We start from the raw sequence: 288,358 nt of genomic DNA, 5'->3' as shown, positions 1-288,358 counted from the left end.
TACTGTCCATAATCACGACAGACATACCTCGCACTTCACTTCTTTTAACAGTACCAGCCCGGGGTCATGAATAAAACATTTTTCTAGTACACCAACGAGCCAGGTACTTTGTAACCATCTGACTGAATCCCACCACTCACATAAAATATCCCCAATCACATGCACCACATATAGTCAAATAACTGAAAGTGCTCCCGCGTAGTCGTAGGTCGTAGCATGCCGCATCCCGCTAGAGGGGTGTGAAGACCCCTATGATGAAGCATGACACCAAGGGGCCTTTTGGTGTGTGAGGGGTATTTTACAAAACACTAAGTGGTCCCGCACCACTGTGGTGAACACTTCCCAGACACTTTTAGGAGGATTCCTTTTGTTTATATCAACAAGTTTGTGGAGTAAGAATCCTTCCCGTCTGGGCTCCCGGTCCCCTTCCCCCACTGCCAGAGAAAAGCACCCCCTATGATGAAAATACAATTTTACAGAGATCACAAAAAAAGTAAATTAGGGGGAGCTATGATACACCGCCCAGCCTCCCGTTAGACCAACAGTTACGATTCCCACATCTATTAAGGCCATAGTACCAACCCCGGTCAATCGATCTCAGCCTTGGCCCTTCCGAACCATCATGCGAACACCCCCCCGGCAGGACAACTACTTCTACAGGAGAATCAAATTGCAGAAAGAGTCCGGAAAAATTCAGTCCAAAACAAATCAAAGTCAGTGTTTCCTCAAGGACTCCATCAGCACTGAAACGCTCCCTCACGGACGGATAGTCCCAATGTTGTTTCCTCCACGATCGTGCAGTCATCAAAGAGGGAAAGGATGAAACAGAAGTCCAAGTACAATCACCAACAGGAGTCTCCGGGAAGGGCACGCCAATCGATTCTCCCAATGTCAGCAGTGATGGTAGACGTAGTAATACGTTCAAAACACCGGGTTCAGGATTCTCCAGGTAACCAACCGAGGGCTTCGGCGCCTCTTGTCGCACAGGGTCCCCGTCCAGAATCAAAATGGTCGCCTTGTAAATCCCAGCTGGCAGCAGTTCCTGCAGTGGAGCAGGGTCCGGTTTCACACACTCCTTCTCAGATAGGCCCGTAATCATTTTGTGAATCAGGGCATCCATATGTGAATGAAATGCCCCGATGGCTGCCAATACTGTCTTCAGCGACCGCTCACGCTCCGTCTGGTCCATTTCTCCCCGCACTGTACCGATCATATTCACTTCCCCCAGAGAGCCCGGTTTCTCCGGGGGAACAGACAGGGGAGGAACGGACGGCGTCGGAGGGTGACTGATCGGTTTTTGCAGCAGCAATCTGCACTACGCTGCCGCGGGCGAAGATCCCGACCCGGGCGGGGGCAAACCGGGTCCGCGGGACAGGGACCTCCACCCACAGCCACTGTCGTGTCACGTCACTCCTCCCTCGATGTTAGTCAATCAGAATGACCGCCGTCAAAATCGGGCAAAAAAAAAAAACCTCCACTGCGGTAGACCGGACCCTGCTTGATTCTCACGGCCGATGTTGTTCAACTGCAACCCGGCTGGGTCAAAACTCGAGGCCCCATCTCCCTTGTTGGACTAGGCCGCAAACTTCAACTCGACACAACTCCGTCAATCAAGCCAATTAAGTTTTCGGGATTGCACCATCGGAGTGTGCATCAGTTCATCCACACGGAGGTTGGGCGTAAAAACAGGATTATCGACAGGATCGTCTGGCAGGATACGGAGGTCGGCAGAGCCGGGAGCCTAAGCAGCCATCTTGTTTGCTAGCGTAGCTCCTTTCCTGGGATGAGATTTAATGGCCAAACTAAACATGACCATTCACTTCCTTGACGATGGGACGATGACCTGCTCCACCCCAGAGGTTTCACCCCTAAAACTCATGTCCTTAAAAAAAAAAAACACATCACAGATGAACCAATGAAGGTGTTCCAAAATGAATGACTTCACTAATGCAGTCCTCACGATGGTCTATAACTCACTGGAATTGCTGGGACAGAAATTGCAACTGACCAACAAATTTGTATTCCACCAGGAGGGACACCATGACTAAGAATCCAAAGAGGAGATTAGTTGAAATGCGGCCTGTCTATGGGGTTCTGTTGGCCACAGATCAAGCAAAGGTGATGTGGGAGTGTATCATCTTTGTAACACCCTGCCTCAGTATACGGGAGGTAACAGATGACCAGGTGTTCGGCGAATGCCCATGAGCCTCAGAAATTATTTTTGCTGACTTGATTGAGGTTAGGGTAGAGCTGCGAAATAGGCCCCTGGTGTCTATGGCGGTACTAAAAACCTTCCAGGAGCAGGACTTCTCAAAAGTGCTGCAGCAACTGTGGGCAAAAGGGCCCTATGACGTGAGTCTCATTAATACCACCGAACCTGTGAAGATAACGGTGAGACAAGGGAACACCCTACCCAGAGTGCGCAAATACCCACTCTCTAGGATAGCGACAAGGGTATTACGCCCACAATTCAGGCACTAATTGATCAGGGGGTCCTCTACGTGGTAGCATCCCCTGGAATATGCGGATTTTACCACTCAGAAAGAGTAAGGGGGGAATGTGGCACCTGGTACAAGACCTATACATTCTAAATGACATCACGGTCCCAGAAGTCCCAGAATTGCCAGTAGTACCAGATACATCCATTATCTTAACTAATTGACTAGTGGATGCAAGTCACTTTTTAATAATAGACATCAAAAATGCATTCTTTGGCCCCGTGCTGCTCACCGACAGTCAGTACCACACCGCATTCTCATTTCAAAGGGTTCAGCTGCTAATCCAGAGGTTACCACAAGGGTACTGTAAGTCCCCAAGTATCTTCAATCGAATACTGAAGAGGGATCTTGCTAACTTCCAGTCGAGTAGTGCCCTGATACAATACACGGATAACATCTTGTTATCCAGCCCCTCTGAAGAAATATGTCGTCAGGAGTTGATATTGCACTTGCCAGAAGAGTTACAAAGTGAAGAAGTGCAAAGTGCTGTATATGTATAGCAAGAGGTTTACTATTTAGGCCAACTGATTTGAGGAGTCGGTCAACGGGTCACCCCAGAACATGAAAATTCCATTAGGGCTATGCCACCACTGCAAACATAAAGAAGGATGCAAAAATCTTGGAGCTTTGCAATTACGACCAGCAGTGGGTTTTTGAGTACAGCATGCTCATTGCGAGCCACCCCCCCCCCCCCCACCCTCCCCTACTCGAGGCCATGAAAAGGCGAAAACCAACAGTGAGAAACTGACATGGATGCCCAAGAGGCAAAACACCTTCTGGAAACTTAAAAAAAGAAATAAGCGTTCCCCAGTGCTTGGGACACCCGACTACAATAAGGAAATATTCTTATTTAGCCACAGTGATAGTCGAGTCATGTTAACAGTCTTAATGCAGAAGTATCCCTTGCATACTGTCGTGGGTACCAGTCATGCAGGGTCACTTCCCATGCGAGCAAGCTCTGGCGGCAGCAGCTTTTGCCATTGATAAATGCACCTTTATAGTTATGGGGGTACTGCTGACACTCTATGCAGAACATTCAGTGTTTGCAGTCATACAACAGAGCAAGAGTACACTGACAATGCAATGGGTTTTGAGGTACGAATGGATGTTCTCCAGACCATTATTAAAAGTAGTGCAATGTCACCTAGTAAACCCGGCCACCTTCATAGCCCATGAGGTTCAGGAGGGGAAGGAGATCCATAACTGTGCAACATACACTCCTGATGGGATCTGCCAGGTAGAAGAGGATCCCATCCCAGACATTGAGGCACTGTTAGTCGACGGGTCCTCCATGATAGATCAGGAGTCAGTGGTATAATACACGGGGGCAGGGGGAGTGACAGCTCATAGCCATGTGCCCTCGGAAACGCTGCAGGTCACTGCACAGCTAACCCTCCTACTACATTTATCAGCACAGGTGTCATGGTTAATAGCGCAGATTGTAGCCCTCACCCAAAGCACAAGGAAGATAGTAACAATTCACTCAGACTCAGCCTATGTCACGGTGGGGACTTGTGGTCACTATAGACTTCCCCTCCCCTCAGTGCCTGTACCTCTGCGTTGCATCCCCAGAGTGTAGCGTCATCCTACGACATTTCAGGGGTTCTGGTGGTGTCTCCACAGTAGGCGTCATGGGTATTTTGTCTGTGATGGTCACAACTAGGTGCAACAATGAACTCCCTAAACCGTCAGGACTGGAACAAACCTTTCTGTAAACCTTCCCACTTCTAAACTGTCAGTAGCCGTTGTCCTGTAACGTAAGTCCCCCCCAAATCCCCTGCTACAACTCTGCAGGAGCGGACACTGTCCTCTCCGGTCTCCACTTTGAAAGTCTTTGGGTCGTCAGCGTTCTTTGGGAGTGTTAGATCTGGGGGTCTCTGGTTGGCAAGGGTATTCACCTTTGTCCAAATAGGGACCCTTACTTCTAAGTCAGGATAAGGGGATCACACTCCTTAATAACCCCTGCTCACCCCCTTAGTAGCTTGGCACGAGCAGACAGGCTTATCTCAGAGGCAGTGTGTTAAGCATTTGTGAATATACACAGGAATATAGTGAAAACACTACAGATGGACACAACACAGGTTTTATAAAAATAAGTATTCTTTATATAGACTTAAATACATGACCACAAACAACAAAAATCCACAATACTACACTTAAGATTGCTTAAAAGATGATCAAAGTCTCTTAGTTTAAGTTGATGGTAAATGCGACACAGTTCTCAACAAAGTACCTGGATGCGTAACGCAAAGTGAACAAAAGGCTCCCAAATGGGGAGATGCGTCGGTTCCGTGACCCGGGTGAACGGTTGCGTCCTTCCTCAATGCTTGTAGGGGACTCGTCATGAGCGGGCCTATTGTGGTGCGCAAGATGGCACCTTGATGCCATGCGACGATCCGGTTGCGATGCGAGAAGATGGCGCCCTTGATGTGGCGATGCGATGACGATGCAATGTTGCTCTGTCAGCCTTGCAACGACTCTGTACTTTGGAGCCGCGACAGGCCCTGCGACACGCTTCTCCGGTGATACGACAGCGACTCTCACGATGGCGTCCCGCTTCTCCGGTGATGCGACAGCAGGCAGCTTCGATGAACACACGCTTCCAGGGAGATGTGGCGAAGGCTTGCTTCTCCGGCGTTGAAATGATTTCAGCTGCTGCGGTGTCACGCTTCTTCTCAATGAGTCACGCTTCCAGCTCCCAGCGGCACGCAAGTGACTGGAGTCAGAATTTCCAGCAAGGAAATTCAGGAAGGAGCTGGAGGTGAAGTATTTTGTCCCTGAGACTCCAGCAGGAGGCAAGCACAGTTCAAGCCCTTGGAGAATATTCTGTAGATGAAAGTCCTTACAAAGTTCCTTCTCCTTGCCCTTGGCAATAAAGCAACCACTGCAGGCCAACCCAGCAAACAGCACCCTGGCAGAGGGGCAGTCCAAAACTCCTGCAGCTTCCTTTGTTCTTCCCCTTGGCAAAAAGGTTTTTTGTTTCAGAAGTGATCTAATTTCTTGGGATAAGGGTCCCAATATTTATGCCCCAAAAACCTTTGTTCTCTGAAGGCAGAGAGGCCTCTGCCTAGTCCAAAACAGTCCCTGAGCACTTTGTTTACACGACTCTCCTCTTCAGTTTATTTTATTTTGTTTCACTGTGCAGGGCAGAGACATCAGCCGCCCCACAGGAAGTGGAGCCAGCACAGGGGAGGGAAGATACAGCTCTGGAGAACTCGGTTGACATGATTCCTCCTCTCCTTTCACAGTGCAGGGCAGAGACATCAGACAAGCCACAGGAGGTGGAGCCAGCATTGTAGAGGGAATGCCCAGCCCTATTCAGGTCCCAGGTGCATCTCCTCCCTCCCACCTAGATGCAGATCTCTCTATTCACTACTGGGCTGCCCCAGCCCGACTCCTTGAATCTCCCAGCCCTGTCACTCACAAACCCAGACAATGAATACACAACCCAGCAGAGGCAGGCTCAAATGGTTAGGCAAGCAAATACCTACTTTCTAAAAGTGGTATTTGCAAACACAGAATATTAAAATAACCTTCACTAGAGGATGTATTTTATTATTCTGAGTTCAGGCATACTAAATTTGAATTTCTACCGTGTTCCCTGAGTCAGTTAGGATTATAAGAATTTAATAATCTAACTGCCCATTCTGGCCTATGAGAACAGGTAGCCTTTAACAGTGAAAAACGAAAATGGCTGTAATTCACTATTAGAACATGCTACATACATCAGAGCATGTCCTACCCTATACTTACAATGCACCCTGCCCGTGGGCCTACCATAGGGGTGTCTAATATGAAGCAAAGGGACGGTTTAGGGACTGGCAAGTGGGTGCACTTGGCCAAGTCGACATGGCAGTGCTAGACTGCACACAGGCCTTGCAATGGCAGGCCTGGGACACACTTTACAAGCTGCTTCTGTGGGTGGCACAACCAGTGCTTCAAGCCCACCAGCAGCATTTGATTTACAAGCCCTGGGCACACATGGTGCACTGTACTAGGGGCTGATAGATAAATCAAATAACCCAATCATGGAATAACCAATTAGTACATCAATTTAACATAGGGAGCACTTGCACTGTGGCACTGATTAGCAGTGGCACAGTGCCCAAAGCATAAAACCACCAAAAACATATCAAAACAGAGAAGGCAATCCGTCAAAATGGAGGGAGACTCACGCCAATGATACCAGGTCTAACAGGGAGGACAAGCCAGCTGCCAAGAGTGATCCCTCCCCTCTTATGGGAAAGTGAACCCATCTCTGTCTGGTCCACCTGCCTCTGATGTAATTTGTCTGCCCCTCCCTTTCTTCTGTGGATGGCACAATAAGCCAATAGTGCACAGCTTTGTGTCAATGGATCTGTTGTCTGTAAGCCTGCTTTTGAGGGAGGGTGAAACTCTAACAACAGTTTGTAGGTTCAAGTAATTTGTTTTGTTTAGATGAAAAGTATAACCTTTTAACCTTCTTTCGGCTTGCTTCCTTCTTTTAGTTCAGCTGCCCGGCAGCAATTTGCCCTCAAATAAAAGAAAAAGCCTGGGGTAGGTCCTTTCATGCCCTCTATTTCTCAAATAGTCAGAAATCAAGAGAAGGGGGAATCGTGAAGGGATACCCAGTCTCTCGCTCTCAGATCTATATAGTAGTTCTTAAAGGGGCTGCATCTCTCTGATTTGTTCTACCTTTATCATGTGATCTCCTTCGTACGTCGATTCAGAAAAAGAGGCAGACCTGCTTGTCTGTCTGTGAAGGTTATCGAGAGGCTGTGGGGAAAAAGAGGATTGTAAAGGCTCATTTAGAATGAAATGTGTGTGTGGTCTGCGTGACACATCCCCCCCCTCTAAGATTTTACCGTTCAGCGAAAAGGGGTAAGCTGGAAAGAAAGTCAGAATTAATGCTAACCCGCCCTTTTCGATGATGGACCTCACAGTGGAAGGATTGCAAGGATAAAGATTGAAGCACCCTAGGATTTATTACCCATTGCGATTCATCCAGGTGAAGGGAGCATGGTCAGTATAAAGAAGAAAAAGAGCACATTCCCAATAATGTCGCAACTTCTCGCCAGCCCACTTAACAGGAAGGTTCTCCTTTCCAATTATTGGGTATTTCTGTTCCCGGGAAAAGAGCTTACGACTCTAGTCCCTCGTCATTGACCTGGAAAAGAACAGCTGCAATACAGATATCCGAAGCATCGGTTTGAAGGATGAATGGTCTAGATAAACCAGGTGAAGTGAGAATGGGACAGGATGGAACAGCCTTTTTCAATGCCTGAAAAGCCTCTCCAGCCTTCTGAGGTGTATTGCACAAGGCATGATTTGAAACACCCTTTTCCAATAAATCAGTAAGGGAACCAGCGAGTTCAGAAAATTGGGGAATGAATCTTCTATAGCAGCCCAGAAGCCCTAGGAAAGCCCAGACTTCTTTATGGGTTTTGGGTAATGGCATTTCCATGATAGCTCGGATTTTTTCTTCTTGGTGCTTAATCAAGGCATTACTTAATAAATACCCTTGGTTTGTTACTTTCTTGAAGGCTATACGATATTTTTTTGCATTTATGTGCAGTTGGGCTTGTCTCAAGTCGTGTTGTGTGGCATGGAGAAGTTGGTGGTGTAGATCCCACGTGAGACAGAAAACGACCAATTCATCTAAAAAAAAGCTGATGAATAGGCCTGATGTTTTCCCAACAATTTATTCATTAACCTTGTTGTCTAGTTTAAGGGGTACCACTCTAACGTGGTGATGTACTTAGCCTCACCCAATTTTTAATTAATTCTCTTCCCTGGGAAGAGGGTATGCTTCACACGTGGATACTCTATTGTCTGCCCTAAAGTCAATACAGAATTGTATCGACCCATCAGGTTTGGGCACAAGTACTATGGGAGAGGACTAGTTTCTTTTGGAGGGGAGAATTACCTGAATGTGTAACATGGATTATATATCCTTGCTTCCAGCCTCTCTCCTGGCTGCGGTAGCCTATAAGGCTTTTGCTTTATGACTACCCCTTTTTTCTGTGGGTATGTCATGTTCTGTTTGATTGCTAGGACTAGGAGAGTCTGAGAAAATCAAAGACTGTAAGAGGCAAGAAATAGACAAATATTGCTCTCTTTTCAAATCATTGTTGATGACGAGTTCTTCAATTGTACTAGTCAGAGCAACTTTCTTTTGAAGCAAATGTATCTAATGTGGCAGGCGACCTAACCACTTTTTAACAGATGTATGTGGTGGATTTGATGAATGGCTTCTGTTACCATGCATGCCAAAACCATGCATGATGTAACAATTCAGTCAATATCATAACTGTGTCGTTACCACAAGTTACATTACAACGTAAGTAATTACAATGACTTGCTTTAAGGAAGCGCTGAACTTTGTAATAGTTTTAATTACTATTCCATCTCCAGTTGGTGTATTAGTAGGGAAGGTGTTGGACTTAAAATCCAACACCAGTCCAACAGAGTCAAATCAGGCTCCCCTATGGATGTCTGCCCCCCCCAAATCATGAAAGAAATTGGTCGAGCCATGCCCAATAGCATGATACCCTTGCTTAATGACTCTCTCACTTCAGGGACAGTACCCAGTAGTTTTAAGCAGGCCTTATTGATACCCCTTACCAAGAAACCTGGTATTGACCCACTGGACCTCACGAACTACCGGCCTATATCCTTGCTGCCCTTCCTATCCAAAATGCTGGAGGCTCATGTTACCAACTGCCTCTCAAACTTTGTGGAGGAATCGGGCTACCTTCAACCCAACCAAGCAGGATTTCGGCCTGGTCATTCTACCGAGGCAGTAATATTGGCCGTCCAGAACACCTTGAGGTCCAATGCTGACAAAAATCTTCATCAAGCCCTGGTACTTCTTGATTTGTCCGCTGCATTCGACACGGTTGACTATTCTATTCTGGTCAACCGTGTCGAACAGGCAGGCCTTAGAGACTCTGCTCTAGCCTGGCTGAAATCGTTCATTTCTGAACGTACTCAGTCTGTCCGTCTAGGCTCTTTTTCTGCTGCTAAAATCAAGTCCTTTTGTGGGGTCCCCCAAGGCTCTTCGTTGTCTCCCCTATCGTTTAATTTGTATATGCGGCCCCTTCTTTTTGCTTTAAGAAAGCACAAAGTCACTGTATACAATTATGCAGATGACTTGCAGCTAGTCTTCGTACTTAATTCTCCAAATGCTGTGGAGGATTTTCAGGCCACCATGACCTTAATCCAGAGTTGGATGTCCTCAAATCATCTCAAATTAAACCCGGGGAAAACTGAGCTGATCTTGCCCGGTAAGAGCGAAATCAGTTGGAGCCCTAATTTCTGGCCTGTTGATATGGGCCTCCCCCCAAAGAAATCTCTAACTGTAAAAAGCCTGGGGATAACCATCAATGAGGACCTCACGTTAAAATCCCAGATTGGAACCGTGGTTTCCTCTGGATTTTTTCAATTGAGGAAAATTAGGAAAATCGCACACTTCCTCACCCATTCCGCCCTAATTCAGGTGGTCATGGCCCTAGTCCTCTCCCACATCGACTTCTCAAACAGTCTCTATCTTGGCCTACCTGTAGGCCAATTTAGAAGACTGCAGTACTTGCAGAACCAGGCCGCCAGGCTGATCTGCAATGTACCCAAATGGGAATCGATCAAATCAGGCTTAGAGACCCTGCACTGGCTACCTGTGGCTCAAAGAGCCGAATTCAAAGCTGGGTGTATCATCTTCAAGACATTGCAAGGTAAGGGACCTTTATTCATCAGGCAGCTGATTGGAAGATATGTTCCTTCACGCAGTCTGAGATCAGCCCACAAAGACTTACTTGAGGTACCACGCTTTAAGAAAAAACGACAAGGAGGCAGCAGTTTCCATTTTTTAGCAGCCACCCTGTGGAACTCTCTGCCACTAGCCCTCAGACAGAGCAAGGACCTCCTTGCCTTTAGAAAGACATTTAAGACTCACCTCTTCACACAGGCATACTTGAAATAAAGACTCTCGTAGACTCACCCCTTGTTATGTTTTTTATCTCTTTCCAGCGCCAAGAAGCTCTCGGGCGTATGTGCGCTTTATAAATTTTTAATAACATAACATAACATAACATAACAACACTGCATTCCCTAAAGCAAGTCATTGTAATGACTTGCGTTGTAATGGAACTCGTGGTAATGTTGCAGTCGCGATACTGACTGCGTTGTAAAGGCATTATGTTGTAATGTCTGCGTTGTAATAGAGGTTTCCCAGATTTTGTGTTTTGAAGAAATATTTTCTAGTTTGTATGTTGGCTTTCCTAGTCACGCCACAATACGATAGGGGCCTTTCTACTCGAGGAGGACGAGAACCCAATCATTTACCTAATATTCCATCCACTTCTTGCCTCTATCATTCAAATGTTTTTGTCTAGTCTGACTTTTCTCTAGTTGGCTGTGGGCCAATCTCTGTAATTTACCAATCCTGGATCTTAGCTGTTGCGCATATTCTAAAAGATGCTGGGCTTTTGTTCCTGTATCCTTCTCCCACAGCTATTTAGTCATTTCAAGTAAAGCTCTGGCTTGTCGACCTTTCAACATTTAAAAAGAACATTCCAAACTACTTTGGGCTTGTACTCGAATGACAAAGAGTGCAAGGGGAAGAAGTAGATCCCAATTTTCCCTAACCTGAGAAGCATCTTCCTAAGTGTGAGCTTGAGAGTAGCATTGTAACATTTAACCAACCCATCAGTTTGTGTGTGGTAAACAGATGTGATATGGGAAAGGTTAAGAGTTGTACACAGCTCTTTCATTAATATAGACACAAAAAGGGTTTCATGATTACTAATGATTTCTTTAGGGAGTCCCACTCTAGAGAACACATCAATAAGATCCTGGGCTATACTTTTGGTGGGAGCAGCTTTTGGGGAAATAGTCTCAGGATAATGTGCGTCAACTATTACCAGACCGTATATACAAACTGCCCTTGCTTGATTTGTGTAAGTCCATACCAATGCATTCAAAATGTTTACTGATTATGGGTAGAGATTGAAGGAGTATGGGTGGGGGTTTGTAAGGATTTTTACGTTGGCATATATTATATTCCTGACAATACTTTTTTATGTCGGAATATATACCTGACCAATAAAAGTATCTCAGGACCATTTGCAAGGTTTTTTGGGCCCCTGTATGGCCAACCAATAGGTAGAAGTGGGAAAAATAAGGACTGTTCCCTAAATTCTTTTGGAACCAATAGTTGGGGTTCATCACCCTGTTCATCACCCTGTTTTCCACCCTGTATAGTAGCCCCTTGTCGATAAGGAACTTAGGAAATTAGATGTGGGGTTGGTCTAATCAGCTCTGGCTTCCCTCCAAGCATTTTGCAGGTTCCCATCGTTTTTTTGAGCATGCAAAAATCTGAGTCCAACTGCCATGGCTACGAGGTAAATATGGTATATTGGTAGTGAGGGTATACGAGTGGATATTCAAGATTTTGGCCTTGCTGAGAAACATAGCTGAAATTTCAGGATTATCTGCACCCAATAATTATATATTTTAGAGATTGAGAAAAACCCCTACCTCCACCTTTATCTGCTCTCCTTTTTTGGGTGGTCACTGTAATGTGGGCCCCTGGATATGTTTTTACATTTCCATGGACACATCTGAAATTTAACACCTTATTGGGAAGGACCTGAGAAGGTTTTACTAACTTGCTTTGTATTACTGATGTAGTGTAGTTCCTATATTCCCAATAGGCTCTGCGCATTGGAATAACATAAACAGCAGTGTAGACGTAGGACTGAGGTCATCTAGGTCTCTACTGACTATGTTAGACTTAATTAGTTTTGCCAGCTAGCTCAGAGGTCACTAGAAACTTTCTCGAATGTTCAGGAAAGGGTTAACCGTCCTGATTTAGACAAGAAGGGATTAGCTTCTGACAACCGCATAAACATGACAACTTTGCTCCCCCAGAATAAAGAGTGTATCTTCAGAGTCATGGGAAACAATAGACAACTATTTCACTCAGTCAGTTGGGCATGCTTAGTTCCACCAGATTGCAGAGAAATAGAGAGACGGGCGTTTTCAATAAAAGGTGTTATTTTATTGAGCAGTCTTCTTTCTCATGCAAGAGAAATGAATTGCCACAATTGCAATACTTATTGTAAAGTGCGTACAGTAAAAGTAGTATTATGAAAAAATACTGTAAAAGCATGGATATGGTTTCTTAGCCATATGATACTTTAAAATGGATAAAATATATACATACATAAAAACATTGACTAACGAACTCAACTGGTGCTTCTAAATACGCCTACCCCGGTGTACCTGACCTAATCCTAATACATGGGAAGGAGTAAGTAAGTTTGCAGTTTTAAGTTAAGTTAAGTTTTTGCCAAGTATCGGAATCAAGAATTCTCTCTGAGGTTTTTATCAGCTCCATACCTTGGTTACAGAATGAAGGAGGTCTTGTATCTCGCTTCTCAGGACTCGATCTCCCAGCAACCCGCGAGGGTGACTTGGGAACACCGGAGCTGGATTTTCTCGGCTGGAGAAAAAGACAGCGTCTCTCTCAGTGCGTCAAGGGGAGGGGTGGTCTCCGTCGGCTCCCATAACAGCTGGGCTCCCGGGCAAGTAGAACGTCGCTCTGCTCCCAACCACTGTGTGTTTGCTTAAGGCAACGTTGGTATATTTATACCTGAAAGGTGCCGGGTTTGACGTATGGTTGGACATAAGACGTCACTAAGAACTAACAGTTCTTTCTGGACTCAAGGAGTTCTTGTGCAAATCAAAACAAAAGCAGGGGGTTTTCCCGGGGTGCTGGAGGCTTGGTTTGTTTAAAGAACGCGTTGTACTTTCTAGGAGTCTATGGGAGTAGCCGTGCTGTGTTTTGGACTGCATGGGCTATTACTGAATATGGATATGATTCTTATGCCTTTATAAGGATATTATTAATTATAACCACATAAGGGCATGAATCGGGAATATCGAATTAGGGTCCTGGATAGAAATACAACACCCACTCCACGTATTAACCGCATGCGCGCTAGCGGGTTTTGCCGCTGCGCGCTGAAAATTCAAAAATCGAGCGTTACGTGACAAAGCTAGCTCGTCATGCGCGCAGCGCAGGTAACGCCCATGACGAGCTGGCTTTGTCACCAGCACTGAAGGGGTTAATGTCCATCATTACTAAATAATAAGCAATATAAACATATAACGATGCATGTGTCTTTTCCAACCCACCCCAAAATACATAATCGCATTTGAAATGAAGTATGGTTTATACACAAAAATGAGTATTGGTACTGTATGCTTTTCAAGCAGGGTTATCATTCAGTTAAATGCATATATATATCAGCTGAATGAATTGCGAAAATTACACATGAAATGGCTCTGTTTACAGAAAAGAAGGTCGAGACCACTTCATCATATATTTATTTGATACTGTACATGTGCTAGAGGCTGAGGTAAACATTGTCTCTAAAAATAGAAGCTCTGTTCTCTAAGAATAGTTTTACTTTAAGCAGAGTACCATGTACCAGAAAAATTGTAAATATTTTTGAAGTGAAAGAAAAATAATTTTGCTTTCAGGGGAAGTGAGGAAATAGTCCCAAATGTCTTTAGTAGCATTGTTTAACAAAACTGAAGCCCGAATTCAGAGTTCAGGGAACGCTGTGTGATCATTGTTTTTAAATGTTATTCTCGTTGTTAGGAGAGAACATCATATCAGACAGACTCGCAAAAAATTGGTCTACAACATCAGGTGAAAGTTTGACCAAGTTCGAAAATGCTGTAACTGTGCAGTTTGGAGTGTGATTGCTATCATCGATGTTTGGATCAGCAATGCTCACAGAAGGTTGTACCTGTTTGGTGCTACTTTCCTCTCGTACTTCACCGCCACCTACTCGTAATGGTGAAGTCTCAACAAATGCCGTCATCAGAATAGGTAGCCGCTGGGGACAACACGTTGCATGAGTCGTTACAGGACAAAGCAAAGAGTCGATATCCATTGGTACTGCTGATGGTAGTGTAAGACAAACGTCCAACACGCATTCTTCTCCGCCTAGCAGACATCGAAGCACAGGTAAGATGCAATCTTGCCAGATAGGACTGAATGAAAGAAACCAGGTTGTATTCAGATCTCTTAGCCGGGCCAATCCGAGGACCTTAGTGATACGGTCTCGGTATCGTATTGCTAGGATCGTTTCTTCCATCGTTGCTGGAGTCTTGTCTGTGGATTGGCTTGCCATATCGGAGCAGAAGGAACAAAAATAAAATCCTTGCCACGAGTCCCAAGATTAAGGGTAGGCCGCCAAAGACAGAATGGACAAAATTCATGAAGAAGCCCAGAACTGTTTGAAAGAGTGCTAACAGTTCCGAAAAAATTGTCAAATACATGTGCGATGCCACTGGTATCAGACATGTTTAAGATTTGACTTAACATTTCTACGAAATGCAGGGGGCAATTTGCTGATAAAAGGGTATGTATCTCTGATTTCGTCCTTGCAACTTGCAGATCATACGTTTCTTTGGACGACGTCAGAGGCACAGTAGTCTGTAAAAGAATAGACTTTATTCTGCTTAAAGTATCAATTCGAGTAGAAGAGATATTCACATGAGGCCATATTGCCGACTCCATGTCTGGTTTGCTGTTTGGATACAATACTTGCATACAGCAAATGACTCTGGAAGTAACACTAACGAGATAACATTCTCCTGGCACCATTCCACAACAGCTGTGGTCATTTATTAAAACCTATCTTTGGTTGGAAAGCTGTCAAGAATGGCTTTATCTGCTTTGCAGGAGTTCCTTGCAGGTGACATGAAAGGTTATTTGAAGACCCTTCGCAAGCTCCATGCAAGTTAATACCTTGACACAGAAGTGTACCGCCTAGTGATTTTTTACAATTATTGCCACTAAGGAATACCTCTTTTTTGCCTTCACTATAACATTTACGTGTGTAAGGTAAATCCCAGGTTGATCTGATGTATCCTTTACCCAACCTTTCATACTGGCTTGCTGGTATATATTCTTGGCAATTTTTAAACTTGAAAGTTGTTATCGGAATTGAAATTGTTCCGTGTATTATCCATTCAATGACAGGTCTCTCTGACATTGTCAATGGTAATCTCTCAAGTTTTTCAATGCTCAGAATCGTATAATCTGCTCCTCTTTGTGCCAAACTGATTTGTTTATCAGTATGGTTAAAGATAGAAAATAATGACGCTACGTTGATTAGACGCCATGGCACGTAGCCTGAACGTAGGTTTTGCAACGTCCAGCCAAGCTGTACAATAGAACGCAATTGGGTCTGACCATGTTGTAACATTAGTAAGTCTTGCTCTATTATATCAAAGGCAGATGACACAATACTGTCCAGTGAATATATTCTGGAAGACAGAGTTGTTAACCCATTGTCTACAACAGAAAGTGATTTTTCCAAATTTATACAATCAATTTCTCGTATTTTTTCTGCTGTCTCAATTTGCATTAATTTCCAAGCTTCGTTGTATGCAGCATATATACCGGCCGCTATGAAACGTTTTTGATGCCGTTTGCGAGGTCCCATTATGAAATCTTGCAAGTCAGCACCTTCTTTAAGTAAAGTCAAGTGTTGCTTAATTTCAGCCAGTGTGGATTTCTGTAGCCACTCAAGGCATAATTTCCCTACACTGTGTGTTGTAACTATCCCTGGATGTTGTCTCTGGGAGTATCTTGGGTCTGGCCTGGTCATTTTTAACCCCTGTTTTTTGTTCAGAAATCTATCTTGACAGTTGTTTGTGTCTGTGGGCCAGATCAACCATTTTTTCCAATCAGGATTTGTTCTGTTTTGGTGAAAAATATGGGATACGTCTATTTCCACATTTGTAGTGCTATTGCTATCAGGTATGGGCTTCGGAATAGACGGTTTGTTTAAGTCTTTTATCTTAGCTAAGCCAAGACAAGTAGTTTGTTGAATGGTATCATTTAGGAATATTATTTGTTCTGGGATCATGAAGGCTCTAAATAATGATTCTAGACCCTGTACCTGCCAATCTTTTGTACCCCAGATGGTTTTTGTTTCAATGTTATTTTTCCAGAAATCAAAACCAAATGTAGGCATTTTGTCATAACATTTTTCAGAATAAATCAATGTAGTATTTGTCAACATTGTTTTCATTCCTCTTCTGTTTAACAGTTTAAAATAAAACGTTTCTGGATCACTATTATTGAACCCTGAGAAGTATGGAAATTTCTCATAGAATGTCTTCGAGCTGCCTTTTGGCGGAGTTGGACAATGTTCCCATTGATTATAATTAAAAACATTTCTAGGTGGTGCAGATTTATGCACATAGTGATGACCATAGTGATTGTAACAGTATAACTTCATAATTTGATGAACCCTGTAAATAATCATGTTCTGTGAATTTAGCTGACATTACTAAATCTGACATCATATTATTGATATTTTCAAAGTCCCAATCATCAGAAAAAGAACTTGGTATCACAAAGTCACTTAAGGAAACCTTGAACTGGTGTCGATACTTCAAGAGCTCAATTGTGCCATAAATATCATAGTCAGTTCTGTCCCATGCTATACCACCAGGTATTGGATTGGCTGTGATGTTCACTTATGATAGTTCTCTTTTCTCGATGTGAGAGGATCTGTGAGACTTTAAGACCAAGTTGATGTTCTGACTTGCTGTGTCCATTGTACTTTTTTTCCCAACAATGAATCTACCTAAGCACAAAACCATGATGAGCCAAAGCAGGAGAAAAAGTACACCTAACACAGTCCAAAATTCAATCCATGGTGAAATCAGATATGTTTCTTTTAGTTGATGTAAAAGCTCGGTCATTTTCTCTTTGAAAGTTTTTGTTGCTGGCTTATCTCCATGTTCACTTGGATCATCGGAAAAGTCATCAAAGTTGATAAAATAGCCAGATGCTGTTCTGTTAATTGGTGGGATTGCTTCCGGATTTCCATTGATCTTTGCAATTTCTTTTGTTACATTTGTACAGTCTGATGCTACATTGTTGTAGATTGGTGTATCATCACGAATTGTTGCAATTTGGGTTTCAAGAGGCACAAGTTCCTTGGCTTTGTTGCATAGTCCCTTGTTATTTACTGCAGGTTTATCGAATGTGATTAGTCTCTCAGTTTGAACCTCTTTGATAGTTGCAAAGTTTGGCCTTCTGTTATTTCTTGGCAGTCCACTGGGCCTGCTATTTATTATCGCCACATGTTTGTGGTTTCACCAGATCGATGGAAACAATTATTTTCCTTTTAACCAGCAAGTGGCGGTAGTACTACTGATCTTGTTCCGCTGACAGCTAAGACAGGTACTGCTTTTCTGTAAGAAGGCCCAAATTCCTTCTTTACCGCGATCTTTTCTCTGACCAGATCCCCAATCTTCGAATCCAGACAGGTATTGCTGGGACAGGTGGTTCTTCAGTGGTTGTTGGCATAAACTTTGTGTTACTTAGACTCTTTCTTGTTTCATTCAAGTCCTGTAAAACAGCCAAACGATCTTCGATGCCAATGTTTTTTTCTTCTACCACTGAAGTCTGACGATCCAGATCCTGGATTATCATTCTAGTACCGAACAATAGTTCGTATGGACTGATACCTCCTAGAGAATTTCTTGGCATGTTATTAAGACTACGTTGGACACTTATTAAATGTTTGACCCACCCATCACCCGAACCTAATACCCTCGCTGTTATAGATTACTTTATGTCACGGTTTTTTCTTTCCACTACCGCATTTCACTCAGGATGGAAGGGAGATGAGTACCGCAATGCGATGCCCATGCTGTTCATGGCCTCTTTGTAAGCTCGAGAGCTAAACGCAGGGCCTTGATCAGAATGTAGCATGCCAATTGCGTATGTGCCGATAAAGACTCGCAAATCTTTTTATAACAGTTCTGGCGTCAGACGAGTGCTGGTGGTCTACATTTTTAAGTTAATTTTGTCTTAATTATGGGGACGCGTTTCTCCAGTTGGATTTCTGCGTTATAGATTGCATGATGCTTTCTGATAAAGGTGTCCTGGCAATAGTCTGGTCCGGTTCACAACTGCGATCTCTGTTGCAGTCTGGACAATTTATTGCAAATTTTTAGATTTGCAAGCTCATCCCCGGCCACCAGTATTCGGATTGTAATTCTATTATTGATTTGAAGATCTGTTCGTGCCTCCGACTCAGTCCCCTGTGTGTGTCTTCAATCAAGAAAACTTTCCGGTTCGTGTTTGGAATTACTCTATCCCCCACTCCAGAGATTTGAGCAAAAGGAACGGAGTTTGCATCAATTATGTATGTATTACTGAGTGGATAGTTGAGAGATAATGCTGCATAATCGCCTTTTAATGAGGCTTTTACTGCCAGCATGGTTTTCCCATCTAGGTGTTTTTCTGAACGCTTTTTTGTAGCTATGGAAACCGGTTGAACCGCTTCCGCTGTGGCTGTGTTAGCCAATGAATTCCCTGCAACGTGAACGCCATCACGTTGATGACTCAGTGTGTGTATCACGTGAGTCTTTTGTAGTTCTTTCTTTAAAAGAACTACTTGTTCCCAAAGCGTTTTATGCTTTAATGTGGCACCGGTGTCATCTTTGTAACCGTTTTTACTCCATGTCTGCATGTCACTGTTGTATGACTTGACGCAGAAATGCGAATCGCACACTATCAGTGTGGGGAATTCGCGATCGGCATTTTCAAGCGCCATCTTTAAAGATCTTATTTCAGCTCGCTGAGCTGGACAGTTTCTGAGTGATTCAGTTTTGGTAATCATCGGTTTGAATTTACCAGAGTGCCAGCGACCTTTAACAATCACGCACGCTCCATTGTAGGATTTTTTATCTACATCGTAGTGTTGTGCAAATCTGTCCATATAGATTACGCAGGTATATTGTTCGAGAGGCAGAATTGCGATTGGCAGAGGATATTCTTGTTCATATTCTAGATCATCTAGTTTTTTCAGTTTCGGGTCAAAATAGTATTTCACATCTTCTGTAGCAAGAGAATTTTCCCATTGTATCCATTTCGGATCTAATGCCACTGTATTCATATTGCGTAGACCTGTTAATGCCTCAAGCGCTGATTCTGCTGTATAAACAGTTATTCTTTTGCCTTGGGCTAGGGCTCTTTCTTTTGCTACAGCAGTTTGAACCGCTGTCAGAATTTTTTCTGTAGAGCTGAATTTCATTTCAGCTTGAGTGTACAAATGTGATTTGTAAGCTATAGGTACCGTTTCTCCCTCATTAGAGGTCAGGCATGTGAATCTGCATTTTCCTGGGATGACTCGGATTACAAGGTTGCGTACGTTGTCGCGAGTTTGCAATTTTGTTTTAGCTAACATGTCTGTTTGTAGTGATCTTAAAATTTCTGTGCGTTTCTGAGTCCAATTTATTGGTTTGAAATCAGGTCTTATTAATTCATAGAGAGGTTTAACCCTCTCTGCGTAATTTAGAATGTATGTTCTGCCGAAATTCAGGAAGCCTAGTATTGATTGTAAGTTTTTCAGCATTTTTGGTGCTTGGAGTACTGCACACTTCTCTAGGAAGTTGTCTGCCAGGCTTTTGCCTTCACATGATAATTCATATCCTAAAAATAAGACTGTTAGATGGGCAATTCTTGACTTTTTAAAGTTGAATTTGTAACCCTCTGATGCAAACCCAAGTATTATGGTGTTCACTCTATTTAAGTGAGTCTCCAGGTCATCATCTGTAAGATAGATGTCATCTACATATGATAATGCCTCATCATCATATATTTGTAGTAACTCTGTTACCCTTGCTGAGAATAATCCTGGGCTATTCTTGAATCCCTGTGGGAGACCGCAAAATTGTTTTTGCGACCCCATTATTGAGAAAGCGGTCAAATACCTGCTTTCTGGTGCAATGTTTATCCATTATCCTTTAGAGATATCTAATGTAGTTTTATATTTTTTGCACACGATGTTATTCATAATTGCTGCACTGTGTGAGTTTTGTACTGCAAAAGTTTTACAGCAGGAATTAAAATGTCTGTAGTCCAAAACTAGGCGATATGAATCGTCTGGCTTGGAGACAGGAAACAAAGGATTGTTCATTTGTGAGGTGCATGTTTCAATCACCCCTTGATATTCAAGTTGATCTAAGATCTCCCTGACTTGCTTTTTAGCTTCTTGTTTAACAGTGTGTTGACTTTTTAACTGGATTTTGTAGTGAGGAGACTCCTCATCCCATCCTACATGATTTTTGTATAGTGCAGGGGCTTGGGCCACTGCCCATTTTCTTGCCAATGTGTATTTTTTATGAATCGGAATGTGATTCGAGAAGGCAGGCATAATCATTGCATCGCCATGAGGGCACTCTCTGACAAACTCTGGTGGCCAGTCTTTTCCAGCTAACAGGATGTCATAGCCTTTTGAAAGTTTCTCCCAAAAGAGACCTTTTATTTTCCTGGTTTTATCTCCCTCTATGCGTAATGTTATTTCATATAGTTTATGGGGCACACTGACTCGTGTGTCTGCAGTTTGCACCTGAATGTATTCATTCGTGTCCACGGTCTCCAGAAGATTCATCAGGATCTTGCGAGCTATTGTCACTTTTGCTGCGCTGTCTAGCATTGTCTGAGCCCACTCTCTCTTTTTCAGTTGTGTCCTCAGAATCCTCTGCATGTTTAATTTTAATACTTGCTACCTTCTTTCTGGGAAAGTGTGATTTATTACTTTGATGAGCAGGTTTGGACTTGACGCGCTTTTCCTTGTGTTCTGAACGTCCTCTTCTTTCCGATTTCTGTGAGGAAGTCTGAAAAGATCGAGAGGGACATGTATCAATATCTTGATATCTATCAGGTTTCCTCAATTTATCCCTATCTCTAAGGTTATACCTTTTCTCAGAGGGTTCCCTTTGGGGAGACTTGCCTCTTGGGCCTGGAGATCTTTCTCTCCGTTGAGGTGACCTTCCTCTTGACTGGAAACGTTTTTCCTTGGGAGTGGATTGTTTATTACCCTCCCAACCCATTTTTGGAGTATTTAAATTATTTTTAATACTTTTTTTTCAGGATTTTCAGTTAGTTGGGGTTTTACCAGTTTCCCACCCAAACTATCTCTTCCTAGCTCTTCATGGGATTTTTCTATGATTCTGGCAAGTTCAAATGGTTGGTCTGTTATATCGGTTTCCTTCAATTTCTGGCGGATTGCCACACATGCTGTTTCTCCTCTTATGTTGGCCAATAGTATAGCCGAGACCTGTTTAAAGTCTTTTAGTAATTTCATACCCAGATTTAAGGCAGGTTCTGGACCGTATTCGTTTTGAATTTGTCTTAGTACATCTGGTATTACCGCCATAGATGGAACACCATGTGTTTTTGTGTAGATGGAAGCAAAGACCGTGCCCCAAGTGTCACAGTCCTCCTCATGTGGTGCAACCCCCATTGGGAGGCAGATAGTCAGAATCCTGTGTTTTTCATGAGGTGTAGTATTACCCAGCCATGATTGTATGTTCTGTGGTGTAATTTTGTTTGTATTCCCCTGATGAGAGGTCAGTTGTGGGATGATAATTGCTGGCTGGACTGTTGCAGTACGCATGACATATTGGACTAATTGTCTATGTATTTTAATTAATATTTTTAGCTGAGCTAAAAGTTCCACGTCTGACATGTTATCAATGTCTGGATGTGGTGTGTAGCTGGCTAGAACCGGCCACGTGGCTCCTGGACTACCTAGTGGACCGTGCCTGGTGATGTGATGTTTTAGGGCGCCTTTAAACCAGAGCAGGTGCTCTTGGTAAGTTAGTGGGATTTCAACGTCCTCAAAAGGAGTATATATATCCGGAAGTTCCTCTATTTTGTAATAGTGGAAATCTTTTGTCACAGCGTGTGCTGCTGGAAAATGTATCCATGTGTGGAATACCTCTGTCTGCCGAAACTCATGTGCCTCTATCACGAAAATGACCGTACCACCTCTGGATGATAGTCCATTTTCTTTAAGTTTAAGAGTTATAGTTCTTCTTATGTTGTCCGGGATGGTGATTGCATCTGGGTCGTTATCATTAAACCCTGTAAGATCTGCACCCGGTTGATTCACATTTACTGCGGCATCACCGGTTTCGTTGTTGTCGACATGTTCTGACATTGTTTAATGAGAGTTTTTTGTAGAGCAAGTTTCAAGGAAACAAAGATTAGGTGCACAACATTTTGGAACACTGTATCCTTCAACGTGGACTAAACCAAGAACTAATATATAGGATTCTCATCCTACTAAGTTCCGGCGGATATTTAACCTTTCACCTACTCCAGACGTCTATTGGAGTTTTTAACGAGAGAAAGGGGTCTGTGTGAAAAGCACGACTGAGTTACTCTAGTGTCTTGCGTTAGTTTCAACGCCTTACCAAACGTTGGGCGCCATGTAGTGTAGTTCCTATATTCCCATAGGCTCTGCGCATTGGAATAACATAAACAGCAGTGTAGACGTAGGACTGAGATCATCTAGGTCTCTACTGACTATGTTAGACTTAATTTGTTTTGCCAGCTAGCTCAGAGGCCACTAGAAACTTTCTCGAATGTTCAGGAAAAGGTTAACCGTCCTGATTTAGACAAGAAGGGATTAGCTTCTGACAACAGCATAAACATGACAACTTTGCTCCCCCAGAATAAAGAGTGTATCTTCAGAGTCGTGTGAAACAATTGACAACTATTTCACTCAGTCAGTCGTGCATGCTTAGTTCCACCAGATTGCAGAGAAATAGAGAGACAGGCGTTTTCAATAAAAGGTGTTATTTTATTGAGCAGTCTTCTTTCTCATGTAAGAGAAATGAATTGCCACAATTGCAATACTTATTGTAAAGTGCGTACAGTAAAGTATTATGAAATAATACTGTAAAAGCATTGATATGGTTTCTTAGCCTATTTGATACTTTGAAATGGATAAAATATATACATACATAAAAACATTGACTAACGAACTCAACTGGTGCTTCTAAATACGCCTACCCCGGTGTACCTGACCTAAGCCTAATACATGGGAAGGAGTAAGTAAGTTTGCAGTTTTAAGTTAAGTTTTTGCCAAGTATCGGAATCAAGAATTCTCTCTGAGGTTTTTATCAGCTCCGTACCTTGGTTACAGAATGAAGGAGGTCTTGTATCTAGCTTCTCAGGACTCGATCTCCCAGCAACCCACGAGGGTGACTTGGGAACACCGGAGCTGCATGTTCTCGGCTGGAGAAAAAGACAGCGTCTCTCTCAGTGCGTCAAGGGGAGGGGCGGTCTCCCTCGGCTCTCATAACAGCTGGGCTCCCGGGCAAGCAGAACGCCGCTCTGCTCCCAACCACTGTGTGTTTGCTTAAGGCAACGTTGGTATATTTATACCTGAAAGGTGCCGGGTTTGACGTAAGGTTCGATATAAGACGTCACTAAGAGCTAACAGTTCTTTCTGGACTCCAGGAGTTCTTGTGCAAATCAAAACAAAAGCAGGGTGTTTTCCCGGGCTGCTGGAGGCTTGGTTTGTTTAAAGAATACGTTGTGCTTTCTAGGAGTCTATGGGAGTAGCCTTGCCGTGTTTTGGACTGCATGGGCTATTACTGAATATGGATATGATTCTTATGCATTTATAAGGATATTATTAATTATAACCACATAAGGGCATGAATCGGGAATATCGAATTAGGGTCCTAGATAGAAATACAACACTGAATGCCTGCATCCTGAATCTAATAAGGCCATAACCCATTGATTGTTAACCAAAAGACTTACATTGAAGCAGTGGCCAAATTCTTGGGTATAAAGTATGGAGCTGGGTACGCAGTTAATAGCCATACGTTCCTCAATAGGTTTTTTTGTTAGGGCTATGACGGGCGATTTAGCCCCATTTCACACAGTTAAAACATTTTAGTCCTTTATAGAGGGATGGGTCCAACTTTGTGGTTCTAGGCTTAAAGGTCCCTGTATGAGTTCTAATAGGTCTCCTATCTGTTTTCAGCATACCCAGTTTCCTTTATGTTTTTTCTACTGTTCCCAAGGGGAAAACCTGGCATGTGCCAGAGTATGCATAGGCTGTGTCCATTTCCACGGCTTGTTCAACGGTTAAGCCAGTGTGGGTCATCGCAACCATTTCTAGGTAGCTACTGGCAGGCTTCTAAGTATTGTTCCAAGTATATTTGATTCATGATTTCATCTTTTGTATTCTCTTGAGGTTTGAGCCACTTGTCGGCAGCCAACTCCAATTAAAAAATAAAAAAAAAAGAGTGTTTTTGGATTATCTCCAGGGGCTCCTCTTTCCTTCCAAAATTTCACTCTGTATGATTCGGCATCCATCCCTAAATGATCCAAGATGAGAGCCTTAATTTCCTCATATGGTTATTCCTGTGAGGATTGGGCACCTGATAAGCAGCCTGGGCCTCTCCTACCACGAAGGGGGCTATGAAGAAAGGCCATTTTTCTAGTAGTCAGGTACAGGCCTTTGGAGCGCACTCAAAGTACAACAAGAAAGCATCAGGGTATTCTCCAGGTAAGTATTTTTCTAAATATATATGAGAATTCAAAGAGAATGTGGTACGGGAGCCTGAAAAGATTGGGAGTTAACTGAAATTGGTCTTCTGCTACTTTATGTAGACCTTCAACTTGTGCTTTGAACAGAGGACATTTGTCGGTCTAGGGCCTGTTCCAATTTGCGCTGGCCCTGTATCAATTGCTGAACAATATTTTCAATTTTTATCAATGGTACTTATGCCTGCATTCTTCACCACTGGCAAAGTTTGGCGGAACATAAACTCTAACAAAAGTTTATAGTTTCAAGTAATTTGATTTATTGAAAAGCATAATCTTTTAACGTTCTTTTGTCTTGCTTCCTTCTCTTAGTTCAGCTGAAGACCATCCGCCCGGCAGGAATTCGCCCTCAAACAAAAGAAAAAGCCTGGGGTAAGTCCTTTCATGTCCTCTGTTGGACCTGGGGTTACCAGTCTACATAGGGTAGCTTGGCACAAGGTAGGTAGGCTTAACCCAAAGGCACATGTGTTAAGTTTGCGTCACACCCATACAGTTATCTAGCGTCCATCCATTCAAAAATAACATTACACCGTTATTTTATAAATGCAGAAACGTTTATCTTTTCCTTTCTTTAAGTGTACTTTCAATCACGTTTTTCTTAGTAGTATTTCAAATCACATTTGATACCATTCAACAATAAATCATAGCATATAAGGAAATGTTACTCAGTCCTAACCTTAATCACAAGGGCAGTACAGCTCAGACTGTATTTCAGTGCTAGACTTTCTTTTGTTCACCTGTAAACATGACTAATAATAAGCTTTATAATTATCTATTCCAAATCATGACATTTATAATTAGGCAGAGCATAAATCAGCAATTACCTGTTATCACCAATTCCATAGGAAGCGCTATTTTTCCTCCTAGAACCTTCCACTCTCATTGGTAGGTGTAATTGGTCACTTCCTCATGTAACTTTAGCATATCAGGCGTAAGGAACAAATCTTGCTTCATGTACTTTGCACAGAATAGTTTCCACACTGCCCTCATGAATGAACTGTCTTCTATTAGTAGTTCCTAGAAAGCCTGGTTGAATGAGGAAAGTTTATACACTGTCCCTGAGATCTCTGAACTCTGTGATATCAGGAAAATCTCTTCTATCAGGTCTCACTCATAGGTCTCCGCACCTATCCTCTTAGATTTACTTCTGCTAGAGCGGTGGGAGCCCACAGGTCTTATCCGGCTGGGGCGAGGGGTCTGAACTCCCAATCTCCATTCAACCCCCCTGTAACGACCGGATTCTCGAACCAGATGGGATCAGCTCCTGAGAGCCCCTCCAACCCAGTCGGAACGTAATCACCTCCCTCCTTAGGATGTATTTACAACAGGTATATATATATATGTATGTACACCTTGTACCTAAGGATGGGGAAAATAGCAATACACATGCATAGATTTTCTACAATATCCCATTCATACCAGCTAGTCTCACGGCTACTTAGGCCCAGACTAATCTACCCTGGGGCAGTTCTGATTATGTACCATTACACACTGATCACCATCAGTGCTCACTCGACACGCAATCCGGCGTGCCATACACACTGAGCTGCAGCCTCAGTGCTCTCTCTTTTTATCCGGTCCACAATCCGGCGGACCTAAACACTGGTCTCCCTCCCAGTGCTCGCTTACTTACAACCCGATCCGCAATCCGGCGGATCTAAGCACCAGTCTCCCACCTGGTGTTCTCATTAACGCCGCTTACCAACGACGATCACTCTCCTATGAATACCTTTGGAAGGAATCTCTCATTGGCTACTCGGGATGATACTACAATAACAGGGATTAGCACAGCTTGCCAAATTAAATCATGTACCCTCTGCTCTCAGCATCAAATGGTCCCCCTCTCCCTCATTATTCAGCCACCTCTTACCTGACCGGAATTTACATCCGTTCATGAAAACGATGTCTGACTAGAAGACCAGGTTACCCTGATTGAACAAGAATACAAGGCACATGTCGGTTCACTAATAACTGGGGTATTTTATTACAATAATTATAAACACAGCACTATACTATAACATATATCCTGCAAAGAAAAGTAAAAGGTTAGAGTGTGCACATTATAGGACAGAGATCACCTTGTGAGCACGAAGTCGGGGTTCAACAGTCATCTAGGTTCCCTTCTCGTCTGTGCCTTGGCTCGTCTCGGAATCACACCTCAGCAGTCACAAGTACACGTCTGCACCGCTATGCTCTGTCGTCTCTACTTTCCTCCAAGTCACTGGAACCTTCCTCTTTATTAGCTGCTGTCTCTCTCTGTCTCCACTCGCTCTGCGTTACTTCTCCTTCTCCTTCAATCTTTCTCAGAGAGTATCAGCTTCATGATCTTTCTCGGACTTCAAGATGGCGACCGTCTGCCTGGAAATAATTAATGGTATTGATGCTAACGGCTAGCTGCCGCCTACAGACTGACTGACTCACTGCCTAACACTTTCGCTAATATGGAAGCTTGTCCTTTCATGGAAAGTTACGGTCAGTAACCTGCCGCCCACCAACTTCTTGTACCTCCCCGTACCAAGGACATGTTCCCAGCCGGCCGGCCTGATGTTGTGTCTTCAGAGTGGAGAAAAATACAGTCTTTCGATAAGGGCCCGCCTGAGCCGGTTCTCTCCAAGCGAACAACACTTCGAAACTAAAACATTACACTTGGCCTAGAAGCATCTCAAGCTGCCGGGGCAGAAAGCAAGATGGAGTCTCTCCCGTTTGAGGCCTACAAGGCCCGAAATTAGCATAACTCCATAGAAGGTATACTAACACTCTTGAAAAAGGACGGATTATCACTAATACTAATGAATCTATCCCCTAGCTTAAGTTTATAAGCCCTGATCTAAGGAAAAGGGTACGAAAGTGCATTACTGTGCCTTATGAATAGGCCCTATTTATAGTTCTAATCCCTGCACTGGAAGAGTAATAGGCTGGAGTCACCTTCAATCATTCTCCCTCAAAGGAGGGCCGAAAAAGTCGGTCAGAACACTTCACCCTTGACTCCAGTCTATTAAACATTCTCTATATGGAACTAACATCTGTGGAAGAATAATAGGAAACAAAACTAACTGATCTATTCCTCTTGCCAAGTCTACAGTATTGGAATAAAGAAGGAATGCACTGAATAAAGCAGCAAATAGCTACTAAAATACAAATAGAAATCATAATAACCCCTAATATCTGTCGTAGGGAATGCAAGTCAGGTAACCAATTGAAGAGCCAGTCAAACCAGCCCTGATCAATATGTTTTCTAACCTCTGCAGTCAAGTCATGGAGTTTGTCAATATGGGCCTGAATAGATTTGGTATGATCTGACAGATTAAAGCAGCAAAGACCCTCAAAGTCAGAACAGTCATGTCCATGCTTTAACAGGAGATAGTCGATAGCTGCGCGGTTCTGCAGAATTGCTCTGCGTTCACCCTGGGCATCTAATAACATATCAGATAAAATGGTAGAGGTTTGGTTAATCGATTTCACCATCCAACAGGCCATTTTTCCAATGGACTTAGCGTTGTAAACAGCCAACGCTGGGACACCAATAATTGAGATAGCTAAACTAAGATATTCAGATTTGGAATAGAGATGTAAGGAAGAATCACAGTCCTCATGTAACATCATAGAATCACGGACTACACGGGAATAGGTATTGGGATGTGAGGAAAACATTAATAAACTTAGTCTAGTGATGGCACACGGGCCTCCGGAAATATTTGCAGGAATATAGGGCCAAGAGGTGTTGCCGCAGGAAAAGAGCCAACCAGAAGGTAACAGCATTGTACGGTAATGGCTAGGAGCAACTACTATACTTTTACAGGTCATGTTATTTTTAACAGAAATACATGATTTTGAGGGTCTTCGTGAGCACAACAATCGTTCATGAGCTGAAAAAATAGTGGCGGCTCTCAATTTTAACTTAACACATTCAGTAATTGCATTAGGATCACAAGTCAAGAAAAAACACACGTCACCCTGCGTGATATTATAAGTAGTAATCTGAGAATGAATCGGGGGAATAGACTCCGAAAGGATAGTACATAAGGGACAAAATTCATGGGCCACGAAATCGCCCAGAATAATATTGGGTCGGGCATTTGATATATTGAAAATATGCTTTAAAGTTTCCAATGAGGCAGCGACAGCAACCAAACAGGTCGCTGTCAGTTACTGAGCGCATGGGTGTCAGGCAAAAGTGCGGAGAATTAGTAACTCTTTTAGCCAGAGTAGTCCAAAAGTTCGATGATGAATCCCACGCAGCGAAGGAACGCAGTACTCGGGTTCTCGAATCAACCAAAGTCTGTGGGTTCCCTCCTCTCCCGACGTAGCAGACCAAAAGGAGTCCAACGCCGGCACATCCTGCAGCAGCAGTCCAGAGAATGATCTGAAAGAAAATCAAATACAGGCATTATTCATTCTCGTAGGTAACATTTGTCAGCCGAGACAGCTTCCCAGCTATCTTTCCTTGGTCTCATCACCAAAATGGTGTTGTCATGACCGGTTGCAATAATTTCAGCTTGTTCAGGGGGATGTTTAGGCGATTGGACCCACACCCTCGCTCCAGGATTATCAGAGGAACCAAATCCTTTTTGGCCTCGCACAGTTAGTAAAGTTGGGGCAGTGCCTTTCTGAATCTCACCACTGAAAACAGGCATGATTAGCAATTGAGCAACTCGGTCGGTCTTCTGAATCGATAAAACAACCTCACTGCTGTTCAGCAGGAGGACCTTAATCTCTCCCTGATAATCGCTGTCAATCACTCCTCCGAGCACTTGAACACCTTTTAAGGCCAGGCCTGATCTAGGGGCAATCAGTCCAAAACTTCCAGGCGGTATACAGACACCAACGCCTGTCTCGACAATGATTCGGTCTTTACTCTTAAGTACAGTGTCATTCATGGCATGCAGGTCCAAGCCTGCGGAACCTGGGGTTGCTCTGCATGGAGCCAAAGCTCCGGGGGAAATTTCCCAGTACATTACAGTATTGCCAATGGTGTTGGGTTTCGCATCAACATTTGGGGGAAACAAACGCATCAAAGGAGATTCGGCATGTAACAAGGGACGATTATTCAGAATTAACAATGCTTGAAATAAATAATCCCGCCAATTTTTGTATTTGTTGTCAGTTAACTTTTGCAGCTGTTCTTTAAGTAAACCATTCATTCGTTCAATAAGGCCTGATGGCTGTGGATAATAGAGAATGTGAAACACCCATTCTATATTGTTTTCCGCACAAAATTCCTGTACCAATCTTCCACGAAAGTGGGATGCATTGTCAGATTGAATTTGAAATGGAATACCATAATATGATTAATTCCAATGTTTTAATGGTATTTACTTGGGTAGCTTGTTTGCAGGGAAAGGCCACTAAAAGGCCACTGCAAGTGTCGACAATTGTACAAACATATTGACAATTCTTGCTCATAGGGAGCGGGCCAATATAATCAATCTGCCAAATTTGAGCGGGCAATTTTCCTCGATGTAAATGACCTTTAACAAGTTGTGGTACTTTTCGGTGTCTGGAATGTTGACAGATGGGACAATGCATAATAGCATCTTTAATGTAATTTAAAGGAATATAAATTCCTCGATCGGCGGCCCACCTGCTAGTGGCTCTCTCTCCAAAATGTCCTGCTTTCTGGTGGGCCCATTTCGCCAATCCCGCCAAATCAGGATCTTGCATGTCCACCACTGCCTCAGCAATTTTAGATTTCTCATCCGCAATGTTATGAAAGAATTTGTCAAGGGAGTCTATCGGAGTATGAGCATCCACATGAAAGATTGTCACAGTACTCTGTGGGAGCATTTCCCAAATTTCTTGCCATAATTATTTTCCCCACAATTCTTTTGAATGCAATTCCCAATTATGAGAATGCCAAGTTGGTAACCATACCGCCAGTCCATTAGCTGTGAACCAGGAATCAGTGAAAATATGACATGTGCCAGGTAGTTCCTGTTTCAAAACTTGGTAAACTGCATATAATTCAGCATATTGACTACTCTTTCCTTCACCAGTTGTACTCAGCAATTTCTGTGTGATAGGATTATAGGACACTGCCTTCCAATGCCGTTTATCTCCAATGAACCTCGCTGAACCATCCGTAAACCACACATGTTTTCTGTCCTCCGCGGACAAATCATCAAATGGCTTACCCCACTTGACAGGAGATTCCTGTACTACAGGTACGGAGCAGTCACTCCCAGTCTCATTCGATGGCGCCTGCGCCACTTGCTCATGTAATGCTGCCACACCTTTCGGACCCACACGCGCCCTGTCCTGAATGTACCATTTCCATTTAATCACACTCGCCTCTAGAGCATGTCCAATTCGATTAGTTTTCGGCGAACTCAAAACCCACTGCATGATAGGAATTTCAGGTCTCAAAATCACATCATGACCTAAAGTCAATTGCTCGGTATCCACCAGAGCCCAATAACACGCAAGCAACTGTTTCTCAAAAGGTGTATAACGCTCACCAGCCTCAGGTAACTTTTTAGTCCAAAAACCTAACGGCACTTTTTGTCTGCCTTGCTTTTGCCACAGACTCCAATTTGCATACAGACCTTGTACGGACACATTCAAATGCACATCACCCTCGCCCACAGGCCACAGATCCAAGGCGTACTGAATCGCTTCTTTTGCCAAATTAAATGCATTCTGTTGTGGTTCACCCCATTCAAACGCATGCTTTTTGCGAGGGACTCGATATAAAGGAGCCAATATCTGACTCAAATGGGGAATATGTTGACGCCAAAAACCAAACAAGCCAATGAAGCTCTGAGCTTTTCTATTCCTCGGAACTGCAAAATCTAAGATTTTTCGTTTAACCTGCGGGATCACCTCTCTGTGACCTTCATGCCAATTGATGCCTAAAAACTTAACATTTTGGGATGGACCTTGTAACTTATCAGGATTAATTTCCCAACCTTTTTCACGTAAGCATTCAAGGGTTTGATCTAATTGAGTCTGAACTTGATCTTGTGTTTCACCTTGAATTAGAATGTCGTCAATATAATGACACACTTGAATTTGCGGATGTACAGTTACTTCGGACAAATGCTCCGCCACCAGCCGGTGACAGATCGTAGGACTATGTACATAGCCTTGAGGAAGACTCCTAAACGCCATTTGACGCCCATTCCATGTAAAACTGAATTGTTCCTGACACTCGGGGGCAATCGGAATTGAAAAGAAAGCATTAGCAATATCAATGGATGCATACCATGTACCTGGATGCTTTTGGATTCTTTCAATTAAAGTAACAATGTCTGGTACTGCAACAGTCAAAGGGGGTGTGTGTTTATTCAGTTCTCGATAATCAACGGTCATGCGCCAAGAATTATCGCTCTTGCGCACGGGCCAAACGGGATTATTCCAAGCAGAAGTAACCAGAGTTATAACTCCTGCGTCAACCAAATCCTAAATTGTGTCACTGATCTCTTCATGGCCACCTGGAATACGATATTGTTTCTGAGAAACCACTTTTGTAGCTTGGGGAATTTTTATGGGGGGCATTCGTAAACGGCCAACCCGTACGGGTCTGGACGATATGTAGTGTTTAGTTCCAAATTGATAACAACCGTCATTCAAATGCAAAGTCATTCCTTTTAAAATATCAATTCCAATTATATACTCCAAGAGTGGTACAACTAACACAGAATATTCTCTTCGGGGAATTCTACCTATTCTCATTTCAAGTACAGTTTGCACTGCGGGAGTCTCCTTTCCACCTAAACCAGTGATTGTGAAAAATTGGCCTTTGAATTTCTTTGATTTACCATGAATTAGAGTGGCCTCCGCTCCTGTATCTACCAATGCTCGGGCCCTTTGGATATTACGATGTTTCCAAAAAATGTCAATATCTACATAGGGTCTATTGTCTTTGTGAGCCCACCTGCGTACTGGAGCTTGACCTATTTCCTAGTCATTTTTACTGCGTTCTGTCAACCAAGACAAATCAGGGTAAATGCTCTCATGTTTCTTGGGTATCAAAATATCCTGTTCATATCCATCTCCATTATGAAATGGATTTTTGTCATTTTCATAGTACTGTGAATTACGATCGGAAAGCCTGTGACGATCCTCCCTTCTCCCCAACTCAGGGGACTGATCCCTTTCATCTCTATATCTGTTGTAGACACGATCATCTCTCCCCCTTTCTTTTTCCCCCCTCTCTCCCCCTTTCTTTTTCACGACGAGGGGAATCATCACGCTCATAGCGCCATCCTTCACGGCGATCAGAATCCACACGACGCCTGTCGTCACCACTATCATCAGAACAACCACGATCACAATCATTCTTCCGCACACGACGGGCACCCTCCTTTCGATCCAAACCACGCTTACGAAACATGTCCCATAAGCGATTATTAGGTTCACCGTCAATGTCTTCCCTTTTCACACCATCAGCCAACAGTGCAAGAAACATATCACGTCTAGAGAATTTATAATCTCCAGCAGCACGACCCTCCGGTCTGGACTGTCTCTCAGGTTTAAACCAGTCACCCAACTCACCAAGCTGACGGACAGATTCGAGCACCATAGACAAAGGATTGCCAGTTTGATTAATTAACAAAGTCATCATAACCTGCTTATAAGCAACAGGGGAAGAACGGATAATGTGATTCCGCACAGAAGATGTCAATAAGCCATCCAACAACCTGTCAGCAGTACTGAGAAAAATCGCAGTTTATCACCTCCTCTTTCAAACGCTGCGACGCATCGCGCAAAGTATACCACGGCTCATCATTGACAGGCCAATCAGACTCAGTAGGGTATTTGTGATTACAGCCATCAGTCGCTAGCTGGAGCAGACTAATCTGGCCAGCACCATTATAATTTCGAAAATGGTCTTGTACAGTAGAATCGGAACTCAAAGAGCAAAAACGTAAACAATCACCTGCATCTAGCATGATACCTGCAGCACCTAATTCATAAAGGCGCACCATCCATGTAAGCAAAGCCTCACCAGGCCGTTGTCGAAATCGTTGCAAAATGTCACTAACTTCCTGTTGAGTAAAATCTTCAATACTATCCAAATGAACACCATTCGGATTACCAGGAGCCTGTTGTAATTTGCGCCTAAAAACCGGGTGCGCAGAAACCTCCGGACGAGCATCCGAAGAAGCCCGGTCCATAGATTTAGAGGAACAATCAGGGTGAGATACGTCATCAGAACGGGAAGAGCGACCACGGCCGCTAGAATCATCGTCTTTGTCATAAGAAGCAGATTTACAGTCACGACCGGAGCGAGAAGACTCGCGTCTGTCGGACTCCTCAGCCGAGGAGCCAGAATCATTCGAGTCCCAGATATTACCATCCCATTCGTCGGGGTTCCAATCCAGTCCGGCTTTCGCCATGACCAGACGCACTTTCCGTTTAGAAACACGACCGCGACGGTTTCTATATTTGTATTTCGCAATTCGGACCGCAGCCCTTTCGGCTATAGTCTGATAAGTTTCAAGTTTGTCGGCAAGTAATTTATTTTGACACCGCAAAAGAGTATGCGCATTCTGCACTTCAACAAACTTTTCCTCCATATCCACAAATCGCTTCTGTAATTTCACAAATTTCTCATGAAGTATTCTTTATGCAGTCAACACAATCCAACCTCTGCGTCCTAAAATAGGAAGCTCATCACCCTTCACTACTGGAGCCTTTTGCAAGCAAGAAACCACATCAACAGGCTCCGCCTGCTCCAAACAAGAAGTCCAATTCTCACTCAAACCAGTAGAATCGGCCCACTCACGGGCCAAAGCCTCGTAAGGCGTTGATTCCCAGCCGGGAATCTCAACAGGCAATTTGAAAGTAGATTTCGATTTACGCGAAAACATTTTGACACACAAAAAATATATACACAATAATCAACAAAGAAAATACGTACGAGCCGAGCGCAAACCAACAAGATCAAAACAATACAGCGCACACAGGCTTCGTAAACAGTTCGTGACGCCAGATGTAACGACCGGATTCTCGAACCAGATGGGATCAGCTCCTGAGAGCCCCTCCAACCCAGTCGGAACGTAATCACCTCCCTCCTTAGGATGTATTTACAATAGGTAGCTTGTCCTTTCATGGAAAGTTACGGTCAGTAACCTGCCGCCCACCAAATTCTTGTACCTCCCCGTACCAAGGACACGTTCCCAGCCGGCCGTCCTGATGTTGTGTCTTCGGAGTGGAGAAAAATACAGTCTTTCGATAAGGGCCAGCCTGAGCCGGTTCTCTCCAAGCGAACAACACTTCGAAACTAAAACATTACACTTGGCCTAGAAGCATCTCAAGCTGCCGGGGCAGAAAGCAAGATGGAGTCTCTCCCGTTTGAGGCCTACAAGGCCTGAAATAAGCATAACTCCATAGAAGGTATACTAACACTCTTGAAAAAGGACGGATTATCACTAATACTAATGAATCTATCCCCTAGCTTAAGTTTATAAGCCCTGATCTAAGGAAAAGGGTACGAAAGTGCACTACTGTGCCTTATGAATAGGCCCTATTTATAGTTCTAATCCCTGCACTGGAAGAGTAATAGGCTGGAGCCACCTTCAATCATTCTCCCTCAAAGGAGGGCCGAAAAAGTCGGTCAGAACACCCCCCCTCGCAGTGACTTTTCCCCAGCTTACTAGATCTCCTGGTGCGACTAGGTCCACATGGCCGTAGTCAGCCAGACGGGTTGTCAGGGAGAACTTTTCCTCTCTCTTGCTTCCGCAGATCCTGGCCGCGGTTCACAGCCTGCAGGACTACGGAGGTCTTTGGAGGTGGGGCCCGCTTTCCGCTAGGCAAGCGGCTCTCCGTACTTCAGTGACCTCCCTTTCGCCGGCGGAAATGCCGGCTCCTCCCTCAGGACTCCAGTCACGCCTCGCTTCCTTCCCAGGCACTCCTCAGCGCAGAGTCAAGACGGGGCTAGAATTCAACTTCCTCCGGCTCACGCTCCAGGCGCCGCGTCTCACACAGCTCCTCACCGGCTTCCCCCATGGGTTCCGGCACCCGATCCAGCCTGTGCCTTACTCCCGCCTCCCAAACCAACAGTCAGGGGCTAATCAGGCGGCTATGGAAAGCTCAGTTTCACGAGCTCCGCACCTCCGCCAGACACAGGCACATTTGCAGCTCAGATGCAGCCAGTTCAGGCTATCGCAGGCAACCCAGGGAGCCCAGGAATTTACGAACAGGACACTAGTAAGTTCCTTTCTTCAGTGAACTAGCCCAGACTCATTGTCGGGAGAATTAGGCTATCCAAGAAAAGAGGTGGGGGACTAGCAGCAGGGCAATGTTACTTTGTGAAAGTCCTGGCCACCGAGCGAAGGTGGGCTCGGACCCCCTCACCTCACTCTTCCTGGTTAGAAGTGATCTTCATCTGTTCTTGCGGGAGCAGGTCAATGGGAGAAGGATAAAGTCGTGAGGGAGGTCAGCAACCCCACAAGGCAGTCAGATTCCCCTATCAGTGCAATGATCTCCTCGCTCCACAGCCTCCCCTCCAGCTATCGATCACTCCTCACCAACCTCTACCAGTCACCTTCTAAAATGGCTGCCCAACATTCCGCCTTATATAGGCTGACCCAGGAAAACTCAGAGGGTTCTGGAATGCTCCTATGCTAACCTATGGGTCCAGTCTCTAAGGTGGCAGTTGTGGCAGTTGCTGGCCACCATTTTGTGGGTCTTGTAAATCCAGTCATTAAGGCGCCTAGGCCTCAAGAAAAAGACTATGAGGGCAAAGAGCACCTAACCCCTAGGTCAACACCTGAAAACCCAGTGGACATAAAAAATAAAGAGATTGAGGGGCAAAAAAAGGGGACAAAAATAAATAAATAGGAGGGACCACCCAGAGGGCTGACAGGTCTAACATCCTCTGTTTCTCAAATAGAAATCAGGGGGGCAGGGAATTGTGATGGGATACTTGTTAGCAGTCACCAACACCAGTGATTTGTAATGATAATAAATAAATAAAATAGCGGAGGAAATCTAGTTCCGAACACTAGATTTCCTAGGGTTAGTTTTCAAGATAGCGTGTACCCGAACATGTAGAGACAAGGAGTTCACTTCCTACAATTTTGTGCAGTTCTACGCAAGCCCGGGTCTCTACCCAATTCCTTTCAAGAACCTTCCACCTCCCTCCTTCCCAGTATGTGGCCACGTACCTGCCTGAGCCAGGTTTCTCCAGAAATGTGACTGGGCTTTGCTCTGTGCCGCGGGCTTCTGTACAGCTTTCCGTCCAGGTCCCAGAGTATTGGCACTGACTCAGAGTTGTCCTCGGAGTCTGCTAACTTGGCGTCAGGGCTGTGCCCATTCACCTTTGGTACGATACAGTGTGGGCTTGTTGCTCCTGATACGGTTGGGCTACTCCTCACTTCTCTTGGTAGAAACCAGGTAGGTTCTGGTTCAGGTCTCTTCTCTGTTGCTTGAAGTTCTGTCTCTCTTGCTTTGCCACCGCACTTCTCTTACGGTTCTCTTGCTCTCATAGCTTCTTTGTAGTTCTTAAAGGGCCTACGTCCCTCTGTGGTTTATTCTGCCTTTCTCACGTGATCTCTGTACGTCGATCCGTAATGAGAGACAGACCTGACTGTCTGTCTCTGAAGGTTATCGAAAGACTGTGGGTAAAATGAGGATTGATCCTGCAAAAGGGTCATCTAGGACGACATGCCAAGGTATATTTTCTTCTTCTAGGTCGTGCATGTGGTCTGCTTGACAGAGGGGTCTCTTCCACCCATTGCCAGTCTTCAAAAAACAAGGCTTTTTTGTTGGTAGATGACCTTCGCTGGAAACATTAGCATATGACAGATCTACATTGCTCTGAGCTTGACTTTCACTGCTGTGAAGGTCTGCCGCTGCTGTTGGACCCTCTCTGTGTAGTCGAAGAAGATCATCACATTGTTAGTCTCCATCCATATGGTTTGTTGATTGTGCACTGCCACGAGGATGTGCCCTGTAGGCCCAGTTAAGCAGTCGGAGTATGACTGGTCCAGAAGGGGCCTCCGGAGGCAGGCTCTGGGCCAGCAAATTATGTGCCATTTCAAGGACAAGTCAGTAGGAAAAAATTATCTTTTGGGCCTTGAACCTTTTATCGAAAAAGTATTTTGGGTGAATGCCTTCTATACCTTCAGGGATCCCTTCCAATTGCAGGTTGTTTCGCCGGTACCTACCCTCTGCATCTTCCGCTCATTTTTCCATTCGGAGAGCGAATTCTCAGAGCTTTTCAAAGTCCGTATTCAGAGTTGGGAGGTTGTCATTCCCCAAGGAGACCCGCATTTCCACTTCTGTTATGGGTACTGTCACCTTCATAGATCTTGTCGGATGAGGGACACCTGTGTGCCTACCCAGTCTGTCTGACCCCCAAGAGCTTCTCTGGATTCTTGTATGGCCTGGAGTATTTCAGAGGATATTATTGTGGTGCCCTGTGAGGCTATGCCATCCGCTGAACATCCAGGCAGAGGGTTGGCATACTTATCAGTGGCCCCTTGTTGGGGTAATGCTGCTCCGATGTTCACCATTCTGCCTCACCCCGGAGGCAACCCGCTATAAGGAGAGGCTGACTGGGACTGCTGGAGAGAAAAAAAAAGAGGAGAAGGGGAGGGTAAGGAAGGCCACTTTCGTGAGCTTCACAGGTGGGGGGCCCCCGATGGCCTATCCGGTATCTATTTCCAGTGGTGGTACACAGCCTGCCTCACCACCTCTTCTGGGGAGGGGCACGAGCAGCTGTAGAGTCTATTGGTCTATGGGGTCTGAAGAGGGGGGGTGCTCTGTCCTTCACCACACTCAGGGCCTGGTTTCCTGGTTGTCCATGTTGTCGGGCACTCCACTGGTTGATCAACAATATCAAAGGGGAAGTAGACCGTATTGGTTGCCCCTCCCTCACGACTCGTGCCTCGTTTCCCCTCGGGTCACCCCTAGCTATGCCAGTCACTGCATCGCCACAGCCCGGCTGGTCAGCCCCACCTGAAACTCCAATGCAGCAGGGAGGACCCACCGGGCAGTTCCACTAGAGCACAGTACCATAGGCCGCGACACCCTCCTCAGCGCTTGCCTGTCCCGCACCTCACACCTCTCAGACAGGGTCGCCTCCATGCTGCGGTGGCGACTATCTAAACGCTTCCACAACTGTAAGAGATACAGCATTCAGGGATCTCTAAGCAGGAGCCTTCTCATCAGACAGACCTCCGGGCTGCTGCACTCTGTGCCTCACTCCCCCTCATGTCACCCCTGGCTATGCCCATCACTGCATCGCCACCGCCCGGCTGGTCAGCCCCACCTGAAACTCCAATGCAGCAGGGAGGGCCCACCAGGCAGTTCCACCAGAGCACAGTACCACAGGCCCCGACTCCCTCCTCAGCGCTCGCCTGCCCCTCACCTCGCTCCTCCCAGGCAGGGTCGCCCCCATGCAGCGGTGGCGACTATCAAAACACTTCCACAACTGTGTTGATGATGTATTTCTAATGCACGCAATACCCTAAGGTGTTTAGGCGCTAGCCGTGAAGCAGATGGATAACACCAAGGCGGGTATCCAGCATCAGATGTGTAGGATATAACGAGGGGGTTAGCGGGAGCTTACAGGGACTCGACTGTCATGTTCCACTGCTGCTCACACACCCCCAAATTGTCTTTGTTTTGTCACTCTTATATTCTATTTGATGGTTTTAGCCTGTTCATCTAGTTTTGATGAGCATTGCCTGCTTACCATCTCTCTGACTGCATCCTAGAATTCTTTTTTTCCTAAAAGGACTCCAAGAGAGTGCATGTATTTCGCTGTTCGCTTGAGTTTGCCCACTTCTCACAGCACATTTGCATAACATTATAAAAAAAAGTTTTCACTACTTTGTCCTTTAAATCTTACGTATGCTTTCACTTTTACACACCTGCACCCTTTGACCTTCTCTCCTATACCATTTATAACTCCACATTGAACCCTCTCCTGTTCGTTTCCTTCTACCCATCCACGCTGCTGTGTGCTTCTGTCCACACGCCTTCCATGATTCTTTCCACGCCCACTGAGATTCTACTCTCCATGTTGCTCCTCACACATACATTCATTCATTCCCCACCTGCTCTTGTAACTTTTTTGTTTTTCAAACAATTCAACTCAGACCAGTAAAAAAAAATAAAGAAAAAAGCTTGCATCATTTCGTAGGCATAGGTATGTGTTGCAAAGTAAGAATCTTCAGGATGTAGTTTCCAGGTAATAACTTTATTTGTAGTTCAGTTACAGGAAGCTTAAGATAGAGCCAAGATGGCAATTAGGCTATGAAGTAAGCCCCACCAGGAGCAGTATATCCTTACTGCTCAGCCTGCTGACACCAACTGCCTAACATCAAGCACCCAACATTCTAGCAGTCATCACATTCCATACCAAACTAGGCTGAACAGCAGGAAAGGGGTAAAGAAAGTAGAAGGGCGCGAAATAACATCACAACATATCCTCTTCTTTTACACCTAAAAGAATGAATAAAATGATCAAAGAACAGAACAAAACGCCAAATAAACAGCGGCGTAAGGAAGGAAGATGCAAAGCATATAATAAGCAATGCCATTAAAAAGCAGGTGCGGAATAACACCTTAAATAACAAAAATACAACAAAGGAAAGCACACGCACACCACCCTCTTTCTCACAAAGAGAAATAAGAAACATAATGAAACTCTGAAGAATAAGAAACCTCAGAAGATGAACAACATGTACAAAAAAATGAACGCCAGACGTCTCCGGCATACCCATAAAGAGTGAGAAAAATCTGCCATAAAACAGACAGTGGACCAGCACGGTAAGCATGGCAGGACATCAACACACAACAATAGGAAAGCATGAATGTAGGTGATGAATGAATGTCAAGAAAAGGAGGATACATAGGATGCACCAACAAGTACGTAGCGGGATACACTCACCAGTCAGAGAAACTCAAACATGGGATACACTCACCCACAGACAATATACTGGGATACACTCACCCGTCAAATACCATAACAGGATACACTCACCCGTAAAGAAACGAAGCGGGATACACTCAATCGTCACAGAAAACTATACATGGGATCCACTCACCCACAGGCAATAGAACTGGTAAATACCAGAATTACACAACAAAAGGTGGGATACAATCACCCAAACAGTAAATAGAACAACAAGTGGGATACACTCACCAACTAAGAATTCGGGATACACTCCCCGTGAACATGGAAATACCATAATCAAACAAACTCATAAATACTAGAATTGCACTGTGTGCACGAAGGTACATGTAGAATAACAAGAATGTTCAGTAACTAGCATAGCATGTAGAATAACCGAATTGCACATTAATGCACAACAAATATGGTAAATAATTATCATTACCAATAAAACAGGAAAAAGCTCATAGGTACTCAACAGAAGTAAAGTGTGCTGTGTGAAATCAATAAGCTTTTGAATAGCTGTTCACTTAAGAAATAATAGTACAAGTTAAAATTATGTAACGCAGTAGCAAAATATGCCAGAAATGGCGAGAGAATCACAATTTAAAATAGAACGGCAATGTAATAATAAGAACCTTGACGCTCAAAGAACAGGAAAACTGTAAATATGTAAAAATATCAACTGTGCCTCGAAATGTGTCTAGTCGTAACTTTGCTGAAAAGACCTTGGAAAATAAAGGGAAGAAAACAATTGACTGCACCGAAGTGAAATAACAAAGACAACCAACTCAGGTCCAAATGTACATCAAACCTGAGAAAAACAATCAAATAAAACAAAAAAAACCATAGTCACCGTAGTCTTTGATCTTGGAGGTTCTCCAAAATATGCTTGGTAAGTCCAAAGTAATACTGAGAGTTGGTGGTAAAATAAGTTGAAGAAGAACGCTCACCTCACAGTTAACGAAAAATGCTGCTATGTGATCGTATTTGTGAAAATCAGGCAGCAGCAGAACGTCCAAGTTTGTCTGTGACATATTTCGAGTAGGATGGCAGTTCGTGTTGCAAAAGAACAGAGACACTGTGAATGTCGTGATTGGCAAATCAAGAAGACAGGCTTCAGTATACTTAAAATGGCGGTGCGCATACTGACGGCATGCCGGATGGCTTGAGGAGAGTGCGTGCACCAAAATGTCCAAAAGAAGCTGAATGGGCAGACGTCACTAAGAATCGATGGGAGGCTCGAGCCAAAACACAGGTGAGACAGTGCGAGCTGTAATTTGCGTTTGAATTTTGAAAAATTGGCAGTTGACAGAATATAAGAAACCCACAATAAGATTTAGGCAAAAATAATTAACACTTTACTCTGTGGAAGTTTGTAACATCACAAACAAAGTATGCACATTTCCTGAAACCAAGCACCAATGACGACCGATGAGGGAAAACTCAAAAGGCACTGTCGGCAAAACTCAGGCAGGCAAAGTTTACAGTACATAAAGTTCTGTAAAATTAAACGGAGATAAAAGCTTATTCTGCACTGGGTCTCTACACAGCTGCCAGTGTCAATGTACCACATTAGGTAGTGATTATTGTAGAAAAAAAAAAATAGTAACAGTCCATTAGCTCATGTAGTGCTTGTAATTATAAAGGCATCCCACGCATGAATGAAGACGGTAATCTTTCACTGTCACACAAGATAGCTGAAGGATTAACTGGTGATGAAAGATATGAATAAATGCAGAAATAACTCACCAAGCTGGACCCACTGGAAACTTGACAAGCCCGAGTTGAGGCTGACAATGGTCACTGTTGGGGCTAGGGCTGTCAAGTGGTAGAAGATAAATGATGCCAGCTTGGGTTCCTAATTGAAGTTGTAATAAATTAATTCTTTGTCGCTGAATAGGTTAATCCAAATAATTGTAGCAAAGCATTCCTTAAAGTTTTAGCAGGTTTGTATTTCAATCAGTAGGTATCCAAGGGTTCAAGACCAGATCGTCACCAATGTTGCAAAGTAAAAATCTTCAGGATGCCAGGATGTAATTTCCAGGTAATAACTTTATTTGTAGTTCAGTTACAGGAAGCTTAAGATAGAGCCATGGTGGTAATTAGGCTATGAAGTATGCCCCACCAGGAGCAGTATATCCTTACTGCTCAGCCTGCTGACACCAACTGCCTAACCTCAAGCACCCAACATTCTGTGCAGTCATCACATTCCATACCAAACTAGGCTGAACATCAGGAAAGGGGTAAAGAAAGAAGAAGGGCGTGAAATAACATCACAACATTATGCTTGGTGAGCGTGCCTACAAAATAATGCAGCAGGATGCGTAGGCTTTTTTCCCCTATTAGTCGTGCTGCACAGCATGAAGGCTGCATTCCTAAAAGCACTGGCAAAACCAATATGTCCCTAATGCAAGGCACATAGGCTTTGCAGATGTTTGTTTATATCCCTGCTTTCTCCCTTTGTCACCATTTTTCCATCTTTCTGTTAACTATAGCTGACAATTTTCCCCGACACAGGCGTGACTAGTTAATTCAGTCTCGGATTATTTCTTAGAATTCTAGAGTTTGCATTTCTGGTATGATATAGTGTAGGTGGCAGTGGCAAAATAGTATCCTGTCCTCTGTCGCCACTGTAAAGACGAGGCATGGAAGAAATGATGGTTTTTGTATTTTTCTCTCTTGCTGTGTGTGCATCAAAATACTTTGATGAAATATAAGTGTCAGTGGGCCCCACCAGCTCAAATTAAGGATTGCCTGTCCGGCTCAGTTGTGAACAGCCACTGCTCGCTGTCATCACCTGAAATGGTATGTAGTGCTGCTCCTTCCCCTATTCCTTCTTTTCCTTTAGCTTTCTTCCTATTCTCTCTATCTCTTGTATTGCGGGTTGCCGCGGACCAGCACGCCTAACCAGAAGAACCCCACTCACAGCTCACACTCAAAGCTGTGGGGGGGCGCCCGCTGACAGCACGAGAACAGACCGGTAATAAAAGCACACGCCGCCTCCATAGCCAATAACTACTTCGGAATTCTAACTGGCGTGATTGGATTGGCTGGGGAGCGTCAAATGCTAGGCTATTTTACACATTGGTAGTACCGTTTGCGCCAAGAATAAATGAGTCATGGGGATTGGTAGCTCTACGACTCGGAAGTGCTAAATCACAGACAAATGACATTTCTTAAAAGATCAGCCACGGACGACGGACATGAGGCTGGATTCACGGAGGCTCCTTGTAAGTAGCGGACAGGTGATCACTGGTCTCCTTAGTATTAGGCTGAAGAGAATTGGCCAATAAGAGTAGGGTGACCAGCTGGCATGGGTGTGAATTCAGGGCGGGGAGTGTAAAAATTCAGGACAAAGGGTCAAAATTCAGGACAATAATTACTGACACTACAAATTAAGTTGTGAAATAGTATGTGAGTAAATAGACAACAAACAGAAGTACAAGTCAAAATAATTGACATAGTGGCCTCCCCACTTTCAAGTCCTAGAAAATCCCATATTGCTCTGGGTGTTTTTTCTGGCCCAAGGGAAAGGAAATAGGATTTTAGTGCTGCCCAGCACTTCAACAGTTGCGCGGTGACTGGGAACAATGTGAGCCACCGTGTTGGGACATGCCGAATCAAAGGCTGCCACTCTAGGACCACAAAAGTGAAAAACCCTTTCAACCCTGCTGTCCGCTTTGTAGAAGAAGAGAAATGGCTGTAGACTTTTAGAACAAAGGATTCTACATCCATTGAAAGTCCATTAATAACTTGTTTAGCACAGTTATGCAGGATATGGGCAGAACAGTTTGCAGACAGAAGGTCTCCATGTGCTCCCTTCAAATGCTGGAACAGAATGTCGCCGTCCATAGTCAACACTTGCGCTGTCCCCACAGTATGCCGCGATGTGCTCCATTTTCAAACCATGGTTATTTAATTTTGTTGTGATCTGCTGTGCAATAGCTGTAGCAGTCTCTGCTGCATCCTCGTAGAAATCCAGCAGAGTGGAGGCCACACCGGAGATGAAATTAAAGTGCAGCAACTAAAGTGGATAGAGTTTAACGTTACCTTTGTTTGAGGCGTCACTGCAAATGGAAAAATATCCATCTTTTAAGTCTTCTTGTGCTCGCTGCAACGATAGAGGTGCAGACACATTCAGAGTGATGCTTGAGGCCTTTGTGCGGCCACAAGATGCTTCCATCGCTATGGATGAGTCAGGATACATTACTTTGCTTAGCTTGATGCCACAATCCAGGGAGCGGTAGGAGATGTGATGCTTCACAGCATGGTACACCAGAATCACCTCTGCAGCTATGACCTAAAATGTAAAAAAAAAAAATAAAAAAAACATTTTAAATATACACAAAAAGGTATAAGCACACAAAGAAAATCTCCATTGGTGAAGAAAACAATGGCCACAATGGGGCTTAGAACTGCAAATTTAAACTAAAAAGTGTCCGCTGGTAACCCAAAAGCAATTATGACGTGCTCTTAATATAAACAGAGTGAGAAAAGCGCGGTAAAGGCAACCTGACTTGGTAAACACTGCGGCACATTTAAAGAAAGTAACAGAAAATTGTTAGATGGCTCGCCTATTCAGTTTGGGAGTCTTAGAGTGTGACAAAGCATGAAGAGTGTAAAAGAATTACATAAAACCCATGTCACATTATGATGAAGCAAGCAATTACTTACTTTGGATACTTCTGACTGGAAGCTTGATTGCAGGTAAGATGAAATTGTGGCACTCAGTATGTGGAGTTATGTTTGGATGCGATGACACAACTTGTACATGCTACTATCACGCAACATAGTTAGGCCTAAACATAATACTGGGACTGTAGAGTCAGACGTTTTTAGGCTGATCTTGTCACCGGAGACTGAAGCATAGGAGAAGCACAGCATTTGTAAAACTGAAATGTTTAAACTAGTTTAAACAAACGTGGAATAAGGAGTCAGAGGCTGACTTGCCTACAGGGACATTTAATGTTTTCACCTTAATGGTGCCAAGATCTTAAAATATTCTTAAATGAATACGGTCTCCTGTATTTATGAAACCTGCCCGGGTTCTGCAAACATTGTCTGATCCTGGGCATGTGCAATTTTTTTCCGGACCATCTTAGGTTATAAATGCTGTCTTCCGATTGTTTATAAGTTTGTTAGTCGGGCCCCATGACAGCCATGTCAGTCATTTGTATCCTTTAGGGCTACTGGCCCCTTTACTCGAAACACTATTTTCTTTCCTGTGTCCCCCACCCCAACCACGCCCCCTCCCGCAGTCAGAGCTCTCTGGCCCCCTCGCATTTCATGCCTTTTAGCCCGCCCGCACCCAGTTTCAAATGCAATAGGACTCACGTAAATGCGAGTTCTATTGCACTGCAAATGCTTGTTTTTAAAGTATTGCGCACTAACATGCGCGCACTGCCTTACATCTGGCGCATGCGCCAATAGTCTCCCACTCCACGAGGAAAAACAGGAAGTGATCTGGATAGGAGAGTGTTTGGTTTCCAGCGCTCGCGCACACCACTCGTTTAATAAGCGGACTGCGAAAATTATGCCAGACGATTAAGATTTTATGGTCAACCTACGGCTAGACTTCTGGCAGAAACAGAGGCTAACTTCAAACTGAGAACACACACAGTCAGAAGCCCACCTGTCAGCTATATAGTAAGACAGGTCAGACAGATACTGTCTCTGCACCTCAGAGGCACGCGTGGACGACACAGCTAATAAGCACATCGGAATTTCATACAGCGCATTAAGATTGGTTGAGTTGCCAAAAATTCTCCAATCCTAGGTCATCGTCTACATTTCGAGTTGTGCAGACTCCAAGAAAATTTCAGCCATGGGATTGGCCACGATACGACCCGGAAGTACTAGGGCAGATAGATGTACAGCAGGATCTTGGAGGTCTCTACTGGCCAAAAGTGAGTCAATAGTCGAAGGGCATGTTTATTGTATAAATAACTTCTACAATTATTCACAAAAGGTACTGTGTTTTTAGTTACTCGATGGTCCAAGCATAGGCTAATTGGCTGTTTTGATTTATACTTTCAAAAAACGTGTTTTACATATAGCCCCATGAGCGAATCGTCTGTGGTTCGAGATTCTTCGGGCTTTGAGGACACTGCCAGGGGTGATATCCGCCACAGTTTATACCAACCTGGGGGAGCGAGAAAAGATCTGTTAACCCTTATTTTTTTCATAGCGGTAACTCAACAGAAGGTAATGGACTGCTTTACATGAGAACGCATTTGTTTATGGTAGGCACAAGTCAAGTCAAGTCAAGTCAAAGATTTATATAGCGCGCTACATACCCATAGGGTCTCAAGGCGCTTGAGGAAGGGGGAAAATTACTTGTCGAATATCCAAGTTTTGAGTTGCTTTCTGAATGCTAGGTGGTTCTGAGTAAGCCGAAGGTGAGTGGGGAGAGAGTTCCAGGTTTTGGCTGCAAGGTAGGAGAAGGATCTACCTCCCATGGTGGCTTTGTTGATGCGGGGAACAGTGGCTAGGGCTTGGTTGGAGGAACGTAGTTGACGGGAGGGGGTGTAGAAAGACAGTCGTGTGTTAAGGCATTCGGGTCCAAGATCGTGAAGTGCTTTGTGTGCGTGGGTTAATAGGCGGAAGGTAATTCTCTTATTCACGGGGAGCCAGTGGAGGTTTTTCAGGTGACCAGAGATGTGTTCTTTATGCGGGATATCAAGTATGAGCCTGGCTGAGGCGTTCTGGATGCGTTGGAGTTTTTTCTGGAGTTTTGCGGTGGAACCGGCGTATAGGGTGTTTCCGTAGTCCAGGCGACTCGTAACAAGTGCGTGAGTGACCGTTTTTCTAGTTTCGGTGGGGATCCAGCGAAAAGTTTTTTTAAGCATGCGAAGAATGTTGACGCAGGATGATGAGACAGCGTTGACTTGTCTGGTCATTGAGAGTGAGGAGTCCAGGATGACGCCGAAGTTCCGTGCGTGGTCCGTCGGGATGGGTGCTTTTCCAAGGGCCTCTGGCCACCAAGAGTCGTCCCAGGCGGAGGGGGAGGTACCTAAGATTAGGACTTCTGTTTTGTCTGAGTTCAGTTTCAGACGGCTGTGTTTCATCCACTCGGCTACTTCTTTCATTCCTTCGTGTAAGTTGTTTTTGGCGGTGTTGGGGTTCTTGGTGAGTGAGAGGATCAATTGGGTGTCGTCAGCGTAGGAGATGATGTTGAGATTGTGTTGGCGAACGATGGCTGCGAGGGGGCTCATGTATACATTGAAGAGGGTGGGGCTGAGTGATGATCCTTGCGGCACGCCGCAGATGACTTCAGAGGCCTCTGATTTGAAAGGAGGGAGCCTGACTCTCTGAGTTCTTCCCGTGAGGAAGGAGGTGATCCAATCCAGTGCTTTTCCTTGGATTCCGATGTTACTGAGGCGCTGTAATAGGGTGCTATGGCAGACTGTGTCGAATGCTGCGGAGAGGTCAAGGAGGATGAGGGCGACTGTTTCTCCATTGTCCAGTAGGGTTCGGATGTCGTCTGTTGCATCGATGAGTGCGGTCTCAGTGCTATGTTTGGCTCGGAATCCGGACTGTGAGGGGTCGAGGGATTTGTTGCTTTCGAGAAAGGCGGCAAGCTGGTTGTTGACAGCTTTCTCGATGACTTTGGCCGGGAAAGGAAGGAGCGAGATGGGGCGGTAGTTTTTGAGTTCGGTGGGGTCAGCTGTGGGTTTTTTCAGAAGGGCGCTGAGTTCTGCGTGTTTCCAGCTTTCCGGGAAGGTGGCGGAGTTGAGGGAGCAGTTGATGACGTCTCGGAGGTGTGGTGCTATGATGGAGTCTGCTTTGTTGAAGATGTGGTGAGGGCATGGGTCAGTTGGGGATCCTGAGTGGATGGAGTTCATCAGGCGGATGGTGTCCTCAGTGGAGATTGGGTTCCAGTTGTTAAGGATGTTCAAGGGGGGAGAAGGTCCTGCAGAAGATTGGGTGGGTAGGTCTTCGGGTCGGTTGTCGAAGCTGTTGTGGATGTCTGCAATTTTGTTGTGGAAGAAGGAGGCTAGGGAGTCGCAGAGGGCTTGAGAGGGGGTGATGTCGTTGGAGTTTGCTGATAAGTTGGTAAATTCTTTGACGATGTTGAATAACTCCTTGCTATTGTGGGCGTTGTTATCTAGTCGGTTTTTGAAGGCGGCTTTCTTGGCGGACCGGATTAGTTGGTGGTGTATGCGGGTGGCGTTTTTGAAGGCGTCTTTGGTGTTGGAGTTTGGGTCTTTTTTCCATGCTTTTTCGAGGGAGCGGCAGAGTTTCTTGGATTTCTTAAGATCATCGTTGAACCAGGAGGCCTTCTTGCTGCTTAGTTTGTTTTGATGTTTTTTCAACGGAGCTAGGATGTCGACGCTTTTGGATAGCCATTGGGTGAGGTTAATGGCTGCTTGGTCGGGGTTAGAGGAGTGGACAGGAGGGGTTTGGAGGAGCGATGAAGAGATCTGGTCGCTGGTGATTTTGTTCCAATTTCTACGCAGGGTGGGTTGAGGGTAGTGGTGGATTGTGGGCTTATTGAAGAAAAAGTGAACGCAGCTGTGGTCCGTCCAGTGAAGAGCTGTGGTGTGGCTGAAAGAGACGTAGTTGCTGGAGGTGAAGACAGGGTCGAGTGTGTGACCTGCAATGTGGGTGGGGGAAGTGACAAGTTGTTTAAGTCCAAGGTTTGCGAGGTTGTCCAGTAGGGTGGTGGTCCTCGCAATCGAGTCTCTGCATTGACCAGACAACATTCTATGATTCTGGGCAGTTGTATTTTGGAGTGCTTTACACAGGCACCAGTTACCTTTACAGGGACACATCCTCTCTGGATGTTTATATTATTTCGTAATGAGGCATCTTAATGAAGAAAGCTGCTGAAAGTCTCCTTACACAAACATCCATTCGATTCTTACCTGGTGAGCTCCCTGCTTTCCTTGTACTTATCCCTATGGCACCAGAACTACATTTTAAAGTGTCCCGATGCTTCACTTAGGCACATGGTGCTTTATAACTGTAACCAGGTAGCGATGAAACCAAGTGCAGGTTCGTATTTTTAAAATTACATTTGCTATTACAAAGGGCTTCAGTATGAGTGGACATGCTTGAAGAGGGACGTGGTGGTGGTGGTGGTGGTGGTATGGACGTTGTTTGTGGTAGGGTGACCAGACGTCCCGGATATCCCGGGACTGTCGCGGATTTCAGAGTACTGTCCCGAAGCTTTTCTTCATGTTAAGTACATCTCGGCTTTTAGAACAAGGGTCAAGTCCTCCTGCAAACCATAGCCCTGTTGAAAGTTCTGCTAATGTTTCCAGAATTTTTACAGGCACATCGAACGTTGGAAATAATGTATCTGTATGTATTCAGCAAGTAACACTACCCTTACAACAAGCCAGTACTATTGGCTTTGTCAATGGGTTTTAGTTGCACAACATGAATAAGCAATAGCCATGACTTCATAGTATAGCATATTGAAAATGCTCCTGTTTTGAAATGATAACACTATAAAATAACAACTCTCCTTGAAATTCACATGAAAGACAGTGAAGGGACCAGTCTCATCACCTGCTTTTTAGAACTGCTGGTGTTGAACACCGGCAAGACCAGGCCCACTTAAAGGGTGTGTGTGTGCGCGTATAAAAATCAGAACAGGCCAGAAATAGAAGTACAGGACTAAAAGATCAGAAGCTTTGAGAGCGCTGACATTTGCACTGACAAACAGCCATGAACACCCCTTTTAAAGGTGTACTGACACGGAGGCACACGCTCTGCATAGACTTCCTTTTGAATGCATTGGACCGAAGAGGGAACTTGGAGGGGCGCATTAGAAAATTATCCAATTGTAGGTATATATTTACCTATTTTTTTTATTTATATATTTTACATTTTGTCTATTATACAGTGCATTGATAAGTGTGTGTATCCATGTATGTAGATTTAGAGAGATTGTAGCTTACCTCAAGGCAACCGGGTGCTCTGTTAATTTATAATCCACGTATTCCTGTTATGTATTTGATTGTGGACTGTGAGGCAATTCTCGAGCCTCTGTTTACACAAAAATTGCTTACATGACCTGCTGAAATGGGAAGAGATGCTTGTTGTAATAGGGAACAGCTGTACCATCTCCAATGCCTTAAATTACAACTAAGAAATGAATTGAGTGATTGCTTTCAAAAGCTATGCACTCTTAAGGTGCTGTCATTTATATGTCAAAATTGTTGCCAGGAATAAATTATGAAAATGTGACATAGCGTGACACTTGTGATCATGACGAAGCACTTATACAGTGATATATTTATAGCTTTTCCCTACATATTAACCAGCCGAAACGCTTCATTAAATTGCCATCAGGGTGCAGCTGCCATCAGATATCGCTGCTTGTTAATTGTCAGCTTCACTAAATCCAAACTTTGCTTTAATTTGGGAGGGGAGGGGCGGGGATGGGCATACGAAGAATTACAGAGACCATTGTAATCGGAGCTAACAAGGCTTTCTGCAAGCTTTCAGTAAAAGCATGCAGATTGGTACTGGGGCACACAAGCACGGTGGCCTACACACAATCTTCACCTCCAAAACATCCAGGACGAACACCATCTCTCCTTGTCCATCCCTAGCCACTACACTGTCAAGTTTCCACAAACTTACAGACGACCAAACGAAGACCATTGTCTCAACCATTAAATCAGGCTCGCCTTTGATCCCTGTCCAGTTTCAGCACTAACCTCAGTCATGGATTCCATTATACCGGTGCTGACTGAAGTTTGTAATGCCATCCTGTCCTCAGGGACCTACCCAAATGCCTTAAAAAACACATTGCTGAAACCTTTATTAAAAAAATCCGGCTTGGATAAAAGCGAGCTTAAAAACTATAGGCCAATTGCGAGCCTACCGTTTTTAGCTAAAGTAGTCGAGAAAGCCATGAATTTCCAACTTTCAGACTTTATCGAGAAACACCGACTGCTAGACGACTCTCAATTTGGCTTTCGCAGACATCATGGGACTGAAACCGCCCTTATAAAGGCCGCCGATGATGTCAGGGCCATTCGTGACCAAGGCGGGACTGCAATTTTAGTACTGCTAGATCTATCAGCAGCTTTCGACACGGTCGACCATAACATCCTGATCGACCGTGTCGAAAAACTGGGCATTTGTCACTCAGCCAGAAATCTCCTTGCCTCCTTCCTTGCAGATAGAACGCAAGCGGTCACCCTTGGACCTTTTCGATCTGCCCAACTCTCGCTGCCATGCGGTGTCCCCCAAGGCTCATCCCTTAGTCCGACACTATTCAATATCTACGTGTCGGACCTTGCCAATGTCATCAGGGCTTATGGGATGAGCCTAACATCGTACGCGGATGACACGCAGTTGGTGTTGGCTATCAAGGGTGATGGAGGAGAAGTAGCGCAAAACTTTAAAAACGGTCTGCTCGCAATCGGAGAATGGATGGCAATTAACTTCCTCAAACTTAATTCGGAGAAGACCGAGGTAGTTATTTTTGGTCCACTTCTTCCAGCATGGTCCTCCTACTGGTGGCCAGCTGCCTTTGGTTCCCCTCCCACCCCCACATCAAAAGTCAGGAACTTAGGCGTCATTTTCGATGATGGACTCAGTTTCATGGACCACGCAAACAAAGTGGCTTCAACGGCACACTTTAGATTGAAAATGATCAGAAAGATTCGACCCTTTCTTCCGGAGACCTTAATCAAAACCTTGGTGAGTTCCTTAGTTCTAACAGCGTTGAATTATTGTAACGGTCTTTTCCTCAACGCTCAGGTTAGGGTCAAAAACAAATTACAATCAATTCAAAATGCGGCGGCACGTCTGCTCTCAGGAACTTCAAAGTTTGAATCCATATCAGCAATAATCAGGCAGTATCATTGGCTTACAATCGAAAATAGAATTAAGTTCAAGTCTTTGTGTATAGTTTACAAGGCTTTAAACAATCAAGGACCACATTCGCTTAAAAACCAACTGAAACTTTATGTACCTTCAAGGCAGCTCCGCTCTTCTTCTTTGTACCACTTAGTTATCCCACGATCAAAGAAAGTTTCCTGGGGTGACCGTCGCTTCACAGTGGCTGCCCCCAAACTTTGGAACACCCTCCCGCACAACATCAGGACGAGCTCGTCCCTTTATCAATTCCGGAAACTCTTAAAAACATGGTTATTCAACCAATGAGCCTCATGCAACGAGTGTGGACTGGTGGAATTTACTAGCGCCAAGACGCCCAAGGGTATTCGCTGCGCTCTATAAATCTCAACAAATAAATAAATAAATAAACAATCTGTTCAAGTATTTAATTTGGGCTGCTGGATATAACCACAGGCCGAACTCCACTGAAGTCATGTTAAACCTCGTAGTACAGCCCTTCTTCTCTAAAGATCATCAACAACAGGCATGCATAAAGCTTCTTTTTTGATGTCAGTTCCAGTTTTCTTTACTTTTTGACATTCAAAAAGTGCCCCTTTAAATAAAGCTGGCTCTTCTTAATATAGGCAACAGCTCCTCTGCACTTTATTTACTCTCCCCATGGGTGTGCAAGTTTTTATATTAGCCTAAACTACCTCATGGTATAACATTTTAGAGGGGGCTGCATCTGATTCTTTGTCAGAGCGCTTACACAGTGATAACTTTACAGCCAGAGAGATGTACATTGCACTACTGTGCGGTAATAAGCTGCATCACTAAATACTTATAAGGTCCCAAAGGCGAGACCGATTGCATTGCAAATGCTTGTTTCCATACTCAGTGCTAAAACAGATTGGATAAAAACCTCTGTGTTATCAGCCTCTTAGCATTTAAATAATAAGACATATGAATAGGAGGAATTTACTAAAAATGTTGAGGGGGGCTGGTTCTCGTTCTTTAGGGAGTAGACCTTTTAAGGACAGGCTATAAAATGGTGTTGTCGTAATCACACATTACTGCTTTACAGGTTACATAATTGAGAGCAACTCATTAACGAAGGTCTTGTAAAGATAGTGGACGAACGTATATCTAATAAGTGTACGTGAGCCAGGAAGCATGTCCGAGTTAATATTAACATTGTGGCAAAGAAGGAGTCCATTTCAGCTGCAGGATGGACATGTGTCTTTTATTCATTTTGTTCCAAATGTACATCTTTTAAATATTTAAACCACGAGGGGCAGTTTAATCTCTGTAGAAGGGATGTGTATTTATGAAGTGATCTGCACCTGGGACTACTCATTTACAACATGCGGCTAGGCGGTAGAGTAGTGAAAATGAGTGGGAATCGGTGCCGTTCACTTAAGATAAAATAAAGTTTTCAGGTTTTATTTTCCCCGAAAAATTCTCTAGTCAGACAGCCCCAAAACAAGTTTTTCACCACTGGACACAACCTTGAATGCCGCACGGAGATTCATCCCGAACACATACGTTTCCTTGTGTAGATTTCACAAACACAGTCCTGTCAAGCATCACGCATCAGGTGTGACACCCACGCATTTCAGTGCGGTGCTCCGCATCACCGCACTGAAACGCAATGTCACGCATTTTTAATGCTACTAATAAAGTTGTTCTAGTTGTGTTCAGGCTCTGCTTCCCGGCGCTGCCTTGTAGACTCACTTGCCAGCAGAGCTGGCTCGGATAGTTAAACAGTTAAATCTGTCTCTCTGGCTCAGAGTACGTGAGGTGCTACAAATGCGACTGCCCTGGCTTTAATTCCCATTCCCGCTGCGCGCCCGCGGCGCGGCTGTCAATCAATCACTGAAGACACACACTGAGTCATTCAGTGCCGAAGACTACACCCGGGTGAGGGCATGCCCTAACTCAGCTCAGAAGAGTTTTCTATTGGCTGCTGTGGCGCCGTGGGAGGGTGGTTTATTAATTGGATGTGACCTCGTTACGTCCGGCTGCCTGCACAGGAAGTGAGGTCCCTGGTTGTTAGAAGCGGCGGGGTATTCGAGAGACAAGCGAGTTGAATGCCTGTTGCCTCTCAGCCTACGCATACAGTTAAATATTATTACCACCCGGCCGCGACCCTCACAGGTGACTAATGTCACTAGAGTTTCAATAATGGGCCCGCGCCTCAGGCATCGGGATCCTCCAGAGATGATTGCGGGAGAGTCTGGAAACCCTGTGTGGCTCACCGCCGGCAGTGAGACTGTGAGACAGAGAGATAGAAGTAAGTAATAAATGGCCAGGCAGCTGCCAATGCCGTACGTATAGTCTTGTGTTGTGAAGTTGCTGAGCACAGAGGAGGACACCAGCCTCTTCACGAAGCTGCTCAGCCTCAGAATCATTGCGGAGTGTTGATGCCATGATGAGGCGGCCTGTGCAAATAATTGCCGTTCGCCTTGAAGCAAAGTGGGTGCAGCCTGGAGTATGAACTCTTACTCTCTCTCACTTTGCTTGACCTACAAATGTGCTTTCACTGAATGGCGCTAGCGCAGGATCACAATACTGGTGTGTTGGGACGGGAAGTCTCCTGCATGTCTCTGGAGAGAGTGCTTCCCCTGCCTTATGCTAATCTCCAGGCAAGTCACTCAAAAGCTACTGTATAGTTTCTAGATCCTACCTCAGTGAGCATGACAATCATACATGTCCACTGAGGGTCTCCCCGTTTACATGGATTGAGACTCGAGAGCTTGGCTCTGAGGTCGAGGGGGCATACCTAATGCACCCCTATTTTTCAGAGAGTGGCTACTGCCATTTCTATTAAGGCTGTGGTAGACTGACAGTGGTGGCAGCAATAAATCTATAGACAGGAGGGGTGAGTCCCTAGGCTAAGTCTGTGCAGTTTGCCATGCCTGTGGGCCTGTTGCCTTTGTCTGACTGATGTGTGTTTGAGAGCCCGTGGGTGTACAGGGGAAGAACGGTGATTTGAGCCAGTGTGAGGAATGCGAGCTGTTCTGCTGGACATCCAAGCTCCCCCCGTGCCCCTCCCTATTTCCTTAGAAAGGCCTGGTGGGCTGGGGTAGACACTCTGCTCTTATCTGGGTTTAGCTGCACTAACTGTGTGGGAAAGCCCCTCCCCCACTGGTCAGGGCCTCCTGGGCTGGAGTTAATTAAAATTCCTCTCTAGGGAGTTGCACAGCCTGATACAGACAGGGACCTGGTACATGCTTTACTCATGCACTGAACATGCGGTGAATGGTTTGTGATTGGAGGTGTATTCAAGAATGCAAAAGTAGCAGACCCCCTGATTGGATGAGCCTATCAATCAGAGGGGATAAAATTCTGGCCTGAGTGGTCAGCTGTTGTTCAAGACTGGTCTATGGCTGAGGAGGGGGCCACAGAAGTTTTCTTCTATTTAGGGTTCCGCGGTGAATAGATATCCTGCCGCATTCCTCCGGCTGTTATGTGATTGGACCTGTCTGCAAGCGCTGGGACGCCTCGTTGCTGGGGTAGCCATGCGCTATATAAGAGTTACGTAACATAACATAACATAACACATGAGAGCCCTCCGACGGTAACCAGTCGCGACCCCGCGGTGTGAAGACAGAAGATAAGACTCTGTTCACTGCGGTCTGGAAGGAAGGACCAGCTGTTTTTTGTGAGGCTTGGAGGAGCGTTCGCTTGGGACCAAGGAAATTACAGACAGCTGCCCAAGGAAGCTTGCGGCACATCACCCAAGGTGTGGAAAGGAAGCTTACAGCACATCACAGAGGCTGGTGGAAAGAAGCTTACAGCACATGACGAGAGCCAGAGAGGAGGAAGCTTGGCTCTAGTCTTTGAAGGTGAGATCAAATCCCCTCCAGGCTCCTCCCTTGCGCTGTGGGAGCCTGTACAAGCAGTAACTCGGAATAGAGGCCAGTGAAGCAGGCCCCCACCTTTCTTTTTGTGAACTCTGAGGGTATCAGGGTGAACTGGCACTCTGCCCAGCCACTACCCTTCTTCAGCTAGCCAGTGGCTACTGGACTAGTGGGACTCCAGTAAACTGTGCCAAGACATCCGGCACCTTTGATCAGATCCCTGACACCACTAGGGCGGTGTCCTCACTCACAATGGGAGGGCACTTCTGTTGCTTTGGGTGGGGGGTTATGGGGCTGATCACGAACATTTGACTTCACATCATATGCTGAAACTATATCCTTTCAATACAAAGATTGGTATCAAGGCTCTAGTGAATGAGAACAGCCCTGTGTAACATGATCTGTAATATGCAATGCTTACTGTGTGTTTTCATGTTAACTGTGTTTTTATAGTGCTTGGCGTCTAGGCGCTATAATACTGTTTGGGGTCAGAACTCTGCCCCAGAGGGTTGTAGAGACTTCTGGTTTTCACTGTTTATCCTAGTTTTATGTGTAGAATAATTATCTTATGTGTATTAAAGTACTTTTCTTTTATAAAAAGTAAAGCACTGACTGGACATTGAGTTTATCAGCTGGTAGTACGGTTTACACTGTATTCTGAATGTCTAACCCAAACTCACCTCCTTGAGTAAGCCTTGGACTGCTCTGTCTCGCTACCCTGAGAGAGTCTAGTGCTGGAGAGGAGTACTTGGTTATCCAGTTTTGGGTCCCTTAGTACTGAGGCCCCAGGACATCAGTGAGGGAACACTCCAGTTGATGCGATTGGAGCGCAGTTACCCCCGAGTGCCCTAACATGGTGCCATCCAACACATTACTGTCAGCGTGGCCACTGCAGTTAAGTATTAATTTGCTCTGTGACAGTCTGTTGATGTAATCTGGGGCTGGGCAGGGCAGGTTGCGGTGCGCTGACCAGGGCGGACACCACTCACGGCTCGCTAATGATTTGTATTAGGCTTGAGCAGTGCATTGCTGAAGTCAACTGTATTCAGAAAGTTACAGCGTCCTGATTGCACTGGTGCGCCATACTCACTCTCCTGAGGCTTGCCAATGCCCTTGCTGTCTGCGGCGGATTGCGAGTCATCTGTCTACTGACTCTTTCATTTATGATCTAATATGTATTAAAAACAACCTACATGGAATTCATTTGTGATATTTAGGCAGCTGTCATCAATTAAGTCAGCAGAGAAGATCCGTGTATTAGGGGCCCTCAGTAGCACTAGCGTGCAGTGAAAGCACTGGTACCTGTTCCCCATTAATATGTGGCAAATAGTTGCTTTTAACATTCTGGTACCTTTATCGACAGAATTGTCCCGATGAATTGCTGCTGCCGCCCAGTGCTGGCTGTGTTAAATTCCAGGAAGATCGACACCTGTGTTCAACTTCCTGCCCTCGACACACAAGTGCAGGCAGTGCCCTTTCATTTCTGGTGCTTGCTTTGAGGCAGTTTTAAAATCGTTGGGTTTATAGTGCTCAAATGTGTGTAATTTAAATGTTTCGCTCCGAATCATTGCTTGATTTTACTTGAGATAAAGTGTCACTCATAGTCGTTGAAATGTCACTCATAATTACAATGAAATTATGAAAATGTCACACATGGCAATCTGAAACCTTGGCAGCTATGCAAACACCGTGATGGATTCTATTTCAGGACCGGAGGCTTCAGATTATGCTTCTCCATCTTTATTGAAGCTCACAGCAGCCAATGAAAATGCTTGCTTTTCATAGTAAAAACGTTAAACAACTACACATCCCATCATGACTAGCCCAAAGGCACGCCCCCCTAGTCCATAAGAGGCCTCTGCCTGCCGCCATCTTCCTCTTTCTTTGCTGCTCACAGCAAGAGCTAAGTGCACATTGTTTACTCCCTCTAGCTGTTAGCAACGATTGCACATGTCAATGTGAATAATGTTTATGTTAACTGATTGAATTTTACTAAGTGTACCCATTATAATATGCTTAAAGCGCATGTTGGTCTACCGAGTTACCTACTTGTGGGGTGATCGGTACTTCAGGGAGGGTGTTGTGCATTTTCGCTAGCGTCGCGGCGCCTAGCGTGTTCTGATTCATTCCTCAAAGTGGCTTGGTTACGCCTAGTGGCGTGAGGTAGCGGCGGTCGTTGACCGGGAGCAGACGGGCACCGTGTTTCACATTCAGGGCCTTTGTCCCGGCTGGTTTCCCCGTAGGCGCGTCTCGCGCATGCGCATCGGCGTCCCTCATAGGCCGATGACGCGTGTAGGGTCCGGGTGGCTCTCGGCCGCGGCGTGCGTCCAAACGCGCTGAATTTGGGCTTCTTTCTAGTAGGATTTCAGTCGCGCTTGGGCTGCACGTCACGGCGCGAATCCCAAACTGTCAAACACAGCGATTTTGTACACGGAGAGTTACCGGTGGCCCCTCTGCTCTGATAAACGCCTGTGAAGGTTGTAAAATATTGAGGCCAGTGATTAGAGTGCGCACACGCTCTGTGGACAGTATTTTGGCCTGGATCTTTGGCCCCTTGTGACTACAGCTTTGCTGAGGGGGTTTGTACTTTGTGGAATCCAGTGTGCTTGCAGGGCTAACCCCCCCCTTGACCCTCCTGGTGGCTGAACAGTGCTTTGGCAATTCTTCATTGACGTGCAGGACCAGCCACCCCTGAAATGTCGTAGTGGGGTCAGTACAATGAAGAATATGCGGAGGAGGAGGTTTATGACGGACAGCAGGAGGCTGTCCTTGAGGACAATTTAGTCATTGCATTGGACGCATCTGTGCAGTCGTCCGTCAATAGGGCTATGGAGACCACGGTCCCACAAACAGTGCAGCAAGCCCTAGCCACAGCCCTTCGCCCAATCCGGAAACAATTGGAGGGCTTTGCTAAGAGGCATGGCTATACCAAACCGCAAAAGAAGAGAGCGGAAGCTTCCACTTCCAGTCAACAGGCTGTTGACACTGCCACATGGCCTCATGCACAGGCCCTTGCTACCCTACCGGACACAGCGGATCATTCCTATTTTGGCACCAAGGCCAAGTCCAAGCGCAAGGTCCATGCAGATACTGACACGGACGCTACCACAGGCACAGATACCGACACATCGGAAGAGCAGCCTCCTCCGAAGAAGGTGCAGGTGGAGATGGCCCAGGTGCATACTCCTTTCACATTCGATCCTACGGAGATCATACACCCCAGGTCACAGGACTGGGTGCCGCCTCAGGCGGTGACGGCATACATACACGACAATCTGAGAAAGAGCTTCCCGAGGGAAGTCAGGAACCGCCTTAAATCAGAATGCCCTCGCCCGGACATCCCAGACAAAGTGGCGGAGACTCCAGAGATCGACGCAAGCCTCTTGACCTTCCTTCGGAAGTTCTCTAAAGACCCCAAACGAGGTTTAGATAGGGCATGGTCAGGCTGCCAGGACAAGATGTTGGACACAATCGGTCCTCTGGCGAAGATCTTAGAGATGGCTCTAGCGGCCAAGGAGAGTTCCACTCCTGTGGACCCGGATGTATTGGCTGGCTGGACCCAGCGTGCCATTTGCTTGCTGGGCAACGCCAACTGCGCCATTTCGTCAGAGAGGAGGAAATCCCTGCTCATGAAAATGGACAGTAACTTGACCGAGCTAGCGGACGCTGAGCCGGGACCCCTAGCAGCGGGCCAACTATTTGGAGACAAGTTTGTCAAAGACGTGTCCAAATATGTAGGGACATTTACGGCGCTGGACAAGGCGCAGTCAGGCATCAAGAGAGCTCTCAGTCAGAGAGTTTTTAACAGGGCCGGACGAGGCGGGGGCCGCTCGTCGGGCCGTGGAGGTCAGCAAGGTTCCCAAAGAGGCGATTTTGGCAGGGGCAAAAATGAATACGACTCCACCCGCGGTGGAACTTTCTACCCCTCCCGCAGGAGGTTCGACAGGAGCCGTTATCACTCCAATAACAACAGGGGGACCTTCAAGCATCAGCAGAACGCAGGTGAGAGTAACAGAGTTTACACTTCTTCCTTTGGGGGGAAGGACTCGGCACTGCCTAGAGCAGTGGCGGGCACTGACACAAGACGCATGGGTGCTACAAACTGTGCAGGGTTTCCGCTTGGAGTTCTATTCTCATCCCGTTCAATCGGGGCTCCCGGCGGATCTCCATTTTTCCCAACAAGATCTCAGTTTTATAGACGAAGAGATCTCAGAATTGCTGCAGAAGCGCGCGATAGCACCGGTCTGTCAAGGTCCTCGCGGTTTCTGCAGCAATATCTTTGTTATACAGAAGAAGGGAGGCGGAAACAGATTAGTTTTGAACCTCAGGGATTTCAACCAGTTTATAACGTACAATCATTTCAAGATGGAGGGCATCCATCTTTTGACGGATCTACTGCAGGTGGGAGACTGGATGGTCCGACTGGACTTGAAAGACGCTTATCTGTCTGTGCCGATATTTCCCCCGCATCGCAGATATCTCCAATTTCGGTGGAAAGGCCAGTGGTACGAATATTTGGTTCTGCCTTTCGGGCTCTCCTCGGCACCTTGGTGCTTCACCAAGGTGATGAAACCAGTGGTGGCATACCTCAGGGAACGAGGTATTCGCCTCATAATCTATCTGGACGACATCCTGATAGTGGATCAGTGTTGTCAAGCACTCTTGCGACACCTTACTCTGACGACAACGTTGCTTCAAAACCTGGGCTTTGTAGTCAACACCAGGAAATCAGTAATGGTACCCACTCAGGTGATAGACTTCCTGGGTTTCACGATCGATTCCAGGATAGCACAGCTAAGCCTCCCGAAGGACAAGCTGAAAGACCTGAAGAAGGAGATCAGGAGACTGTTGAACAGTCAGACAGTTTCGCTCAGGGCGATTGCGAGAGTGGTAGGAGTTTTGGCATCATCGGTGCAAGCGATATTCCCGGGCCCTCTTCATTACAGGGCTCTTCAACAGCTGAAGATCAGACACCTACGGAAGGGTCTGTCGTACTCGGACAACATTCCCCTCACAGAAGAGGTGAGGACAGAAATGCAATGGTGGCTAGGTCATGTAGACGCCTGGAACGGTCGAGCAATCTTCGGCTCTCTTCCAGAGGTAACAATAGAGTCGGACGCCAGCCGTTGGGGCTGGGGGGCTCGTTGCGGAGATATCTCTACAGGTGGCAGATGTTCTCCGGACGAGCTTTCGCTTCACATAAATTGTCTCGAACTGCTCGCGGGATCGTTCGCAGTGCGGACGTTGTCCCCGAGGCAGACATCTTGTTGTATCCTCCTGCGTTTGGACAATGTGTCAGCGGTGAGATACATCAACAAGTTGGGCGGCACGAGGTCGTCAATGCTTGTGCAGATAGCCAAGGACTTTTGGCATTACTGTCTAGAGAATCAGATATCAGTAATAGCAGAATACCTGCCGGGCCAGTCCAATCAGGTGGTGGACTGGAACTCGAGATACCTCAGGGACTACAGCGACTGGAAGTTGCTCCCGAAGGTGTTCCAATGGCTGCAGGAAATTTGGGGTCCGTTCGAGACGGACTTGTTTGCATCCAGACTAACATATCAGGTACCCAGATTCTTCAGCTGGAGACCGGATCCCGTGGCTCTGGCAACGGATGCATTTCTCCAGAATTGGTCGGAAGGGACGCAGTATGCTTTCCCACCCTACCTGCTGATCCCGAGGGCAATGTCTCAGGTGATCAAGCAACGGGCGGAAGTAGTGATGGTGACACCTTGGTGGACGTCACAATCATGGTTCCCCAAACTGATGCAATGGAGTTGCGACCGTCCCAGACTCCTCCCGGAATCGACGACGCTATTGCTGGGCCCTCATCAGGAACAGCATCCCTTGGTAATGGAAGGCAGGCTCCAGCTGATGGCTTGGAGGCTTTCAGGGAACAGTGGCAGCTGCCAGGCCTTTCGAGCAGGACTTGTGATTTCATCAAGCAGGCCTGGGCACCATCCACGCGGAAGCGATACTCCTCGGCCTGGAAGAACTGGATGGGTTGGTGCATGGAACGACATCTGGATCCCGTGGGGTCAGACTTATCCCACGTGCTGAATTTCTTAACGGACAAGGCTTCCGAGGGTTTGGCCTATAGGTCGGTCAATAATTTTAGGTCAGCCATCTCAGCAGGCCACGCTCGGCTGGATGGTGAGCCAATAGGCATGCATCCACTAGTATGCAAATTGCTTAAGGGAATTAGGGTGGCTAACCCACCGAAGCCCAAGTACACTGGGTTGTGGGACGTGTCTTTGGTTTTGGAGCTCTTTAACAAATGGCCGGTTAACTCGCTTTTATCCAGAAAACAGTTGTCAGCTAAGTTAGCCATGTTACTCTGCCTCTCGGCATGCAGGAGGTCATCGGACGTACGTGCGCTGGAAATTACAGGTAGAGTATTTACTCCAGAAGGAGTTTCTTTTTCCATTTCAGGACGCACAAAGACATTATCTCGTCATATTTCTTATAATGCTTTTCATGAGAACGATAAATTATGTGTTGTAAAATGTTTGAAAACCTATGAGGAATGTACAGCGGCTAATAGACCGCAGGGCTGTTCTCAGTTGTTGATTGCCATTCAGAAACCATTTAAAGCGGTGGCAGCTGCCACCATTGCCAGATGGCTTCGTTATATTATGAAAGAAGCAGGTGTAGATATCACCATTTTCGGTGCTCATTCAGTCAGAGGAGCCATGGCATCTAAATCATTTATGTTGGGTTCCAGCATACAGGATATCATGCGTAGCGCAGATTGGTCATCAGAATCGACCTTCAAGACGTACTATTATAAGCCGGTGGGGGATATTACCTCTGTTGTTTTTAGTAAGCGTTAAACATGCATAATCTGAAGCCTCCGGTCCTGAAATAGAATCACAAATTTGCTAGCATTCGCGACAAGAATTTGCAATTCTATTAAGGACACGGAGGCGAGGATTATCCCACCCGGCATGTTATGTATAAATGCTTGCCCACCCAATGGTTATGGTGGTTACGGTCTCATATCCTTTATTGCAGGGCCAGATAAGAAGAGTGACTGAAAGTCGACGACTGCAAGGATAATACGACCGAATAAGTTATTTTCTTCCACGTTGGAGGAGTTACCAAGTTATCTAAGTTGTTGGAGCTGTTCGCCTTCAAGAAAGAGGAAGATGGCGGCAGGCAGAGGCCTCTTATGGACTAGGGGGGCGTGCCTTTGGGCTAGTCATGATGGGATGTGTAGTTGTTTAACGTTTTTACTATGAAAAGCAAGCATTTTCATTGGCTGCTGTGAGCTTCAATAAAGATGGAGAAGCATAATCCTCGCCTCCGTGTCCTTAATAGAATTGCAAATTCTTGTCGCGAATGCTAGCAAATTTGTGATTCCCCTTCAGAAGACTATGCCTCAGTCTCTGGTAACCGGAAAGAGTGAGGCATAGTGAACATACACTGAAAATAAACGCACACCACGCTTCATGAGGCAAAGAAAGCAGCAACTAAGACTGGAGCTCGGCTTTGCAAGACCAGACCGGAATGAGTAGGTGTTAGCTGGGAAACGGCTAGTCCACGGCAGACTGGTGATTCAAAAATGCAAAAGCTAAAGGCTCAAAACGTGCTCTGCATGTCCGGTAGTACCGTAGCTGTTCTCATTGGCCCTGGCGCATCAGGCCAATAAGAACACTCCTGCAGTGTACTGACAAGCTCTAGGATTGGCTGATGGCTTTTCAGCCAATCCTAGATCGCTTTGTTTTTGTTCTCCATAGCAACGATTGGTGATAGAAAGTCACATGAATGGCCCAACAATTGGTAACCCAACAGCAGGTAAAATTACAGACACATTGTGTCTGTTAAAGAAACCTTCACGTACATCGGACAGACGGCCAAAATTACGGGCTGTCCGTGAAATTTACGGACGGTTGGTCACACTAAGTACTGGCAGCCCAGCGTAACTCACCCAGTCCATATCTAACTCGACGGAGCTCGAGCTAAGCCTCTCATTCTCATGTGCCAACAACCAGACCTAGTCCACCCAGTTCATAACTAACTCAGATCGACTGGCTGGAGCTAAGCCATCTCCTTCCGATGGGAGCAGTCGATTACAAGACGACGGCTTGGACAACTCCACAGCCAATCGGAACGTCGGATGTCTGTGTGACGCATTAGGAGTGGCTCAGGCTTTCACTGCTCCAATCCTAGGTTAGGTTACGCATTAAGAAGCACCCACTCACAGACGACTTCCAGGACCAATTTTTTCTTCCGAGGGATGTCTGCTATGCGACCCGGAAGAGGTAACCGTTATGGTCAAATGACATGACGAGATCAGCTGCAGGTGACGGACATGAGGTTGAATTTACGGACGGTCCGTGTAAGTAGCGGGCATAGGGTCAGTGCTACATGGAGTACAAAGCTGTCAAACTTGGGCGAGCCCACTCTAGTCACGCTGAGTTCCTGTAAAGCACATTGGTCGGAGCTAGCCCCATTCTTTTATTGTTTGACATCTCACCGTACCTAGGCTGTCAATGAATACATGTATTAGGTGCTCACATGAACTCCCCAAATAAGAATTTACTTTAAGCAAATGGCTTGGAACTTGGCGATGTATCAAAATCTCTATAGAGAAGCTTCTTGGATTTTATAATGCAACAAAGTACACCTGTGTTGTCTTAAAAATCTCTCTGTCAACTAAATAAGTTTTGTAAGATGGTTTACCGGCTATGGTGCATAGGGCACAAAGTGTTTACGATATCTTTGTTCGGTTTTAAAAGTATAAATACATAAACATTTGTGAGAAATAATTGGCAGACATTAAAAAGAGAGACTACCATTTATATTATTGATAATGTAAAAAATGATACACCAGGATTGCCATTATTGACTTTCATAAAAAATGGTTAAAATTAAGAATACTGCTCCCCTCTCGCGTATGGTTTTACCTAGGTGTGTGGTTGCTTTCTGACGCGCCTTCAACTTTCAGGAGCTACTCTGCACGCAGAAAAACTCTGAATAGTTCCATTTAAACCAAGTTCACACCAGATGTGACATTTAGTGTGCTAGTGAAATCTTCACCTAGATTTCTTATGTGAGTCGCTTATTGAAAAAAAGTTATTAAATCAATCTCCGAGAGAAAGCTATGACAGATCCAGTAGTGTCAAGTAATTACAGACCCTTATTCGACTGCCCTTTCCAGTTAAAATCTTGGAAAGACTTGTGTACAAGAAACTCTTAAATTAATTGGAATATCACGCTCTGTTAGATGAGGTGCAACCTGGCTTCATCCTGGCTCACAGTACTGAATCAGTACTAGTGCTGGCACTGCCCGAGCTGCAGATGGTGGTGGATTGTGGTCAAACAGTGATCTTAGTCTTACTTGATCTGTCGGGCCGCCTTCAACACAGTTAATCGCAAGGCTTCTGGAATTGGGTATAAATGTTCAAGTGCTTTAGTGGATACAATCCTATTTAGATGACAGACTGCAAGCCATAGCTCTCTTCACTTTTTGATCCACATTTAAAGCAGTGGAACATGGTGTACCCTAGGGCGCCACGCCACGCCCATCTCCATTTTTTTAATATCTACCTATACCCTCTTGTAACTCAGTATTAGATCCTTTGGTGTTAACTTCATCTACTGCGCAGATGGTACACAGCTAATTCTTACTTGGGACAACTCTCGGCCTGAGTTATTGGACACACTTCACAACTGTGTAAGAGAAGTCTCGATCTGGCTAAGTAGCAACTTCTTAAGGTTTAATGTAGATAAAACAGAAATCCTATTGTTCAGTGTTGCCAGATTGGGCTATTGCCCCCACAAATAGGTAATATTGTTCTTTGTACCTGAAAACACTCCTGTTAGATTGTGTAAATTTGGCCAACATTTACCCCGGTGTGCGCAATATTTGAAGAATTGGTAGCGCTGTCAGATGCTCTGCAGTTTCAAGCAGGATCATTAGGCTCTGTGCTGCCAACTGTTTTAAATAAGGGGTGACACTCATTCATAGTGCTAAAGTGCTACCCATGACGGTCCTGCTTCATGTTGTTGGCCTGCCCCTCAGAGATAGTGGACTAATGTTGTTACAAGGGGCAGGCCTGCCATCATTTACATTTTTTTTTAAAAAATTGAATTAAAAGTGCCTCGTGCAATGCGGAGTGCTGTGGACTTAGAGAGGGGAGGAGTCAAGGAGGGTCATGGCAAGTGCGGTCTGGCCTTCTGTGCAGCCTGCTTCTGTTGTGTGCGTGAGAGTCCATGTGTGCCCAGCCGTTTTATTAATGGTATGATAAGATTAATTATCTTGCCGGAAAATCTTCTTTTTTTCTGTAGTAAAAAAACATGAAATGTAGTCTCTATCTATTGTGAAGTGCTTGCTCTTGTGTTCTGGGACAAGATTCACCCTATGTAACATTACCAAGGTTAAATATTGACTTCTGACACAATATTACATTAGATTCTACTGATTATCTGTGCTCTAATCTCATCCTCCTAGAGTTAAAGCTAATTGTTGAGGTTAGATGCTAAAAAAAGAGACCTATCTAGTGGTCGTATTGCATAGTGTGAAACTGGAAAATCTGGGATCAATCCCAGCTTCCCTCCTTGACTAAATAGTAGGATCCTGGGAAAATACTTTATTTTACTTACTCTCTTGTTTTTGGGTTCATGGTCACGTACACAAGCACAGGATGTACGCTGTACGAAGATCTCTTTTGTGTGTAATTGCTGATAATGTTGATCCAGCTATAGTAAGGATCTACGCTACATAGAGGCTCCACATGATTCTTGACTTGTTTCTTAGGGCCAGATATACAAAGATTAGAAATATAAATTTCCTAACTGTGATTTCTTGCAAATCTCAATTTGGAAATTGCTACTCCTAATGTATGAAACTATTTTGAGGTTATTCATTAGAGATTCCGAAGGGGTTGCAAATAGACTTACCTTATGCATATTCTGAATTTTTTTATTAACTGTATAATTAATTAAAATCATTACAGTAAAAGCGACAAAGCAGCAATTCTTGTATATAAAAATAATAGATACATAAAAGGCTAAAGTTAAAAGCTAATGCTAAAATCAGGACTATGATTGGTTAGATCATTTGCATGCATGAAATATTCTGCTCCGATGACAGAGTCCCGCATGATTAACCATTCCCCAACTTATGTTCTTTGAAATTAGTCTATTGTTTGTGAGCGCTAGAGCTGATCTCAATCCTACATTAAGTTTCTTACTAGGTACTTTTCTTTCTTGGAAGGGGGCATGCGAATGGGACACAATCGATGATACTATGTGGATGCATCCCGTCCACTTTGGCCCACAGCCTTTAAGGCCAGCCTGATTTGGTGGATGAATTTCGCCAGTCTTGCCAAGATCATTGTGCTGGTGGTGGACATACATAAGGCTGATGCTTCGATGCAGGACTTTATGTTCTTACTGAGGCAAATCGGGCGCAGCAGTCGCCGGCGATCATTGTTGAGGTTTGGGCAGCAGCAGAGAAGGTGCAACCAGGATTCCTTCTTGTAGGTGCACAATCTGCAAGTTATGGATTCCCCTCTTTGCGCCCAAACGGGATTAAGATCAGCTATCCCCAGCATGGTCAGCCTCATATATAGAATTTTGCTTTGGGTCTTTGTTGTGAGGGACTCGCTTAAGTAGGGTTCTGCTATTCCTGCTGTGTATGAATTATTTAGTGAGTCCAGGTTAGGGCTTCGGCGAAGAGTTTTGAAGTCAAGGTCGTAGGCAATTTCGCACACTTGTCTGTTAATGGCTTTCTTCCATGCGTTCAGGGGGATGTCCTGCCGCGGCATGCATTCTTCCTCGATCTTCAATACTTGGATTGCCTTTCCCAGCCTAGTGTGCCATTCTGAGCCTGGCCACTCGAAGATAGATCTCAAATGATTTTTTAAAGAGTTAGCCGGAGCCCTTAATATTCTTAGATATAGCTTTATGATCTCGCCCTGATATATCAGGTCTGGTCTTGCAAAGCCGAGCTCCAGTCTTAGCCTAGTTTTTCTTGCTGACCTTGGTATATGTAGCACCGACTTATATGCCTTGGCTTGGGCTAGATTAAGAAGAGAATCCAGTTTCCCAGGGAAGGCTAGGTGACCATAGCTGATTGCTGGAAGGAGCTTTGCTCTAAGAGCTATCAGGATAGGGCTGGCGGAAGGGCTAATCAGGTTCTGGCTTAGTTGTCTTAATGCGTGGGTGACCTTGTTGGCTTTTTTAGAGCTCTGCTGATTTATATGTACATTCGCCTTGGCCCGTTCCGTGAACCAGACCCCTAAGTAGTTATATGAAGCCACCGAGTTAATTGGATCGTTTCCCAGTTGCCACTGTGCTTTCTTTTTCCGTTGGCAGGACCCAAAGATGACAACCTTGGTTTTCCCTTGGTTAACTATCAAGTTGTTTGCGATGTTAAAGCTATTTAAAGCGTTTAATGCTCTTTGTAGTCCCACCTTCGTATGGTCCAGTATGACTGTATCGTCTGCGTACTGTAGAACGGGAAGCCTCACACTTCCTAATCTTGGAGGTATTAAGCTGGCTCCTTTTAATGCCTCTCCCTGGTCCGCCGTATATAAATTAAAGAGGGTGGGGGCCCAGCACGCACCCTTGCTTCAGCCCGTTCTCTGTGCTTATTTTGGGGGAGACTGTGCTGCCACTTGTTTTGACCTTCACCCAGGTGTTCTAGTGTAATGACCTTATTGCCTTCAAAAGATTTGGAGGGATGCCCCACTTTTCTAGTTTCCACCATAATCGTTTTCTGACTACTTTGTCGAAGGCAGTGCTATAGTCCACGAAGCAGCAAAAGAGTGGAGGGTGGTTCTTCAATGTTGCCTAGGCTGAGATGTGTGCTAGCGCCAAGACATTGTCCATTGTTGATGCCTGTGACCTGAAGCCATTCTGGTACATGGGTATTATGTTTCTCTCTTCTACCCATTTTTCTAGATCGTTCAATAATAGGCGAGCGTAAGCCTTGGCTTCCAGATCTAACAGGGCAATAAGCCTGTAGTTTGACGGCTTTAGACAATCTCCTTTTTTGAAGATTGGGACAAGTATGGAACCCCTCCAGGACTCAGGAGTTGTTGCTGTCGAGAAGGTGTAGTTGAAGAGCGGAGTCAGGAGTTCGGCCCAGAATTCCGGTGCCTGTTTGAAAACCGGTGCTGGAATCCCGTTAGGCCCCGGGGGACCATCATTTCTCATGCTCTTGATGGTTTTGATTACCTGTTGGGTATTTACCCAGGTTGGTAAAGTATCATCTGGGACGGCCGGGGATCTATTTCCCATGGGCGCCGTACCTGGGCTCGAAATTGGGGCTCCTGGCTTTCTGCCACTCAGTTGCGCCGGCTCTGCAAGCTCCACTTTGTCACTTGGTGGGGCTTCCTCGGTGGAGGCTGTTACATATAGCTGCTTCACGTGTTGCGTCCAGTCCTTTTCTAAAACCCCATTTTCTCGTGGTGGGCCTCGGTTACTCAGCTGGTTTATGTATCTCCTGAGTCGTGCTGAGTTCTTTTGTTTAAGCAGGGAGAAGACTTTGAGCCACTTGCTTTCCATGTCAGCTTTTTTGTGTTCCAAGACCTTCTTCCTGAGGGATGCCCTCAGTGAGCAATTGATGCTCCCTCTGTTTGGGAGTGTCCTCTTTTCTTGTCTGCAAGAGCTTTGCGCAGCAGTCTTTTATGGTCTCGTATATCCTGTGGAAGGGTACTTCCTGATCTATATGGCCTGTTGTTCTAGGGTTTTGGCGGTTGGAGTTCCCAAGCTTAGATTGTAGATCCTCTATTATTGTATCCCATCCATTTATGAGTGGGAGCTCGCTCGATAAACTGCCTTCTTGTCCTGGTCCAGCCATGTTTGAAGTGTGCTGTTGGTCTTTTCTGACCACTTAATCCTCCGCAGGCCACTATGCTTCTCCTCCCCACTTGACTTCCCAATGGATTGGTAGATGGTAGCAGGCGGTACATCCAGCTGAAATGCTGCTCTTAGTGGCCTATGGTCACTTTCCTTCCTGTCTTCAACTTCAAAATCATCCATTCTGGCCGCCAGCTCTTCACTAATCATGATGTAATGTATTCTTGAGACATCCCAGAAAATGGGCTTAGGCTGACAGCCGGCCGAACAGGCTTTTTACAGTACGTTGGTGGATATCAGCTTGTGATTGTTGAGAAAGTCGTGCAGGGAAGCAGCCCTGCCTGAGCCCCAGGGAGATGTTTCGGTTATGTCCAGATTTTTCAGATTGAAGTCCCCAGCAAGGATGACCTGGTGTGTTTTGTGCTTGTTTAGCAGATCTTCTAGTTGCTGTACCAGTGCCTCCAGCTGGTCTTTCACTAAGGTCTGCGCAGGATTGATGTAGCAGTTTATTACCAGTAGACTCGTTGGGTGTTTATTGAGACTCAAACCTCTTATCTGTACAGCTTGCAGACCAGGGAGGTTCAAGTTGATAGAGGTGACTGTGAGGGCACACTCGTGTTTTATAAAGACTGATAGACCACCGGCTGGACGACCAAAGATATTCCTTTTTACGGTTGGTATTTGATGTTCGTAGTACCCTGCCAAAGGAGTGGTGGACAAGGCCCACGTTTCATGGAAACAAATTATGTCTCCGCTTTCCAGGAACTGCTTCAGGTTTTTATTTTTGCCGATTTTGCTGATCCCTGCAATGTTCCATGAAATTATTGTTAATTGCAGCTTTGACGTTGATCCGGGCTCGGCATCTCCTCTGGCAGTCTGGCTTTTCTCATGGTTAGGGATGCTGTATACTCCTTCTTACGAGCCCCTTTTGGTCAGGGAAGGGGGAGGTGGTGCAGATAGCCCGTTGGTTGTTTAGGCAGGAAATTCTAATGCCCATTTGATCCCTTTTACCCATCTGGTTTCTATCTTGGGGACCCGGACTGTTTATCCCGTGCAGGATCGACCAAGTAGCCTTTCTCCCTCTTTCCGGGGTCAGAGCATGTGGATATTTTGGAATCGGCAATATCTGAACTTCAATGCCCCATTCGGCAAATCGGGTGGAGTTGTTCACAACGGCTTGTTGAGTTGCTTTATACTTCAGTCCCACTACTGAAGAGTCACCATGTGTGTCCTCCTTCATGCTCTGGAATTTCACCCATTCTATGTCCCCTGTGCCTGTCTTGTCTAGGGTGTCCAGGTGTTTAAACAGGCGTAGGATGTTGCTCCGGTTCAGGATGTCGTGGTTTCCCGTGCTCGAGAATCTCGGTGTGAAGACCACCTCGTGGACAGCTTCTGTTGCTGCCGGCATTTGTACTCTTTCTTCCTTTTCTGTAACAAACACTGCTGAGGTTGGCTCTTTGTTAGAACTTCCTTGGTGGCTTAGAGGAGAACTTCCTTGAGACCTTTTATTTTGGCCGTTGTTCATCCAAGTGGCGGGCTGGATCTGCGTACTTGGGTTTAATTGATTTAAAATAACCCCTTGCTGCTTCTTTGTTGCCGGAGTTATCTGAGATTGCGATTCTATAGGAAGTAAGTGTTTTTCGACCATTGAATGGATGTCAGTGAGGTGATTTTGTCTCACTGGTGACTTTTGGTCCTTCGCGTTGGAGATCCTTGGTGATATTATTTGTTTGTGTTGAGCTTCCGTTGTCAAGGAGACCGGAGAGGCCCTGTTAACCCAGCTATTGTCTGTAAATATTGGATACAGCTGGGTTGCTTTTGTACCCCCTTTTGAGGGCGGTTGGTTGATTTTCAATAGCTGGGATTGTCTCACTTTTAGCTTTGTTTTTTTCTGTTGTTTCTTTAGCTTCTTTTTTGCTCTCCTTGATAATGACAGTTCTTGCGTATCCGTTGCGCGTGAGATATGTTCCTGCAGGACTGTTCCAGTATCTTTGCCGACCCCAGGATTTGGGCTTTGTGGGTTTTTAGATGCTTTTGGGCTACTGTCTAATTTGCAGTTCATGAGCTCTGTGCTTTTGCCGTTCTCAGCTGTGTTCTGCTGTCCGAGTGGAACCGCAGGTAACTGTGTCTCCCTCGAGATGGAACTATTGTACTTCTCCCGTTCTACTTGGTTGTTAGGAGTCGGAACCGCCGTGCTCCCTTTCGCTATTTCCACTATATCTGCTAGTACCTCGGGAAGGGAGGCCCATTTCTCGGTGAGAGTGGAACAGCGGCAGGAGCCATCACCCCGTTTGAAGGCCACAAGTTCGGAAATCTTATCTTCAAGGGCCTCCACCTTGGAGCTTATATCTGCTAAGCGCCCTGCAATTGCTTGTAGAAGATCTATTTGCACTTCCATCTTTGTTGATTGCCATAGAAGAGCTTTGTTGGTGGCACTATTAGTCACAGTCAGGAATGATTTCTCTGGAGTCATGTCCGCACTGCTATTGCAAGCGAGATAGACCGATTTAGTATTAGGTGCCCATGGGGTATGTCACTGTTACAACACAACTTTTACGTCGTAATGCTGTTACAACGCAGCTTTTACAACAGTCTGGTTCCATTACATCGGATGCCATTACAACGCAGGATATTACATAGCAGATGCTATTACAACGCATACCATTACATCGTAAGTATTGGTAAGTATATAATTTTTTTTTTAAATATTATATAATTAATTTAATCATTATTAATTTTAAATAAATTAATTTATTTATGTTTTTTAATATTATAAATTAAATATATTAATTTAAGTAATTTTTTAAATAAGTATGAGTATAGGAGTATATGTTTTGGGGTTCTGAGGTATATGTTTTGGGGTGTTTGGGTATTTTTAGGTTTTAGGGCAGGGTTTAGGTTTTGGGGTACAGGGGTATTTTTAGGTTTTAGGGCTGGGTTTGGGTTTAGGGGTACAGGGGTGTTTTTAGGTTTTAGGGCAGGGTTTGGGTTTTGGGGTACAGGGGTGTTTTTAGGTTTTAGGGCTGGGTTTGGGTTTTGGGGTACAGGGATGTTTTTAGGTTTTAGGGCAGGGTTTGGGTTTTGGGGTACAGGGGTGTTTTTAGGTTTTAGGGAAGGGTTTGGGTTTTGGGGTACAGGGGTGTTTTTAGGTTTTAGGGCAGGGTTTGGGTTTTGGGGTACAGGGGTTTTTAGGTTTTAGGGCTGGGTTTGGGTTTTGGGGTACAGGGGTGTTTTTAGGTTTTAGGGCAGGGTTTGGGTTTTGGGGTACAGGGGTGTTTTTAGGTTTTAGGGCAGGGTTTGGGTTTTGGGGTACAGGGGTGTTTTTAGGTTTTAGGGCAGGGTTTGGGTTTTGGGGTACAGGGGTGTTTTTAGGTTTTAGGGCAGGGTTTGGGTGTTTAGGGGTAGGGGTAGGTTTTTGTTTAGGGCTAATTAAATTATATTTACCATTTTTAAATTAATTAAAATGTATTTATTAAATTACATTAATTATATTACATTAATTACATTTTTTAATTAAATTAATTAAATTAAATAAATTATTTTTAATTAATTTAATTAAATTACATTTAAAAAAATATTTAAATTAAATTAATTTCATTATATTAATTTAATAAAATTAATTACAATTTTTATTAAAATTAAATTAATTAAATAGATTTTATTTTATTAAATTAAATTATTACTATTTTAAAATTTATTTTAATTTAATTAATTAAATAAAATTAATAAAATTAACTTAATTACATTTTTTAAAAAAAGGTATACTTACCTATACTTACGATGTAATGCCATGCGTTGTAATAGCATTTGCTATGTAATGCCATGCGTTGTAATGGCATCCGATGTAATGGATCCTGCGTTGTAAAAATTCCGATGTAACGGAATGCGTTGTAAAAAACCGCGTTGTACTGACACCAATCCGCCCATGGGGACGTCAATGGCCATGATAAGTTTGGAGTTTGGTCGAGGGTTCATTCGATCTTTTGTTCCAGACTATGGAGGAGTAAGATTGTAGACTCCCCTGCTGCTAGGGCCGGGCATTCAGGCTGGGGGACCGTTGATTTAGAGTGTTTGGATTCATCTTGGGGGTCGCTTTTCACCGTAGTCTGAGGGTATGGGCCAAGGTCATTGGTCTGATGTATTTGGGCTGTTGTCCTTACTGTAAGGCCTCCTATGGGTGTTGCTGTTTCGATAGTTTTGCTGGTTGTAATGTCCAGCCCGTTGTCTGTGGGCAGAGGTAAAGTTCCACCCCTAGATTGGCCTACAGATTGCATTGGGTAGAGCTGCTCTTGGACATCGCTGGCCGTTTCCTGGTTAATCCTATGTATTTCACATGTGGCAGTCTCATCCTTAGATTTACTGGTAGAGAGAAGCAAAGGTCTGCTGTGGTTGTTAGTGCTCTTTTCTTGGGCTAGGCATAGAACATCAGGGGAGGCGCCCCGGTTAGTATCTTGATTGCTGCTTAGGGGGTCTATTTTCTTGAGAAATTTTCTGATCAAACCCCTTTGGTCGACCTCTTGCGGTTTTTCATTTAGGCTATCTGTAAGTGATTTGCTCCTCGTGACTTTGGTTGATGGCGAGTTGGTCGGCGGATGCATCGTGGGGCTTTTTTCCGGGGTCATAAGCAATCGCCCCTTCTTTTTGATGCCCTTGTGGCAGGAGTCCTTCTGGGGATTCACTTCCCTCTAACTGGCAGCTGCTCAGGGATCCAGTCCCTGATGTCCTCCCTAGCCTGTTTATTTTTTGTCGGGCTCTCCGCTCTGTCCGCTCTCTCCCCTCTTGTTTTGTGGAGGAAGAAGGGTCAGTCGATTCTCCTTTGGGGTGATACTCGGAAAGGATGGCGGAGATGGGCGGGTGCTCCCTGTCCCTCACCTTGGCCAGTGGGATGGGATGGGAGTAAAAGTGGTGGAGGGCTGGCAGGTCTACATGGGGGTGGTATGGGCAGGCCTGACTCACAATACAGGACACTGGCCTCCTGGCCGTAACAGTCCTGTCTTAAGCTCCCTCTTGGTGCTGTAAGCGGCTAGAGGCCGCTGCACTTGCTGTTGTGCCAACCATCCCTCATAAAAAAAGGAGCGACCCCTCTGTGGGGGCCGCGGTGCCGTGTCCGCTAAGGCGGCGTGCAGGCTGGAAGCAGGGGCGCAGAGGAGCCACGCTCCGGGGGTCAGCAGAGCGATAACCTCTGCCAGGCTTAGTCTTGGGCGGCTCAAGGGAATTGCAGCTCTTATCCCGCGCTCGGACTCACCCAGCTTCCGAATAGACTTACCTTATGCATATTATTGAGGTAGGTCTCAATTTGCTACCCAGTAGGATTCGCTGCCATCAGACCACTGTGTCTGTAATTGCTTTTAAATAAAGCAAACCTTTTTTTTAAATGCATCTCGTATTCCTAAAAGGAAAACGCGATGTGTTTAAAAGGGGGGAAAAATGAACTGTTTAATTAATTTTTAAGAGTAACGGGACGGATACAGGGGTCTGCTATGTAATGTGTGGAGGGCTATGGGGTGGAAAAGGTCTACGTGGGTCTGTTGGGCAGGGGATTGAGGTGGTTATTAGGATATTTGTCGGAAGGGTATAGTAGATTGAGGTGTGCTGTGGGTTAGGGGTTATGTGGGAGTAACTGAGCTGTTAAGATGGATTGTCCCCTGGCCGGTTTTTAACCGCCCCACCTGTAATTATAGTTTTAAGGCTGGTAATTATGAAATACTGGTAGTGTATTATTATACAATATTGATTTCACACTGCTGTTTACTTGGCAATCTCTGACACTTATGTAGAAGTAGAAGTCCGTACATTCGGACCGGTTCATGGAATGCACATCTTTCAAATGGAATTGCGTGTCACGTATGATAGATTGGGCAAAGGGCGATTAATCAAAATACGAGGCACATTCAAACCCAGACCCACAGGTTCGATGTTGGCCACCAATTTAGACCACATTGTCAGTAATATTACACTGAAGTTTAACTTTAATATAAAGTTGAACTATCTACTGCGATTTTAGAATGCTTATGGCAACCCCTGTTAATGAGCGATCAGTTTATTTAACTGACCGGGTCGGTTTAAAACTTTTTCTTTTAAGAAAGCACAACATTAAAAAATCTTTACATTTCTGTGGGTCGTTTCAGAGTCGGAGTGCGACTGAAAGTGGGAGGCAAAACAGCTTGATCACGAAGTGGATGCCTTTTGAGTTTTATCTCCATGACTTGGAAAGGAAGACCTTGCTTGTTGTGATAAGATGATGTAGAGGTCTAGGTACACATCTTTCAGTAATTGTTTTGTGATGCTTATTTCACTGTGCTGATCAAACATGTACACCCGCCCACCCCTCTTTAGGCTAAATATACCACATTGCCTTATTTAAGATTCCGATTTGGTATATTGACTCATGGATGGTATATATGTGTGTATATATGCGTGTGTGTGTGTATGTATGTGTGTGTATATATATATATATATATATATATATATATATATATATATATATATATATATATATATATATATATATATATATATATATATATATATATTTTGTGTGTCTGTAAATATGTCAGGGGTGTGGAATTTATTGAAATATGTACTTGTCCATGGGACAAGTAGCTTCATAAATCTACTTGTCCTGTAACAAAATCCACTTGTCCCTTTGGTGCCATGTAGTGCACCGTCAAATAATGGCTTCAATCTCTTTGTAGAAGAGCTCTGATAAACGCCTCTCTGGTTATGTCAGGCTAATACTATAGAAGGATTTGAATTTTGGAGGTTTTCACCAGCTCTTCTCTAATCTTTTCCCATACTGAGAAAGGTTGGAAATTTACCCCTGACAACGGCAGAAGTAACGTTTCTTCCAGGGCTGGGAAAAATGTGGCTGGAGAAAAAGTGAACTTGTAAACACTCAACAGATTTCCGCTGGGGCATATTCATATTTGCTCATGCTAAGATGCAATTCACAAATATTTCCTAGGACTACGGTTTTCTGGCCTACTTAAGGAAATTCATGTGAATTCATGAAAAACGTAAATCTCCTTTTAATACAAGGACATATATCATGGGTGCACTTTCATGACTTTAACATTTGAGCCCCTAATGAAATTTGAGTTAACCAAGACCTTTTGTTTTTAGTGAAATGCTATCTCTTCCTATCTGTGAGCTGGCTTCATTGTGTGTGACAGCATTCTGCTCTTTTACTTTTTTTTTTAATATATTTTTTTTATTTTCAATGGCAGAGGCATAAAATATACAAGGATGAAAGCAGCATTTAGTCAATGGCAATCGTTCACATAGTTGCTGATACATTAATAGCTAAATAAGAAAAAAGGAAAAGAAGAGAAAAAGACAGAACATGTAACACGTAAAATATCTCTTTACAGATATGATCATTATTAAATTAGATCCAATTGTCAATAGGAGACCATAGCTTCCTAGCAAAAATCTTCTTTTTCTGTCCTTTCAATTTATAAACTGCTTTGTCCATTCTATAAACATTTAGCAACTTTCCCAACCATTGCTCGAATGATGATGGATCAATATCTAGCCATCTAGAAGTAATACAAAAACGGTAGACAGACATTCCAATGAAAAGAAAATGTTCTTGATCAACAGATAACTCTCGGTTGGAAAATATATACCAAAGATAATCACAGAAGGACATAGCTTGATATTAACATTAAGCAAGTTGGTCAGAAACTTTTCAATCTTGTCTATGTATACCACTAATTTAGGACAGCTAAAAAACATGTGACATGAGTCTGCTGCTCGGGTTCCACAACGACTACAATTGATGCCTTTCGTAGCTTTCCATTTGACCAGATTAGCAGGTGTATAATAGAGATCTAAAGAAGACATGTAATGTTGACTTTTGAGAGAGCTGTTGATTAGTGTTTTGTTGCTAATCTCGAACGCCCTTGCCAAATCTATCCCTTCTATACACAGTTTCCTTTTCCATTTCTGGGCTTGTTGATCGAGATCATCATGCAACCTGTTAACCATTAGTTGATAGATTGTGCCAATACGGCTATCCTTCCTACAGCTCTCTAAGATATCGTTAGTCTCCATGGCGTCACTGTATAAGAGGTTTTTTTTTCCAAAAAGCTACGAATCTGTAAATATTTGAAAAATTCGTTTCTGGAAAGTCCAAATGTATCTTGGAGTTCAGAAAAGGACATAAAAACCCCATTTTGATACAGTTACCCAATTGAGTGAATCTGTCCCAAACGCAGTCGATGTGTGGGGATATCTTGAGAGATCCCTGATAGTGAGATATTGCAACAAATAGGTGTATAAAAATTAAATTTTGAAGTTATCCGTAAAGTTTTATTAATCTGTCTCCAAACTAGAAAAGCAGAGAGAAGAACCTTAAATTTTGTTTTTTTGTAATAGCTGGGCTCCATGAATATCAATAAGCATTGGCGCACATGAGCGCCCATAAGCATTTCGAAGATGGAGGGTGCCATAAAAGTTTCGTTAACATGGTCATGGAATAGTAAGACCTTAATTGTTTTAAGAGTGATAGCCAAATAATATATTCTGAAGTTCGGAAATCCCAACCCAGCACGCCCTTGCGGGAGAGTACACCACTTTAAAGATCTTCTTGAGCGGCGATACCCCCACAGGAATCTGGACAACATCCTATCTATTTTATTGAAAAGAGACATAGAAAAGAATAGGGGAATTGTAAAAGAGCATTCTGCTCTTTTACAAAGTAGTTTTGTTCAGTGCCGGGAATTTCTATGGCAATGTGGCGTTTATGAGACCAAATACTAGCTGTCTAGTAAGAACTCGCTGGCAAACAGCACCACGCCTACCTGATAATCCCAAGGTAGAGAAAGGAGCACAATGTAGGCCAAGTGAGTAACCAGAACATTTAAATACCCCCCACGTTGATTCAAAGTTCTTATGACACCAAGCAAGCGAAAAAAAGTAATAGGAATCCTCTCCACAATAGCTCTCTTGCCTCTTCCATCTAAGCATCTATCCATTCATCCTTTCACCAGGGGTGTGGAATTTAATAAAATATCTACTTGTCCATGGGACAGGTTGCTTTATAAATCAACTTGTCCTGTAACTAAATCCACTTGTCCCTTTGGTGCCATGTAGTGCACCGTCAAATAATGGCAGCATTCTCATTATAGAGAGCTCGGATAATAGCCTCTCTGGTTATGTCAGGCTCAGATTATAGAAGGTTTCGAATACTAGTGATTTCTTGATTTTGCCTCTTTTTTTGCACATCTACCCATTCATCATTTCATTCACCTACTGATATCTAGCATTTCACCTTTACATTGGTATACATTCATTCTTTCATCAGACTTTCCCCATTCTGTTTGTCCATCCATCCATCCATCCGCCCGCCCATCCATATTCAAACCTACCCATCCATCCCCAACCATATCCATCCATCCATCCATCTCAGCGATCGGCCCATCCTTCCGTTCATTCATCAATGTACCCTTTCACTCATCCATCCTTCCACTCATCCATCAATTTACCCTTTCACTCATCCATCCATCAATACACCCTGCAACCCATCTATCTTTTCACCCTTTCCTTCATCAACACATCCATCCACCATCCCCATCACTCATCCATCCTTTCACTCATTCCTCCATCTAGTAAGCCAGTTACAGTCACTCATCCATCCATCCATTCATCCACTCACTCTCTGTTACACATTAATTATGGGCCTTTGACTGCTGAGCTGCAGACAGATGAGGCCCATCAAAAGCTCCACCCCCACTGTAGCTGCTAAAGAGAGGGGTTCACAATGCCCCGGTCCAAACCTATCCTTCCAGCTCTAGATCTATCATTTAAATTCATTCATCCCTCCTTCCTTCCACTCATCCATCCATCCATCCTTTAGCTCATCCATCCACTTTCACCCCCTCTATCCACCCTTTCACTTATCCCTCCATCCTTTTGCTCTTCCATCTTTCACCCCTCCATCCTTCTTTTCCCTCATATCCATTCACCTTTTCACTCATCCCTCCATCCGTCCTTTTGCTCTTCCATCGTTCACCCCTCCATCCTTCTTTTTCCTCATATCCATCCACCCTTTCATTCATCCCTACATTCACCGTTTCACTCAACTATCCACCCTTCTATCCATCCTTCCACCCAGCCATCCATACACCCACTCCACCATCCATTTATCCACTCTCTCTCATCCATCAATCCACGCTTTCATTTAACCATTCATCTGTTCACTCATCCATCCACTTTCACCCCATCCATTTATTCACCCTTGCACTCATCCATCCTTCTACTCATCCATCCTTACATCCATCTTTTAACTCATTCATCTATGTATATATCCTTTCACGTCAATTATGAACCTTTGTCTGGACCTTCAGAAAGAAGAGGCCCATGAAGAACACTACAGCTGCTGTAGGGTGTTCAGATGCCCCTGGTACACGCATGAAGTGACACAAGAGGCCCAGTGCAAGGACAGACATGAGGGTGTGCCTGAAGACTGCATGAATTCCCCATGGGGAAACTATTGAGTGTTATTGTAAGCCCTGGATGATGCAGGATATGAGAGACCAAGGGGGCAGGTCAGGGCAGTGAGAGAGGGTAACAGAGGGGGGTGGGATTAGCAAATTCAGGCACTGGGTGAAACATAAGGTGCACAATAAAGGCAAAGTGCAAAGGAGGGTTGTGCAAGAGCATGATGATAAGGGAAAGCATGTGCTTTACTGCAGGCCCACGGAGGCGAGGGTGAGGAGCGATCCTGGGGCCGATTGAGGCCCAAGGGTGAAGCACAGAATAAAAGGCAGCGGGTCACAAGGTTCAAGTCTTAGCAGGAGCCAAGTGGCAGATAACATTACCTTCCAGTTATGTGAGTGTTCTGGAGCTGCAGAAGCTCCGTGTTCGTTTTGTGCTCGAAGAAAATGAAAGGACTAGGGGAGGGCCTGAAAGGCACAAATGAGCCTCTGGGAGAAAGCAAAAAGACTCCAGTGCTATGGAAGTATTATACGGAGCTGCAACTTTGAGCTCAGCTTCATCATGTTGTGCTTCTGCTCTTGGGAAATTAAAATGCAGACCCCAGCTTTTACATTGACCCTTTAACTGACAATAAACTTTGCAGAGCTACTTATTAACTGGCTGTGACCAACAGGGTTAAACAGCTGTGTATCAGATTAACGTAAGACTGTCTACATGTCCTTTGGACAAAATAGAAATGAAAACCTCTTGCCCTTGTAAGAAATCTTGATGTCTCGGGCGTCGGGAGATAGGAATTCCCCACCCATGTTTCACCCACTGATATCTAGCATTTCACCTTTACATTGGCACCCATTCATTCTTTTATCCATTACCTTTCACTAATCTGTTCATCCATCTGTTCATCTGTCTCTCGATCCACTCATCCATATCCAAACCTACCCATTCATCTCCAAACCTATCCATTTCAACCATCCATCCATCCTTTCGCTCATCCATACACCCTCCCTTTCACTCCATCTATATACCCTCCCATTCACTTCATATATCCACCCTCCCTTTCACTCATCCTTCCACCCACCCTTCGACCCATCCATCAATCCATCCATTTATCCTTTACATTCATCCATCCTTTCGCTCTCTAATCCTTACACCCTGTAACTCATCCACTCATTCACCCTTTCCTTCATTATAACATCCTTTGTCCATCCACCATCCCGGTGACTCATTCATCCATCCATCCATCTAGCCAGCCACACTTCTACTCACTCATCCTTTCACCCACACATCCATTCATCCTTTCAAATTAATTACAAGTCTTTGTCTGCCGAGCTGCAGACAGAAGAGGCCCATCAAGAGCTCCACCACCTCTACTGTAGCTGCTAAAGCCTATCCTGCCATCTCCAAACCTATCGATCCAACTTCCTTTCACTCATCCATCCTTTTGCTCATCCATCCATCCTTTCACCCCACACATCCTCCTTTTCACTCCTATTCATCCATCCTTTCACTCATCCCTCCATCCACCCCATCCATCCTCCTTTTCACTCATCTATCCACCTACCCTTTCACTTCATCCATTTATGCTTTCGCTCATCCATCCATCCACCCTTTCACCCATCCATCTTCCGTTTCGCTCATATATCCATCCACCCTTTCACTAACCCCTCCATCCACCTTTACACTCAACTCTCCACCCACCAAGCTATCCGTCAACCCTTCCACCCACCCAGCCACCCACCCATCCATCCATCCATCCCTCACCCAGTCAGCTATCTATTCATCTACTCTCTCACCCATTAATCCACCCTTTCAGTAAGTCATCCATCCTTTCACTCATCAATCCACTTTCAACCTATCCATCCACTCACCCATCCCTTCATTCACCCTTGCTCTTTTCCTCCCATTCTCACACATCCATCCTTACATCCATCCACTCATTCATCCATCTATCCATTCACCCTTTCACTCCACTCATTCATCCATCCAGCCTTTCACTCATTCATCCATGCATCCATCGATTTACCCTTTCACTCATTAATGTATGCATCTATCATCCACTCTTGCACGTATTCATCCATGCATCTATACATCTACCCTTTCACGTATTCATACATGCACCTATCCATCCACTCATTCATCCATGCACCTATCCATCCAGCCTTTCACTCATTCATCCATGCATCTATCCATTCACCCATTAATGTATGCATCTATCATCCACTCTTGCACGTATTCATCCATGCATCTGTATATCCACCCTTTCACTCATTCAGCCATGCATCTATCCATTCACCCATTCACTCATTAATGTATGCATCTATCATCCACTTTTGCACGTATTCATCCATGCATTTATACATCCACCCTTTCAGTTATTCATACATGCATCTATCTATTCACCCTTTCACTCCACTCATTCATCCATCCAGCCTTTCACTCATTCATCCATGCATCCATCGATTAACCCTTTCACTCATTAATGTATGCATCTATCATCCACTCTTGCACGTATTCATCCATGCATCTATACATCTACCCTTTCACGTATTCGTACATGCACCTATCCATCCACTCATTCATCCATGCACCTATCCATCCAGCCTTTCACTCATTCATCCATGCATCTATCCATTCACCCATTAATGTATGCATCTATCATCCACTCTTGCACGTATTCATCCATGCATCTGTATATCCACCCTTTCACTCATTCAGCCATGCATCTATCCATTCACCCATTCACTCATTAATGTATGCATCTATCATCCACTTTTGCACGTATTCATCCATGCATTTATACATCCACCCTTTCAGTTATTCATACATGCATCTATCCATTCACCCTTTCACTCATTAATTTATGCATCTATCATCCACTCTTGCACGTATTCATCCATGCATCTGTATATCCACCCTTTCAGTTATTCATACATGCATCTATTCATCCACCCATTTACTCACTCACTCACCCACCCACCCTTTCAAGTCCATTATGGGCCTTTGTCTGCGGACCAGCAGACTGAAGAGGCCCATCAAAAAGTTCACAGCTGCTGTAGTTTCTACAGCAGTGTGTTCACAATGCCCCTGGTGCAGGCACAAAGTGACATGAGAGGCCTAGTGCAGGGACAGAATTGGGGGTGGCCTTAGGCCTGCATGAAAGCCCATGGGGAAACTAATGAGCTTTAATGTAAGCCCTCAATGTGTAAGATATGAGAGGCCAAGGGGAGCGGGTCAGAGATGTCAGAGAGGGCGGCTAAGGGGGGTGCGGTGGGGTGAGCAGGTTCAGGCACTGGGTGTAACATAAGGTGTACAGGAAAGGCAAAGTGCAAAGGAGGGGGTGCATGAGAAGGGAAAGCAAATTGAGTTAAAGATGAGGCCCAGGAGTGGAGCAGAGAACACAAGGCAGGGGTCATACAGTTCAAGTCAGAGCAAGGGGCCAAGAGGCAGATAAGGCAGCCTCTTACATGGGGCCTGGAAGCTACACGAGCACAAGCTAGTTCCAACTTCGAGCTCTGCTTTATCATTTTGTTGTTCTGTTCTGGGGAAATTAAAGTGCAGGCCCCAGCTTTTGCATTCACCCTTTCACTGCCAATAAACTGCTCAGAGCATCTTATTAACTGGCTGTGACCTACAGGGTTGAACAGCTGTGTATCGGATTACCATAAAACTGTCTACTTGTCCTTTGGACAAAATACAAATTAAAACCTCTTGCCCTCCTAAGAAATCTAGATGTCTCGGGCGTCGGGAGATAGGAATTCCCCACCCCTGTATGTATATAGGTTTATAATCAAAAAGATGGAAGGCCTAGTGGGAATGAGTGAAACGTGAAATGGGGTATAAAGGATATTGGTAGAGGGGGCTGAGATATGTCATTTGGAGGGAATTTAGGAGTAACCTTTGAGGAGGGTGTAGTGTAGTTCCTATATTCCCAATAGGCTCTGCGCATTGGAATAACATAAACAGCAGTGTAGACGTAGGACTGAGGTCATCTAGGTCTCTACTGACTATGTTAGACTTAATTAGTTTTGCCAGCTAGCTCAGAGGCCACTAGAAACTTTCTCGAATGAATTGTGAAGGGTTTACTTCCCTGATTCAGACAAGAAGGGATTAGCTGGAACTCGCGTGTTACAGCTTGTGCTGCTGGAAATGTTATCCAGGAATAGAATACCTCTGTCTGCCGATACTCATGGGCCTCTACCACAAATATGACTGTACCACCTCTTGATGATACTCCATTTTGTATGAGCTTTATAGTTATGGTTTTTCTTATATTGACCGGAATGATTATTGCAATCGGGTCATTATCTTGGATAACTGTGTCATCCGCTAAGAGTTGAGCTGCCAAAGCATCTCTATCTTCGTCACTGTCCGGCATTTTGCTGACAGTAAGTTTGCAGAGTAAGTTTCAAGGAAACAAAGATTAGGTGCACAATAGTTTGGAACACTGTATCCTTCAACGTTGACTAAACCAAAAACTAATACATAGGATTCTCATCCTACTAAGTTCTGGCGGATATTAACCTTTTACCCACTCCAGACGTCTTTTGGAGTTTTTATGGGAAAAAGGGGTCTGTGTGAAAAGCACGACTGAGTTACTCTAATGTCTTGCGTTAAATTATCGCTTTACCAAACGTTGGGCGCCATGTAGTGTAGTTCCTATATTCCCAATAGGCTCTGCGCATTGGAATAACATAAACAGCAGTGTAGACATAGGACTGAGGTCATCTAGGTCTCTACTGACTATGTTAGACTTAATTAGTTTTGCCAGCTAGCTCAGAGGTCACTAGAAACTTTCTCGAATAATTAGGGAGGGATTCAGACAAGAAGGGATTAGCTTCTGACAACCATATAACATGACAACTTTGCTCCCTCAGAATAAAGAGTATATCTCTAGTCGTGTGAAAACAATAGACAGCTATTTCAATCGTGCATGCTTAATTTCACCAGAGTGCAGAGAAATAGAGAGACGGGCGTTTTCAATAAAAGTTATTTATTGAGCAGTCTTCTTTCTCATGCAAGAGAAATGAATTGCTACAATTGCAATACTTCTCATAAAGTAAAGTGCGTACAGTAAAAGGAGTATTATGAAATAATACTGTAAAAGCATCGATGTGGTTTCTTAGCCATATGATACTTTAAAACGGATAAAATATATACATACATAAAACATTGACTAACGAGCTCAACTGGTGCTTCTAAGATACGCCTACCCCGGTGTACCTGACCTAAGCCTAATATGTAGGAAGGAGTAAGTAAGTTGCAGTTTAAGTTAAGTTAGTTTTTGCCAAGAATCTGAATCCAGATTTCTCTTAAGGTTTTAGTCAGCTCTGTACCTTGGTTGTATAATGAAGGAGGTCTTGTATCTCTCTCTCAGGACTCGATCTCCCAGCAACCCGCAAGGGTGACTGGAAACACCGGAGCTGGAATTTCTCGGCAGGAGAAAGGACAGCTTCTTTCCCAGTGTGTCAAAGGGGAGGGACGGCTTCCTTCGGCTCTCGCATCAGCTGGGCTTTGGGCAAGTAGATAGCCCCTCTGCTCCAAACCACCGTGTGTTGCTTAAGGCAAGTGTTGGTATATTTATACCTGGATGGTGCCGTGTTTGACGTAAGGCTGGACATAAGACGTCACTAAGAACTGTCACTAAGAACTGGCAGTTCTTTCAGGACTCTCAGGAGTTCTAGGACAAATCAAAACAGAAACAGGGGGATTCCCGGGCTGCTGAAGGTTTGGTTTGTTTAAAGAACGCGTTGTACTTTCTAGGAGTCTAGGGATGTAGCCTTGCCGTATTTGGACTGCATGGGCTATGACTAAATATGGATATGATTCTTATGCCTCTATAAGGACATGATTTATTATAACCACATAAGGGCATGAATCGGGAATATTTAAATAGGGTCCTAGATACATTCACAACAAGGGGTGGGTAGTTATGCAGGACTTGATTGACCCTCTATGTGGGATTAAAGTGGTGCAAGGATAAGGGATAAGATTCTCGGGAGGCTAAAGGGTAACATGAAGCGAGGGGTGACATGGTGGGGAGCTGGTGGCTAATGTGGTTTCTCAATGAAGGTGGCACAGGAGTAATGTGGTTTCTATGATGGTATGTGACTGACTAAGAGATTGTAAGAAATTGGATTATTTGGGATGGGTGACTACTATTTGTTAGGTTGAGCTCTTAAAGTATCAAATGAACCTGAACCCAGTAGCCATGTATTTATGCAATACCAAAACATTAATAAAGTCAACATGCAAAACCATAAACCCCCTAAACTGAATTGGAAACATGAAGTAAAATTTAATTAGTAAAATGAAACCATAATAAGAAAAATCCAATAAGGGGAACAGTCAATACGATCTTGTTTGTTTTACAGATTTGTAGAGTGTACAGTCACCTGGGAGGGTATCCTAGCACTGAGTAGGTGAGGCTACTCCTAAAACTAGGTCTTCAGCTTCTCAAAGGATTTAAGAAGTGAAGAGGAGGTTCTCATGTAGTGGCATTTGATCCCATGTTGTAGGAGCAATGTAGGAAAGGGCTGGACGGCTGAGCAGATTTCCGTATGTGTGGAATGTGTGCAAGTAGGAGTCTAGACGAGCGGAGGCGTCTGGAAGGTATGTGAAAGCACATGCAATTGTTGAGGTTTGCTGGGCCAGTGTTATGTAGTGTCTTTAAAGTGTGGGTGAGGAGTTTGAATTGTATTCTTTTGTGTATTTCAAGCCATTGAAGTTCTTTCAGATGTGATGTGGGAAGTTGAATGGTTCTGTCCAGAGTTCTGATTGGTCTGCAGCATTCTGGTGAGTTTTTTGTTAATCCAGGCATAGGTGTTCCTGTGTTCCAGCTTGCTTGTGACAAGGGCATATGTGGTGGCTTTCCAGGAGCTGTTAGGAACCACTTAAATATCTTCCTCTGCATCTTGAGTATATGGCCGCAAGAGGCGGTGACAGCGACTTGGGTGGCCATGTCAACTTTGCTGTCCATCAATGATCCAGAGGTGTTGGTGTGGGTGTGTCTGTCCTGGCTCTGTTGGCCACCAGGTGGAATCCCACATGAAGTTCTCTTCCCAAAAGATCATGATTTTGTTCTTATCATTGTTCAGCTTAAGACAGTTGATTTTCATCCTGTGGTTTATTTAAGATATGTAGGCATTGAACTTAATCTGGGTACTGACTTCTTCTATGTGAAGGACAGAATTTGTTTTGTCGTTGGCATAGGAAAGAATACTGATGTGAGAGTGGATGATGCTGACTAGAGCGTTCACCTATGCATTAAAGCAGGTCAGGCTACAGGAGTGTCGTTGTTGAACTCTGCAGACGGGATTGCGGGTTTCTGAGGTGTTTGGTGCCACCCTGACTGGTTCTTCCAGTCAAGAAGGAGCAGAACTATCGGAATACTTATCCTTGGATTCCCATTTTGTGTAGGCATTGGATTGGAATGAGGTGAAAGACTGTCAAATGCTGTGGAGATCTCCAGGTGGATGAGGGCCATTGTCTCCTCCATCCGTAGTCATGCGGATGTCATCTGTGGTGATGTGGGCAGTTTTCCAGAATGAGTGGTGTTGAGAAGTTGGTTGTTGTGGAGATATTCTGTGAGACAAACCAAAGGGGTTGATGGACTTGGGGCTAAAACTTTTCCTGGGGCCGGTGTCGGGGTAACACCCTTCATCAACCAGGCTAGCTTGAAACTGGTGAGTGTCTGAAAAGTTTCAGTGCTTCAATTAATATCTCCTAGTGTTTGCCTTGTTCTCCCTAAGTTGCCATGGCATGCCCAGATGTGGGCCCCTTGCTCACTTTGCCACTGGATTCAAGCTAGCCTGGATGATGAAGGGTGTTACCCCGAAATCAGTCCCAGGATGCTTGTTTCCAGTCCAGGGAAGACCTGGCTTGGCAGTTCAGGCTGGACTGTTCCCATGAGGAACAGGGTCAAGACTGATTTGTATATTGTTGGGTCTGAACTGGGGTGGTGAAGAGAGCTAAAGAATGATGATGGATTAAATCCATATCTATGACTGGGGGTGAGTTTCAGCACTCCGCCCATCATCTCCTTGTGTTTGCTGTATTCTGTGAGATGTCGATTGATTTTTATCTAAGACCTTGGCCAGGAATGATAGCAAGAAGATAAGACTAGTTGATGAGCGATGAAGGGTACACAGAGTTGACTGTTTCTGTGTGTCTGGTAAGTTTGCAGAAGAGGTGAATGCATTCAGAATGGGTGGTCCGATTTGGCCCCTAAGTGGATGGGCTTCATGGTGGCACTGATTTCTTGTGGGTGGACGACGGGCCATGTGATTAGCACTGGTTCTTTGGATAGGCTCAGGAGGCGTTTGGTGAGGTGTCAATCTCGTTGTGGGGTAAAGGACTGGGATTTTGTTAGTGAAGAATTGAGAGAGATTGTTGCAAAGGTCCTATGAGGGAGTAATCTAGTTAAAGACAGCAATTTTAAGTAGAAATAGCACCAAATAGTATGGTTGCTAGTCAATGGTCGCAGTAAACTGCAACCTAGATATTATTTGAGGCCGCCTGGAATGAATTGCAAGTCAGATACAGGAAGCAGGTTCTCCCAGGTCAAATATTTCCCCATCTTTTAGGGGAATCACCAGTGACCTCTCCACCTAACACTAAAATCCAGTTTGTAGCAGGTACTGTATCTGCCTCAAACTCCGAGACAGAGGTCTTGTAGGACAAAAGCAGGGTACTCCAGGAACCAGACAAGGGATCCCCAAGAGTTAACTTGGCATCTTGTTCTATTGCTTTCAAGTGTGCTCCAAGTGTTGCATGTGGCTCAAAAGACGTATTCAGCAGATTTTGACACTCCAGTGGCACAGGATTCCCACAGACCCTGCTCTAAATATTGTGACACGTTCAGAGAGGCCAACTCTGTCCATTCAGGTTAGCTCCCGGGAGGCAATTGAGGCTTCAAAAATATTTAAGGCTGAGCATGGGCTTCGAGCTAGGCAGAGTCTTAAGCTAATTAGCCTTCTGACAGTTCAGGCAGGTAAAGGGTAACTTAAAAAAAAAAAAAAAATCAAACTTCTCCATTGAATTGGATTTGTGTAATACCTATAAAAAATACTGGTTTCATTGTTTTCCTAGCTGATCCCATTCCTGAGATGCAATATTTTTGCTTTAATCTGTGCTTTGGTTTTCTACATAGGACAGTTAACCCTGTTACCCTGTTGCAGTAAGAATATTTCGGGGGCTGACTTGCTAATATGTAAACTTAACGCTAATAAGACGGAAGTGATCTTTTTTGGTAAAGGTCCCCTTCCTCCTTCTGATCTTTGGTGGCCGGCGGAGATGGGACAGGCCCCCTTGCCTAGTCATACGGCAAAAAATCTGGGGGTGCGTTAGGATGACAGTTTGTCCTTTGCCTCGCACATCCAGCAAGTAGTTGGCTGCTGTCTCTGTAAGCTGAGGAATCTCCGGAAGATTCTGCAGCTTTTGCCAGAAAGTTGCCGAAAAACTGTAATCCATGCCACAGTGACATCTAGGCTGGATTACGCCAACGGTCTGTATCTGGGCTTACCAAAGTACCTTATACAGCGGTTGCAACGGGTTCAAAATGCACATTGGAAAACCCTGCCCCCAGCTCTTCAGCAGGCCCCATCCGAGCTATGCTTTAAGCAGTTAGTGAAAACCTGGCTCTTCACCCAACCACGCCAGGCGTAAATATCTCCCAGTCCTCACGGTCAAAACCTGTTCTTCAGCGCCGGGACATCTCCTTGCGAGGTAGCTGTTGCGCTTTATAAAATTCCGTATTATTATTATTATTATTATTATTAAAAGGAAGGTTTTCTCCTGCCAAGGGATTATTTTGATATGTTTTACTACAGCGTTTACACTGCAGCAGCCATGCTGCTTGGGGTAGGCATTAAGTCATGTTTGCCCTGCAACTATAGTTGCTAGAATATGGGGTGCAGTCCACTTGTGACATTTAGCTTCCAGGATAAGTGTACCGTTTCTACCCCATATACTGAGGACTTGCATACAGGTAAAGTGTGCTAATAAGGAATAAGGTCATGTTTAAAGGGGGAGCACAGACCGAATACCTTTGGTTATCACCGTAAAGTGCAGAGTGTTTGAAATTCAGCATAACTAAAGGTGAAAAATTGGGGATGACCATGCAGAAAAGGTAGATTTCCTTAATTGAAAATGTGGTTTCCTTACGGAGGAGGCACAGGAGTAAAGAGGTTTCTTTGCATAGAGGCAATGAGTAGTAGGATAAGAGATATTGTGAGGTTGGGGCTGCTGGGTAATGGGGATTGTAATCTCTTGGCTACAATGGTAAGTATTGGTATCATTTTGAAAAACTATTTTTTTAGTGACAGAGTAACAGGAAATGTATATTATATAATTTTGTTAACTTTGTAAGTTGTTTGTTTCTGTTACAAAACCCAATACTAGCTTGTGGATCGTAGTTACTTTTCAAATTTGGACTTTGGCATGGGGGACACATTGCATTGTGGTACTGTGATGTTTTGATGGTTAATGTTTTTCTACTTGAATTACATATATGAATTGAGCTTTATAATTTGTATGTCATTAAATACATAAGACTAGTCTGTTTATTGTAAAAATTGTTTTTGTAAATGAACCTGAATTTAGGCTGCACGCTGGGAGTTTAGTTCTAACATGACTTGATGTCCGAGGATAGTAACCTTGAGTACGGCTATAGGCATACATTTGTGTAGTTTGAGAAGGTAATGATGCACAATGGTATTTTGGGGAGGGATATGATGGACAATCACCGCAGCGCCCCCCTCTAAGGGGGCTTAGTTATAGTTTGAGGGGTCCTAGAGGTAAAAAACGCAGGGAAGGGGCCCTTAGGCATATTAGCAGGCCTCAAAATCCCAAAAATGTTACTAGACCCCAAGTTTTACTTTCCCCCTTACACCACTTTTTGAAAAGTCTGTGTAATTTCATGTTACAAAAGTGTCCTTTGATCTTAATCATAACGCCTTTCTAAATTTTAATTTTTACCTTCGACCACCTTCCTGAAAAGCTTGTGCAACTTTAAATTCTTTCTGTTTTGTTTTTAATCTTTTTGTTTTATCTTGACCTGAAGTTGATTTTGTGTTGTTTTAAAAATGTAAACATTGTTCAAATGGTGGTAAGCTCCACCCTTTTATGATTTTTATTATAAATCAAATAAAAGTATTACTTCTACTAGACCTGTAGATCGAGTAACTTCAATAATCTACTCGACCTAACTGTAGTGTACTTGACCTGTAAACTGGTCACAAATTATCTTCATTGGCAAATACATTTACAAAGTTGCGTTTTTCTTCATTCTTACATGAGTGCACCTCCAGATATAGGAGTTTATCATTTCTGTCCTGAATTTGTTTTTTACCCTATTAAAATATTGTTTTCCTCAGACGAGTAGAAAAAATGGGCTTTCACAGCTACTGAAATATATTTTGAAATGTTTGTATAGTTGACTTATTAGCCATTTAAATGTGTGTTAGGAAAAACCTCATACCCCACAACCTTTCACACTTCGTACAGTAGGTTAGGCAGTTCACTTTACAAAATCCTGGAAATCTGCAGTCCGAGAAGGAAAAGCAATAGTAAACTGACTTCTGACCTCTGTCTCTGAACATAGAGCAAATGTGACAAATAAAAACAAGATTTAAAGGCATCCTTATCGCTCCTTCACCTTCTAACTGAACAGAACACCTGTTTTTTGTCAACTCACCAGTAGGTCATAAATATAGCTCGACCTAATAAAATCTTATTCACCACATCGAGTTTGCGAGTAGATCTTTCGAGGCCTGATTAGGTAAGTGTTTATTTAAAGCCGGTGGGGTTAGAGGGTACCAAGTGACTGGGAACTGTGGCAACTTAAAGCATGAGTGAGTCCTGAATGTTTTTTAATTTTTTTAATTAATTTTAATTGCAATAATTGACATTTACACAGCACGTCATTGTAAACTCGGTCCATCTGAGCAGAATACTATTGGCTCACACACTGAATGATTATGCACAGCCATTTAGCCAACATCCCATATCGGGCAGGCGGCATAGAACAGCGAGGCAGGGGAAAAAACAGTACAATATAGAGAACAATTACTAGCACCCAGTTCTGTGAAAACAGTATAGCTCTCCAGGTTACAGCTTGCAAAACTACCCGTTGGTGACCAGCCCAGAACGGCCACTATCCTCGCATACCCTATTGCTATAGTCTCCACAATGAACTATTCACTGCTACAGGCACGCTCCTGACGGTCAACTTACACCACCTAATAGTTATTCTGGGTCCAACAGTCCTCAGCCAATTCAGGCAGGCTCATCCACACTCTCATCCCAGCACATACATCATCTGCTTCTTCATCTGCATTCCGCTCACCACGCTGCATATACAATATGTATAAACCCCAAAAGTTTTTGGGTCTACTTCTGGGGGGCAGCAGCTCGCTATATGTTTCCGACTGCGTGGAACAATACATCATATCTCGTGACCAGTGTCGCAGCGTCGGGACTGGCCCCCTCATCCAGCACAAAGCCACTCGTCTCTCGGTGATGAGCAGCCCCATATCAACCAGTCTACGCAGTGCCCTGGGTAGCGCCTTCGTATATCCCAGAAGTGCCATCAAGGGGTTCGGTGTAAGACTAATTTCACGGGGTCTGGTCTAAGACTAATTTCACCCACTCTGCCCAACTCCTCAAACACACTTTCCCAATATGAATAAACTCCGGGGCATAGCCACGCCAGGTGTAGAAAATCTGACATCTCTCACACCTAGTATCATCTCGTAAGCTGTACCGGCACAGCCGTTCAGGGGTGTAGTAAATCCTGTTGAGATATTTGAAATGGACCAACCTATGCCTACCGTGCAGTGTCTCTTTCCTGGTATTCGTGCAGCAATAAACCCACTTATCATCTTCCAATTGCACATTTAAATCTCGCTGCCATGCAAGACTGGCCGTGTACCTATGTGACCTGTGTGACATCGCTATCCTGTAAATAGCTGTAACTACTTTGCGGGGAGAGGCGCTTTTGATAACATGCGTTAGCTCCAGCACCTCCAATGGCTCCTCCATACTGTCAATAGTGAGACATCCTCCATCGTGCCCGCCACTTGCTCCAGAGTGCAAACCACCCCGTCATGGAATAGGTCTCCAGCGACCTCAATTTTAAGTTCATGCAATGCCTCGTTCAGTACACGGCCCCAGCCAACTCATCCACTCTATATGCATAGCAGGGGAATACAATAATGCACCCGCCTGATTCTGTAACAGCCAATTCCACGCATGTCTGCTAGTGTTCGAGGAGTCTATAATACCTGTTCGGCGATCGACAGGCTCCATAATTATTGCTGGTAGAGGAATAGCTTCAGTAAAGAGCCTCTCCAGTCGCAAATATGGGACGTCTGTTCCACCGTGTATCCATGCATGCAATTGTGCTCCTTGGGCCGCCCTATAATAGAGCTCGAAGTCCGGGGACCCCAGTCCCCCTAAATGATACGGCAGTGTGAGCACTTCCCACTTGACCCTTGCTTGCCTACCTCCCCAAGCCAGTTTTAACATCAATTGCATCAGTCTGTGGAAGAATTTGCGCAGCAGTACCAAGGGAACATTTGTGAAAAAAAACAGGGGTCTGGGCAGAATTATCATTTTCATAATGGAGATGCGCCCCATCAAGGACAGTGGTAGACGACACCACAAGTCAACATCATCTTCCAGCCGGGAAATGGCTGTGCCGTAGTTCTCCCTAAAAACTATATCTGCATCGGTATGCAGTCTTATGCCTAAGTATCGTACAGAGTCATTAGTCCACTGCAACGGATATTCCATATCAAATTCAGTAGTAGCTGGTGTTAGCGGAAACCCAAGAGATTTGTCCCAGTTGACCCGGAGTCCAGACAGCGCTCCAAAGCGGACTACCTCCCTAATAACTGGGGCCAAATTGTTCTCTGAATCCCTCACATACAATAACGTATCGTCCGCGTATGTGAATACTACTATTCTATACGTCGGGAATCCGATTCCTTCATTACCGTGATACTCCCTCAAAGCACAAGCTAATGGCTCCGCGACAAGAGCATACAACATCTGGGACAGCGGGCAACCCTGTCTAGTGCCCATAGTGATATTAAAAGAAGCCGTAACCAAGTCACTGATTCGCACACTGGCCGTTGGCCTGTAATATAGCGCCCCCAGCATCTGTAAAAATACCGCCCGAGCCCCATTCGTGTCAGTACTTGCTTTAAAAACAACCATTCCACAGAATCGAATGCTTTTTCCTTATCTAGGAAGAAAGCCACCCACCGCTTTATTTTCCTGTCGAATATGCTGCATTGTACCAAATACCATACGAATATTATAAGTTCAGTTCCTGGACAGGATAAATCCCGCCTGCTCTGGGGCTACCAATATATGTGCATTCCGAGCAAGCCTGGTGGCTAAGATTTTGGTGAATATTTTGATGTCCACATTAAGAAGAGACAGAGGGCGAAATGAACTGCATTCATCCCTCGGTTTACCCGGCTTAGGGATGGCTACCAGCATAGCCTCCCTCATGGATGGAGGCGCAGTGCCCTCTGCACACATATCATCAAACAGGGCTGCAAGGTGTGGGAGCAATTGTTCTAGGAACGTCTTATAAAATGCCACTATCAGTCCATCCATCCCCAGAGCACTACCAGTTCTCATGCTACCTACAGCCTCAATTATGTCGTCCCTCTCTATTGGATGCGTTAGAAGTTCCCTGTGTGGGTTTGGGAGAAAGGGGAGTTGAATATGCTCCAAGTATTCGGCTATTTGTACGTCCGTCCCCTTCTACCGGGAACTGTATAGTTCTGCATTATATTGTCGGAAGCGGTCTGCCACCTCCGTCTTCTCCGTTAAAAGCTCCCCACCCTCCGCTTTAATTTCCGTAACTTAAGTCTTGCCACACCGACCTTTCATTAACCGGGCCAGAACTGATCCTGGCCTCTCCGCTTCTCCATACACGCGCGCTGTGGCATACTTGCCCAAATGCTTCACTTCACTATCTGCGGCAGCATGATATTCCTCCAACACCAATTTAATTTCCACGTCTAGAGCCTCATTACCCCCAGCAATACGTTGCTGCTGTAAGCATTTTAGTTTCCCCTCCAAGTTCGCCAGAGTCTTGCGTAGTGCTTTGAGCACCCCGAGTGCTTAGCCATCACTACCCCCCTAATGTAAACTTTGAACGCCTCCCAAATGGTTTGAAAGCTATCCACTGAGCCAGCATTGGTGTCAAAAAAGGTATCAATGGCTTCAGCCATCTCCTCCCTAAACACAGGATCCAATAAGGAATAAGGAGGGAACCTCCACGTAAATGGCGGCAAACGCCTGCCCGGGGATTCCAATACCAGCAATAGCGGAGAGTGGTCTGAGAGTTTGCGCGGCAACACCGAACAGTGTCGTACCCTATTAATCAATGCATTAGAAACCATCTAATAATCAATGCGTGCGTGTATGTTGTGGTATGCCAAGTAGTGTATATAGCCCCCTTTCTCCCCATTCCTCGTCCGCCACAAGTCACATACATCCAGACATACAATGACTTCCTCCAGCTTCCTGGCAGCTGCCGACTGGCTCCTGACGGGACCCGCTGATCTGTCCCTGTCCGGGTCTCTAACCAGGTTAAAGTCTCCTCCCCAGAGGATCTTAGTGTCTCCCCATTGGGCAACAGTCCTAGCTACATCACCAAAAAACTCACGACAAACAAAGTTGGGGCCATATGTATTCACTACTAGCAAGTCCATACCCCGTCCCATACACTTATGACATACCGGCCGTCAGGGTCTGCTCTAAGCATTGTAAGTTTAAGCGAGGATCTGGGATTAACCCAGTTCAGTACCACCCTAGCATGTGTGGTGAAACCCGACGAGTTGATGTTGCCCTCCAGCCCCCTATATTTCAACATGTGGCTCATTTGTGGCAGATGCGTCTCCTGCAGAAGGGCCAGATGATTATTCTGCCTATTAAGGTAACTCAAAACCTTCCTAAGCTTACGGTGATCGTTGAGTCCTCTAACATTCCAAAACAAAGTTCTTAATTCCCCCCCCTATTCCAGCGACCTTTGTTGTTCACACGCCACTGGTGAAAAAACTATGTCTCTGGGAAGAAAACACTGTACCTAGCCAAAGTAAAAATCTATCATAGAGCCATCTGCAGGGCACGTGCTGCATACTACTCCAATGAGATTAAACGTAGTTCTAATCCGACCAAGCTGGTCTTTAAGACCCTTAACCACATCAATGCTACAGCAATTCTCCCTCTGTGCTGAGTCATTGATTCCCATTGTTCATGACGAGCTCAGCTAGTGATGAGCACACAAGCAGTGTACTGCATGACGAGCTGAGCTCGTAATGAGCATGGAAGGGGTTAAAGATCTTACCGCTAAGAGAGTCCCTGTGTCAGAGGTTTCTTCAGAATCTCACTGTGAAGACCTCGCTGCCTTTTTCTTGGAAAAGGTATGCACCATCTATCGCTCATTTCCGAGCACAAGTCCCTCGAATGTATGGTCGATGCCTAGCCCCAGCACTAACTCCGATCTTACCATCCTCCCTGGTGTGTCGGAGGTTGAATTCGACAAACTAGCGGTTAAAGTTAATTCTGGTTCCCCCGCCGATCCCCTTAGGCCTGCACAGATTAGAGACTCTGCCGCGCTGTGCCTGCCTCCTTTACGCCAATTTCTCAAGGTTTCATTTGCCTCGGGTACAGTACCAACTAAATGGAAGCAAACTTCTGTAACCCCGATCCTTAAGAAACCTACATTGGACCGAGCAAGCCTGAGAATTACCAGCCGATCTCTCTCCTCCCCATGGCTGCTAAGGTGGCCGAAGCACATGCCAACAGCATACTCAAGTCAAGTCAATAGCACTTTATTTCGATTAATAAAAATCATAAAAGCGGTCACACAGTTATATTACACACAGAAATATTAAAAAGACATTAAAATATAATCATAAATAGTACACGGTATTATACATGATAAAAAAGACATAAAATCAGGTACAGCATACTCACCAAACACCTCCAGACTAACAACATTCTGGATACCTCCCAGAATGGGTTCCGGGCCTGCCATAGCACTGAGACCGCCCTCCTTGCGATGACGGAACAGCTGCGATCCGTGCTTTACTCCGGTCAAACGGCGGCACTGGTTCTCCAAAATCTCAGTGCCGCGTTCGACATGGTCTCGCACGTGGTATTGCTTCATCGCCCGGAAGAGGCAGGGATCACTGGCCTGGCCCTTGAATGGTTCAGATCGTTCCTCTCTGGAAGATCGTTTCGGATAGCCACTCCTCCTTTCCAATCCCAAGTCCATCCTATTGAGTGCCTCAGGGGTCAGCATTGAGCTCTACCCTTTTATGTGCAGCCGCTAGCTGCTGTCGCCAAGCAGTGGGGCATGGTTATGGTATCATGGTTATGGTATTATATGCTGACGACCCGCAGCTGGCGGTGGCACTCTCGGGGGACTCAGACCACGAGGCCTCCAGATGCAGGGATGGTCTGGCGGCAGTGGCAGGCTGGATGACAGCTAACTATCTCCAGCTGAATGCCAATAAAATGGAGGTCCTGATCGTCGGTAAGAACAGCGATCTGTGGGGCGATCAGTGGTGGCCTACGGTCCTGGGTAAGACACCCATACCGGTGACTGAGGTAAAAAGTCTGGGGGTCTGGCTAGACCCCTCCCTCAGCTTCTCTGGCCACACCAAAAAAGTTGCAGCCACATGTTTTGGCATTCTACGTGGTATCAGACCAATCCCGAAATTTTTTGATGCTCCCATCAGGCAACTTATAATTCAGGCCACCATACTGTCCCGGATGGACTACGCCAGCTCTCTCCTGCTGGGGGCAAACCAGGCGGAAATCATCCAGATGCAGCGCATACAGAACGCTGCGGCCAGGGCCTTGGTTGGCCTACCTAGGTTTTGTTCAACGAATTAAACCATCCGGAAGCTGCACTGGCTCTCAATGGCCCAAAGGAAGCAATTCAAGACACTGTACCTGTCCTTTAAAATCCTCAAACAGGACACGCCTAAAATCCTTGAGACCCTGTTGACCCCCTATGTCCCTTCACGCTCTCTGAGGTCTAAAGGACAAGGCCTGGTCACGGTACCGCGTTTTAAACGTTGTAGAGCTGGGGGGCGCTCCTTCAGCTATTTAGCAGCAAAACTCTGGAACTCATTACCAGTCTTTATCCGTGCTCTTAATGACCTTCTTTTGTTTAGGAGGGTGCTCAAGACGCACCTTTTTCCATCCAGGATCTAACTTCTGCTACTGCCCCTGCTACTGTTTTTGCTGCCCTTTACCTTCGCTGGTAGCTGGCTTCTCTGCTGGTCAAAGCGCCGGGACGCCCCTTTGCTGGGGCATCTGCGCGCTATAGAAGTTTAATTAACATAACATAACATTTACTGCGTATTTAGTGCATATAATGAAGTGAGCAAATTTGTACTTTGACGTGCCTCGTTGCAACCACTCAATAAAAACCTAACATCTATACCAACCCCCTCCCACAGCAGACGACCCCCCAACATGGCCGCATGAAATTCAAACCTCCGTCCCCACCCCCCATGTCCCCCTACCCTGAATCCCTTCCAATCAAAAAACAGTGCAAGGCACACGTGAGCGAAGGTAGCCCCGAGTGTCCAACTTCAGCAAGTGTCAACAACTATTAGAACTGGCCCTAGCTCCAGTGTGCCATCACAATTATAGTTTCACCTTAGGCCGATAAGCGTCAAACCCCCACAGTCAAATTCCCAGTCCCCCATAACATACTGCAATGTTCTAATCCCGACTTACTCTCCTAGTAACTTCCCCCAGACTCCAGGACCAGTGCCGTTACATGCAGCCTGAATACTTGAGGCAGACCCAGCCGTTGTCCGGCAATCAGTCCGCATATTCGCAGCCACCCCATCTTTCCTATTTTCCTATCAGCAGCGCACCCCCCCATAAGTAGAAGTCTCGTAGAGGTCCATCCCAAGTTCTAAATCTGAGTGCGCTGACCACCCAGCTATGCAATCCCCAGTACCTTACAGCGCTCTAACAGTGTCAACTGCAATTATCAATCCTGTTCGTCCAGCGCAGCATCCTCCAATACTTCTCGCTGCGATCGAGCCGGGCTGGTTCTTCGCTCTTTAGCCCAGTTCTTGATAGCCTGCTGCAGGACCTTAGGGTCCGTGAAGATATGCGACTTTCCCTGTCTGTTCACTCGCAATTTCGCCGGATACAACATGGCGTAATCCACACCCAATTCACGTAACTGCTTCTTGAGTGGCACAAAGTGTCTGCGAGCCTCCTGTACTCTAGCAGTAAAGTCGGGATACAGTGAGAGTTTCAACCCCTCGTACTTCAAGACTTTCTTTTCCCGAGTGACACGGAGGGCAGCATCTCGATCACGGTAGTTGAGTAGTTTTGCTATTATTGGGCGCTGCCCCGCGCCCAGCGGCGGCCGAGGCCCTAGAGCCGTGTGCGCTCTCTCCACTACGAACATTGCCGAGAAGACATCGTCCCCCAGCAGCGTGACAAGCAATTTCTCCATAAACTGTTCCATATTGCCTGTGGCCATCGATTCCGGAAGGCCAACAAGATGCAGATTGCAGCGCCGAGAGCGCGCTTCTATGTCCTCTGTCTTCTCCTGCCGGATGCGTATGACCGTACCAGCTGTTTATGGTCAGCGTCAAGGGTGGTGTGTGCCTCCTCAACTTCCGTGAGGCGCCTTTCAGACATATCCAGTCGTTCGGCATGCTTATCCAATCGCTCCACCATTCTAGCCATCCTGTATGATAAAGCGTCCATTTTAGTACCCAAGGTGGTGATGCCGCTCTGCAGAGTGCTCCATGGTCTTTAGGGTGGATTGTATATCCTCTTAGGCATCCTCTTGTACTCGCGCCATCGCCCCTGCTCCCCTGCCAAGAGCGGGGTCTTGAGATTTGGATCGCCTTTGTTCAAAAGTCAACTTAGACCGAGTCTTGTCACCTTTTCCCATGCTCGCCGTGGGCGCCCTCTCTTGACGGCTGAAATGCCAGAAACCAGTCCCCGGTAGCTTGTCTCCTTTCTGGTGAAGAATTGGCTTGGTAGTTTAGTCTGCCCTGTTCCCATGATGCACTGGGCCAGGGACAGACTGATTTGCATATAGCCAGGTTCTGAGCTGGGATGGTGCAGTGAGCTAAATAACGGTGATGGATCAAGCCCTGATCTTTGGACTGGGTAAGAGTGGTCTGCTTAATTCAGACACTCTGTTCATCGCCACCCCCTTTTCTGAATCGTTTTTGGCCACTATAGGTGTGGCAGGGTATACTCAGACATGAGTCCCTTGCTCACTGCACCATCAGGATTCAAGCAAGCCGGGCCGACGACGGCTGAAATGCCAGAAACCGGTCCCCGGTAGCTTGTCTACTTTCTGGTGAAGAATTGGCTTGGTAGTTTAGTCTGCCCTGCTCCCATGATGCACTGGGCCAGGGACAGACTGATTTGCATATAGCCAGGTTCTGAGCTGGGATGGTGCAGTGAGCTAAATAACGGTGATGGATCAAGCCCTGATCTTTGGACTGGGTAAGAGTGGTCTGCTTAATTCTGACACTCTGTTCATCACCACCCCCTTTTCTAAATCTCTCTTGACGACCAGCACTCAACCACACACGTTTCCAAGACCAATGACAGGGCAAGGGCCGCCCCAAAGCAGACAAGGCTTGCCCGCTGTTTTAATCTTCCATGATGCGCAACCTCCGCCGGCTAGAGGCACTCCGCGCCACCCACGCCGATTCCCATGCCTTCACCAGTACACGATAAGAATTGAGCTCCAACTTCCCCAGGTAGTGAACTGAATGGGTATCCAGACCAGCTAGTAAAAAAATCTGTCTAAAGGCAGGACGACCTTGGCCCAGCCCACTCGACCACCACCGCTACTCTGCCATCCTTAAAGATAGTGGCTCAGTCAAGTGCATCCACACATAGGTCTCCACTAGTTCAGAGCAATCCCACTGTCGGCCCTGTAGCGCTGTCCAGGCTATATCTGGGCGATGGCTAGCCCCGGGTTGGCAAGGTAGCAGTCAGTCTCCAGCCCAACCTCCCACACCTCGTTGTCAACTGGCCTCAGTGGGTCTCCAAAGTGCCAGGATCACACGGAGCCAGATCGTGAAATTCTGGTATGGGCCTCCACCTCCCTGTACACACACAAGGATGCTCTCACAAGAGAGGGCCCCAGGCTTTCAGTGCTCGCATCCGCCGCTCATGCCACTAAGCCGCATCCAGTCGCTACCTCCAGGTTCTAGACTACGCGCCGCAGTGCCCAGGCCTCTCCACGTCTCTCCGCTGCTTGAGCACTCACTGTCTTCCTCCAGCGGTCCCCCGCTGGCTCCGTAGCAGTCTCTCGTCCTGTCTCCCACCGCCGGGTCAGTCGTGGCTCCCGCCGGGGTCACTTCGCTGCAGCCCCGCCCCCACGGCACCAAGGACGCACTCCAGCCGCACGTCCCGTGACGCAGCTCGGCCTCGCGGGTCACTGTGGCCCGGGGAACTGCGGCCTAGCCACCAGTAGACGTCCCGTCTCGCACTCCGCGAGCCAGTGTTCGAGGGGCCGGTCCACTCCTTCGCCTCCGGACCCCTTCAGACACCCCCCCCCCCCCGAATGGAAATGTAGGTGCAAGGGTGTGGCTGGAGCTCTAGGTGCAAGGGTGTTGGTGGAGCTCTATCATGGCCTTGCCTGAGAGGCTATTATGGCATGGTGTTTGAAGGGGTAATGTAGGGTGGGTGAGAGTTTGAGTATGTACAGAAAGGGTGCCTTAGAGCATGGGCTAATGTAGGGCGAGACCACCAAAGACGATGTAACAAGAGAATCGGAGTGCTGTCAGGAAATATGGGGACGATAGTGCGGGATAAATAAGAGGAGCGGTTGAGGGATTTCAAAAGAGATGGGGCTTGATGGTAAACTTGGGGAGAGTACTATAGGATTAAGTTAATGTTCTCAGTTGGCTGAGGCAGTAAGCATGCTAAAGGTGCTGGTTGGACCATGTGGATGGTCAAGGATGAACACTTATGGGGCAGTGTGAGGTACAAACGGAGGAGTCACTAATAGGAGGTGGTGTGGCACTCCCTGATTTTATTATGCAAATTTAAACAATGTAATCCTTAGAAAACTCTGAGTTATTTTTGGGCGCCTCAGGAATGGTCTCTTTTGGCCGGGGAAAGACTCAAAATTAGATACAAGTAGCAAGGGAGCGTGGGGGATTCCCACACTAGATCCTGTGGTGCTCCTATGGAGGTAATAACCTCAGTTTTTTCCCAAAAGTAATCGAATTCGACAATCCAAACAGTTCATCAACATTTTTTAATCCATAGAGTCATATATTATTATTCATTTAGACAGTGAGGTTGGTTTCAAATCATTTAGTATGTACGTTTTTAAATGCCAATATCCCTATGCATTTCGGGACCTGGGTCCCTTCATCAGGGGAATAAGTTTATCTGTGGAGGAAATAAACATTGTTTTAGGAAGGGAACTCTGCCCTCAACATCATAAAAAACAAAGTACATCAGGGGCATCGAGGGTAAAAATCATGAAAGGTAGAAACCCAAAAAGTGAATAGGAACAAAGGTCCTAAGGTGGTTAAGTGGTTCTTGTCATGGTATTACAGAACAAAATAAAGGATGATGAAAGGAAACGAACACCCGTGTGAAAATATCCAAGTGGCATCTTAAGCAGGCAGCGTGTACTTGAAACCGATATCAAAACGAATCATAATGTGATTGTGAGGTTAATAGCGTGATTTTTAAAGAACGAAAAGGTTGAGAAACGAAAACAAACACCAGCGTGAAAATGCCCGAGTGGCATCATAGTCGGACAAAATGTGAAGACCGATCTCAGAATAAATCATTTAATTAAGCTAATCCTTGGTGCCCCAAACGTGGACACCCGATAGAACATGGTCACAGAGCGTGAAGAAAATATCCTTTCGATTCGTTGTGGACTTACCCAAAAACGTTCAGAGAACGGCGAGATCGCGTTCTGCAATTACCAGTCCGGTGCACCGCAATGTTAGTGAACGGACATAGATAAAGGACCAAGCCGGGTAGAGTGTATAACATAGACAAAGGACGACTGCCATGCGTGATGTTGTGATGTTATAAAGGGTGAATAACAGAAACAATATTCAGCGAATTTCAGAATTACAATACGTATTATAAGAATCAAAAAGATAATGTAAGTAAAATCATAAGACGGTATAAGGAAAAATGATAGTACGGTGGAAACAGTGTCGGCCATGTTGGATAGGGGAATATCACATAGTATGTCTATGGCTAGTATAACACAAAAGGCTGGTTCACAATACAACTAATGACATTAGTTATTGTCACATTAGAAACATAACGATCGACAAGATCTTAGTCTATGTAGAGGGCACACAGAGAGAAGAGAAGAAGTTAGAGGCAGGGTAGGAGTGAAAACTTTTTTGAGGGAACAAGGTGAATGTCAAAGGAATAAAGATAATTGTGAGAAAAAAAGCGTGTAGCAGACAATAAGGAAAGAAAAAGAAGGGGTGTTTTTGGAGAACATTGGGTTTTTTAAAGGGAACATAAACAATACTAATAGTAATGATGGGGATGAACACTTATGAACAATCAGGGTTCACATATGTTTTTAAAGGAAGCAACTATATTCGATCCGTTCATTGAGTCCTTTAGGTTGGCTGGATTCCAACAATTTAATCCAAAAAAGTTCGCGTTGTAATAATCTTTTGCGATTATCAACGCCCGGTCTCGTTGGGACAACCTCTAGTGCAAGGAACCTTAGTTGGCTGATGTTATGTTGTGCAGATATGAAGTGGGCAGCTAAAGGAGACTTCAAGTTCTTGTTCCTTATGGTGCTTTTATGTTCCGTTAGACAGATTTTTAGCTTCCTTTCAGTCTTTCCCACATAAGGTAAGCCACATGGGCATTTTAGCAAATATACCAAATTCATTGAATCACATGTGGCGTTGGTTTTTAGGTTGATTTGTTTGCCAGATCGAGGATGATTGATGGAGTTACCTTTGATGATATTATTGCAATGGCTGCAATTGTGACATGGTTTGGTACCTGAAAAAACTGTGACTGTGGATTTGGGTTTTGATCCCAGCATATTTTTTAAGTTGTTAGCTCTTTGTTAAGCAAATAGAGGAATGCAATTAAAGAGGCCCTGAAAATCTGGTTCAAGTTGTATCATTTGCCAATTTCGTAAGATGACATTTTTTATCATGGGACTTCTTGAGGAATATTTTACCACAAATACAGGTCTTTCAGTTTTTTTCTGTCCCAAATTAGAAGTTAGGAGATCTTTTCTGTCTTTGAGCTGCCAACAGAGTGGCTTCTGGGTACTTTCTTTCCCTGTATTTTTGTAGAATGTTTTCTTCAGTGTGTAAGTAGTCCTCAGGTTCAGAGCAGATCCTTTTGGCTCTAAGTAGCTGTGAGAAGGGTAAGTATTTTTTTAGGGGAACTGGATGGCAACTGGTATACAGAAGGGCGTTGTTACGGTCCGTTTTCTTGACGAACATTGACGTTTTTAAACTAGCATTCTCCAAGGTAACAAGAATGTCCAAAAAAGGTAGGCACTTGGTGTCAGTGTTATGGGTAAATCGAATGTGATCATCAACCTGGTTGATATAAGAGATGAAGTCATTGATTTCCTCTGAAGGACCTACCCAAATTAAAAAAATGTCGTCTATGTATCTCCAAAATGTCGCAATTTTGTTGCGCCACAGGACATTTTCCAAGATGTTGTCAATTTCCAATCGGTGCATGAACAAATTTGCATAGCTGTGGGCTGCACAATTGCCCATAGAAGTGCCAACTAGTTGCAGGTAAAACTCTGAACGTTTTTGGGTATGTCCACAACGAATCGAAAGGATATTTTCTTCACGCTCTGTGACCATGTTCTATCGGGTGTCCACGTTTGGGGCACCAAGGATTAGCTTAATTAAATGATTTATTCAGAGATCGGTCTTCACATTTTGTCCGACTATGATGCCACTCGGGCATTTTCACGCTGGTGTTTGTTTTTGTTTCTCAACCTTTTGGTTCTTTAAAAATCACGCTATTAACCTCACAATCACATTATGATTCGTTTTGATATCGGTTTCAAGTACACACTGCCTGCTTAAGATGCCACTTGGATATTTTCACACGGGTGTTCGTTTCCTTTCATCATCCTTTATTTTGTTCTGTAATACCCTGACAAGAACCACTTAACCACCTTAGGACCTTTGTTCCTATTCACTTTTTGGGTTTCTACCTTTCATGATTTTTACCCTCGATCCCCCTGATGTACTTTGTTTTTCATGATGTTGTGGGCAGAGTTCCCTTCCTAAAACAATGTTTATTTCCTCCACAGATAAACTTATTCCCCTGATGAAGGGGCCCAGGTCCCGAAATGCATAGGGATATTGGCATTCAAAAACGTACATACTAAATGATTTGAAACCAACCTCACTGTCTATATGAATATTAATATATGACTCTATGGATTAAAAAATTTTGATGAACTGTTTGGATTGTCGAATTCGATTACTTTTGGGAAAAAACTGAGGTTATTACCTCCATAGGAGCACCACAGGATCTAGTGTGGGAATCCTCCACGCTCCCTTACAAACGGAGGAGTGACATGAAGGGCTAGCAAGGGACTAGTACCTAGTTATGGTCTCCGTGCATAATATCTCATGCTTTCCGGTCTGTTTTTTTTCTCAAAAGGTTTCATAGAGTGGATGGATACTGGAGTTCCAAAAGGACGTGTCTTTGGGAGAGTTGGTGGACGGCAGCCACACTGACAAACTGAATGGTCTTCTTTGAACACATGGAAGAGTCGAGATGCCCACGTGCTGAGCTTCGGCAGAAATGACTCTGGGAAGGGGGGGGAGAGGCGCTTAGCCCTAGTCCCCTCCTCCCCCTCCCCGTCCAAGAAGACTGCAGGTGTAACTAGTGAAGCAATGAAGCTCCCGGCCTCACTTGCATACAGCACATTGAAGTATCCTTCTTATTACCTACCAGTGGCAAGAAAACTAGACAGGTGAGGTTCCTATGCTTTCTGAAATCCTATTTGCAACCGTACAAGCTGTGTGCTTCTCCGCTATACTTCATTACTTTGTGGTTTAGTAAATAGAATAGGTTACACACCCATCTTTGTTTACACTTGTATACCAATATGTATCATATTGCATGCTACAAATTGTTTTTTGGGCATGCAAGCGTAACTACTGTGTCTTTTCTTTCCACCCCTACCTGAAATCAAACGCTCAGTCCAGGGATTCTTGTTTTTCTGAACTTCTTGCTGGGAAGCTTAAAACAAGCGAGAAGGCCACTTGAGTAAACTAAAACTTGCTCTGATATTGCAGTGTCCACAGTAGATCTAAAAAACAATAATTTCAATATCAAGTTTTCTTTTGGTCAACCTTATCACACAATCCTTTAATACTGTATCTTTTCCCGTTAATATAGCTTCCTATTCGTTTTCTAAATGTCAGGAGCTGTACACCAGGTTTCCTTTTTTGTTTTTTTTACAGTTTTTACAACCAGGTCTGCCAAGACTTGAAGGATTTCTTTTTTTTGTGTTTTTTGTGGGTGTACTTCCCACACTTTGGAGGCTTACTGTATGAAATAGTATTTTATCCTGGAATCTCTTTACCGTATTTGAAATTTCTACAATATTGTGTCCTTTTTCAATGCATATGCTTATTGATGTTACTACTTTAAAAGACTTCTTTAAATGTAAATCTTTCATAGATTAGGGGGCGAATAATTTCCCTACAAGAACTGCACTTTTCTTGGCAGAAAGTCAGTGATGACTAACCAGGGTGCAAGGATACCACACTGTACTATTGTGTGATAAAGTAACACAGTTGACTTATTGTAGTGTAATTAAAGGAGAATGAGGCATTTAGGTTCTTTGTTTTTCGCTATTTTTTGTCTAAAGTAGCTAAGCACTTTTTTATGACGGACTTTGGAGGTCTGGGGTTAGAGTGGTCTACCAAGGTATGGCAATAGGAGACTTTCGGAAAATATATCGAATACGTCCCAATGGTCTCCTGCTCCGAGGAAAAAAATCATATTGCTGTTTGTTGGGTTTTTTTTGAATGCCTGCTATTGGGGGGTGGGTGGGGGTATCAAACTAAAGTTCAAAATCTATATCTTAGTATCACTATATTTAAGATTTGGAACTCCAAGGAGGTCCACACAAAATGTAAGCTGTACTTAGTAGTAGTTGTAAAAGAATTTGGTAGTTTCTATTTTGACTTGTTTTTTTATTTCAATTAACTCAGTTACACAGAGTGAATCCAGGGATTCATTTTATGACTAGTGTGATTCTGCTTTGAGTTCTAGTAATTTTTTGTTTGGCAATTGAGGTCAACCTGGCTGTTGTGATCTCGTCTTCCAGCTAAGAATGACCTTATTTTCCTTTTCTTTGGAGCATCGAAATTAGCAGTAAATGCTTAACTGGTGCACCTTTACCCAAAATTGTGTTTAATTAATGACTGCTGTTTTTGCTGAAATTAATTAGTGTATTCAAGTGGGGGCAGTGTGTGCCTTGATTCTGTATTTTTGGGTCCTGGGAGCCGGGTGGTCTTCATGTTTTGATCTTTGGTGGTAGTTTGTTTTGTATGTAGTTTAAGGTTTTGCATTTCAGTGACTGGATCTTTAGTATATCCAGTCTTGTGACTTCACTGCAGGGGTGTTTGTGGGTGGAATTCAAATTATTGGCATTTGGCTAATCCGTCAAATTATTTATATATATATATATATATATATATATATATATATATATATATATCAATTGCAATTGAACAAGCTTTATTCGAGATATTTTCTCATAAAAGCACAGCATAAAATCAAACATAACAGATAAAAAACAGATCGTTTAACATATAGGGAAAACAGATCGTTTGACATGTACATATTCTTGTAAAACAGTTTGTGCAAGCTCATACAATAACGACATATAAAAATACACATATATAACAAATTACATTAAGATTTATAAAAACAAATATAAACCAGATTAACTAAGCCCACCCATCAGCCTCCGCCTGATTGCCCAAGCCCACCCCAGATATTTGGCTACCCCTAGAACTATCGACTCCTGGGTAGATGTACATAAAATTCTCATTGCCACTGCACTATGTCGTGTCCCAAGATTTTTACATACTGGAGTAAGCCATACCCTCCTAGGTGACGAATAGGCTTTGCAGACAAATAAAAAGTGGCCTAGGGTTTCAACAGCTGCTTCACACACTGGACATAACATAGTGGTCGGCCTCTGCCATCCCGCAGTTAGTTTTTTTAGCGGGAGGGATCCAGATCTCAACTGGAAGACTAACTTCCTGTCCAGTGGGACTGTGATGTTGTCCCAATAATTTTCTAAGATAGGGCAGACTTTAACTTCCAAGAAGCGACCCGCCATAGAGTCAGACCTAGTGCCTCTCAGAAGGTTGTTATCCACCCAATCCCAATATTGGGACTTGAGGGCTTCCTTACTTGGAAAGACTTCCCCCTGCGGGTTGGTCCAAAGGTTAGAAAGCCCCAAATTAGTTAACATGGCCCTTAGATTTTTTAGCCACTTTATCTTATGAAAATTGTCTTCCTTGATTATTGCCAAGAAACCATCGGCATAATGCCTAATCTCTGGGGTTGTCCAAAGACGTCTCCAATAGAGAACAGGGCGCAGTCACGCTCTATCACTAATTGACCTTCTACCCAGCTCCAGGAATAATGGTATTAAGGGGGTACTCTGTGGGAGACATGTGATACCTCTGAGGAACCTATTTTCAGATATCTGTAAGGTCGAAAGGTTCTCCCAAGCCCATAACTCTGCACCGTATAAGGTCGCACCTAAGACCCTTGCATCGTATACAGTAAGGGCAGGTTAAATCGGTTTAGTCTTGGATTTTCTGTGTTCCCCCCCCCGCAATGCCCCTGATAATTGTTGGTGTTTTAGGGCCGTTTTTTTCCAAATGATGGGACCAACCCGAGCCCTCTGCTATTTGGACCCCTAAGTACGTAAACTCCTTGACCACCTCTAGCTTAGTTTTATTCAGAGATACCTTGGATGAATTTTACGGCGTGGGGAAAAGACCATTAGTTTCGTCTTTCCCACATTTACTTCTAAGCCGTGCTCTTTGCAAAAAACATCAAATATGTTTAATGCACGTTGTAACCCTGCAGGAGTCTTTGACATGATTAGGGTGTCGTCAGCGAACATCAGGATCGGAACCCTGGCACCCGCTAACAATGGTGCATCTATGCTCACGTCTAACATTCGCTCGACAATCCCATTGATGAATAGTGAGAAGAGTAAGGGTGCCATGGCGCAGCCTTGGCGGACCCCCCTTTCCACCGGGAAGTCCAATGTTGACTCACCATTCCCACCCCACTGAACCCTTGCGAAATTGCATTCATGCAGTCGCATGATTAGGGTGAGCAATTCAACTGGGATGCCTAGCTTTTGCAGGACCAGCCATAACTTGAACCTAGGGACCAAATCAAATGCTGCCCGTAGGTCAACAAATGCGACATACAGGCAGCCCCTGCCAAGCAAAACCGTCCTCCACCTCAATATAGTAAAACGGAAGACCTGGTCAATTGTGCTGGTTGCCCGCCTGAATCCTGCCTGATAGGGGGAAAGAGCGTTGTTATCATCCACCCAATCCATAAGCTGATTTGTGACCATTTTCCCCATTACTTTTTGTATGGTTGCTATCAGACTTATGGGCCTGTAATTGGCTGGGAGAGACCGATCTCCTTTTTTATAAATGGGTATGATAATTGCTCCTTGCCATAGCTTTGGGACCACCCCACCCTTGGCAAGAGCATTTCCCAGCAAAAAAATGTACCTCGCCCATCTCTTCATGTCGTGCTTGAAAACATCCGAGGGTATCCCGTCTAGCCCCGGTGCCCTCCCACATTGGACATTACTAATTGCATTCTCTCCATCTTTGAGGGAAAACAAATTGTCAGTAGCGAAGACTGGCAGTATGACCTCCCCCATCCCAGGATACTTTGCTTCCGCGTATTGTGGTCTGAAGTACTCAACCCAGGCTTCTTCGGCTACATTGTTATCGGGCCTTGCGGGGGTACCTCCTCTGCCCCACTTAATGATTTTCCAAAAAAGCCTAGAGTCCTTGCTACTAGAAGCCTCCTTTCTAATCTGGGCTTAATGACCATATCAAGAACTCCCTGCCACAGCGGGAGGCTACATATTACATAATCTATTCTACTCCTGCTATGGCAATTATCAAAAGTACAACTGCCCTCCTTATCCCCTGGTGTTCTCCCGTTCAGGGCTCTTAGGCCATACTCCATACAGATGGCATTTAGTAGCAGAATATTCTTCGTCTACCGCTTGACTGGATTTAAGCATAGAGATGGTACTCCCCAGAGAGTGTCTTCTTCCTTCCCTAAGGGATCGTTTGTGCTGTCAAGAGGTTCGAAGGTCCTGTTTAGATCCCCGGCTACTAATACCCTACTGTCTTGGGACTTGGTTTCTAGGGAGGCGGACAGCACCTCTAGGGTGGGAGAATTAGCTGAAGTACTGCCTCTTGCATAGACGTTGTACAGGTCAATTACAACCCCCTTTTTTCATGAAATTCTTAACAATTGTAAATCACTAGTTCCCAAATCCAGCACTTTAATAGAAATATCCAGGTCCTGCTTTATCCAAACAGTGAGCCCTCCCATTGGCCGACCCCTACCTCCTCTGGCGGCCGGTATAGAAAAGTTTAAGTAGCCACAATGGAAAACGGGGTCACAAGCCCAAGTTTCTTGGAAGCAACACACATCAAACCCATTAATGAATTCTACCCAAGTTTGTGAGTCTAGTTTGCTTCCCAGCCCAGCAATATTCCAAGATAGAAACATACCAAGACTAAGTTCGCCCACACTAGGTTTATTATTATTGAGACATGGTTGAGGAATCCTTGGGTTTGCAACACTATCAATACCCCTCACAAAACCACCATCGGTGTCGTCATCCTCGTTTACTGTGGGTGTGGATGGTTCCACTGCTCCAGCATTAATGTTTGATACCCCACCTCCTTCCCCCACAATCAAACTCCCATTTCCAGTGTTCCTAGCATTTGAGATTGGACCAGCAATGACATCAAATTCTTCAAGACTCCCTTGTAAATCACTAGTACTTCATCCTCTACTACTGCACAAATAATGAGGTGTTTGTCAACATCCCCACCCTTGCTCTTGCCATCCAACCGGAGGGTTATAATTCGTGCCAGTGATGTAATTTTGGCACTGTGGTGGTTGAGCTGGTGTGGGAATCATCGGCCATGGTAGATTGGGAGGGATTATATGTTCATTGAGCAGGCTAGTTGATACACTGGTTGGACGGGGATAAAAGAAGGTAAGGTCGACAATTCCAATTCCTCCCTTGTTTATGCCCCATCCCTGTCTAGTTATCCAACCTGCCACCCTTGGATCTTGGAAGTTGACCACAATACAATCTCCTCCCAGGCTTTTGGTTGTATAGCCTATCCAGTCTATTCTCCTTACCCCCAGGATTAAACCATCGACGTCTCCTGGTAGAGGCCGATTCACCCTTAACCAGTGCATGATCTTATTTTTAAGCATCTGGAAGGTTTCCCTCTGTCCTACTGGTAATGGTGGAACATTTATGAGGACTGCTACATACGGGAAAGAATCTGGGGTAAGGTTCATGGGGGGTTTCCTATGTGGTGGCTTTATCAAGGGTGTTGGAATTGGTTTGGTAACTATAGGAACAGGGCGGGGTGCAGGTTTATTAGCTGCTAACTGAGTATTAGTTAGTTGGGTAGGTACTGGAGCATTGCCTACTGTAGAGCACACGTTACCCCCTAGTCCAGTGGTAGAAGGAGGATTTGGTATTGGAGGCGGTTGCTGCTCCTCAGTCTGAGCTGGAATTGCAGTGTTAGTGGGATTTACAGCAGGACCTGGTAGAACTAGTTCAACAGGCTTGGAGAGTCTTTTTCCAACCGCACTACCTGGCTTAGGTGGCTGTGTAGGGTTAGTTTTTTGTATTTTTCCCTTTTCCTGAGTAACACAAGGAGTATTGCTCTGGGTCTTACTGCTTACATCTACCCTACATGAGTTTTAATCAACGCTTTTGTAGAGTAAAAATTGTCTAGCGTTACCTGTTCAAAATGATCTAGTCGGTCAGAGAGCTTACCAATTCGCTCCTCTATCGGGGAAATAATTAATCTAAGCAACTTTTCTAACTCAGGGATCAAGTTATGGAGGGGTGATAGCTTATCGTCAGTTGGTGAACCTTTCACTGGGGAATTACTTCCGGGATCTGGGCTATTTAATATAACAACGTCCCCATCCTGTGCACTTCCTATACTACAACTTGCTTCAGTGGCAACCTTTCTAGTACACGTACTTTTGATTACCTTTCGATGTTTTTGTGGGGGTTTAACAAATTGACATTTTCTTGGTACAGTAGACCTTTTCCTTTTTGATCCGTGCTTGGGTTGGCAAGGTAACCTGGGCACCTGGTTCTGTAGGGATCATAGGATTAATATGACTCACACAAGGAGAAATCAGTTCAGTTACATTGTCCTTGCTTGTTTCCTTTGGGGGTACATCATATTGTTCAGTTACAACAGGGAGATTTACTGAGGATAAGGGTGTTACCAGTGCAGGATAGATTTAAGCAGGGTGCTTGTCTGTAGAGTTTTTAAGTAGTTCAATAGACAATCTGCGCTCCGCGCGCCTCTCTGCAAGTGTTATCTCTTTGTCAATGATTTGGGACGGGCGGTTAAAGAAGAATTTATCCAGCGGTCCGATTGCCGGTGTTCCAGTATCAACAATTTGGGCCGTCGGAATGGTACTACTTGGGGAGGCAGACATTGTTATAGTGGTCACCAACAATGAATAGCACTCTGCTATCACTTAATGCAATACGATCTGTTAAAAAGAACATCAGAGGGCAGGCCCAGCCCGGCCTCCTTCGGCCCCTGACGACCACAGACGGTCCCGCCCTTGTCCCGGGCTTCTCCCGGCGCCCTCCCGCGCACTCCCGCGCAGCGGGACACTCAAGTTGAAGATGTACTGGCTGAGGAGGAAGGGGAGGAGCCTGCAGGGAGAGCGTCCCAGCTGTTGACGATTGGGAGTTGTGGGCGCTCCTGGGACTTGGAGTCCTGCGCCCACAACACACTCGCAGCCCTGCAGGTCCCAGTACCCAGAGACACAATTTGGGCAGTAGCGCTGATGAAAGGTGGCCTCAGACGAAGCGGGGCCCGCGCAGCGGGTACCGCGAGCAGTGGAAGGAGGCAAAGGAAAGTTCACACTCACGGGAGCACAGCAAACCCAGCGTCTGGTCAGCAACAAGGCAACATAGGAATCCGCCGATGCAGGTGAGAAGGCGGGTTAATACCGCGTTGACAAACCAGGGGAGGATATATATATATTGAAATGGGTAAGAAGTCTTAAAACGCCTGATAGGTCTGGTGTTTTTAAATTTTTCCATGTAGCGTGTATCACGTGGCTCCTCCATATCTGTAATTTGTAAAGTAGCTTTTTATATCAAGTAGTACCATTTCTATCCCTTGATCTGGTCTGACTCCGGCTATAAACAAGTTTAACTATGGATATATATAATGGCTTTCGAGTCCCACACAGATACTGCTTCAATTATCCATTCTTTCTCATTGGTAATATAATATTTGATAATATAATGTCTTTCTCCAAAATAACATAAATATGGTCTAGTGCGGGTATCCTTTCAGCGCATTTCAGCAGAGGGCGGCCTTAGTGGCCAGTGAGCTACCACCCATCCTTTGGAGCCGAAAGCGCTGGACTTGTGCCAAGAATTGGGAGGAAGAGCGCAGGTGTCTAGAAGGAGAACCGTTTCTGAAGATAGCCAGACCCAGTGGCATACATCGCACTGTGGGTGATGACCAATACCTTAAACCTAACTCTCTCTGACACAGAGAGCCAATGAAGGGTGCGGAGATGTTGTCTCACGCTACATCTGACCGAGATGTTCAAGAGAAGCCTAGCAGCTGCATTCTGTACCACCTGAAGTTTGTTCAACAGGTAACTCAGGACTCCAACATACAGCGCATTGGCGTAGTCCAGATGAGACGGAATAAGGGCACGGGTGACTCTCTCCTTGGCTGCCTGAGGAAGAAGATTAAGGAACTTCCTAAGAACTTTTAGAAGTCCGAAGCAAGTCCCTGCCAGCCTCTTGAAATAGGTTCTGAACAGGAGATTCTCCTCTAACCAGACCCCTAAGTTCTTAACAGGATTCCCAAAGGAGTCAAGAGGTACAGATTCAGATGACCAGTGTTTTTCTGAAGTTTGAGGGGAATTTTCCAAATAAAAGGCTGTCCGATTTCTCCTCATTGCATTTCAGTTCAGCTGTCGCCAACCAACTGAAGACTGCAGACCAGCATTCTTTGGTGGTAGAGATGGAGCACTCGTCTCTTCCCCAAGTGAACAGGAGCTGGGTATCATCGGCGTAAGCGATTACCTTTGCGCCCAAGTCCTCAGCCAATTGAATCAATGGGGTGACATAAATGTTAAAGAGCAGAGGGCTCCAAAACCTGCTGTGTCCGATCCTTCAGGAAGGATTCAATCCCAGCCCAGGCACTTCCTGATACCCCGATCTCAGCCAGTCTGGAAAGTAGCATGGCGTGAGGGATCGGATCAGATTCCGCCGAGAGGTCCAGCAAAACCAGGGCTGCCCTCCCGCCGGAATTCAGGCAGTCTGATGGCATCTGAGACTTCCACCAATGCTGCCGACTGAGCGGGATGAAGGAGGCCTCATCTTTCTACAAATTCAGTCAGTTGTCTGTTAATAACTTTCTTACAAACCTTAGCTAGGCAGGGCAAAAGGGAGATCGGCCATAAATTGGCTGGACATAGGGGGGGTCAAGTGATGGCTTCTTTAAGAGAAGCAGTATCATAGCCTGCTTCCAAGAGACCGGAACAAGCACTTCCGTGAGGGACATAGAAATAAGTCTATTGACCACCGGATTAACTGTGTCGGCCATAAGTCTGGCAGCACATGGGTCTAATGGGGACCCAGATTTCAGACCCTTAAGGAGTTTGAGAGCTTGGGAGAGCTACGGGGATGAAAGCGCTCAGCTGGTGGAGGGAAGGGGCCTTTGAGGCTCCACCAGCATGAAAAGCACCAGAATCCTTTTTGTTAGAGGTAAATGATTGTCTGTGCTGTGGTTGCTTCAGAATCCAGATTGGGACAGGTCGGGGATGGCGTTTTCTTTGATGAATCAAGTCCGTTCCCTGTTTTCGCTGCAACTTTGGCTCCGAAGAGGAGGAGCGAGATGGGCCGGTAGGTCTTGTGGTCAGCTGTGGGCTTCTTGAGCAGGATCCTGACTTCTGCGCGTTTCCTGTCGTCTGGGAAGGTGCCTGTTTTGAAGGTGGTGTTGATGGTGCGTTGTAGTTCGGGTGCGATGGCCGTGGCTCTGTGGTAGTTTTGATGAGGGCAGGGGTCAGTGGGGACCACGAGTGGATGCCTTTCATGGCCAAGGCAGGGCCTTAGGTTGTGATTGGTGTCCAGCTGGACATGGTGGGCTGGCTGGTGTCTATGGAGGGCGGTGGGGAAGGGGGGTGGGGGGGTGGCTGTGGCGTTTGGTGGATGGTTGACAAAGTTGTCGTAGAGGTTTTTGATCTTGAGGTGGAAGTAGGTTCCAAGCTTGCCGCAGAGGTTTTGGGATGGGGTGATGTCTGTGGCTTTGCTGCGTGGGTTGGTGAATTCCTGAATGACACTGAAGAGTTCCTTGGAGTTGACGAGTATTTTGTTGTGGATGAAGTTCCTCTTGGTTGATCTGATTTGATTGTGGTAGCACATCATGGGGTTCTTGTAGGTGGAGTAGTTTTCGGTTGTCTTGGTGGTGCTCCGGTTTTTCTCCAGGCATATGCAGGTGCGCCTGGCTTCTTGGAGATCGGTGGTGAACCAGGCAGCTTTCCTGGGGCGCTGTTTGTCGGGGTTGCATTGCGGGGTGAGCTTGTCTGCGCAGTTGTAGATCCCAATGTGGAGTTCTCTGGCTGCAATTTTTGCTTCGGATGCCCAGGTGTGGTTGTCTCTGGTGGAGTTGAGTTGCTCGTCGGTAACCTTGCTGCAGTTCCTTCGTGGTGGGCGTGGGGCTGTTTTGGGTGCGTCACCGGCGAAGTATACACAGTGGTAATCGGTCCATGGTGGTTGTGTCATAAGGCTGATGTGGACGCTGTTCCCTGCCGCGAAGATTGGGTCGAGGGTGTCCTGCTCTATGGGTCGACGAGTTGTTAAAGTCCGATGTTGGCGAGGTTGTCGCGAAGGACGGTGGAGTTGAGGTTGCTGGGGTTGTCTAGGTGGAAGTTCAGGTCTCCAGTGAGTATGTAGTTCATTGAGGTGATGGCAAGGGGCGCGATGAAGTCGGTAATGGTGGTGGTGAAGGGGGCCAGGGGGGTCTGTAGACACGGGTTCCTCTGAGTTTGGGGTTGGTCTGGATCTGGAAGTGCATTTGTTCGGCAGAAGGAAATGTTATGCTGGAGGTGGTGAGGCAGAGGGTGTTCTTATTGGCGATTGTGAGGCCCGTTCCCGGGTGGTTGGGGCGGTCTTTCCTCTGGATCTTGATCCGTCCAGGATGTCGGTGTTTGTCGGGGGCAGAGGAGGCGTTGGTCCTGGTCTTCGTGAAAAAGGCAATGTCCGGTGAGAGAGAGAGAGAGAGAGCGAGTCGTGGAGGTTCCAGGTTTCTGTGGCGTGTTTGTGTACGGAGCGCACATTTAGGAGGATGCATTTTAGGGTGTCGCCGGTGCAGGCGTCGATAGTGTTGGAGGCTGGGGTAGTGGTTAAGTTCTGGTGGTAGTGGAGGTATGAGAACTGGCCATGGATTGTGTCCGGCGAGGCCTGTTGGCAGTCTGCGTTTTCCGGGGTTGAGTGCAAGGAGGGCAGAAGTGTTGTAGCGATGGATGGTCGGAGATAGATGGTTCCTGGCGCTGGCCGCGGTCGGGTCGCGGACGGGTGCAGACTGGCTTGCCTAAGGCATGCTTTTGGCACACCCGCTGTGCGACTGCCATTATGGAGGAACAGGTGCGGACAGGTGGGAGGGGCCACTGGGGCAGCAGCGTCGGCAAAGGGAAGCGGAGAACAAGGATTTTAAGGGAAAAAGAAAACCAAGATAAACACAGTACAAGCCCAGATAGACACCATTTCAATACAGTTACCTAAATGCAAACAGTTGCCATGCAGGGAGTTGACAGGCAGGGCAGCCACGGGCATACAGCAGCCTTGAACACCCAGGCTAGGGGCTCAGCGACAATGTAGGAGGCTGCTGGGGAGCGAGCAGGCCTGTGACCGAGGTCACTGTGCATCATTATTACATGTCATATTGTCCGTTTATTCCTTGAAGGGTTACTCTGCAAAGGACTACCATAGTACATTTGAGTGCTTTCCAAGTCATACCCAGCTTTACCCACATGAACAGGACATAAGTCTAATAAAGTAATATCTTGTAGCTGTCTCTTATCCTGAAAATTGCATATCTCATCTATACAAACCTTGCTTAACTATAGAGGGTAGATCAGGGAAGGGGCTGGAGAGATGTTGCGAGGGTGATGTGGAGAGGTGGTTGGAATCAAATATCCTGTTCCTAGTCACATAATAAAGCAATGGTGGTACCAAAGGCTTCCAACATTTCCCTACACTCAGCGGATTATGTAAGCTATGGCACAAGTCGTCCCTCTAAGAAGACGAAGTATATCATAATGGGAAGGTGTTACCTAACATGCAATGTCTTTGTTGCGTGGTCTGTGTCTACCCAATTTTGTGTCCTCCCTTTTCCGCCACCTGAGGATCCTTCCTCCCCATCTTCCGTGGCGTTGTCGCTCATATGCAGGTCATCATCAGTGCTCTGTTCTGGGTGTTCCCATGCTGTCAATATTTCAGCCCATAAATCTGCTATTGGTCGAATTCCCTGATCCGTGCCCGCTCCTCTGCCCTAGCCCACTGCGTCACTTCTGTTTTCCATGCCATCACAGCTGGTCCTGTCCTTGATTTCCATTCTACAGCAACTCTCCGCTTGGCCAGGCCTAGTGCCAGGTCCATGAACCTGGTTCTCACTTTTTTCGCTCTAGGTCTTGCGTATAACCCCAATATACAGGCATCTAACGTTCGAGGAGAAGTTTGCCCAGTGCCATTTGTAGGGCCTCTACTATTCCTGTCCACTAGACCTGCAGTTGTGGGCAGTGCCATACCCTATGTGGAAACCCTGTGTCCACACCTAGGGCATGGTCGAGGCTCTACTCCATACGTGACCCGCAATCTGTGCGGTGTCATGATGGACATATGTACATAATTGTATTGAGTGTATTTTAATCTAGTGTTTCTGGGGAAAAAATTCAGTGGAGCCAAGATTTTATGCCATTTCGAGTCTGTCAAGTCTCCGGCAAAAGCTTTTCCCCACATTTTTCTTAGTATGTAGAGTGGGCCTTTGGTCATGATTTTGCGTTTTGTGGTTCCATCACTTCTTTACCCCATAATGCCTGGAATGTGCTCGCCAGTGCTCTGTAACTAAGGAATTGACCAGGGGGCAAATGGTAAGATTCCATCAAATCTTCCATAGGAATTAGTATGTGATGTAGGTAGCTAACCACCCCCCCACCCCATTGTATGTGTACCCACTCCAGTCCAAGCTGCCAGTTGTATTTGGGTAAAGTAAGTGAGGGGTTCGCCATGTGGAAGGCCTGCCAAGGGTAGGCAGGGCGCGTATATTGGTACTTCTTTAGTTCTTTGTACACATTTGCACCAGCATTTCAAGGCCGTGTTAAGTAATCTGCCCGGCTTAGGGATCACAGCTCAGTTATTTAATAGCTTGGCCACCAACAGGTCTATTTGCATCTTTTTCCCTGACTGCTGGAGTTCCTCTTGGTTTACCCTGTCTAGCCATTTTGTTAGCCACTGAAGTTGGGACGCCAGAAAATACAGCTCAAAGTCACGGAGTAGTGTATCTATCTGCTTAAACCAGGATGTCGGTGTATGTATATAGGCACATTGGCAAAATAATAAAGAAGTCTCTGCAGGATTACCGTTTTCGAGTTCGCTGTTCTGGCCATAATGGGCAAGTTCAGTGATCTCTAGAAGGGAACAAACCCCCTTAAGGATCGCAGGGCACCACCCAAATTAGTGAAATACTTGTATCCGTCAGTATTTAAAGGTTACCCTGGACCAGTTCTGGTCTAAAGGGAACCCTAAGGCTTTCTCTAGTCCTTTATACACTGGAAATATGTGTCTTGGTTGTGTTTACCCGGAGCCCAGAGACTGCAGAATATTGCGTTAATTGTCTCATAGCTTGGGGAATGCCCGTCAAACCATCTCTAAAATAAAGGAGTATGTCATCTGCATAAAGTGAGATGATGTGCCTTTCTCCCTAAATTGTGCAGCTAAAGGGCCAATCGCAAAGGCAAACGGGAGGGGGGAGAGAGAGGACACCCCTTTCTAGTACCTCTATGTATTATTGTATGGCCTTGAAAACGTGGTTCAAGTTCAAACTCTCGCCATCAGGGCAGTGTATAATGGCTTTACCCACCTAACCCAGTCGTCACCTAGACCCATTTGTTTCATTACCATCAATAGGCAGTCCCATCTCACTGTCAAAGGCTTTCTCCAAGTCTACCGACATCAACATTGCTCCCATGTCATTCTTCACAGTTGGGAAGTACAGGACGTGATAGTCTCCGTAGGTTGTGTGACCTATTGTGAGTGGGTATAAATCCATTCTGGTCTACATGTACTAGACAGTGCATGTGTGGGAGAAGCCTCCGGGCCAATACCTTACTCAAGATCTTAAAGTCCAGATTCAGCATGGTTAACGGATCTTGCGTCCTTTTTAGTACCTTTTGGCAAGGGTATTACCACTGCATCTCTAGTCGATTCAGGGAGCACATCTATTTTCCAGGCCTCTGCATACACTTTCTCAAGATGTGGCGTTTTGTAAAATTCGGCTGGTGGTCCATCTGTACCTGGCGTTTTGCTTGTTGCTAAACCTTTCACTGCAACGCAGATCTCCTGTATGGTAATAAGGGCTCCAACGCCTCGCAATGTTTCGCATCTAGTTGTATCGGTATTTGCAACAGATAATTATTTAGTATGTCCTCAGTAAGGTTAGAAGGGGCTCCATACAGCTCTCTGTAGTAACTGCAAAACTCTTGGTAAATCAGTGTTTGGGAGTATATGGGCTACCCGCCATGTGTATATATCCTAGTAATGGGAGGGCTCCTTGATTCGTTCTTAATAAGCCATGCTGATATTCTACCCGCCTTTCTCTCCTCTTCATGCACATTCGTAATGTAATGCTTACGATCATTGTTCCTCAACTTCTCTTGTGTGGCGTTGTATTGCTTTCTCAGTACTTAGGCTTCTGCTTTTCTTTCCCGAGTACCTCCCCCTGCATTGTCCAGAACGCATAGTTTTTGTTCTATCGTGAGTAATTCTTTACGTAGTTCCACTAAAGCCCCAATCAAATAGCTAATACCTTGCCCTCGCAGCACCACTTTAAAGGCCTCCCTTTCAACCGAAAGTGTGGATGCAGTCCCTTGATTATTAGTGAAATAGTGTGAAATAATTTGCGCTAAAGAATTTCTGCATTGTGCGTTTTCTAGTACTGCTGGATCTAAATGCCATGTGGGGGCTTGAGGTTTCTCTCCTATTGTACACCGTAGTAGCACTGGGCTATGATCGGAGATGGCTCTTCACAGATATTCTGTGTGAACATACAAACCGGTCTATCCTGGTGTGCAAAATGTGCACTGCTGAATAATATGAATAATTGCGATCTACCTCATGGCATACTCTCCACACATCCAACAATCCCCGGTTCGCCAGTCTCCAATTTTCTCATCACTGTTCCCTGTATGAATTCAAATTGTGTTCCTGCTCTTATCCAGATGAATGTGCATCTGAGTAGGATGTTGCGTAGAGTTGGCCTCTCAAAAAATTCCCATTTCCAAACTCTGCATAGTTCAATGTTTTAATAACTGTCCCATTTAGTGTTTAAGATAAAATACGTGTTTAAAAGATATATAGAATCTGCAATTAGACTGTGCCTAGAACAAACTTAAAAATAAAAAGTTCCATTACAAGGTCAAACTACAAACCTGATGACACCCTTGCATTATTTCTCAAAATAAATGAGTCTTTGTCACCATGAAGCCTCAAATTACCCTATTAATTAAAGATCTACGTTGGCTCCCAAGCAGCCTTTAAATTTACTAACTAACCAATTATAATGTACTCTGCTTTGCTACTTAAGTGGTTGTTTCCAACTCTAAGCCAGCCATCCCTGCATTTTAGCTCTTCTCTCCGATCAGTGCTCTGTGATCTAGAACAGTTTTTTTCTCTATTGTTTAATATTTTCGGAATGCAGTCTGTCGTGGCGTGGCCAAATCGGACTACAACTGGAATATGTTGAAGTGACCACTTTGCAGGCCATTGCCCATAACATTCTGTGTGTTCTAGGACTTGAAGGAACATTTGTATCCTCTGCATGCAAGAACACCATTCATTGCAAAGTTATTTCAACGCTACTACCTCTTTTACCAGTTCTCTGTGCTGGGTGGGTTTCTGTATATACATGACTCCGTCTTCTTATTTGAGAACTAGCAATGTGAGGCAGGTGGTAATATTGCCAACTGATTGACACTAACATATTCAATCTCTGGAGGAATGCAAAATGCTTTAGAGATCGAACTGTAGATTTGCCATTCATGCGTCCCGAAATAAGGTACCTTTACATACTAAGTTCAGTATTCTAAAATATGTACACATGTGCGGCCTTAAACAAGCATATGTTGCAATTTCCTGATGAGCAGAGAGTAAAGGTGCCTTTGGTCAAGTGTCTTTTTGGAGATGGTATCAAAAATTTCTCGTTTCACAAAAGGTTATTGGAAAATTTAGAAAAATGTGTGGCATCTTGATATAGCTTTGGAAAAACTGGTTATTGCATGCTTTGTACTGACATTTCTAGAAGTGGCTTTTTAGTTGTCAAATCACTCATTCCCCTTTTTAAAGATCTCTGGCAATAGCCTATATGCACTGCAAATCCACTAAAACCGGTTTCTTGTGAATAGTATTGACTTGCCAATATTTTTAATATGACTATATGTATTAGCTCCAAGGATAACTCCGCCTCATTGGTTGACCTGGTAGCTCCTCCCAAAGTTTGAGTCTAGTTGCATGCCTATATTGTGCACCGGCGGGTGCATAATCTGGAATTTTGAAATTATTGCAGAGCCAAAAATATGGCCTTTTGTGTCGTTTGAGAATGTTTTCACTGGCTCTGGAATCCATTTATAAGCTTGCACTAGCCCATTCTTCTCCTTCTAAGTTTAGAAATCTTCTCCCACACAAACGCTTCACACCCTCTCTTATCTGGTGACTAAAGTACGAAGGCAATGGAAGGTTGGGAAACCTTTTCTGTACTTGCTCTCTCAGGCAGCAGAAAGCAGCAGAAGGCAGCTCATCACTTTGCAGAGAATCCTTCATGCTTCATTTATACAGTCTGCATCAAAGGCTAATAATTGCCAATGTTCTTTGTTGACCGTGTTACCTTCCAGCAGCATGACCATGCAGGCTGACTGTTAGTGATTTTATTGGATTTGTTTGCCTGAAAATAGTCAGAAATAGAGTAAATCGTCAAATATATGGCACAGCATTATTCCCATTGGGAACCAATAGTTAATGCAAACAAAGTGAAAAGAATGCAATATTGAATCAAACATATGTTTTAACAACCTTCCGGTGCCAACCGGACCGCTTACCCACAGCCCACCTCACATATCAATAGGACATATAAGAGACCGTGCTAGTATCCTGACCATATTGTCTTATTCAGCTTCTAATTGCGATGTTTCGGAGTCTGGGGTGTCCCACGGAAGAACTTCGTCCAAGCACCCAACTCCTCCCCAAAACCGGCCCAGGATTCTACATTCCTAGACCGTATGAAGGAAAGTGCTGTTTTCGGACTCTCATCACAGGCATCGAGGGGAACCAATAAGACCCATGAGCCTTAACCGATGTCTGGTAAAATATGCACAGTGGAGTTATTTAAACTAAATTAAGTGCAGGCGAGAGGAGATTGCTTCCCCTCTGTAAGACCCCAGAGCCTCCTCCCAGTCTTCTAGATCCCCCAGGTCACTCTAACAAGCCGCACAAAGGGCATCTAATGTAGTAGTACTATTCATAACTAGGAATTGGTATATATTCGATATTTTATGACTACCTAGATAACCCATAAGCAGTTTCCCCTCTAACAGGGTTAAAGTATGGTAGGGCAGAGAGAATACAGATCTACAGGGCCAGGGCATGGCTTAACTGCAAATATGTATATAGAATTGGCTGTGTAACATTGAGAATTAAAATTGGAGTTCCTGAAACAATTTAAAAACAAGGTCCGCATCACATCACCTAAAGTGGAAATGCCAATTTGGTCCCATCTCTGAAAGCCTTGTAGTCCTGCCATTTGGGTAATGAACATGTTCTGCCACAGCAGAGTCTTCTGAGTAAGACGTCTCCACCGCCCCATCTGACAAAGGGATATCCTCCATGCTAGGACTACCACTCCCGTAGCCTGAGGAAGCAAACCAACATCTGACCTGCCAAAGAGGAATTTGATAACTGACTATTCGCCCATCCCCCATCGCTCCACCTCATGTGCCGGGTCTCATTTGGGGCAATACCACCATTGATTAAGCACCTGTAAGGGTGCTGCTGCGTAATAGGATTGAATATCTGCAGCTGCGTTGCCCCCACAATAGGTGGATTGGAAGCTAGTATGTAGCACCACCTGAGAACTCCGAAAAGACATAAGATGATTTACAGATTTGTGCTGCAAGGGTTGTTCTAAGCAAAAAAACAAATCACCATTTGGTGGCTGTCCATTACTGGACTCGCTCTCGGGTATGAACTGGGGGCATATGTGCTAACGCCCTCTCGGATATCCGTGTGAGAGGTTAGGATGGATGTCTGGGCCGAGGAGGACTGCATAATGTGGACAGATATGTTCCAGAAACTGGTGACTTCTACAATAATGGTTTCCCCCTCCTACAACATCTAAGTGTGCACATATAGGCATGCAACCGGAAAAGATTGTCATAAACATGATAAAATTTGTGTTGGCAAACGAACGTGGGGGGTGGCATGGAGTCACATTAACATTTTGGAAACCCACGCCTATTCCTGTGCACATGATGGAGGAGAGGGTTTTTTAGGTCTCGCCTGAGCCAGCGCATGCGCTGCTCTGCGAGACCTTTTGTATTGGGGTTTTCAAAGTGCTGCCGGACCTCGCTGGTCTCAAGCTTGTGGTTATGCGCGCGGTTACGCACGCAGCCGACATCTTCCTCCCTTCCAGCGCGATCACTAATGCGCGCGCACCACTCGCGTGCTTTTTTATAAAATTTTCTTTTGCTGCTTAGCGCGCGCACTCTTCCCTCATCTCTACTCCTACCACTCTCCATGGTACTTGCTTCTCCTTTTACCCACTTCTTTATTTGTGATACCCTGCCTTTCTCTTATGCTCCCTCGTTACTATCATAGTTGTGTTGATGCCCCGCCTCTTTTTTTTTTTTTTTAATATATATTTTTTTACTTTATTTCCACTTCCTCCCTCCCACATGACCCCTTGGACCACCCTACCCCCACCCCCTGATTGTCCAGCATGCTGTCCGCTACTTGTAATCAGCAAAGTGAAAAGCCAGCCGGTGGTGACCAGGTACTCACACGCAGTAGACTGTGCGTGCTGACCCCATCTTTCTGCAATCTGCTGGCACTGACTAGGCAGCCGCACTAACACTGTGTCCTCCTCATGCAGGCCTGTTCCCCATTACACCTCTCTGCTGGTACTTTGATCCCTTAGCAGAGTCCACAAGATTAATTAACAAGACTGGTTTACTAAACAAAGAGCACTCCAATCACTAAGTTGCTCGGCTCCCTCACCTGACATCACTCCTCTCACTTTGTTACATGGACAAACAACTGTCGACCCCCCCCTGCCCTCCCCCCCCCCCCCCCCCCCCCCCCCCCCCCAGAAAGAATGCTGTCTGCTCTGTGATGACATATTCTTCCAAACAGGGCAAACCTGACAGGCGCGTCACTTACAAGGTGACCGGCTGCAAGTCCAGGCTCTGCTCTGCTGCTACAACTTGGGAAACATACTGGCACTGTTGTATTGCTTAATGCTAACATTTCTTTAGGTCTCCCCATAGCCAGCGAGTACTGAGTTCTCAGTACACTGCAGAAAGCAGACGCTAAGACCTCGCACTGCGGATACCTCCTATCGCCAGCACCCACCCTATGCCTGCCTCCTTTTACTTCGGCAGCATGTGCAGGTCTATTAATCCTTTTGGCCTTTCACTAGGTGTATCTGCAAATTATACCATAGGCTTGTGGTGTGTGACGAGTGATTATAACACCATGCCTTCTCTGTCCTTGGACAACCGCCGATGTCACCTTGTATGGGATATGGGGTAATAAAGTATCTGTGCCCATTCAGTGCTTGTTAATGGCGTTTCTCATCAGATGCAGCCTGCTTCTAAGTGCCCCGACTCTGTATCATCAGAGTCAAGCAGTGCCAGATTTAAGGGAAGGTACATTAGGTAGGATGGACAGGGTGTAGAAGTTTCCAAGCAGTGGAGCGCATCGGATTCGTTGGACCCTACTGCTTTAGCGCTTTCATAGCTAGTATGCTGCTGTGAGCTAGCTGCCTCACAATCAATGGAACTGGTGACCAGTATGTTTCACACTAACGTCCGCTGCATTAACCCAATGAGCTTTCTGGTATTTTAATCTGTGTCCTGCAGGAGTCACAAGATTTCTGCAGTAGGTGCACTTACTCACCTAGTTGTGTGGCTGAGTTTAGAACCAATGACAGGCTACACATGTCACTATATTGACCATCTGCATCTTTGTGCAAGATTGGGAACAAGTGACCTGTAGATTACACCCCTGATACTTACCAAGAGAAGTACCCCTTGACCCACATGTTGCTCGCTGATCCTACCTTCTTAGTCTTCTCCTTGCATTTTTTCAGTTCTGTTTCTCTGTGTTCCCTTTGGTTTGTATTCACTGTTTCCTTTCATCTTAAACTTTTTATTTCCGCCTTTCTCTTCTCTTCTGCCCACCTTTCTTATATATTCTTCCACATGAACTCTTTTAATCTCCTTTCTGTTTTCATGCCATTACTGCCTCTTGTCATTTTTTGTTTTTACTTTTCTCATTCTCTGTTCTTATTAATCTTAGCCAGGGCTTTGAGTGAGGTGAAAAAACTGTGGGGGGGGTCGGGGAAATGGGGGGTTTCAATGCTGCGTGACAAATGTCCTTAAGGGCGTGGCATTAAAACACATACGCTATAAATCTGTGCCTAGCATAGTGTGCCGCCCTACTTGTAAATTGCTATTTCTGTCATTGCATCCAGATATGATACAACAAGAACCATCATACCTACAACAAGTCAGTACTATTGGCTTTGTCAATGGTTGTTAGTTGCATAAGCTAACTAAGCAGCAACTATGACTAGTATATAATATTAAAAAAGCTTCCACACCACGACAATGTTGCTGCTCCGGAGCTTCAAAAAGAGATGGGAAATCCAGAGAGAAAATGACTCTCTAAAGGATTTCCCTTCCCCTACAACGCTCCCCTGGCATGACGGCATGCCGTAACTTCTCCAGAAGTGAGCAGTGTGAGAATGCGCACCATCAATGTGCCTGCTGTCACTGCAGTCCGGAAAAAACGGACCGCCTGTGCAAGGGCACAAAACGGAGCCCGATTTGAGACCCGTTTCGAGGCCTCCTTTAAAAAACTGCCGGTGCTCAGCACTGGTGAGTCTCTGCCCACCTAAAGCCCTGAACTTAGCGTTGTCCCCTTCCTTCTTTGCCCTGAAGTTTTTGCATAACGCACTTCTGGGACTGTTTTAGCCTCGTAGCGCAAGTAACTGCTGCCTCTTGCTATAGCTCCATAGTGCCCTCAAAATCTGACATCTGTTAATTCTCCCCTATTATCCGTTCATTGCTCAAATTATAATTCACTTACTATTTCCCAACCTCTACCCTTCTGTTGTTTATATCCTCCCCCATCCAAAACAACAAAAACCTATTACAACCATTAGAACAGGCAGGAAAAAGTTGCTAATATTACCCCCAAAAACACAAAACACTTTTTTTAAATGCATTTTTTTTAATAATAAGGTTAACTTGGACATCTCATCTTAATTATACACAGGGTAACAAAAATGCTTATAACACTTTTTAGTTTTATAACTTTGCAATGTGTGGCACACACCACACTACTCTAGAACAGTGCTAAAACTCATTAGCCAACCCAACAGCTCTGGCTAGCCACTCTATAAGGGTTCCAAAAGCGAGACCTATTGGCTTTACCAGTGCTTGTTTTTAGGGCAATGAAATTGTGTTGCTGACATTGCTAAAGCTGGAGGGAGGAACGCTAAACACTGACGTTGGGGAAAGAGGAAGGTGGGGTTCTTAAAAGTTAGATTGTCTCTTCGAACATGAGCCAATCTTCGTCTGGCTCATACAGAGCAAACAGCTGGCCCCAGAAAATATTTTTTAATTCTGAGGCTTCCTACCTCCCCAGTTTCTGTATGTATAGCTCTGCCTGCAAGGCATGTTCTAGTATCTCTGTAACTTGGATGCTTTCCATTGTCCTTGTCTAAACGAATATTGAACCCAGATGTGGGCTAGAACTGGAGACATCTGTTTTCTAGCCAGACTGGTTGAGCTAAAATGCAACCCCTCTCCCTCAGGCCTCCTTCATGTCCCGTCAGCATGGATGAGTGCGGACAAATCCACTGATGTCGTGACCTCACCTAGATGGGCAATGCTAAATGTAAACAGCAACCCTAGTGTCCGAGAAACCCTTTATATTGGGATGTATGTTCTGTGGGCCCAGGTGGGCATGGACAGAGGCCCGTGGTGGTCATCCTTTTTCCTCATGTGAGTGACTCCCTTTGGAGCCTCCATGACCTCTGGCCTTTCGAGGTTTTGGCGCCCTTTTGGCTGGCGCACTATCCTGACAGGAATTCCTTTATTTCCCTCAGGTACACAAAATGGCTGCTCTAGAACCACAGTACGGTGGCTGCTAGGGTCCTAGATACACCTCAAAAGTGCCATGTCATTGGCATAGCCAGAGAAGGTTCTAGAACCTTCTGGTTCGTGCCAGCGCCACAGGGCACTGGCTATATATAGGTCCAGTCCCTGGCGGCCATTTTAGTAGAAGAAGAGAGTAGGAGAGTAAGAGAGAGGAGAAGAAGAAGGAGATTCCAGACTTGACACCAGATTGACACCTGCCCTGTTGACCCCTGAGGTGGCTGGTAGCACATGCAGTAGAGTAGCAAAGGTCATTGCCGTTGATTCTGACTGGCGTTCTAGTCAGCTGCGTGAGCGGTGACCTCGCACCTACAGTGCCTGCCCAGCGAGTGCCTCATTACCCCCAAGAGACTGTGGCCAATTTCGTGTGCCTCCCCGCCCCCCCGGTGGTGAATTGTGACAGACTCCACGTGTCGCGAGGCGAGAGCAAGTTTGCCGCGATCGTCTTCTGTGCCCCCTTCGCGACAGGCGCCTCCAGCGAGGAGCTCGGACGTCTCCGAGCCCCACCGGCGTAGAGTGCTACCTGCGCGTACTGAAGGTGAGGTGGTGCGCCGGGGCGGGGAAAGGCCGGCCTTCGTTGGGCGGGACTAGTGTCTCTGCCCCTCCCCAGTGAATCGGGAGCTGTAGCTGTGGGCGGGAACCACCCCCGTACGAGGAAGTCGGAGGGAGGTCCGTGGAGCCCCTGAGAACCCCGTCGCTGGCGTGAGAAGTGCTGTGCCCTGACTGAATCGCTTCCCGATTGCAGCCGATGTGAGGTGGGCCTGTTTCTTCATGTGGGGAGCAGCGTTGTGAAGGAACTGTGAACCGGCATTTATTTGACTGAGCGCGAAGATTGTGTGACCTCTCCGGCAGTCCGTTCGTCAGTCTAAAGACTTTGAACTGGTGCCGCCTGAGTGCTAGCGGTGACAAAGCCCGTAGGCGCGCTTAGACCCCACCGGCAAGCAGAGATCTCATCCCGGTGGCAGCCAAGTGTAAATGAAGTATTCACTGTGTTTCCTTGCCTTTTAGATAAACGCGCATACTCCCCGAGTGAACCTTAAAGAGTCCCAAAACTCATTCTGTGCCCAGAGAAGCCCGTATGCATTATCATTGAAATCAACACAAACTGTAAGAGTTATCTTTCCAAACTGAAACGTACTGCAAGTGTAATGTTTCTGAAGTAATTAATTGGTGGCAGCGATACCAGAATGAACATGTTTGTTTAGTTAAATGAACCAGTATTTATTCTGCTATGCAAAAGTGATATTTATTCCTGGTATCTATTCTATTTATTAGTGATATTTATTCCTGATATCTATTCTATTTATTAGTGATATTTATTCCTGATATTTATTCTATTTATTGGTGATATTTATTCCTGATATTATTTATGGTATTTATTTCAAAACTGAAACCCACAAATTTGTGACTAAAAGAAATGTGTATGTGCTTTCCCAATTGAACCCTATTCACAACAGAGAGTTTTTATATAAAGGAATCGTATTTTTCTACAGCAGTGGTGTAGTGTCCTTCTTTTTGGTGACTATACAGGGAGTTATTATTGGGTCTGAGCCGGCTTAGCACAAAAGCCTTCACTTGCCTTGTCACTTGAGCCAAACTACCCCCTTTGTGCTGGGCTTGCCCATCGCAGGTCCAACAGAGTGTATTTAATCCAACCTCTGAAACCACTATCATCAACATCATCTCCAAACTCAAACCATCCTCTCATTCCAAAGACCCCCCTCCCCACCCACTTAGTTCAAGATCTCAAACACACCATTGCCCCAATCTGGACCGATATCATCAGCTCCTCACTTTCTTCCGGCTGCGTTCCTGCCTCCCTTCAACTAGGTCAAATCTCTCCTATTCTAAAAAAACCCTCTGCCGACCCTAATGATCTGAACAATCTACGCCCCATCTCCAACCTTCTCTTCCTCTCTAAAGCCCTTGAAAAATGTGTTCTCTCTCAGCTAGACAACCATATCTCCTCCTTCAACCTACTTGACATCTTCCAATCTGTGTTTAGAAAGGGATGCAGCACAGAAACAGCCATGCTCAATATTACTGATGACATTCACCGCTCTCTTGACAAGGGCGAATCCTCACTGCTAATCCTCCTTGATCTCTCAGCTGCCTTCGATACGGTACACCACCCCACCCTGTTGAACACCCTAAATGTTCGCTTTGGTTCGAAAGGCATTGCACCTCAATGGTTCACCTCCTTCCTCCAAAACCGATCTCAACAAATATATATTTTAACTGGTGTGTTTTTATGATACTGTCTTTCTGAGGCGAGATTACTTCGCCAAGACTCTAACTTCCCTCCCTCAGCGCCGCTGTAGGCAGGCGCAGGGAAGCTTTGCATTTAACTTGGCCGCCATTGGGAAGGCTGGCCGAGAGCTCTGCGCCCCTCCCACCCTCCTCCCGCCCCGCCCAAAGTATGTATAAAAACAACACTACCGCCCGTCCGCGCCGGCGGTGCGCCGAAGGCGCGCCAAAGGCGGGCCCGTCTGCGCCCGTCCGCGCCGGGACCGGGCCCAGGGCCATAACCCCTGCCTCTCGCATCTCTTATTCCCGTAACGCACTCTTGGAGTTTCGCCCATCCTACGCCCCGCTGTGTACCAAACTTGATGTATCCCTCATGCAGTCGGCATCACATATACAGTGTTCACACTGTAACACCCTGTCCATGCTTATTAACCCTACTTTGCACACTCAATCCTTAGCTACTGAGGCTGACATGCATGTCTCCATGGCACTCATTAACGCGCGCTCTTTGAGCAAACACTGCCAGGATATAGCCGACCTCATTAGGGATTTCAATCTAGATGTACTTTACATCACAGAGACATGGTCCGATGAGGCATCTGCCCCCGACTATGTCACGGCAGTTCCCCCAGGTTACAGTGCCTTTCGGCAGGACAGGCCTTTAGGGAAAGGAGGTGGGATAGCCATCATAGCGAGAGACCACTTCAAAATCCGCTGCTCGCCAATTCCTAATAACTCATGTGAAGCCATGCATTTTGACATAAACTTGTCCCCCACTTATAATTTCAAGGGAACACTGATTTATAGACCCCCTGGAACTAGAACTGCGTTCCTCGCAAATCTTAGCAATATCACTGAGTCTATAGCTACAGAAGAATCTACCACGATAATGGGTGACTTCAATTTTCATCTAGAGCTTCTCAGTGATAGGGATACCATAACCCTCGTATCAGACCTAGACACTATGGGCCTCAGACAATTGGTTACGACTCCTACCCATCAGGCAGGCCATACGCTGGATGGAATCTTCACAAACGTGGAAGGACTGTGTATTACTTCAGTTCTCCCTATGACCTGGACAGACCATTCAGTCATCTTTAGCAGACTCACTATCAAAGGTCCGCAGAGAAAAAAAGTGACCCCCGCGAAAAAGGGCACGTTCAAAGCTTGGAAGGACATCAATCCTAACGATTTAACGCTGCTTCTCAACACCACAACCCCGGAGCTATCCACCGATCCCACGACTGCTACCGATCAATTCCAAAAGTGGTTGGGCGAAGCCACGACTCAGCTGGCACCCACCAAATCAATTTCAAAAAACAGAAATATGCCTAAAGCTCAGTGGTACACGACAGAACTAAAAGCCCAAAAACAATATACTAGGAACAGGGAACGACAATGGCGAAGAACCTATGACAGTGAAAATAAGGAAAAATATAAGAAAGCACTGGCCACTTACAAAGCTATGATAATAACAGCAAAAAAATATTATTTCACACGCCATATAGAAACTGCAAAAAACTCCAGCAAACAGTTATATCACATTGCCAAAACTCTTGCTGGAAATGCCCCGGATCTTAATCCACCCCCATCGCAAACTCTATGTGATGCCCTATCGGATTTCTTTTTTGCTAAGGTCAACGATATCTATCAAGCTTTCAATCTTGACCAGGCTAGCAGTAGTGCAATCACCCCCATGATGACTCCTAATAGCACTATGACCTGTTTTAGCCCCCTCACCACTGACCAAGTCAAGAGCATATTCAAAACGATTAAAGCTGGCTCAGCTCTGGACCCTTGCCCAACCTCCGTACTTGCTACTGTGCCAGACATAGTCATACCCATTATCACCACTGTCTGTAATACAATTCTGGCATCCGGATCCTACCCTGACTCATTGAAAAATACATTGATCAAACCTCTGCTTAAAAAGCCTGGGTTAGATAAAGGTGAACTAAAAAATTACCGTCCTATTGCAAGTCTCCCTTTTCTAGCAAAGGTAATAGAAAAGGCTATGAACCAGCAGCTATCAGCTTATATAGAAAACAACAATCTGCTGGATGATACGCAGTTCGGTTTCCGCAAACACCACGGCACAGAAACCGCTCTCATCAAAGCAGCTGATGACATAAGAGTCATCCGTGATCAAGGAGGAACTGCCTTATTAGTTCTCCTAGACGTGTCAGCTGCTTTCGACACGGTTGACCATAAGATCTTGGTCGACCGTGTCGAGAGGATGGGCATTCAGCTCATTGCCAGGGATTTACTTGCCTCCTTCCTGGCCAACAGAACGCAGGCGGTTACACTGGGCCCCTTCCAGTCGGCTGACCTGTAGTTACTGTGTGGGGTACCCCAAGGCTCATCCCTAAGTCCGACACTATTTAATATATACGTGTCGGACCTCGCTAGTGTCATCAAAGCCCACGGGATGAGCCTAACCTCATACGCCGACGACACTCAGTTGCTGCTGGCTATAAAGGGCGATGGACAGAGGATGGCAGAGAGATTCCAAGGTGGGATGATTGCTATCGGCGAGTGGATGGCAAGGAATTGCCTGAAGCTTAACTCCGATAAAACGGAGGTGTTTATCTTCGGCAATCTCTCCCCAGTCTGGTCGGCAACCTGGTGGCCATCAGCCCTGGGCACACCTCCCCGCCCCACGGTCAAAGTCAGAAACCTAGGTGTTACCTTCGACGACCAGCTTAACTTCATGGCCCATGCAAACAAGGTGGCAGCCAACGCCCATTTCAAGCTAAGAATGGTAAGAAAAATCACACCTTACTTACCAGACTCAGCAGCAAAAACATTAGTCACCTCTCTAGTGCTTTCTTCACTAGACTACTGCAACGGTCTGCTGCTCAATGCCCAGAACAGAGTTATCAAAAAATTACAGACCGTGCAGAATGCTGCCGCCCGCGTACTGTCAAAAAAACCTAGATTTGCACCCATCTCGGACACGCTCAAAAACTACCATTGGCTGTCCATCCACAACAGGGTCAAATTTAAATCTCTGTGCACAGTCTTCAAATCATTACAGGATCAAGGACCGCGATTCCTTAAAAAGCAACTGATTCCTTATAACCCTCCGAGAACGCTCAGATCTACCTCTCTTAACCAACTAGTGGTTCAACGCAGCCGAACAGCTTCCTGGGGCGATCGCCGCTTCTCAATCGCGGCCCCTAGACTCTTGAACACCCTACCTAACCATATAAAAACTAGCCCCACACTTCTTCAGTTCAGAAAAAAACTGAAAACATGGCTATTTAATCAGTAACTCACATCTCTGCACTTCTTGATCAGGGTGAGACTTCAATGCAATTTCAGCGCCGAGACGCCCAAGGGTAATTGTACGCGCTCTACAAATGGCATTAATAAATAAATAAATAAACAAATTAAACTCAGCCACTGCCTGTCTAAACCTCAACCTGTCACTCTCGGGGTCCCCCAAGGGTCTATCCTCTCTCCAACCCTTTTCAACCTCTTTATGGAACCCCTCACTCTCATTCTCAAAAAAGCCAAAATCAGTTACCACCTATATGACGATGATACCCAACTATACTACAAGATTAAAACCCACAATGACATCCTTCACCTCAATGACACACTACTGAAAGTCCAAGCCTGGTTCCACCTTAATCATCCTAAACTCAATCCTAAAAAAAACCGAAATCATCCTTTTCACCTCTAATTTCAACTCCCTACCCATTCAACTCTGGATTAAAGACATCACAGCCCTTAATTGCTCCCTCTCCACCTTCAATACGGTCAAATCTCTGGGTATCGGCATTGATCAGAACCTTACTCTCATCCCCCACATCAAAAATACAACAAGAAGTGCGCTCTCTACCCTACACCACCTTAAAAAAGTTAAACCTTTCATTCCAGCTGATGATTTTAAAATCGTCGTACAATCTCTTGTCCTATCCAGGATTGACTATGGTAACGCCACCCTGGCCGGCACCCCCAAAGTCCACCTGGCACCAATTAAATCTGTCCTCAACATAGCCGCCAGACTTATCTCTGACTGTCGAAAATTCGACCACATTTCCCCTGTCCTCAAAAACCTGAACTGGCTCTCCACCAAGACACCCCCGCTTACCTGTCTAGCAAACTACAAAAAGCAGGGAGCACTAGATCCCTGAGAAGTACTAACTCCCTTGTCCTTATCCCTCCCAAACTTAAATGCAAAAAGACCCAATCTCGTGCATTTTCTGGTAATGCCCCCGCTATCTGGAATGCACTTCCCAAAGACCTTCGCTGCAACCCCTCCTACCCTCTCTTCAAAAGAAGACTCAAAGCTCTTCTCCTCAATAAATACTGGGGCACTTAATTTTTATCGATCCTGAACTTGCTCATCACCCTTCTATCACTCGCTCTCTATCACCCTACTTTCTCCGCCCTCCATCTCACCCTCCCCCACCTCACCCACTTCCTTAGCCCTACTTTCAAATCCCCCTGCACTGCCTCTACTATGCTCTACTAATGCCTGTCGCTAACTTACCGCCTTGTACTTTTTTTTTTTCATTTTCTTAATTTCTCCTGCTCATTTCCAATTGTATATTTTTTACTGAATATGTAATTGCTTTGTTCTTATTCTCACTATGTAAAGCGCTCTGATACTCTCGGGTCCAGCAGCGCTATGTAAAACTTTTTAAATAAAAATGAAAATAAATAAACAGAAAGCATTGCCAGACAAAATGCTGGTAGCCAGCACCAGACCTAATTGCTTTGCCAGTGCCTCCAATCTCATGCCCTCCCCTTTTGCCTCCTATTCCTTTCTTCTTTTTGTACCTCCCTCCTGACTAGCTTACCCTCTTCCTCTCCTTGCTTTATCTGTGCTTTACCCTGGCCCCTTCTCCCTCTTCTGGCTTTCATCATTCTCATTTTATTTTAACTGCCATCTTTGCCCTCATTTGCACTGTAAAACAGCAGCCTGCAATATATATGAATTCCATTGCTAACATTAATTGGACGTTCTGAACTTGGAGTTTTTGCTCAGAGTTGAGAGGGAAAAAGTGAGCCTTGAGTGAGTTTTTTATTGTGTGCATTTTACCAAATTAAAGTGTGCAATTGTGATACTAGGAGACCTATTCCAATCTTAATAATTAAACAATTCATGGAAGCGCATGTTACAGCATCCGTGTCCCTTCTGCTTGGACTAATCATGATAACAATACAAGTAACCAATCAGACCAATTTTACATTGTTCATACTCGGAGTAGTATGTCTCTCACAATAGCTTTTTTTCAGTGACCTGTTACGACTAGAAAGATCGTAGTGGTTCGCAAACAACTATCTTATGGGCCTTAGTAAGCACACCAATGGCTTACGTATCCATTTGATCACTACATTAAACCATGTCTGAGTCACTGTCTGCTTAGGCTAGTTACTGCTCATACAAAACCTTGCTGCCCACCTACTGGTCATGAGCACTGCATAGATACAAATTTACAAATGTTCTTGGGTCCCTTCCCAGGAGGGCATGTTCAGGTGACTGGGCCATAATAGTTCCCTTTATAGTATTTAAAGAAGCAAAGATCTCCGTCCAGCACTTTCACACCATAGAGCATAACCATTCAATATGAAGAAATGTTGCATTGTTTCCCTGCATATTTTACATTCTACTATCCACCCGTGGGAAACTTAGCTGCTCTCTGGGTGTAATATAGGTGATTGAGGTGCTTGGACTGAATTCCTTTATGCCTGTAAGTAAGTTCTATGTCATTGACTTCAGCACCACAGTATTTACAACATTCATCAGTAATCTGATGGCCTTGCTCCGTTTTTCAAGCTTGTTTGGCTAAGAATACCAGTCCACCCCTTCCAGCCATCAAGTCTGCATACAAGGAAAGCTCGGTTTACCCGCTTCGTCTCTTTGGCTCATTTTTTGGTAGCGGTGTGTTACCCCCTTTTTTTGAAATTTTATTTTGACTCCTAAAGATCCAGTCAGGGAACATATCACCCAGCACTACTATTCCCATTTCTTTTAAAATCTTTTCAGCAGTTTTTCTCAAGTGTGGGTGGGAGAAATAGTTTGCAGCTTTGAGACATACTTAAAACTCTGCCACGTGTTGTATCTCTCCATCCAAAGGTCCCCAACATGTGAATATATGGTCTCTTGTGTTTATATTCTATTTGCATGATGTAACATTTAACATAGCAGACCCTGTTAGAAACGTCCATATTTGAGCGTTTTTTTTAAATGTAAAGTTACAAACGTGTCATTCAGTCACTTCTACGAGGTTGTTTAATTTTGATAAAATATCAACTTGTGCAAAAGACAAGATGCTTCAGAAATCTACTTGTCCCGTTAAGTATAAAAACATGGTGCCATACTATGAGGTGCCAATTTACGGCCGCATTCTCAGCGAGGACAGCCTCTGATTATTCCAGGGCCCACATTAGACCAGGATTAGTAATCGAACATGGCTCTTCTTATGCCACCTTTCTGATTGTACAGGACCCTCCAAACTCTAGGTCTCAATCAAATATTTCAACATTAAGACTCTGCCTACCCGTTTAAGAATGTGCTTGGTTTATGATCACAGTGAGGTTCTGAATATGCTATCACTTTCAATATGCTAGATTTTTGATTAGAGGACAGTTTAGGATGGTTCATTTCTCTAATTGTATCACTGCTCTCATTTCAGTTTGAGGAGGAGTCTTATGAATTGCTCTAGGAATTTTATTTTAAGCATTCACTTAAGTTCACAAAATGTTACTGTAAACAAACCTAGAGTCTACGTGCAGTCCAGTGCCAGAGTTACTGAGGATCAATGAGACCGCCTCCAGTTAGACACTGTCCCCATTGTGTAATTTTCGGACAGATCCCTTCATCTCACTATACCCTGGTTTGCCATAATTGTGAACAGAGATCATGCACTATATCTAGTGATAAGACCTTTATTGTTCGGATCTAGATAAGTTCTACAAATTCTTGCCAGACAAGAAATGTAGGCTATCCGTGCATGCAAGTTTTTCTTAGACACACACAACTTGGTTTTGCACCAATTAAAGGATTCGCTTGCACAAAGATTGTCGCAGTAGCAAGTCTATTCACGGACTGAAGTAGGTCAGGAGAGGTTTTTCCTACACTGGATTGCTGTACAAGATTGTGCATAAATGCAATTTACATGTTAAGCATGTACATGCATCACAAACTCTTCTCTAAGACCCTTCCCACCCTGGAAAAGATCATAAATGTATTCCTGGCTAGTGGGAATATTTTCCATCTGAAGTGAGACCTAGTTTTATGAGGGTTAGCTTTGGATACCTGAACTGTTGGAGTTTTCCAGGCCAACTTGTATAAAGTTTTGAAATCCTGAAAACTGTAATTCTGCATCCATGCAGGATAATAAATAGATCATATGTATGTATGTATGTATGTATAGGCATTTATATAGCGCACTACTTACCCGGAGGGTCCCAAGGCGCTTCGACCGCTGCGAAACCCTTCCTGGCTTCCCTGAGAGATGGTCCCTTAATGGGTATCTCCAGGGTGAGACCAGGCATCCCCGGCGGTCTGGTGGGGCCATTAGTGAAGATGAGGCAAGCTAATGCCCAGAGTTGCCGAGTGTGATCGCTGATCAGAGTGGGCACTGAGGCGAGAGAATTATCGAGTCCGCTGACCCTGGTCCAGAAACCTGCCGCGCCGGGAATCGAACCCTGGTCCCGGGCCGTCCTCTGCTCCGGTGTTCTTTTGTGACTTTCTTTTAGAAGGGGAACCCTAATTTATTTATTTGAAAGTGGTTTTACACTGATTCACCTTAATTTTGTTTTCGAAATTTCTGCGTGCAATAAAAATGTTAAATGCTGCCTTCGTGAAATAGTTTTTAGGGTTGTACAACTCTGCACAGTAGTTCTCTGCAGCCTTAAACCATTTTGTTTAAGCTGCAAATAGTTTTGGCTACAGTGATGTAAACGGAAAATAAATAACTGCTACCTTCATTAGTTGTTTCAATGGTGCACATTTGTTGGGCGTTCATTATCTGTTTTTCAAAGTAAAATTGCCAATCTTGCTTCCATTCGTCATATCCTTCCATGTAATGAAGGGGTCTTCTGGAAGGATTACACAGCCTCCAATTGTTACATTTTGCAGAAAATTTCACACGTTTATTTAAGAACCACTTTCAGTAATGCAAGCTGAATGTGACTTGATTTCTCTACTCAACCTAACTTTAATGCGGTTGCCCCATGAACATTTTACACAATTTAGTTTTAGACATTGGCCCCCTGACAAGCCCAATAAACAGTGATCGACCATACCTCTGGTGTACGAGGATGAATTTGTTACTAAAGTACTTCCCTGAGCAATGACCCCTTTGTTTCAGAGGTTGGGAGGGTTGCCAAGATACCCCCAAGGTAAATGCATCCATTACAAAATCCTGGTCATTGAGTAAACATTAAGATGCAATGATTACTACAGCAAAAACAACAGTTGATGGACAGAATGTAGAACAATGTCATACATTCACCCCAGTACAGAGATCTGGGCCTAAATCCATAGTTTTTTTTGCTCACCATGCCATTCCAGTTTAAACCCAGCCATATGCAAATCAGTCTTGACCCTGTACCCATTAGGAAAAGTCCAGCCCGAACTGCCTGGCCAGGTCCTCCCTGGACTGGAAACGAGCATCCTAGGAACGGTTTTGGGGTCTAAACTGGGGTGGCATGGTAAGCAAAAGCATGATGGATTTAACACTGATCTCTAGACTAGGGGTGAATGTATGATTTATTCAGCATTCCACCCATCATTTGTTTGCGTAGCACTTCCGACCCTTAGTGGGATGGGTATGCCCAGGCGTGGGCCCCTTGCTCACTGTGCCACTGGATTCAAGCTAGCCTGGCTGATAAAGGGTAATACCCAGAAACCGGTCCCAGGATGCTTGTTTCCGGTCCAGGGAGGACCTGGATTGGTAGTTCGGTCTAGACTGTTCCCATGAGGCACAAGCTCAAGACTGATTTGCATATCGCTGGGTCTAAACTGGGGTGGCATGGTGAGCTAAAGAGCGATGGATTTAACCCAGATCTCTTGACTGGGGGTAAATGTATGACCTATTCAGCATTCCGTCCATCATTTGTTTGCATAGCGCAATGGTTACAAATGGCACTAACTCCTATATGGCCCCACTCATGTGTTCACGTTAAACAAGTTGCAGCTTGCGCTCTACTGCTGTAGTGTAGTTCATAAAAATACATACTCTACCCATTTAGACAACATAAACTAAGGGATTGGGGTCCAAACTGATTCCAGCCCCCACCAAAAGGATTTGTTAGCCTTTAGATCAGTTAGCTCAAAGTGCTACCATAAGCCCCCTAACCTTACTAAGGAGCAAATAGTTTCCGGCAACTATAGAACATGAGAACCCTTGATTTTTCATGGATCATGTTAACAGTGCAGTATGTTTCGCTCAGTCAGTCGTGCGCCCTTAGTCTCGTTGAGATGCATAGAATAAAGGATGAGGACATTTTCAATAAGCATTTTCTTTAACCAGCGTCATTCTAGTATAAAACATGTTTGCTGCGACAACCATTAGACAGAAACTAATGTATAAGATTACAAGCACCAAATGAGTAAATAAAAGGTAGAATTCAACCATGGTGCTCAAACTGAATATATACAGACATATATATACATGATGGTAATCCAGCATACTCCTACGATGCAAACCCTGCCTAAGTGTACCTGGCATGTATGTGGGTATCTGATAGAGACATCTAGCTGCAGATTCCTTAACTTAGAATATTCCCCAGGCGTCAGACTGGATCCGGATAATCTTTCTTCCCCAGCAGTACCTCTGCACGCTGGGAGGCGGCATCACCTGGGTCCATCCTGACGTCGTCCATGGAAGTGTCGTTCCTGGAGCCATATAAGACCCACCCGGCGTGCTGACGTTAGTTTTTCTTCTTTTACGCGTTTCAACGCAGATCCAGGGAAGCGGTTACCGCTTGCCTGTTTTTGATTTTCAGGCTCTACTAGAAAAACATTGCTGAGGAAACCTTGTGTTTGTGTCTCGACAATTGCCCCTTTTTGTAACAGTTCTTGTACTTCTTTGGAGACTAAGTCTCGATCTTTGAGAGAGAAAGTGATTTCGCGAGGGGGACGTGTTTGAAAGGGAGTACCCAGAAAATCTATTTTGTAACCCTTTACTGTATCTAAAACCCAGTTGTCTTGTGTTACTAAGTTCCAATTCTGAGCGAATTGGCGTAGTCTCCCTCCCACCTTTGGAGGGATATCTGAATGGTCTTTCAAGGTTCCTACCTGAGGAAAAGGAACGTTGTCTCCGTTCGCCTCTGAAGATGCGTCCTCGGTTCCTCTGTCTCTGCGGGAAGAATTGGGATCCATAGTTGTTGGAGCCGTAGTTGGTGGAGAATCTTCCTCCTCGGGTGTTAAAGGGTCTAGAAGACTGAGTTCCGCGGCCGGGGAAACGACCCCGTATTCTCCCGGCCCTGGCAAAAACTCTATCGTTGAATACTCTTTTGATATCCTTCTGTGATTTTTGAATTGAGCTGAACGCGCTCACATACTTAGCCATTTCTTTAATGAAGTCTTCGCCAAAGAGGAGACCTTGTGAGTCGGGACCTCCATCTTTTTTGGCTAGTTCAATAAGTTTAGGATCTATTTTAAGTAGGACTCCTTTTCTCCTTTCGGTGGAGATGGCAGTGTTAGCATTGCCGACAAGGCATATTGCTCTTTGCACCCATTCTCGTAGTTCTTTGACGTCGATTTGGTTATTCCCTACGTATGCAGATTCTGTCATTTCGAATATTTTAGCAAGAGGTCCTATTATATCCAGAAGGCGATCTTGACAAGATTTAAGTCCTTTATCCAGGCCTTTCCTAGGATCTCTGTTATTTTTGGCTATAAAAGCCACGACCTTAGGGTCTAACTCTGGGGTCATTGCGACCTTATTTGGTAGGGATGGGCGTGGGCATTCAGATCTGAGTCTAGATCTCACTTCTTGGGGTATTTCTCTTCTGAGCCAGAATGAAAAGTAGTCAACGATATGTTGCGAGGGGGTCCATTCCGGGGAGAGTGGGTGCTTAATTAGGAGGGGATCAAACATTTCTTCCCCGAAGGGGTCTAGAGGCGTACTGTTAGAGGCTGAGGCCTTAGAAGCCCCTTCTAAGCTTCCGCTTCGTCTAGTATTGTCATCCTCCACATCTGTATTAAATCCTGATGAACAGGATAGCTCAATCTCTTCCTCGCAGCTTTCGTCGCTGTCGATGTGGGTAGGAAGTTCTGGGCCTATACCATGCCCATCTGGGGTGCCCGAGGCACCAATCTGGTCAGCGCCCCTAGGGCCTGTAGGAATAGAGCTCTTCAGCTTTTTTGCGCCTTTTTTGGATTGAGTTGGGATAATGGCCCTTTTTTTGTTACCTTTAGGTATCCCATTAGCTTTACTGGTAGAGGGTAGATTGGAAAGGGAGTCCAGTTTTTTGTTAATAGCGTCGTCAATTGAGCCTAGGGCTTTTTCTAGAGCCTTATTGACGAGTTCCTCTAGTTTTTGGTCGAGGGATGGTGATGTAGACATTGTTATGCCTCTGATAATAGGTAGCCTCTCTGTTTGGTAAGTATACTGTTCCCCTTTTTTTTTTTTTTTTTTTTTGTGGATTTAAATGATAGGGAAAGGTGACCTAGTTAATCGGAAAAATTACCGATTGAAAAAACGCGAAGTCGAGGGGTTAAAACAGCTGATTTTGAGGAAATGACGAGAGAATGACCGTTCGTGTCCGATGGTTGTTAGGTATACAAAATGGTTACTACGCACGCGGCGACGTGCGTGGTGCTTGCTAGGGTGCTTTCATCTAAGGCACCGCGTCTAAAGCACCGCGTCAGGGCAGGGCGTCTAAAGCACCGCGTCAGTGATGTACGCGGAGAAGGGTGAATGGCGGGGGAAGCCGTGAGGAAAGGTGAGGGCAGCGCGAGCAGCGCGAGCGGCGTGGGAAGTAATTGTTTAAATTAAGAAAGTGAACGGTTGCGCGAGGGTGTCCGCGCAAGGTGAAATCGATAGCTCGTATAGTGTAAGGGCATATCGGCACGTAAATACATCGTAAGGGCAATTTAAAACATGCGATAATTTAGGCAGGAAAGAGAGAAGCCCCGAGATTGAGGCCATAAACTATTTGAAAAGGAGGAGAGTCACTGCTGATAGAAAACGAAGTAAATCATGCTTATAAGAAGATAAACAGTCTTATCAGTATCATACATGGCAATATTATATCAGTCATCAGACATACAAGCATTCGGTATATATTCTAAATAAGGTTAAATCAGGTTATAGTACTAAGCTTGGAGAGATAGTACTTATCTTTCTGAGCAGCAGCAACAAAGAAGGAAGATGCCTGGTCAGAGAGGGACTAGTCTTCTCTTTAGAATGTTCACAAAGTTCTATTCCATTATTGCTGCTGAGCTGTGGTAATAAAGGAGATTTGCATAATATTAGCCTCCGTGTCGTGCCATAAAATCCAGATTTTCTGCCCAGCAGGCTGTGAAAAATCTAAATTTTCAGGCCTTAACCCCTTGGGCGCAGCTGCGATTCTGCGCCTGTGCGGCACATTCCGATCGTGGGTGCGGTCATGACGGCCGGGAGCAGTCATCAGCACACGAGCACTGTGCATTGGAGGGGTTAATAGACTCCTTCGGTGTCCAGGAACAGTGTGTTGATGCCTTCAGGCATCAAAACGTGTGCATCTTGTTCGCAGCAGATGTCTGCGATGGATCCACATGTGATCTGTATGTTGTGCTTGGGCGAGCACCACGACTCCGAGGAGTGCGCCGCCTGCCACCAGCTGAAGCCAAAGTCTTTACGGTTGAGTCACATGAAGTTATTGGGCCCATGGATGTCCAGTTTGGTGTCCTCACGTCACCGGTCTCCTTCTCATGCTGGAGGGTCGGCTCGGCACAGGTCGCAGAGTCAGTCCCGCGGACTTCGTTCTTCTCCCGTGGGTAAGCACACAAAAAAGTCACGGAGGTCACCAACCTCACGCAACAACGGGGCCCGCTGTTCCCTGTCATCACCGGACATGGCTCCTCGGGTGTCGACCCGCACCCCTTTACCTGCTGTTTCCTGGCACAGGGACCCAGATGGAGGCCTATTTTCAGGCCCTGCAGTCCATCTTTGGCTCTCTCCCTCTCTCTGGCATGCCTTTGGGCCCCATAGCAGGGCTAGGGGCTCTGATCGGGGTTTTGCTGGCGGGTTCGCCCTCGGCACGGGTTGAGCACCCTGACTCCGCGTCCGGAGTCGCTGCGACGTTGGGGCATGGCCCGGAGAGGCCTCCCTCTAGTATGTCTGGGCCTTTTAGGTCTTCGCACAGCCCTGCGCGGCTCCCTGCATCGACGCCAGATGCGGCTACTGCACCGATCTTGAATCCATGTTGACTCCACTACTCTCCGCAAGTTCCTACCTCGATGGAGGTCACGTCGACCTCCCCTGTGTCTTGGCACAGCCCTGTGCTGCTCCCTGAGTCAACACCGGCTAAGACTACAGTACTGTTTTCGCCTCCTAGTCTACTCCGTCCCTCTCCGCAAGTTACCACCTCGATGGGGGTGGTGTCGACGCTGGTCTGGCATCCAATGGATGAGGCCCTTGAGGAAGTCCTCGCCGTTGGTTCGACGACTGTGCCATCTCCAGCTGTTGATCAGTTGGGGGAAGGTAAGGAGTCCGAGGCTGAGGAGGTCCCTGTGGGTTCGCCACCCCCAGGGCTGTTCTGTTGCCCCTCTGCCCAGGTTCCCATGCACTGGCAGGGCCTTGGGTGCCAACTTGCCGTCTCCTACGGATGACCTGTTGTCGCCGCCTCAAATGGGCACAGTAGGTAGTGCGACTTTTGCAAGGGCGGTTCAAAGGGCTACGGACGTTTTGCAATTGCAGCCCCCCTCTCTTCTCTCTGTCCTCTGATCCCTTGCTGGACCTACTCCACCAGGGCACTGTGGCGGTGGAGACTTTATTGCCTTTTAACGAGTTGTTGTACGATTTTCTTCTGGGGACTTAGGGGAGGCCCTCTTCGGGGGACCCGGTGGATTGTGCTATTGCACATAGCCATCGCCCGGCCACGGATGACCCTGTCTGTTTGTCCCTCCATCCTAGCACTCAGGGACTGGTGATTCAGGTTGCTTCTGGTTCTTTGCCGTCTGCCTCTTCTCCGTTGGTCCCTCCCACTTCGGAATCTCTGTGGTTGGAGTCATGCAGCCGCCAGGTTTTTATGTCCACCAGTGCGGGCCTTTGCTCCCTGAAAACATCTTGTGTGTTTGCCTGGGCTACTTCTGCTCTTTGGGTCCCGGTCGAGCTCCTCTCTTCCGGAGGGTCCTCTGGCTGACCTGGCACGGTTGATCCGTGATGGTCGTGACATGGCGCACTATTTCATTCGGTCGGCCATGGATACCACTGATTTGGTGGGTCACGCTATGGCCCGGTCCGCTGCTCTGCGCCGCCATGCTTGGCTACGCAATGGCTGTTTCCCTGCCAACGTCCAGGAGCGTCTTCAGGATTTGGCCTTTGATGGGGTCGTCTTGTTCGACCGACATGCTGTCGAAGTTTCAATGATTTCCAAGGTTTGTAGACCTGGTTGTGGACTTTTGGTTTCAGTTGCAGTGTTGTATCTGCTTTTTCTGCTGCTCTGTCTCTAGATTTCAGACGTAGTTATTGGATTGGCTAGGCGGCTTTCACCGTTTTCTCCCGTTTTGGTTTAAGCTGACCAGCTGTTTTAGGAGTTTCTTTTCGTCCTCTGTCTACGCGCGCGGCTCAAGAGGTGTCCCTTGCTTTCTGTGATGTGCCATACCCTATGTGGGGTACTTGTTGGCTATTGTGTAGCCACTCTTCCCGGTATGGGGAGTTTCCACGACTCCTGCAAGTCTTCTCGTCTCTCTTGGGCCTTCCTCTCTAGCGGGGTTTGTGCGGTTCTCTACAGGGGACTTTGGGTGGAGGGCTACGGTTGGTCCGTACCCCTTTCCGGTTTCTTTGGGAACACCTGCCCGGGATAGGGTCGTGCCCATCGGGCGAAGGTCGCGCCCTTCAGCCCTTCCCTTGGCTGCTTTCTTTTCTCACTTGGGGTGGTGTTTCCGTCTTTTTCTCATGGCTCAGGTCACGTGGGGCTTTTTGCCCTATGGCTGTGGTGTTTACACAAGTTGCGTTTCTGCGGCATGTGGCCTTGTCGCCTGTTTCCTTTAGCATTTGCCTGGTAGGGACTTTGGTCCCTTTGTTTCTTCCCCGCTGAGGTTCAGGTACACCGTTCCTGCCCCACTGTGGTAATTGTCTGATACCCTCTAGATGTTAAGAGCAGTTACTTTTGTTCCTCGGTTTGCTGTTCCACTCCAGGTGCTGCTTTTTAGGTCTCGCCTATCCCATTCCGCAAGGAATCGATAAGGGAGAATTATAGGGTTGGATCAGGAAAGCTAAACCAGGTGGCGGATTTCGACGAGTGCATGTGCACGCGCTTCCATCCGCCTGCCTCTCTCTCAGTGCCTCACACACTTCAAAGACTCCGCTCCCCGCCTGCACATCGCACATCGCACTCACTTTCACAGCCGCCAGGCCGTGCCTCGCAATTCTCTCCCCCCGCCCAGTGTACTTTTATTTTTTAACTTATTTCTTTGATGTATGCTTCGGGCTTGTGTTGGCGCCCATTTCACAGAGCGGCACGTAATCTCCCTGTGCCACCCTCGATGCCACTCCCACAACACTGCTTGTTGCTTTTTAATGCTCGATCCAGGCTCATTTGTACGGTTACTTCAAGAGGCTGAATGGGAGCGTCGAGCTGCGTTAACCTGTGCCTCTCTGCGCTGCCTTCTTTGTAAATCTGTTGAAACACTGAGCGGTGGAATGCGTACATTTCTTTTCCATGTGGCAACACGATTATGTGATGAAACTAGTTTTAATTGCATGGGCGCTGCGCTTTGTTTCAGCCCGGCACCCACCTTCAAGTTAGGAAAAACTATTCCGAGCGGGGGCTCCAGGTCACAGACCTTATTCAGTGTGAATACTTTAGCTGCACTTTATTTTCAGCTTAATATGACATTTTGGTCCGTATGTGCGGCTTAACTACCTACATGTTTTTTAATCACATTGACCTTTAACATTTCTTCCGTTTGGTGTCCTTCCTCTTAACACCATAATCTACACTCCTCCCACCCCTACTTCCTGGTTAAGTAGAGTGCCCTTCGTCATCGGCCGCCCGGGCTCAGCCTCTCCCGGATCACCTCTATAGCCGCAGGGGCCACGCAGATCAGCCCACCTCTCCTCCTCCCCTGCAGCAGCTGATCTACCACTGCAGTTCACACCGCTCTGCAGGTAAAGCCCTTTAATGCCTTTGTGCATTTAGAGGGGACTCATTGGTTATGCAGCATTTTCCATAGTTGAGAAAACCAGCCTGAATGCTGTCCTTTTTAACCACCAAAAACCCACCCAATCACAACGATTTAAGGAAGCTGTTAAAAACGTTGTTTGCGCTTTGAAGGTGCTCTCCAGCATGTTCAAAAACTATGGAATTCAAAAATCTTTTCCTTTGCAATTCTGTGCAGCAAATGGGAAGATGAAAGTCCTCTAAACCATTAAAAGTGCCGGAGCTTCCGTAACTTGGCAGTCTGCTACGCCTTCCGCGGTTGTTTGCTGTACGTTGTTCTACTGGGATGTCCTAAAGCTGTTAACACCAGAAGGATCACTTCTGACATTTGATTGGTTTTTGCACTTCCCTTTACTCATTTAGTACGGCTGTTGGATAGATTTTTAGGTCTCGCCTATCCCATTCCACAACCCTCTCACCCTCACACCCCCTCACCCTCACAACCCTTTCACCCTCACTCACCCACCCTCTCCCACCCTCACTCACACTCACACCCCCTCACCCTTACACACCCCCTCACCCTTACACACCCCCTCACCCTTACACACCCCCTCACCCTTACACACCCCCTCACCCTTACACACCCCCTCACCCTTACACACCCCTTCACCCTTACACACCCCCTCACCCTTACACACCCACTCACCCTCACACACCCTCACCCTATCACACCCTCACCCTCACTCACCCTCATCCTCAACCCGCACCCTCACACCCCCTCTCACACCCCCTCACCCTCACACACCCTCACACCCCTTCACCCTCACACACCATCACTCACCCTCACACCCACACCCTCACACCCCTCCCCCCCACTCAACCTCACCCCCTTCACTCACCCTCACACCCCCTTCACTCACCCTCACACCCCCTTCACTCACCCTCACACCCCCTTCACTCACCCTCACACCCCCTTCACTCACCCTCACACCCCCTTCACTCACCCTCACACCCCCTTCACTCACCCTCACACCCCCTTCACTCACCCTCACACCCCCTTCACTCACCCTCACACCCCCTTCACTCACCCTCACACCCCCTCACTCACCCTCACACCCCCTCACTCACCCTCACACCCCCTCACTCACCCTCACACCCCCTCACTCACCCTCACACCCCCTCACTCACCCTCACACCCTCACTCACCCTCACTCACCCTCACTCACCCTCACTCACCCTCACTCACCCTCACTCACCCTCACTCACCCTCACTCACCCTCACTCACCCTCACTCACCCTCACTCACCCTCACTCACCCTCACACCCCCTCACTCACCCTCACACCCCTCACAACCCTCACAACCCTCTCACCCTCTCACCCCTCACCATCACCCACTCTCACACACCCTCACCAGCATAGCATAACAAAACATAGCATAGCATAACAAAACACAGCATAGCATAGCATAAGAAAACACAGCATAGCATAACAAAAAAAGCATAGGATAGCAAAACAAAACATAGCAAAGCAAAACACACAACATAGCATAGCATAGCAAAACACAACAAAACATAACAAAGCATAGCATAACAAAGCATAGCATAACAAAGCATAGCATAACAAAACATAGCATAGCATAACAAAGCATAGCATAACAAAACATAGCAAAACAAAACATAGCAAAACACAACAAAATATAGTATAGCATAACAAACCATAACAAAACATAGCATAGCAAAACATAGCATAGCATAGCATAACGAAACATAGCATAGCATAACACAACAAAACATAACATAGCATAACAAAACCTCGCATAACAAAGCATAGCATAACATAACAAAACATAGCATAGCATAACAAAACATAGCATAACAAAACATAGCAGAACAAAACATAGCATAAGATAACAAAACATAGCATAGCATAACATAATAAAACAAAGCATAGCAAAACAAAACATAGCAAAATAAAACATAGCAAAACAAAACATAGCAAAACAAAACATAGCAAAACAAAACATAGCAAAACACAACATAGCAAAAACAACATTGCAAAACACAACAAAGCATAACAAAACACAACAAAACAGCATACATAACAAACTATAGCATAGCAAAGCATAGCAAAACATAGCATAGCATAACAAAACACAACAAAACCTAGCATAACAAATCATAGCATAGCAAAACAAAACATAGCATAATAAAACCCAATAAAACACAGCATAGCATAACAAAACATAGCATAGCATAACAAAGCATAGCATAGCAAAAGACAACACAACAAAACAGCATAACAAAGCATAGGATAGGATATCAAAACTAAACATAGCATAACAAAACAAAGCATTGGATAGCAAAACATAGCATAGCATAACAAGACATAGCATAACAAAACAGCGTAGCTTAACACCTTGGCTGCTAGGTGTTTTCCCCTCCTGTGCTGCAACCCAAGCTATACCATTGTTTCATGACGAGCTCAGCACGTCATCAGCACAGCTCAACCGTGCATCATGACGAGCTGAGCTCGTCATGAGCATCGAAGGGGTTAACAAAACACAACAAAACATAGCATAGCATAACAAAGCAAAGCATAGGATAGCAAAACTAAACTTAGCATAGCATAACAAAACAAAGCATAGGATAGCAAAACAAAACATAGCATAGCATAACAAAACAGCATAGCATAACAAAACAGCATAGCATAACAAAACATAACACAACAAAACAGCGTAGCTTAACAAAACATAACATAACAAAACAGCATAATAAAACACAACACATAGCATAACAAAACATAGCAAAACACAACTAAACATAGCATAGCTTAACAAAACATATAATAGCATAGCAAAATATAGCATAGCATAATAAAATATAGCATAGCATAACAAAGCATAGCATAGCATAGCAAAATATAGCATAGCATAATAAAATATAGCATAGCATAACAATGCATAGCATAGCATAACAAAACATAGCATAGCAAAACAAAGCATAACATAATAAAGCACAACAAAACATAGCATATCATAACAAAGCATAGCACAGCATAGCAAAGCATAGCATAGCATAACAAAGCATAGCATAACAAAGCATAGCATAGCAGAACAAAACATAGCATAGCATAACAAAACACAGCATAGCATAGCATAACAAAACATAGCATAGCATAACAAAACACAGCATAGCATAACAAAACACAGCATAGCATAACAAAGCATAGCATAGCATAACCTAGCATAGCAAAACATAGCATAGCATAACAAAACCTAGCATAGCATAACTAAACACAGCATAGCATAACAAATCAAAGCACAGGATAGCAACACATAGCATATCAAAACAAAACATGGGATAGCAAAACCAAACATAGCATAGCATACAGCATCACTCAGCACCACCACAGCATCACTCAGGGGCACCACAACATCACTATGTGCTACCCAGCATCACTGAACGCCACAGCATCACTTGTCGCCACCACAACATCACTCGTCGCCACCACATCACTCAGCGCCACCACAGCATCAATCAGCGCCACCACAGCATCAATCTGTGCAACCATTCAGCAAGGACTGGTTCAAATATGTTCTCTCAATGTTTCAAGCTTGATTACATATGTAAGAAAAAGATGTTAAGATTTCACTTCTATTGGATTTTCGTCACAATAAAATACACTGAACATAATCTTCACAAAAGTTATTTACAAAAGTTTAAGCTATTGCCATTATAAATTACAATAACTTTTATTTAATTATTGAAAAAAAATTAAAAGCCATTATTTGTAATATCAATACATGTAATTCACGTAAATACAACACATATTGCATTACAAATGCTATAGGTGTCACATTTCGAAAGTTATAACTATTGGCATTGTAAATAAGAAAGCTATTAATTTCGCTTTTTCAAAAACAAAACCTAAATTAAAAATGTGTCATTTACAATACCAATAGCTCAAACTTTCCTAATGCGAGACCTTTTGCATTGCAAATGCTTGTTTATATGATGCGGTGCCGGTGTCCTGGGTTAGGATACTCGTAGTCCTGTCTGTCTGCTTTTCCCCTCCTAATGACTTGTCTCTGTCTGGGTGTTTCCCACTCCTTCCTAGTGGGTGTGGTGCTCAGTGTTCCCGCTTGCCTCGCGGGGGATCTGATTCTGTCCCTGTCAGGGGAGGATGCTGTCACCTTTAGGTGTTTTTTGACACTGTTGTGCCATGCTATGATTCACACCAGTGCCGTTGGTACCTGTGGAGCTTGCTTTCAAGTTTGTTCCTTCTCTCTGCTGTCTGTTTCGCTCTGTGTCTGTTTTCGACACACAGTGAGATTGTGCATGCTTTATTTAATTATTTATTTATCTCGCACTGGTATCAGGGTTTTCTCTCTCTCTCTCTTTCTCTTTCTTTCTCTTTCTCTCTTTCTCTCTCTCTTCCTCTCTCTCTCTTTCTCTCTCTCTCTTTCTCTGTCTCTGTCTCTGTCTCTCTCTCTCTTTCTCCCCCCCCACCCCGCCCTTTGATTGTCAGGAGCAGGGTGGTAAAGCGCGCTTGGGGTGTTTCCCTTTGCGGTTTGTACCTTTAGGTTCAGTTGGCAGGTTCACTGCCTGGTATTGTGCAGGTCTCTTGTTGCAAAGCATGTTGGAAGCCCTGTTTCTAGTGCTCGTTTCGCCATGGTGCACTACTGGTACACCTTGTCTCCTTAGCCATCTCTTGTCCCCGCATGCCTGGGTCTCTGGTAGTCATGACTCAGTCATGACTCAGTGTATCTCTTCGGGGTGACATCTTTCCCCTCATGTTACACTTTTCAACGTCCTCTGGGGTGTTTGTTCAGTGAGCATGCTCTGGCGATAACCTGCTCTCTTGTCCCCTTTTGGTTCTGTGTCTCCTCTCCTTCCTGTGTGGATGAGGGAGATTTCATTGCGTCCTTGGACGGATTGTGGGGCCTTTGTCTCCCTTGCTTGTGCTTCCTTATGAGGCTGCATGGGTCTTGTATCGGCCACGCTGCTGCTGTTGTCCCCACTGCGGTCGTCACTGTTGTTGACTGGAACTTGGTGGTTTCGATCGCAGACCCTCATCCACTGCTGTATGGCTTTGGTATGTATTCTAAGTTAAGGATTCTGTGGCCAGATGTCTCTATCAGATGAACAAGTTACTTGCCTTCGGTAACAATGTATCTGGTAGAGACACAGTCTAGCCGCAAATTCCTTAACGCCTGCCCATCCGCCCTGCTCTGCGAAGGCCTTTTCAGGAGGGTTTCTACCGCCTAGCCTCCTTTCAGGTGGCACTGGTCTTTCTGGGGTGTGCTCTCGCACCTTCCTCTGGGGCAGGGTGTGTTCAGCTTTGGGGCCCTTTGGTCCTCCACTCCACCCTCGTTTTTGGATGGTGGGTGTTCTCGCACCTCCCTTTGGGGCAGGGTGTGTTAGTCTTTGGGGCCTTTTGGCCCTCCACTTCTTCCTCGACTTTGGGTGGCTAAGGTCTGTGCTTTTCAATGCTGCTCCACCTGTGTTCCTCCAGCATAGACTCTTCTGTTTTCCTACCCTCCCTCCGCCCACGTCTGTGCCTCCTTTCTACTGCAGTCAGTTGGGTTGGGTACTCTTTGGTTATGCTACAGTCCTTCGATCTCTGGAGGGGGTTTGTGGTGCACATTTTATGTGGTTGTTCACTTCTGGTCACTTGTCTTGCAACATGTTCCACTTTTGTGGTTCTTTCAACTTCCCTCCTGTGGTGACACTGTGCCTTGCTTGCCATGTCTTTCGTTCCGCTGACGTTGCCTCCTCAAGGTAGTGCACAGCTTTTCGCTTTGCTGGGCCCTTGCTGGAGCAGGTGCTCTGTGGGCTCCCTTCACTCCCTTCTGGTACCGAGTGCTCTTTCAACTAGGTGGTGTTTCTCATTCCAATGGTTTGGTTCTCATCCTCATGTTTCTTATCATTTTGTCTCCAAGATTTTTGCTTTTTTAACACACTGTTCCTATACTATAGTTTTTGTCATGGCTCCGCGTTGTGGCGCGGAAAAGTTTCACTGTAGAAAACGGATGTCCGCACACCGGGAGGCTCTTATGTGGCTCCATTGACGGCACTTTCGTGGATGACATCAGCACAGAGCCAGGCGACGGCGCTTCCCGGCATGCAGAGGTACTACTGGGGAAGAACGATTTTCCAGATCCAGTCTGACGCCTGGGGTATATTATAAGTTAAGCAATCTGTGGCTAGACTTGTCTCTATCAGATGCATCATTACCGAAGGTAAGTAACTCATTCGTTAAGCCAAGAATTCCCTTGGAAAGAGCCAACCCCATTACCTGAAGGGAGAGAACGAAGGACCCCGTCTAGGTCTCGAGTTGGACAACCATCAAGGGATGTCCGACCACTGCGTGCTAGTGCTTCTGCATGCAGGGACCCTCAGCATCTGGTGTCCGTGTGGAAGCTTCTCCTCTGCCTATTTAGTGGTGGTATGGTTCTTTCACACTAGAAAGAATGCCTCTGGGTTCCTTACACAATCAATATGTTGTGAGTATGATTATGTAAATGAGCCTAAATCAATACCTGCAATTATGCAAAGTAGTTCTTTTGCCCTAGAATGAGGATGACCATGACTTTTTTACAGAGTATGTTTATCCTGTTATGTACGTCATGTGCAGGGACTTTTTTAAGAATCCTCATGCATAATGAATGGGGATAGTTTCAAAGAAACCGATCAACATTTATTCAGCACATAACTGGGTAAAAAGTTAGTGCTTAGAACCATTATGCAGAACAAGGTAAGATGAATATAGGTAAAAAGTTGTGTAGCTACCTAGGCCTAAATTAGGGTACATAACACTGCTAAAAGCGAACACCGAATATGTGAGGCACAAACCACTCCAAAATGGGAAAAGCTCTCAAGGACCTGATTGAATTAATACATGTTGAGACAAAACTAGTTAGTAGCTTAGCATAATAGGAGGCATACTGCTGTGCTCTGATCATCTGTTCAGAGTCTAGTGCCTATCTGGTCACTATTTAGGACACCTAGTGAAAAAACAGCAACCCAATAACTCTGGAACTGGGGTAGAACAATTAGTAAAGGAACAAATGGTCCCTACGGTGAAGTGTAAGCCTCAACTTCTGTGGCAACACGTAAAAAAAAAAAAAAAATACCATCAATAGATTGGTTTAGTTGGAGTTTAAAACAAAATGTATTCAGTACACTTCCTAAAGTATCATTCATAAAATATCTTCTATTCTGTACAACAAACAAATTGAGAATATAGGGTGCTCCAAATAGTGTTGTAGCGCTGTGCAAGTGAAATAGGTAAGTGTAAAGGCGTGCAAGTACTATACAGAAAACCATTATATACAGGTGACTGGTCAGGATAAATGGATGACGTACTACACTCAGCGGAGGAGTCTTATCCTGCATCGTTTAAAAACAGTCCATTGAAATAGTTGTCTTTGTTTCTGGAATCTTTCTGCCTGTCCAGGTCCCAAGATGTCTCTGCTGTCAAATGCCTAGAGTTGGGTTTTTGGTATGTGGGGCAGGAAACTGCTTCTCCCATCCTAACCTGGCAGTATTGCCCTCCCCGGCTACACCCTAATCCTATTCACTGTCTGGTCCTAGTACGCATTCCTGATGGGGAGCAATTGGGGGGTGCAATTTAAGTCTCTCTGTCAGGCCTTTAAAGCTCTCCATGGATTGGGCCCTGCTAGTTTACAAAGGAAGTTCTTGTGGCATGTGCCGGCCCCCAATCTACGCTCCTCCTCGGGCAGGTTGGTGACCATACCGAGGTTTAGGAGATCTAGAGCAGGAGGTAGATCGTTCGGCGTGGCAGCGGCGAAACTTTGGAATTCTCTTCCGATTGAACTTGGGCAGGCCTCCGACCTTCTCGCATTTAGAAGGCACTTGAAAACTTGGCTTTTCCCAAACCCCTAGCTTGCTATCAGTTGCCCCCTTTTTCGATACGAGTCTGTCAGCGCCAGGATGTCTTTCTGAGGTGAAAGTGCGCTTTAGAAGTGAAATAAATAAAATAAGTAACTGGAAACTCCTCAAAGTTCAGGGTGGGAAAATGGCATTTTCAAAATTGTAATTGAAAATCTGACTATCATTATAAGGATTTTAAATTTCAATGCATTCCTGTCAAAACAGGACATTTCTACCTGCTCCCAATCCAAAGTTAGGCCTTATTAAATTTAATAAGGTAACCCAATGTTCTCCACTGGGAGAGATAGGCCTCATAGTAGTGATAAACTAATTTAGGAGTTTTTTTGCTACCCGGTCGTGTGAAAAGTATACATTGCCCCTCTGGTACCCCCTAAACAGCCCCTAGGGGAGGGCCTATTGTATTTATATAGTAGGACATGAACGTTTATGTATTTAAAAAGGAAGGTTTAAGCTTGGCAAACGGCTTATTTTGCTAGGTTGAATTGGCAAAAATGCACCATAGGCTTCAATGGCTGGCCCAAGACATGTTTTAAAGGGCTACTTAAGTGAGGGCACAATGAGTGCTGCAGGCCCACTAGTAGCACAGTAGCATTTAAATTACAGACCGTGGGTACGTTGTGTACAGTTGTGACTTGAGTCATTGTGATGCACCCTTTCCTTAGTAAGACCTTTGCTGCTGCTCTGCCAGAATGAGTGCTGGAGTGCTTGATGAGGTAATGGGATGCTTGACTTGTAAGGTTGGGAGTGTCAGTTCTGGCGTGTGTGGGCTGAACAGCAAACAGGCTGTTCCTGGTGGGGCTATCTGCTATTTATGTACCAGCTACTTAACTGAAACTTACCATCTTAGCTACTTGTAACCAAGGGCCTAATTACAACTTTGGCACAGTTGTGCCGGGTCTCTCTGCCGACAGCTGCGCCAAAGCAGTGCTAGGACCGCACGCAGTATTAAGAGTTGAACTTGTGGACGGTCCTTCGCCTTTCCCATGGCAGTGCCTGGATACCAGGCACCACCATGGGAACTGCAAAAAAGTTCCAGCATGGCATGGAAGTTTAATTCCATGCCGTTGTGGAACTTTGGAAGAATACAGACATGGGGCACATGTTGTGTGTGCCCCCTGAATTTAACTCCATGGCGGAAGCATTTGGCCCTGTCAGACCCCCTGTGTTTCTCCACTGCCAGCCTTTTCATGGCAAAACTCAAAATATGCTAAGCTGGACAGTGCCAGTCCTGCTCAGCATGTGGCATTGTTTACAGTGGCCCCTGAAGAAGGTATTTCCTTCCCGAAATACAATGGGCATCTTTAATGGGCTCCTTGAGAAAACATTCATTTTGTTAAATAGAAAATGTTGTGAATGTTTGGTTGAAATGATCTTGATTAGTCACAAATCTGAATGTATTATTATCATTGAACATTGTCTCCTGATAGGACAGTGTTATAAGTGGAATATCATCCACAACAATAAACTGTCTAATTGACAGTAATTTGTATCATTGAGTGTACAGTATACTAAGAATCTAGATAACCTTGTTGAATGAATCTTTGTGTTGTTCAGCCAGGTATCAAGTGTAAGTTGACACTTGTTAAGGCTTAATTGTGCTGCAGCCAAACCACCGCCAGGGATCAACGCAAGTCTGGCGGTTTTACGACTGCCAGACTCTTAATCAGGCCCAAAGTCTTAATGAACCACTTATTATATCTACTTTACTGGTTACTGGACATCCTTCGTTTTACAACCTGTACCAATTTTCTATGGACTTCAATTTAAACTAAATGTGCCAATCGGGTGTAGGACAACTCTACCATGTTTTAAGGAGTGAGCACAAGCATTTTATGCACTTGCCACTGCTAACAGTGCAACTGTCCCAAAGCCGACAAAAATGAATCTGCAAAACGTTTGAGGAAGACCTTCATAAAGCTGACAGGTCTAACTGTAATCTTTTAAAAACTCCTAAAATCGAATTCCTAATGGTTACCCGTTTGCGATTTATTAAGGAGCATGTTGTGTGGATCTCTTCCATTTGTTTTTCAGTAAACGATTTAACAGTGGTTCTGGTTGCCCTCGTTGGGCTGGTGACTTATTTGCAAAGGGCCATGGTCCCTTTTAGATCCCTTACACCTTATGAGAAGTGGAGACAGTTTCTGGGGGAGTAAGCAGTGGTCCAAGGGTTGGACCACTTCTAACACTAAAACTTAGTTTTTGTATTTCCTTTGAGGAAATTAGGTTGCTTTATTTATTTTTAAAGTGTCTTCAATTAAAAGAAATACTAGACATGCGCAGTTGTCGACATACCTTTTTTTTCTCAAACATATTTTTATTGGCGTTTCAAATTGACATTTTTGTTTTGCTGACAATTACAAATATATGCACGTGTATCAAACCATGGCTTACCATATTTAAAAAGCAGAGACATTCGATTGTGTTCGTTCACTTAGTAAAATATACATTTGTCTCCCCCAATTAGTGCTGTATAACGTGTCATTTGCATCCACTCTTTCGTACCTCTTAACTCACAAGGCTGCCATGTGCTTAACTCCCTTATAACCAAAGGAATGGGGTTCAAATAAACAATTAAAAACAAAGCTTCCTTTTGTTTGCTAAGTTCAGTATATAAATCACAACCAGCACCAAACCACTTATTCTCACACCATTTATACAGAAGAGAGTCCAATTATATACTCTGTGCCAAAACACAAGAAATAGAGAATACATATTTGTTTTGAAATTAGTAGGCTTGCTCAAACAACCATGTTTTCAAGGCCCTTCTAAAACCCAATAGGTTGTCACAGCTCCTGGTTGTCAAAGGGAGAGTGTTCCAAAGTTTGGGAGCAAGATAAGAGAACCTACAGCCTCCCTGCCGTTTTTTGTTTAATGGCTGGGATGGTTAGTGGGTGCAGGTGGGCCGATCGTAAGTTGCTCCTAGGGACATGCTTTGTGATCATGTCGTTGATAAACTTTGGGCTCTTGCAATGCAGCACCTTGAAGGCAAGACATCCCGTCTTGAACGCAGCCCGTTGTGCCACAGGCAGCCAGCAAAGTTTTAGCAGACAAGGCCTAGCCGATTACCATCTTGGCTGTTTGTAGATTAGTCTTGCTGCCTTGTTCTGAACTATTTGTAGACGATTGAGCAGAAAGAGCGGCAGACCAATATAGAGAGAGTTTGAGAAATCAAGGCGTGAGAGAGCCAGCGCTAGCACCACTTGTACAAGGGCTGAGTGGGTCAGCAAGTGAGCAATCTTTCCGATTTTTCGCATTTGGAAGAGACTAGTGGAGACCACTGCACCCACTTGTCCTATGAGTGAGAGATCTGCATTTATAGTCAACTTTTTCACAGCGGGGGAAGGGGTAGGGAGGGACCTAATTTACTTGGCCAGAAGTGCGGTCCCCAACAAACATCGCTTTTCCCGGGCAACACAAGTTCCGTCTTGCCCGGGTTGAGCTTCAGATGGTTAAGGTTCATCCAACGCTGAATATGGAGCATAGTAGTTTTAAATTCCGCAGCGGAATTGGGAGAATCAAGGGGAAAGACCAGCTGGAGGTCGTCTGCGTAGTTAAAGATGGTAACTTTACTGTTTTTAATGAGTGAACCAGGGGCCTAAGGTAAAGATTGAACAGCAGTGGGGAAAGGGAAGAACCCTGCGAAACCCCACAAGTAGTGGACACTTTGGTGGCAGCAATGGCTCCAAGGCGTACTGCTTGAGTTCTGCCTGTGAGAAAAAACTTGATCCAATTGTAAGCAGGTCCTTGTATACCGGCTTGTTCGACATGGTTCAACAAGATGTTATGGCTGACCGCGTCGAACGCAGCCGACCGGTCCAGGAGCACCAGAGCCTGGGGGGCCCTCATGTCGGCCTTAGCTCTCAACGTGTCCAGTACCGCAAGGATTACTGACTCTGAGTGCGCTTGCCAGGAGCCAGCTTGATTAGGTTCGAAGTATTCTGATTGTTCGATGAAGTTAGAGAGGCACCTGGCCACATGGGCCTCCATAATCTTGGCCAAAAAAGGGAGAAGGGAAATAGGGCGATAGTTGAAGGGGCTCAAGGGATCGGCCCCTGGTTTTTTAACAGTGGAACTACTGTAGCATTCTTGAAAGCACTAGGTACCTCACCCTTACTGAGGGACTAGTTCAGGAAAGGGAGAATGTTGTGAGGTAGTGCGGAGAAAGTGTCCCTCAGGACGGAAGGTGGGCAACAGTCATTGGGAGATCCAGATTTAACACAGGCCATTAGAGCTAATAAAATGTTAGGACCCATGGCTGAAAAGTGGTTCAGACAAAGTGGCTTTCTGGAGATGTCTTCCAGTGGTTTCCTGTTGACAGTGGGGGTGGATACTCGCCTTGATGAGGCGATTTTATCCACGAAAAAATTATTTCAAGATTTACACAGCTCTTGGGTGGGAGCCTGGCTAGGTAAAATTCTCATCACAGCTCAGGTCGTTCACAATCTTAAAAATGTCCTTAGATTTATCATGGGCATTCAGTATTCTCGCAGAAAAATAGGCCGCTTTAGCTGTCAATACAGTTTTTTAAAAATCATTGCGAGCTAGCAGATACTGCGGTCTATCTGCGCTAGAATAACAAAGCCTCCATTTCCTCTCTGATTGACGGAGCTTGAGTTTTAGATCTTTTAATTCGCTGGTGAACCATTTGTGGGTATCAGAGTGTCTAGCACGAGAAAATTTGGTCAGAGGAGCATGTGTGTCACTGGCCAACAATAGCCAGTCCGCAATGTCCTTTTCCATGGAATTAACATTAGGGTTAAAAGTAGGTAAAGAGCTGGATAAGGTGTTAAACTGGGATTTATTATCAAGGGTTCGCCACTTTCTTGTCACGCCTCCCGCCACCAATGGGGTCTTAATCCAGCCACTAAAAGTGGCCATAAAATCAATCAGATGGTGATAAGACCAAATGCAGGGTGAGATTGATGGTACCGACAGAGTGAGGTTATGGGTCCAAATTTGTTCCAGGGTGTGTGCCCTTTTATATGACTAATGGAAGATAAGTGCTGAGACAGATTTAAGTTGGAGAGCAATTCGGAGAGTTCGGCTGCATGTAGCCCACCGAGGTCGTCGTTGAACCAATAGTTCAAGTCACCGATAAGTAAGACCCTAGCATATTTCATGACGAGGTTGGCCATTTGCTCACTTAAGGAGAGTGGGAATGAGGGGCTGGGGGGGCGGAGGGTCGATAGATAAGCACCAGTGCAAAAGACCCAGTGTTATTGCCCGGTGTGATGACCAGGTTCTCTACCTCTGGCAGTTCAAGGGAAGTCATAGTGACAAACTTATGGTTTTTATGTATAGTGGCCGCCACACCCCCACCCGTCTTCCCTGGCGGCCGATTAACAGTCAGGATGTAATAATCCGAGGGGGGTGCCGCTAATATGTCTGGCGTAGAATCCTGAGTAAGCCAGGTTTCCGTAACCAACAGGACATCAGGTTTTTCTGAGGTTAGCAACATGAGGATGTCCAGCTGGTGTTTAACCAGGGAACGAGTGTTGAGGTAGAGAACACGAAGGTTGGTCAAATTGTCTTATATGGGGCCAATGGTGGGAGGAAGAGAGGGAGCTGGGGGAAGGTAAAGTGAAGTAACCCACCTGATCTTGCAAGATTCCGTTGGCCAGGATGCGATTGTAAGCAGCAGGATTTAACAGAACTTGCAGTTGCGATAGCGCTTTTAAGGCCCTAGGGGAATAGGTGGTGAATTGGCCAGAATTTGTGGCCCCTGGGCCCGTTCCAGCACGGACGGGCGCAGACGGGCTTGCCTTTGGCGCACGTCCGCTCCGCTTCTGCGTAGTGATGTTCATTTATGCCTGGCCCGCCTTCAAACTCCTCCTCCTACCGGCCGATCGGGTGAGGCCTATGGGTGGGGAGCTGTAAGAATGTCAGGGGTGCGGCAGAGGGAGCGAAATTCAATTTAAAAAAAGAACGCGATAAGAGTGGATTAAAACAAGGTATTTCAGCAAGAAACCAATTTTAAACGAAAGCGCTAACAGGCCAGGTCAGCGCGGCAACAAACACACAATTGCCCGCTTCCCGCGCTGCAGCAGCTTTGAGTGCTTGGCCCCGCCTCCAAGCTCTTGCTCCTACCGGCCGATTGGGTGAGGCCTATGGGTGGGGAGCTGGAAGAATGTCAGGGGTGCGGCCGAGGGAGCGAAATTCAATTTTAAAAAAGAACACGATTCGAGTGGATTAAAACAAGGTATTTCAGCAAGAAACCAATTTTAAACAAAAGCTCTAACAGGCCAGGTTTGCGCGGCAACAAACATGATGGGGCTCTGTAACGTCTGTAGCGTGACCCTCCGTCTCCTCCACCCCACCCCACCCCCTCATATCAGATCTCGCAGCAGTGAGTCCAGTAGTTGTAACCAGCCTGCCGATATTGTCATTGGGAGGTTAATCAAAAAATAAAGAAGCCGTGGCAACATGGCCATTTTGGACAGGGATATTCTGCCCATAAGGTGTAGTCGCAGTGAGCTCCAAAACGCTTGCTTTGAGGGAGCTAAGGGTTCTACCCAAGTTTTCCTCTCTAAGGTCCTCCAGTGAATGGCATATATGAAGCCCCAAGTATTTAAAGGTGTGGGGAGCCCAGTTGAGATCCGCCGGAAGATCCTGGGGGTGCGGGAGCGTTCCATCCCTTCTTCCCCCACCCCCAAACCGGGTACATTTAAGTCTTATCTTTATTAGCCTGTAGGCCTGAAAATTTCTCATCCAAGGAGAAATGACGCCGTAGCTGAGCCCTTCACTCCATTCTCCAAATATATTAGCAGATCTGCGTAAAGGGATATTATGCTGTCTTCCATCCGCTCTTATCCCCAGCCTCCCGCCCCAACCCCCTCGAACAGGTAAGCCAGTGGCTCAATAGCCAGGGCCAAAAGGATAGGGGACAATGGGCAGCCCTACCGCGTGCCTCGAAATATCTCATATTGGTTAGACACCATTTTCCCCATGTTTACCTGTGAAGTGGGGTATCAATACAGTAGCTGGGCCCCCTTGGCCCAACCATAACCAAAGCCCATATGTTTCATCTCTGCAAATGGATATTCCCATCCAATGGAATCAACAGCTTTCTATAGATTGGTGGTCAATATGGCCGCTCGAGTGAGATCGCTCACCCCCGGAATGTAGAATAAAGAATATAATCTGTGTAGGTTGATGCAGTGCTCTGAGCTGGGATGAACCTGTTTTGGTCCTTGTCAATCACCGTTGGCATATGGGGGCGTAGGCGCTGCACCAGCACTTTACTCGGAATTTTAAAATCCATGTTTAGCATGGAGAGGGGCCTAAAATTTCCAACTTTCGCACCCAGGGTGGGGAACTTGGGGAGTGGGATTACTAACGAGTCTCGCGTGGTTTGAGGTAGGCAACCCACTTTAAAAGACAATGCATATACGGTCTCCAAACGAGAGGCCAGTTTAGAGGCATACTTTGCTTAAAACTCCTCAGGGAGCCCATCCAGTACCTGTTTTCACTGTGGCCATCTTTAATGGCTCCCCTTATCTCCAGGAGTGTCACTGGGCCTCTGCTTCACTATCCAGACCCTGGGCCATAAAAGGTACAAGAAAGTCACCCACCTCATACGACGTTGCCGGGGTTGGTGCTCTACACAGCACTTCATAATACTCCCGGAACAAAGAGTTTATCATCTTGGGGTCGTGTACTGATACTCTTGCATCAGATCGGATTTGCGTGATCGTGGCCCCTCTGGATTCCGCTCTAATCAGTCAGGCTAACAGACGCCCCGGTCTCACCTCGTCCAGCACTATGGTAAGATACGCTCTATAGTCGGTACACCTCAACCTTTCTAGTGCCTTATCATAAAGAGCACGGGACTCCCACAGATTTGTCCTGGAGATGGGTCCGCCCCCAGGGGTGTGTCTAATTTGTGAAGCTTGCCCTCCAACTTCTCAAATTCTCCATGCAACTCTCTGCACTCCTATCGAGCTCCCCAGGCAGTGTCCTCTCACTACCACCATAAATGCCTCCCCATTCTATCATCACTGAGAATGTTGTATTCGGAAAGGGGCATCTGCCAACATGGAGGTGTTAAGTCTCCACAGTGGAATCAGTGGATGTGTCCGCAGGTGTGGACTATGATCCGACAAATGCGTCCTAGGTATTCTATGTGTAATGAGTTGCCAAGGTCATCAGAGCAAAGGAAAACAAAGTTGTGTGTGTAGGTGATGCATGGGGGGGGGGTAGCACGAGTAATCCCTCTTGTACGCATGCTGCGTTCTCCAAATGTCCATCAATCCCCTCTGTGTCTGCCAGTCATGAAATCCGCCCGCTACGCGGTAGGTCAGGGAACCCTGCGATGGCAGGAATGAGCGATCCAGACTGAAGTCTGATACACATTTAGGCACCACCTAATCTCATGGAATCAAGAGCCACTCTGGCCATGCGGGAAAACAGTTCCTGGGAAAGGGCACCTGATAGTTGTCGACGTACCTAATGATTTATTGGATAGATCAATTTTTGACCAACTCAGTTTTCTGAATATTGAGTATCTGGTCACAAATTGCGACCATTACAGTACATCTGGACATCATATATGAAAGTTCAGAGTGGAGAGTAAGTGTCTACTATTGCATTGATATCTGCTGTTTTGGATACTCCTCCACTGTGTTTTGAGTTCCTGTGTTTCCAGGTTGATTAACCGTCCTAATGTGAGTTTTTCCATTTAGGTTTTATGAGAGAAATGATACGCCTGGATATGTCCTGATGATCAGAATGACTCTTTCCAGGCAATTGGGCTCACTTTTCCATTTTTCCTTTGTTACTGCATCTTTTCATTACATTTGTCAATCTTTATTAAAAACTTTTTACTGTTTTTCCATACATAAAAATCCCCAACTCGTTCAAGCCTGGTGGGGCGCCCTGCCTTGCTGCTTACAAGGTTTTCTTCTATTTCATGGCCAGTCTTGTAATGCATGACCTATTTATAGCTTGTAGTGCAAGCCAACAGGCTTCTCAGCCCTCCCAACCTCACTCCATCCTTGTTGCGTGACTGCACGGTATTGAGTGTTGTAGAAATATTTAAACAAATCTCTTTAGTTTACATTTGTATATGAATAATACAATAGGAGATAAACTCTGCTTGGAATCCTTGTGCTTTTTATTTGTGCAGCGCTGTGCTATGAAGTAGATCGCCCAGGGTGAAAAAGGTGTTCGTATGTCATTGCTTTAGTTAAGCTGTTTGCCTCTGCATCTGATAAATCGGTTCTTCTTCCCAACTCTTACCATCTCTCATCTCCCCCCTGCCCCTCTCCTCATAAAAGATGCATCTCGTTACTTTTTGCGGTCTCGCTATGGGCAGCGTTTGCACTGGGCAGCTTTTGCGCTCACTGTATTACATACTTTGCCATCACTTGTTTCCTTTCATGTTGGATGGCTCCGTTGCCAATATGCAATCCCTTGCTGGTGGTTTACGGCTGGGTAGTCTGTTTTCCCCTCTCCTGGAGCATAGCTCTTTAAATGTTGGTGATTGCCTGCTGCGTTGTAGTCTTCTACTGATGACATCATGGGCCTATTTTTATTTGTTATTGCATTTGCTTTTGTTTTCACTCATGCTCACGCTCTACCCTGGTCCTTTCGTCCTGCCCTTTCTATTCCCTTCTCAGCAGCACCGAATGGCTGCCTTCGTAATCACTTGAAAGCCCCCTCCCAGTGCACCATTACTTCAAACTGCTATCCAGACTTTAAACATAGCTGCTCAGGTGCTGGCAAAATCAATCACGTCACTGGCTGAACATTGGTGAATGATTGTCCTTGCCAATGCTGGTTTACCCTCCCTTTTTTCTACCTCCTTTCCTGGTCCCTTTCCCTTCCTGTATCCTATCCTCATTCGCTCTTCTGCTACTCGTTCCTTCTTTCTTGCCTCTATCTTGCTATCAAAAGCCTTTTTCATTGCTGTCTCTTGCCTTTTATATTTTTCTCTTGTCCCATTCCCTCCTCTTTTGCCTCCTCTTTTGCCTAGCATCTTTGGTCTGAACTATTTTTAGGTCTCGTGTAGTGAATGCAGCGCAGCTGCTTCGCTAAGCGAGACTATTGCTGTGGCTTTGGTACGCGAAGGGAGACCGGAGGTGGCACGCGCGGACAGACGATGTGCACGCGCATGGTTTGTCTCCTCTCTGCCTCCCATCGCGCGTTTGTTTTCTGAGGGAATGCCTTGCCTTCCTCCTCCTGTCCAACGCCACAGAGGCCCGGGGTGTTGTCGAAGATTTATGACTCGAGTGAAACCGAGCCAAACACTCCGCTATTCCTAACATTTTCAGAAGGAACAAGCTGAAAGTGTCTAACGTATGTCCACTCTCGTCTCTGTTCCTCAGTCCTCTTCACCCCCACCCAGGAACCGTGTGGAGATGTAATCGATAATCACTTATCTGGTGAGCATAATGTTGAGAAAAAGTGTGTTTTAGTAATTTACCTTTGAGCATAAACAGAGTTTGGAAGTTATTTCTTTTGATTCCCTCAAGTTTGCTAATTTTGCAAGCAATGAGCTGCGTGTTATCCAGACGTGCTTATGCTCAGCTTGTCAGAGGGAGTCTGGCATGTCAGAGTGGACAACCATGTAGATCATTAAATATGTTCTGAATCTGATTTGAGCTCAGTCGAGTAGTTATATATTGAGGAAGACAAGTTTACAGTTTTGCTGTTTCAGTGAAATGGTGGAAGCAGTGTGGAGGACTGAGCTCAGAGGAATGAGGTTTGTGACAGAGGTGGGTGAGCAGAACATTGACATCAAATGTGGGGCATGCAGAGGGCCTGCTTGCTCAATGAGCAGAATTTGGGTGGCAGGAAGGGTTTGAGTCTCCTTGCAGTATCTTCCTTCTGTGAATATATCAAAATAGTTAATGAGCCAGTTGCACCGGGTGAGGCATGATAACTTGGATAGCCGTGTCCTGCCCGGTGGCAGGGGAGGACCCTCCAAAGGAGAACGTAGGCGGTCTAAGCAACCCCTCTTGTCGGGCTCTGGGACTAGGAGTGGTTTCCCAAGGGTTGGTGAAGCCAGCCCCCACTTGGCCCTGTAGGGCCGTCATGTCTTGGCGTAAGCTGAGGTTCTCTGCCTGCATGGCAGCCAGCAAGGCTGCTATGTCCTGCAGGGTTACCTCCGGTTCTCCCATGTCGTCTGGGCAGAATGTATGAACGTGGGCTTCTGATTCTGTCAGGTACCCCACAAGACTCACCTGGGCTTGTGAAGTAATTCTGCAGGGACGACAGAAACCACCGCCCCTGGTCCCACCCAACCCCCGCCGGGAGTAACACCCGACAAGGACGGGATGGATCCAGGGATGGGGGCCAAATGAACAAGAGGAGTGGCCTTTGGTGGTAGGGACGTTGGGTAGGGTCTCGGCACAGTTGAGGGAACAAGAAAGACCCAATTAGGACTTAGTCTTATGCTTGCGCCGAAAACACCCCACAAAACACATGCAGACCGGAGCCCCTGTCTCTGGCACTCACCACTAGTCGTTGTTCGGGTTGTCACAATGAAGAGGTCAATGACGTAGTGTCCAGGAGCCTTGATGCCTTGGCAAGGAAAACGAAAAGAGGCGCTACTGCGCCAGAACCACCAAAGAACTAAATGAAACCAAGGAAGGCGCTTCTGCGCAAAAGGGTGTTACGAACTGGAACTCCAGGTTAAGCGTTATAGCGCGGCCCGATGTATAGTGCTCCCACGCAAATGCGTGAGCGCAACTAGCAGTAGCGCTCCTGCGCAACTGCCACAACTAAAGTAAAAACCAAGTACTGCAATGTCAAAGCGCTCCTGCGCCACTATCTAAACTAAAGAAGAACCAAGAACTGCCATGTCAAAGCGCTCCTGCGCCACTACCTGAACTAAAGAAGAACCAAGAACTGCAATGTCAGAGCGCTCCTGCGCTCCTACCTAAACTAAAGAAGAACCAAGAACTGCAATGTCAAAGCGCTCCTGCGCTACTTAATGAAACTGGCAGTAGCGCTCCTGCGCCACGGCCAATCAAATGAATAAGACAGAAAAGTAGCAGCGGACCATTGCAGCTACCTTTCTAACGTGATTTTCAGCAGCGCTCCTACGCGGCTGTATCTCGGTCACAAAACACGGCAAGCAGTCACGTAACGCGTGAGGCACTGGAAGCGTTACCGTGACTCGAAGAGTAACCGTCCCTCCTGACGTGAAGAAATGCAGAAGACCTGAGCTCCGACGTCTGCTGGGCTCTGTGAGTACAGAGGAATCAGAAGCACCGATCCGGCGGGTTTCACGCATTTTAAACGTGTTCACCCGGGAGTGCTTGGTGAGTCGATGAGGAGGAGGACTAGACCGGGACACCACTTCCGGCCGGAAGTGAGTATCCCGATGCCTGCATGTGTCCCGTGGTGGCGCCCGGAACAGCGGAAAGCCGCCACCCGACACCATCTACCCTCTTTTGTAACCCACTCAACTCTCATGCAATGTGAACAAGCATTTGCAATGCAAAGGGTCTCGCATTTGCGAGAGTTTAAGCTATTGCCTTTTATTATTATTATTATGTTTTTCTTTTTTTTAAAGGCATTGTCATTTACAATGCATATAGCTTAAACTCGTGTAAATGCGAGACCTATAGCATTGCAAATGCTTGTTCTTTCCCTGTCACGATCTGCTGCCCGTCCTCCCCTTTCACCTCTCTCCTCCATTCTGCTCTGTGCCCAATAAATCTGTTCCACTTTTTTCACTCCTGCTTATCTCCATTTGGATTCCTCCCTTCATTACATTGTTTTCATAGCATTCAACCATTATTCGTGAAAGCATATTGTATAAAAGTCACTAAAGGGTATCCTGGCGCAGAATATGTGCATGTGCCTAGCCCTGCCTCGAGTAGGTTGGTTAATCAAAGACCGGCCTTCTGCTTCTGGCATAATTTAAGAAGAGAAGCCAGCTCTGATGTGAAGTGAGGTTTGATCTACGCTTTAGGAGCAATGTAAGAAAACCAATCCTGATCATCTGGTTCTGTGTATGCTTTGGTTCTCGGTATGCTTGAGTTCTGTGCCAGTAGGAATCTGGGTTGTTGGTGGAAGGAGATGACTGATTTGGTAGGTCAGACCTAAGTTATGTAGTCCCTTGAATGTGTTTGAGGAGTTTGAATTGATCATGTTTGTGTACTGAGAGCCAGTGGAACTCCCTGATGTGTGATGTGAGTTCTGTGTGGGAGGTTGAGAATAGGTTTGGCAGACTAGCTCTGGATGGTTTGTAGGCTTCTGGTGAATTGCTTGTTTATCCCTGCGGAGAGGGTATTCCCATAGTCCAAACTACTGGTAACTGAGGCATGAGTCCGTTTTCTGGTGTTGTTGGGGACCCATTTGAAGCTCTTCCTCTGCATCTTCACTTGCTTAACCTCTTCGACGTGGCGGACATTCTGCCGCTGTCCTGAATAAATTGATGCTTTCGTGGTTCGGACGGCCCCCTGCTGTCCTCCGCACACGCCCACTGTAACACATCGAAGAGGATAATGAAGTGACATGGTTGACTTGTGCAGTCTTGTCCAGTTTGCTGTTGATGTTTGAGATTCGTGGCGTGGCTGCTAGATGTTGGTGTGGGTCCAAGTTATGTTGGCCACCATTTTGAGTCACATGGCAATGTGTTGTTATCAAAGATAACAACTTCTGTCTTGTGGGTGTGGGTGTTGAGCTTGAGATGGCTTGTTTTAATCCCATGAGAAGGTGGGGGGGCGCAGAGAAGAGTCTTGTGCAAAAGTCTGCAGAGCTCCTTCATGGAATTTTTGGGGGTGATTCATCAAGTCGGCTGAGAACTCAGAGGGTGGGGTTCCCAAAACACTTTTTCTCCCTGCATTTTCCACAGGACAGATTAGATGATACAGAAACCAGCATTAGCAAAGCCTATAGGTTTAGCCTATGCAATACCTATTTGTGTTAATGTTTTAAAGATGTTGCACAGCAGCGAAAACTGCGATGCAACATGGCTCAAAGTAAATCAAAACAAACACTATGGTGAGGCCAGTGTTGACCACGTCATAGCACTTTAGCCATGTAGCAACAGCATCCCCACCTGCTGTGCAATATCTTTAAAAATACATTAACAAAGCAAAATAGGTCTGCCCGAGCTGTTTTGCTTTTTAAAAGTTTTTTTTAAAAGATGCCTTATTGCAAATAGCGCATTTAGTTCCGAGTGGGGGTGGGGTGGGATAAAAGAGGACACAAGGGATCGGGAGGGACCACAACAACAAGGTGGGAACGGGTCGAAGGGATAGGGCAAACCACGTGCAAGGGGTGGGCGAGATGGGGAGGAATTGAGAGGGCCTGCAAACATGTGCACTCTTAAGTTCCCAATTTAAAAATAAGTACCTATACAAGCAGCGATCAGTGGAAGGACACTGGCACAAACACAGGAAAATGTACTCGGTCCAAGCTCCACGGTTGCCAGACAGAAAAACTGAAGAGCAAGTGGAAGCAGCAGAAGCCGCTGACCAAAAAGAAGCAAGGAAATGAGACTAACATGGGAGCTCATCAAAGGCAAGTAACAGAAAGTATGGGGCTCCTAGCTGTTTTTTTTTTTTTAAAAATGTGTTTGTAATTTACACTAGCTTTTGCTGACTGCGCATGCACGCTGTAGGCAAAACCTAAATGACTGTACATATTTACACAAATTTTGTAAAAAGCTAATGTTTACTCTGAAAGTGTTCTTTTTGTGTAAATTTGTTCAGTAGCTATGACAAATTAAAGTTGAAAATGTATGTATACACTGACTGTTTGGCCTGCGGGATAAAAAAAAAAATTTAAACAAGTAATACTGTTCTAATTGCCAAAGAGCACTTATCTCTTCCCCCCCCCCCTTTTCCCCCCACCACCACTGCCCACTATCAGCTGTGATCTGCCAGTCGCAACCTGAACAAAGATGTTGCAACTGCCATTATAGGGCTCTGTTCCGGTCTCCTGTTCATTAAAAAAAAAAAAGAAAAATACAGTAGAAGTGGGCTGGGCAAGGAGTACCCTGACACCCTTCACCCTCCGCCCCGGACTAGGAACTATCCTGGGTTCAAACTTATTTTATTTTTGTGTTTTATGGAACGCAAACGTTAGCTGTTAGGGTATCAGAGCGCTTTAAAGGAGACATAGCAATGTACAACAGGCTTAGAATCAAAGAGTACACAACGATTAGGAGGGGTGAAGGTCGGTAGATGAGGGATAGAAGGGCACGTATGTACAGTGTACATTTACAATTGCTCCAGGCAGGCCCCAGGTTTCTTGGCTGGTTATGCTGGTAATCCGGGGGAGGCAATAGTCTGGAGTTGTTCAGGGTCTCTGTGGTGGTTTGGCCGAATTCTAAGCGAGGAATTTACCCATGAGGAAGGTTTTGGCATCCTTTTTGAAGTGTGCCAGAGAAGGGATTCTTCTGATAGTGGGTGGGAGAGAGTTCCAAATTCTTGCTGCGGCCCCAGAGAAAGCCCGATTTTACGTATATTTTTTGTTGTTTTTTTCTTTTGAAAATGTGTAGGTTGGAGCAAGAGGTCTCTGGAAGACTAAGAGTTCCAGATACCACAAGTTTCTGACCAAGATATGCATGGGAGTTTGAGTATAAGGCCTTGTGTGTGATGCATAACAGTTTAAGCTGTATTCCGGCCTCGAGAGGAAGCCAGTTCAGCGCTTTTAGGTGTGGAGAAATGTGGTTGAATTTCCTAGTGCCGGTAAGTAGTCTGGCGGGCGCATTGAGGCAGGCTTTTAAAGGTGCCAAGGAGATCTTGGGTAGGCCCGAGAGGGTAGAACAGCCATATTCCAATCTTGAGATGACCATTGCTTGGACTGCCATTGTTAGGTCGGAAGCGTCAAGGAAGGGTTTCAGTTTCCTTAGGTAGCTCAGGTGGAATCTAGCTGATTTGGCCATCGAGTTGATGTGGTCCCGCATGTTCAGGTTGGAGTCAAGGGTTATTCCCAGAGATTTGGCAGAGTCAACAATGGTCGGAGGGCAATTTAAGGCTGTGATAACCTTAATCCATGCCTGCATTTCAGGATTGGTTTTTGTGGGGGAAATCAGGAGAAATTCTGTTTTCTTTGCATTAAGTTTTAGTTGAGTAGAGGAGAGCCATTGGACAGTCTATTTCAGGGCCTCATTCAGGGAGCGAATCTCCTCGAGAGAGGAGGTTTTGATGTAGTTCTGAGTGTCAGTGTACATATGGTAGGAAATATTAGCAGTGCGTAGTACTTCAGTAAGCGGTTCTAGGTAAAGGTTGAAGAGGGTGGGGGACAGGGTTGATCCTTGAGGGACTCCGACCGGGCAGGGAGTAGACAGGTTGCCCTTAATTAGGAATCTCTGTGATCAGTTTTGGAGGAAGGATCTAAACCATTCCAGAACAGCCATCCAAACCCATCCTGAGTTTGAGGCGTTCAAATAGTTTTTCATGGTTGACCGTGTCGAAGGCCGAGGATAGGTCTAGGTGGTTAAGGAGACCGGATTTGCCTTGGTCAAGTGCTTGGAGGGCATCATCCATGATGTGGAGCATGGTGGTTTCGGTGCTGTGCCCAGGTCTGAATCCGGATTGGAATTCATGGAGTAGGTGGAAGTTATTGATGTGTTGGCTTAGCTGCTATGGCACACACTTTTTCAGCACTTTAGCTAAGAGAGGGATGTTGGAGATAGGTCTGAAGTTGTCAGGGTAAGCAGGATCTTAGTGACTGCTTTTTAAAAATGGGGAGGACTTGTCCGGCTTTCAGAGAATTAGGAATCGATCCCTGCTGGAGAGAGGCGTTAATTATTGCAGTCTAACTAGGAATGATGGATTGGGCAGCGGCAGCAAGGCAGTTAGAAGGGAGCAGGACATTAAAATGTTTATTAGGGTTTAACGCTGATAGGATTTTAGAGAGAGTCTTCATCATAGAGTTTGAAGTCGGTCCAGTGTGTTTTATTCTTAGGTGAAGCCAGTGGAGGCAGCGTGGAAGGAGGAGGCAGGTCAGGAAGGGGTTGAGAGTTTGTGGCGGAACTGAGTTAGTTTCCAAAGGCTGTGATTTTGTCAGCGAAAAAAAGAGATTTCCTCGGAGGGTTTTCTTTCGATGTTTTGGCCAGTTTATTGGATTGGTGTTTGACCAGTTTGAAGAGCTTGCGGGGTCTGTTCTTGGCGTTCGGCAGTTCAGATCTGAAGAATTCTTTTTTTGACTTGAGGATGTTCTTGTTGTAGGCATTTCTGTCCTGGAGGAGAAGTTTTAGATGTGTGGCAAAGGGGTGCTGTCTCCAAAGTCTTTCGGATTGCCAGAGGGATCTCCTCCCATTGTTGAGGGACCCAGTGAACCAGGGGTTTCTGTCTTTGATTTGGGTTCTTTTTATTTTTCGTGGGGCTAGGTCATCCAGAATGTTCGATATAGTCGCAGAGTTGTCATCATGGAGGTCATTGACAGTAGTGATATGCGAGGGAGGGGGGTGGGGGAGGGGAAAGGTCAGATTTGCAGCGAGCCTCCCGGTCTCTGTGGTCCAGGTTCTTGGTGTCTCTGATCCAGCGTTTAGGAATCACAGGTTGCGGTGCTCTTGTTTTGTGGGTGCCAGGTAAAAGGAAGGCCATGGCATGGTGGTCAGACCAATCACATGGGTCAATAGAAATAAGTTTGACTGTTGACTCCTTAGAGATGATCCAGTCAAGGGTGGCCCCTTTCGAATGAGTTTGGAGTAAGCAGGCTTGCATCAGTGCTTGATCGGCCAAGAGGTCCTTAATGGCGTAGGGATGAGGGTCCTTGGGGTCGTTCCAGTGCAGATTGAAGTCACCTAGGAAAATGTCTGCAGCGGCGGGGGAAGTCTTAGCAGTGATGATTTCCATGAGGCGGTCCGTGAAGGAGTCGTTCCTGTTTGGGGCGTGGTAGAAGATGTGCAGATTGCACTGTTGGGTAAAGTTGCTGCAAATGGAGAGGGAGAGGTATTCGCAGTAGTCGGTAGTATCCGCCATAAGTTCAGTGACGCCTCCTCCTTTTTAGGTCTCGTAGGCGCTAGCCGCGCGAAGCGCGGTCTCGCCAGAGACCCTATTGTCAGCGAGTCTTCTTTCCAGGAGAGGAGACAGGAGCTGGCCGCGCCCTCTGAATTGAGCAGGCCACCCAAGAGACACACACACGAGCGCACCTACACACAAGCACGCACACATACAGAGACCCCCGCCCACCCCCCCGCCGCACACACGCAGAGATACATACACGAGCGCACCTACACACACACACACACACACACACATACAGAGCCCCCCCCCCCGCGGGACACACGAGCGCGTACACACACACAAGCGCATCCCCCATCCTCAAGTAAGGCCCACTTACCGCCACTCCGGACTTCAGCCGCCACCGCGGGGCTCTCCCTCGGGGCGTCACCAGCACTGCTTCTCTCCGTGGCACTCCGTGGGCGCGTGCGGGCTTCCAAAGACTGAAGTCCCGCCCCACGGAAGGTTTCGGTTTCGCTCACGGCTTGTCAAGACCTTGCTACGGAGAGCGGCTGTAGGAGCACGGGACACTGAATCCTTCACAGGCAGCCATCAGGCTCTAATACCGAGCGCAAGAATCGCAGGTACTTCCATCCGTCACCAATCTGATTAGGGGGGTTGCCACTTGCCACCCTCCTCTTTGTGACTAGCTTCTTGAGCGCATTCCTCCTCCTATGTGGCGAGTCAGCCCAGATCCCTCCCCGAGTGTGCTCGTTCATCTCTGGCTTGCTGAGAGCAGACATGATTGCTTTTCGTGTGTCCACATGCCCAGTAATGCCTCCTTGCCTCCTTGCCTCCTCCCTAATGGAAATGTTTCCAGGGATTCTTTACAGAGGTTGAACTGTTCTACTCGTGCACGCCGGCCAGGGTGCTTGCCCTGTATCTTTTGATTCCCTCTCGTGTCTATGAACTATGAGTCGGGCAGCCTAGTACAGCGTGCGATAGTTGCCCTTAACAGGTCCTTCCACTTTTCAAGATTTTACAGCCTGGTGCCTGTAATATTCATTCCTTGCCATCACACTGGACCTGATAAACTGTGTTTTGTAATCATGACCTCTACCCATGACTGACCATTCGCACCTGGCTTGTCTGTTGCACGAACAGTCCGTTTGATTGCTTTTTGCTCGTCACTTTGTATCACCAGCTTGCAAGTGTCATCTTCCAATGACGGCGCCCCCAGACGGGATCGGTCAGCCTGACGTGTTAAGCGGAGACCCCCTCACGTTTTCAGCCCATTCACGCTATATGTGAGCGGCCAGTAGTAAATGCCTGATTTCTCCAGTGTATGTTTCTTTGCACTAAACCTGTTCAGCATTTACATACCAGCATGACCACTCCCAGTGGCCGTGCTTCAGAGTGCATCTGACCGTATGGTGCTACTAAGCGCCGCCACTCAGAGCAATTGTGCCTTTGTACAGGATACAGAGGTCAGTGCTTCTAAAGCATAGCCACTCACACACACACAATGACTGTTCCAACTTGCTTGGTTAGTTGTGCATGTCCGCATGATCTCTTCCAATGAATGTGCTTTTGCCCCAAATCTGGCAGCCTAAGCATGACCCCCGACTCACCATGCGTGTGATGCAAACACGACCCGATTGGCTGGTTCTGGAAAGCATGGATCCTCATACGTGTCCTTTCATCTTCACAGTGAGTCTGTACTCTGTTCAACACATTGCCTGTAAACTGTAGCAGACCCCACCAACCGCCCCCCTACTCAATCTGTTCTCAGGTCTGGACCTGACACCATGGGTTCCTATCTCGTATCTCTTTGTATTGCTTTCTCCTTCACTTGCCTGACTCCGTAGTGCCTTAAAATGGACCTTCGCACACCTGTACAGTCATCTTGCATCTGCTAGCCTGTAAGCTTCAATCCGTTTCTGCTTTCCTCCTCTCCTTGCATTTACAGCCAATGGCCTATGAACGTGAATCCTCTCTCTGTTTGACCATTCACACTTTTTTCTGCCATCATGATTTATATTCATTCAGTGGCCCTGGCTGCTTCACTCTCCCAAAGACGATGTCCCCTCCTCTGTGAATGCAGAAAGCACGCAAGCCATGTTTTGGTATAGACATTTATTAAACCAGGTTAATTTTACCTCAGACAGGTAGCAGTAATGTCTATCATCTGGAGACCGAGTGATGCGTCCATATTATAATGAAACGAGCACTTCGACCACCCTTCACGATTCATGTTTTCTGCATTATTTGTATGGACCTTTGTTTCCAGTCCCAGGTAGTAAGGTGTGCTCTTTATTAATATCTGTGCGGCTTGCAGGTCCTATTATTTTTTAAATCTTTGTGTTTCTCTTTAAAAAAAAAAGACGACATCTAACTCCATATCCCTTCGCCTCGTCCCATGCTGTGTGCTGCTATTCACCTCTGCATTTGGTTTTACACCCCCTCCCCCACCCCCCGATCACACCATCACTGCTGCATGATTCTTTTCTTCAGGGGACCTCTCGGCCACCACCTTCCTGCCTATTGCACTGTTAACGGTCCGCATCCACTGCGCCTCGTTGATATTAGGATTATTTCACGTTTACAAATTCAGAACTTTTTTTCCCACATAAGGTATCCTTGCCGACTTTGTTTAGTTTGAAAAAAAAATCATGCAACACATTGTCATATACAATGCCAATAACTCAAACTTTAATGCTGCGAGACCTATTGCATTGCAAATGCTTGTTTGCTAGATTGTCAATCCAGCCTTGCGATGTTATAATTGGGAGGGACTAAAAGATCCAGGCATGGAGATGAGCATTCATTGAGCCATGATTCTGTTAGTATAGCTAAGTCAGAATTGTTGTTCAGGATGAGATCAGCAATATCGGCGGCGTGCTCAACCGCCGATCGGCAGTTGATTAAGAGACCAGACAGAGGGGGGTCGGAAGGAGTGTCGGGAATCGGGGCGTACAGGCGCTAAGTTGTTTCTAATCCCACTTCTATTGCGGAGGGTAGCTGGTCTGTTGGGGTTGCTGGTGACCATGCAGATGGCCTGTTCGGCAGTCACATCTGGTAGACCAGGGGTAACTGGGGCAGAGTTGTCGTCCCGGGGGATGTCAAGGATTTTCTTTTCAGAGAGGTCTAGCGGATTAGGGGTGGCAAGGGTAGAGTTGTAAGAGGACAATAGCTAGGGTTTCTTCTTCTGAGAGGTGGCATGGTTGCTTGCGAGGGCAAAGGTGTCTCCGGGATAGCGGTAGTGAATGCTTTGGGAGCTCTGTGATATGAGGGGGGTGGGGGTTCAGCGGGGGCTTGAGGTTAGCAAGGGAGAGTTCGACGAGGTGAAGGAGGTGAACCACAAAGTAAAATGTTGGGTGGAGATCCCCGAGTGGTTGTCTGCTAATGCACGTCTGTGTGTGTGTGTGTGGGGCTCTGTGTGTGGGGCTCTGTGTGTGGGGCTCTGTGTGTGTGTGTGTGTGTGTGTGTGTGGGGCTGTGTGTGTGTGTGTGGGGCTCTGTGTGTGTGTGTGTGTGGGGGGCTCTGTGTGTGTGTGTGGGGGGCTCTGTGTGTGTGTGTGTGGGGCTCTGTGTGTGTGTGGGGGGCTCTGTGTGTGGGGCTCTGTGTGTGGGGCTCTGTGTGTGTGCGTGTGTGTGTGTCTCTGTGTGCGTGTGTGTGGGGCTCTGTGTGCGTGTGTGTGGGGCTCTGTGTGTGTGTGTGGGGGGGGGGGGGGGGGGTTCTGTGTGTGTGTGTCCAGGTCTTCCTCTCTATCATTCCAAAGGGGTTTTTGCTGTTAAGGCAAGGAAAATCTGGACAGGCTTTGCTGTTTGTGAGTTTTTGGTGGAATTTCTAGTTGAAGTACTGGACAGTGTAGCCTGGTTTTATAGGCTGCATTATCTGTCTTTAATTCTCTCAAGTGTCTGTGCAGTTCTGCATTTTTAGACACTTTAAGAGATTATTTTTGATTGCTCCGGGGTCCACGCACATGGGCGAGACTATTCACTGGATTATGACTATAACAGAGATACCCCTACTACAGAACTGGAGTTACAGGACAGAAACTACTCCTTACTTTTATACATAAACGTTATGATGCGCGGGAAATGGGAAGGAGGAGACAACTGAATAAATGATGCGCGACAAGCCCTCACTCTGAAAGATGTACGCAAACAAGAGTGCGAAAGAGAGGAGGCTGCAGCGAGGAAGGACTCAAAGGCTATACAGAGAGCAAAAAGGGGGGGTGGATGGATGGATAAACAGAGAAAGGAGGGATGGAGTGAGAGAGAGCGCGCATGTGAGAGGGGGAGAGGTATAACGAGAGACAGAGAGAGAGGAGAAGAATAAAGAGAGAGGGATAAAAAGAGGGAGAGAAAGCAAAAGGGGGAGAAGGATAAAGACAGAGGAGAGGGATAGAGAGGAGTGGAATAAAGAGAGAGGGATAACAAGAGGGAGAGAGCAAAAGGGTGGAGAGGTATAAAGACAGGAAAGGGATAGAGGGAGGAGAGTGGAATAAAGGAGGAGAGAGCAAAGGGGGAGAGGGATAAAGACAGAGGAGAGGGACAGAGAGAGGAGTTCAAAAAAGAAAGGGATAAAAAGAGGAAGAGAGAGCAAAAGAGGGGAGAGGGATAAAGACAGGAGAGGGCTAGAGAGAGGGGATTGTAATAAATAGATGTGCAAAAAGAGGGAGAGATCAAAAGGATGGAGAGGGATAAAGACAGAGAAGGGGGATAGAGAGAAAAGAGTGGAATAAAGAGAGAGGGATAAAAAGAGGGAGTGAGAACAAAAGAGGGGAGAGGGATGAAGACAGATGAGAGGGATAAAGACAGAGGAGAGGGATCGAGAGAGACAGGATTAGAATAAAGAGAGCTGGATAAAAATAAGGAGAGCAAAATGGTGGAGAGGGATAAAGACCGAGGAGAGGGACAAAGAGAGAGGAGTGGAATAAAGAGAGGGATAATAAGAGGGAGAGAGAGCAAAAGGGTGGAGAGGGATAAAGACAGAGGAGAGGGATAGAGAGAGGAGTGGAAGGTCCAATACATTGGTAGAGCAAAGTGGTAGGTGGTGCGCTGGGCCTCCAGGGGCCCCCCCCTCCATGTGCTTTGCAGGGGGGCCCCCTCAAGTTTCGTTACGCCACTGACTGAACTTAGCACGTCGGAGTGGCGGTTATATTGACTACGCGGACGTCATGATGACTAACCCGATGCTGATGACGTCACGTAGAGTCGACCGACGCCACCTACCGGCACGCAGGAGTACTGCTTAGAAAAATCTTCAGGATCCAGCCGGACGCCTTCAACCCAGTCAATCTCTCCCGCTTCTAGCTGGCACCAAGATGTCTTCGGCAGGGGCCAGGTGTGGAGAGGGTCTGCTGGTTCACTTCGATGAGGGTCAAAAAGGGAACAACTGATGAATGGTGAAGTACACAGGGGAGCCTCTAGGTAGGAGGATGCACCCTGACTGGTACATTATGATCAGGGTTGTGCCCAGGCAATCTGGGCACAATGGCTGGTGCTCGTTGATAAGAATCATACCAGAGACCTCCGGTCTCAAACACGATGATTCCGTACCTCCCTGGAAGTGATGCACTATGACAGGTGCATTCTGAAAAGGGGTGCACTAGGCAATTCCAGTCACACAACGAAGAGTACCCACGGCCCCTTCACCTGCCGGAACTGCAGCTTCTCCTGCATCGTAGACGCCAAGACACTTGCCACTACGGAACCCAACCAGCTCCGCTGCATCCTGCTCAACACCCGCTCCGCACGCAAACACGCCGTCGAGCTCTGGGACCTGCTCGACTCGACATCGCCCTCCTTACCGAGACCTGGATGAACAAACCTCCGCCCCAGACATCGCAATGGCCATCCCCGACGGATACAAGATCACCCGCAGAGAGCGTACCAACGGCGTCGGCGGAGGAATCACCATCATCCACAAAGTCACCATCAGGATCTCTACCACCATCACCGACACCCTCAACACCGCCGAACACATGCACTTCGAGATCCGCACGGACCCCAAGACCACCCTCAGAGGCACCCTCGTCTACCGACCACCAGGACCCCGCCCCAAATTCTGCAACTCCATCGGCGGCCTCAACTACCACCTGGAAAACAACAACGATAGCAACTCCTCCACCCTGATTGACAACCTCTCCACCCTCGGGCTGGCGCAGCTCGTCACAACACCTACCCACATCGCCGGTCACACGCTCGATGCTATCTTCTCCTCCAGTCCCCACGTTGCCTTCAGCCACACCGCCAAACTCACCTAGACCGACCACCGCTGTGTCCACTTCACCTTCCAGAAACCCGTCTCACACCACCGCACCCTACAGACCCCCAGACGCCACTGGAGCAAAATCGCCAAGGAATTACTGCAAACACACCTCGCACTCAACCCCTCGACCAACCCCACTGACCCCGAGGAAGGGGCCAGCACCCTCAGACTCTGGATGGAAGACTGCGCCAACACCCTCGCCCCAACAAGACAACCTGCCTACAGAGACACCAGTCAAAGAGCCAGCTCGTTCACCCCAGAGCTCCTAGCCTCCAAACGTACCTGTCGGAAACTGGAAAACACCTGGCACAATGAGAAAACACCCGACCGCCACAATGCCCTCAAAGACGCCATCCGTAACCACCACCACCACCACCTCATCAGGACCACCAAGAAAGCCGCCTTCAAGAACTGCCTAGACAACAACGCACACAATAGCAAGGAGCTCTTCAACGTCGTAAAGGAACTCTCAAACCCCAGCTCCTGCACCGACGACATCCCCCCGTCACAAGCCCTATGCGATGCCCTCGCTGCCTTTTTCCACCGCAAGATTACCGACATTCACGACCGCTTCAATCCACGAACAGACCTCGCCAACCTCACCACCCCGGCCCCACCGACCACGACCACCTCACCGTCTGGACCAGCATAACCACCGAGGACACCAGCAAAACCATGAGCCCCATCCACTCAGGCGCCCCGTCCGACCCTCTTCCCCACCACGTCATCAACAAGCCCGACCGCTCCATCGCACCCCACCTATGCGACATCATCAACCTCTCCTTTAAGACCGCAACCTTCCCTGAGAGCTGGAAACACGCCGAGATCAACGCCCTACTGAAGAAACCCAAGGCGGACCCGAGCGACCTTAAGAACTTCCGGCCCATCTCCATTCTGCCATTCCCAGCGAAGGTTATCGAAAAGATCGTCAACACCCAGCTCACACGCTACCTAGAAGACAACAACATCCTCGACCCCTCCCAGTCAGGCTTCCGCAAGAACCACAGCACCGAGACCACCCTCATCGCAGCCTCAGACGACATCAGACTCCTGCTCGACAACGTGGAGACAGCGGCCCTCATCCTCCTCGACCTCTCCGCTGCCTTCGACACCGTCTGCCACCACACACTGCGAACACGCCTCCACAACGCGGGGATCCGCGACAAGGCCCTGGACTGGATCACCTCCTTCCTCTCCGACAGAACCCAAAGAGTCCGCTTCCCCCCATTCCACTCCGGAGTCACCAAGCCGATCTGCGGTGTCACACAAGGACCATCCCTCAGCCCGATGCTATTCAATGTCTACATGGCCCAGGTCGCACGCATCGCCAGACTCCACGACCTCAACATTATCTCCTACGCCGACGACACCCAGCTGATCCTCTCCCTCACCAACGAACCCCGCACTGCCAAAGCCAACCTCCACCGCGGAATGAAGGCGGTCGCCGACTGGATGGAAGAAAGCCGGCTCAAACTCAACACGGGCAAAACAGAGATCCTCATCCTCGGACCCAACCCCTCGGCCTGGGACGACTCCTGGTGGCCCACCTCCCTGGGCACCGCCCCCACACCAACCAACCAACCACGCACGCAACCTGGGAGTCATCCTCTACTCAAAACTCTCCATGACCAACCAGATCAACGCCGTCAACCTGCTTCTACACCCTCCGCATGCTCCGCAAGATCTACAAATGGATCCCTACGACACACGAAAGACCGTCACACACGCCCTCATCAGCAGTAGGCTCTACTACGGCAACACCCTCTACGCCGGGACCCCGGCCAAACTCCTCAACAGACTTCAAAGAATCCAGAATGCCTCCGCCCGCCTAATCCTCGACGTCCCCCGCGAGAGCACATCACCCCCCACCTGAGAAACCTGCACTGGCTCCCCATTGACAGAAGAATCACCTTCAAGCTCCTGACCCATGCACACAAGGTACTTCACAACACGGCCCTGCCTACCTCAACGACCGACTCTTATTCTACGCACCCAACAGGAGACTCCGCTCCGCCGACCTCTCCCTGGCCGCCGTCCCACGCATCCACAAAACCACCTCCGGAGGCAGGTCTTTCTCCTACCGCGCTGCCAAGACATGGAATCCTACCGCGCTGCCAAGACATGGAACTCCCTCCACCTCGGGCAGACAGAAGACCCTCAGACGTTCTGGAGACTACTCAAGACCTGGCTCTTCGACCACTAGCTGCCCCACCCCACCCTCCCAGCGCCTTGGGACCCTCGCGGGTATGTAGCGCGTCTACAAATGCGCTGATTGATTGGTATGTCAAGTAGATGATGTAGGTCCCTCGCAGTAGATCTTTGATGTCCCCAAGATCCCCCAGAGAACAGGAGACCCACTAAAGGGCCCTTGGAGAGCACACTTCAGGGTGCAACACTTCAGCAGGTCTTCATCTCAGGCCAGACACTATTCAGAAAGGACATGGTGTCCCCTTCAATGGCAGTAATCCTCCATGTGCACAACAGAGTCCTCTGGCAATGTGCACCACGCAGTCTGGGTTCTACGGTACTGTGTCCCCCACAAGTGTATCTTACCTTTTGCTGAAGGAATTGCACAAATAGTTATACTACCATATGTCTGACGTTGGGGGTGGTTCATAGGTTTCCCTTTGAACCATAGATGTCTCCCCTAAAGTACAGACCTGTCTGCCAACGGACTGTTGAATATAGATCTTAATATTTAATGGGGCCATGATCCGGCACCTGGAGGCCAAGTGTCAAAACCACTCTCTTATCTATTCCATCCAACCCTTAAATAGCAGAGGTCTGTCATTCCCTCTGTATGCCCATGGTTTATAGCTGTTGCTGTAGAATGCACAGATGTGCTTCCCCGACCCCTGTTGTTCACTGCAGACAGGCACCACAACCTGAGGCTCTTGGAGCATAGAAATGCTCATATTCTATAAGTGGCATTTCGTAGCAAGTAATTCCAACACCACCTTTACCATGGGAAAAGGTTTGGCACAGCAGATTCATTGATGGGGAAACCTTGTGAGGCTGCTCTACTGCAATCCACTAATACAACCCGAAGTAATCTCAACCACTTCCATGTTAACCTATGGGAAGGGCAAGCATCATAGGTAGTGAAAACACAGAGGTAGACCTCACTACCTGGGTGAATGTGCGCTAGTGTGTACACTTACCTAAAATGGCAGTTCCACACAGTCTCCAGCACCAGGGGTGCGAGTGCGCCCGCCCAAGTCTGCGACCGCAGACTGGACTCTGGTTTAACTAATACAGGTGTCGATATGTACGCACAGGCCTGCTGTGGCAGGCTGCACACACAATCATGGGCACCATGGGTGTGCACACACAGTGGTCTCTGCAATGGCAGTCTGCTCATGAGTTTAATATGAGAGATGCCAGTGTGCGCATACCTGCCTGCCATGGCAGGCTTCACCACTTCTCCCAGGCCCTAGCAACTTGGGTGTGAGTGCACACCCCTTCCCGGACCAGCTGGACACGATTGACACCTTACAGGTGTTATTGTGCACACCTGCCCTGTGACAGTGGACGGGTACCTTGCCACTAGCACCATGGGAGCAAGCCGCAGACACTGGCCTGCAACAGCAGGCCTGACCCTAGTGTTAGAACTCCAGGGACGCAGGTATGCGCTCAATCGCCCACGATGGCAGGATGGGCACCTATCCAAATTGCTATGGTTTCCAGGGCGCAACCTCAAGCCTGAAACAGCAGACTAGACACATAGTTGAAACTGCATGACTGGTATGCGCACCCAGGCCGGTAATGGTAGGCTGAGCGCATTAACAGTCAACAAGAACAAGTGTGCACTCCCAGGTCTGTTTTGGCAGACCGGCTCATGTTCCAGAGCGCCATGTCCGTTCCTCTTCCTAGCTTTTGTGTAGGAAGGCACACGCACTTCCCCACTGCCTTGACTGTGAGGACTTGCTCAGAGCCCGGAGGACCCATAAGAGAATCGGCCAAACCCCAGGAGTATCCTAATGGGAAGATCCGAACAATAAGGCAGGAAAAGCACCCCCCACCCCCCTTTTGGGAGATGGTTCCTCGCTACTTGGGCAGGCAACATCCCTATGTCCCCGCCTGGCAATCGGCCTACCACCTCTCCTGCGCCCTTCTGGGCTTCCCTGGGGGCTGCCCTCATGGTATGGGACGACCCACTCCGGGTTGGCTGAGGTGTAAGTGTTGCCAACTTATTCAGGGACGCAATGGCTCCACACAGGCCTGTGGTGTGGCATGCCTGATACACTGTTGACAGGCTATCTGATGGGTGGCACACTTAGTGCGACGTCCCACTAGCCAGTGTCGTACCAACCCTGTGTATGTGGTGTGCCTTTTTACAGGGCACTCTGAGGTACGGCACCTAAACACATCGCGTACGCACCCCCTGCCTATTGCAGATCCATGTGCGCACCTTCTTTCTGCACTACGGGTGTAGGTGCCTAGTTTCCTACGGCCATGCGTAGTGTGTCTGCAAAGACTAGGAGGGAAAAGCTACAAGTTTTGGGGTAAATTCCGCTAAGAAGGGCCATGTCCAACAGACTGCTTGCTTCATATTCCAGCTCCCAATGGGCACTGATTGCAATTAGATTATTTAGATTTCCCTTTCTTGAATGAATTGTTGATAAAATGATGGACAATAGTGAGGGCCAGGGGATTTCGGTGGCCGCACCGTTTCCCACATTATGAATGTACTGCATTTATCACTTAATTTGCTGCATATTTAAAAATCACAAAAATGTTGATTCTAGTAAAAAATGGATGAAAATACTTACAAAATGTAAGACAATTTACATTGTATGTTTCCTAATGAATACCTTTGCACATAATTTGGGCCACTATGCCGCATAATCCTAGTACCCCAGACAACGCTACAGCTCTACAGAGTGGACTGAGGCTGTCATTATGATCTGTATTTTGCATGTTTTAAATCCAGTTTTTGTGCAAAAAACAAACAAACATTCAACATAACGTGTGTATATAATATAATGAACTGCCCCTTCTTGAGTCACTTCCGTTTTTGGGGGGTCTTTATTTGTCGCTTTCTCTCACTGGCGCTGTGCTCATCTAATGTTTGCCTTTGATTTTTCTTTCTCCTTGGTACTTTCACCTCCTTTTCAACACCATCCCATTTAGTGCTCGACGGTATCCTAAGGGTGAGCATTATATCGTAGAAGCTTGATCAGCTGTCATGATTTAAATGCCTAAGTGTGCCCTAAGGCCTTGCAGAATAAATTGGTAAAGCTTGTCCAGGTGTCAGGCGCCAGATCTGTTTCCCCCTCTTCCATCTCTCTGTCGCTCCAGGGTTGTTTACGTCTGTGAGCCAGGTGTGTGCGCGGAGGGCCAGGGGGACTGTACAGGTTCATGTGGCCCATAGTATTACAACATCTTTTGGTTCCAGGTGTGTGGTAATGGCCGCCAGCAGTTATCATCACAGTGAATGTTTCCACTCAGCGGTTCACGGCATATGTGTAGTCACCTTTGCCTCAGATACGTCTCAATCAGTAGAACTTTACTAAAGTAATGTATATTTCATTTCTATAAAAATGTTCAACGTGCTTTCTAGTGACTTACTGAAGCAGACCAATCAACATTTGGAAAAGCGCTTGTTTCCTCTATCCCCACTATATTGGGTGATTTTACTCTGTCTTCCTGGTCATTGATTTCGGTTGCTCTGGCTTGTATGCCGACCCGTTGTTTTTGCTGCGTAATTATCTACGTCCTATTTCCTTTCCTCTGACTATATGGAGCTAGTTTAAGGCTGTTGGTTTTTTCTTTTTTTTTGCGGGAAAGCCATTTTGGTTGCATGTGTGCCTTCTATTTAGGTCTGATTTGAGTCTATGTGATTGTCATTTAGATCTGACTTTAGACTGTCTTTCTAGTTTTTCTCCGTACCTGTATTTCGTTGGTTTTTCTGGTTCTCAGCCTGATTTTGATGCGCCTGAACCGGTTATTTACAGTGAAAAGCTACAAAAAAAATGGAATTTTAAGTGACACGTATAACAGTTTATGCGTAAGAAAGCTGTACGACTTCAAATGTTCAGCATAAAAAAAATAGTAAAACAAACCATAATAGACAAACTTTAAAAGTGAAAATGCAACTCTCGATGCAAAGGCTGTACAGAAATACAGGAATAGGTTAGTTATTTTAGTAATATTTCCGAGATCTCGATACTTCGGGCTACTAAGGTAAAGGAGCAGAGGCCACCCTTCCTATGTGTGGGGAAATCAGTAATGAAACTTTGTTAAACTGTGTTCATTATGAGTCTCTGCACTCCTATGCCTGTCTCACTCTCATGAACCCTTTGAATTTTTTCGGATTTACCATTTCTTTCGTACAGACTATCCCAACCGCGTATTTTTAATCCCTTTTGCAGTTAAGGGCTCCAGTCTCAGTCATATGGTTTTACTGTTGACATCAGAGACTTTCTTTTTCCTCAATGCTTTAGTTAAAATTGTTCTTGCCATCCCGTTCCCAGACTGACAAAATGGAGACAAGGAACCAGGGGTGGGCTGGCTCGTTGGGGACTTATTGCTCTGTATGGGTACCACCTATGGAAGAATTCAATTGGTTTCTAGTCACTAGTGAACCACACCCTAGTCCCAGGGCTTGTATGCAGAGAACAAACTCATAAAAACCTCTTATGGGACAATGAACGTACATTTTAAAGGTATGCGGGTACACCTCCGTGCTTCAGCACCAACTGCGACTCACCCATGTTTGGGGAGTGTGGGCTTCGCTTTTTCCATCCATGTTTCAAGTGCTGGTATTTCAATCGCTGCCCGTTTGTGTCTAGCCAACACTTTCATTTGTTTGTGCAAGTGATAGGGAGTCTCGGAATAACTTCCCTTGCAAACTGTAGAAGATGGAGATTTCTGCTCCTATGACGTTCTGAATTCAATTTACGAGTCCGGTCATAGACTCTGGTCTGTACTATAACCCGGGTAGGTGAGATTGACTTTATGGAGGAGAGTGGGGAGATCATCCTTGGGTGGTGCTTTCTCCTCTGCCCTGACTCTACTGGAGGTGGGATTGCTATTATAGAAGCTAGTGAGGGTCTCTACGCTGGATCCTCCCACACCCCATCTCCTTCTCCCCTGATAGCAGCTAAACGCGACCAGTGATTTCTTGTCCTTGTAGGATTTCATCCTAATGCCTTCTAATATCGCCCTTGGGCATACACCACGGTTTCCAAATATCTGAGAAATATGCCATATAATTAATGAGCTCTTGGATTTCTTGCGCCACTTTATGGGGTGCAGCCCCATCACATCAAAATTACGTAATCTGGTTGCCCCAAATAATTCTGTGGGGTTTTACTTTGTGCTCAGAGACCTTCAAGTCCAAACTGGATGAAAATACGACATCCGTCCACATAAACAAAATTCTGCAAGCTCGAATATATCCGGCCTAGGTCTTGATTTCCTGCCTCCTCCCTAGCCCTAAAAAACTCTAAAAAGGTCTACTAAAATGCTAGCGTTGATACAGGAAAAACACCATTACCCCGTTAAGACCTACTGACTGTTCAGAGGCTAAACCATGTGCCACAATACACTTAAGATCTGCAACTCCGTAGGCTTGTGTTAAATTGAAAACGTTTTAAAAATCAGAACCAACCACCTCTTTTATCCCCCTCCCCAATATAACTAACCATGCCTAAAAAAAAAGTCCACCACAGAAGATCACCTTTTGTGAAGTGAACAGGGACAACCTCTTCGATGCCTCGGTTAAAGCAAGTACCCAGGTGACCCCTGCCCTGCAGATACTGCTCTTAAACGCAAGGAATCTCAGTCCAACTATCCTACTATTCCTTACTTGCTCTAGTTGGGAAAAGTTCTACCTTTTGATAAACACTTATCTCCCCTCTTTTAGAGAATGCCATGCTAGACTCATTTGACCTCAATACCTGCCCAGGCCCGTGGTTGGGCTGTGTGCAAGCATTCATCATACCCCTATTTGTGTTGAGTAAAAAAATGATTAGCCCATAGCCTTGATAGCAGGGAGCTACGTGATATTTGATGGGCGATCAATCCCATCCTTGAGCTCAGTCACTAGTTGATACCTTTCGAATACTACAACCTCAAAAGTTAAGTGTCTGCTGTTAGGGTAATTTTGTACAGTCTCTTTGACAGAGCATGCCTGTGATCAGGATGAAGTCTTTTCTGGGTGTTGTGGATTTTACTGCCTGCACTGAGGCTCCAACTATGGCCTAGCTGAAGTACCGGTGCCTACATTCTTTCAGTAAGTAGCGCCATGCCTCTAAGGCACCCTCAGGCTGGTGCTAGCAGAGTTCGTGGTCTTCCTCTAGGCCCGTTGCAAACACCCCTTCACCCAAAGATGTGCCCACCACTGTTCGCATCAGTGGCCCTCCTCCTCAGGCAGGCGTTTGCTTCTCCTTGGCATTTGTAGTCTTGAGTCTGACTGCTTCGGGTGGTCAAGGCTTATTGTACCCCTTCAGCACTTGATGCTACTGTTCCCAGTGGAACTTGCCTTGGGCTAGATTCCAGAACGCTCTATCACAGGTGCATGTGTGGTTACGGTTAAGAAGACACGTCTGGTCCCCAGACCTTTGTCTGCATTTCAGTACAGGTCTCACCCAGTGTTGCAGGCTCAACACATCTGCATCTGACAGTCCCCTTTTTTTGAGTAGCATAATTGGTTCAATGATGTCTCTAATGCCCCTCCTTAGCATTCAGCTATCTACCCTCGAAGTTTTGGCGCAGGTGTTTCCCCTCCCTTAGGCTACGTGGATCTCTCCCAGGTTATGATCCCAAACCTGGCAAGACTAATTAACTGTCTGTACCTCATCCCTAGAGCGCCAGTGAGTCTCCTGGTTACTTCTGGTTTGGAAATCCTGGCTCACTGATGGGAATTTCTGTCCCATCTTTATACTCCAGTTGCAGACATACTTGTGTATTCCATTAGTTTAGTTCTGTGACCAGTTCCAGGATGCTCAGTATCTTTGTGTTTTACAGTGACTGGACAAGTTGTGGTCTTAGTCAAAAGTTGGCGTAGGGAGGTGGAGTGGACCTAGAAGTCTCTTGCAGGACAAATCCAAAACCAGGCCACTAAAGATATGTGGGCTGTCCCGGTCACATAGCTGTCAAACAGTGGGGATAAAGAGGATTTCCCTAACAAAAAGAACAAACTGCCAAGAAAGGGCACAGTAATATTCTCTGACCTCAAAGGAATCCACGTTCTCCTATCCTAAACATTCTCCTGTCTGGCCTAGTACAAAGATATGTGGAATGCCTGAAAAGGCCCTCTAGTGCACATCCGCTGTATTTGTGTTTTTTTCCTGCTTCTCCATCTTGGGTACCACTGGATTTGACTAAATTCAAAATGGAAGCCATTGTGGTCAGGGACACATTCTGAATACATGCTTCATGCACACTTGTGACTCACTTTAGAAGTATACATGCACTACTTTCCTTGCATACAGCTGGGTGAAGGGCCTGGTTTTGGGGACTGGCAGACTACTGAAATAGATGTCAGTAGGCGTTCTCCTTAGCAGGTGACCAGTCCCAAAACAGCCTGCCGTGTTTATTATAATAGCGGTCACTGCCACCACTGTTCTCTACAGTCCAGCGAGGTGACCGCCTCACTCGTACAAGTAGCTGCACATGGTGTCCCCCTGTGACCAGAGCCCAGCTGTTGGCCTCATTCATTGTGAAAACAGGCCTCTGCACACGGGCATGATTCGGGTGTATACCAAGGTGGATGGAGGGTGAACACTGGGCAGGGTGGCACAGTCTCCAGAAACGGCCCAAACAATTTAGCAAATAACATTTGAAAAAACATGTGGAGCTTCTGCAGCGTGATGTGTTGATATGAATGCAGTGCCCAATAATTGTTATGGTGCGTGTGCATGTGATGTGATTTGGCGGCGCTTTGCAACTCTGTGGCTTTAGTACCTTATGTGAATGATACTGAGAGGATTCTGCCTAGTGGGCTATTTGAGTAGAACTATTTACAAGTGAGGCTGGAGATGGTGTGTGACTACGTTGGCTTTATCATGCTGCTGGGATGTCTGATGGCACAAATAAGTTATCGGATGTATAATTGCTTGCATTTGGTAAAGGTTGTGTGTATTTATCTCTATTGATTTGCAATTTTGTACAGCGTGAACAAGACCCGCCATCATCACAGAGTGTGTTACATGGGTACAGGAAGCCAAATGGAATACTTTAAATGAATGTGCCATATAATATATATGGTCCTACACCGCCACCTGAACAGGGAAGCGTATCACACAGGTGTAAAGAAACACATGGCATAATCAAGAAATAAACTTACCCTGACATATAACCTTTGAGAATTCACCAAGTTCTAGTCTTCCACATTGCACAACACCATGGGGTATTTACAAATGTACGAGTTAAGGTTTTTCCTTGGGTTTTTTCCAGAGCAGTCTCTTTGTTTTTTTTTTTTGTTGGAAGGATGGAATTTGAAGACTTGACGGTTTTTAGAGTAAGAAATGTCATAAATTGCTAATTCCGTAGCTCGGATAGTTTGCAGGCCAGCTTGAATAACTTTGATTCCTATAGGAAGCAATTTGAGAATGTATTAAATACAGGCTGTGTTTGGAGGGTGAATAGCCCCAGAAAAACCATTCTTCAAAACCAGAATTGCTTGTATACATTAGAGTGGTGTTGGGGTGCGTACTGGTGGTGGGTATTCTCCCGTGGTCGTCCCGTGTCAGTGCGCTTTTTTTTCGCTGTGTAAGATGAATAACAAATTTGTTTGTTATTAATTTGAAAGTCTGTTTCAGATAAAATAAAGAAGACTGTTTGTAAATCTTTATTGTACGATTACCTAAAATCCTTTACAAAGAACGGTCTCTAGTGCGACATAAAAGCAGAGGTAAAGTATAAAACTTGGTCATTAAAACTTATATGAAAGTCATTTATAAAATCATAAGACTGTATTAAAAACAATTTTTAGAGCCCAAAAGAAATAGGCAGCTTATGTGCATACGAGGACAATATAAAAGGCACAACATTTGAAGCCCAAGCAAGGTTGGCCACATTAGAATGTGCAAGGGCCAAGTATTATAGGTGCAGCAGATAGCTCCAAAAATGTATTCTAGGGACGGGTGTTTTCAGCAACAACCAGGCACGCATAAAGTTGTCAAGTGCTTGGGCGTTCAATTTTAAGCCATAGACAGACATGCACAAGGCTGTAAAGTGCGTGAGCGTGCAGAGACTAAGAAACGAGAAGCGCTGAAACATCCAAGGAGCCGTAAAGTGCTGCGTGTGTACGTGCAACCATAGGCTTCCATGATCCTAAAGTGTAGGATTAATGCATAAATGAATGTGTTGCCAAATCCTATCCAAGGCCCCTTTCAAAATGATATACAATGAAGTGCAGAATCTTAAAGTGCAAGAAAATGCATAAATGTGTGTGACACCCGTCCATGCAGGAGACCCCATCAGAGGGAGTGTGCAAGAGGTAGATGAGGCATGAGATGCAAAGTCAGACCCACGCAATTGTCCCTTGAAGTGCAAGCTTCATGCGTGGGGATATGTGCTTCCAGGTCCTAGAGTGCAAGCTACGTGTGTGAAGCCATTCCGTGCCAATTCATGTACGGTACCCCCCAGGAAAAGGGTTCTACAACAATGGATGTTCGGCAGCGTATGCTTTGCTTGCTATTGCCTTCAGTTCACGCTCCATTCGTAAAATCCTTTCTGCTTCTACGTAATACTTGCCAATTTGTGCGAGGTCCATTGGCACCGCAGTTGTACAGATACATGTTAGGGCCTATTTGCAAATTCTCGTGCCATTTAACAAGAAACATTGTTCTGAGGTATTATCGCCTCTGATGTGACTAGGCTGGGCAGCAGCAGACCATATGCTTGTCTAATTCTGTGTGGTTCTGGCACAAGCAACATTCCTTTTTTACTGGCGATGTGTTTTCAGTGGCCCCCATAATTCCACATTCCTTATGACCCCGGCCCACTTAATCCCTGGACCAGTAAGGTGATGTGGCGCCCGTCCAAACATTTGCTCCTCCGTGACTACCTTACATTGGGCCGTGGGGTCTTTCCACACATTCATCAGTGACTGCTCTGCATGCGTGCTGTGGAGGCTGATTGAAGTGAACCCTTACACCTTGATATCATCCTACATCCACCCCACGCAGAACTGGAGCCGGCAATTGGGCCTTTTCCTTCAGTCCTGAAGCGCGAAACCACTATTGCTGCACATCAGATCCGCCTTTTCAATTCCGCAAGAAGTTGAAGCTGGTGACTTGGCGCCTTTAATAGGCTCCACCAACTTAGCTCTGACAGTGTTGTGCTAGGAAACCCTACAATTACCCTAAACCTGACAGTGCTGTGGAGGAGGGAAGGCTTACAAAACAGTCCCTCATTGTTGATTGCTACACCTGGAGCTGTGAAGAGTTTCACGCAGATCTGCCCCCACATAATGCTGTGGGGCTCTCCACACGGCCACTGTTCAGTAAGTGCCCCTCAGGGTGCAGTAGGAGCGCTGCAAACATGTTCGTCTCTGTAATCTCGACACCAGTGCTTGAAATGGAAAAATAGAAGTGCGGGTAGTCTGTACCGGAGTACCTACTTGTTCATGATAAGTGCAGGTACTCTACAATTAAAAGTATTACATTTCTCAGGAGAAGTGCCGGTACCCCTTTCAAAATAGAAAAGTGCCGGTACTCGGTACCGGACCATTTAAAGCACTGCTCCACACCATCCCAACCTGGTGCTGTTGTGTGGCTTCCATCAAAATTTGCACGCGCCCTTGACCTCTTTGTCACTACCCTTCACCATTCTGTGCCCTCTCACACTCGCCCCTTCCTCCGCTTGTCGCTCATGCAGGCCCTGTTTCTCTGGGCCTGTTCCAGCTTTTTCTACCCTTCTGCTCCCTTTCTCTCCGAGTCCCTTGGTGTTTGCCTCTCCTTTCCTGTCCGTACTTCCATAATCACCTCCCCCTTCAGTGCGGTCTAAAAATACTTTGCCATGCATTGTAGGTGTTTTGTACATGGCCTCTTGGCTGTTTGTCTGAGTCTGCCCGTCTTCGTGGCTCGTCCTCGAGGCATTCCTGTGTTTTGTACATGGCCAAGTCTTGGCTGTTTGAGCCTGCCTGTCTTCCGGCTCGTCGTGGAGCCATTACTGTTTTGTACATGGCCTCTTGGCTGTCTGTCTGCGCCTGCCTGTCTTCAAGGCTCGCGGTGGATGCATTGCTGTGTTTTGTACATGGCCTCTTGGCTGTCTGCGCCTGCCTGTCTTCCAGGCTCGCCGTGGAGTAATTACTGTGTTTTGTACATGGCCAAGTCTTGGCTGTCTACGCCTGCCTGTCTTCCAGGCTTGCCCTGGAGGCATCGATGTGTTATGTACATGGCCTCTTGGCTGCCTGTCTTCCAGGCTCGCCGTGTCCCCTCTGTGGCAGACACGGACGCACTTTGGCCGGCACGCACGTGTTCTTCCAAGGAGGAAGCGGAGTCCTGCCACTTCTGGAAGTGGGTTTCCTCACACACAAGTTGGCGACCAGACTCCCTTCCGGGATCCAGGAGTGTCTGCGCCGGGCAGCGAGGGAGCCTGCGCTTCTGCTAGGTCTCTGCTGCTGGCAGCCCCGACCCCTCGCGGTCCGGTCCGTCTCCAGACTGGGAAGGTTCGGTTCTGTCCACTGCCGCCGCCCCGGCCCTTACTGGCTCTCCGCCATCCTCCTCTTCCTGTCTTACTGCTGCCCCTCCCCACCCCCTATCTTCTTAACGCCCCAGTTAATTAACACTCCAAATCCCGAGATGCCTTATTGCATGGTTTCGGTACTGTGTTTGCAGCCATCTCCATTGAGTCTGTAGCTGGGTTTGTGATGGCTGCCTTTTCTTTCACCTCAGCCACTTTTCTCGCACGCACAAAGATTCCTTGCTCCACCCCCCATTCCTTGGCCCTCCTCTGTCCCTCCCCTCCTCTGATTCTTCGTGCCCTCTGTGTGACTGCCCCCTTCCGTTGTCCCTCCCTCCTCCACCCATTAAGCCTGCCGGCCCTCTATGGCCTCGCCTCTCCTCTCCTCCTCGGCCCCTCCTCTCCTCCTCGGCCCCTCCTTCTCTGTGCCTCTTCAGACTGGGCCGTGCTGGCGCCGGTCCGGCCCCGGCTGGGGGTGTCCCTCTGCCCCCTGCCACAGCCTGGCCTCTTCCTTCGCTCAAACCTACCGCAGAGCGACACGTTTCCTGGTTATTGTGTACAGGAGAGGTGAGCGGCGGGCGGGGCGAGGGACGGGGCAGGAGAGTTGCCGAAGTTCGGGCAGACTCTGGCCCTGGGTCCGAGGGAGGACAGCGGGCAGTCTCTTCCGAGGTGGGTGACAGCCTCCGTGGAAGGATCGGCTCCGGCGTGAGGTACTGCAGTCTGTAGTGTGACCCTGGGCTCCAGGTGCATGTATGACTGTATTGGAGTCTCTATGTACTTTGGAGTTAGAGTGCTCAGAGAGGCGCCAACAGACTACTATTATCTGAAGAGTAGGTCTGTCTCGATGTGAAGTGGAGGTCTACTTGTGCTCCTGTCTCTATGTGAAGTGAAGGTCTGCGTGTGCCCCTGTCTCTATGTGAAGTGGAGTTCTGCGTGTGCCCCTGTCTCTATGTGAAGGTCTGTGTGTGCCCTTGTTTCTAGGTGAAGTGGGGGTCTGCGTGTGCTCCTGTCTCTATGTGAAGTGGAGTTCTGCGTGTGCCCCTGTCTCTATGTGAAGGTCTGTGTGTGCCCGTCTCTATGTGAAGTGGAGTTCTGCGTGTGCCCATGTCTCTATGTGAAGGTCTGCGTGTGTCCCCGTCTCGATGTGAAGGTCTGCACGTGTCCCTGTCTATTTTAATGTCTGCGCATATCCCTGTCTATATTAATGTCTGCGCGTGTACCTGTCAATGTGAAGGTCTGTATGTGCCCCTGTCTATGTGAAGTGGAGGTCTGCATGGGCCCCTGTCTCAGTGAAGTGGAGATCGGCGTGTGCCCCTGTCTCTATGTGAAGGTCTGGGTGTGCCCCTGTCTCTTTGTGAAGGTCTGCATGTGCCACTGTCTCTATGTGAAGGTCTGCCTGTGCCCCTGTCTCTAGGTGAAGTGGAAATCTGCGTGTGCTCCTGTCTCTAGGTGAAGTGGAGGTCTGCGTGTGCCCTTGTTTCTATGTAGAGTGGAGGTCTGCGTTTGCTCCTCTCTACATGAAGTGGAGGTCTGCGTGTGCTTCTGTCTCTAGGTGAAGGTCTGCGTTTGCCCTTGATTCTATGTGTAGTGGAGGTCTGCGTGTGAACCTGTCTGTGAAGTGGAGGTCTGCGTGTGCTCCTGTCTCTAGGTGAAGTGGAGGTCTGCGTGTGCTCCTGTCTCTAGGTGAAGTGGAGGTCTGCGTGTGCTTCTGTCTCTAGGTGAAGGTCTGCGTTTACCCTTGTTTCTATGTGTAGTGGAGGTCTGCGTGTGCCCCTGTCTCTATGTGAAGGTCTGCGTGTGCCCTTGTTTCTAGGTGAAGTGGAGGTCTGCGTTTGCTCCTGTCTCTAGGTGAAGTGGAGGTCTGCGTTTGCCCTTGTTTCTATGTGAAGTGGAGTTCTGCGTGTGCCCCTGTCTCTATGTGAAGGTCTGCGTGTGCCCCTGTCTCTATGTGAAGGTCTGCGTGTGCCCCTGTCTCTTTGTGAAGGTCTGTGTGTGCCCTTGTTTCTAGGTGAAGTGGAGGTCTGCGTGTGCCCCTGTCTCTATGTGAAGGTCTGTGTGTGCCCTTGTTTCTAGGTGAAGTGGGGGTCTGCGTGTGCTCCTGTCTCTATGTGAAGTGAAGGTCTGCGTGTGCTCCTGTCTCTATGTGAAGTAGTGTTCTGCGTGTGCCCCTGTCTCTATGTGAAGGTCTGTGTGTGCCCCTGTCTCTATGTGAAGTGGAGTTCTGCGTGTGCCCCTGTCTCTATGTGAAGGTCTGTGTGTGCCCCTGTCTCTATGTGAAGTGGAGTTCTGCGTGTGCTCCTGTCTCTATGTGAAGTGAAGGTCTGCGTGTGCTCCTGTTTCTATGTGAAGTGAAGGTCTGCGTGTGCTCCTGTCTCTATGTGAAGTGAAGGTCTGCGTGTGCTCCTGTCTCTATGTGAAGTGGAGGTCTGCGTGTGCCCCTGTCTCTATGTGAAGGTCTGTGTGTGCCCCTGTTTCTAGGTGAAGTGGAGGTCTGCGTGTGCCCCTGTCTCTATGTGAAGGTCTGTGTGTGCCCTTGTTTCTAGGTGAAGTGGAGGTCTGCGTGTGCCCCTGTCTCTATGTGAAGGTCTGTGTGTGCCCTTGTTTGTAGGTGAAGTGGGGGTCTGCGTGTGCTCCTGTCTCTATGTGAAGGTCTGCGTGTGTCCCTGTCTCGATGTGAAGGTCTGCGTGTGTCCCTGTCTCGATGTGAAGGTCTGCGTGTGTCCCCGTCTCGATGTGAAGGTCTGCGTGTGTCCCCGTCTCGATGTGAAGGTCTGCGTGTGTCCCCGTCTCGATGTGAAGGTCTACGTGTGTCCCTGTCTCGATGTGAAGGTCTGCGTGTGTCCCTGTCTCGATGTGAAGGTCTGCACGTGTCCCTGTCTATTTTAATGTCTGCGCATATCCCTGTCTATATTAATGTCTGCGCGTGTACCTGTCAATGTGAAGGTCTGTATGTGCCCCTGTCTAGGTGAAGTGGAGGTCTGCATGGGCCCCTGTCTCAGTGAAGTGGAGATCTGCGTGTGCCCCTGTCTCTATGTGAAGGTCTGGGTGTGCCCCTGTCTCTTTGTGAAGGTCTGCATGTGCCCCTGTCTCTATGTGAAGGTCTGCCTGTGCCCCTGTCTCTAGGTGAAGTGGACATCTGCGTGTGCTCCTGTCTCTAGGTGAAGTGGAGGTCTGCGTGTGCCCTTGTTTCTATGTAGAGTGGAGGTCTGCGTTTGCTCCTCTCTACATGAAGTGGAGGTCTGCGTGTGCTTCTGTCTCTAGGTGAAGGTCTGCGTTTGCCCTTGTTTCTATGTGTAGTGGAGGTCTGTGTGTGAACCTGTCTGTGAAGTAGAGGTCTGCGTTTGATCCTCTCTACGTGAAGTGGAGGTCTGTGTGTGCTCCTCTCTACGTGAAGTGGAGGTCTGTTTGTGCTCCTGTCTATAGGTGAAGTGGAGGTCTGCGTGTGCCCCTGTCTCTAGGTGAAGTGGAAGTCTGCGTGTGCCCTTGTTTCTATGTGTAGTGGAGGTCTGAGTGTGCCCCTGTCTCTGTGTGTGCCCTTGATTCTATGTGTAGTGGAGGTCTGCGTGTGAACCTGTCTGTGAAGTGGAGGTCTGCGTGTGCTCCTGTCTCTAGGTGAAGTGGAGGTCTGCGTGGCACACGCAGACCTCCACTACACATAGAAACAAGGGTAAACGCAGACCTTCACCTAGAGACCGGAGCACACGCAGACCTCCACTCCACATAGAAACAAGGGCACAAGTGCCCCTGTCTCTATGTGAAGGTCTGCGTGTGCCCTTGTTTCTAGGTGAAGTGGAGGTTTGTGTTTGCTCCTGTCTCTAGGTGAAGTGGAGGTCTGCGTTTGCCCTTGTTTCTATGTGTGGTGGAGGTCTGCGTGTGCCCCTGTCTTTATGTAAAGGTCTGCGTGTGCCCTTGTTTCTATGTGGAGTGGAGGTCTGCGTGTGCTCCTGTCTCTAGGTGAAGTGGAGGTCTGCGTGTGCCCTTGTTTCTATGTAGAGTGGAGGTCTGCGTTTGCTCCTCTCTACATGAAGTGGAGGTCTGCGTGTGCCCCTGTCTCTATGTGAAGGTCTGGGTGTGCCCCTGTCTCTTTGTGAAGGTCTGCGTGTGCCCCTGTCTCTAGGTGAATTGGACATCTGCGTGTGCTCCTGTCTCTAGGTGAAGTGGAGGTCTGCGTGTGCCCTTGTTTCTATGTAGAGTGGAGGTCTGCGTTTGCTCCTCTCTACATGAAGTGGAGGTCTGCGTGTGCTTCTGTCTCTAGGTGAAGGTCTGCGTTTGCCCTTGTTTCTATGTGTAGTGGAGGTCTGTGTGTGCTCCTCTGTACGTGAAGTGGAGGACTGTGTGTGCTACTTTCTACGTGAAGTGGAGGTTTGTGTGTGCGCCCCTGTTTCTAACACTGAAGGCTGTGAATTGCTCTTGCCCGAAACTGGAGTTATGTGCCCTGTATTTGATGTTACCTGAGGGGGCGTGCCTGGTGCCTCCACCCCTGTGACTGTATCCTTCCTGTGTGGGAACTTGTGGGTAATTGGCCCTGGGAGTTATCTATGCCTGACCGTTGTGCGTTTGGGAGACGTAGCCTTGCATGTTTTTGGACATCTCTCCATGAGTTTCTCACCGTGACCATCTCTAGCTGGTAGTGCATCTGCATTAGGTTTTGAATGCTTTCCAAGGTGACCTCGCGCCGGTGGGTGGGTGCATTTAGTAAGGACATTGTGTAGCTGAGCGATTTTGTTTTTACGACTGTATGTTGGGTGGGGGTTACGCCTGTGTTTGTCTATATAGTTTACAGTTAAAGGGTTGATGAAGTATGCTGGTCTCATTCTTGGAGTGCCTATGTGTTGCCCCCCGTTGAGTCGTCTCGCTCTTGAGGCCTGTCTCTGCGGCCTGGTGAATGCCCTTCTCGCGCGCCGATACCAGCCGCTCCGCAGTGACTGCGGGGTTTGAGCAGACTCCAGACTAATCTGTGGGGCCCGAGGCGTCCCTCGTCAGAGGACCCATGACTCGGCGGCTTCCGCACACAGCTTGGAGTGATCCTTCACTGTTCCACCAGCCAAGCCTCCTCAGGGGTGCACGTGATAGTAAAACATTCCCGGGCCCTCGTGAAGATGGCGGGTTCCCTTTGGACCTCTCTGTAGACGCCTACACACCTACCAGATACTGTAGAGGAAATCCTTAGAACGGACAGTCGTTGATTAAAGTTCTCCAGGAGAGCTGCCAACTCGAGGCTCTTTCTTTCACAGAGCGTACACACCTCTGCTAATATTGCCCAACATCACCAAAAGTTGCTTTGTGCAGAAATCTTTCATCTTGCATTGGGCTGGTATTCAAAAATAATTGAAGGCAGGTTTCATAGTTTGAAAAGGCTTGCAAAGATACGAACTGGGAAGAAAATCTCAATGCATTCGAAGCACTGGCCTACCTGGATAAAAAACAGTGTACCAAGTGACCGAACATGGACTGTCTAAAGTGTAGTATTACCCTCTATATAAAAATGACTGTGGTGCGTATAAAACACTTAATGCTAATTACGTGTTTGTATTTGCTGCATTGGGCTTAATTTGTGTGTGGTTTGATGTAGTTGTGAGTCAGTCCGTCTTTTCTAGTTGTTGGTAAAAAAAATACTTCTATTAGCATTTCACCTGTAAACATCACACATCTTAAAGCTATGCCATTCCAGTTTTTACTTTGGTTATTGTGAATTTCTCCAAGGGAAAATCTTTGTTTTTTAGTCTTTGTGGGTTTCTTCTTTTGCTTGTATGTGAATACTTGTAGCTAGTTGGAAGTCTAACCTTTATTTCCTAGTCAATTGGCATGACGTGTAGGATTTATGGAAAGATGGTGCAGCTTTGAACTGGAGTTCAGGATTTCATGATCCTCTAATGGGGTTGACTGTGAACTTGGGACATATTGGTGACTGCCCTGGCTACTCTTTGCTGAGTCTTATAGAGTGCGTGTGTCTGCCATTGTGTATGGGTGTTGCTGTACTCGTGTGCAGGCGATCAGGTACGGTCTTTGATTAATGGTGAGACTTTGGGTTCATTTTGCATTGGTCATGTGTGGCATTGGAGTATAAGGCTCCTGGGGTTGGGATGGGTGGGATAACCCGTGTGCTGCCCAGTATGGCATGGTTTACTTTACTCTACCTGCAAAGTTGAAAAGTTATGTTTTTTGTTACCCCTGTAGGAGTCTAGTTTGGTCCTCTTTTTCGAAGGGCCGACTTCCAGGATCTAAAGAGGCGATTATCACATGTGGAAAGATGAATTGTGTGATTACTGTTTTGTCTGTGGCGTGGAAAGGGGTATTGACTACCACTCATAACTGGATGATTTGTGTGTCCCGTGTTGGCTTAATGAGGCGTGGCTTGCCTTTCACTGTTTGAGAAGGGTGTAACGCTGCTGTTGATGCATAGCTTGTCTGGCATATGCTCGGGGCTCCTAATCTGATGCTTGCACAATTCCTTTCCAGCCTACCTCTGTGGGCCTGAGGTTGCCTGGGCAGTGGGTGGAGTTGCCCTTCCTGCTGACTGGATGTTTACTGTTCGTAGGTGGTGTTGACCATGCGTGGGCGAGTGTTTGTCTTGGAGAGCGTTGTGTTGGTAACTCGTTTGTCATGTGTATGTTCTGTTCCTGGCTGTTAGTTCGGTTTATGTTGGGTGTACTTGATTGCTTCTTGTACGGTTGTCCCGCACAGTAGCTCGCGGGACGCCCACGCAGAGGTTCTCCAGAGGAAGCCTCTCACCAGACGGCTTCAGTCCCCACCCCCAGCGTCCTCCTGCCAGTGCTCGCCCCTGCCTGAGCCTCACCGGTAATTCTGTGCGTTTCTATTCCACCTAGTGGCTTGCAGCCTTCTCCGAATAGAACAAGAAAGGCCACGGCGCTAAAGCGGTGCGTGTGCTGCGCAGGGCAGCTCTGTGCAGTGAGGCTTCAAGACCCACGATTTCGTGTCCTTGGAACTCCCACCTGGGGTTCGTTTTTTTAGGATTCGAATACAACTGCAGCGATGTCGCACGCGACCCTTTCAGAAAGAGATGAGAGGAATTCGGTGTTTACTTACTCCGGTGCTCTTTCACGGGGAGTAGTTTGTGGGTAACGCTTATTTTTACAGAGAAATCTCGGAGCCACATTGCTTACAGGGTTGTAGTAGTGGGAAATTTTCACTACTATAGCCTTATAGCCCGCCGTAGAGGGCTATACCAGCTATTAAAGGCCCTCTCCAGCGTTAAAGGCCCCGAGCCGAAGGCGAGGGCCTTTAACAAGGGAGAGGGACTTTAATAGCGGTATAGCCCATCTACGAAGGGCTATAAGGCTATTAGAACATTCTGTCACTAGAGGACAGAATGTTCTAACAAAAAAAACAAAGCCTTTTGGAAGCGTGAGGGGGTTGGAATCCCCTCGGGCTCCCTGAAGCCTTTGTTCACAGCCAGAGCTGTGAACAAAGAAACATTGGAATGTTGGAGCTCCGGGCTTATACCAGCCATTATAAGCCCAGAGCACTGCATTGTTTTCAATGGAGCTCCAAACATTCCAATGTTCTAATAACAAGTAGAGGTGGGCAAGCCATTGAAATGTCGAGCCTGAAGCCTGGCTCGGCTCGAGGATCCAACGCTCGGCTCGGGGCCCTATTGGATCCTCGAGCCCATAACGAACCGAGCTTTCATGTGGCTTCTAACTTCCGCACTCACTCTAACCAGGATGTGGCGTTAGGGCCAGTCCTGTCGACTTCGGGACCGGGGAAACAGCTTCCAGTCTCTGCGCCTGCACAAAATCCAGTGATTCCGGGCTAATTGCTGCACCTTCCCATGCCTGTAAGCAATGAATGTGAGCGTTTGTCATGTAAGTGGTGCTCATGTTAAGCCCTCTAATTTGGACTTTGGGTGAGGTTCACACTATATAAACAAGTGCAAAAAAGATAAAAATACATCTTTACCATAAGGAAAGACAAAAAGATGGTAATTTCCTGGCTGATTTGTACAAAATGAAACCAAAAAAACTCAAATCGCAGCTTCACCGCTTAAATTGTATGTGATCTTGGGCAAAAATATTTCCTTTCACCAAAACAGTTTTTCTTCATTGTCGTGCATGATAGCACTTTAACATTTGTGAGTTCAGAATACCAGTTGTTCAAAACGTTTGGGCTTGATTTAATAACAATGTTGCTCTGTAATAATCTGGGCCTGTACAAGGTTTACACAACTGCCTTGACTCTTACTAAAAGTAATAGTTTTTTAACAAATTGATGCACTAAGTACTACTCAGTGCAGTGCTACAATGTGACTTAATGCCAAAGCTTCACTATGTTATAAAAATGCACATTTTTTTTAAGCCACTGTTTGCCTGATGTTTGTTACGTGACATACATAGCCAGCCTTTTCCGGGCTCGGCTCATGCACGGGCTCTAAGATCCAAGGCAGACCCTTTGCTTGGTTCTGCTCGCACTTCTCATTTATCGGCTGCCCACCTCTACTGCCAAGATTGTCAAAGTAGCCTTAGCTAGTGCTCCTGCCTCGATGGGTGGATGCAGCCCAGAGTAGTTACCAGGGTCTAAGACTAATTCAGACGTTTCAGCCATTACTTGTTTTGTTTACTGGTGTTGCCAGCCATATGGCTCACTGTGCAGTAGGACACCAGCTGGTCTGGCGTTGTGTGTTATTGGTCGGCAGGGACGTGGCCTGGCAGTTCAGATTGACTGTTACTGTTAAGGCTTACCAGTGCTGATTTCCATTTTCACATCTGACGTGTTGTAGTGGTTGTTTTTTTTGTTTTTTTGTTTTTAATAAAAAATTGCATTACAATGAGGCCTAAAGTAATAACCAGAGGCAAAGATTAATTCAGCCATTCTTCCTACGGCTTTTTAGGTCGAGCTTGCCAGACAGCATTGCGGTCTGGTTGCAAAAGGCATTGTTGTCTTACCTAGAAGATAATGGCTTGCCGCCTGCCTACTGTTTGCCATTGATTGGCTTCGCTGTCGCTCATTTGCCCGCATCTTGTTCGTGGCTTGTCTTGTCCAGGTTGTGGCTTTCCACTGCTCGCTTGTTAGCTCTGCAGGCTTTAGATCTCCCTCCAAAGTCTGCTCTTCACGCTTGACCAGGCTCTCAGTTTCTTCTCCATAAGACATTCCTAGGAAGGAAGACTTCTGTTATGGAGCAGTCTCCAGTTAGCTGAAATGGGCTAAGAACACATCACATCAATGATTCAGCGCGATGAAAACGTCCAAGAGCAAGCACTGGTGATGGTGACCATGCCTACTTGGGACTCAGTTAACAGGGAGGTACCACTGTGGCTGCAGGGTGCACCAATGACTGGGTGTGCCGTGGGTTCAAAGCTACAGACTGACTGAATGAGGGCTAGTGCGGGAACAGTGTTCTCATAATTCAGAGGGTGCGGGACTGCGCTATAGTCCTTCAGTCCTCTTCGGTTCTCGGCGAAGGATCGGAAGCCTTGGCGTCCCTGGCACATCTTGAGAATCTGGCCATACTTGGGTTGCTCGGTCGATAGTCGCCCTGTGCAGTGTGTAGAAGAGACCCTGGCGCATCGAGACCCTAACGGGTGAGTCGACGCGCTCTACAGGAAACCCGATTGATATATTGTCAAAATGAAGGTAATACCCAGCAGTTAATTTACTAGCACCATGGCTTTGCTTTCTTTGGTGGTCGGGGTTGTTGATGCGTTTCCACCAGGCTGGTGTCTAATGAAGCGGCTGCAGCTGTGCCGATTAAACCCTGTGGAGTGCCCTAGGCAGTCGAAAGTCGAGCCCCCCCTACGCAAAATATCTCTTAATGCTAATTGGCACCGGATTTTCTTCAAACGGACTGCTGCCAGAAGATGAACTTTTAAGAGACAAACTGTTATGTGAATCTGATGACTCTGGTTTATGTACTTTAAATTGTTAATGGGTACATTCTATTAATACAGTATTTTGTCTACAGTCTTTAATGTAAAGTTTTCGTTTCTTTGAGGTGATTATTTTTTTCCCTATAGACATTATTTAATTGTAATATTCTTGCAAGAGTTGTTGCGGGCCCCTAAAAGGAGTGGGGCCCATTGGCCCGTGCCTACTTTGCCTATTTTCTCATCTGGACCGGAGCTGTAGGTGTCCCCATAGGCTGCCGGCTGCGAGCTCTCTCTCCAGTCGTCTCAGGAGTCCACGGATTTGAGAAGGGTTCCAGTTGACTATAATCTCTCTCAGAAATACACACCTGGATTAGCAGGAAGTGGATTAGACGCCGTGCCGGGTCTGTAGGTCAGGCACAGGGGCAGGCACGCAAAGAGTGCACTGGACCGGTAGCTGCAGAATCCCACTCCTGATGGTGGGAGCACGTGAATCGTGGGGGAGGGGTGGCATCCTGTGCAGGAAAGGCCTGTGCACATACTGCATGCTGAGCTGAAAAACAATGGGGGGGGGGGGGGTCAGCCCGCCTGCCCTTCACTAGAACTCCCTTCTGTTCCAAAGTAATTGAGAATTGCACTCTGCTGGAACCGTGTGCAAAGAGGGCCTGGAATAAACCAAGTTTAGTACAGAAGACGCACAGTCCCTTCTAAACGGCAGAGGCCATCCGTAAGATTGGCTGGTGGGTTAGCTCTGTCCCTGTGAACTCCTAGTGCTATAGGCCTACTAATGAAATTCGTTGGGTGCAGGCTAGTGACTGTAAAAACTGCTAATATAGGCCTCCCTCTCCAACTTCAATACAGTTCTTCCCACACTGGGGGCGACCTAGAACCTCCGGAGAGAGGGGTCAGTACTATGTGAAGGGAGTTCATCTCCGCCTTTGCCCTACCCTTTAGGGATCTAGACTAGTCTGAGGTGCATTATGGCAATGCTAGGCAGCGGGAGTGGACATTTGGAAGGATGCGTGAACCGGTTTAGTGCTGATCCCTCTATGTAGGGGTTGTTTATGTACTACATACATCCGAGTGCGTCATTCGACAAATGTGCTGTTGCGTAGGGCACAAAACGTACCATCCTTGTTTGTCGGTGATGCACCGATCTTGGTATGGTCTTACTGTTGCAGTGTAGTGGCTTGTTGCTACTTTCAAGATTTTTGTAGTGAGCGTTCACTGGCTGTTAAGGTCATGAAATCCATGGTAATGATGTGGTCTAGGAAGAAACCTGATGCTGATTTCCCACAAGTGAATATTAAAGCTTTTCTGTCCTACACATGTGATTCACTTTCAGGTGTACAGCCCACATACAACAGAGCGAGTGACCCCTGAGCACATAGGTGGCTGCCCTTGCTAGACAATCCTTAAGGCTTCGCCATAGCTTGGAGGGTGACCCCAAGAGCCATGGCAATGTATGCCTTAAATCTGCAGCTTTGAAGAAGTGGGTGACAAATTAAAGGCAATGGAGAGTAAGGGTTTTCGAGAGACCTCCTTAACTGGGATTAGGGCAGGGTTTTTATATCAGCCTAGATCACTAATCCACTGTTGTTTAAGGCTTTTTACTATTTTCAGATATCCAGAGGCTGGCGCGGACTGTGAAAACGAAGAACTACTACCCCTTGAATGTGACGTTAAGAATAAACTACCCCAATGGTTACAATCCCATCTCGGCACGGCACCAGGAAGTCTCTTGCTCTTCACTCTCCCTAGTACGACACACTCTTCTGGTCACCTTTTAGACCCTGTATTCACTAATATACCTTCCCTAAAAGTTCGCTCTCACCGCCCCATGGCCTGGTTAGACCACTTTATCTCCATGACGCCTCATGGTGAAGGCCCGTCATCACTAGTCTACTCCAAGCCTGTTTTGAAACGTCCTTGGCACAAGTTAAGACGCCAATCATTTTCGGAATCTTTTATTACCCAGATGCCTCAATTGCCCGCTGATATAGAAGTAGCAAACAGCCTTCTTCACGAATGGCTCATGCATACTCTTGACAAATGTATTATCGCCAAATATACGTATAGCTGAGGAACACAGACCAGTCCTTCGTTCAATGAGACTCTAACCCAGATGAGGAAAAACGGCAAGGTACTAGAACATGCATGGAGACGCCATTATTACCATGCCCTCAAGACACAATACTGCTTAGTAATTAAGGCTTATGATAAATATATACATAAATCGAGAGATGACTATTTAGCAGAAAAAATTAAAACCAGCAGCAATCCGGCTAAAAGTATTTTCTCCTTGCTGAATGATCTCAGAAAGCCCTCCTGGGCAAGTGCACCCACCATCACCTCGAACTCTCAGTGCAAGGCTTTAGCCACCTTTTTTGTTAAAAAGGTTGAGGACATCTACAAAACCTCACCCCTCCTTCTTTTACTAGCATTGAAGGTTCCAAGTATCTGTCTAGTTTCTCTGGCACCTCATCACTACTTCCTGGCACTATCCCATGAAGTATTGGGTACCCTCTGTAACAAACTTAAATCTAGATCAAAACTGATAACCAGATAACCTTCTATCTGTGACCTGATAAATCTGTCTCTGTCCCTGTCATCCGCAGAAGTACCCGCCTCATGGAAATACACCAAGGTCATTCAACTGCTAAAAAAGCCGACCCTTGATGACTCTAAGCCAGAAAGTTTTAGCCCAATGTCATTGCTTCCTTTTGTGGCCAAAGTCAAAGAGTCTTGCATCAACTCTATTCTAATTCAATTTGTTTAGTCCAACGAAATATTGGACTTCTCACAGAATGGCTTTAGACCTTGCTACAGCACTAAATCTGCTCTCTTGGCAGTTACTGAACATCTGTGGAGTTCTTCGGATGACAGCAATATCTCGGCTCTGATCCTTCTTGACCTCGGCGCCGCCTTCGACGCTATTGCATAAGATTCTGCGACATCGTTTACAAGCGCTGGGCATTGGAGATGCCGCTCTAAATTGGTTTGTATCTTTTCTATCAGATAGATCCTTTCAAGTGATTTCCCCTCCCTTATGGCTCTCAGGTTCACACCGCACGTCATGGGGTCCGGCAGGGTTCACCTCTGCGCCCTACGCTGTTCAATATATACATACAACCCCTATCAGGAGTTGCGAAAAGTAGGGGGTCTCTCCCTGGTCTCGTATGCTGATGATACTCTGCTTGTGATCTCCGTCTAACAACTCGGGTCAAAATATAACCAAGTTCCAGAATGATATGATGGCCATTGCGGACTGGATGCAGCCAAATGCTTGCAGCTGAATGCTAACAAATTTGAGCTGCTTCTTCTTCCATCTATGGAGTGATTGCTGGTGGGAACCCCCTCCACCCCTCTAAGGGAATTGTAAAAAAAACCTGGGTGTCTGGGTTGACTGTGCTCTAACCATTCAGGCACAGACTTAATCAGTGGCTGGCGTTTGTTTTGGACTCCTACGCAGTCTTAAGCCACTACTTGGGTTCTTTGACGCTCAAACACGCCAGACCATTATCCAGTCTCCCATGCTCTCTAGACTGGATTATTGTAATTCCCTGCACCTGGGTGCCAATAAATCCTGTATTAATAGTCTTCAGAGTGCGCAGAATGTCATGGCCCGGACTCTTTTTGCCATCCCTAACTTCTGCTCTAGCTCCAACTTCATATGTAAGTTGCATTGGCTTCCATTATAGAAGAGGATCACTTTAAGACATTTTGCATCTCCCACAGAATTCGTCATGCTCAAGCCCCTTCCATTTTAGCTAATCTTCTTATCCCTTACGTTCCTAAACATGCGCTGTGCTCTTCTAACCAACATCTGGCACGTGTTCCCCGTGTTAGAGCACAGGCTGAAGGTTGGTCATTCTGTGCCTTAGCTTCTTCTGCCTGGAACGCCCTTCCATTTAATATTAGGGGCATTCAGAATCATGGGGCTTTCAGGAAGGCAGTAAAGACCTGTTTTTTTCTTCGCTATTCCACCTGCCCCGATCTCCTCCACTGTCTGGTGGTTCTTTAATTTACGCTGGGATGCCCCACCCCGTTGCTCGGGCAGCCATGCGCTCTACAAATGATAACATAACATTGGTCCATAGAAGACAGTAGTATGTGGGGGGGGGGACGGGTTGAAGGTGTTTGCATCCACAACCAACTCACGAAGAAGTCCAGAGTGCTCCATCACTAGACAGAGTTTGGGGGCAGTCAATATACACCCTGATCTTGAGGTCTTGTTTCTGAGGGCGATGTGAGGTATGGGTGGTCCTCCGATGAGGTGGCATGGAGGGAGAGGGACAGAAACTGCTTTAGCCCTAATTTGTAGTTACAATTTCATATGGCCTTGGTTGGCGAGTGAGACATTGACATTGAGTAGTCTAAAGTCAGAGAAAAAGAGGTTTGAGCACGTGGTCCGTGTATCCTCAAGCTATTGAGACGCAATTTTGTGAAATGCACAACAGATGAAATGTGAAAACCTTTGTAATTTTTTTTCAGATATTTGTTTCAGTTCAATACATATACATTGGATTACATTACCTCACAGAGTACCGTGTATAATCTGAAATTCCTGCCCCATTGAAGGCGTGTGACTTGGAGACTTCTCTCATTCCTGACTTCTCATTGGATAGATCTGTGAAATGTAGCTGGTCTGTAGCTGGTCTGTGGACTGTCCACTTTCTTGCTCTGTATTTATTTCGTACTACAGTTTCAGTGGAACTAGAAACGCATGTTCGAAGTTTGATTTATGTCCTTTCTGTGGTACAGCGGTCCTCTCATTTATGTGGGTACTGCTTTTTGTGTGTTTTTCTTTCCAAGTGTGGTAAGTGTGAGCAGTCTTGTAGCCTGCCTGTGGCCTTAAGCCAAGCCCAGCTCAGTGCCAAGCCAGATAAGGGACTCTAGCTTAGGCCTGTATCAGCTCTCCTACTTGTTCTAAGGCACAGCGTTCCTGCTGAGGGCACTTATGAAAGCACTCCTTCCGTAACTCTTCAAACCTATGCATGTGTGTATATGATTTAGAGCGCTGAATGCATCCGAGGACAGGTGACGCATGCTCTTAGGCCTCATGCTTTACAGACATGCTAGGCAATCTCAGAGCACATGTGACCGTGACTCCACTCTTTCCTTGGAATACTTTCAGCGTAAGCCGCAGTTTTGAAGGCTTCATTCATCTGGCTCTACTGTCCTTCAGTAATGCTAGTTTGACTCTGCGCGCAGACTACTAGGTACGTTTTCAAAATGAAGTTTATTATGATTCTTGATGGCTTTATGTGCTGGATCTGTTACTGGGGCACCAACCGGTACATCTGGAAAATCATTCCGCTAAAGTATAGTATCACTATTGCACATGTCGAGCATACTGAGGTGACTAGTATGTCCTGTGACACCCAAAATGAGATTTCGTTAATGAGATCTCAAGGACTTCTATATTCTGTTCTTCTATCGTATTGACTTCTAGTATTGAAAATGGTCATTAAATATTTGTGGCCTCAGCCAGGAGTTTTGCTAGTAATGTTACTACTGATTGATGGGGTTTCGATTTACCACTCTGATAAGTCGTTTAAAAAACATCAGGAGTACCAGAACGTAGTTTTCAGAAAAAAAACCTAAAGCTAATGTTGCTTGTTTATGTATCCCAGTCTAATGTTGGCATGGAGTAGTTCATGTATCCCAGCTGGCCGTTGGTATGGAGTAGGTTATGTATCCCAGCCTGCCGTTGGTATGGAGTTGTTCATGTATCCCGGCCGACCGTTGGTATGGAGTTGTTCATGTATCCCAACAGACAATTGGTATGGAGTTGTTCATGTATCCCGGCCGTTGTTATGGAGTTGTTCATGTGTCCCGGCCGTTGGTATGGAGTTGGTCATGTATCCCGGCCGATGGTAATAGTAGTTTATGTATCCCGGCCGTTGGTATGGACTCATTCATGTATCCCAGCCTGCGATTGGTATGGAGTCTTTCATATATCCCAGCCTGCGGTTGGTATGGATTCTTATGTATTCCAGCCTGCCATCAGTATGCGGTAGCGCACTCTCTGGTCAGGTAGGTCTGTCTTTGCTGCCAACTGACCAGATAGATCAAAATTGGGATTATAGCCCGCAACATTTGAGATTGACCAGAAGTTTGAATTTCAGGACCATTCAGTCCTGCCCTAATACGGTTTTCACGCCCTGAGGAAGCCCCAGGCCGGAAGGTCATGTATAGGGGGCGAAACACGTGTTGGCTGTCTCTCTTGTACTGACTCTACGAATCAAACGAGTCAGATAATATCAAATTCACCAAGTGTAAACCATGTACTGGAATGTTTTCCGCATAAATGACAATCCTTACTTGTCCAGACGTCTTCTCAGAATTTTCATGCTCCCAGGAGGATAAGGGTCGCTCAGTATATTCTGCTCAACTAATACGGCGAGTAAGGGATTGGGACCATTTATCCCTACATATATTGAAAAGGTCTTTCCAAGCAGACTTGAGGTTTACATCATACCGGAACCCAATTCACACCTGTTCACCTTGCCCAAACTATATCTACAGTGTCACAACTTAAGATCAGGTTAATACCTCATTTTAATCCCAACCTATTTTGCCAAATGTATGTTTTCCAGGTGATTAATTTGTTAAGCAGAGTGTTCTGTGAATCATAACTTCAGGATATTTCTGAAAACCTGGTTGTTTTAGGCTTCAGTAACTGAAGATCAGTGCGAGGCACCCAATTGGGTAGCTGTTGTGCATTAAAATTATCACTGATCAATCGATTTAGTTTGTTATAGATCAACCCCATAGCAGCACGCTTTGAGGTACATGTCGTGCGAACGCTGTAGTAGTTTGTCCCTTTTTAGTGTTAAGTGCTTGCCAAGGCTAGACCTACAGCACCGATAATAGACATCAAGAACTTTGACTGCGAGCATTGCTTAGACTTGGATATTCTATTTCAAAACCGTTTCATGAAACACATCTTTTCACACTCCCGGGAGTTAGGACACAGGACAAGAAAAATGCAGTAAAACACATTTGTGTACTACTGCCAAATGATAGGTCTGTCAAAAATGGATTTCCACATAGTGCATACTTTCCCACAGTCTCATACAGAACATGTGTTAAGTTTTCCTCTTGTGTACTGCAGTACCAGGAAAGCATCCACTTTTATGCCAACTTTGGGTACAGCAGCCAATTAAAATTAAAAATTGTTTGTTCACGTTTTTGCATGTTCTTGATAATATGCTGTTGCCCGCATATATCACTGTTCTCTCTTAAGTGGTCGTGATGTTTCTTTTTGGTGATGCTCAGAGCTCTGTAAGTGACTAACATTTTCAACATTTTATATTTTTTAATAAAGAACTTCTGTTTTCTTTGGCACAAACCCTATATATATCCTGTATTGGATCTGCCCTGTGGCCCCTTCTCATGATTAAGTCCAGCATCTTGAACAGCCATCACGTGTTTAGACAGCAGCCTTTCCTTGGACCGTGGATGGCTCTGCTCCCTCGGTGTCGGCAGTCTGGCGTGTAGGGTTGTTTTCAAACATCTGCTGAGCTATAGAACCTCTCCAGAGTTCTGGAATATTTTCTTCAGGCCTCACTATGCTTCTAGTAAATAGTTTGTTTTATGGATGAATCCAGAGACTTAGCTTTCTTTCTATTGGACTGGAAATGTTGTCTAATCTCTCCAGCGACTCAGTCACTAGGTCTTGGGTACGAGTGCTGCATTGTCTGCTGGACATATCGCGCCGTGTTTCAATTAACTGCTGCTCAGTTTTTATGTGGAAATTTTAACCTACCGCTGCTAATCCGCTTTAACCTCTTTGCTGCGCGCGTCGGCCAACGGCCGTCTCGAACACTACCTCAGTAGTGCTGCGCACGTCTGTTGGCCGACACGACCCTGCCCACCTAATAGAACGCCTGCACCATGGTGGAATTTGCACTTCGGTAAAGGGGTTACAAAAAAAATAGAAGTACTTTGAATTGCTTTACCTTGTGTTGTGAACTGATCCTTGGGAGCAGTCTTCCAGTTTACTGGTCGCTGGACCGGATATCCCGCTTTCCAACCGTAGAGCCTATCATTTCAGGAGGGGGGAGGAACTAATCACTGCACTTAGCCCTAAATGCCTGCCGTGGCGGGGTAGCGCAGCGGCCGGGGCCAGGGGCCATACTCAATGCCCAATTTTTCAGCTACTCCGCCAAGGAGCTGAAATCATTAAGTGTTAGCATGCCAATTGATACTATTACCCATGCTAAACTCGAGAATGTGGGGATTCTGAAATACAGAGATACTTACCCAGAAATTAACCCTAAGCTCACCTGCCTGGAGGATCATATCAGACAAGAGATCTCACCTGAATCTGCTATCCCCCAGCTTCGGGAGCAAAAGGACTCCTCTAACCAGTGAGTGAGTGCTCACATAACTGACTAACACCAGATCGAAATCTTTCAATTTATAGACTCGGACAAACCGGATATACTCCTTCTCACTGAAACCTGGCTCACTGAAGAGTCTGCCCCTGACATTTTAGCAGCAGTGCCTGACGGTTACTATATTCTTCAGGCTAATAGGACTACAGGTAAAGCAGCAGGGAGGGAGAGGGGGTGTGAGTGGCTGCTATCATACATCAGCAACTACAGTTCACTTCGTTAACTGTCGCAGGTTCTACCCTTAGTTGACTGTCTAATTTTAAAATGTGAGTCTTCTCATTCTCCTTTTATCTGTACATTATTTTATAGACCCCCTTGGTGTCATATGCAAACATTCCTCCAGTTATTGGGTGAAATGATCTCCCATCTAGTCATTAACTACGCTAAAATCCTCATAATCCGAGATCTTAATTATTGGCCTAATGATGTTGGGGTACCAGCTCTTTTGAACTGGCAGATTTACTCTCTGGGATTAATTGTACCCAGCATGTGAATGCCGGTACTCCTATAAAAGGCCACATTCTTGACCAAGTCTGACGATTTCTACGTTACTGATCTCTTTGTGCACTTGGTCAGTCCACGATTTTATAACATTTACTCTCTCCAGTGTTCACTTAACCAAGACCCAACTGATGGGGAACCGTATGGCAAGAAACTAGAGCCACGTTAACGTAGGCGACCTCTGCACGTTGCTGGCTGCCACGGCCCAGTCGGAACAGGAGTCACTAAATAATCAGACAAAGTATTAAACGGTGGCTTGAATGTGTCAGTGACTGCGTTGGCCCCCAATACGAAAACTAAGATCATGAGACCTCATGATGCTCAATGCTGGTTGTCGGACGATCTAAAATTTAAGAAACTTGTCCTGCGTCAAGCAGAACGCAGTGGAAGACAACATTACTCCCCGGATAACTCTGCTCAAGGAATATAAAAATGCTATTTTACAAACTAAGGCAGACTATTTTTCCAACTGCTAACTGGGCTAATAAGTCCAAGGAAATCTTTTCTATAGTGACGAACAATCCAAGCCATTTAGGGTCACTTCAAAACCTGTCCCGTCTCAAACTCTGTGATTCTCTTAACTCCTATTTTATCGAAATGATTGCCACAATTAAGTCTAGCATCCCGACCAATGCCCCTTCTACAATTCCTCTGCCTGCATGTAGAAACCCTCTCTTGCTAGATCAGATCCCTTTGATTTCTATGGAAGTATTCTTTGGCTTGCTAAGGAAGGTCGGATCAGTTCCCCTACTGACTGCTGTCCCCCTCACATATTACGGGAAGCTTTTCTCACCTGCCCAGACCCTCCTCCTTCGCTCCTGAACAACTCTCTTAAGTAGAGTACAGTCCCAAATACATTTAAAGATGCGGAAATTGTTCCAATGCTAAAGAAACCAGGCTTAGACCCTCTAGCCCGAGTAACTATCGTCCTGTCTCCCTGCTACCCTACTTAGGCAAAATTCAAGAGGCTCCTGTAACCAGTTCCCTCAGCTCCTTTATTGGTCACTCCCTCTATCGCGGCCCCCTACAGGCAGGCTTTAGAATGGCACACTCGACAGACCTTCATCCTTATGATCATGGACGAGCTTAGAAGGGGGGCTAATAAGGGCATCGCCCAGACCTTGGTACTCCTTGATCTCTTGGCGGCCTTCAACGCTGTCGATCATGACCTTTTGATTGACTGTGTCAGTAACTCTGGGATCCAGGGCCTGGCTCTTAAATGGCTTTCTTCCTTTCTTAACAACTTATCTCAAGCGGTTCGCCTAGCCAATTTCTCTTCCAATAAAAGGAAATTGACCTGCGGAGTACCCCAGGGTACTTCTCTCTCACCACTCCTCTTTAATTTTGTATTTGTTAGTCTTGATCTGCTCTCAGAGAAAGAAAGGTTGGAACCTTCCATTACGTCGATGACCTTCAATTGGTATTTGATATCGATCAATCCGCATCATCTGTTTCCAACTACCAATCCACCATGAGATTTATTAGTGAATGAATGAACAGTAACCATCTAAATATAAACCCTGTTAAAACTGAGCTGATCCTAAGGGCGGGCCAGCCAACCCCTGGAACTCCAACTTCTGGCCACCCAAATTGGGAGTGCTGGTGAATACCAAAAAGTAGTAAACCTGCATGAGTATATAGGCTTAAATCTACAGCCGCAGATTTACTATTTTTAGCTTTTGGTCTACCTCGACTAGTTTAGCTTATTTTTGCTTAGGAATTGCCATTGACTTTCAAAGCTGTCAATGGCATCTTGGATCAGCCCACAGGAGTACTTCTTTAGCTAAAGCCTTTTAGACGGTGCCTGCACTGTCCGTTGTTGTGAGGCATATTGTGCCTAACTAAAAACATTGACAGGAAAGCCAAACAATGGTAAGCACTGAGATGGCTTCAAGCCCCTCTCTCATTGTCTGCTTCTTATTAGTGTCTCAGCTTGTCAATTTAGTTTCTCCTGCCCATGGAGAATTGCCTCTTTTCTATTTCTGATTGGCTTGCAACTCTGCTTCCACTGATTTCTTCTTAAGCAGTACTTTTTCTTTTGTGCTACGCACTTGCGAGTGCGTGCGCTTTCAAACTGTTTCCCCTGTTTATTTCTCTTTGCCTGCACTTGTCTTACCATGTCACCTCCATAGGTCTCCCTACGCACCTCCCAGTTTTGCTTGTCGTCACTATGTAGTGTTCTGTGGTATGGTTCCGGGCTGCTCAGGCACCCGTAGATAAAACTCCCTTTTTTTAGTGTTCTATATTCCCCTTTAGAATGTGGGGAGATCAGAAGTTGACAGTTGATTCCTGACTGCGTTACCCTCCTGTTTGTTGCCGTGTATCTCTTGAGAGACAATAAATCTGAAGTTAATAAACGAGTCTAAAGTACTTACTACATTTATGATGGCGACGAGGATGTAGACGGGTGCCTGAGCAGCCAGGAACCAAACCACAGAACACTACACACTGCCTCCCCGTGCCCCATTTACATTCTTCCTGGTAGTACTAAGTCCGGGTCATGCAACGTCCTACCCTCCAGGCACTAAGGAAACCAGGGATATGTTGTGTTATCAATCGCACACATTGGGGTACTCTGGAGACCATATATGACGATGAATAGTGGATGGACCCCATCCTGAGCCAGCCCTGATTAGTACAGCACTTCGAAATTCTTACTAGCACGGATCTCTGGCGACCGTCAAATATTGGACAGAACTTTATGGATGATCTTAATGCTGTAAATCACTGGTGCTACCGCTTTAGTTTCCTCTGATTACTTAACCTTGAGCAGTAGAGGAGGCCTGCACCTTTTATATAGACCGGCTTAAAAAAAAACGTTCCTCTCTGGAGTTTAGAAGGAGTGAACATTTTAGGAAAAATCGTCTGGCTAACCTCATAATGTGAAGCTTATTTGCTGCCCGTGTACTCCATCCGAGGCCCTTTCTGTGCCTAAGAATGGATGAAGAGTCAGCTTTTACGCTTCAATGTGTAGACTAACTGCTCGTTTGAGTGGGATCATGCCCTGTACTGCAGCTGGTAAAGTGCCCTACAGATGTGAGTGTGGACCTCCTGGACAGTGAGAGTAGCCAGGCCTGTCATCTCTCAAGGGCCTCTTCTTTCTATGGGTCTCTCCTGCTTTAATTCTGCTACCACCATATTGGAATGGTTACCTTAAACAAAAGGAAACCGGTCTTCCATTGGGGAACTGAAAACCCGGAAGCATCGCTAGCCTCTGGATGGAACCAGTCCTTTCCATTCTTAGTAGCTACAGAAAGACTTTGCACCTGTAATTAAAGTGTCTGGTTGCTTTATGTGGAGTTTGGCGTCTGAGCCTCACCCAAACCGTCCTTTTGACCTCACTGTAGGCATCTCCCCCTCTTCCGGAGCAGTTTTTGCTTTGAACTGCGAAAGCATAAACTTGCCCTCGTAAGGTGCCATGTTAAGTCGGGGCCACACCTATCCATGTTCTCATCGTGCGCCTCAGATGGTGCCTTCCTCTGCTGACTGCAAACAATAGAACAATGTCGTGTTTCCAAAGGCCCTGCACATGAGGTTTCTGTTCAGAATGCCTTCCCTATGCGTGCTTCCGTCATACCGGGCTCTGTGACCTGTAACTCGATGCTGTGCTGTGCCAGCGAGGTGTGGCTCCGTGCAGGCATCCAGTAACGACGTGGCGTTGTGCAGGCTGCCCTTCTAAGACCAGTAAAACAAGCTCACGTAAGTAGATGCAGGCAAACCAGCCTCCTTACCGGAGCCCTGTGCGCTTATGCATATTCGCTTTAGAATCAAACTTTAATCAGAAGGGGCGAGTTTGTTCTTTACCTTCTTTTCACCATACAGGACCGAATGCTCCGCTATAATGTCCAGACGGGTGGATTGTTTCAAATGGGACTGTGAGCCGAACACTCGCTTAAGTTCTGTGATGTTAGAAACTCTTGGGCGTGCTGCGAATACTTTTTATCAAGAAATCTCCTAAAGAATGACTTTTTCCTCAAAGTTGCTTAAAGAACTGGGAACACCGTAGCAGTGCTAACTAAGGTAATCTAAGGTACAATCTATTTGAGTCATCGTGTTGCATTCATTGTCATTCACAGGTTATGGATCAAGCCAAATCTACTAAAGCAAGTTACACCACTCACAGTAAAAACACTATTGAATCACAAATTTACTGGGTTCTTATCAGCCTACAGTCCCTCATCAACCATGCTTTCGACATCACAGATTTTATAAATGATGGAAATGTTGGCATAATGTTTCTTACCTAAACTTGCATAATGACTCCTCAAAGCCCAATATCACCTAAACCATCCCACATAGTTATGTCCGTGCCCATCCAGACAGACCTGGACACTATCTTGCAGGATTCTTTTCAGTGCACCACCTTTTCACTGACCGGAATATTGGATGGGAACATCTAGGCTTCTGTCTTTACAAACTCCCGACAAGTGTTCTCGGAGGCCTTAATATATAGATGGAGCTATGGGCTAAACTGCTGAGGTTTGTCAACTCATAACATACAGTGTACTGCATACAGTACACACAGTTTAGATACCTTCTCAGCTTTGAATCCACTTGTCTCCTCTCCCACGCACTCGAGTGTCACGCTCATCACTCTGTTTCCACGACCCATCAGACACTGTGTTGAACAAACGAATGAAATGAAATGAAAATTATATTTATATAGCGCATAGACTACCCTGAGGCCTCGCAACGCTGGTGTCTGAATCAGAGAAGAACAGGTTGGCGTGCTAGCAAGATGTTCCGAACAAATGGGTTTTTAAAAGCTTTCTGAATGCCAACAGGTTGTTGTTCTTTCTGAGGGCGAGAGGAAGGGAGTTCCAGATTTTTGTGGCATTAAAAGAGTACGAACGACCTCCCCAACGGGCCTTGTTTATCTTATGCAAAGTAGCCAGATGTGATGAGCTAGAGCGTAAAGCTCTGTGGGGGAGATAAGGAGTGACTAAAGGATGCATTATAGCTGGACCGGTCCTCCAAATTGCTTTCTGAGTGAGACACATGGCTTTGAACTGTATCCTTTCTGCAATAGGAAGCCAGTGCAGTTTCTTGAGAGCAGGTTTGGCGGATTGCCTACGTGGAATTTGGTAGAGCAGTCAAGCGGCACAGTTCTGCGTAACCTGCAACTTGTTGATTGTGGCCTTTGGAGCGTCCAAATAGAGAGCATTGCCATAATCCAGGCGAGAGAGTATCAAAGCCTGAACCATGATTCTCCTCGCCTGGAAGGGAAGCAGGGGAAGAATCTTCTGGAGCATTCTCATCAGACCATAACAGGTGGATGAGGTCTTAGGGGCCTGGACCTTGAAATCGAGGGAACTGTCCAACCAAACTCCTAGGCTCTTTATCTGGTAGGAGGTCCCAGGCATTTAGGCCACAAGGGGGCAAGAATATTGGGCGGTGGATTCCCCAATAACATGATTTCGGTTTTTTCCCCATTTAGTCTGAGGCAAGAGAGTTCCATCCATCTGGCGACTTCCTCCAGACAGGGACCCAGAGTGCTAGACGACCCCTCAGCTTGGTTTAACGAGACCACAAGCTGGGTGTCTTCTGCATAGGTAACAATTCTGACGCCGAAAGGGTGGACCACCACCGCCAAGGGCCTCATATAAACATTAAAAAGCGTGGGGCTCAGGGCAGAGCTCCGGGGAATCCCACACCTGAGTGGCTGCTTAGCGGAGACAGCCTCTCCCTCAAAAACCTGGAAGAAGCGCTCCTCCAGGAAGGAGGTCAGCCATGTCAGTGCTGCACCCGACACCCCCATGCCACTGAGACGATGTAGTAAGATGGCATGGTTAACCGTGTCGAATGCAGCACTGAGATCTAACAAGATAATGGCCGCCTTTCCTCCCTGGTCCAGCACAGTGCTTGTCTCCTCTGTCACAGCCAACAGAGCTGTCTCAGTCCCATGCTGGGGACGAAACTCCGTCTGGGATGTGGACAGCAAATTATTAGATTCCAGATACTCGACCAATATGTTGTTGTTGTGCTTCTCAGCCAATTTGCTTATCCAGGGCAAAAGAGAAATAGGGCGGTAGTTGGATAAATTGCCTTGGTCCAGATTGGGCTTATTTAAAAGAGCCCTGACCATTGCACATTTCCATGATGTGGGAACTATGCCCGAGGCAATCGAGGTGTTAAGAACATCAAGGATTACTGTACGAAGCAGATCAATGACTGAAATGAGAAATTGGGGAGGCGAGGTAACCTTAGGAATTATTTTATCCAGGGAGACAGGATCCAGGGGTGTCAATTGTTCCAGCATGCAAGTGGCCGGGGAGTTAAAACTCACCGTTCCAGCTGCGTCTGGTTCAGCAATGTCAGGAACAAAGGAGGTATAAATGGTCTGAATCTTTTGGTGGAAGAAGGTTGCTAAATTGTTACAGCGTGCCAATGCTCCTTCTGAAGAGACTAATTCTTGGGGAGGGGAAATCAGTGACTTGGCTATCTGAAAGATTTCCCTAGGTGAATTGGCAGCTGTATTAATTTTTGTTTCATAAAAAAAGAGCTTGTTTTCGGTCTCATAAAGTCTAATTTCTGTTCTGTATTCTGCTTTCCTGCACTGGGAATGGTCCAGCTCCAAATCCTTTCTAGCCTACGACTGGATTGTTTCATGTCCCTCAGTTTAGGTGTGAACCATGGGGCTACTTTTTGCCTCTTTATACACTGCAGGCGTTCCCTGGGAAGGACTAGGTCAAAAGAGTTTTGGACCCAGTTATCAAAGTTACTACTGGCCAAGATGGGGTTGGGAACATTCACAGGCTTAAGATCAGCAAGAGCAGACTCTCATTGACTGGTGGAAAGTTTCGACCATTTCCTCCCCCATTGTTTTTTTGGCTCTTGGATAGATAGGGGGTTCCCTATTACCCAACTCAGAGGAATTAGGTAGTGATCTGCCCAGGGCAAAGCGAGAGGCGTTTCAGTAATTAAGGTGTCGATATTACTGAAAACAGGATCCAGTAAATGACCCTTGTTGTGTGTCGGGGCAGATCCTTTTTGCACTAGATCAATCGCTTGAAGACTCAGCCGAAGATTGTTGGCCGAGGGATCAAGAGAACTATCCAGATGTAAACTTAGGTCGCCCAGTACCGTAAAATTAGCCGATGTAAGAGCTGAGTCAGCAACTAGGTCGACCATGTTGGAAATAAACTGACCTAGGGTTCCTGGTGGGCGATAAACCAGGATACCCAAGAAGGTATTTGTCAGCGCAAATTCTAGTGCAAAGGACATACTTTCGCAGTCTGAGAGTATAGTGGGGATAATACGACATTGATATACATCTCTATAAATAATCGCCAGACCACCTCCTCTGCCAGTAGTACGATCAGCTCTTTTTATAGTATAACCTTGCAGAGTTGCCCATACAGTGGTAGGGTCGGCTTCCAATTGAAGCCAGGTCTCCGTTAAAAAAAGAGCATCGGGCTTCAGCAGGTCTTAACTCACGTAAACGTGAGGGTACATAGGTAATTAGGCTTACGGCTGTGTGACCAGGGGTCTGGGGCTCTGGGCACGGCTGGACGCGGACTGGCGCAGACTGGCTTCTCTTAGGCGCCTCTTCGGCACATCCGCGGCGCACCTGCTGTGTGTGTCCGCTGAGTGACAGCATCATATGCCCTTATATAGATTAGGCTCCTAGGAAAGCTAGACCGTCACCTTGCCAAGATGGCCACCCGCTAATGGCACCACCAGGAAATGCTATGCACTATGTTCTCCCTCCACAACAATCAGCACCAATTAGCTGCGGTGGAACGGGGAGTCAGCGCAGGATTACAAAGTGCCCAAAAACGATTTTAAAATGTGAGTGACAATTTTTAAAAACCGTGGCAGCAGTGTAGCTTAATAATAGCCCCTAAGCGCTAGCGCAGCGAAGACCTGAGAACTCAGATTAAAACCTGCACGTCGGCGCTCTGCCGCTCTAAATAGTCATGGTTCCTAGGAAAGCTAGAGCGTCACCTTGCAAGATGGCCGCCCACTAATGGCACCACCAGGAAATGCTATGCACTATGTTCTCCCTCAACAACAATCAGCACCAATTAGCTGCGGTGGAACGGGGAGTCCGCGCAGGATTGCAAAGTGCCCAAAAACGATTTTAAAATGTTATCCCTCGTAAGTACCATCTACGTCCCGTCATTTTGCGGTCACTTTTAGTTGGATGCATGCTACAGTTGGACGCAGTTCACTCCAGATACTATCTGCTAATCTCATAGGTGGTACAAGATTAAGGAGCAAGACTGAGTAAACCTCAACGGGAACTCCTTACCAACATTAATTGGTAATATTGAAGCAGGCACTAATCAAGTAAAACAGTGACTGGGCTCGGCAAGGAAAAAATTGGTTCCATCTGTTTTGCACCTTGGTTCTTTCCTTCATTAGCAACGGACAAAAGGAAATGTAAACATTTAGAGTGGAAATGGCGAGAAACTATTCTGCAGAAAAATATAAATTGGGATTTAAATATACGGGAATTCTATTGAAATTGCTCAAACCAATTTCTTCACCATAATGATAATTGCTGCCAGTTATTGACTACGTGAAATTTTTAAATTACAATTTTTGGGAGGAGGGGGAAGGTGAGAAATATTGGGAAAATCAAAGCTGAACTCAAAACAAGCTACCTTAACTCGTAACTGGGTTTCCTACCCTTTTTACTTCATCCAAAGCAAATGCTGCTTTTTCTAAATTCAAAAAGATCCCACATCAGAAGCTGCAAATCCGGGTCCTCTAATTACCCATGCCAGCCTAGGGTGCAGGCTGAAGCAATGAAAGTAACAAATCCAGTTTTCAACATTTTGCCTACCACTTAGTTGTGCTTTGCCTCTGTTCCTACTTCTTGGAAGCTGGCAAGATTCTAATTCCATTAAAAAAATATCTGCTAATCCTGATATCTTATCCAAATTTTACCCCCACCTCTCTACTGCGATCATTTTCCGAGATGTTAGAAAAATTGCTTAAGATTCAATTATCAGAGTACTTTGAGCAGCCAGGAGTTCTACATTTGCCCTAATCTGGCTTCATGCCAAAATATAGTGTGGAGTCTGCACTACTGGAAGTGTCTGACTACATAAAACTAACAGTGCCTTTCAAAACGGTACGGCTTACACTTCTCCTTGAAAGACCTTTAGAGTCTAAAATTTGGTGTCCCTCTGGGTATCCTTGTTGATCCCTCCTTTATTCAATGTGCACGTGGCTCAATTAGCATCATTGAGAGACTTTTGGGGTTAAAGTAGTGACTTATGCTGATGACACTGAATCCTTCCTATGGAAAAAACACTCACTTGCTAGAAGCCTCCTTTAAAAGGTGTCTAAATAACTATTCTGCATCCATTAGTGACCTTAAAGAGTAACTCAGACAAAATTGAGGAAGTCTCAATGTGTGAGACGAAACGCTTCGGCTAAGAAGGGAATCCATTTGTGTTCTTGGATTTTTTCCTGACCTGTATTGTGAAAATAAAGAACTTTGGAAAAGAAAAATCTTACTGAATTCCGGATTCATTTATCACAGGACTCTCATACGTATTATGGACTTTTGCATTTAATGAATGAAACACTTCTTGGATGGGTGCTGATTCCTTATCTTTCACAGCCACATATCCGCCCACCTGAGAAACCTGCACTGGCTTCCCGTCTGCAAGAGGATCACGTTCAGGCTCCTCACCCACGCACACAAAGCGATACACGACAAAGGCCCTGAATACCTCCACAACCCCCTCTCGTTCTACATCCCCACCCTCCAGCTCCGCCAGCCTCGCCCACGCCACTGTCCCACGAATTCGCAGAACCACCACCGGAGGAAGATCCTTCTCCTACCTGGCAGCCTAAACATGGAACTCCCTCCCCGCGCACCTATGTCTGACCCAGGACCATCTCACCTTCAGAAAACACCTCAAGACCTGGCTATTCGAACAGTAGCGACACCGCCCCCCCCACCCCCCTCCCTCCCTTCACCGCCTTGAGACCCTCACGGGTGAGTAGCGCACTCTATAAATGTATTGATTGATTGATGGTTACCTCACCCACAGGAGCCGGGTGCATTGGTGTCAAGTTGTGTCTGGTTTCGTCTTTGAATCCTATGGAGACCTGTAAAAAGATGCTGGCGACCAGGAGAGAAGTGTCCGCTTGGATCCAAGGGTTGATCGAGGATGAAGAATACCTGAAAGCAGAGGGGACAGAGTCTGGGTCACTAGCCGGAAACCAGGAAGGAACCAGGCGATGTCGTGAAGCAATCAGGTGATGTCGTGAAGCTGGTCTCTGCAGCCACGAGGTCCAGGAGACGTCGGCGACGACCAGGCGCTGGAATCGAGCTGTCCCACGATGGATCTAGATGTCTGAGGCGTCGGGACCCGGATTGGATCCAATGAGCCGTGGCAAATGCAACCCACGCAGGAATCGAATATTCGTTTCGAGTCAGACCAGCAATGTCTGGGGGGGCTTCTCTTTTTCAGGGAAGGAGGAGCAAGCCTGAAGCAACCAGGCCCGCGGTGTAGATTCAAAGTTCCGCCTTCACAGAGGCCACTAGCCAACAGGCAAGTGACCGGAAAGGCGCATCAAGCTCAAAAGCAGCAGCAGGCCCCACGTGGCACTCGTGGAGGGCTGTGCGTCGGTGCAAATGGCTGGGGCTTCTCAATCCCCAATGCCCAACTATGAGGGTGCCTTAGAAGCTGCGCAATTAGCAATAAGCAGGTTTTTCAAGATGTCCGGTCTCGTCGCCTCCACGGGTCTCAGCTCTGCTGCAGATGTGGGTCGGGGTCAGAGAAGTCTGAAAGTTCAGGTCCTGTCTGGCTCTATGCTCTGGCGGGAGTGTCGACAAAGCAAACCGGCAAGTCGCTGTTGGTGCCTGTTTGCACAGGGTGGTCACTCCTTGACCACAAGGTAGATTCTTCAGTCTTCTAGTTGCAGTAGAATGTCGAAGGTCCAGAGTTTTGTTTCAAGTTTCAGTTCAGGATAAATCTAAAGTCTCTAGACTCAGCTCCTACCTATATACTGATTAAAGGGGCTGGATTACCTGCTAGGTCCCTCCTATGGGTGGGACCAGGGAAGGGGGATGGTTACACCCCTTTCCCTTTGTCCAGTTTTGCGCCAGAGCTGGGGCTGGAGTTCCCCAGCAACTGGTTTGAACCGGGCTATGCATGGAGCACCTTGTGTGCCCCAGGCAGTGTCTCATTTCATTCAGCCCTCCCTGCCCCAATACACTATGGCCTGTCTGGGGTGGTGCTAGCACCTCCCAAGACAGGAAACCTATTGTCCAAGCCTCCCTCGCTGGAAGGACTCCCAGCAGCAGGAGGTCAGTCTTGTGTCTGTGGCAGCATCCATTTTGTGATGCTGAGACTCTGGTTAACTTTAACCGGGATTAACAGGAACAACATGTCTTTTCCCTCCAGAAGGGTGGAATGCTACCCCCATCGCCAGAACTGGCGAGGGGGTAGTATTCCAAAGTGTATGACACCTTACACGACATGTTTTGATAAAGCCAAACCAAAGTTAGCATTAACCGTGAGGATTATAATGCACTCAGGAGTATTTGGTATGGCTATATCATAGAACAGCTATAAAGACATTGTTCCGAAAGCTGCAGACAGGCTCGGCTCATGCTAGAGCACCATCTCACATAAAACTAAGCACTCTGCCTTCATGATTGTTAAAGCCTGCCATAGGAGGGACTTCTAGGTATATATGTGTTTATGTAATGGTAGGTATAGGGATACTATACCTAAGCAAGGGGTGATTGAACGACCTTGCCCCAGCTGAGTGATCAGCCAGTTGTGCCAATGTGGATGGCTAGCCAGGGGTGGCATAATACATGCTGCAGCCCCTGGTAGGCCTTGGATGCACCTATGCCCTGGTTACCTAAGGTACACTATACAGGGGCTCACAAAGGTGACCCAATTCCCAATTGGATACGTACCTAAAGTACATGGTATGAATTTAGAGAGAGAACAGCTGGGCTGTGGGTCTGATCAGCAGGCCCACAGCCACACTAAAGTCCAAAAACCAGTAAAGCAAAGCAAAAAGTGGAGGTGACCATGGAGAGCAGACCCTACTCTCCTACAGATGTTCTCAAGATCTGCTCACTCCCCTGCCGCCAGTTTTGGTAGCAGGAAGTCGGAGTGAAACTTGATAATGAATGTACCTTTCTTCCTCAACCTTATTGTGAAGGGCATTTGTTTCTTTTCTATGCACATTAAAGAAATTATTGGTTCTCCCCTCGAAGCTCGGAAAAGAGTGGCACATGCATGAATTAATCCGTCCCAGAATGGAATGGATTAAGCAAACAGTCTTTCATTTTATCTACCTAAAGCTTTGACTAATAGGCTGCCGGTAGTTTAAAGTGCTGCTGCTCATCTGGCTCAGAGACTGGTGAAGAAGCACCCCCAAAAGGCTCACTCCACCAGAGCCAAAGCTGCTACCACTGTGTTGGCACACGGAGTGCCTGTCCTGGACATTTCAGGCAGCTTTATGGGTGCTGTACACACGTTCATGAAGCAATACTTCCTTGAAAGTTTGGTCCGTTAGAGTGGCATTTTGCCCGCTTGATCCTACAGAACATTTTGGTTTGTCTAATAACGGACCCTGCCTTGAGAGGTACTGCTATGATATCTATTCCGAAGGTGCGGACCATGTGGTTAGAAGCATCTATTCGAAGTACAAGTTACTTAACTTCGGTAACTATCTTTCTAGAGGATAATGTCACTAAAGATTCCTCACTGACCCTCCCCATAATGTGAACTTGACCTTTTTTTTTTTTTAATGTCCCAAATTTAGAGATCTGCTCACTGGTCAACCTGATCTGCTAATACGCTCTGTGTCTGACTGCATAGATGGCCAGACAGCAGCAGACATGGTGCTTACATGTGGTTCTGACACTCCCTTCTGTAGCCGAACTGTCTGCTCTGAGCCGCATTGTGCCACAGGAGAACAGCTTTTACATTTCCAGATTCAGTCTGATGCTAGGGGACTTTTCACAAGGGAAGGTATCTGCAATTAGAGTATCAACCAGATAGATCATTACCCAAGGTAAGTAACTACTTTGTTTAGGAAATGTATGCATAACAAAAATCTGTTTGAAACTGGGCAATAAGCGATGACCATGCGCAGTATTGTCCAAGGGAGGAGTCACCTATCGTGTGACTTCAAAGACTTCTTTTAAGACAACAACCTGCAATCATCCGAGCCCAACACCAGGTGGCGATCTATTGCAAAAGTGTACGAATCTGCAGCTCTACATGCCAAGAACAGATGCATACTGGTAAGTAGCATTTTCCTTTTTGCTTACTATTCACAGCAGGACCAGTAACAGGAAATAGATGTTAAGTGGAGTGTCTCAGGACTGGATAGCTGTGAAGATATTTGTCAGGCTGTTGGGTAAATATCAAAATAGCAGCTGCAGGGTATATGGACGCCACCCTTTCCGCACGAATCTTAAGCATTGTGATAGCACACACAGTAACAGGAGAGATTCTTTTAGCACAGTGTATGAGAGTCCAAACACTGGATTGCTCAGGGGTGCTACTGAACAGGCCTCAGAACTGGCAGTCACAAATGGATTGAAGCACTGTGAAATCAAGTGTTGCTGCAGACTTGAGGTACCTCAGCCGAGCGGATACTGTATGCACTATGCATAGAACGGAGGTGTGGTATGAAAGTTGCTCGTGGGTCTTTGTGATACAATATAAGTGGGTTGCATTATCAGAGGTGTGTATGTTCGAGTTTAAGCACGGTTTGATTTATATTGACCTATAATCGAATTGTATTTAGTGTATTGTCTAACCTGTTGTGTCCAGTTAAAGTGGGCAAGGATGAGAGGGGCGTAGATGGCTTCCTACCACTCGAAGTCGTAGTGCGTTTGTAATACACAGCGGACATCTTGCACTCATCATAAGAAGGTTGTCTGCTGGGTTCCTTTTGTTTGTGGATGGCATCCTCGCCCCATACCTTGGTTTCAGAGGGCTTCATGAAGGGGATAAACTGTGCTGGGAACTAGTGACTCGTATACATTATGGTCATGAAGTCAGAAGTGATGTTCACCATCCACATATACATGTCGGACGAAATAGATATGACTTTAAAAATTGGCAAGCTTCCTGATAAAGCACACTGCAGTTACACTAACTTGCATTCATCAGTAAGAAGGATCAACGCACAACCGATAGCCATGCAGTCAAAGCCGTTTTTGCGTAATTTACATTTCATTCGCACTTCAAAAGTGGTCTGCCTCCAAGGAACACGAGCAACAACCTTTTTCGACATCAGATGTGCACATTTTTTTTTAACCATGACTTATGTCCTGTTTAAACAAAAATGAACTTTGCTGTATTCTATTGTATTTGTATTGTAATTCTATTTTGGAAGTGTTGACGCATTTCACTTCTGTAGTAGTACAGATCAGACGTGAATTGGCGTGAAGAAATGCCGTTTCACACCACGTGCTGCGGGAACAGCCATATGAGGGGCACACCGCAGACACTGGCGATTGAGAGCGAGGGTTTGGGGTGTTGAAGGGGCTGTGCTGTAAACGTTTGGTATTGAAGTCTCTGTAGGTGGGCTTATGCTAACTGAGGTGAAGCGTAGTCAACGGTGTTTGGCAAAACACTTCAACACCTTCGAGGTAGGAAGCACTTCAAAATGAAATTAAAATACATTTCTGCGCACTTATGTAGCTTCTCAAAGAAATTCTATTCAAACCTTTAACTTTTTGTGTAAAAAAAGAATAATCCGGTACCCACGTAGTTAGTGGCGGCACTGTGCAATCGGGAAATCTGGCATGAGTCCAGGCTTCAATACTGTGAGAGCAGAGCCTCCTGTCCCTTTACCAGCACATTTAAGAGCACCTTAAAATACATCTGTTCAGTACGGGCTCTGTATAACAAGCATTTATAATGCAATGGTCTCATCTTTGTTAACCCGTTCCTGCCAACGGAGCCCCGCCCACTTTGTAGAACACCCGCACAGCGGCGGAAAAACCACTGTGGTTAAGGCGTTAAAGTTAGAGCTATTGGCATTGCTCATGACATTATTTTTGTTTATGTTTTTAAAACATAAATAAATGGCATTGTCATTTACAATGCCAATAGCTTAATCTCTCGCAAATGCGAGACCTATTGCATTTGCACCCACACAGAGAGCAACACACACACACACACACACAGAGCCCCACACACACGCAGAGGCGCAGCGACTAACATGGGGTGGATGAACGGGTGCCCCTCAGTGGTCCAGACATGACCAACGTTCACCCACTCCAGACCAAAGGGGAGCCTGCGACACCCCCGTCCCCCCAGACTCCCTGGGCCCATAGCCGAAGCTGGCTGGCTACCGTGTATTACCGGGCTTCAGAGCAGAGGCGGCTCAGGCACGAACACCGCCAAGGTGTCCGAGGGAGGTGTGGGTGTGTGCCTGGAGGGGTGGGGTGGACCCTTTGGGATCGGAACGTAAGTCAGTGCACTTACTTCCCTGAAGAGTTTGTGATTTTTTGTATTGTCTGGTTAGTTATGTGTATTAAAATGGCCATTGGAGTGCCCATCAGTAGAACCACATAATAGCGCTATTTGTGGTAATGTTTTTTATTAAGGTCAAAGGGGTGCTACAAGGGACTTGGGAATATACTCAGTTGGGAGTCGTATTCGGATTATCGCACTCCAGTGTATCAACAAGATATCACGTGTGAAGAAAAATCAGAAAAATAGAATAAATCACTGGAAGGAGAAAGATACACAGAAAGAATAAAAATGTATTCATAAGAAATGTTATAGGTTTAGTAGTACAATTCACAAATAGAAATATGGGGAGACATGTGAAGAAATGAATTTGAGCAAAAAAAGTTATGAACAGAGGTATAAGCAACATAAACACATCAGTTCAAAACTAAGCATCAACTCCTGATAATTACGACAAACAACCAGAATAATTAATAAACAATGGTTGTGAGCTTGTTCCAACGAAACGTTGATGGAGATGATGAGTGTCGACGTTTCGGTCTATGATGCTGTCGTCATGTAGACCGTCATCAGGACCAAACAATTCATTGCTGGTAAAAACCCCCTGAAAATTCACACTTGAAACCTTCTCTTGGGAATGAGAAGTAACGACCGCTGGATGCGGGAAGTGGATCTTGACTACGGCGTTTTAAAGGACGCTGTGTTGTCTACCGCTATTAGAAAGTCGTCTAAGGTAGGATGCCAAATGAAATTCAATTTCATGTGGTTCAGCGATTCTCTGTAAATCGACCGGAGACGACAAACCCCACAAACCCTACCCGTCTCCAGTCAATTTACAGAGAGGCAAGCAAGGCAAAAACGTAGAAGCTATGCCCACCCGTACCCGAATGTCTAGGATCATGTCCTGAGTGAACAGTGTGCCATGGTGTAAACAGAACACGGAAGAAAGCTGCGTTCACCGGAAGTCAACGCCTTCAAAAAAATCTACGAACCGGAATGTTTTTACGACTAGCCCGGAAGTGTATTCGGATACCCCTCAACTTAAACAAAAATGGGGAACAGGGTCTGGCTCTTGCTGCTGCAACGCGTCGTTTTGCCTTGGCGTTTCTAGAATTACTGTACCAAAATCATGGGTATTTATGATTCTGTATAAAATGACAAAGTGGAAATACAATTAAAAAAATTCTAGCCAAAAGTGCCACAACAGCTTTAAACTGTTTAACAACTCTTTACCATGAAAGCCTTGGTCCCAACAGTAGCGTATATATTTTGTCATACTAATACTTGAAAGGACATGTAAAAACGGGATATGATTAAAAACGTTACAGGTAAATCAACCTTGCGTTTTGCTTTGTGTTTTGTATTGCAGATTTATGTAGCGCGAACTCGACCCGAAGGTATTGAGGCGCTTTACATGAGCACCTTGCTAGTGATGTATGGAAAGAGGAAAGCTGGAGTTGTGAGGCATTTTGAAAGAGCGAGGATGCAGATAATATAGAAGAGCAGGATTGATGAGGGCTCAAATCTTTCATGAATTGTGCAGTGTTGCACACTCTCCTCAGTAGCAAAAGATCATGCACGTTGCATCGCCTAGGGTGGGGAGGCTGAGCTCTATTCCAACATGTTTCCCTCATGCATTACCGTAATGTATGTTGTAAATGTGGCGGGAGGTGAGCGGAGGAACAGCTTGTACGTTGGTGCTTCACCCGCAATACCACAATTTAACAAGACCAACCGTGTGCGAAAAAACGTTAAATGATGCATGAAAAGGCACGTGAACTTAAGCAGTCCTCGTTTAAATTAAGAAGGCTCGCAGTGCCAATGCAGTCATCCAAATACATCATTGTAAATTCCTGTTGCCTGAAGCACAAATGCCTCTATTCTACTTCGCATAATTCACGGCGGCCCCATCCTCGAAAGAAGGACTGACCGACCTGGCGCCAGAACAGCCTACGGGAAAGAGCCTGAAACCTGCGGCCTCCCGAACTCATCCATCTGCTATAATTAATTAAAACCCCTCACCACGCGACCAGCAATGGACGCAGCCCCACTGCTCTCCCGCTCGAGAAGTAGCACCATAGTGGGAGCGCGGGACTGCGCTTCAGAGCCTGGGCGGCGTGCAGGCAGCTCAGGCTGGGCTGGCGGCGGTGGCTGGGCTGGCGCTCTCTCTGCCGGGCTAACGGGGGAGGAGGAGCCGGCAGAAGGCGGGCACATACAGAGCCCAGCAGCACCGGCAGCCAGGGAGCGCACCGGCCAGGACGGGAGGGGGAGAGCCCAGGAGACAGGAGAGGAGAGAGGTGAGAAGAGGGGTGGGGGAGAGGAGGCAACGAGGATGAGGTAAACAGGAAGGAATTAAGCCCCGTCCTTTTCAGACTGGGGGGCTTGCTTTTCTTTCTCCCCTCTTCTCCATTGGCTGGAATGTAAACAACGGCCTTGTTTTTGACTTGTTGTTTACCATTTCAGCCCATGGAGAAGAGGGTAGAACAAACTTAAAAACGCCTACCAATCCGAAAAGGACGGTGCTTACAGCGAGAGAATGACAACACTGAGACCTCTTCTCCAATGGCTGGACGTCGTTCAGGAGTCCAGCCAATGGAGAAGAGGGGCGGGGTTAACCCTTGCTACTCGGAGTCGTTAAATCTCACCAGCGAGACTGCACATGTGCGCTGCCTACGCTAGCCGAGACCTATAAACGTCCCCCACATCGAGGGTGCAGAAGACCCCTGACTTGTCCTTTGGTTCATTAATGGCATTGTGTTGAAATGGTAAGGGAGCTTCATCCCCAGTCATGAATACCTACCTCTCTTAGGTTGTTACTATTGTGTTGGTTAATTCTTGCCAGTCGCTGTGATCTAGATGTACACCTGACAAAAAGGCATAGTCAAATCAGCTTAATTACTTTCAGGGCCCTTATAGAAATAGAACACACTACCTACTATATATGCAACAGTAGTGTAGCGTAAAATGTAAAGTGGGCCACGCTAGAGTTTACAGCTTGAGGTTTTCGCCCAGTTGGTGGTGCGAGCCGCCACCCCCTTTCTCTGGAGGTTGTCATTACAAAGGTGATGGTGAGGCAGCAACAAGAAGTGACCTTGTGATCCGAAGTCATCTATGCCTTCCTGACCCTCCCATAGTGTCCCCTGCTTATCTCGCGCATCCTCTCCGACCCCGGCTCTCACCTCACATCCTAGTCTATGATCTTCACGACTGCCCCACAGCCACCTCGCTTCCAGCAGCACCGGGCCACTGTTAGCGACCAGAAGGCCTTGACTCTGAGGAAGAAGCACATCCGGTGAGAAGCACGTGGAGGCTTCCAGACCTCCTGGGTCTGGTACAGTCCGAGTCTGTTCACTCCGCTAAAATACGCCGCCTGCCTGTTAAAATGAGGAGTACCTTACTATTCGATCCTATCTGCCTTCATTTGCAGATCCATAACTTGCGTCCTAAATATAACACAAGGATGTGATTTGTGGCATTTGCAACCCTCTTCGACAAAAGCTTCCTCACCTTCGAAGGCTTTCACTAAAGCAAGAATGTAAGAACGCTTTTCAATCAAATAGGATTTGTCAACTGCTGCTTATCACCACTGAGGCATCCCATCCAATTGCACTATTTTAGAGACCCTCTGAAAAAGAGTGGAAGTTCTTTTAAAAAGTAAGCAGGCTTTCCTGCGTTCTCCTACCTCTGCACATGGGAGGAGACAGACAGAGCAGTATGTTAGTGCAGAGGGGACTGCTCCTGACCCTGGTGTCCTTGCCTTCGGGTAAGGAACGCTCTTGACAGTGAGATACCCTAGCCATCCTTGGAGGCCTAGCTCACTCTACCTGAGACCTGGCAGCACACAGCCCTGTAGTCTCCCTGTACATCCCTTTAGACTATCCTATACCTGGGGTCTCAATAGAGATGTACGCCTCCACCACTTTACTAAAACCATACAACACTCCCAGGGTGCCCCCAACTCACCAAGCTTTAACTGCGCCCTTGCGGAGACCCCCACTGATTTCAATAAAGATCTTTACTTAGTTTTGGATAAAGGGGGGGGGAAGGTCTCCTCCTATTTGGAACTGTGGTTGAACACACAATTCTCATCTATGAATTACATTGATGTACACTGTAAGACGACAGTGCAAAGGTTTTTAATGCCTTAGGCAAATTAGCATTTTGATGCTGGAGTGCTCCGTGCAACGCCCTCTCTAGTCCCCCTCTACCCACCATGCAATAAACATTAGTCCATTCAGTGCAAATGAACAACATCTGTGAATGCCTGTCTTCACAGGATTTGGCACATTAATACTAGACCTATTGGCTTTGCCAATGCTTTTCTTTTTCTTTCTTTTTGTTGGTCGTACTATTGAGTCCTCTTTCTGCTGTATTAATCAGGTGCTGTTTTATGTAGGTAGTAGATTTTGTATCCCATGAACTTAATTCGAAAGTACCACTACCTGTGGAGGCAAGTTGCATGGTTTACTAAAGGCGGATCACATTAGGTGAGTATTTCACTTCTTTGTGAACTTGCAGAGAGTCTGAACAGTTATGTTGGTGGAGATGTAATTGTAAATGTAGTTGTACTTGTAAAGCGCACGGCTGCCTCAGCAACTGGGCGTCCCGGTGCTGCACTCATACCGCTGTGGAACCCTTCCTGGCTTTCCTGTGAGATGTCCACTCCTGGGCACCCCCAAGGTGAAGCCAGGCATCCAAGCGCTGCTGGGGCCGTTGTGGAGATTAAGCAAGCTATTGCCCATAGTCACAGAGTGGGACCCATGATTAGACAAGGCACCGAGGCGAGAATTATCAGGTCTGGGAAAATTGAGCCCAAGACCCGCCGAGGCGGGAATTGAACCTCTGCATCAGGGTCTGCCGCTCTAACCATTGAGCCACACTTCTCCACAGATGAGTCTGTAAATGGAGAACGTCTGCTTTCAGGTTTGTAAGGACTGGCATAGGGACTACTTTAGGTGTGCCCAAGCCTTTTCTTCACGAAAAATGCCCATGCATACATATTTATTTATAAAGTTTTATATAGCGCGAACTGATTTTTGTATTATTCTCCGTTGTGTCATCTGTATGTGAATGCTTGCACAGATGGCCTTTGTCTGTTCTCTTTTAAGCCATTACTAATTGGTGTCATTTGCATGTTGGACCATCTACAGAGCATGGGTGTAATGGGTCCGCCCTTTCCAGCTACTGGCCTTGTTGCCAGTCCCATTGTGTTTGGTTCGGCCAGTCTGTTTGGAGTGTCTCGCAATGTGGGTGACCACATTTTTCCTGTTTTGTTTCCTAGTCCGTGTTAGAAAGAAGAGTGCTGCAAACGCGTGCAGATGTAAACGCGGGAACGCAGCCATGTCAATGTCAATGTCAGAGGTTCTTATATAGCCCAACTTATCACCGCAAGGTCTCAAGGCGCTTGCAGCATAAGAAACCAGAAAGAGAAATGACAGTAAAAAGAGCAGCTTAGACAACAAGGGGGTCCTACTTGGGAAAAGCCAGGTTTTCAGTGCTTTACGGAATTGCTGGTGCTCCACAATGGAAAGAAGGTGCGAGGGCAGTTTGTTCCAAAGTGTCGGGGCAAGGTAGGAAAAAGAGCGCTGTCCATACCTAGAGGTGCGCGCATGGGGTTGTCAGTAAAAACGTATTACTGGACCTTATCCCCTTCACTGCGGCGACTATTCCGCCGCAGTGCTAAGGGGGCGGGGCGGAAGAGCGGCGGGCGCATGCTGGTGACGGAACCGCTCCGTCACCACCGTCGGTTGCGCTGCGCTCATGACAGAGCGGTTCCGTCATGGCCCTGCCCGCTCAATAGAACGCTCAGCGCAGGCGCGGAATTTGCGCAGGCGCAGAATTCGCGCCACGCAGGAGCGTCGGGCGGGCCATGACGGAACCGCTCCGTCATGAGCACAGCGCAGCTGATGACGGAGCGGTTCCGTCATCAGCAGGGGAGGGGTTAAGGGCCTTTTCGGGACATACCAGTTGAGTTTTTTTTGGAGGTAGCGAGGCCCTTTGTTGTACAGCGCATTGTGGGCCAGGCACAAGATCTTAAATTGGCTTATTTGCCGGATGGGAAGCCAGTGTAACTTTTCCAGACACGGCGATGAAGCAGTTGTAGGCGGCATGTCCAGCACTAGTCTGGCCGCGGTATTCTGCAAAATTTGCAGTTTTGCCAATAGGTCCCCATTCAAGCCGTGGTATAAGGCGTTTCCATAATCAAGATGGCTAATGATAAGGCCCTGCACCAGAGGTTTTCTGGCTTCAATGGGGAGCCATCTAAAGATCTTTCTGAGGCAGCGCATTATGCTGTAGCAGGTACCCGTCACCCTGGCTACATGATCTTTCATAGACAGAGTGCTGTCAATTATAATTCCCAAGTTGCGGACTGCCAGCTTGGGGGTCGGCCATGCGATAGATTGGCTTGTTTTGTCATGCTCTCATACAGCTTTAGGTGTATCCTTGGAGCAGCTAGCGTCCCCTTCCAGGGAATTGCTGTACTCTCACAGATTATATTGTCACACATTCTATTTTGAGGAAGACTAACTTGAGTGGCCGGCCACAGTTATTGTGTCAGTGCACTAGTGTCTCTGTGGCTACTCCACTCAAACTACTAGACTAGCTTGAATCGTTTTGTCCCTTTGTCTTTCTTTGCCCCTCTTTTTCATGTACAGTGGAAGGTGGTTATGGCAAATGGATCTAACACTGTGCCAAAATGGCTGCGGTACTGCTAAGAGCAATGGGTTTAATGCGCTAAACCCATCATTTGCCCTAAACCAAGATGGCCGGCACGGTTTCTGGTGCCACAAAGAAGTCTACTATAATATGAAGACCAAGTAAGGCAATTACCTTTTCACCTGCCAGAGTTGCTTTGGGGAGCTTGCATGATCCTGCCGGGACCACCTAAACCATCCTTTTGACTCCCGTCATCTGTATGAATCTGGACCTTCTTTCACTTACTGTAATACCTGTTGCACCACCAATTGCCCCTTACTGGCATGTCTGCTCGGGGTGCTGTGCCAAAAATTTGGCATGTTTTTATTCCAAAACTGGTATTGAGTGTATGTCCTAGTGTAGCATATGCATGAAATAGATATTGCGTTTCGAGCTGAGTTATAAATTGTGAATTTCTTACTTGGGAGGTTGTAGGTATCTCGTGTAACTGCTTTCAGGATCACACACAAGCTTCACAGCAACAATTCTTGATGGCAGAAGTCGTGTGGGATTTCCTGAGGGTGAAGCTCTATTACCACATCTATTGTAGGCATCTATAATGGTGAAATAAAGTCAAAGGGGCAGATGTCAAGCCTGTTGAGCTACTTGCATCAGTAGAATAGGGATTAGAGAGACCACTCTCTAATCCCTATTCTACTGTCCAGCTCTGGTTCCTCTGTGGTACATTCTGCAACATTAGGAAGGAGACCCCAGTCACTGAACACCATTGGGACCTTGCTTACAGTGGCTCTGACACATCTCGGGCTGCAGTGTGCTTTGCATTATGGTGTATAAATGAATATACAGAATTATGGTCATTTTGCTCTGTATTAGTTGTGACAAAACATGGATTAAGTTGTTTCACTTATGAGTAGAAAACACATCTCCACTACCGACCTTTCAGCCCTCGGTGACGACCGCGCTGGCTGAAGCGAAGGCATTCGTTTCACTCTGTTGGTAGACCGGAGTAAATGTTTAGATTTTGGCGGAAGTTGTCTGCTTCCACTAAGTGCCTGCCACCCTCCTAAAGCTCTAATAATTTGCTCATCTAGTTGTGAGGCAGAACTCTTTATCAAGTGTAGCTCTTGAGACAACACAGCTTGACCTTCAGGTCAAACACATGCCAGTGCAATGCTGTGCCTCTCATAGATAATTAGATAATGCTGATGTTTGTTATTCTCTGGCAGCAGCACAGATGGAAGGAGGTCAATCCCTCCTTAGGAATGTGTTGCTGTATTGCAGTCCCAGCCACCTCCACAACTTTACATAAAACGTTAGAATTATTTGTTAGCAAGGCATTCCTTGAGAGAATACGTTTGTTTTTTTACTTCTGGTTCCTAGTTTTGCGATGTGTGGGCTGAGACTTTTTTTAAAGCGCTTTGGCTTGCAAAGGTTAATATTGATTGAATTTAAAAAAAAGCATAATTAATATAATGTTTAATTTACTTATTGACTATACTGTATTTTTTAATTACACTTCCACCGAATGCCTCAACACACGACTATCCTTCTACACCCCCTCCCGCCAGCTACGATCCTCCAACCAAGCCCTTGCCACTGTACCTCGCATCAACAAAACCACCATGGGAGGTAGATCCTTCTCCTACCTAGCAGCTAAAACTTGGAACTCACTTCCCACTCACCTTCGCCTTACTCAGAACCACCTAGCATTCAGAAAGCAACTCAAAACATGGATATTTGACAAGTAACTCCCCACCCTTCCTCAAGCGCCTTGAGACCCTCTGGGTATGTAGCGCGCTATATAAATCTATTGACTTGACTTGACTTGGATTCTGAAAACCCATGCTACCCCTTCACTCTGCCCATCATCCCTAAAAACCCTTACTACCACGTAATGCTACCCTTCCATGAGCCCTATAAACTCCTTGCTACCCTTACAGCTGCTCATCCCTGAACCATAAAAAATTACAACTTTTTAACGCCACCCTTTCCTGAATCTTGCAAACCTATACTACTCCTAACTTCTACCTTTCCTTGCTAACACTAGCCATCCGTGGCCCTTAAATTCCTTACTACCCCTTTCCCTGATTCCTAAAAATCCATTACTGTTCCTTAATGCTAATAATTTTTTAACCTTACAGACTCCTTACTACCTCATTTTTTTCAAGCTAGGAGAGCTTATGGATGAAATACTGGGAAGAATTGGCAATCCAAATTAATTCTTTATTTCTAATGCCACCCTGATGCTCTCACTTGTGATTCCTGTTATTTCCATAGCCATTTTCCCCCCCTTGCAGTCATCAGTGCCCCCTGGTATCAGGAACTCTGGGGGAAAAACTACAGAGGAACTTAGTTGAATGGCTCCTGCTTGTATCGACCAAGGCAGCCAAGCATTGACAATTCCTATGCAAGAGCTATTGGTAATGTGTTTTAGTCATGCTGTATACCAGTGTGGCTGCTGTGCAGCATGCATAAACGTTTGAGGGGTAGATTGGAGTGGTGTAGCGTGGAGTAGGTTGTATTTTAGTGGGGTGGAGTAGGTTGTATTTTAGTAGGGTGGATTGGGTTGGAGTTTAGTGGGGTGGAGTGGGTTGGAGTTTAGTGGGGTGGAGTGGGTTGGAGTTTAGTGGGGTAGATTTTAGTGGGGTGGGGTGGTGTGGGGTAGATTTTAGTGGGGTGGGGTGGGGTAGATTTTAGCGGGTGCGGTAGAGTAGATTGGGTAGATTATACTATAGCATAGTGGGGTGGAGTGGGGTAGATTTTGCGGGGTGGGGTAGAGTACATTGGGTAGATTATACTATGGCATAGTACTGGAGTGGGGGTTTACTGGGCAGGGGGGTTATATTGAGGTGGAGTGGGCTAGATTGGCGTCGAGTAGTGTGGGGGTACATTGGTGTTGAGAAGAGTGGAGTAGATGTGGATCGATTGGATTGACCTAGAATAGTGGTGTGTGTTGTGGAGGGGTGTGGAGTTGCGAGCCATGTCGTAGAGTTCCTTACTGTGGAGTGTTGTGGCATGGCATCGAGTGGAAGGAAATAAAGAGGACCAGAGCATTGTAGAGTGAAGTAGTGTGTAGTATGCATTGTGTGATCGTGCACTGCCATTAAGGACCTCGCATTTCCGTTTGAAAATGGCAATTTCATTTACACCCACAGTTTTACTGCGCCCAAATGACGGTGTGGAAGTGTCATCACCAAGTGTATTGATTTGTTTTGATTGTATTAAAATATTTGTTTTCACCACACTTCAGAATTACCCAAAAAAGTTTCATTTTCTACTGTTCTCATTCTGATGTATTCTGAAATTACAACACCGTTTTTGTTTTGTGCTAGAAAAGATAATATCCTACACCCTCTCCTCTTACATGGCTACTGAGCAGGATTGTCACCTAAATTCTCTCACGTTGTAGTCACCAAAATAAAAGTAAACACCAAGTTCCCTCTTAATGCAAACCTCAAATTTGACCTGTCTTTGAATGCAGGGAAATTGCCGATTACCATGGCAGATGCACTAAAGGCAGTCACTGTAAACCGTCATGAACTGAACTGTAATTAAATCTTGTCTGACGTGGTCACTGTTGTAACTAGTCATTTTGTTAGTAGCTCAGGATGAATTTAATTGAAAATAAGTAGCTCTTATAGAAAAGGTTGGCGATCTTTGCCAGATGTTATAAACGACCCCCACAGTAGCATGTATGTGACCTTTCTATATCTTTCATAATAATGGCCGATCTGTCTGGTAAACTTCACTGTTTAGTTCTGGCTAGACAATGCAATGGACTAGGTAACCTAGGTTTTTATCAGTTCTTTAAAATATGCAAAGTGGATTTGGCTTGGTACCACCCATAGGAGAATTACTTTCACCTCCTATCAGCTGGCAACAAATCATTCCGTCTTCTAGGAAGTGCCTTGTTATTAGAATGCATTGGGGATTATTCTAAATCTGGAAACCCGACTATGCGGTTTGTCACATCCAGCTTATTTTCTCCCACAAGTATTCTTTTACTGAATTTTTTTTACTTTTTCCCTGCATTGACCAAGTCAGTAATATAGGCTTTAATAGGGTAAACATTTGTACATACAATACATGTAACCCAGTTTTGAATTCCTCAGTTTACATTTGTTGGTACATTACAACCTGACAAATTAGGTTTGCCAGTGCTCGTTTATTATTAGGGCTCCCGGTTTTATGGTGTATATATTTTAACATTTCCATCTGTATTTATTCACATGTATTTTGGCCATCCTAATGGTATTTATACATATTTATTTTGTGTTTCAAGAATAAATGTAGCTGTAAAATGGTATATTTCTGAGTTTATATAACTCTTTGGCCTGCACTCAAACATGGATGCCGGTCACATTTTGGAAAACTAAGAAGCCATGTATAAGAAAATAGTATGCTCACAGGAACATATTCTCATCATACTACAAATATATGTTAACATATGCCTGTATTTAAGGAAATCTCATCCTGTACTTTAACCTTCCATGCGATCTGCCTCTCAGCTGTTGCCTAGAGTTCATAAAAGGCAGCATGGAGAGCTTAACACAAGAAGCACCATTTTCAATATTTTTCTGTTATTAAAAATAAATTCAGACAGGAACACATTGTTTTCTGTCTGTATTTATCTGTAAAAATCAGTAAGAACGGAAACGGGTAGTCCTATTTATGTCTCTTTGTACTTTGTCCTTTTGAACACCCATTTATCTCCACTGACTTCTCCCTGGTATCACATCTGATTAGATTTTGCCTTACTTTTGTAGAGCTTGTGCAGATCTGAACGCAGATACTGGACATTTGTTCATAAGAGCCTCTGGGAAGAGGGAAGAGGCAAGAGGCAGTGTCTTGGGTACACTCTATGCTCAAATTTCCTCTTAACTATTTTTTTTAGGTATCTATAATAATTCATCGTTTATTTGTGAAACAGACGAGTCCTTGTGGTAGTCCTATTACTGTAAAATACACAGAGCAGGCAATTGAGTACCAAAAAAAAGACTTCAAAGAAATTGTGCAATGGGATCAAACAGGGTGCTAACATCTGGGCCCTAGAGTGTTGTGTGAGCTTAATATAAATATATATATATATATATCTATATCTACCAAACCAATCTTGACCATCAAAGAAGGCGCTGACTCCGTGTATCTTAGTTCAAGGGTTTTTATTTCTTAAATCAGCTTCTGCTCAGACGCGTTTCGGCGGCTACTCCCGCCTTGCTCACTAACATCTGACCACTGAATAGTGCGCTTTATATACATGTTACACTGTCACATGAGTCATAATTAACATAACTGATTGGCATTTACTTGTTGCCACGGTGACGTGGTTACACCCTCGTGTTGACGTGACTGTTAATATGCCTGTTACAACACTTGGCGGGTTTGTTAACTACTAAATGTCACGTATATTCACACTTATATAAACATTCACAGCATGTTTAGAACCACTTGAGTTAAATCAAATCATTACATTACATTTGCCACACTCGTTGTTTATAACACATACTGCTTCGATTCATGTATTGTCATAATTACATTTCCCGCTTGTCAGATTTCTAGTGATTACATCCGTAGTGTCTCCCCAGGCGTCATGGAGGTTTGGGCGTATCTCGGGAGAGGAATGTGACACACACGTGATAGGGTCTAGTTTATGGAGCGAGTGATGAAAAGGGTTCGGGCTTACCGACGATCGGTTTGCTGGCCTAGTGGCAGAGTCAGAACATGTTGCAGCGTTCCCAGTTCCTTCTCAAACTGCCGGTAAGCTACAAACTGCGTTTGTCTGCAAGGTGTGTATCTTCCTTGGTTTGGTGAACTCGTAAGTCCCTGTACTAATTATAGCTCTAGCCCACATTCTACACAATAATTGAAGACGTTATACAGCGCTAGTGCGCATTTGCTCAGTTAATGTGTATATTTGACAATGTGTCAAGGGGGGTTGAAGTGATCATACTTAACAATGTTTGCGGTATGTGTACTCAGGTAAAGGTTTCAGTGTGGCTGACGGGTGTAAATTGTTACATGTGACAAGTCGTGTAAATTATTTACAGTGATGGCGCAATCTGGGTGGATGTTATTTAGGGTACTCAGGTGGGGGAAGACTGCACTAGATGTGGACACTTAGGGCTTCATCAGCATTGAGCCCTGAGGGGATCTTAGAATTCAGTAAAATGATATATCTGGATTCTAGGCGGCGTAACGCAAGCTTGCGATTTCCGTCCCTCACATTTTAGGGGATACTGTCTATGACAAAATATGTCAGACCTTTGGAGTCTCCTTCATGAACCTCATGGATATGTCGTGCTACTGGGTAAGCAGGATCCTTATTCGTGATTGCCCTTAGGTGTTGCAGGATTCTAACATGCACTGGGTGGATTGTGGACCCTACATATTGTTTGCCACATACACATGTGAGTACATATACGGCGTACTCCGTCTTACATGTGTAATGCTCTCTGATGGAGTAGGGTTGTCTTCTGAAGGGTATTGTGATACTTGTTGTGTTGCTACCATGACTGCAGACCTTGCATTTTGTGCATTTCTTAAAACCTTTTTGTGATTGAAGCCAGTTTTTTTGTTTTGATATAGCAGGGGCATTGCGTACCAATTGTTGACGCATGGATCTGACTTTTTTGAAGGACACTAATGGTTTGTCACCCATTTGATTCCCTATGGTTGTGTCATTTCGGACCAACGGCCAGTGCCTTCTGAGTATTTTTCTAAGGTTGGCTTGGTAGCGATTGAAGCCTGTGATTAACCTAGGGGTTTGTCTTTCTTGTGCTATGGCTCATGACTCTGTTACCTCTGGGAACAGTAGGTCATGTCGGTTTTTTGTGCTGCACTTTAATTCGGCAGTCTTACAGGTTTTGTCAGTGTACCCTCTCTTTTTCAATCTCGTGAATAGATTGTTTTTTGCTTCGGATAGCCCTTCACTGGTGCTACAGTTGCGTGTCATCCTGAGGCATTCCGCATAGGGGATGGACTGTTTGAGTGGTGTCGGGTGGAAACTATTTGCGTGAAGGATCGCATTACCCGCAGTGGGTTTGCGATAGGTGCGTGTTTGTATTGGGTCATTTTGTACAAACAGTTCTACATCCAGGAATTGTATGCTCTCCCTGCTTGTATTACAGGTGAATTTGAGATTCAATGAATTTTCATTTAGCTGTTCAGTAAAACGTGTTGCACTTTCCACACTTCCCTCCCACAAAATAAAGATGTCATCTATGAAACGTTTATAAACAACAACATTTTGGTTCATGGTTTCCCTGTGTAGTGTCATTTCCCTGTGTAGTGCCCTCTGGGCAGGTCACCCCACGCACCGCGCACACTCTCTGAGAGTGAGCCCAGGCTGCCCCCCGTTCCCACCGAGTGCCGCCGCTGTGCTCCTGGCCCTCGACTGCTACTGCTGCTTTTGCCCTGTTTGCGCAGCGTTGTTTTATCCCTGTGTAAATTTTGTTATTTGGTTAATTTTTGTGTAATTCTCCCCCTGTTTGCCCCTTGTTGTATTATTCTTGCTCCTTGTTTCAATTTGGTGTATATCTCCCTCTGTTTGCCCCTTGTTGTGCCCTGCCTCGTTTCCCGCCACCTCCCCCCTCCCCGCCGCTGCCCCCCTGCGGCCCGCCCCCTTCCCTCTTCCGCCCTTCCCATTCGCCGCCCCGCCTCCCAGCTGCTCCTCCCTCGCTCCGCCCCCCCCCCCCCACTCTCCATATATGGCAGAGTGGCAAACGCACAGCGGGCGCGCCGATTGTGTGTCGAAGGCGCACCAAAGGCAAGCCCGTCTGCGCCTGTCCGGGCCTGGCCCGCGTCCAGCGCCAGGACCCCTGGCCCCCACCGACGCAAGACGACCCGCCAAACCTACGACGCCGCGGCCCTCAACCGACTCAATACCGGGCGGAACCCCACCTGCTGCCGGGCCGCCCCGAAACGCTTCCACTGACCCTTCACCTGCACAACCTGCAAGTGCACCTGCCTCCAAACTTGCACCGCGCCCGCCAAGCCAAACCCCAGCAGCGACCTCAAGTGCATCCTGCTCAACACCCGCTCCGTCCACAGACACGCCGTCGAACTCTGGAACCTGCTCGACACAACATCACCAGACGTCGCGTTCCTCACTGAAACATGGATGAACGCCTCCTCAGCCCCCGACATCGCCATCGCCATCCCGGATGGATACAAGATCATCAGGAGGGACCGCGTCAACCAGACTGTGGGAGGCATCGCCATCGTCCACAAGAACACCATCCGCATCACGACCGACGACACCTACACCGCCGCCGAACACCTCCACTTCCAGATTCACACCGACCCAAAGACGACCCTCAGAGGCACCCTCATCTACAGACCCCCGGGACCACGCACACAATTCAGCGAAGACATCACGGACTTCATCAGCCCACACGCCCTCCCCTCCGCCGACTACATCCTCCTAGGGAACCTCAACTTCCACCTGGAGAACAACAAGGACTGCAACACCGTCACCCTGCTGGACAACCTCGCCAACCTCGGACTCAAGCAACTGGTCAACACCCCCACCCACTACGCCGGCCACACGCTGGATCCCGTCTTCTCATCCAGCAAGCACATTGCCTTCAGCCACTCCACCGGACTTCACTGGACAGACCACAGCTGCGTCCACTTCAGCTTCAGAAAAACCACTACCCACCACCACCCACAGCAGGTTCCTCACAGAAGCTGGAGCAAGATCACCGCCGACCAACTCACCACCTCCCTCAGCCGGAACCCACCTGCCAGCACACCGGACCCCAACGAAGCAGCCCGCAACTTCACGCAGTGGCTGACCGCCTGCGCCAACGATCTTGCACCACTGAAGAACCCTCCCAGCAAACCCAGAAGCAAGAAGGCCCCCTGGTTCACCGACGAACTCAAGGACTCCAAGAAGACCTGCCGCACCCTCGAGAAAACCTGGCTCCTCGACCAGACTACTGACAACATGACCGCCCTCAAACACGCCACCCGCAAGCACCACCAGCTCATCCGCACCACCAAGAAGAAATATCTGAAGGATCGACTGGACAGCAACGCCCGCGACAGCAAGGAACTCTTCAGCATCGTCAAGGAGTTCTCCAACCCCAGCACCGGCAACAACGACATCACCCCATCACAAGATCTCTGCGACTCCCTCGCCTCGTTCTTCCACCGCAAGATTGCCGACATCCACAACAGCTTCGGTGCACCATCCTCGCACCCAACAGTCAAACCAACGCACCCCACCGCCACCCTCCGCACCTCGACCGCAGTGACCACCGAAGACTCAGCCCGCACGAAGAACACCATCCACTCCGGATCTCTGACTGACCCCTGCCCCCACCACGTCTTCAACAAGGCCGACTCCACCATCGCACCCCAACTCCGAGACGTCATCAACACCTCCTTCGACACCGCCACCTTCCCAGAGAGCTGGGAGCATGCCAAGCTCAGCGCCCTACTGAAGAAACCAACAGCGGACCCCACAGACCTCAAAAACTTCCGCCCCATCTCGCTCCTCCCTTTTCCTGCCAAAGTCATCGAGAAGATCGCTAACAGACAGCTTGCCGCCTTCCTCGAGACGAATGGATCCCTCGACCCCTCGCAGTCGGGTTTCAGAGCCAACCACAGCACCGAGACCGCCCTCATCGCAGCCACCGACGACATCCGAGCCCTTCTCGACAACGGGGAAACAGCAGCACTCATCCTCCTGGACCTCTCCGCCGCGTTCGACACTGTCTGCCACCGCACCCTAGTCCAACGCCTCAGCAACACCGGCATCTAAGAGAAGGCACTGAAGTGGATCATCTTGTTCCTCGCTGGAAGAATACAGAGAGTCCGCCTCCCCCCGTTTCGTTCCGAGGCCACCGAAGTCATCTGCAGCGTCCCGCAAGGATCATCACTCAGCCCCACCCTCTTCAACGTCTACATGAGACCTCTCGCATCCATCGCACGCCAACACAACCTCAACATCATCTCCTACGCCACCCAGCTGATCCTCTCCCTCACCAGAGACCCCGACACCGCCAGAACCAGCCTCCACGAAGGGATGAAAGACGTCGCTGAGTGGATGAAGAACAGCCGCCTGAAACTGAACTCAGACAAGACGGAAGACCTCATCCTAGGACCATCACCCTCCGCCTGGGACGACTCCTGGTGGCCCCCAGCCCTGGGCACCGCCCCCAAGCCAACAGACCACGCACGCAACCTGGGCTTCATCCTGGACTCCTCCCTCTGGATGACCAGACAAGTCAACGTCGTTGGCATTGGCGAATACTTAAAGGTGAGCTGTAGTGGTCGTCCTTGGCTTCACTGCTCAGTTCCCTGCTCATGGGTTTGAGAGGTAGCATTGTGTTAAGAACTGAATATGTTGCCCAATCCTCTTATCTGAGATATATATATATATATATATATATATATATATATATATATCAGATAAATTATGCAGAGTGTGTGCAAAATAATAGTCCACGTTGGAGCATAGCTTACCGAATCATAAGATTTGTACTACTTTTTGACAGCTCATTTACAGTAAAGCGAATTATTATGCCTGTATTTTTTTAGGTCGCGCCTGGGGAGCGCATGCGCTGCTCTGTGAGGCATGCCGTATTGGAGTTTGGACTCGAAGCTCCACAAATTCTCTGCCCACATTTATTTATTATCTTGTGTCATTGTCCACTGTAGACTGTGGCTGTTTATTGGTCAAAGGGCGTAGTAGTCCCTCCTTAGTACCGCCTTTGTCTCCTTTTGTAACCTCCCATTACGAAACCCCCTGTTACATGTTTTGCCCAGTAGGCTTTAATTACGGCTTCCAAGCACTGTTTCCTCAAATAGCTTTGTCCAGGCTGCTGTTGCTAGCAGGACACTCTCTCTCTGCTAACTCTTTTTTAAAAAATGTTATGGCATGCATTTGCTATGCAATAGGTCTCGCATTTGCGAGAGTTTAAGCCATTGGCAGACAATGCCTTTTATTTATCTGATTTAAAAAACGCACATACATAACGGGCATTGTCATTTACGATGCTAATAGCTCAAACTCTCATAAATGCGAGACCTATTGTACTGCACATATTTGTTAGCTGTCTATGTATGCACCATACCGGCGTTGTCAGGTCAGTGTGCTTCCGGTGGGGTTATGCGCTTGCACCTTCAAAGTGCGTCATTGATTATTTATCACTTAATTTTCACAAGGGGCAATGTCCGTATTTTACACTGCTTTACCATGTCCAATGCACAGAGAGGCTAGATGTGGTGGTCACTCCTTTGCCTTTTTAGACCCATATCATTGGAATAAGCTTCTGTTTTTCATCCCTGCTTGTGAGAGCTTGTCCATCTTCAAAACAAACAAAATAGCATGGCTATTTGAAATATTTTCCTTTCCTCTTATTCAGTCTTGTTTGAGCTTTATCGATCACTAGCGCAGAGATGTTGCCTATTGAGCGAGTGGACGTGCTCTCAAAGTGACTTAACATAACTTTTTCGTGACCGGTTTTATATCCCCAGCCTAAACTACTCCCTCTTAATAAGAGCTCAGGGAGTCCACAGAGTTCACGTGGAGGCTTTGAGCTGAGGGTGAGACAGTGGATGGGGTCAGTTTAGCCCAACGAGTACTGGACCTTGTCTCCCTTCCTGGCACTACATCAGTAAGTGTAGAAAAGAACAAGGATGCCTCGAAGAGTGAATGGGAAGAGCCAGGTCTTCAAGGCTGTGCAAAGAGGAAGATGATCCATTAGTCACTCAAGGGCAGGCAGAGAGTTCTAGAGTTTTGGTGCCAGATGGGAGAAGGCACTTGACACAATCAGGCTCTCTGTACAGCTAGGAGGCGACTGCCTGCAGACCAGGGAGTGTGAGAAGGCACATAATGAGCAATCTTTTCTCTGATAACTTGGGCCCTTACCAAGGACAGCTTGAAATGGGTAGCACATGGCTTTAAAAATAGGGCTAACAAGCTCGAAGAACAAGGGGAGAGTGTTGAAACTAATCTTGACACGGAATTTAGCATGACTTGCATATGGTGTAGCAAGTACTTGAGGGATTCTAAGAACCCCTAACCTACAATCTTGAAAACTTGTTTGAGCCCCATAATCACAAGAGAAAAGATTTTTGGTGTGGTTAAATGAACGGATAACTTGAGACAAAGGGCGCGTGCAGATGTTAAATAACATCAAGGGGACTGAGGGACTAGCCCATTAGAACCCTGGTGCTCAAAGATTTAAATACAGCCTGGAGATTAAATGTACACTGCTTGTGCTTGCTGGTCCAAGTAGTTCCTGATCCAAGAAGTGCCGGACCTTGAGTACCTCTCTAAGCTTAGCGTTCAAGTAGTGCCATGCGTGAGACGTTATTGAATGTGGTTGATTGGACCAGCAGGGCCATGGCCTGAGATGGTGGGGGTGGGAGGGGGGTGGGGGGTGGAGAGGTGTCTAAAAAAAAGTTTAAACGTTTTGAAAGGTGCTGTGGTTTCTTTAAATATGGGGTCATTTGTGATGTAGTTAGGTTCATCGTACCCATTGTTCTATGTTGTACTAGGGTATTGTAATTTCCTATGTTTCCTGGTATGGTTGTCTGCTATGCAGTGGTGTGTTCCTCTCAGAAACCAGCTGCCTATCTTTTAGACTCCAATAATTAATCTCACAAATGGCCAATCCAGTATTGCAGACTTGTTTTTAAATTCCCAAAAATATTCGGATGTGAGTGCCAATGAAAGAAAGATCCATCCTCTCACAAGGAGAAACCATTAAGAGCAAGGGAGTACCAGGGGCAGGGAACGGGGCAGGCGGGACATAACCAGTGCTCACTTTAGCATCACGTTTGTTAAATTTGCTGGAAATCTAAATATTTTATTGCCCTTCTTGCCGATGGAGTGTATGACTGATGTGTGGGTTGGAGGGCTGACCAGGGGAATGAGAATGGGGTGAGTACTGTGACCCCTACCACACCCTCCAGGTTATTCAGGACCAGGTTTCTAGCCCTTGTGATATAGCCTAATGCCTTCCAGGTGTAGTAGTCTTGTTTTGCTTCTGTTGAACTTATTTGACTGACAAACCAGAAATAAATGATTTGGAACTGGTTAGTTCAGGACTGGTGCTAGTGTCCATAATGACCTGGAGGGAGGTGGTCACCCTAGAAGAGTGCACACCTGGAGAAAATACATGCGAATACGTTGATTGGCAGCAAACGGCAAGGATAAGAGCTAATCCTGAGAGCAAGGTGGGGGTCATTGTGGTGGTCTTCGAACCTTATTTTATATTATTTCTAGACCTGCTAAGTCTTGAATAAAGGCATACATCTGTGTATGTTTTTTCTTTCGTTCTACTTTTCATTTTAATTCTCACTCCTATGACTCGTTGGCTACTAAAAATGTGGATTGGTGCTTAGTTTTATTTAGGCTATAGTCTTTCAATAATTTTGAAGTCTAACTAACATAAGGCTCTTGCCAGGGATTGTCTACATTTTTGTAATCTTCTTAATGGTTTTTATTATTAATGACCGTCAGCTAACCGTAAAATTGTCTCTCTTTATGAGGCCTTGTTTATAATACTTTTACTGTAGAAGCCAATAAGCAGCATACTTTCTTGCACAAATAATTGCATCTCGGTCTGTCCACGGGCCCACCAGTAAACCTAGCAGGGCATAAACCACATCTGCATGGAATGGCGTCCTCTGCACTAGCATAGGTAGATATGCGAAGAGATGCCTTGTTCAGGGGACCGCTTGTGCCCCATAAGCTTACTTTCAACCAGGTTCAATCAAATGTTTGGAGATCAAAAGGTACACTTACCAGTAGTCTCTTCGCTTAATTTAACAGTAGGTGACGATCATATGTTTATGACCTCGAACATTTTTTGTGGATTACGTCTAGCTTGTGTAGTGAGGAGGTAAAAGCCATTGGAGCTACTTTTTGTTTTTCTATCAAAATGTTTTGAACGTGATGATGTGCAAGATCAGTGTTGCGGTTTTTCACAGTTGCACTTATTTGTGCCACTAACCATAGTTTTCTGTTTCGTTTTTCCCTTCAGATCCATGGCTGTGGGCCACTTGACCCTGTGAGACACCAAGAAGGTGAGGTGAGACTGATTCGTAGGTGCGAAGAATGCCGAGGAAGATCAACCTGGTCCTCTGGGGCGTGGTGCTCTTTGTGGCCTGGAACGCCCTGCTGCTCCTCTTCCTCTGGACCAGGCCGGGGTCTGATGAACATGGTGCCCTAACCAACGAGGTGATCAGATTGGCAGAGGACGCTGAAACCGAGCTGGAGCGCCAGAAGAGCCTGCTACAGCAAATTCATGATTACAGTGCTGTCTGGAGCCGGCAGCGTAAAAAACCTGGCACTGCCAGGGCACCAGCTGCCGTTGCCGCTTTGCCTCAGGCTGCCAACGAAGACTCTGTCCAAGGCCCTACCAAGATACCACAGAGACCTGCTTCTTGGGGCCCGTCTGAAAATGCGGTCATTCCAGTGCTAGTCATTGCTTGTGACCGGAGCACAGTTCGGCGCTGCCTGGATAAGCTAATCCAGCACCGGCCCTCCAAGGAACGATTCCCTATCATTGTCAGCCAGGATTGTGGCCATGAGGAGACCGCACGGGTCATCGCAGGCTATGGTGATGCTGTCACACACATAAAGCAGCCTGACCTGGCAGACCTCCAGGTCCCATCCGACCACCGCAAATTTCAAGGCTATTACAAGATTGCTAGACACTATCGCTGGGCACTTAGTCAGGTCTTCCGCACCTTCAAATACCGGGCAGCTATTGTTGTGGAGGACGACCTAGAGGTAGCGCCAGACTTCTTTGAGTATTTCTCAGCCACCTTCCCTCTGTTGCGTGATGACAGCAGCCTCTGGTGTGTGTCAGCCTGGAATGACAATGGGAAAGAGCAGATGGTGGACAACAAGCACCCAGAGGCTCTTTACCGCACAGACTTCTTCCCAGGCCTCGGCTGGCTGCTGCTAGCTGACCTCTGGGAAGAGTTGGAGCCAAAATGGCCCAAGGCTTTCTGGGATGACTGGATGCGCCACCCAGACCAGCGAAAGGAGCGGGCCTGCATCCGTCCAGAGGTTTCCCGTACCATGACCTTTGGGCGCAAAGGGGTCAGCCATGGTCAGTTCTTTGACCAGTATCTGAAGTTCATAAAGCTGAATGACCGCTACGTGCCTTTCACAGAACAAGACCTCTCCTACCTCAAGAAGGAGAACTTTGAACGGACCTTCCTGGCAGAGGTATATGATGCCCCCGAGGTTCGGGTGGAAGAGCTGCTGGGAAACCAACGCAAGGAGCTGGGGGCAGTCCGGGTGCAGTACTCTAATCGTGATACCTTCAAGGCCTTTGCCAAGGCCCTTGGTGTCATGGATGACCTCAAGTCTGGCGTGCCGAGGGCCGGCTACCGCGGCATCGTCAGCTTCCTCTTTCGGGGCCGCCGGGTCTTCCTGGCACCTCGTCGTGACTGGGCTGGTTATGACCCAACCTGGAGCTAACATCTCGCAAGTGTGATGCAAGACTCTGCACTGGAGGCTGAGCTGCAATCATGTCCTCTTCGGGACTGAGTGGCATTCAAGTGCTTTGTGGGGAGGGGGGTGATTGAGGGAAGAGTCGTAGCACTTGTAATAGGGGCTGGGAAGGGGTGCTGGAATTTGGGGTGGCAGTTTAACTAATGTTCCAGGTTTGTGAATGGTTAGGTTGAAATGCACCACTATAGCTATCCCATTACAGGGTAAACAAAGGGCAGATAAGGTAGTCTTTGACTAGCAGATCAGAACCTCTTACTATTGGTTGGTACCCAAGTTGTTTCCTGTCTGTCCTGCTTGTTGTGGAGTGATAAGCAGTGTTCAGCTGTTTGCTTGCACCCCACACTGAGTGTTTATATGTGTGGAAAAAAAACTTGATGGTTCCAAATAGTGGTGAGGTGGCCAGAGGTTCCATAAGTTTGAGTCTTACTGCTCCGGTCCCTGAAAAAAATGGGGCACAATAGTTATTGAATCCTAGAGTTTATAGTGCACATGGTCTACCAAGTCAGATTGTACTGGAGCGGCTTGTGGTCTCCTGTGCCCTTCTGCTTTAATGTGTCTATTTCAGTACACGTTTCAGAGGAGGGATTTTCTAGCAACTTTTTAAGAGGCACCTCGCCCTGTCCCCCGCGGACATGTCTGTCTTTGTGTCATAAAATGAATGTGCTTTTTACTATTTTTCTTTCCCCTCGGTTTTTGAAGTACTTTTATGATTTCTGTAAAATAAATGGATGCGGACCGTTCGAAGCTTTGCTTCGGGATCGCTGAGGTGAGAGGGGATTGGTGGAAGATAAGGAGGAGAGTATGTTACTGTTGGGTGTTCTCAGAATTGGTTACTTGTTGGTGCCATCACCTGAGAAGTGGGACAGGGCTACCTATGCACCTCATCTTCGGCACATCTGCCAAAACGTACAAACACCAAAGGGACATCTTTTGCCAAATACTGTTTTTCAAAAAAGGTAGGTGCTAGAGGAACTCTGTTTCTCTGAATCGGCTAGATTTTAGGCCAGTGTACTGAGTAACCAGAGAAAAGATGCCTGTTAGAGTTCCTAGCCTGCCCGCACAAAATCACCACTCTCCACCCTGTTACTCGCAGCCTTCCATCAGTTATGGTGTCAATGAATACTGCAACATGATGCTCTGCCAGATCTGCCTTGAGTTTGAGATGTCCTTTTGTTGACCTAGTCGCAGGTAAATTCATTGTCCTATGTTATGCAGCAGTGCGGCTGTTTACAGATGTGGAAGACTGATCTGCTGCACACACTGTTATTTTGGTGCTCAGTTTCATTTTGATTTGTGTATAGAGGAGCACTTTATTTGCCTTCTTTCAGCTGATAAAACATAAACCCTGCAAAATGATGATGATAGTTGGTACAAAATGTGTTTTCAAACTGTTTATGGTGAGACTGGAAGATTCTGATTCTGCTTTGCTGGGTAGTCACCTAGGTTCAGACCGGTTACCATCCAAAAGGTGAGATTAACTGTGTAGCCTGTGGTAGTTGAAGTCTTCAGTGCGAGATCCGGGATGGTCTTCAACTCACAAGATCTGTGGTGAGGTGCTGTTCACCAGGCCGGGAATACCATGCAGTGAAAAGTGAAACTGTAAGGGTGCCAGTATGCTTCTGTAGCAGTCCTCAGGCAGGCCATTTCTGGCACAAAATCATTCTTCATTGTACACACTTGATTGTTTGAGTGGTGCATCTTTAGAATCCCTCCTCACTGCCAACATTTCACCTCTCTCCACACAGTTTACAGCAGCTTATGCCTGTTAATGCTGGATTTGTGATCTGTTCTGTTTATTTTGTTATCTTGTGTCGTTGTCCATCGGTAATCCAACTCCTTGCCCAGGATATTCCCTCAATCCACAGAACTATTATCACACAGGGCTCATTGAAGGTGAGAATTACACCCAAGATCCCTTTTACCTCTTAGGAAGGGAGGGGGGACGTTATGGAGAAATGCACAGAAGAAAATGTTTTTCCAAAATAAAGTTAAACTTGTCCTTTGATCCGTCTGTCGTGTGGGTTTGTTAAACTTGCCTCATGAGGAGCGAGGAAGCTGCTTTTGGTTGCCTATTTTACAGTGATTTCTCCTGCTTACTGTGCCATGTTGCAGGGCCTGCCACCTCCCAATCCTGCCAATACTTTGCCCTATCCTGGGCACTTGTCCTTTGTAAATTGTGGCTTTTCATTGGCCAGTAGGCTTAGTAGTCCCTTCTTAAAACCGCCTAATGTGTTACTCTGCACGTTTAAATTACAGCCTCTGAGCTTTTTATTCTTAAATAGCAGCAGGCTGGGCACGCTCTCCAGCAACGCATTTTTATTTTTTTTTGCTCATCAGACCCTGATGGCTTGCTCCGTGCACTTCCCGATCCCATCAGCATGTTTTTTCTTGCATTTGCATGTCTTTGATTTTTGCTCATCAGACGCCGATGGCACCTGCTCTGTGCACTTACCCCTCCTGTCTGCATGGTTTTTGTACAGCTGGAATTCACCCTATCTTGTAACTGTGTTCGAGGCATGTGTGCTATAGCTACAAATGCTTTGCATACTCCTGCCATCTAGTGTTGGGTCTGGATGTTTGCAAGTTGTTTTTCTTCAAAGAAGTCTTTTCCAGTCACGAGGTAAGGTGACTCCTCCTTTTGGTGATCCTGCCGGTGGGCATATCGACTCTATTGTTAGATTGTTTTCTTTCCGCCATCGGGTTCTGATGTGTATTGTTGCCTCCCAGTTCAAAACCGTTCTTTGGGTTCACCTCAGTGGGCAATCCACCGTACCCTCAACAGTATTATCATATATGTTTACCTAGTCTCCGTGTATCAATTCGAATGGGAAACTCCATCTTGGGTCAAAAACATTGTGGGCTGCCTTCGGGCCTAATCGCTTCGGTCTAGCCTTCTGCCTATGGAACACTCTGTTTCAATTTGGTCCACTGTGGCACTCCAATACCCTCGCACCGACCTACATAACGTCTGCAACTTGTGCCTCTCAACAGAGCACAAGCAACAATATTGTGAGTTTTGTCGGTTGTTCCGTCTGGCTTGAGGACAAGAAATATAACGCCAAAGCATCCAACATACTCTGGATATCTTCGGAGAAGAATCTGAACAGGAAAAACGACAGCGGCAGAAGAGGTGGGCCTTTTCTGTTCCAGAATCTGATTCCGGCCTGGAAATCAACCTAGCGTCCGAAGACATTCCAGCGGGATAGTGTCATGAGTACTAAAGTGCTTTTACCCCATAAGCTCTCTTCCGCCAAACATAAGGCTTTGGCACTACTTCTGCTTTTGGGAGTTGGCCGGCACCAAGATTTTGTTTGATGCCCCGCGCTTGGGACTGGCACCGAAACAAACGGTCAAGCCTTCCGGCTCGGCATTGAGTCGAGACAGATAGTCTTCGGATCCGAAAACTTCCGCTCCGAAAGAGAAGCCTGGTTTGGAACTGAAACCTTCTGCTTCGAAGGTCAAGTCTAGTTCGACAACGAAAACTTCAGTGCCTAAATTGAAAGATCTTCTAAAGCCCCCAGAACCAATCCTGGACCTTATGAAAGAAAGATTAGAACCTAAACAGAAGAAGCTATAAATTCTGATATTGGACACATTTGAGCTAAAACACCTTCCAAAAGGAAATGCAGTTCAGTGGATACTAGTTATAAGATTCCTCTCAAAAAGAAGGACATGGCTACAAGTCCTATTCACCCTACTTTGCCATCTCCTCCACCTCCATCATCTTCACCATTACCACAACTGCAAGGCTCAGATCCACTACACATAACACCTTAGAGGTCGCTTCATACAAAGCCTGATTTAGTGGACGATGATGATCATTTACCAACAGATCCATGGGATGACTATAATATTCGTCCACCCATGGATAATGACCCAGATTTATACCCTGCACTGCCATCACCTCCAGATGATGATGTAGCTCATCAAGAGCTAATTTCATGGGCAGCAGCTTATCTTGGGGATACATTACATAAAGAGTCTTTGGATGAAGACTTTTTAATTGAGACACTAGAGTCTTCACAGAGGACTAGTCAGAGTCTACCCAAGTTAAAAGGAATGATGCGACATGCAGATGAGATATTTAAGGACCCGGTTCGTGCCCGCATTTTAACAATTAGGGTGGACAAAAAAATACAACCCCTCCCACCATCTGATCTTGTTTTTATTAAAAGACTGTTACACTTAAATTCGCTAGTAGTCTCTAATGCTCGTAAGAGAGCAAACTCACAAACCTCTGCAGATGCACCACCCCCAGACAAAGAGTCTAGGTTGATCACATCTAGTACAAAAGTGGCCGCTCAAGCCACTAATAACTGGCGCATTGCTAACACGTGCTGCTTACTAGCAAGGTATGATGGGGCACACTGGAACAAGATGGAAGGCCTACTTCAACACTTCCCAGAAGAGCACAAAACGAAACCACAAGAGTTGGTTCAAGAAGGCAAACTCGTATCTAATTCCTCCATTAGATGCGGCTGACACTGCCGCAACGGGAGTTACCACCAGCATTCTCCTACGTCAACATGCTTGGCTTAGAATTTGAGGTTTTAAACCGGAGGTCCAGCAGTCTATTTTAAATACCCCTTTTGACAAACAGCATTTTTTTCGGACCTCAAGTAGATGAGGCCTTAGAAAAGATAAAGAAAGACCCAGACGTGGAGAAATCCATGGGGGCGCTTCAATCCCCCTCAATCAGAGGCTCCTTTTGCTGCTCATTTTATATGGGAGGTTCCAAAAGTAAATTCTCAGACCCCAACACTGCCTCATTTTAGTCAAACCCACAACCATCTTCCTCCAGAGGCTTCTAGAGAGGAGGGTACAGAGGAAACCACTTCAAAGGTAAGGGTAAGAGCACACCAACGCGCAGCTCCCCTTCCCCCAATAAACTGGCTACACTTCCTCCTGATCATTTTACACTGTCGGACACCTGTTGGGGGAAGACTTAAACAATTTATCCCCATTTGGCAATCCATTACATCAGACAAATGGATGCTAGACATTATCCCACATGGTTATTCCCTGGAGCTCACCAGCAATCCTCCCAATATTCCACCTCGCACTCACAAACTCTCATCGGAGCACCTGCAGCTCCTCAAAAAAAGAGGTGCATGCCCTTTTAACAAAATGAGCTATAGAACCCTTTTGGAGGCACCTTTTTTAGTCTTAGCGCCTGGACACCTCAGGACAGCTGTAGCGCTTTATAAAACCCCTTTTCATTTCATTTCAACCCGTTCCGTTACAGTACCAAAGTTCCGGACGTTACTCTCTCTATTAGCTAACCCCCAAAAAGTATGGCTCCTTAAGACCAATTTTAGACTTAAAGACGTTAAATCTGTACGTGCTGTCAAGAAAACCTCCACATGGTCACCCTTCAACAGGTGCTTCCCCTTCTGCAGCAAGGCGATTTTATGTCCACACTGGACTTAAAAGACTCATACTTTCACATTCCGGTTCACCCAGCACATCGCAAGTATCTTAGATTTGTGATTGCAGCAGAAAAACACGATCAGTTCAAAGTACTCCCATTTATTTGGAGTAACTACTGCTCTCAGAGGGTTCACAAAATATCGAACCATAGCAGCAGCACATCTCAGAAGACAACAGATTCATGTTTTCCCATACCTAGACGACTGGCTTATCAAAGCCAGCACACACCAAAAGTGTTTACAACACACTCAAACTATATTAGACCTACTCTACAAATTGGGTATGACAGTCAAAGTTGCACAAGTCTCATCTTCAGCCTTCACAAATCCAGTCCTATCTGGGAGCGACTCTAAACACTTGCACAACTCTAGCCTCTCCCAATGCAGCCAGAATTGGAAATATTCTAACTCTGCTATTACAATTTCAGAACAATCAGTAGTTAGTAGTCAGGACTCTCATGCAACTGTTATGAATGCTGGCATTATGCATTGCAATAGAGCCTCATGCAAGGTTACACATGCGGCCTCTACAAGTATGCTTAGCATGTCAGTAGAATCAGTCACAGGGTCAATTAACAGATCTAGTGTTGGTAGACAGCTGCAACCATCGCTCTCTGCAGTGGTGGAACACACAAAACTTATCAAAAGAGCAGCTCATCATCGACCCCGTTCCACAGATCGTGTTAACAGCAGACTCATCTCTCACAGGTTGGGGTGCCCATCTACAGAACTTGATAATTCGAGGTTGGTGGGAAACAACCATAAAAGTCTCCACATCAACTATCTAGAGCTTCTGGCTGTGTATCTTGCACTGAAAGCCTTTATCTCGCATCATAGGGAAAATTGTCTTAGTCCGCACAGACAATGACATCTATATACTATGTACAAAAACGGGGAGTGGGGGGGGCACACAACACATTCTCTGCAACTATCACGTCTTTCTCAGACCATTTGGTGTTGGGCAATTCATCCCAGAGTTCATCTTCTGGCAGAGCACCTCCCAGGAGTGAACAATCAAATACACGAGTGGGAACTTCACCCCCAAGTTCTCGTATACTTTCAACAGTGGGGATTCCCACAAATAGATCTGTTTGCCACGGTGGGCAATGCAAAATGCCCAAATGTCCCCTCCAGGTTCCCACACCCTCTATCAAAAGGCAATGCCCTTTAGATGAATTGGTCAGGGATATTTGCCTATGCTTTTCCACCTCTCCACCTCCTTCTGTTTCTGTTTTGGAAATTTAGACAAATATTGCTCAAACTGATTTTGGCAGCTCCCACATGAGCCTGTCAACCGTGGTTCACCACACTCTTGGAACTATGAGTGGTGCCACATCAAAAGCTGCATCTCAGTTCCAGCCTTCTCTCTCAGAACCAAGGAGACATCAGACACCCAAACCCCAAGGGGCTCAAACTAGCGATTTGGCTCCTGACATCAGATTTTAATACTTAAATTTGCCATCAAATTGTATGACTATGCTTAAAGAAGCAAGAAAGCCTACCACCAGAGCATGTTATGCGGAAAGATGGAAAAGATTTGTCGTATATTGTAGTAACACTAGTAATCTGCTAGATGCCTCTATTCAAAATATTATTTGTTACCTTTTGCATCTACAGTGATCTGGTCTAGCCTACACATCCATTCGATTACACCTTACATACTTGAAAAACGGACAACATTAATCTTTGTTAAAAGTTCAAGAAATTAAATAATTTATGGAGGGCCTGAAAAGAGTAACACCACCCAGAATTCCTCCTGCACCAGTTTCAAATCTGAACATTGCTTACAAGACTCGTGGGTCCACCTTTTGAGCCATTACACAATTGTCAGTTTACAGTTTCTTTCCTGAAAGGTTGCCTTCCTCATTGCTATCACTTAATTAAGGAGAGTTGGTGAGCTACATACATTAACTTTCGAAGAATCCTTCTTTCAGCTTTGTAAAGATTGAGTACCGTAGTTCTTTGCACCAACCCAAAATTCCTCCCAAAAGTAGTTTCTGCTTTTCATACTAACCAACCAGTTGGGTTACCTTTGATCTTTCCTCAACCTGACTCAATAGCAGAAAGAGCTCTTCACACACTTGATGTCAAAAAAACATTATACTATATTGAAAGAAAAAAAATTGGTAAGACAAAGCAACTGTTTGTTGCATTTGCTACACCTCACAAAGGTAATCCTATCGCTAAATCTGGTATTTCAAAATTGATTGTTAAATGCATTCAAACTTGCTAAAGCTAAAATAACTATACCTCCTAGAGTGCATTCCACTCAAAATGGGAACATCTATGACCTTTTCAGGTAACATTCCTATAGCTGATATCTGTAAGGCAGCAACATGGTCCACACCACACACATTTACCAAACACTATTGTGTGGATGTGTTAGCACGTCAACAAGCCAATGTAGGGCAAGCAGTGCTAAAGGCACTTTTTCAAACAACTGCAACACCTACTGGTTAGCCACCGCTTTGGGAGAATACTGCGCTATAGTCTATGCAAAGCATGTGTATCTACAGCACACATGCCTTGAACATACTATGTTACTTGCCCAGGAAGCATCTGTTCTTGGGATGTAGAGCTGTAGATTCACATGTGCCCTCCCACCTCCCTGGGCACCTGTACTTGTTTCAGTTCTCAATATTTACATTACATACTCATGAACATCCCTGTACTACACTCGCTCCATTCTCGCCCTCTTGCGGGAAAACTAACAATGGAGTCGATGCCCATGCGCACTACCACTGAAAGGAGGAGTCACCTTATCTTGTAACTGGAAAAGACTACTTTGAAGAGTAACAACTAGCAAGTATCTGGACCCAAAACTAGATGGCAGGAGTATGCACAGCATGTGAATCTACAGCTCTATATGCCTAGAACAGATGCTTACTGGGTAAGTAATATCATCCTAATTTTTCCAGGGGGGGGCTAACCTGGCAAACAAAGCGACGTGGCTAATGTTAATCAATAGGGGTGGGGCTAAAATGGCAGACAATCGGGATCAGGTAATGCCCAGGCCAAGCTGAGAAAAAAAAAAGTGGTGGATTCTGCATTTGAAACTGGACAAAAATTAGAGCACACTTATGAACCCGAATATTACCCCCCTGGCCCCTTAAAACTCATACATTCCCTGATCCCTAAAATGAGCTCCCTGGCACCCCAAAACCAACCCGCCCTGAACCCTAAAATTTTCCCCTGGCACCCCAAAACCCATACCCACCCTGAACCCTAAAATGTCCCCCCCCCCTTGCAAGCCAAAACCCATACCCCCCCTGAACCCTAAAATTACCCATGCCCCCAAAAACTCATACCCGCCCTGTACCCTAACATTACCCCTAGCACCCCAGTACCCATATCCACCCTGAACCCTAACATTTCCCCTGGCACCCCAAAACCCATACCCGCCCTGAACCCTAAAATTACCCCTGCCCCCAAAAACTCATACCTGCCCTGTACCCTAACATTACCCCTGGCACCCCAGTACCCATATCCACCCTGAACCCTAACATTTTCCCTGCACCTCAAAACCCATACCCGCCCTGAACCCTAAAATTACCACTGGCACCCCAAAACTCATACCTACCTTGAACCCTAACATTATCACTGCCACCCCAAAACCCATACCCACCCATAACCCTAATATTACTCCACTGGAATCCCAAAAGCTGAACGCTACGGGGCATATTTACAAGCCCCTTGTGTCACTGTTAACATGGGAAAAGTGACGCAAAAGTGGCCCAAGGGGCTTGTAAATCTGCCCCTACAAGCTTACAATACATTTGCATATTCGGAGGGGACTGTCCTCCTTGACGTTCCCATGCATGTGAGTCTAAAACACCGTAACCTAGATATGCAGCCAGTAGGTAATGCTGGTGATGCTGTAGAATGCATTAAAGTTACTGGAACGTACTTAAAAACTGCTGCCTGCTCTTCTGATACTATTCAATGGAGTCGGGCTGATCCGCATTACTGTCGTCCTGGCATCCAGCCCCTCCCGAAGGTCTCACTTTCTAGATAGGTGTGGGTGAAATGTCTCCTGGATTCTCCTTGCCTGGGCCTCCTCTGCTTCTTCGTCGGTGCCCTTGAATGCAAAAAGAGACAGATCCATGGCCCTGTTCACCATTTATCTGGTGAGCAGCGCAGTGGATGTGTATTCCATACAAGTGCACAAGACAGCAAGGTGAAAGGGATGGCAGTGCAGGTGACACTTTTCCTTTGTAAAGTAATTTCTGCTGGCGTCATAGCCCAGGGTGTGCTGTCTGTGCATTAGTATGGAATACACAGCTATGCACAGACCGCAAACCCTGGGCTATGATGCCAGCAGAAATTCCTATACAAAAAATAGCTTCACCAGCACTGGCCATCCCTTTCCCCCTGCTGTGCACATCTTCCCACTCCCACCCCATAACGAGGCAGCTAAAAGTGGTTATTTGTCATTCTGAGGGGTGTGAATGTTATAAGAATGTATGTGCCTGTCTGAAACAGCTACCCGGCACAGCGCGCACACACAGCCGCACCCGAGTACTTCACACAGGTCGTAAAATGACCATTTACTTGGTAATGAGGCTTTGTTGTATTTTCACCCTTAGAGCCCTGCATCTCCACTCTGCACATGGCTTTGGCTGGATGAATTACCCCCCTCCCGAAATTTCAGGGAGACCAGTTTACGTGAGGTTTAAAAGAGGGGTGAACGAGGGATTGAAGACGCAGAGTGGTGACCGTGATAAGGCAGACATTTAATGCAGTTTCCTTTTCAAATGGGTTTATTGTACAAATCTAATTTGACAGACTCGCAGACAGCAAATGCTGCTGCCTTTCCATGTCGTCTGAAAGTTGTTTTCTGGAAGTTGGGTCGACGAGCTGATTGGGTTATTTTCTTCCTTCATGTGGTGGTGATGAGTGGGTTGCAGGGCGCCTGCACTTGTCGCCTCTGTCATTGGTAGCCCCCTACTTCTATCTGAACGCCGAGGATCACCGCCCGCCCCCCCAACCACTGTCACTTGGAGGGGTCGCTGTGATGTCTAGGGTGACCAACTGGCACGGGTGCAAATTCAGGACAAAGGGTCAAAATTCGGGACAGGAGGTCAAAATTCAGGACAAAAGGTAAGGTTTACAGACACATCAGAGAAGGTTGCACAATAGTCTATAAGTAAGTAAATAGACAACCACTAAAGTACAAGTGAAAATAAGTTTATATTAGGTTGAGATAATTGTACACTTCATGGTTTGTCAGTATACGCGCAGCTTTAAGCAAATGTGCAGGTCTTTTTGTGGTAGCAAAACCACTGACACCTTGCCAGCTCCCAGAGAAAACACCTGATGCCCGGTCCGGCCAGCCTGGCTTTGATACAACCCTCCAATGGCGCCCCTCATCTTCACATAGACCCTCTCATGTATTTAATTTCTTCTATAGTGCAAGTATGTGGGGCAGAGTTTTGGAGTGCGTTACAACTCGTACATATTATATAGAGACAATCACTCATATAAATGGGAAAGATCATGAATAGGAAATGTTGCTTAAGATAATGGGGCTTACAATGTGTAATCATACTTTCATCCATCATTCAGTATTTCACCATTCATTCTGTCCTTCCATCTGTGTGCCCAACAGTGTCCATATTCATCCATTTATAAACCTATCCATCACGTTTCCTTCCATCCATCATTTCACTTATCTATCCCTCAATCCACCCTTTTACTCATCCATCCATCATCCATCCATCTACCCTTTCACCTTATCGATCCATACACTCTTCCATCCACTCTTCCGCCTTACATCCATTAACTCATCCATCCAGCTATTCACCCGTTCAGTCATCCATTTACCCATCCCCTTTCCCCTTCCTCTTTCAATTCCCCTTTCACTTGGCCATCCATCCTTCCTTCCATCCACCCACCCATCCATCTACTCATCCACTCATGAATCCATCCATTGAACCTATCACTCATCCACCCTTTCACTCATCCACCCTTTCACTCATCCACCCTTTCACTCCTTTACTCATCTATCCATCCTTTTGTTCATCTACCTGCCCTTTCACCCACCCAGCCTTACATCCACCCTTTCACTCATCAGTCCATCCATTCACCCTTTCACTTATCAATTCATCAATTTCTCTTATCCATCCACCCATTCAATCGCCTGTCATCCTCCCTTTCACTCATCCATCCATGATTTCACTCATCTATCCGGCCATCCATCCACCCATCCCTTCACTTACTCTCTCACCTTTTCACATTAATTATGATACCTAGCAAGACTCCACCTTCGCTGTAGTTCCTAAAGCAAGGGGTGGGGTGGAGCAGGGTTCTGTCATTGCATCCAGATATATAATACAACAAGTAACGTTACACCTACAACAAGCCCGCACTATTGGCTTTGTCTATGGTTGTTAGTTGCATAAAATAAAAAAACAGCACCTATGGCTGCTATTTTACTATAACTATAATCCTTTCCTTTCAACTTATTTCACCGCCTTCCTTTGGCTAACTGGATTCTCACCTAGCAGCCGCATGGGTGTTTTTTCAGTTCCATGTGACAGTGCCCTGCCCTGTACTGAGGCTGTAGGAGGCCACCACATGCTGTGCCAGCCCAGACTGACCCATTGTCATTCTGTATGTGGCAATCAACCCCACACAGAATGATAATGGGCGGTGTGTTGCTGCTCTTGTGCTCAGGGGAGTGTGAGGCGGTCCCATCAGAGAGATGAGGCCTTTTGCAGGGGAACAACTCAGTTCCCTGCAATGCCTAAAATTAAGGCATCTGTAAAAGGGATCATCTTTACGGACGGTTGGATGATATCCTGCCTGAGGATGAGCCCCGGCATCGGGCCTCCCTCCGGGATGCATTTGTGCAGAGGGGGGCAAGGAGAGGCACTCCAAGGGGGGTGCAAGTGCCTCACCTTGCCCCCCCCCTGCGGACGCCCATGCGCGCAAGCTCTCATACATGAAAGCAACACTTTAAAAAAGTTTAAACTTTTTTTTTTTTGACGAAGTGAAACAAGACATACTTCTTAGAGCATTGACTTCACTCTACGTTCACAGGACATGGAGCCTGAGGAGAAATGAAACTTGTGTGCAATTAGTTTATTTCCAGATGTGTATTGAGCAGCACAGACTACGGCAGCGTCCGCGCTGCTCCGGAGGTGTGATCACCAGCAGCGAGTCTGAGAGGGGGCATGGTGAGCCCATGATGGCTGGGTTTGTGAAGGAAGTGCTGGCAGCACCTTCATAGCCTCAGCAACTATGCATGGCACAGGAGCACCCCCGTGCGCGGCCTGCACCGCGCCCCCCACCCCAACACATGCAAAGTCAGTCTGGCGCGTACCTGAATGCTGTGAAATGTAATGTGCCTCTTGCAAGAGCTCACATGCTGGCCAAGCAACATGGAAGTGTGTGTATGAGGGTTGCGCAACACGGAGATACAAGCGGGAGGGGCGATTAAGAAGGGATGGACAACGGGAGAGAGGGATAAAGAAGGCATGGACAACGGGAGGGGGGGTGAAGAAGGCTCAACGCCGTGCCTGCAGTAAGAGAAACTGAATAACGAAAGTAGTGCTCACCGTCTACATAACGCTTACTGTGTAACCACTGAAGTAAAGGGGCCAGTCGCCATGGGAAGTGACAAATGAAGAGGAGGCGGTACTAAGGATGGACTAACAAGCCTATTTTTTAATCCGAAGCCAGCATGTTGTAGGGCAGACAATGGCACAAGCCAATGGTAAATATGGGCGGACAGTGGGCGGGCTGCTATTCCCTTCTCCACCACAACGTCTCGCAGAGCAGCACATGCGCGCTAGCTCTAGGCTCGACTTAAAGCACAATGCTCACAGAAGTACGGTTTCATACACTGAGTTACAAAATTGCCCAGACTGTTATGTTGCAAGTTATTGTTTTAAGCTGAATGCGTTCTTCCTCGGAAATGTATTCTACTAGTCAGATTAGTCCTTTACAAAACTACACTAAATATATTAAAAGGCCGGTGGAAACCATGTGAGCGTGTGCCCAAAGTTGTCCTGTGCAGTACCATTCTGGACACAGCTACATGATTCCCTGCCCCCTCCTAGTCGAGGAAACGGCATGAGGATGTTTTTATCTCTTATTCCTAGATTATTGGATATGGGCAGATGGTATGTCTGGCCATCCTTGCTGCAGACACTGCATGGTCTCCTGGCATGCTCCAGATGTGACAAGTTGCAGCATCTCAAGGTGGCCTATCAGCTGTCCATCTGTGAAGCAATGACCCTTTTCAGCAGTGACCGAGGGTGTGACAGAGCTTTCTTGCGCTGCATCTCGCATGCTTCGAGCTCATATATTACAAATTTTGCATGTGCCCAAAGATGACTGTCTGGGTCACAGTAATAGAAACCAGCATTTGCTGGTGGGTAATTATAGGATGGAGGGGAGGTGGACAGGACACGGGCACACATACACACTCACACCCATGCATCCCCTCACAAACAGATCCATTCACAACACTAATTATTAAATATTCAAACATGAATGCACCAATCATTAATTGAAAACATAAATAACATTTACCTGCAGATCTGCCTCAGAGGTTCCAGGAGGCTTGGGAGTGCTACCTTCCCTCATTGGCTAACCAAAGGTCAGCCAATGAGAAAAGGCAGCAGTCTCAAAGTCCTCACAGAGTGGGATGAGGTGGGCGAGACTGCTGATCCCACCCCACTCTGTGTTGAAGTGTCACTGATTGACTAAAAACCCTGGGTGCTTCAGGGCTTAAAACTGAAGCACCCGTGTGAGGGAATGAGTGACGCTACCCCTTGTCATTGAGGGAAGGGACTCAAGAGATGAGGAGGTCACACCTACAGGGGCTGTGACTTCCTCAGCCTGATAAAGTTCAGCTCATGTCTCGGTCCTGGCTGCCTTACCTGAAAATAAACTGTGTTGGTCAGTCCGACCTTTGCTCAGCCTGACAGACTGTGTCCGGCAAAAGGTAATTGGGTGGCCCCTCATCCCCAATGGACCAGCCCCAGCTGAGTTTGAGCTATTGGCATTTTAAATGACAATGCCTTTTATTTCTGTGTTTTGAAACCTGCAAGCGGTGCGTAAACACGCACTTAGTACTTATAGTCCTTGCTTATGAGAAGCAATGCTCGCAGTAAAAGAGGTGCAGTTACTGGCAGTCTTGCTTCTCATAAGTAACGACTAGAAGTGCAAACGGCATGTTTATGCACCTCTTGCAGGTTTTCAAAACACAGAAATAAAAGACATTGTCATTTATAATGCCAATAGATCAAACTCTCGCAAAAGTATGTAGGGATAGATTCCTTGTTGAAGCAAAGTGAACTTACTGAGCTGCAGAAGAGGTCTCTCCTGTGGTCCTTCCTCTTAGTAAAAAAATGATATAACTCTTTGCCTAATTGTGCGCTACCATTAATATAAGTGCTCAGATTTTGGTTTTTAATTTAGATTTCTTCGAAATTGTAAAGTCAAGCGGCTGTAATTTTGAGGTGCTTCTTTCGTGAATGTTTAATTTCAAAAATCACCCTCCCCAAACCTTAAAGAAACCTTGAAACACATAGGCAGAAGAAGTGGTAATCCATTGTGAATCCCTATTCCAGATCTGCGACCAAATAATTAAGACTACAGAGCTGAAATGACGGAATGGAGTACAATTTACGAATTGACAGTGATTGCAGCAGTTTGTGTCCTGTCTGGGGTTGAAGATTGAAATGGCCTTGTACTGCTTGCGTCCCCAAAGAGACCATCCTAGGCTCGAATGCCAGCACAGCCATGCTTTGTGAAGGTGTGAGCAGAAGATAGCATAGATTATTTACAAATGCAATCTAAAGGCATGTTGGCTCCGAAAGCTACGAAGTGGGTGAGGTGTAGCTTGGCACTTCTGGTTTCCTGTTGCATAGCATGTGTGAAAGCGGTGGATCACGCAACTGGCTTAACCAGACTACACAGGTAGCCTTCCTTTGTGGGACTGTGCACAGACTACACAAATATTCCACACAACCAGCCGGATTATTACAATCCAATTACTACACATACATAGTGACTGCATAAATAAGTAAATCTTTTATCATAACTATCTACAATTGCTTCACTATTGAATCTCAAAAAATGAAAACAAATAAATTCAAAGTACACTTAACCCCTTAAGCGCTGCGCCCGTCCAGCTGCCGACGGCACCACTACCTCAGGAGTGCTGCCGTCGGCCGTTGAACGTTCCAACTGCACCTGCGCAATGGAACGTTCAGCACTGGAGCTGGACGTTCCAAAGCAGCTAAGGTGTTAAAAGCCTTCCGTGTGTGTGTCATATACAAGTGTGTGTGTGTATATAGTCCATCTATTTATCTATATTTTTATTACTTTGCTTCCAATTCAGCATATTCAATGCACTACTCTTTCTCACCCTATATTGCTCTTAATATATCCTATACTTCAAATCTGACTCCTCTCAAACCACCACTCTTTCCAATGCACTACCCCGTTTCTCACCCTGTACGTCAACATTTCCTCTACCTCCACTCTCATTCATCCCATACACTACTATGATCCTCAAATTAACCCTTTCTAGACTCTACCCCTCCTTGCATTATCTCATACCTCTTTTAGTATTCAGATATACGTAACAAGCCCTTCTAAACCCTTCCCTCTGACTCTTTCCCTTCCACCTCCCCTTTAATCATCTGAAACCCCCTTCTCCTGCTGTGACTCCCCAAAAAGAAATTCCAAAACCCTTTGCTCTTCCATCCCTCCACTATTCCATTTCAATCCAAATAACAGAATAACATGGCCACCACTCAAATGAATTTCATATTTCCCTATACTAATTCACTGCTTATCCTTTGTGTGTTCCGGAGTAGCGTGCTACTCGCCGAAAAAGTGCTTTGTGCCTCAACCGAGGTAGTAAATACTATATAAACTCAATTACACGTTAGCTCATCGTAAATCTGTGTGAGATTGTGCAAGAGCGCATGGATTTGCAAAGAAGCCACGAGGCCAGAGGCGGCTCCTTCATAGGGGCGTTGGGGCGCCGCCTCCCTGCTTTCTCGCAGTGCGAGAAGCAGATAACATAAACTGGTAAAACTACAATTTTATGTTATCTGCTTCTCGCACTGTGAGAACGCAGAAGTGCCTCTGCCTGGTTGTGGGAGGGCGGGTGGGCGGTCCTGCTCGAGGGCAGGGGGGGAGTGGCTTGCCCAATGTTGTGGGCCCTGACTGCTTTGGTCAGTCATGTGCACTCCCCTTTTCTCTATGTAGGCTGCATGTAGCAGCCTACATAGAGAAACTGGCCCGGCTGGGGCGCTGCCCCCTCCAATCACAACGCTGCCATTGCAGCGTTGTGATTGGCGCATTGGATGAAGAGAGGCTGCCTGTAGGTCGCAGCTTCCAGAAGAGTCCTCGGAGAGAGAGCGGCAGCAGGAAGCGCGGGACGGTAAGGTTTGTTATATTTTGTAAACCCCTTCCACCTAGCCCCCCACGCGATCCCCCACACACCCCCACCTCGTTGCAAACCCGTCATGCCGCCCATGGGCTGCGACTACTGGTGTGGTGACAGAAAGGAGTCACATCTTCGCTCCCTTTCTGGTTAATATACCACCCTTTCAGTTCAGAGGCCTTGTCATCAGTCTGTGTTTACATGCCGCAGACCTCTCCTCGGAACACGAGCGCGCAGACATGGTATTGCTGAGGTATGCCAAGCCTCCATCATTTGTGGTTGGAGTCCTAGTGGAGCAGAAGTATTGAGGGCTGACTTGAAACGGTCGGGATCCTTTTCTGGGCGAAAGTTGATGGGATGTGTTGTCTGGGAAAACTGTACCTATACCGACACTGGAATGCAAAAGTAACCGCAGCTGCAGGCTGTTTTCAGACCCCGCCGGGCTCGTGCACCTTTGTATGCGTTTTATACCGACTGTAAAACCTTTAATTATTTTATGAATGATTGCAATAGGACTGGACACATTGTGTGATGCAAGGCGCGCTCATCGGTGGTATGTGGTGCAGGTCTGGATGGTGTACAAGAAAGCAATTTTGAGATGGTGGATGTCTGAAGCAGAGAAGACTTTCAAGTAGAGTTGTGTATTTTCTGCATATTGACTCTTAATGATGTTATTTGTGGTTAGAGCACCTATTGGCTCCATGTAAAAGTTGAAGATTACAGGAGATCACATTGACTCCCGGAATACCCCATATGTATGAGAGGTCTTTAGTACCTGGAGGTAACTGGTGTCAATTGGAAAGGTGGGAGGAGAACCAGAGAAGGACTGTAATCTATGAGGTGGTGATCAGTTTACCATTTTATTTGCACCCGATGTGTAGCTAAAGACCTAAAGAACCTGTTATATTTATCATCTTTTTGATGCGCCCCTCCGTACAGAAAACCTTGCATGATCCCTTGGCAGTGCACACACTGCTTTTATAAATCTAACCAAATCTAGTCTCCATGCAATACATTTTGATTATGCAGCTCTTTGCTAGTAACTTCTCTAAGTCTGCAAATTTCCTGGGAAAGGTAAACAGCACCACTTGAATGAATGAGCAAGACCACCAATGATTTGATTAACGATTGTGGTGAGATGCTGCCTGTAACTTGGAATGGCAGAACAGGCCCACATCAACGAAAGGAGGACATGTTCTGTAATGTCCATGCTATTTTGTATACGTCAAGTGAGTCCGATTAAAAAATGAATTGGAACAGGATATTCCAGGAGACTCTTGCCACATTCCCTATCATAGTTCCCTACTATTCTTTGAACTCAAAAGAAATGGGAGCTAGTTCTGCTCCTGAAATATCGACTCTGTAGATGAGACTTGAAGTGCCATGCTATGAATTGGAGATGAGCGGCCCCATAATGCAGCTGCGTGTTTGGAACTAAGCCAGCTTGTCCAAAGCAACCCTTCTTACATCATTCCGTATTAAGCCACTGATCAGGAAGTTCTTAGGAGACAGCATATCATCACAGGGCATTCCATTTGTGTACATGTTGCTACATACAAGGAGACAAGAAATGAAAACACGTGCACCATGGCTGAGTTGAGATTAAAGATGGAGCCTGGGCTAGATTAGGGTCTATCTTGGCCAAGTATAGGAAATACAGTATTGTGAAATGTTGTGTAAAGTTTTTAATGCAAAATGTTAATCATGTTATGCAGTTATTATTTATGAATCAGAAATATCATCTTCACCTATCAAGGCTTGCATATAGAAAACTCCATTCCAGACTTTTGGATCTTGGTAGCTAGTTTTGGAGGTGTGTAGTTTAGGATAACCTGTAGAAAATTATTGTATGATGACTTCCACTCTATATAAGAAGCTCCTTTATCTGTTAGTTTAAAAAAAATATTTGCTGCCCACAGTTGGTGGATCAGGTGTTCTAGTGTTCTTCCTGGTGTTTCCCCCTTACCATAGTTTCTTGTCCTCGTTATTTTTCCCAGGAAAGGTTTAATATTTGCTCCCTAATAACTCCAAGGTCTAAATTTGGACCGTGGAGTGTTTATGATTCCAGTGTGTTTGTAGAAAAATGCTTTTCTCACTGTTTTAAATGCTTCCCACAGCCTTCCTTTGTAGATTACCAAAGCAATATTTACTCTTGAATAGCGGATCTGATTTTGGACTGGACCACTCTGGCTGGAAGTCTCCTTATATATGCTCCGACCTGTTTTCTTGACCTCTATGTTAAGGAGGACGGGGAAATGTATGACAATAGTACCTACAGATTCCTCACCTATGTCCCTTTCAAGTGCTAGCCTGCATCAGGAAAGTTGAAATTGTTCTCCTGTGCACTAGTTTCACCCAAATATGATGACGCCACCAAAGTTTTGATTTGAAATGTATAGAGCACAGGCATTTACCCAAAGGCATCAAGGTGCTGTAGACAGCCTTCCGGAAGTGGCCTGTTATACCTCCGGATGCAAAAGTGGGTCTAGAGGGGTTATAGGCAGGTTCTTGAGAGCCTTCCTAAAGGGCAGGAACTGAGAAGAAACCCTGAGGCTTTGTGGGAGGGAGTTCCAGAGTCTACTCGCAGCCGTTGACATTCCTCTGTCGTCCCATTTTTTCTTTTTAGTTCTCGGTATCGTATTGATGCACTGAACGCAGCTATCGACCTGGGATGTACCAAGTAAACATCGCCTTTATTCTCGTTGGTTATGGAGATATATAGTTTTATGCACAATGCAAAGAGATTTGAAACATAATGCACTGTCTGATTGGAAGCAAGTGTAGGGCCTCCAATCCCATGGCGGCCGACTGACGCCTGGGGGTAGCCAGTATTAGTCTGGCCGGTGTATTTTGTACCACCTGGAGGCTGTACAGCGTATTCTTATTTGAGTCCAGGTACAATAAATTACAATAGTCCAGTCTGGACATTAGTAGGGCAAGAGCAACCTACTTACCGGCAGCCTGCTGAATAAGCTGAAAGATTTTCTTAAGCATCCTTATAATCCTGATGCAAGTTGCTACTGTACTATTTGCCTGGGCATTTAGGTTAATTTCGGTACCAATCAGACCTCCAAGGTTCTTGGACTTTTTCCCTGGAGTCGGGCACGATCCTAAAGAATGCGGCCAGTAGTTGCTATTCCAGCTAGGCGATCCTTCACCAAAAATCATCACTTCAGTCTTTACCCTGTTAAGTTTAAAAATATTACGAACTGATGTTCGTGGATTTTTCCCATTCCCTTCAACATTTACTTCCCAAAAATATTTGTGTAGTATTTTGACAGCAATGGCGCCCCAGAACATTTCAAGTTTTGAGCCATGTATGCAACAACCAGATGTTGCACACTGACCTGCGCATCAAAAGCTTGTTGCTTGGGATCCACTCTTGATTTCAGGTTGTGAAAAAGTGTGATCTCTGGCACATTAAGGGTAGCAAAGAGTGGGAGGCAAAGATCATAATGGCACAGGCCCTTGATGAATGCTGGGCCTAGAACTGGGCCAGACCCATTTCCTGTGTGAGGGTCCTGATCCGGCTTGCTCTCCTCAAGCAAGTCCTCAAAGCAGGCCACGTCCAAGGATGTTTTCTAGGAGGATGCACAACCATTTGGAGCTCATCTGCTTTGTGGCATCTCTCCTGCTCAAGAGGGTCAGTCTTCCAGTCAGTGTGCCTGTTGCTTAGCGTCATCTGAGCCTGTTTTGGTGGCAACTGCTGGATTGGTGTCTTATCCAGACACCGTCCCCAGCTCAATGTTTGGAGTTTCCAGCTCTTAGTACTGAACCTACACATTCAGGTATTCACCCAGGCTATGCTGGGCCCTATTCCTCTTCACCACATTTCCATGTGATGTCTGTGGGCTTCAAGAACCCATGGCGTCCTATATCACCCCCCCCCCCCCCCCCGCTTCTATCAGCTGGTCTGTCCCTGGGGTGGGTTGACCAGCTCCACTTTCTCCACACACCTTTTGACATCAGTTGGACATCTTCCTCTGCCAAAGTCCTTGCTTGTCACATGGATGCCATCTCAGACACCATTGTTGTTCCAAATTACTCATTTGGCCATTATCAAAAAGACAAGATATCATAGTCTGATCCATTCATAGAGCATCACAGATAATGGAGCATTAGTCCCCTAATAAGCCCTTGCCTCTTGATGAGTATTATGACAGACATTGGGGGGCTTTCTGTCTCTGATTCAGACCACATTCTGATGCCCATCACTAGCAGAGAAGGGTGCAATCTTCTTTTCCCTATACGCATAGTTAGTGGTGGCATTTAGTCCTGCATAATACGAATATTTTAAATACCTGTCTTGAGGTAGGGCTGTAGTGTCCTTCAGGGTCTCCACCAGAGGAAGTTGCTGCATTCTCTTGGCTGCTCTACTCAAGGTAGTCAAATTTCTTTTATTGCTGTTGCCGATGGAGGAGGACCCAGCTAATCTCACATTGCACCCCTTCAGTTGATGGTTTGATGGATCTCGTATTGGTCGCTTGGAACAAACCAGCTTGTGTACCTCTGGTGACCTGCTAGGTCACCCGCCGCCATTATCCAGCACCAGGGGGTTCTGAAGTATTTTTTTCCTCTCTGGTAAATGCTGCCCCTCTCTGGAAGGTCTTTGCTCAAGCTTAATCTTGTTTGTAACAGAAGCCAGACTTCTCACCTTCTAATACTATAAATATGGACAAAGTGCGTCTAAACATTTTGTCTACTGTGGCGTGCATAGGACGGGCTCTGTGCCATGATCAGTGGGCTCTATTGTAGCCATTCCTCACCACACGTGGGTGTATCCACGTGCTTTTCGGGTGATGTCCAGGCCAACCATCTAAATATGTCCTTTGATGGAGCTTGCTTCTAGGAGTAGGCTGATTCGTCGTTGGAGCTTTTCAAAGAAGCAGCCCTAAGGATTCAGTCATCCTGCTTGCCAGTTTTACAAACAGTACCAGGGAAAATTCTAGAGTTCTTCTATTTTGGCAGCACTAGTTCTTGCAGCCAGTACAGCAGCACCAACCAGACCTTTGTGGCTACTGGAGGTGTGGTGGATCCAAATGCTGTCAGACAGCAGCATCAATTTTCCTCCTCTCCAGCCCCTCCCACCAAACTGCTGTAATGGACTCTTGAGGGAGCATTGCAGTCTCTTGGAGGGTGTCTGTTCCTTTCTCATGCTAGCATCAAATCACCCTAGCCCACTGGGTCCTATAGATTGTCAAACAGTATTACTCCCCCCAGGAGTTACTAACCATGCTCGTAGTCCTCTGTTTCTTGCTCTGCTGAGTAAACAGGCTGTGGAATTGGTTCCAGAGAACAAGAAAGGCAGGGATTTTATTTCCATTATTTTCTCTTTACCAATAAAGTTGGTGGCCTTCATTCTGCTCTGAACCTTCCTATTCGGAGTGCCTTTTTCTGCAAGAAGTTCAAGATGGTGTCCCTCCTGCATGTTCTTCTGGTCCTGGATCTGGGGAACTGGACAGGATCCCTCGACTTGCTGGAGGTGCTTGCATTTGCCCCATCCACTATGAATTCATGGTGCTTCCACTTGGCCTAGTTTCAGCCTCACGAGTCTTCACAAATATTAGTGGTTGTAGCACATCTTACCAGGCTAAGGGTCTCTGTATTCCTGTACCTCGATGACTAGCTGCTGACGGTGGGATTGTCACAGCTGGTGTCTGACAACTTGCATGCCACAATTTCTACTCTTTGATCTGGAGTTTTCTAATCAGCCTCCACAAGTCTCCCATCTAGTTTCATATTCATTTGAACAGAGCTGATATCTATCTCAAAGCCCTCCTGCCCCCCTCCCCACCCCCCAAGAGACTCTCTCTCTTTTTTTCAGGGCATTCATCCTATAAACATGATGTTTCAGGATGGAGCTCTGGAACTGACAGGCCTCTGCTTGTGTACTACTTACCTCCTGCATTTTGCTGGGGTGCCAAACACTGTCAAATATATCCACTCCAGTAGTGTCTGTTGTTAGTGGGCCAAGGACTGGAGAGTCCTGATGGACCGTATTTTGGATTTCTCAAGAAGCAGTGGAGGCCTGTGCTGGGAGCTTGTGATGGGCCCACTTTTGTGCAGGAGGCACCTCTGCCCTTCATGGCCAGTGGTAACCGATGCCTCTCCCCTCAGGTGGGTTGGCCATCTTGATTCTTTTGGACATCACAGGTATGTAGTCTCCTGTAGACAAGAGATAACACATCAGTGTTCTTGTGCTTCAGATGATCTGCCTGGCCCTCAAAATATTCCTGCCTCGTCTGTTCTTGGTCTGGTGAGGTACTGACAGACCACTGTATCACACAATGTAGTGTGCCAAAAGACAATGGTATGAGCTTGAACCCCCCCCCCCCCCCATGCCTGAAAGCACAGAGGCTGTGATGACTGGCTCTTGCTCTTGATGGCTGACTGGCATGAATCATGTGGGCCCACTGAGTGTTAAACAATCCCACCTGTCTTCAGTGAAGATTTCATCTGGTGGTAGATTAGTCTAGCTTCCCCCTTAGGGCAATCCTATGGTGGAGCTCTTTGATTCTCATGTATAGGCATAAAGTCTGCATTTCTGCACCTTACTGCAAAGAGCTGTGGGAGACAAGGACTGCTTGTGGTGGGATTTCCATCTCCTCGGTCTGCTTGGGTTGTTATGACGATGCTTCTGATGGCACCTTTTAGCCACATATTCCTCACCTTGAGGGTATCCCCAGGTGCCAGACTGGCTGGAAAGATTTTTCTTGACCATGCTACTGGATGTTGATAGCTGGCACTATGCGGCTCAACAGAGACTCTGTTTGGCTGCAGAATTGATGGAGCGGACCCACGTGAGTCACCCTTGCATGCTGACACGAGGTACTTCCTTTCCACTCCTTTCTTTGCAGATGTGCTGCTCTTTTCCCAACTTTATGTTTTCTCTCAGATTCTCAAAACTTCAGGCAGAGTGGTAGAAACAATGTCTCCCCTGAATTCAGGGAAAGAGAAACCGGTCAATACAGCACTCTCAAAGTCTATTGTATTGATTCTATTAGTATAGAATGTCCGTGGAGGTTTGTGACGGTCACTTTACTTGGAGACTTATCAAGGTCTTTGAATTATGGAATATAATACAAGAAGAATCACCTCCACGCAGCAACTACGTTTCACGTACTAAGAAACCCACCTAGAAGATTGTTGTGATCATCGTAACCAATCTTCTTCGACAAAGAGGAAACCCGATTGAGAAAATTCTTTTTGTGACTAATGGAACCAATTCAGAATCCATAGACTAACACGGGTTGTTTTGGTCAGAATATTTGAGATCGTGTCTACTACAAGGACTTAATATTGGGAAACTGCCCATAGGGTTCATTTACCTCCAGAACCATCCCTTTGATACCGTTGAGAGGCACTATTCGTCTGACCACACACCCTCTCCAGTTATAATATTCTTGCCTTGAAAAAGTCTCTATTAGACGAAACACGTGTCGGCGGTGTGAGCTGGAAATTTTTATATATCTATGAAAATAAAGAATTGGAATTACAAATTCTGGTCTGGCTCCATAATTGGGAGTTTGCTGCTAACAAATTGAACTCTCTATATTATCGAGTGGGAACTAATTCAGAATATATATTTTGGTTCACTTTGATTGACTGATCCACGATACGAGCTTCGGACATTCTATACTAATAGAATCAATACAATAGACTTTGAGAATGCTGTATTGACCTGTTTCTCTTTCCCTGAATATTGGCACTTTGTGCTATTTGACACCCCAGGTGGTGGGTGTACACCAGGCCACACTAGCACCTCCTTTAATGACTCTGATTTAACATTGTATATTATACTTCACGTAGAACAGTCCTGTTGAGATATGTATTAACATCATGTGAGGACGTTTTTTCTTTCATTAGAGAAACACTACCACCATTCTTTCCTATAAAATGTCTCCCCTGAATGACAGGATACAAGCTGTGCCTTGACTGCAGAAAGCAGATGTCCGTTACTGACCTGGTGTGGTGTGTTCCTTGAGAGCATATTTATTACACAACTGAGTCGTGACTGGAGCCCACGCACCAGACTATCTGGAAGCTAGAGCCTGGTGAAACTGTCACCAAACATAAAAGGTGGTGGTCAAAGAAAAAGATCCTGCCTCAAAGCACAGCGTTGATTGCAATTCCATTCAGGGAGTGTGTACTGCATGTAGTCCTGTTCCGGGTAAAAACTTTCTGGTAAGCGAAAGATGTGCAAAAAAAGGAAAAGCTGTTCTTTACCTCACCCTACCACTTGAAATGAAATGGGAAGATGCAAGGGTATCGATCAATGGGTTATACCCTAGAAAAGTCTTCTGATTCCGATCTGCTCCTTCAGTTGGTCTCTCTGTGCCCTGAATTCACTGGGTCATTGTTGACTGCAAAACAAATTGCGGCCTTCAAGGTGGCTATGCTGCAGCTTTTCCAGACACTTCTGGCTCCCTCTGGTGTGCTTTAGGCCCCACAGAACAGCAAGGGGCTCCAGTTGGGCTTTGCCGACAGGCCGACCCTTGGCACCATCTGGTCCTGTGGGAGACAGCCAGTTCAGGTGCTGGTTGAAGCTTCCACTTTGGTACCAGGGTTCATGCCAAACTCTTCTGCACTATTGCCAATTCTGCTGGCTTAGAACTCGATATTGGCACCAGTATTGGACCCAGAACTGTTTTGGCTCACTCTGAACTCCTTTGCAGTATTTCTGCAAAAGGCAGCAAAAGTGCTGGATTTACAATTGCCTACTGTTGAAACTAAAGCAAGCTTCTTAACTGACATTCTTCAACCGTGTCAACTTATTCTGATCCACTTTTATGGGGTGATGCATGCTTTTTTAGTCGACCACTTAAAACCTATTATTGTGAGAGATGTCAATTACTGGCCCAATTATGAAAACGTGTCAGAAGTCTTAAGATTGTATTGACCTTTTTAAGAAGTCTCAATTTAGTGCAACATGTTTGTGATTACTCATTTTAAAGGTAATTTTCCTGACCACATTTGGACAGTTAATCATTTTCTTACTGGACTATAGTGCTTCCTTGTCTGGTTGTTTTATTATTAAATATAACCTTGATGGTCTCTAGCAATTTAATAACAAACTAGTAAACACAAATACTTTTGCCAATGGCATTGTGTTATGTTATGTTATGTTATCCGGGGTTTTGTAGAGCACTCAGCTACTCAGAGTGTCCCGGCGCTGGAAAAAGGTGTGTGGACAAAGGTAGCTTCCAAGAGACCCCTTTTGACTCTATGCCTCTTAGTCTGGATGTACATTTAGGGGAAATTGTATCTTTTTAAACAAAGTACTGCATTCGGATAATGAGCCAAATAATATTTTTAAACCGTGACAACACCTTCTATGCCTGATAGGCTGTCTTTAACGATCACCCTCCACCCCCTTCAAGAATTCAGACATCTATTCCAGCAACAAGCCAATTCCCACATTTGACCTCTGCAAAGGCACCCCTTTATTGGGGGCTGTCTTGGTCATCCTGGTGTTCAAGACTTTTGCACTGCAGCAGGGAGTCTGGGTCATTCAGGATATGATCCTAATGTTTCGGGATCAAACTCTGTCTCTGTGAGGATGTTTTTTGAACTCCAAGCCTTGTATTCACAAGATTTGATGATTGGCTTTCTCAAGAATAAGTGGAGGCTTGTTATGGACCCACTTTTGTGCTGGAATCACTTCTGCTCCTCATGGCCAGTGGTAACTGATGCCTGATCCCTCAGGTGGGTTAGCTATCTTGATTTTTTTGAGATTGTCCCAAATCCCAGATGGCCTATGCAGGTCAGAGGAGCATCCTAGATGGTGGACCCACTGAAACCAGTCTCACAGGTAACTACTCTCAATCAATCAATCAATCAATCGGGAATTTGTATAGCGCGCTTCTCACCCGCAAGGGTCTCAATGGAGGGGGGGGGGGGGGGGGACCCGCTACTGCTCGAAGAGCCAGGTCTTGAGCTGTTTCCTGAAGGAGAGATGGTCCTGGGTCAGTCGTAGGTGGGTGGGGAGGGAGTTCCATGTCTTGGCTGCCAGGTAGGAGAAGGATCTTCCTCCGGCGGTGGTTCTGCAAATTCGTGAGGCGAGGTGAGGTTGGTGGAGCGGAGCTGGCTGGATTTTCTGTGCTGGCAGACAGATGCCAAACTTACCTGCGGGAGACCACTCTGCCTTCCTTACTCGGACATCATGGTTGACACAAATCACAGGTAGGTAAGGATAGGGTGGTCACCTGGGAAAGTGGACATCAGAGGTCACTGGTCTCTTGTGGAGAGCTAACTCCATGGCCATCTTTTGAGTCTCTGGTGATCATTTGGCTATAACAGCTTAAATGCCATCCATCAAATACATTTAAAAAAAACAGACGGATGGAATGCTGAGTCAATCAAACCTTAACCCCCAGTCACAGATATGGGTTAAATCCATTGTTTTCTTTTTTTGCACACCATGCCCTTCCAGTTTTGACCCAGCCATATGCAAATTAGTCTTGACACTGCTCCCAGTAGGAGCAGTCCAGCCCGAACTGCCAGGCCAGGTTCTTTCTGATCAGAAACAGGCATCCTAGGACCGGTTTTGGGATTTCCCTCCTCATCCACCAGGCTAGCTTGAATCTGGTGGTGTAGCGAGCACAGGACCCACGTCTGGTCATACCCTGCCCGCAAGTGCAAAAAGAACAGATGATGGAAGGAATGCTGAGCCAATTAAACATTCACCTCAAGTCACAGATCTGGGTTAAATCCATAGGGCCCGATTCACAAACTAACTTAAGACAAAATCCTAAACTTACAACCATTTTGGTATTCACAGAAGGCACTTACTCATTTCGGTATTCACAGAAGTTAGGAGTTCTAACTTTAGGACTCTTAAATGCCTTCTGTGAATACTGAGTCTTAAAGTTAGAATTTTTCTCAGTTTAGGAGTAGTAAGTCGAAGCACAAAAAGAAGGTGTTTGAAATGGGGGTTTCAAGTTGGCAAGTGCTTGCACCTTTGTCCAAGTAGGGACCCTTCTTCCTACTCAGGATAAGGGAGTTACACTCCTAAAATAACTCCTGCTCACCCCCTTGGTAGCATGGCACGAGCAGTCAGGCTTATCTTAGAGGCAATGTGTAAAGCATTTGCATATAACCAACAGTAATAGTGTAAGCACTACAAAAGGACACCACACCAGTTTGGAAAAATTGCCAATATTTTTATATGCAAGACCAAAAACGATAAGAATCCCCAATACAGTACTTAAAAATCTACAGTTATCAAAATACGCTTTAAAAACAGTTCCTTGATGTCGATAGCTCAGGCCGGGACTATCACGGCGTCATGAGCAGACAAATACAAACAGTTCAGGCTGGTCGTGGCATCCCGGACCAGTTATGGTGTCGGGAAGACCCGCAAACAGTACCTGTTAGAGATGCAAGGCGCCAAGGTCCTTGAAGTCACTCGTGTTGTAGGTCGAGCTCCTTTCTGTTGGGATCAGGAGCGTGGCGTCAGCAGGCATTTAGTGTTGTGGTGCGAAGTGCAGCTGTGCGGCGTGCGGTGCCCTCAAGTCGCAGTGCGAGCAACGGCTTGGTGGCGGCATCAGATAGTGTCGTTGGTGAAACTAGCGTTGCGGTGCTGGCAGGTCATCGTGCAAGCAGCGGCGTCGTCATCGTTGCTGAAGCACTGTCTTCGGTTGACGAATCAGAGTCGATGGTGCCGACGTCGGTAGGCAAAGTCTGCGGTGCTGGATGAGGGCGGTGCATCATGTAACTTTGAGCAGTGCCATCGAACCACGGTGCAAGCAGTGGTGTCTATTTTGGTGTGGAGCAGCAGCGTCGGGGAGGCCAAGGCATCGTCGTGAAGCGAGGCGGTGCGGAGTGCTGTGTTCCCAGGTCACGGTGCGAGAAAAGGCTCAGCGGGGAGACCAGGGTCGCGGTGCAACGTTCCGGTGGTGCTCTCTGCGGTACCCAGGCTTCAGCGTGAAGTGAGGCGGTGCGGAGTGCAGTGCCCACCGGTCGCGGTGGGAGCAGCGGCTCGGTGGCGGTGTCGGAAGGTGTTGTAGGTGAGACCAGGGTCACAGCGGTGCCCTCTGCAGTGCCTTCAGGACAAGGAGTCAGCAGCGGCTTCGTAGACGTAGTTGAGTTGCTTTTAGTCTGTCGCAGCACAAAACACACAGTCCGTTGTGCTTAGGGCAGAAGAGCTTGAAGTCTTTGCTGTTCCTGAGACTTCTTGAACAGGGTGCAAGCTCTACCTCAAGTCCTTGACGAAACTCACAAAAGTAGACTGCAGAAAGTTCAGTCCATTCCTTTCACTGCCCAAACAAGAAGCAGCCACTGTAGGCCAACACAGCAACACACACAGCCAAGTGGTAGTCCCTCCTCACAGCTTCTCCAGCTCTTCTTCTTGACAGTCTTCTTGATCCAAAATAGTTCTAAAGTTCAGGCATCTGGGCCCCAATAATTGTATCCAAAAATCTTTTGATACTCTAGGCAGAGGGTGTCTGTGCCCAGCCAGAACCTGTTCTGCCTTCTCTGGTGTGATTTCCCGGCAGGGGGTGGAAACGGTATTGTCAGGGGCAGACCAGGCCCATTGAGGTGCAAGGAAATCTCCTCCCTCTTCCCCCATGGCAGCCCAGGTCTATTCAATCATTTCCTGACCTACCTAGACTATCGGGTGCCACCCTTGCTTCCTAGCCATCTGTCGTCCAAAACCGAGACAGGCAATCCACATTTCAGCAGAGACACACTGGATGACTGAGCAAGAAAATACCTACTTCCTAAAAGTGGTATTTTCAAACACAGAATGTAAAAATTACCTTTACTAAAAGATACATCGTTAGATTCTGAGTTTAGGCATACCAAATGTTATTTTCCCACCTAGTTCCCAAGGCCAGTTATGTTTATAAGATGTAATAAACAAACTTCCTATTCTGTCCTATGGGGAACCGGTCGCCTTGCAATAGTGAAAAACGAAATGGGCTGTAATTCACTATCAGGACATGCCACATACACCAGGGCATGTCCTACCTTTCACATACACTGCACCCTGCCCACAGTTGTACTTTGGGCCTACCTGAGGGGTGCCTGACATGTAAGAAAAGGTAAGGTTAGGGACTGGCCAGTGTGTGCATGGGCCAAGTCGACATGACAGTTACAAACTGCGTGCAGACTCTGCAATGGCAGATCTCAGGTACCTTTTCTGGGCTATTCAGGTGGGTGGTACAATCCCTGCTGCAGGCTCATGCTTAGCATTTGATTACCTGGCCCTGGCACACTCAGTGCACTTTACTAGGGGCTTACAGGACACCAAAAAGCCAATCATGGAAACACCAATCCATAACATACCTTACCACAGGAGCACTTGCACTTTACCACTGATCAGCAGTGTGAAAAGTGCGCAGAAACACTACGCCAGCAAAAACTCAGGGGAAACGCGCCAAAAGATGCCAACAGAAGGCGAAGAAGCACCATCGATCTTTGCGTTCTCCCTGTCCGTCAGCCGATGCAGGAGGTAGTAGTCCGGCTCAGCCCACAGAGCCTGTTGGGTCAACTCCGAGCCATGAACCATGACCCCTGCCCAACTTCATAGTTTTTATGAAGCCCTCCACTTCATCTTTGGGAAGCCCGACTCCGCCGGTGCATCTTTGGGTCCCACGGACTCATCTGGGGGCTCGAGTCCTCTGATGTCGGCCGCTTCGGTCCCGGTGCCGCAGGGCTCCCAGGGATCCAGGCATAGATCCGGATTGGCTTTGGTCGACCTTAGGACACCTACTCCCGTGCCGAATCCATTTTAGATACCTCTACCCCTTACGACACTGGTTTTGTCCCCAACTGATGACCACCCCAGCCTCCTCCTTGACACGGAGCCGGACCGGCGTTGACCGACGTCTGTACCGGCTCCGATGGCTACTTTTGTACCGCTGTTCTCCCCTGGTGTTCCCCATCACCCCGAGTGGCTACCAGGGGAAGGTGAGGGGGACTGGGAGTGGTCTGTGAACCCTCTGGCAGACCAGTTAGAAGAACCAGACTGGAGAGAGGAGTTGGGTGAGACCAGTGGTCTGGATACTTCTCCAGACCTTGGCATGCTTTCTCCCCCTACCTTGGCTACAGAGGAGGGGACCTTATACACAGTGGTGTTGCGTAGGGCGGCTGAGGCCTTGGGTCTTGAGCTTCCTACGGTGGTGGTCCGAACCAACATCCTGACCGAGGTGCTTCAGCCGGCGGCAACCACTTCGGAGCCCCTGCTGCCATTCAATGAGGCCCTCCCGGGCATCCTTCTGGGCACTTGGTCCAAGCCCAGCACAGGGGATCCTGTCAATAGGATGATTGCCTGATGCCACCACCAGGCCCGGGCGACCCAATTTTCTTCTCCCATCACCCTACCTCCGAGAGCTTGGTGGTCCAGGCCTCGACTTCCAAGGGCGCATTCCCTACTGCTCCACCTGATAGGGAATCCAAGAAGATGGACCATTTTGGGAAGATGTTTTCTTCCGCCAGCTTAGGACTGCGGTCAGTGAACGCTGCATGTCTCTTTGGCCATTACTCCCATTCTGTGTGGCACACGGTCGCACAGGTGCTGCCACGGTGTCCGGAGGAGGCCTGAGCTGTACACTCCTGTGCAGTTGTGGAATGGAAAGACGCAGCCAAGTTCGTCATATGGTGTGGACTGGACACCGCCGATTCTCTAGGCAGGACAATTTCAATGTTGATAACCCTGCGACGATATGCCTGGCTGAGGTCTACTGGCTTCTCGGGTGATGTCCAATCAACACTTTAGGACATGCCCTTTGATGGCCATTGCTTGTTTGGCAACAAAGTGGACAACGGGCTCGAGCGCTGTAAGGATTCCAGGGCGACGGCCAGGTCCCTGAGCCTCGCTACCACCAATAGCCCTGCGCACTCTGCTTTTTGCCCCTTCGTAGCTACGGAAGGGATGCCCACCATGTCCCGCCCAGAGCCACAGGCCTGCGCAAGTTCTCCAGCTTCTGCACGGCTGGTGATGTGGGACCCAGCGTTGTGGATCTGGGTGCCAGCGGGCATGTCAGTCCACCAGTGCCCCCTCTGCATCAGCCTCCAAGCCCTCCTAGTCTGACTTTTCAGGGCCACCAGTTGCTAGTCGGTGGCAGGATCCACCATCACCTCCCTCACTGGCAAACCATCACGTCGGACAGGAGGGCGTGGCTTGGACGCCGGTGGGAATGGCGGCGTGAGCTCGGAGCTCCGCGCCCGATCCCCCTAACTATCCTAAAAAACGGAGCGGTGACGCCCGCGAACACCCTCATCTGAGTGCCGGAGGCAAGGGGAAACGTAGCTGCACCCCAGGAAGTACTCGCGGAGCCAGCCGAGAGGGCGCTGATTGAGGAGGGAGAACGAGAAGCCGGCGCATGGAGGAGCCCAAGATGGCGGACCCCGCCGATGCTGGAGAACACTGACGGGTGATCTCGTGAGTGGGATACCTCCCCAGGAGAGGCGCACCTCTGAGAACTCAACAACCCGCCTGGAGGTCACGTACATCAACACAGGGAGCCCCATAGCCCTATAACGCGATGCCGAGTGACTGTGAAGACGGACCGAGCGGGAGGAAGTCCCGCAAGATGGCGGCATAAACTGATGCTCGGGTTCTATGATTCCTTTGCCGAGGCCGGTTCCCTGCGAAGCCCCCTAATCGTTTCAGAAGCGGACAGACACTCAGGGCACCACCCGACCTAGGGAACTGTGTCTGGGGGGGGCTGTCTCAGCGGGTGGTGGACCGGGGGAGCGCTGTGCAACCGGACCGGACCAGAGCAGTAACGGAGGGGGACAGGCTCATTACCCCTACGGAGCGCTCTGCGCCTGCCACGCGAAGACCTAGAGGGAGAGAAGCCTGACCGATGCCGTGGGCCAACTCGAGAACGATCGACACAACGAGACTGCTGGCGGGTTCTCTGATGGCGAAGGCAAAAAGATACGGCGCGGCGAGGATAGCACGGGGGAAGCCTTGAGTGACACGACGGCGGGGAGAGCTTGAGCACTAGTAGCTGGGCTGGACGGCGGAGGCTGACACCGACAACATAGGAAGAGCTGTCGGGCGCTGTTGTGGAACGAAGTGCCCTCCCGCGATAAGAATCCCAATCCACCTGCAAAACGAGGAATGGACTGTGGAGTCTGGAAGTAGGGCAGCCCGACCGGCCCTCCGCAGCTATCAAAGGGGCTAGCGGCGCCTCATCGACCTGCCCTGGTGATTGGAAGATCCTAGACACGGACCACATCACACTGAATCGAGGTGAGACTCAGAGAGGGCTGGGGGAGCGCGGTTCAGCAACTAGTGGGGAACCACAACGTTTGGCAGTGAACGGACCCCCTGACCGCGCCTGGACCCGAGAACGACCTCAGATCACATTGGGGGCTGCGGAGGGGCACAGAGACAGCAGTGGCTGAGCAGGAACACCAACGAGATTGCCAAACAGACGGAGCACGGCAAGAGAAAGAGCCCTAACTTTGCGCGGGGCCAGACAGGGGCTGCGAGAACATCCCGAACATACGATCGAGAGCCGAGAAAGCCTCCCCAGGAGCTGGGGGGACCCGAGGAGATGTCCCGTGGCTGAAGCGGCACATAGATGTTTGTGAGAAGGAGACAGGCCGGCGGCTGATAGTACGGATACCCGCCTATTGTAGGGACCGAGACCGTCTCTGACATTGAGCATACAGGCGGGGAGCCGCGGAACCGACGGAGATAGCTACCGCGGGGCCACATACGGGAGAAGGCCGAGAAGACATCCCTAGGGCTGCGAAATACACTGAGAGCACCTGCGCAAAGGGCGACTTGCGATCATGGTGAAGAACAAGGGGAAGACGGAGGGAGCTACGGCCTCGGAAACGCCTGAGCGGGTTCCCGCAGGGCCTTCAGGCCTGCAGCAACTTCAAGACCGCATACTGGAGGCTATTTCGTTGACGAGAGACACTTTGCAACAGGATATTGCGCAAGAGCCATCAGGTTTGGGCCTCCTCCGTGCTGACCACGATAAACTTAAAGACATGGTCAAGAACACTAAAGACACCCTGCGTGAGTTGGCCCCTTCCCACAAAACTATGGAAGGGAAGCTAGCGGATGCCCTAGACCGAATACAAATACTGGAGAGGAGGTCTGAGGATGCCGAAAACAGGAGTCAACGCAGTAACGTCCGAATAGTTGGCATTCCAGAAAAAACAGAAGGAGATGATATGGTTGAGTACCTGGACACCTGGCTTAAGACGACGGTGGCGCCGGAAGGCTGCTCCCCTTTCTTCACACTGGAACGCGCCCATCGCGTCCCGGCTAGGCTGCCCAGACCGGGCCAACCGCCAAGACCGGTTATAGCCAAACTGCTGCATTATAAGGACAGGGACTTGCTGCTCCAGAGAGCCCGGGATACGGGGCCGTTCCAGATCGCGAATAGCAAGGTGACACTATTCCCTGACTACACCTATGAGACACAGCGGATGCGAGCCGCCTCCTTGTCCATCAAACGGGAACTAAGAACTGAAGGCATACCCTACTCTCTGCTCTTCCTGGCTAAGCTACGAGTGGTGCTGGACGATAAGGCACTCTTTTTCCTCACGTCAGAGGATGCATGGGCATGGTGGGAGACGTACAAGGCGGGCACGGACGGTGCCAAACTCAGAGAGGAATAGGAGCGCACGACAACAAAGGTGCGGAAATCACAGAGACTACGTAGAAGGCGACAAAGCTCTCGGAAACCTACTGCGTTCCAAATGGATGAGGAGAGAAAGGCCGCGCTGAAGGCAGTAGAGACGCTATCGAGATCTGATGCTTCCCCATCCAAGCAGGGCACGGAATCGGAGTAACACGCCTCAGAAGTACATAGCGCCAAAGGCCCGTTGGTAACGCCGCAGACATCGGAAGAGATTTTGAGCCTTTCACACGGAGGCGACAAGCAGCGGACGCTATCGAAGTTGGGGGTACATAAGAACTGAAAGGTAATGAAGATGGGGGTCACACACCGGGATGTCTCATCGCTGCTAACCATGGGGGATCTGGGGGGTGCGGGGGTGGGCTTGCGTAGCTGCCTTCCGGTTTTAGCCACACTCCACTAGCCCTTTAAGGCACCCACGGTTACGACCGTTATATAGGCGGGGGTTGGAAAGACCAACAGAGTTTGGAAGGGAACTGATAGCTTGATATTGGGGCCTGTTCTGGGGGGGTGGGCGAGGAAACTTGGGGTTTTTCTGCATTGGCAACTGTTTGTTTCTGAACAAAAGGGAAACGAGACATGGAAGGGCTTGAAGGCAGGTTGGGGGGGGCACCACCACTTACGCAGGGACAGGATCTTGTGTGATGCTACGCCAGCTACTATGGGACAATGGCTAACACGGGTACATTGCGATGTATAACCTGGAATGTGCGGGGACTACACACCATGGCAAGAAGACATAAAATACACGCCTATCTGGTCCGCAGGGGGGTAGACATCGCACTGCTGCAAGAAACACATCTCACAAAACAAGAGGGGATCGCTCTGCAGAGAAGGTGGAGGGGACAGATTAACGTGGTAGAGGCGCGTTAATCTGGATAAGGGCGGGCACCCATTTTCAGGTGACGAGGCACATAATAGACCCTGAGGGCAGGTATGTTGCAGTAGAAGGCAGACTCAGGGGCAGGGACATAGTATTATGTAGTATATATGCACCAAACACTGAGCAGCTGGCCTTCCTAACGGGACTTTCTTTGACACTTGCACACTACTTAGCGGGCCCTATTCTGATTGGAGGGGACTTCAACTCGGGGCGGACACAACTTTAGATAGATCTCACCCACCGCTTAGAGACTCCCCTGTACACCGCCTCACGAAGGGTAGAATGGACTGGCAAAAGGGGTGGGACCTGATAGATGCATGGCGCACACAACACCCGATTGAACGGGACTATTCGTACTTCTGTAGCCTGCACGACCTACACGTCCGGATTGATGCAATACTGTGCTCTCCGCTCGTGATGTCAGCTGTAGCGCGTACTGAATACCTCACCAGGACAATCTCGGCTCATAACCCTATGTTGGTCACTTTAGATTGGGCGATTGAGGTATCACGCGTCCCGACTTGGAAGCTGCGACCTGAGACATTGGACGACCTGCTGTTCCATGCGACAATGGAGGAGGGGATAATTCAATACTTTGCCGAAAATGAGGGATCCACTGCCTCTAGAGCGATGGAGTGGAACGCCTTTAAGGTGGTAGTTGGGGGCCAGTGCATAGGGAAACATGTAGGCATGCGCAAAGTATTACTAGATGATCTGAACAAGGCAGATTCCAAGCCCCGTGGAGCCGGTCTAAATGGTTGACACCGACTATGGTGATGATGTGGAGTACGGTGAGGGCTGGGAGGGGTCTGTGGACCCTCTGTCACGTGAGCGTCAGTATGACATGGACTGGACAGGTGATTTGGGGGACGCCAGTGGTTTGGATGACTCTCCTAACCCTGGTTTTGTCTCTCCTCCTTCCGTGGCATCGGAGGAGGGAGCTGCCTATTCAGTGGTGTTGATGAGGGCTGCCAAGGCCTTAAACCTTGAGCTCCCCGTCGCGGCCGTGAGGCCTAACATCCTCACTGAGGTCTTCAAACCGCGGTCATGCCCACAGGAGCCTCTGCTGCCGTTTAACGAAGCCTTATCAGACGTTCTGTTGGGCACGTGGTCCAGGCCCTCTTCAGGTGCGCCTGTTGATCGGAATGTGGCCAGACGCCACCGTCCTTGTCCGGACGACCCCAAGTTCCTGTCCACCCACCCCACCCCTGAGAGTCTGGTGATCCAGGCCTCTACCTCCCAGTCCGCATTCCCGTCGGCCCCGCCCGATCGGGAATCCAAGAGGTATGACCAATATGGCAAGAAGGTCTTCTCGTCCCTGAGTTTAGGACTGCGGTCTTGCAACACCGCTTGCCTCTTGGGCCGCTACACCCACTCTGTGTGGGATACGGTCGCGGAGCTGCTGCCAGAATGCCCCATGGAGGTGCGGGCAAAACTCGGCAAAGCTGTAGCTGAGGGCCGAGATGCAGCTAGATATTCTATTCGAGGCAGAGCGATGTCCACGACGGTGGCGATTCGTCGCCACGCCTGGTTGAGATCCGCCAACTTCTCGGCAGATGTCCAGAATACTTTGATGGACATGCCGTTCGATGGCTGTCATCTGTTTGGTGACAAGGCGGACCACGCGCTGGAACGCTTCAAGGACTCCAGGGTCACAGCTAAGTCCTTGGGTCTCTCGACCCAGCGCCAGCAAACGGGTTCGTTTCGCTCCTTTCGCTCCTTTCGTGGCCACGGAAGGGGCGCCCCCACACGTGCTGCCAGCCACGCACCGCAGCTATCACTTCAACGCGGTGGCGGCCGTGGAAACCGCCGTGGAGGCAGTCGGGGTCAACGGCGGGGTCAGGCCACATCTCCCCCCGCAGCATCTGCCTCAAAATCCTCCTAGTCCGTGCTTTCAGGCCCACGTGACGCCAGTGGGTGGCAGGGTTCGCCATCACCACGCCCGCTGGCGCACGATCACATCGGACAGGTGGGTGCTGCAAATCGTCTGAAGGGGCTACTCCCTCCCCTTCGAGACCACTTCTCCAGCCATGCCACCGCAGAACCACCGTGTGTCGGGGGACCACTTGCAACTTCTGCAGGAGGAAGTTACGGCCCTCTTGGCCAAGGGGGCCATCGAGCGTGTTCCTGGGCCAGAAGTAGGACGTGGTTGCTATTCCCACTACTTTCTGGTACCCAAGAAGGACAAAGGGGGCCTACGTCCTATCTTGGATCTAAGGAACGTCAACGGCTTCCTCCGGAAGGAGAAGTTCAAGATGTTGACTTTGGCTCAGGTCTTGGCTGCCCTAGACCCGCAAGACTGGATGGTAGCGTTGGACTTGCAGGATGCGTATTTTCACATCCCCGTCCTGCCGTCCCACCGGCGTTACCTGCGGTTCACGGTAGGCCAGGAGCACTTTCAGTTTATCGTGCTCCCCTTCGGCCTTACCAGCGCCCCACGGGTGTTCACAAAGGTGTTGGCGGTGGTCGCAGCCCATCTGCGCAGGTTAGGGGTTTCAGTCTTCCCCTACCTAGACGACTGGTTGTTGAAGGCGGGCTCGCCCCAGACAGTCGTCCACCACCTCCAGATGACGGCAGACCTCTTGCACGACCTGGGGTTCTCCATCAATGTGCCGAAATCACACCTGTGTCCCTCTCAAAAGCTCCTTTTCATCGGAGCGGTTCTGGACTCGGCGCAGTTTCGGGTTTATCCTCCGGAACGGCGGATCCGGGATATTCAGGCGTTGATTCCCATCTTTCAGCCGCTATCCCGGGTTTCGGTCAGGTTGACGCTGCGGCTGCTGGGGCTGATGGCTTCCTGCATCCTTCTGGTGCATCACGCCCGGTGGTGGATGCGGGCTCTGCAGTGGGACCTGAAGTTTCAGTGGGCCCAGCATCAGGGCAACTTGTCCGACCACGTCTTGATCTCGGAGGGCACTGCGAGACAACTGCAGTGGTGGCTTACGGACCGCGATTGGGTCAGGGGCAAGTCCCTCTCCCTTCCCCAACCGGAGCACGTTGTCGTGACGGACGCGTCCTTCCAGGGCTGGGGTGGCCACTTGGGGGAGGCGGAGATCAGAGGCATCTGGTCTCCGGCGGAGTCCCGGCTCCATATCAACCTGTTGGAGCTGCGGGCGATTCGTCTAGCACTGAAGGCATTCCTCCCCTTTGTCAACGGGAGTGTAGTGCAGGTGTTCACGGACAACACCACCGCCATGTGGTACTGCAACAAACAAGGCGGGGTGGGGTCGTGGACCCTTTGCCAGGAGGCTCTGCGCCTCTGGCAGTGGCTGGAACGTCAGGGCGTGACTTAGACGGTTCAACACCTGGCAGGTTCTCTGAACGCCAGGGCGGACGAACTCAGCCGTAGGTGCTCAATGGATCACGAATGGCGTCTGAACTCGGACGTGGCGCAAGGCCTCTTTCGGCAATGGGGAGAGCCTTGGTTAGATCTATTCGCCACAGAAGAGAACGCGCAATGTCATCAGTTCTGCGCGTTGGAGTTTCCAAGACGGCACTCGCACGGCGACGCCTTTCGGCGAGAGTGGAGTTGCGGTCTGTTATACACCTTTCCGCCTATACCACTTCAGCACTCTGGGCAGAAGAAGATCAGGCGCGACCGGGCCCAAGTTATTCTTGTGGCTCCGGACTGGGCTCGAAGGTACTGGTATCCCGAGCTACTCAGCATGTCAGTCGGTCCCCCGATCCGCCTGCCCCTTCAGGAGGACCTTCTGTCGCAGCAACAGGGGACGGT

The 288,358-nt window shown here is 46.5% G+C and overlaps 1 protein-coding gene across 5 annotated transcripts; it reads left to right on the top strand.

Annotated features, from left to right (window-relative positions):
• Positions 1-64,654: 64,654 nt before the first annotated feature.
• On the top strand, positions 64,655-251,293 carry MGAT1 (alpha-1,3-mannosyl-glycoprotein 2-beta-N-acetylglucosaminyltransferase). Of its 5 annotated transcripts, XM_086924456.1 has the most exons (3): positions 64,655-64,792; positions 106,399-106,714; positions 247,805-251,293. In XM_086924456.1, exon 3 carries the CDS (start codon positions 247,879-247,881, stop codon positions 249,253-249,255), a length of 1,377 nt encoding a protein of 458 aa, XP_086780582.1. In that variant the 5' UTR covers positions 64,655-64,792; positions 106,399-106,714; positions 247,805-247,878; the 3' UTR covers positions 249,256-251,293. The 5 variants fall into 5 exon arrangements, with proteins under 5 accessions (XP_086780582.1, XP_086780580.1, XP_086780584.1 ...); XM_086924454.1 differs by lacking the exons at positions 64,655-64,792; positions 106,399-106,714 and adding an exon at positions 192,806-193,705; XM_086924458.1 differs by lacking the exons at positions 64,655-64,792; positions 106,399-106,714 and adding an exon at positions 193,423-193,562.
• The last annotated feature ends 37,065 nt before the right edge of the window (positions 251,294-288,358 follow it).

Source organism: Lissotriton vulgaris, chromosome 5 (assembly GCF_964263255.1).
Source record: "Lissotriton vulgaris chromosome 5, aLisVul1.2, whole genome shotgun sequence".
NCBI classification, from domain to species: Eukaryota; Metazoa; Chordata; class Amphibia; order Caudata; family Salamandridae; genus Lissotriton; species Lissotriton vulgaris.
This window is presented reverse-complemented; position numbering and strand designations above follow the sequence as displayed.

Excerpts from the sequence above, each read along its gene's own strand:
- MGAT1 (XM_086924456.1), top strand. The coding sequence starts at position 247,879 with ATGCCGAGGAAGATCAACCTGGTCCTCTGGGGCGTGGTGCTCTTTGTG.